This window comes from Engystomops pustulosus, chromosome 5 (genome assembly GCF_040894005.1).
Source record: "Engystomops pustulosus chromosome 5, aEngPut4.maternal, whole genome shotgun sequence".
NCBI lineage: Eukaryota > Metazoa > Chordata > Amphibia > Anura > Leptodactylidae > Engystomops > Engystomops pustulosus.
This window is the reverse complement of record NC_092415.1, coordinates 211144187-211432544: the sequence shown is the minus strand read 5'-3', so window position 1 is coordinate 211432544 and position 288358 is coordinate 211144187. Positions and strand designations below refer to the sequence as shown.

Below are 288358 nucleotides of genomic sequence, written 5' to 3'. Positions count from 1 at the left end.
TGACCCCTGACCACTGCTGGCTATGATAGAAAGGTGTCAGGACACACAGGACATGGCAGCTCGCTGTGTATGGGGGGTGTAGTCACAGAGGGGTCAGAGCGCCCATGCTGACCCCTGACCACTGCTGGCTATGATAGAAAGGTGTCAGGACACAGGACATGGCAGCTCGCTGTGTATGGGGAGTGTAGTCACAGAGGGGTCAGAGCGCCCATGCTGACCCCTGACCACTGCTGGCTATGATAGAAAGGTGTCAGGACACACAGGACATGGCAGCTCGCTGTGTATGGGGGGTGTAGTCACAGAGGGGTCAGAGCGCCCATGCTGACCCCTGACCACTGCTGGCTATGATAGAAAGGTGTCAGGACACACAGGACATGGCAGCTCGCTGTGTATGGGGGGTGTAGTCACAGAGAGGTCAGAGCACCCATGCTGACCCCCGACCACTGCTGGCTATGATAGAAAGGTGTCAGGACACACAGGACATGGCAGCTCGCTGTGTATGGGGGGTGTAGTCACAGAGAGGTCAGAGCCCCCATGCTGACCCCTGACCACTGCTGGCTATGATAGAAAGGTGTCAGGACACACAGGACATGGCAGCTCGCTGTGTATTAGGGGGTAGTCACAGAGGGGTCAGAGCGCCCATGCTGACCCCTGACCACTGCTGGCTATGATAGAAAGGTGTCAGGACACAGGACATGGCAGCTCGCTGTGTATGGGGAGTGTAGTCACAGAGAGGTCAGAGCACCCATGCTGACCCCTGACCACTGCTGGCTATGATAGGAAGGTGTCAGGACACACAGGACATGGCAGCTCCCTGTGTATGGGGGGTGTGTAGTCACAGGGGGGTCAGAGCTCCCATGCTGACCCCTGACCACTGCTGGCTATGATAGAAAGGTGTCAGGACACAGGACATGGCAGCTCGCTGTGTATGGAGGGTGTAGTCACAGAGGGGTCAGAGCGCCCATGCTGACCCCTGACCACTGCTGGCTATGATAGAAAGGTGTCAGGACACACAGGACATGGCAGCTCGCTGTGTATGGAGATGTAGTCACAGAGGGGTCAGAGCACCCATGCTGACCCCTGACCACTGCTGGCTATGATAGAAAGGTGTCAGGACACACAGGACATGGCAGCTCGCTGTGTATGGGGGGTGTAGTCACAGAGGGGTCAGAGCACCCATGCTGACCCCTGACCACTGCTGGCTATGATAGAAAGGTGTCAGGACACACAGGACATGGCAGCTCGCTGTGTATGGGGGGTGTAGTCACAGAGGGGTCAGAGCGCCCATGCTGACCCCTGACCACTGCTGGCTATGATAGAAAGGTGTCAGGACACAGGACATGGCAGCTCGCTGTGTATGGGGAGTGTAGTCACAGAGAGGTCAGAGCACCCATGCTGACCCCTGACCACTGCTGGCTATGATAGAAAGGTGTCAGGACACAGGACATGGCAGCTCCCTGTGTATGGGGGGTGTGTAGTCACAGGGGGGTCAGAGCTCCCATGCTGACCCCTGACCACTGCTGGCTATGATAGAAAGGTGTCAGGACACACAGGACGTGGCAGCTCTCTGTGTATGGGGGGTATAGTCACAGAGGGGTCAGAGCGCCCATGCTTACCCCTGACCACTGCTGGCTATGATAGAAAGGTGTCAGGACACACAGGACATGGCAGCTCGCTGTGTATGGGGGGTGTAGTCACAGAGAGGTCAGAGCGCCCATGCTGACCCCTGACCACTGCTGGCTATGATAGAAAGGTGTCAGGACACAGGACATGGCAGCTCGCTGTGTATGGGGGGTGTAGTCACAGAGGGGTCAGAGCGCCCATGCTGACCCCTGACCACTGCTGGCTATGATAGAAAGGTGTCAGGACACACAGGACATGGCAGCTCGCTGTGTATGGGGGTGTAGTCACAGAGGGGTCAGAGCGCCCATGCTGACCCCGGACCACTGCTGGCTATGATAGAAAGGTGTCAGGACACAGGACATGGCAGCTCGCTGTGTATGGGGGGTGTAGTCAAAGAGGGGTCAGAGCACCCATGCTGACCCTTGACCACTGCTGGCTATGATAGAAAGGTGTCAGGACACACAGGACATTGCAGCTCACTGTGTATGGGGGGTGTAGTCACAGAGGGGTCAGAACGCCCATGCTGACCCCTGACCACTGCTGGCTATGATAGAAAGGTGTCAGGACACACAGGACATGGCAGCTCGCTGTGTATGGGGGGTGTAGTCACAGAGGGGTCAGAGCGCCCATGCTGACCCCTGACCACTGCTGGCTATGATAGAAAGGTGTCAGGACACACAGGACATGGCAGCTCCCTGTGTATGGGGGGTGTAGTCACAGAAGGGTCAGAGCGCCCATGCTGACCCCTGACCACTGCCGGCTATGATAGAAAGGTGTCAGGACACACAGGACATGGCAGCTCGCTGTGTATGGGGGGTGTAGTCACAGAGGGGTCAGAGCGCCCATGCTGACCCCTGACCACTGCTGGCTATGATAGAAAGGTGTCAGGACACACAGGACATGGCAGCTCGCTGTGTATGGGGGGTGTAGTCACAGAAGGGTCAGAGCGCCCATGCTGACCCCTGACCACTGCCGGCTATGATAGAAAGGTGTCAGGACACACAGGACATGGCAGCTCGCTGTGTATGGGGGGTGTAGTCACAGAGGGGTCAGAGCGCCCATGCTGACCCCTGACCACTGCTGGCTATGATAGAAAGGTGTCAGGACACAGGACATGGCAGCTCGCTGTGTATGGGGGGTGTAGTCACAGAGAGGTCAGAGCGCCCATGCTGACCCCTGACCACTGCTGGCTATGATAGAAAGGTGTCAGGACACACAGGACATGGCAGCTCGCTGTGTATGGGGGGTGTAGTCACAGAGAGGTCAGAGCACCCATGCTGACCCCTGACCACTGCTGGCTATGATAGAAAGGTGTCAGGACACACAGGACATGGCAGCTCGCTGTGTATGGGGGGTGTAGTCACAGAGGGGTCAGAGCGCCCATGCTGACCCCTGACCTCTGCTGGCTATGATAGAAAGGTGTCAGGACACACAGGACATGGCAGCTCGCTGTGTATGGGGGGTGTAGTCACAGAGGGGTCAGAGCGCCCATGCTGACCCCTGACCACTGCTGGCTATGATAGAAAGGTGTCAGGACACAGGACATGGCAGCTCGCTGTGTATGGGGAGTGTAGTCACAGAGGGGTCAGAGCACCCATGCTGACCCCTGACCACTGCTGGCTATGATAGAAAGGTGTCAGGACACACAGGACATGGCAGCTCGCTGTGTATGGGGGGTGTAGTCACAGAGGGGTCAGAGCGCCCATGCTGACCCCTGACCACTGCTGGCTATGATAGAAAGGTGTCAGGACACACAGGACATGGCAGCTCGCTGTGTATGGGGGTGTAGTCACAGAGGGGTCAGAGCACCCATGCTGACCCCTGACCACTGCTGGCTATGATAGAAAGGTGTCAGGACACACAGGACATGGCAGCTCGCTGTATATGGGGGGTGTAGTCACAGAGGGGTCAGAGCGCCCATGCTGACCCCTGACCACTGCTGGCTATGATAGAAAGGTGTCAGGACACACAGGACATGGCAGCTCGCTGTGTATGGGGGGTGTAGTCACAGAGGGGTCAGAGCGCCCATGCTGACCCCTGACCACTGCTGGCTATGATAGAAAGGTGTCAGGACACAGGACATGGCAGCTCGCTGTGTATGGGGGGTGTAGTCACAGAGGGGTCAGAGCGCCCATGCTGACCCCTGACCACTGCTGGCTATGATAGAAAGGTGTCAGGACACAGGACATGGCAGCTCGCTGTGTATGGGGGGTGTAGTCACAGAGAGGTCAGAGCGCCCATGCTGATCCCTGACCACTGCTGGCTATGATAGAAAGGTGTCAGGACACACAGGACATGGCAGCTCGCTGTGTATGGGGGGTGTAGTCACAGAGGGGTCAGAGCACCCATGCTGACCCCTGACCACTGCTGGCTATGATAGAAAGGTGTCAGGACACAGGACATGGCAGCTCGCTGTGTATGGGGGGGTGTAGTCACAGAGAGGTCAGAGCGCCCATGCTGACCCCTGACCACTGCTGGCTATGATAGAAAGGTGTCAGGACACACAGGACATGGCAGCTCGCTGTGTATGAGGGTGTAGTCACAGAGGGGTCAGAGCACCCATGCTGACCCCTGACCACTGCTGGCTATGATAGAAAGGTGTCAGGACACACAGGACATGGCAGCTCCCTGTGTATGGGGGGTGTAGTCACAGAGGGGTCAGAGCCCCCATGCTGACCCCTGACCACTGTTGGCTATGATAGAAAGGTGTCAGGACACAGGACATGGCAGCTCGCTGTGTATGGGGGGTGTAGTCACAGAGGGGTCAGAGCGCCCATGCTGACCCCTGACCACTGCTGGCTATGATAGAAAGGTGTCAGGACACACAGGACATGGCAGCTCTCTGTGTATGGGGGGTGTAGTCACAGAGGGGTCAGAGCGCCCATGCTGACCCCTGACCACTGCTGGCTATGATAGAAAGGTGTCAGGACACACAGGACATGGCAGCTCACTGTGTATGAGGGGGGTGTAGTCACAGAGGGGTCAGAGCGCCCATGCTGACCCCTGACCACTGCTGGCTATGATAGAAAGGTGTCAGGACACACAGGACATGGCATGGTAAGGGTACACGGAGCTACTGGTGGCTATGAGAAATGGAGAAATAATGGAATGCTGCTTTGCTCGTCTGGCCGACTTGTCATCTGGGAGTCCGGATGGGCATAGTGCAGTACGAGCCGTTTTTCTTTCTGTGGAGATCTACATTAAAATGTGTCTGATGAGATTTCTCAGTTTTATATTTATATCAAGATATGTGAGACAGACCGCCACAGAGAGACAGACCGCTACAGAGACAGATACATAGAGACAGACCGCCACAGAGAGACAGACCGCTACAGACAGATACAGAGAGACAGACCGCTACAGACAGATACAGAGAGACAGACCGCTACAGACAGATACTTAGAGACAGCTACAGATAGAGACCGCTACAGATAGGACTGTAGGGATTAACAAACCCAAACCTAAAATATGGGGCTTGACCTTTGTGCCTACATGTTATCCATTTAACAAACAACTGGGAAACTAAATTATGGAAATGTGGGAAGGCCACAGCATTTATTAACAAACCTTTAAATAATTAAATAACATAAATTAAAACATTTAAGAACTTGCACGGCCCTCTTGCGTTCTTCTGTAACTTAGAGACCAACTTCGCCCGAAATGGCGGCTGCGGCCCTGCATGTGGGCATCTTCCAGCGCCTTAGGGCCTGTGTAACTTCCGCCTTTTGCTGTGACAACTGTAGAAAGACAGAAGGAAACGGCCAGAACCGAAGAAAGCAGAAACTGAAAATAACCAAATCAGAGGGCAGGGTGGGAGGGTGACTTCTCGCCTCTTCGGTCCAGGGGGCAGAAGGAAAGAGGCCCCCCCCACGTGCTCTCGGACTTTATAAAACAACCGGGTGGGTCCTTACCAGCCCCCAAACACCGCCTCCTGTGACCTCACACGGGAGGGGTAAAGGGGCAAGCCCCACCAGCCTACCAGAAGGCTAGAAACCACCCCCTACAGTCCTCAGCCCCTTCTCTAGTTGCTTTGGGGCTTATTAAGACCGCTGCAGGTGGAAGCTGTGGTGACAATGATGATGACAGTCGCGTTCTCCTTGTATTTCTCGGATGTCACCGTTTGGGAATAATCGCAGCTTCTAATATCCTACAGACGGGACATAAGATCCGGCGCCGAGTATATAACACAATCTGAGTCCTCATTACAGGACGGTCCTTCCCTGTCACACTGTAACGCAGTGACATGACAGCGCAGGTTATATATAGTGCGGCCATTAGTGGTGGAAGCATCAGGACCTTCTCCTCATAGACTCCGACATCCAGGAAAGTGTTCATCAAATACCGGATCAGAGACTCCAGGGAGGAGAGGACGAGACATCCGACATTATCACAGCGTCGTTACAATGTGTCACTATCACAGCGTCGTTACAATGTGTCCCCATCACAGCATCGTTACAATGTGTCACTATCACAGCGTCGTTACAATGTGTCCCCATCACAGCGTCGTTACAATGTGTCACTATCACAGCGTCGTTACAATGTGTCCCCATCACAGCGTCGTTACAATGTGTCACTATCACAGCGTCGTTACAATGTGTCCCCATCACAGCATCGTTACAATGTGTCCCCATCACAGCATCGTTACAATGTGTCACTATCACAGCGTCGTTACAATGTGTCACTACCAAAGCGTCGTTACAATGTGTCCCCATCACAGCGTCGTTACAATGTGTCCCCATCACAGCATCGTTACAATGTGTCCCCATCACAGCATCGTTACAATGTGTCACTATCACAGCGTCGTTACAATGTGTCACTACCAAAGCGGCGTTACAATGTGTCCCCATCGCAGCGTCGTTACAATGTGTCCCCATCACAGCGTCGTTACAATGTGTCCCCATCACAGCATCGTTACAATGTGTCCCCATCACAGCATCGTTAGAATGTGTCACTATCACAGCGACGATACAACGGGGCAGATTTACTTACCCGGTCCATTCGCGATCCAGCGGCGCGTTCTCTGCACTGGATTCGGGTCCGTCCGGGATTCACTAAGGCAGTTCCTCCCCCGTCCACCAGATGTCGCTGCTGCGCTGAAGAGCATCGGAACGCACTGGAATACACGGAGCCGGCCTGAGTGAAGGTAAGTGCGTGCCGAGCGACATTTTTTTTTTTTTAAATGCGGCGGTTTTTCAGAATCTGTCGGATTTTCGTTCGGGTGCATGCCAGCGCCGATGCGCCACAATCCAATCGCGTGCGCCAAAAACCTGGGGCAATTCATGGAAAATCGGCGCAAATCGGAAATATTCGGGTAACACGCCGGGAAAACGCGAATCGGGGCCTTAGTAAATGACCCCCAGTGTGTCACTACCACAGCATCGTTACAATGTGTCCCCATCACAGCATCGTTACAATGTGTCCCCATCACAGCATCGTTACAATGTGTCCCCATCACAGCGTCGTTACAATGTGTCCCCATCACAGCATCGTTACAATGGGGGTCATTTACTTACCCAGTTCATTCGCGATACCACGGTGCGTTCTCCGACGTGGATTCGTGTCCTGCCGGGATTCACTAAGGTCATGCACCCGATATCCACCAGGTGTCGCTGCTGCGCTGAACGCCGCCGAGGTTCGCCGGAGTTCACCATCTTCTTCCCGGTGCATGTCAAGCGACACAATTTTTTTAAAAATACTGCGGTTTTTCTGAATCCAGCATTGGGGCAGATGAACTAAGGGACAGCATTTCCATCCGGTTTCCCGACTAATTCCGCGATCGGATTTTGGCACAATCGCGCCAGCTTTCATGCGACAAAAATCGGGGGCGTGGCAGTCGGAAAACCCGACTGATTTGGAATAAGCAAGGGATTTAAAATTCAAATTGTGTCACAAGACATGCACTTACATGCACCAGGAAGAAGAAGGTGAACTCCTGGGACCTGAGCGGGGAAGTGACACATGCAGGATATCGGGCGCAGGATCTTAGTGACTCCCCGCACAGCGCATTATACATGGACAATGCACTTACATGCACCAGGAAGAAGAAGGTGAACTCCTGGGACCTGAGCGGGGAAGTGACACATGCAGGATATCGGGTGCAGGATCTTAGTGACTCCCCGCCCAGCACATTATACATGGACAATGCACTTACATGCACCAGGAAGAAGAAGGTGAACTCCTGGGACCTGAGCGGGGAAGTGACACATGCAGGATATCGGGCGCAGGATCTTAGTGACTCCCCGCACAGCGCATTATACACGGACAATGCACTTACATGAACCAGGAAGAAGAAGGTGAACTCCAGGGACCTGAGCGGGGAAGCGACACATGCAGGATATCGGGTGCAGGATCTTAGTGACTCCCCGCACAGCGCATTATACACGGACAATGCACTTACATGCACCAGGAAGAAGAAGGTGAACTCCGGGGACCTGAGTGGGGAAGCGACACATGCAGGATATCGGGCACACGATCTTAGTGACTCCCCGCACAGCGCATTATACACAGACAATGCACTTACATGCACCAGGAAGAAGAAGATGAACTCCGGGGACCTGAGCGGGGAAGCGACACATGCATGATATCGGGTGCAGGATCTTAGTGACTCCCCGCACAGAGCATTATACACGGACAATGCACTTACATGCACCAGGAAGAAGAAGGTGAACTCCAGGGACCTGAGCGGGGAAGCGACACATGCAGGATATCAGGCGCAGGATCTTAGTGACTCCCCGCACAGCGCATTATACACGGACAATGCACTTACATGCACCAGGAAGAAGAAGATGAACTCCGGGGACCTGAGCGGGGAAGCGACACATGCATGATATCGGGTGCAGGATCTTAGTGACTCCCCGCACAGAGCATTATACACGGACAATGCACTTACATGCACCAGGAAGAAGAAGGTGAACTCCAGGGACCTGAGCGGGGAAGCGACACATGCAGGATATCAGGCGCAGGATCTTAGTGACTCCCCACACAGCACATTATACACGGACAATGCACTTACATGCACCAGGAAGAAGAAGGTGAACTCCGGGGACCTGAGTGGGGAAGCGACACATGCAGGATATCGGGCGCAGGATCTTAGTGACTCCCCGCACAGAGCATTATACACGGACAATGCACTTACATGCACCAGGAGGAAGAAGAAGGTGAACTCCTGGGACCTGAGCGGGGAAGTGACACATGCAGGATATCGGGCGCAGGATCTTAGTGACTCCCCGCACAGCGCATTATACACGGACAATGCACTTACATGAACCAGGAAGAAGAAGGTGAACTCCAGGGACCTGAGCGGGGAAGCGACACATGCAGGATATCGGGTGCAGGATCTTAGTGACTCCCCGCACAGCGCATTATACACGGACAATGCACTTACATGCACCAGGAAGAAGAAGGTGAACTCCGGGGACCTGAGCGGGGAAGCGACACATGCAGGATATCGGGCGCAGGATCTTAGTGACTCCCCGCACAGCACATTATACACGGACAATGCACTTACATGCACCAGGAAGAAGAAGGTGAACTCCGGGGACCTGAGTGGGGAAGCGACACATGCAGGATATCGGGCGCAGGATCTTAGTGACTCCCCGCACAGAGCATTATACACGGACAATGCACTTACATGCACCAGGAAGAAGAAGGTGAACTCCAGGGACCTGAGCGGGGAAGCGACACATGCAGGATATCAGGCGCAGGATCTTAGTGACTCCCCGCACAGCGCATTATACACGGACAATGCACTTACATGCACCAGGAAGAAGAAGGTGAACTCCTGGGACCTGAGCGGGGAAGTGACACATGCAGGATTTTGGGTGCAGGATCTTAGTGACTCCCCACACAGCGCATTATACACGGACAATGCACTTACATGCACCAGGAAGAAGAAGGTGAACTCCGGGGACCTGAGCGGGGAAGCGACACATGCAGGATATCGGGTGCAGGATCTTAGTGACTCCCCGCATAGCGCATTATACATGGACAATGCACTTAAATGCACCAGGAAGAAGAAGGTGAACTCCAGGGACCTGAGCGGGGAAGCGACACATGCAGGATATCGGACGCAGGATCTTAGTGACTCCCCGCACAGCGCATTATACACGGACAATGCACTTACATGCACCAGGAAGAAGAAGGTGAACTCCTGGGACCTGAGCGGGGAAGTGACACATGCAGGATTTTGGGTGCAGGATCTTAGTGACTCCCCACACAGCGCATTATACACGGACAATGCACTTACATGCACCAGGAAGAAGAAGGTGAACTCCGGGGACCTGAGTGGGGAAGCGACACATGCAGGATATCGGGCGCAGGATCTTAGTGACTCCCCGCACAGAGCATTATACACGGACAATGCACTTACATGCACCAGGAAGAAGAAGGTGAACTCCAGGGACCTGAGCGGGGAAGCGACACATGCAGGATATCAGGCGCAGGATCTTAGTGACTCCCCGCACAGCACATTATACATGGACAATGCACTTAAATGCACCAGGAAGAAGAAGGTGAACTCCAGGGACCTGAGCGGGGAAGTGACACATGCAGGATATCGGACGCAGGATCTTAGTGACTCCCCGCACAGCGCATTATACACGGACAATGCACTTACATGCACCAGGAAGAAGAAGGTGAACTCCTGGGACCTGAGCGGGGAAGTGACACATGCAGGATATCGGGTGCAGGATCTTAGTGACTCCCCGCACAGCGCATTATACACGGACAATGCACTTACATGCACCAGGAAGAAGAAGGTGAACTCCTGGGACCTGAGCGGGGAAGTGACACATGCAGGATTTTGGGTGCAGGATCTTAGTGACTCCCCACACAGCGCATTATACACGGACAATGCACTTACATGCACCAGGAAGAAGAAGGTGAACTCCGGGGACCTGAGTGGGGAAGCGACACATGCAGGATATCGGGCGCAGGATCTTAGTGACTCCCCGCACAGCGCATTATACACGGACAATGCACTTACATGCACCAGGAAGAAGAAGGTGAACTCCGGGGACCTGAGCGGGGAAGCGACACATGCAGGATATCGGACGCAGGATCTTAGTGACTCCCCGCACAGCGCATTATACACAGACAATGCACTTACATGCACCAGGAAGAAGAAGGTGAACTCCGGGGACCTGAGCGGGGAAGCGACACATGCAGGATATCGGGCGCAGGATCTTAGTGACTCCCCACACAGCGCATTATACACGGACAATGCACTTACATGCACCAGGAAGAAGAAGGTGAACTCCGGGGACCTGAGCGGGGAAGCGACACATGCAGGATATCGGGGGCAGGATCTTAGTGACTCACCGCACAGCGCATTATACACGGACAATGCACTTACATGCACCAGGAAGAAGAAGGTGAACTCCGGGGACCTGAGCGGGGAAGCGACACATGCAGGATATCGGGGGCAGGATCTTAGTGACTCCCCGCACAGCGCATTATACACGGACAATGCACTTACATGCACCAGGAAGAAGAAGGTGAACTCCGGGGACCTGAGCGGGGAAGTGACACATGCAGGATATCGGGCGCAGGATCTTAGAGCAGATTATTGGAGCATTAGAGGCGGATTCTCCACTGATAAATGTAACATTGTCCTATGGGAAGACTCCGAAGATATTTCTAATCTCTATATAATGTGACCCTGATACCAGAGGTCACTGCAGATCCTGACCCTGGGACGTCTCATCGCCAGCGGCTCCGTCTATCCATAATGTCCTCCTCCTGGACCCGAAGCCGGTGGTACAATAGTCCCAACCTGACGGTGGTGGAGAAACGCTCTGCAGACGGGGCCCAACCTGATGGTGGTGGAGAGACGCTCTGCAGACAGGGTCCAACCTGACGGTGGTGGAGAGATGCTCTGCAAACGGGGCCCAACCTGATGGTGGTGGAGAGACACTCTGCAGACAGGGTCCAACCTGACGGTGGTGGAGAGATGCTCTGCAGACGGGGCCCAACCTGATGGTGGTGGAGAGACACTCTGCAGACAGGGTCCAACCTGACGGTGGTGGAGAGATGCTCTGCAAACGAGGCCTCACCTGATGGTGGTAGGCCGAACATGTAATAGCTCCCGGTGACCCACATTATCTCCTATGAAATTGCTTGGAGAATTAGAGACTTCCGGAGTTTTCTCCGTTTGATTGTCCTATTGATGTCCAGGAGAAATATCCTAATGTCACCATCATGGATCCTATAGGGTCAATGTCATTAACGAGCTTCATCGTCACCGACACAACATTCACCCCCCGAGAGTAACAAGAAATCGATTTCACTGGAACGTTCCGGATCTGTATCTGCCGTTATCTGCTATGGGGGAAGGTTCTAGATGGATCTGATAGAATTAAAAGGGGAAACATTAAAGGGATTGGCCTCTATTACATAAAGTGTCCTTGTGATTATCCATGGATGTTCATCAAGTGATTCTGATACCAGTCCTGATACATTTGTGCGGTGTGCAGTGTCAGGCTCCAGGGGTAGTGGACCCCCTAGACCACCGCGGGAAATGGTACCAGCCGACACCCGGTACCGGAGTCTGTGGCACTGGGTCTTCACCAGAGCCCGGAGCAAAGCGTTGTGGTGCCACCAGGTCATTCCACAGGTGCGACTAACCCGCGGTGGCGGCCAAGGGGAGGTACAGAGTCAGAAGGCAACTCGTGGTCGGGACAGGCAGGAGGTCGGGACAGGCGGCAGAGGTCAGAACAGGCAGGAGGTCGGGACAGGCGGCAGAGGTCAGGACAGGCAGGAGGTCGGGACAGGCGGCAGAGGTCAGGACAGGCAGGAGGTCGGGAGAGGCGGCAGAGGTCAGGACAGGCAGGAGGTCGGGACAGGCGGCAGAGGTCAGGACAGGCAGGAGGTCGGGACAGGCGGCAGAGGTCAGGACAGGCAGGAGGTCGGGACAGGCGGCAGAGGTCAGGACAGGCAGGAGGTCGGGACAGGCGGCAGAGGTCAGGACAGGCAGGAGGTCGGGACAGGCGGCAGAGGTCAGGACAGGCAGGAGGTCAGGACAGGCGGCAGAGGTCAGGACAGGCAGGAGGTCAGGACAGGCGGCAGAGGTCAGGACAGGCAGGAGGTCAGGACAGGCGGCAGAGGTCAGGACAGGTGGCAGAGGTCAGGACAGGCAGGAGGTCGGGACAGGCGGCAGAGGTCAGGACAGGCAGGAGGTCAGGACAGGCGGCAGAGGTCAGGACAGGCAGGAGGTCGGGACAGGCGGCAGAGGTCAGGACAGGCGGCAGAGGTTCAGGGTTGGAGACAGAGCAGGAGGTCAGGGCTGGCAGCGGAGCGTAAATGGGAACAGGTCAAGGGTCACAACGGGAAATCAAATCACAGGCACAAGGCAAAGTTACAAGCTTTTTCAGTGACATAGAGCACGAAGATCCAGCAGGAAATCCTGGGAGACGCCGGCTTTTAAACATTTCCTGAAAAGGGCCAGCACCAATCAGCGGTGAAGCCGGTGGCACGACCTAGGAGATCGTGACGTGTGCGTACAGCTGCTGAATGGGAGTCGGGAACGGGGACTGGTGAGTGAGTGTATTGGGGCACACGGAGGATCGCGTGTGAGCCTGTTACCTGAGACATGACATGCAGACTCTCCGCGATTCTTTCTTTACATCTCTGAGCTCTGATGAATAGGAGGAGCTGCAGCAGGAGAGTTGTAATTCATCCTGCTCCCCCCATCCCTTCTCTGTCTCTATCAGTGGGACGGACTGAGAAAAAGGCACAGTGGGAGACGCCAATAAGATAGACTGAAGGAGCGAGAGGGAGGATGATGTGTATATGTGCAGGGGGGGGGGGGGGCGTGAGGAGAACAGGGAAAGGCTGAAGCTCTCACCGGAGGCGCAGACTCAGGAACGTGCAGAGACCCGTCTAATGGGAGAGAATTACTGAAAAGTGGCATTAAAACCTAGTAAAAGATATTCCTTCCCAATGTCTATAGAAGTGGGAAATGATCAGGATTGGAGGAGATTCCATCATCTTCAGCTGGAAGGACGACCAGAAGTTACAAAATAGAGAAAATCATTTACAATAAAGACTTTTCAAGAAAAAACCAAATATAAAATACACATCAAAGCCTAAAATCCAGAGATGCACAAACCCTCATCATCCTCCCTGATGACGTGACCTGAGCCGCAGCGATCCTGGACGCTGTTCACACCGGACTTCTCCCGCCTCTCCCGCGGCTTCCGGAGAGAATAGGAAACGTTTTATTCCAAATAATGAAAAACTCCAATTCCGGCTTCTGGCACAAGGAAAAAAACCAAAAAAAAACCCCGTGAAGGCGTCTGGATATTTTTGGCTCCTTGATTTCCCTCCTACATTGAAAAATGTTTTATTCTGAATATTTTTCCTGCAGCGGATTTACATCCGGTTATCAAACCAAATGCGGTAATTTACACCATGAATCCCTAAATCCACTATCGCTGTTACTGGGGGCAACACAGACTGCAGCGTTATCAATGGGGGGGATCAGGAGATACATGACACGTGCCCTGGAGGACGGGACCCTCGCAGCTCCTGCGCTCTGATCTCAGCGCTTCCTGTATTAGAGGACAAATTATTTCTACAATCCTGAAGATAAAGGGGCTCATTTACTAAAGCCCCTGCGCCAGTTATCATTGTTGTCAGTGTAAGCGGCTTGTACAGATATGAGGCACATTTCTGGCGCCCCCTGCAGTATACACAGGTAATCGCACTCTTAGGGCAGTTTCCCCAATGTTCTAAAAACTTCAACTAATCTCAGCGCACGTGGTGATATATATATATATGTAGTGGGCAGAGAGATGTGGACTGTCCCCTAATACCACGGAAGATATCTAAGGGCCCAGTGGATTCTCCCCCTTTAACCCCTGTACAGTAGCTTCCTCCAGTTCCTCCCATGTCATCCAAATCCTCCATGTCCACCAGTCCCTACTTGTCCTCTGGTCCTTCCATGTCCACCAGTTCCTCCCATGTCATCCAAATCCTCTATGTCCTCCAGTCCCTACTTGTCCTCTGGTCCTTCCATGTCCTCCAGTCCCTACTTGTCCTCTGGTCCTTCCATGTCCTCCAGTCCCTACTTGTCCTCAAGATCGTCTTTATCCTTCAGTCAACGTTGGGTTTAACCGCTCCACGTGTCCCCCAATCAGTAAATGGCGATGCCCCCTCCCCCCCCCCCCCATACCTTTCCGTGGCTCTTAGGTACTTATCTCCAATGGCCCCGCATCACTCACTGTCACTCTGTCCACACAGGTTGGTTACTGTCTCTGAGATACTGAGGATGAGGCTGAGATACTGAGGATGAGATACTGAGGATGAGGCTGAGATACTGAGGATGAGATACTGAGGATGAGGCTGAGATACTGAGGATGAGGCTGAGATACTGAGGATGAGATACTGAGGATGAGATACTGAGGATGAGGCTGAGATACTGAGGATGAGGCTGAGATACTGAGGATGAGATACTGAGGATGAGGCTGAGATACTGAGGATGAGGCTGAGATACTGAGGATGAGGCTGAGATACTGAGGATGAGGCTGAGATACTGAGGATGAGGCTGAGATACTGGAGATGAGACTGAGATACTGAGGATGAGGCTGAGATACTGAGGATGAGGCTGAGATACTGAGGATGAGGCTGAGATACTGAGGATGAGATACTGAGGATGAGGCTGAGATACTGAGGATGAGGCTGAGATACTGAGGATGAGGCTGAGATACTGATGATGAGGCTGAGATACTGAGGATGAGGCTGAGATACTGAGGATGAGGCTGAGATACTGAGGATGAGGCTGAGATACTGAGGATGAGGCTGAGATACTGAGGATGAGATACTGAGGATGAGGCTGAGATACTGAGGATGAGGCTGAGATACTGAGGATGAGGCTGAGATACTGAGGATGAGGCTGAGATACTGGAGATGAGGCTGAGATACTGAGGATGAGGCTGAGATACTGAGGATGAGGCTGAGATACTGAGGATGAGGCTGAGATACTGAGGATGAGGCTGAGATACTGAGGATGAGGCTGAGATACTGAGGATGAGGCTGAGATACTGAGGATGAGGCTGAGATACTGGAGATGAGGCTGAGATACTGAGGATGAGGCTGAGATACTGAGGATGAGGCTGAGATACTGAGGATGAGGCTGAGATACTGAGGATGAGGCTGAGATACTGAGGATGAGGCTGAGATACTGAGGATGAGGCTGAGATACTGGAGATGAGACTGAGATACTGAGGATGAGGCTGAGATACTGAGGATGAGGCTGAGATACTGAGGATGAGGCTGAGATACTGAGGATGAGATACTGAGGATGAGGCTGAGATACTGAGGATGAGGCTGAGATACTGAGGATGAGGATGAGATACTGAGGATGCGGCTGTGATACTGAGGATGAGGCTGAGATACTGAGGATGAGGATGAGATACTGAGGATGCGGCTGAGATACTGAGGATAAGGCTGAGATACTGCGGATGAGGCTGAGATACCGAGGATGAGGCTGAGATACCGAGGATGAGGCTGAGATACTGAGGATGAGGCTGAGATACTGAGGATGAGGCTGAGATACTGAGGATGAGGCTGAGATACTGAGGATGAGGCTGAGATACTGGAGATGAGGCTGAGATACTGAGGATGAGGCTGAGATGCTGAGAATGAGGCTGAGATACTGGAGATGAGGCTGAGATACTGAGGATGAGGCTGAGATACTGAGGATGAGGCTGAGATACTGAGGATGAGACTGAGATACTGAGGATGAGACTGAGATACTGAGGATGAGGCTGAGATACTGAGGATGAGGCTGAGATACTGGAGATGAGGCTGAGATACTGAGGATGAGGCTGAGATACTGAGGATGAGGCTGAGATACTGGAGATGAGGCTGAGATACTGAGGATGAGGCTGATATACTGAGGATGAGGCTGAGATACTGAGGATGAGGCTGAGATACTGAGGATGAGGCTGAGATACTGAGGATGAGGCTGAGATACCGAGGATGAGGCTGAGATACTGAGGATGAGGCTGAGATACTGAGGATGAGACTGAGATACTGAGGATGAGGCTGAGATACTGAGGATGAGGCTGAGATACTGAGGATGAGACTGAGATACTGGAGATGCAGGTGAGATACTGAGGATGCGGCTGAGATACTGAGGATGAGGCTGAGATACTGAGGATGAGACTGAGATACTGAGGATGAGGCTGAGGTACTGCGGATGAGGCTGAGATACCGAGGATGAGGCTGAGATACTGAGGATGAGACTGAGATACTGAGGATGAGGCTGAGATACTGCGGATGAGGCTGAGATACCGAGGATGAGGCTGAGATACTGAGGATGAGGCTGAGATACTGAGGATGAGGCTGATATACTGAGGATGAGGCTGAGATACTGAGGATGAGGCTGAGATACTAAGGATGAGGCTGAGATACTGAGGATGAGGCTGAGATACTGAGGATGAGGCTGAGATACTGGAGATGAGGCTGAGATACTGAGGATGAGGCTGAGATACTGAGGATGAGGCTGAGATACTAAGGATGAGGCTGAGATACTGAGGATGAGGCTGAGATACTGAGGATGAGGCTGAGATACTGAGGATGAGACTGAGATACCGAGGATGAGGCTGAGGCTGAGATACCGAGGATGAGGCTGAGATACTGAGGATGCGGCTGAGATACTGAGGATGAGGCTGAGATACTGAGGATGAGGCTGAGATACTGAGGATGAGGCTGAGATACTGAGGATGCGGCTGAGATACTGAGGATGAGGCTGAGATACTGAGGATGAGGCTGAGATACTGAGGATGAGACTGAGATACTGAGGATGAGGCTGAGATACTGAGGATGAGGCTGAGATACTGAGGATGAGACTGAGATACTGAGGATGAGGCTGAGATACTGAGGATGAGGCTGAGATACTGAGGATGAGGCTGAGATACTAAGGATGAGGCTGAGATATTGAGGATGAGGCTGAGATACTGAGGATGAGGCTGAGATACTGGAGATGAGGCTGAGATACTGAGGATGAGGCTGATATACTGAGGATGAGGCTGAGATACTGAGGATGAGGCTGAGATACTAAGGATGAGGCTGAGATACTGAGGATGAGGCTGAGATACCGAGGATGAGGCTGAGGCTGAGATACCGAGGATGAGGCTGAGATACTGAGGATGCGGCTGAGATACTGAGGATGAGGCTGAGATACTGAGGATGAGGCTGAGATACTGAGGATGAGGCTGAGATACTGAGGATGCGGCTGAGATACTGAGGATGAGGCTGAGATACTGAGGATGAGGCTGAGATACTGAGGATGAGGCTGAGATACTGAGGATGAGGCTGAGATACTGAGGATGAGACTGAGATACTGAGGATGAGGCTGAGATACTGAGGATGAGGCTGAGATACTGAGGATGAGGCTGAGATACTAAGGATGAGGCTGAGATACTGAGGATGAGGCTGAGATACTGAGGATGAGGCTGAGATACTGGAGATGAGGCTGAGATACTGAGGATGAGGCTGATATACTGAGGATGAGGCTGAGATACTGAGGATGAGGCTGAGATACTAAGGATGAGGCTGAGATACTGAGGATGAGGCTGAGATACTGAGGATGAGGCTGAGATACTGAGGATGAGACTGAGATACCGAGGATGAGGCTGAGGCTGAGATACCGAGGATGAGGCTGAGATACTGAGGATGCGGCTGAGATACTGAGGATGAGGCTGAGATACTGAGGATGAGGCTGAGATACTGAGGATGAGACTGAGATACTGAGGATGAGGCTGAGATACTGAGGATGAGGCTGAGATACTGAGGATGAGGCTGAGATACTGAGGATGAGGCTGAGATACTGAGGATGAGACTGAGATACTGAGGATGAGACTGAGATACTGAGGATGAGGCTGAGATACTGGAGATGAGGCTGAGATACTGGAGATGAGGCTGAGATACTGAGGATGAGACTGAGATACTGAGGATAAGGCTGAGATACTGAGGATGAGGCTGAGATACTGAGGATGAGGCTGAGATACTGAGGATGAGGCTGAGATACTGAGGATGAGGCTGAGATACTGAGGATGAGGCTGAGATACTGAGGATGAGACTGAGATACTGAGGATGAGGCTGAGATACTGAGGATGAGGCTGAGATACTGAGGATGAGGCTGAGATACTGAGGATGAGGCTGAGATACTGAGGATGAGGCTGAGATACTGAGGATGAGACTGAGATACTGGAGATGAGGCTGAGATACTGGAGATGAGGCTGAGATACTGAGGATGAGACTGAGATACTGAGGATAAGGCTGAGATACTGAGGATGAGGCTGAGATACTGAGGATGAGGCTGAGATACTGAGGATGAGGCTGATATACTGAGGATGAGGCTGAGATACTGAGGATGAGGCTGAGATACTGAGGATGAGACTGAGATACTGGAGATGAGGCTGAGATACTGGAGATGAGGCTGAGATACTGAGGATGAGACTGAGATACTGAGGATAAGGCTGAGATACTGAGGATGAGGCTGAGATACTGAGGATGAGGCTGAGATACTGAGGATGAGGCTGAGATACTGAGGATGAGACTGAGATACTGAGGATGAGGCTGAGATACTGAGGATGAGGCTGAGATACTGAGGATGAGGCTGATATACTGAGGATGAGACTGAGATACTGGAGATGAGGCTGAGATCCTGGAGATGAGGCTGAGATACTGAGGATGAGGCTGAGATACTGAGGATGAGACTGAGATACTGAGGATAAGGCTGAGATACTGAGGATGAGGCTGAGATACTGAGGATGAGGCTGAGATACTGAGGATGAGGCTGATATACTGAGGATGAGGCTGAGATACTGAGGATGAGGCTGAGATACTGAGGATGAGGCTGAGATACTGAGGATGAGACTGAGATACTGGAGATGAGGCTGAGATACTGGAGATGAGGCTGAGATACTGAGGATGAGACTGAGATACTGAGGATAAGGCTGAGATACTGAGGATGAGGCTGAGATACTGAGGATGAGGCTGAGATACTGAGGATGAGGCTGATATACTGAGGATAAGACTGAGATACTGAGGATGAGGCTGAGATACTGAGGATGAGGCTGAGATACTGAGGATGAGGCTGAGATACTGAGGATGAGGCTGAGATACTGAGGATGAGGCTGAGATACTGAGGATGAGGCTGAGATACTGAGGATGAGGCTGAGATACTGAGGATGAGACTGAGATACTGGAGATGAGGCTGAGATACTGGAGATGAGGCTGAGATACTGAGGATGAGACTGAGATACTGAGGATAAGGCTGAGATACTGAGGATGAGGCTGAGATACTGAGGATGAGGCTGAGATACTGAGGATGAGGCTGATATACTGAGGATAAGACTGAGATACTGAGGATGAGGCTGAGATACTGAGGATGAGGCTGAGATACTAAGGATGAGGCTGAGATACTGAGGATGCGGCTGAGATACTGAAGATGAGGCTGAGATACTGAGGATGAGACTGAGATACTGAGGATGAGGCTGAGATACGGAGGATGAGGCTGAGATACCGAGGATGAGGCTGAGATACTGAGGATGAGGCTGAAATACTGAGGATGAGGCTGAGATACTGAGGATGAGGCTGAGATACTGAGGATGAGACTGAGATACTGAGGATGCGGCTGAGATACTGAGGATGAGGCTGAGATACTGGAGATGAGGCTGAGATACTGAGGATGAGGCTGAGATACTGGAGATGAGGCTGAGATACTGAGGATGAGGCTGAGATACTGAGGATGAGGCTGAGATACTGAGGATGAGGCTGAGATACTGAGGATGAGGCTGAGATACTGAGGATGAGGCTGAGATACTGAGGATGAGGCTGAGATAACGGGAATGAGGCTCAGATACTGAGGATGAGGCTGAGATACTGAGGATAAGGCTGAGATACTGAGGATGAGGCTGAGATACTGAGGATGAGGCTGAGATACTGAGGATGAGACTGAGATACTGAGGATGAGGCTGAGATACTGAGGATGAGGCTGAGATACTGAGTATGAGGCTGAGATACTGAGGATGCGGTTGAGATACTGAGGATGAGGCTGAGATACTGAGGATGAGGCTGAGATACTGAGGATGAGGCTGAGATACTGAGGATGAGGCTGAGATACTGAGGATGAGGCTGAGATACTAAGGATGAGGCTGAGATACTGAGGATGCGGCTGAGATACTGAAGATGAGGCTGAGATACTGAGGATGAGACTGAGATACTGAGGATGAGGCTGAGATACGGAGGATGAGGCTGAGATACCGAGGATGAGGCTGAGATACTGAGGATGAGGCTGAAATACTGAGGATGAGACTGAGATACTGAAGATGAGGCTGAGATACTGAGGATGAGGCTGAGATACTGAGGATGAGGCTGAGATACTGAGGATGAGGCTGAGATACTGAGGATGAGGCTGAGATACTGAGGATGAGGCTGAGATACTGAAGATGAGGCTGAGATACCGAGGATGAGGCTGAGATACTGAGGATGAGACTGAGATACTGAGGATGAGGCTGAGATACTGAGGATGAGGCTGAGATACTGAAGATGAGGCTGAGATACTGAGGATGAGGCTGAGATACTGAAGATGAGGCTGAGATACTGAAGATGAGGCTGAGATACTGAGGATGAGGCTGAGATACTGAGGATGAGGCTGAAATACTGAGGATGAGACTGAGATACTGAAGATGAGGCTGAGATACTGAGGATGAGGCTGAGATACTGAGGATGAGGCTGAGATACTGAGGATGAGGCTGAGATACTGAGGATGAGGCTGAGATACTGAGGATGAGGCTGAGATACTGAGGATGAGACTGAGATACTGAGGATGAGGCTGAGATACTGAGGATAAGGCTGAGATACTGAGGATGAGGCTGAGATACTGAGGATGAGGCTGAGATACTGAGGATGAGACTGAGATACTGAGGATGAGGCTGAGATACTGAGGATGAGGCTGAGATACTGAGTATGAGGCTGAGATACTGAGGATGCGGTTGAGATACTGAGGATGAGGCTGAGATACTGAGGATGAGGCTGAGATACTGAGGATGAGGCTGAGATACTGAGGATGAGGCTGAGATACTGAGGATGAGGCTGAGATACTAAGGATGAGGCTGAGATACTGAGGATGCGGCTGAGATACTGAAGATGAGGCTGAGATACTGAGGATGAGACTGAGATACTGAGGATGAGGCTGAGATACGGAGGATGAGGCTGAGATACCGAGGATGAGGCTGAGATACTGAGGATGAGGCTGAAATACTGAGGATGAGACTGAGATACTGAAGATGAGGCTGAGATACTGAGGATGAGGCTGAGATACTGAGGATGAGGCTGAGATACTGAGGATGAGGCTGAGATACTGAGGATGAGGCTGAGATACTGAGGATGAGGCTGAGATACTGAAGATGAGGCTGAGATACCGAGGATGAGGCTGAGATACTGAGGATGAGACTGAGATACTGAGGATGAGGCTGAGATACTGAGGATGAGGCTGAGATACTGAAGATGAGGCTGAGATACTGAGGATGAGGCTGAGATACTGAAGATGAGGCTGAGATACTGAAGATGAGGCTGAGATACTGAGGATGAGGCTGAGATACTGAGGATGAGGCTGAAATACTGAGGATGAGACTGAGATACTGAAGATGAGGCTGAGATACTGAGGATGAGGCTGAGATACTGAGGATGAGGCTGAGATACTGAGGATGAGGGTGAGATACTGAGGATGAGGCTGAGATACTGAGGATGAGGCTGAGATACTGAAGATGAGGCTGAGATACCGAGGATGAGGCTGAGATACTGAGGATGAGACTGAGATACTGAGGATGAGGCTGAGATACTGAGGATGAGGCTGAGATACTGGAGATGAGGCTGAGATACTGAGGATGAGGCTGAGATACTGAGGATGAGGCTGAGATACTGGAGATGAGGCTGAGATACTGAGGATGAGGCTGAGATACTGAGGATGAGGCTGAGATACCGAGGATGCGGCTGAGATACTGAGGATGCGGCTGAGATACTGAGGATGAGGCTGAGATACCGAGGATGCGGCTGAGATACTGAGGATGAGGCTGAGATACTGAGGATGAGGCTGAGATACTGAGGATGAGGCTGAGATACTGAGGATGAGGCTGAGATACTGAGGATGAGGCTGAGATACTGGAGATGAGGCTGAGATACCGAGGATGAGGCTGAGATACTGAGGATGAGACTGAGATACTGAGGATGAGGCTGAGATACCGAGGATGCGGCTGAGATACTGAGGATGAGACTGAGATACTGAGAATGAGGCTGAGATACTGAGGATGAGGCTGAGATACTGAGGATGAGGCTGAGATACTGAGGATGAGGCTGAGATACTGAGGATGAGGCTGAGATACTGGAGATGAGACTGAGATACTGAGGATGAGGCTGAGATACTGGAGATGAGGCTGAGATACTGGAGATGAGGCTGAGATACTGAGGATGAGGCTGAGATACCGAGGATGAGGCTGAGATACTGGAGATGAGGCTGAGATACCGAGGATGAGGCTGAGATACCGAGGATGAGGCTGAGATACCGAGGATGAGGCTGAGATACTGAGGATGAGACTGAGATACTGGAGATGAGAGTGAGATACTGAGGATGAGGCTGAGATACCGAGGATGAGGCTGAGATACCGAGGATGAGGCTGAGATACTGAGGATGAGGCTGAGGCTGAGATACTGAGGATGAGGCTGAGATACTGAGGATGAGGCTGAGATACTGAGGATGAGACTGAGATACTGAGGATGAGGCTGAGATACTGAGGATGAGGCTGAGATACTGAGGATGAGACTGAGATACTGAGGATGAGGCTGAGATACTGAGGATGAGGCTGAGATACTGAGGATGAGGCTGAGATACTGGAGATGAGGCTGAGATACAGAGGATGAGGCTGAGATACTGGAGATGAGGCTGAGATACTGAGGATGAGGCTGAGATACTGAGGATGAGACTGAGATACTGAGGATGAGGCTGAGATACTGAGGATGAGGCTGAGATACTGAGGATGAGACTGAGATACTGAGGATGAGGCTGAGATACTGGAGATGAGACTGAGATACTGAGGATGAGGCTGAGATACTGAGGATGAGACTGAGATACTGGAGATGAGGCTGAGATACTGAGGATGAGGCTGAGAAACTGAGGATGAGGCTGAGATACTGAGGATGAGGCTGAGATACTGAGGATGCGGCTGAGATACTGAGGATGAGGCTGAGATACTGAGGATGAGGCTGAGATACTGAGGATGAGGCTGAGATACTGAGGATGAGACTGAGATACTGAGGATGAGGCTGAGATACTGGAGATGAGACTGAGATACTGAGGACGAGATACTGAAGATGAGGCTGAGATACCGAGGATGAGGCTGAGATACTGAGGATGAGATACTGAGGACGAGATACTGAGGATGAGGCTGAGATACTGAGGATGAGACTGAGATACTGAGGATGAGGCTGAGATACTGGAGATGAAACTGAGATACTGAGGATGAGGCTGAGACACTGAGGATGAGGCTGAGATACTGAGGATGAGGCTGAGATACTGAGGATGAGGCTGAGATACTGAGGATGAGATACTGAAGATGAGGCTGAGATACCGAGGATGAGGCTGAGATACTGAGGATGAGACTGAGATATTGAGGATGAGGCTGAGATAATGAGGATGAGGCTGAGATACTGAGGATGAGGCTGAGATACTGAGGATGAGGCTGAGATACTGAGGATGAGGCTGAGATACTGAGGATGAGGCTGAGATACTGAGGATGAGGCTGAGATACTGAGGATGAGGCTGAGATACTGAGGATGAGGCTGAGATACTGAGGATGAGATACTGAAGATGAGGCTGAGATAACGAGGATGAGGCTGAGATACTGAAGATGAGACTGAGATACTGATGATGAGGCTGAGATACTGAGGATGAGGCTGAGATACTGAGGATGAGGCTGAGATACTGAGGATGAGGCTGAGATACTGATGATGAGGCTGGGATACTAAGGATGAGGCTGAGATACTGAGGATGAGGCTGAGATACTGAGGATGAGGCTGAGATACTGAGGATGAGGCTGAGATACTGAGGATGAGGCTGAGATACTGAGGATGAGGCTGAGATACTGAGGATGAGACTGAGATACTGAGGATGAGGCTGAGATACTGGAGATGAGGCTGAGATACTGGAGATGAGACTGAGATACTGAGGATGATGCTGAGACACTGAGGATGAGGCTGAGATACTGAGGATGAGGCTGAGATACTGAGGATGAGGCTGAGATACTGAGGATGAGGCTGAGATACTGAGGATGAGATACTGAAGATGAGGCTGAGATACCGAGGATGAGGCTGAGATACTGAGAATGAGGCTGAGATACTGATGATGAGGCTGAGATACTGAGGATGAGGCTGAGATACTGAGGATGAGACTGAGATACTGAGGATGAGGCTGAGATACTGAGGATGAGGCTGAGATACTGAGGATGAGGCTGAGATACTGAGGATGAGGCTGAGATACTGGAGATGAGGCTGAGATACTGAGGATGAGGCTGATATACTGAGGATGAGGCTGAGATACTGAGGATGAGGCTGAGATACTGAAGATGAGGCTGAGATACTGAGGATGAGGCTGAGATACTGAGGATGAGGCTGAGATACTGAGGATGAGGCTGTGATACTGAGGATGAGGCTGAGATACTGAGGATGAGACTGAGATATTGAGGATGAGGCTGAGATAATGAGGATGAGGCTGAGATACTGAGGATGAGGCTGAGATACTGAGGATGAGGCTGAGATACTGAGGATGAGGCTGAGATACTGAGGATGAGACTGAGATACTGAGGATGAGGCTGAGATACTGAGGATGAGGCTGAGATACTGGAGATGAGGCTGAGATACTGAGGATGAGGCTGAGATGCTGAGAATGAGGCTGAGATACTGGAGATGAGGCTGAGATACTGAGGATGAGGCTGAGATACTGAGGATGAGGCTGAGATACTGAGGATGAGACTGAGATACTGAGGATGAGACTGAGATACTGAGGATGAGGCTGAGATACTGAGGATGAGGCTGAGATACTGGAGATGAGGCTGAGATACTGAGGATGAGGCTGAGATACTGAGGATGAGGCTGAGATACTGGAGATGAGGCTGAGATACTGAGGATGAGGCTGATATACTGAGGATGAGGCTGAGATACTGAGGATGAGGCTGAGATACTGAGGATGAGGCTGAGATACTGAGGATGAGGCTGAGATACCGAGGATGAGGCTGAGATACTGAGGATGAGGCTGAGATACTGAGGATGAGACTGAGATACTGAGGATGAGGCTGAGATACTGAGGATGAGGCTGAGATACTGAGGATGAGGTTGAGATACTGGAGATGCAGGTGAGATACTGAGGATGCGGCTGAGATACTGAGGATGAGGCTGAGATACTGAGGATGAGACTGAGATACTGAGGATGAGGCTGAGGTACTGCGGATGAGGCTGAGATACCGAGGATGAGGCTGAGATACTGAGGATGAGGCTGAGATACTGAGGATGAGGCTGAGATACTGGAGATGAGGCTGAGATACTGAGGATGAGGCTGAGATACTGAGGATGAGGCTGAGATACCGAGGATGAGGCTGAGATACTGAGGATGAGGCTGAGATACTGAGGATGAGACTGAGATACTGAGGATGAGGCTGAGATACTGCGGATGAGGCTGAGATACCGAGGATGAGGCTGAGATACTGAGGATGAGGCTGAGATACTGAGGATGAGGCTGATATACTGAGGATGAGGCTGAGATACTGAGGATGAGGCTGAGATACTAAGGATGAGGCTGAGATACTGAGGATGAGGCTGAGATACTGAGGATGAGGCTGAGATACTGGAGATGAGGCTGAGATACTGAGGATGAGGCTGATATACTGAGGATGAGGCTGAGATACTAAGGATGAGGCTGAGATACTGAGGATGAGGCTGAGATACTGAGGATGAGGCTGAGATACTGAGGATGAGACTGAGATACCGAGGATGAGGCTGAGGCTGAGATACCGAGGATGAGGCTGAGATACTGAGGATGCGGCTGAGATACTGAGGATGAGGCTGAGATACTGAGGATGAGGCTGAGATACTGAGGATGAGGCTGAGATACTGAGGATGCGGCTGAGATACTGAGGATGAGGCTGAGATACTGAGGATGAGGCTGAGATATTGAGGATGAGACTGAGATACTGAGGATGAGGCTGAGATACTGAGGATGAGGCTGAGATACTGAGGATGAGACTGAGATACTGAGGATGAGGCTGAGATACTGAGGATGAGGCTGAGATACTGAGGATGAGGCTGAGATACTAAGGATGAGGCTGAGATACTGAGGATGAGGCTGAGATACTGAGGATGAGGCTGAGATACTGGAGATGAGGCTGAGATACTGAGGATGAGGCTGAGATACTGAGGATGAGGCTGAGATACTAAGGATGAGGCTGAGATACTGAGGATGAGGCTGAGATACCGAGGATGAGGCTGAGGCTGAGATAGCGAGGATGAGGCTGAGATACTGAGGATGCGGCTGAGATACTGAGGATGAGGCTGAGATAATGAGGATGAGGCTGAGATACTGAGGATGAGGCTGAGATACTGAGGATGCGGCTGAGATACTGAGGATGAGGCTGAGATACTGAGGATGAGGCTGAGATACTGAGGATGAGGCTGAGATACTGAGGATGAGGCTGAGATACTGAGGATGAGGCTGAGATACTGAGGATGAGACTGAGATACTGAGGATGAGGCTGAGATACTGAGGATGAGGCTGAGATACTGAGGATGAGGCTGAGATACTAAGGATGAGGCTGAGATACTGAGGATGAGGCTGAGATACTGAGGATGAGGCTGAGATACTGGAGATGAGGCTGAGATACTGAGCATAAGGCTGAGATACTGAGGATGAGGCTGAGATACTGAGGATGAGGCTGAGATACTGAGGATGAGGCTGATATACTGAGGATGAGACTGAGATACTGAGGATGAGGCTGAGATACTGAGGATGAGGCTGAGATACTGAGGATGCGGCTGAGATACTGAGGATGAGGCTGAGATACCGATTATGAGGCTGAGATACTGAGGATGAGGCTGAGATACTGAGGATGAGGCTGAGATACTGAGGATGAGGCTGAGATACCGAGGATGAGGCTGAGATACTGAGGATGAGGCTGAGATACTGAGGATGAGGCTGAGATACTGAGGATGAGGCTGAGATACTGAGGATGAGGCTGAGATACTGAGGATGAGGCTGAGATACTGAGGATGAGGCTGAGATACTGAGGATGAGGCTGAGATACTGAGTATGAGGCTGAGATACTGAGGATGAGGCTGAGATACTGAGGATGAGGCTGAGATACTGAGGATGAGGCTGAGATACTGAGGATGAGGCTGAGATACTGGAGATGAGGCTGAGATACTGAGGATGAGGCTGAGATACTGAGGATGAGGCTGAGATACTGAGGATGAGGCTGAGATACTGAGGATGAGGCTGAGATACTGAGGATGAGACTGAGATACTGAGGATGAGGCTGAGATACTGAGGATAAGGCTGAGATACTGAGGATGAGGCTGAGATACTGAGGATGAGGCTGAGATACTGAGGATGAGACTGAGATACTGAGGATGAGGCTGAGATACTGAGTATGAGGCTGAGATACTGAGGATGCGGTTGAGATACTGAGGATGAGGCTGAGATACTGAGGATGAGGCTGAGATACTGAGGATGAGGCTGAGATACTGAGGATGAGGCTGAGATACTGAGGATGAGGCTGAGATACTGAGGATGAGGCTGAGATACTAAGGATGAGGCTGAGATACTGAGGATGCGGCTGAGATACTGAAGATGAGGCTGAGATACTGAGGATGAGACTGAGATACTGAGGATGAGGCTGAGATACGGAGGATGAGGCTGAGATACCGAGGATGAGGCTGAGATACTGAGGATGAGGCTGAAATACTGAGGATGAGACTGAGATACTGAAGATGAGGCTGAGATACTGAGGATGAGGCTGAGATACTGAAGATGAGGCTGAGATACCGAGGATGAGGCTGAGATACTGAGGATTAGACTGAGATACTGAGGATGAGGCTGAGATACTGAGGATGAGGCTGAGATACTGGAGATGAGGCTGAGATACTGAGGATGAGGCTGAGATACTGAGGATGAGGCTGAGATACTGGAGATGAGGCTGAGATACTGAGGATGAGGCTGAGATACTGAGGATGAGGCTGAGATACCGAGGATGCGGCTGAGATACTGAGGATGAGGCTGAGATACCGAGGATGAGGCTGAGATACCGAGGATGCGGCTGAGATACTGAGGATGAGGCTGAGATACCGAGGATGAGGCTGAGATACTGAGGATGAGGCTGAGATACTGAGGATGAGGCTGAGATACTGAGGATGAGGCTGAGATACTGGAGATGAGGCTGAGATACTGAGGATGAGACTGAGATACTGAGGATGAGGCTGAGATACCGAGGATGCGGCTGAGATACTGAGGATGAGACTGAGATACTGAGGATGAGGCTGAGATACTGAGGATGAGGCTGAGATACTGAGGATGAGGCTGAGATACTGAGGATGAGGCTGAGATACTGAGGATGAGGCTGAGATACTGGAGATGAGACTGAGATACTGAGGATGAGGCTGAGATACTGGAGATGAGGCTGAGATACTGGAGATGAGGCTGAGATACTGAGGATGAGGCTGAGATACCGAGGATGAGGCTGAGATACTGGAGATGAGGCTGAGATACCGAGGATGAGGCTGAGATACCGAGGATGAGGCTGAGATACCGAGGATGAGGCTGAGATACTGAAGATGAGAGTGAGATACTGAGGATGAGGCTGAGATACCGAGGATGAGGCTGAGATACCGAGGATGAGGCTGAGATACTGAGGATGAGGCTGAGGCTGAGATACTGAGGATGAGGCTGAGATACTGATGATGAGGCTGAGATACTGAGGATGAGACTGAGATACTGAGGATGAGGCTGAGATACTGAGGATGAGGCTGAGATACTGAGGATGAGACTGAGATACTGAGGATGAGGCTGAGATAATGAGGATGAGGCTGAGATACTGAGGATGAGGCTGAGATACTGGAGATGAGGCTGAGATACAGAGGATGAGGCTGAGATACTGGAGATGAGGCTGAGATACTGAGGATGAGGCTGAGATACTGAGGATGAGACTGAGATACTGAGGATGAGGCTGAGATACTGAGGATGAGGCTGAGATACTGAGGATGAGACTGAGATACTGAGGATGAGGCTGAGATACTGGAGATGAGACTGAGATACTGAGGATGAGGCTGAGATACTGAGGATGAGACTGAGATTCTGGAGATGAGACTGAGATACTGAGGATGAGGCTGAGATACTGAGGATGAGGCTGAGATACTGAGGATGAGGCTGAGATACTGAGGATGAGGCTGAGAAACTGAGGATGAGACTGAGATTCTGGAGATGAGACTGAGATACTGAGGATGAGGCTGAGATACTGAGGATGAGACTGAGATTCTGGAGATGAGACTGAGATACTGAGGATGAGACTGAGATTCTGGAGATGAGGCTGAGATACTGAGGATGAGGCTGAGATACTGAGGATGAGGCTGAGAAACTGAGGATGAGGCTGAGATACTGAGGATGAGGCTGAGATACTGAGGATGCGGCTGAGATACTGAGGATGAGGCTGAGATACTGGAGATGAGACTGAGATACTGAGGATGAGGCTGAGACACTGAGGATGAGGCTGAGATACTGAAGATGAGGCTGAGATACTGAGGATGAGGCTGAGATACTGAGGATGAGGCTGAGATACTGAGGACGAGATACTGAAGATGAGGCTGAGATACCGAGGATGAGGCTGAGATACTGAGGATGAGACTAAGATATTGAGGATGAGGCTGAGATAATGAGGATGAGGCTGAGATACTGAGGATGAGGCTGAGATACTGAGGATGAGGCTGAGATACTGAGGATGAGGCTGAGATACTGAGGATGAGGCTGAGATACTGAGGATGAGGCTGAGATACTGAGGATGAGATACTGAAGATGAGGCTGAGATACCGAGGATGAGGCTGAGATACTGAGGATGAGGCTGAGATACTGATGATGAGGCTGGGATACTAAGGATGAGGCTGAGATACTGAGGATGAGGCTGAGATACTGAGGATGAGGCTGAGATACTGAGGATGAGGCTGAGATACTGAGGATGAGGCTGAGATACTGAGGATGAGGCTGAGATACTGAGGATGAGACTGAGATATTGAGGATGAGGCTGAGATACCGAGGATGAGGCTGAGATACTGAGGATGATGCTGAGACACTGAGGATGAGGCTGAGATACTGAGGATGAGGCTGAGATACTGAGGATGAGGCTGAGATACTGAGGATGAGGCTGAGATACTGAGGATGAGATACTGAAGATGAGGCTGAGATACCGAGGATGAGGCTGAGATACTGAGAATGAGGCTGAGATACTGAGGATGAGACTGAGATACTGAGGATGAGGCTGAGGTACTGAGGATGAGGCTGAGATACTGAGGATGAGGCTGAGATACTGAGGATGAGGCTGAGATACTGAGGATGAGACTGAGATACTGAGGATGAGGCTGAGATACTGAGGATGAGGCTGAGATACTGAGGATGAGATACTGAAGATGAGGCTGAGATACCGAGGATGAGGCTGAGATACTGAGAATGAGGCTGAGATACTGATGATGAGGCTGAGATACTGAGGATGAGGCTGAGATAATGAGGATGAGGCTGAGATACTGAGGATGAGGCTGAGATACTGAGGATGAGGCTGAGATACTGAGGATGAGGCTGAGATACTGAGGATGAGACTGAGATACTGAGGATGAGGCTGAGATACTGAGGATGAGGCTGAGATACTGAGGATGAGATACTGAAGATGAGGCTGAGATACCGAGGATGAGGCTGAGATACTGAGAATGAGGCTGAGATACTGATGATGAGGCTGAGATACTGAGGATGAGGCTGAGATACTGAGGATGAGACTGAGATACTGAGGATGAGGCTGAGGTACTGAGGATGAGGCTGAGATACTGAGGATGAGGCTGAGATACTGAAGATGAGGCTGAGATACTGAGGATGAGGCTGAGATACTGAGGATGAGGCTGAGATACTGAGGATGAGGCTGAGATACTGAGGATGAGGCTGAGATACTGAGGATGAGGCTGAGATACTGAGGATGAGGCTGAGATACTGAGGATGAGACTGAGATATTGAGGATGAGGCTGAGATAATGAGGATGAGGCTGAGATACTGAGGATGAGGCTGAGATACTGAGGATGAGGCTGAGATACTGAGGATGAGGCTGAGATACTGAGGATGAGGCTGAGATACTGAGGATGAGATACTGAAGATGAGGCTGAGATACCGAGGATGAGGCTGAGATACTGAGGATGAGGCTGAGATACTGATGATGAGGCTGAGATACTAAGGATGAGGCTGAGATACTGAGGATGAGGCTGAGATACTGAGGATGAGACTGAGATATTGAGGATGAGGCTGAGATACTGGAGATGAGACTGAGATACTGAGGATGATGCTGAGACACTGAGGATGAGGCTGAGATACTGAGGATGAGGCTGAGATACTGGAGATGAGACTGAGATACTGAGGATGAGGCTGAGATACTGAGGATGAGATACTGAAGATGAGGCTGAGATACCGAGGATGAGGCTGAGATACTGAGAATGAGGCTGAGATACTGATGATGAGGCTGAGATACTGAGGATGAGGCTGAGATACTGAGGATGAGACTGAGATACTGAGGATGAGGCTGAGATACTGAGGATGAGGCTGAGATACTGAAGATGAGGCTGAGATACTGAGGATGAGGCTGAGATACTGAGGATGAGGCTGAGATACTGAGGATGAGGCTGAGATACTGAGGATGAGGCTGAGATACTGAGGATGAGACTGAGATATTGAGGATGAGGCTGAGATAATGAGGATGAGGCTGAGATACTGAGGATGAGGCTGAGATACTGAGGATGAGGCTGAGATACTGAGGATGAGGCTGAGATACTGAGGATGAGACTGAGATACTGAGGATGAGGCTGAGATACTGAGGATGACGCTGAGATACTGAGGATGAGATACTGAAGATGAGGCTGAGATACCGAGGATGAGGCTGAGATACTGAGAATGAGGCTGAGATACTGATGATGAGGCTGAGATACTGAGGATGAGGCTGAGATACTGAGGATGAGACTGAGATACTGAGGATGAGGCTGAGGTACTGAGGATGAGGCTGAGATACTGAGGATGAGGCTGAGATACTGAAGATGAGGCTGAGATACTGAGGATGAGGCTGAGATACTGAGGATGAGGCTGAGATACTGAGGATGAGGCTGAGATACTGAGGATGAGACTGAGATATTGAGGATGAGGCTGAGATAATGAGGATGAGGCTGAGATACTGAGGATGAGGCTGAGATACTGAGGATGAGGCTGAGATACTGAGGATGAGGCTGATATACTGAGGATGAGGCTGAGATACTGAGGATGAGATACTGAAGATGAGGCTGAGATACCGAGGATGAGGCTGAGATACTGAGGATGAGGCTGAGATACTGAGGATGAGGCTGAGATACTAAGGATGAGGCTGAGATACTGAGGATGAGGCTGAGATACTGAGGATGAGGCTGAGATACTGAGGATGAGGCTGAGATACTGAGGATGAGGCTGAGATACTGAGGATGAGGCTGAGATACTGAGGATGAGACTGAGATATTGAGGATGAGGCTGAGATACTGGAGATGAGACTGAGATACTGAGGATGAGGCTGAGACACTGAGGATGAGGCTGAGATACTGAGGATGAGGCTGAGATACTGAGGATGAGGCTGAGATACTGAGGATGAGGCTGAGATACTGAGGATGAGGCTGAGATACTGAGGATGAGACTGAGATATTGAGGATGAGGCTGAGATACTGGAGATGAGACTGAGATACTGAGGATGAGGCTGAGATAATGAGGATGAGGCTGAGATACCGAGGATGAGGCTGAGATACTGAGGATGAGGCTGAGATACTGAGGATGAGGCTGAGATACTGAGGATGAGGCTGAGATACTGAGGATGAGGCTGAGATACCGAGGATGAGGCTGAGACACTGAGGATGAGGCTGAGATACTGAGGATGAGGCTGAGATACTGAGGATGAGGCTGAGATACTGAGGCTGAGATACTGAAGATGAGGCTGAGATACCGAGGATGAGGCTGAGATACTGAGAATGAGGCTGAGATACTGATGATGAGGCTGAGATACTGAGGATGAGGCTGAGATACTGAGGATGAGACTGAGATACTGAGGATGAGGCTGAGATACTGAGGATGAGGCTGAGATACTGAGGATGAGGCTGAGATACTGAAGATGAGGCTGAGATACTGAGGATGAGGCTGAGATACTGAGGATGAGGCTGAGATACTGAAGATGAGGCTGAGATACTGAGGATGAGGCTGAGATACTGAGGATGAGGCTGAGATACTGAAGATGAGGCTGAGATACTGAAGATGAGGCTGAGATACTGAGGATGAGGCTGAGATACTGAGGATGAGGCTGAGATACTGAAGATGAGGCTGAGATACTGAAGATGAGGCTGAGATACTGAGGATGAGGCTGAGATACTGAGGATGAGGCTGAGATACTGAAGATGAGGCTGAGATACTGAAGATGAGGCTGAGATACTGAGGATGAGGCTGAGATACTGAGGATAAGGCTGAGATACTGCGGATGAGGCTGAGATACCGAGGATGAGGCTGAGATACCGAGGATGAGGCTGAGATACTGAGGATGAGGCTGAGATACTGGAGATGAGGCTGAGATACTGAGGATGAGGCTGAGATACTGAGGATGAGGCTGAGATACTGAGGATGAGGCTGAGATACTGAAGATGAGGCTGAGATACTGGAGATGAGGCTGAGATACTGAGGATGAGGCTGAGATACTGAGGATGAGGCTGAGATACTGAGGATGAGGCTGAGATACTGAAGATGAGGCTGAGATACTGAGGATGAGGCTGAGATACTGAGGATGAGACTGAGATATTGAGGATGAGGCTGAGATACTGAGGATGAGGCTGAGATACTGAGGATGAGGCTGAGATACTGAGGATGAGGCTGAGATACTGAGGATGAGGCTGAGATACTGAAGATGAGGCTGAGATACTGAGGATGAGGCTGAGATACTGAGGATGAGGCTGAGATACTGAAGATGAGGCTGAGATACTGAAGATGAGGCTGAGATACTGAGGATGAGGCTGAGATACTGAGGATGAGGCTGAGATACTGAAGATGAGGCTGAGATACTGAGGATGAGGCTGAGATACTGAGGATGAGGCTGAGATACCGAGGATGAGGCTGAGATACTGAGGATGAGGCTGAGATACCGAGGATGAGGCTGAGATACTGAGGATGAGGCTGAAACACTGAGGATGAGGCTGAGATACTGAGGATGAGGCTGAAATACTGAGTATGAGGCTGAGATACTGGAGATGAGGCTGAGATACTGAGGATGAGGCTGAGATACTGGAGATGAGGCTGAGATACTGAGGATGAGACTGAGATACTGAGGATGAGGCTGAGATACTGAGGATGAGGCTGAGATACTGGAGATGAGACTGAGATACTGAGGATGAGGCTGAGATACTGAGGATGAGGCTGAGATACTGAGGATGAGGCTGAGATACTGAGGATGAGGCTGAGATACCGAGGATGAGGCTGAGATACTGAGGATGAGGCTGAGATACTGAGGATGAGGCTGAGATACTGAGGATGAGGCTGAGATACTGGAGATGAGGCTGAGATACTGAGGATGAGGCTCAGATACTGAGGATGAGGCTGAGATACTGAGGATGAGGCTGAGATACTGAGGATGAGGCTGAGATACTGAGGATGAGACTGAGATACTGAGGATGAGGCTGAGGCTGAGATACTGAGGATGAGGCTGAGATACTGAAGATGAGACTGAGATACTGAAGATGAGGCTGAGATACTGAGGATGAGACTGAGATACTGGAGATGAGGCTGAGATACTGAGGATGAGGCTGAGATACTGAGGATGAGGCTGAGATACTGAGGATGAGGCTGAGATACCGAGGATGAGGCTGAGATACTGAGGATGAGGCTGAGATACTGAGGATGAGGCTGAGATACTGAGGATGAGGCTGAGATACTGGAGATGAGACTGAGATACTGAGGATGAGGCTGAGATACTGGAGATGAGGCTGAGATACTGAGGATGAGGCTGAGATACTGAGGATGAGACTGAGATACTGGAGATGAGACTGAGATACTGAGGATGAGGCTGAGATACCGAGGATGAGGCTGAGATACTGAGGATGAGGCTGAGATACTGAGGATGAGGCTGAGGCTGAGATACTGAGGATGAGGCTGAGATACTGAGGATGAGGCTGAGATACTGAGGATGAGACTGAGATACTGAGGATGAGGCTGAGATACTGAGGATGAGGCTGAGATACTGAGGATGAGGCTGAGATACTGAGGATGCGGCTGAGATACTGGAGATGCAGGTGAGATACTGAGTATGAGGCTGAGATACTGAGGATGAGACTGAGATACTGAGGATGAGGCTGAGATACTGAGGATGAGGCTGAGATACTGAGGATGAGGCTGAGATACTGAGGATGAGGCTGAGATACTGAGGATGAGACTGAGATACTGGAGATGAGACTGAGATACTGAGGATGAGGCTGAGATACTGAGGATGAGGCTGAGATACTGAGGATGAGACTGAAATATTGAGGATGAGGCTGAGATACTGAGGATGAGGCTGAGATACTGAGGATGAGGCTGAGATACTGAGGATGAGGCTGAGATACTGAGGATGCGGCTGAGATACTGAGGATGAGGCTGAGATACTGGAGATGAGACTGAGATACTGAGGATGAGGCTGAGACACTGAGGATGAGGCTGAGATACTGAGGATGAGGCTGAGATACTGAGGATGAGGCTGAGATACTGAGGATGAGATACTGAAGATGAGGCTGAGATACCGAGGATGAGGCTGAGATACTGAGGATGAGGCTGAGATACTGATGATGAGGCTGAGATACTAAGGATGAGGCTGAGATACTGAGGATGAGGCTGAGATACTGAGGATGAGACTGAGATACTGAGGATGAGGCTGAGATACTGAGGATGAGGCTGAGATACTGAGGATGAGACTGAGATATTGAGGATGAGGCTGAGATACTGAGGATGAGGCTGAGATACTGAGGATGAGGCTGAGATACTGAGGATGAGGCTGAGATACCGAGGATGAGGCTGAGATACTGAGGATGAGGCTGAGATACTGAGGATGAGGCTGAGATACTGAGGATGAGGCTGAGATACTGAGGATGAGGCTGAGATACTGAGGATGAGGCTGAGATACTGAGGATGAGGCTGAGATACTGAAGATACGGCTGAGATACTGAGGATGAGGCTGAGATACTGAGGATGAGACTGAGATACTGAGGATGCGGCTGAGATACTGAGGCTGAGATACTGAGGATGAGGCTGAGATACTGGAGATGAGGATGAGATACTGAGGATGAGGCTGAGATACTGAGGATGAGGCTGAGATACTGAAGATACGGCTGAGATACTGAGGATGAGGCTGAGATACTGAGGATGAGGCTGAGATACTGAGGATGAGGCTGAGATACTGAAGATACGGCTGAGATACTGAGGATGAGGCTGAGATACTGAGGATGAGGCTGAGATACTGAAGATGAGACTGAGATACTGAGGATGAGACTGAGATACTGAGGATGAGGCTGAGATACTGAGGATGAGGCTGAGATACCGAGGATGAGGCTGAGATACTGAGGATGAGGCTGAGATACTGAGGATGAGGCTGAGATACTGAGGATGAGGCTGAGATACTGAGGATGAGGCTGAGATACTGAGGATGAGGCTGAGATACTGAGGATGAGACTGAGATATTGAGGATGAGGCTGAGATAATGAGGATGAGGCTGAGATACTGAGGATGAGGCTGAGATACTGAGGATGAGGCTGAGATACTGAGGATGAGGCTGAGATACTGAGGATGAGGCTGAGATACTGAGGATGAGATACTGAAGATGAGGCTGAGATACCGAGGATGAGGCTGAGATACTGAGGATGAGGCTGAGATACTGAGAATGAGGCTGAGATACTGAGGATGAGGCTGAGATACTGAGGATGAGGCTGAGATACTGAAGTTAAGGCTGAGATACTGGAGATGAGGCTGAGATACTGAGGATGAGGCTGAGATACTGAGGATGAGGCTGAGATACTGAGGATGAGGCTGAGATACCGAGGATGAGGCTGAGATACTGAGGATGAGGCTGAGATACCGAGGATGAGGCTGAGATACTGGAGATGAGGCTGAGATACTGAGGATGAGGCTGAGATACTGAGGATGAGGCTGAGATACTGAGGATGAGGCTGAGATACTGAGGATGAGGCTGAGATAACGGGAATGAGGCTCAGATACTGAGGATGAGGCTGAGATACCGAGGATGAGGCTGAGATACTGAGGATGAGGCTGAGATACTGAGGATGAGGCTGAGGTACTGGAGATTTGTTTTGATGCTCTTCTTGTTCCTATAGGTTTATGATTTGTGACATATTGTATATGGATTTATTATTTGTCGCTGTGTCCTCCTGTCATTCCTTCAGACATCTTCAGTTCAGAGCAGATGAAGGATCTTGTGTGGAGGACGTGATCACAGGTAGAAGCCCCCGAGGCACCTGAGGCTGACACCACAATTCAGTCCAATTATCCGGATCGCTCCGGGACAGGCACAGGATGAGCTTTCATTACCGTCCGAGATTCTTCCTACTGAGAGGGAGAGAAATATAATCCAGAATATCCTTATAGCCGCTCCACGCAGGAAGGGCAAAACCCAATAACCCGGAGGAAAAGCTCCAGAACCTCAGTGAAAATCTCATAGATCAGAGCCGGGATGGGGCTGATATGTAGATTCTAATAAAAACAACAAATTGTATTTGGTTCTTTATTATTTTGATCTTAGATCTTTGTGTTGTGCCTTATTGTTGCAGTCCTGGAGCTTCGGGGGCGGGGGGTTCCTGGTTCTCATCTGGGGTCCCTGCAGCCATCAGAGGGGGCGTACAGCAACTCTGTCATGGGCCCGGGCAGTAAAGAAGTGACTGTATAACACCCCTCTGGCTTTAGGTCTATTGATTATCCCGGGAGTTTGTACAGGATTTCCCTGAGTTATGGCTGGAAGAAGCTGACACGGTGCCAGGTAGAAGAAAAGGAAAGATTCACAGGAAGAGCTGGTATTTCCCATGAGATGACAATTCTGCAGCATATCTTCTCATAGATGGACCTACATCATCCAGCATCATCCAGCTGCCTGGCTCACTCTGCTTGTTTCTGGTCCTGTGTCAATGTAGTAAGCTTGGTTCTGGTTCTTACTTCTATGTAATAATCTTAATTTTGGTCCTATGTAGTCTTTTTGGTTCTCGTGCTGTACTTATGTAGTAATCTTGGTTACTTGAGGCCGTTGTGATGGGAGATGATGAGACGTCACATTATAAAACTGTTACATTTAGTTATTTATCATGTGGGGAGTGAAGACCTTTCTATCCGGGAATGAGAAGAGCGGCCGCTCCGAGCAGAAGGGTCTGCGGGTTATGGGCGCAAACATCTGCAGCACAGTCACTCACTATGGCAGATAAGGCGCAAACATCTGCAGCACAGACACTCACTATGGCAGATAAGGCGCAAACATCTGCAGCACAGACACTCACTATGGCAGATAAGGCGCAAACATCTGCAGCACAGACACTCACTATGGCAGATAAGGCGCAAACATCTGCAGCACAGACACTCACTATGGCAGATAAGGCGCAAACATCTGCAGCACAGACACTCACTATGGCAGAGAAGGCGCAAACATCTGCAGCACAGACACTCACTATGGCAGATAAGGCGCAAACATCTGCAGCACAGACACTCACTATGGCAGATAAGGCGCAAACATCTGCAGCACAGACACTCACTATGGCAGATAAGGCGCAAACATCTGCAGCATAGACACTCACTATGGCAGATAAGGCGCAAACATCTGCAGCACAGACACTCACTATGGCAGATAAGGCGCAAACATCTGCAGCACAGACACTCACTATGGCAGATAAGGCGCAAACATCTGCAGCATAGACACTCACTATGGCAGATAAGGCGCAAACATCTGCAGCACAGACACTCACTATGGCAGATAAGGCGCAAACATCTGCAGCACAGACACTCACTATGGCAGATAAGGCGCAAACATCTGCAGCATAGACACTCACTATGGCAGATAAGGCGCAAACATCTGCCGCACAGACACTCACTATGGCAGATAAGGCGCAAACATCTGCAGCACAGTCACTCACTATGGCAGATAAGGCGCAAACATCTGCAGCACAGACACTCACTATGGCAGATAAGGCGCAAACATCTGCCGCACAGACACTCCCTATGGGGGTCATTTATCTTATTTCCCCTCTTTTTGCACCTCATTTGTCTTTGTAGTTTTTGCTCTTTGTCAAATGTTTTTGAGCCTCATCTATTGATCTTCTACCTATGTATCTATCGCATATCTGATTATAACAAGATTGTAGTGCTGCAAGGCTGTAGTGGCTGTAGTGCTAACCACTAAGCCACTGTGCTGCAAGACTGTAGTGGCTGTAGTGCTAACCACTGAGCCACTGTTCTACAAGGCTAAAATGCTAACCACTGAGCCACTGTGGTAAGAGGCTATAATGCTAACCACTGAGCCACTGTGCTACAAGGCTATAATGCTAACCACTGAGCCACTGTGCTACAAGGCTGTAGTGCTAACCACTGAACCACTGTGCTGCAAGGCTTTAGTGCTAACCACTGAACCACCGTGCTACAAGGCTGTAGGACTAACCACTGAGCCACCATGCTGCAAGACTGTAGTGCTAACCACTGAGTCACCATGCTGTCCTTAATATCTATAATTAGATAATGGAGCAGATTTACTCACCCGGTCCTTTCGCGATCCAGCTGCGCAATCTCTGCGGTGGATTCTGGTCTTCCGGCGATTAACTAAGGCAGTTCCTCCGACTTCCACCACTGAAGTCCGCCGAGGTCCGCCGGAGTTCACGATCCTATTCCTGGTGAAGGTAAGCGCGTGTCCAGCGACCCTTTTTTTTTTTAAATGCGGCGTTTTTTCCGAATCCGTTGGGTTTTCGTACGGCCACACACCCCGATTTCCGTCACATGCATGCCGGCGATGCGCCACAATCCGATCGAGTGCGCCAAAATCCTGGGGCAATACAGGGAAAATCAGCGCAAAACGGAAAAATTTGGTTAATCCATCGCAAAAACGCGGATCTGGCCCTTAGTAAATGACCCCCCTATATCTAAAATTAGGCGCATATAAATTGGACATACAACAATTCAAAAACTCAAGGCAAAACCAGATCCATCATAAATCACAAGCCAAAAAAAACAAACAACCCAACAAACCAGACGCAAAAATAGGCGAAGCTGAGACCCAGGATGATTAACGTCCCCCATCTACAATATGAGGGTCCTAGCAGCGCAGCAATAGTTAATGAGCCCGGGATAAGGGGCCTCGAAAAATAATCCTGTCCCTTTCATTCCATAACAGGCGACGTTTATCCTTTGTTCCTTTATATCTGACTCCCCCTCATTATCTTTACATGATTCTTAAGGCTTTTACTTTGGTGAAATATTTTTAGCGTTTTGTAGCATTTTCCACTCCTTCTGCCTCCCCCGGGACCCCTCAGACCCCCCCTCGCTGGTAACTTATTCATGACCCGATCTCTATTCCGCACATGCACTTATGTCTCTTAAATAAGTAATGGCGCCGGCACACGGAGAGGATCGGCGTGATTCATGCCACCACTTAACCGCCAAAACTTCATGGAACGTGTTCAGCAATTACTGACAGTGACTTCACATATTATATAATGTGAGAGCGTCGGCGGACAACAAAGCCCAGGACCACAAGACTGCAAAGACTGCTGAGACTACAGAGACTGCAGAGAATGCAAAGACTGCAGAGACTACAGAGACTGCAGAGACTACACAGACTGCAGAGAATACAGAGATCTGTATCTCTATATACCAGTGCATGGAGCAGGTGTCACAGTGTAACTCTATGGAGGCTCTAGTGATATAACATCCCCCAGTGTAACCAGTAATACCATAGTCTAGTGGATGGGGGCGCTGTACCTCTATATACCAGTGCATGGAGCCTGTGTCACAGTGTAACTCTATGGAGGCTCTAGTGATATAACATCCCCCAGTGTAACCAGTAATACCATAGCCTAGTGGATGGGGGCGCTGTATCTCTATATACCAGTGCATGGAGCCTGTGTCACAGTGTAACTCTATGGAGGCTCTAGTGATATAACATCCTCCAGTGTAACCAGTAATACCATAGTCTAGTGGATGGGGGCGCTGTATCTCTATATACCAGTGCATGGAGCCTGTGTCACAGTGTAACTCTATGGAGGCTCTAGTGATATAACATCCCCCAGTGTAACCAGTAATACCATAGTCTAGTGGATGGGGGCGCTGTATCTCTATATACCAGTGCATGGAGCCTGTGTCACAGTGTAACTCTATGGAGGCTCTAGTGATATAACATCCCCCCAGTGTAACCAGTAATACCATAGTCTAGTGGATGGGGGCGCTGTACCTCTATATACCAGTGCATGGAGCGGATGTCACAGTGTAACTCTATGGAGGCTCTAGTGATATAACATCCCCCAGTGTAACCAGTAATACCATAGTCTAGTGGATGGGGGCGCTGTATCTCTATATACCAGTGCATGGAGCCTGTGTCACAGTGTAACTCTATGGAGGCTCTAGTGATATAACATCCCCCAGTGTAACCAGTAATACCATAGTCTAGTGGATGGGGGCGCTGTATCTCTATATACCAGTGCATGGAGCGTGTGTCACAGTGTAACTCTATGGAGGCTCTAGTGATATAACACCCCCCAGTGTAACCAGTAATACCATAGTCTAGTGGATGGGGACGCTGTATCTCTATATACCAGTGCATGGAGCCTATGTCACAGTGTAACTCTATGGAGGCTCTAGTGATATAACATCCCCCCAGTGTAACCAGTAATACCATAGTCTAGTGGATGGGGGTGCTGTATCTCTATATACCAGTGCATGGAGCCTGTGTCACAGTGTAACTCTATGGAGGCTCTAGTGATATAACATCCCCCAGTGTAACCAGTAATACTATAGTCTAGTGGATGGGGGCGCTGTATCTCTATATACCAGTGCATGGAGCAGGTGTCACAGTGTAACTCTATGGAGGCTCTAGTGATATAACATCCCCCAGTGTAACCAGTAATACCATAGTCTAGTGGATGGGGGCGCTGTATCTCTATATACCAGTGCATGGAGCAGGTGTCACAGTGTAACTCTATGGAGGCTCTAGTGATATAACATCCCCCAGTGTAACCAGTAATACCATAGTCTAGTGGATGGGGGCGCTGTATCTCTATATACCAGTGCATGGAGCAGGTGTCACAGTGTAACTCTATGGAGGCTCTAGTGATATAACATCCCCCCAGTGTAACCAGTAATACCATAGTCTAGTGGATGGGGGCGCTGTACCTCTATATTCCAGTGCATGGAGCAGGTGTCACAGTGTAACTCTATGGAGGCTCTAGTGATATAACATCCCCCAGTGTAACCAGTAATACCATAGTCTAGTGGATGGGGGCGCTGTATCTCTATATACCAGTGCATGGAGCAGGTGTCACAGTGTAACTCTATGGAGGCTCTAGTGATATAACATCCCCCAGTGTAACCAGTAATACCATAGTCTAGTGGATGGGGGCGCTGTATCTCTATATACCAGTGCATGGAGCAGGTGTCACAGTGTAACCCTATGGAGGCTCTAGTGATATAACATCCCCCCAGTGTAACCAGTAATACCATAGTCTAGAGGATGGGGGCGCTGTATCTCTATATACCAGTGCATGGAGCCTGTGTCACAGTGTAACTCTATGGAGGCTCTAGTGATATAACATCCCCCAGTGTAACCAGTAATACCATAGTCTAGTGGATGGGGGCGCTGTATCTCTATATACCAGTGCATGGAGCGTGTGTCACAGTGTAACTCTATGGAGGCTCTAGTGATATAACATCCCCCAGTGTAACCAGTAATACCATAGTCTAGTGGATGGGGGTGCTGTATCTCTATATACCAGTGCATGGAGCGTGTGTCACAGTGTAACTCTATGGAGGCTCTAGTGATATAACATCCCCCAGTGTAACCAGTAATACCATAGTCTAGTGGATGGGGGCGCTGTATCTCTATATACCAGTGCATGGAGCCTGTGTCACAGTGTAACTCTATGGAGGCTCTAGTGATATAACACGCCCAGAGTAACCAGTAATACCATAGTCTAGAGGATGGGGGCGCTATACCTCTATATACCAGTGCATGGAGCAGGTGTCACAGTGTAACTCTATGGAGGCTCTAGTGATATAACACCCCCCAGTGTAACCAGTAATACCATAGTCTAGTGGATGGGGGCGCTGTACCTCTATATACCAGTGCATGGAGCAGGTGTCACAGTGTAACTCTATGGAGGCTCTAGTGATATAACATCCCCCAGTGTAACCAGTAATACCATAGTCTAGTGGATGGGGGCGCTGTATCTCTATATACCAGTGCATGGAGCGTGTGTCACAGTGTAACTCTATGGAGGCTCTAGTGATATAACATCCCCCAGTGTAACCAGTAATACCATAGTCTAGTGGATGGGGGCGCTGTATCTCTATATACCAGTGCATGGAGCAGGGGTCACAGTGTAACTCTATGGAGGCTCTAGTGATATAACATCCCCCAGTGTAACCAGTAATACCATAGTCTAGTGGATGGGGGCGCTGTATCTCTATATACCAGTGCATGGAGCAGGTGTCACAGTGTAACTCTATGGAGGCTCTAGTGATATAACATCCCCCCAGTGTAACCAGTAATACCATAGACTAGTGGATGGGGGCCCTGTATCTCTATATACCAGTGCATGGAGCGGGTGTCACAGTGTAACTCTATGGAGGCTCTAGTGATATAACATCCCCCCAGTGTAACCAGTAATACCATAGTCTAGTGGATGGGGGCGCTGTATCTCTATATACCAGTGCATGGAGCCTGTGTCACAGTGTAACTCTATGGAGGCTCTAGTGATATAACATCCCCCAGTGTAACCAGTAATACCATAGTCTAGTGGATGGGGGCGCTGTATCTCCATATACCAGTGCATGGAGCCTGTGTCACAGTGTAACTCTATGGAGGCTCTAGTGATATAACATCCCCCAGTGTAACCAGTAATACCATAGTCTAGTGGATGGGGGCGCTGTACCTCTATATACCAGTGCATGGAGCGTGTGTCACAGTGTAACTCTATGGAGGCTCTAGTGATATAACATCCCCCAGTGTAACCAGTAATACCATAGTCTAGTGGATGGGGGCGCTGTATCTCTATATACCAGTGCATGGAGCGTGTGTCACAGTGTAACTCTATGGAGGCTCTAGTGATATAACACCCCCCAGTGTAACCAGTAATACCATAGCCTAGTGGATGGGGGCGCTGTATCTCTATACACCAGTGCATGGAGCCTGTGTCACAGTGTAACTCTATGGAGGCTCTAGTGATATAACATCCCCCAGTGTAACCAGTAATACCATAGTCTAGTGGATGGGGGCGCTGTATCTCTATACACCAGTGCATGGAGCCTGTGTCACAGTGTAACTCTATGGAGGCTCTAGTGATATAACATCCCCCAGTGTAACCAGTAATACCATAGTCTAGTGGATGGGGGCGCTGTATCTCTATATACCAGTGCATGGAGCGTGTGTCACAGTGTAACTCTATGGAGGCTCTAGTGATATAACACCCCCCAGTGTAACCAGTAATACCATAGCCTAGTGGATGGGGGCGCTGTATCTCTATATACCAGTGCATGGAGCAGGTGTCACAGTGTAACTCTATGGAGGCTCTAGTGATATAACATCCCCCAGTGTAACCAGTAATACCATAGTCTAGTGGATGGGGGCGCTGTACCTCTATATACCAGTGCATGGAGCGTGTGTCACAGTGTAACTCTATGGAGGCTCTAGTGATATAACATCCCCCAGTGTAACCAGTAATACCATAGTCTAGTGGATGGGGGCGCTGTATCTCTATATACCAGTGCATGGAGCGTGTGTCACAGTGTAACTCTATGGAGGCTCTAGTGATATAACACCCCCCAGTGTAACCAGTAATACCATAGTCTAGTGGATGGGGGCGCTGTATCTCTATATACCAGTGCATGGAGCAGGTGTCACAGTGTAACTCTATGGAGGCTCTAGTGATATAACATCCCCCAGTGTAACCAGTAATACCATAGTCTAGTGGATGGGGGCGCTGTATCTCTATATACCAGTGCATGGAGCGTGTGTCACAGTGTAACTCTATGGAGGCTCTAGTGATATAACATCCCCCAGTGTAACCAGTAATACCATAGTCTAGTGGGTGGGGGCGCTGTATCTCTATATACCAGTGCATGGAGCAGGTGTCACAGTGTAACTCTATGGAGGCTCTAGTGATATAACATCCCCCAGTGTAACCAGTAATACCATAGTCTAGTGGATGGGGGCGCTGTACCTCTATATACCAGTGCATGGAGCCTGTGTCACAGTGTAACTCTATGGAGGCTCTAGTGATATAACATCCCCCAGTGTAACCAGTAATACCATAGTCTAGTGGATGGGGGCGCTGTATCTCTATATACCAGTGCATGGAGGGTGTCACAGTGTAACTCTATGGAGGCTCTAGTGATATAACATCCCCCCAGTGTAACCAGTAATACCATAGTCTAGTGGATGGGGGCGCTGTATCTCTATATACCAGTGCATGGAGGGTGTCACAGTGTAACTCTATGGAGGCTCTAGTGATATAACATCCCCCAGTGTAACCAGTAATACCATAGTCTAGTGGGTGGGGGCGCTGTATCTCTATATACCAGTGCATGGAGCCTGTGTCACAGTGTAACTCTATGGAGGCTTTAGTGATATAACATCTCCCAGTGTAACCAGTAATACCATAGTCTAGTGGATGGGGGCGCTGTACCTCTATATACCAGTGCATGGAGCAGGTGTCACAGTGTAACTCTATGGAGGCTCTAGTGATATAACATCCCCCAGTGTAACCAGTAATACCATAGTCTAGTGGATGGGGGCGCTGTACCTCTATATACCAGTGCATGGAGCGTGTGTCACAGTGTAACTCTATGGAGGCTCTAGTGATATAACATCCCCCAGTGTAACCAGTAATACCATAGTCTAGTGGATGGGGGCGCTGTATCTCTATACACCAGTGCATGGAGCCTGTGTCACAGTGTAACTCTATGGAGGCTCTAGTGATATAACATCCCCCCAGTGTAACCAGTAATACCATAGTCTAGTGGATGGGGGCGCTGTATCTCTATATACCAGTGCATGGAGCCTGTGTCACAGTGTAACTCTATGGAGGCTCTAGTGATATAACATCCCCCAGTGTAACCAGTAATACCATAGTCTAGTGGATGGGGGCGCTGTATCTCTATATAACAGTGCATGGAGCCGGTGTCACAGTGTAACTCTATGGAGGCTCTAGTGATATAACATCCCCCCAGTGTAACCAGTAATACCATAGTCTAGTGGATGGGGGCGCTGTATCTCTATATACCAGTGCATGGAGCATGTGTCACAGTGTAACTCTATGGGGGCTCTAGTGATATAACATCCCCCAGTGTAACCAGTAATACCATAGACTAGTGGATGGGGGCGCTGTATCTCTATATACCAGTGCATGGAGCGTGTGTCACAGTGTAACTCTATGGGGGCTCTAGTGATATAACATCCCCCAGTGTAACCTGTAATACCATAGTCTAGTGGATGGGGGCGCTGTACCTCTATATACCAGTGCATGGAGCGTGTGTCACAGTGTAACTCTATGGAGGCTCTAGTGATATAACATCCCCCAGTGTAACCAGTAATACCATAGTCTAGTGGATGGGGGCGCTGTATCGCTATATATCAGTGCATGGAGCCTGTGTCACAGTGTAACTCTATGGAGGCTCTAGTGATATAACATCCCCCAGTGTAACCAGTAATACCATAGTCTAGTGGATGGGGGCGCTGTACCTCTATATACCAGTGCATGGAGCCTGTGTCACAGTGTAACTCTATGGAGGCTCTAGTGATATAACATCCCCCCCAGTGTAACCAGTAATACCATAGTCTAGTGGATGGGGGCGCTGTATCTCTATATACCAGTGCATGGAGCCTGTGTCACAGTGTAACTCTATGGAGGCTCTAGTGATATAACATCCCCCCAGTGTAACCAGTAATACCATAGTCTGGTGGATGGGGGCGCTGTACCTCTATATACCAGTGCATGGAGCAGGTGTCACAGTGTAACTCTATGGAGGCTCTAGTGATATAACATCCCCCCAGTGTAACCAGTAATACCATAGTCTAGAGGATGGGGGCGCTGTACCTCTATATACCAGTGCATGGAGCAGGTGTCACAGTGTAACTCTATGGAGGCTCTAGTGATATAACATCCCCCAGTGTAACCAGTAATAACATAGTCTAGTGGGTGGGGGCGCTGTATCTCTATATACCAGTGCATGGAGCAGGTGTCACAGTGTAACTCTATGGAGGCTCTAGTGATATAACATCCCCCAGTGTAACCAGTAATACCATAGTCTAGTGGATGGGGGCGCTGTATCTCTATATACCAGTGCATGGAGCAGGGGTCACAGTGTAACTCTATGGAGGCTCTAGTGATATAACATCCCCCCAGTGTAACCAGTAATACCATAGTCTAGTGGATGGGGGCGCTGTATCTCTATATACCAGTGCATGGAGCAGGTGTCACAGTGTAACTCTATGGAGGCTCTAGTGATATAACATCTCCCCAGTGTAACCAGTAATACCATAGTCTAGTGGGTGGGGGCGCTGTACCTCTATATACCAGTGCATGGAGCGTGTGTCACAGTGTAACTCTATGGAGGCTCTAGTGATATAACATCCCCCAGTGTAACCAGCAATACCATAGTCTAGTGGATGGGGGCGCTGTACCTCTATATATCAGTGCATGCAGCCTGTGTCACAGTGTAACTCTATGGAGGCTCTAGTGATATAACATTCCCCAGTGTAACCAGTAATACCATAGCCTAGTGGATGGGGACGCTGTATCTCTATATACCAGTGCATGGAGCCTGTGTCACAGTGTAACTCTATGGAGGCTCTAGTGATATAACATCCCCCCAGTGTAACCAGTAATACCATAGTCTAGAGGATGGGGGCGCTGTATCTCTATATACCAGTGCATGGAGCCTGTGTCACAGTGTAACTCTATGGAGGCTCTAGTGATATAACATCCCCCCAGTGTAACCAGTAATACCATAGTCTAGAGGATGGGGGCGCTGTATCTCTATATACCAGTGCATGGAGCCTGTGTCACAGTGTAACTCTATGGAGGCTCTAGTGATATAACATCCCCCAGTGTAACCGGTAATACCATAGTCTAGTGGATGGGGGCGCTGTATCTCTATATACCAGTGCATGGAGCCTGTGTCACAGTGTAACTCTATGGAGGCTCTAGTGATATAACATCCCCCAGTGTAACCAGTAATACCATAGTCTAGTGCATGGGGGCGCTGTATCTCTATATACCAGTGCATGGAGCAGGTGTCACAGTGTAACTCTATGGAGGCTCTAGTGATATAACATCCCCCAGTGTAACCAGTAATACCATAGTCTAGTGCATGGGGGCGCTGTATCTCTATATACCAGTGCATGGAGCCGGTGTCACAGTGTAACTCTATGGAGGCTCTAGTGATATAACATCCCCCCAGTGTAACCAGTAATACCATAGTCTAGTGGATGGGGGCCCTGTACCTCTATATACCAGTGCATGGAGCCTGTGTCACAGTGTAACTCTATGGAGGCTCTAGTGATATAACATCCCCCAGTGTAACCAGTAATACCATAGTCTAGTGGATGGGGGCGCTGTATCTCTATATACCAGTGCATGGAGCAGGTGTCACAGTGTAACTCTATGGAGGCTCTAGTGATATAACATCCCCCAGTGTAACCAGTAATACCATAGTCTAGTGGATGGGGGCGCTGTACCTCTATATACCAGTGCATGGAGCGTGTGTCACAGTGTAACTCTATGGAGGCTCTAGTGATATAACATCCCCCAGTGTAACCAGTAATACCATAGTCTAGTGGATGGGGGCGCTGTATCTCTATATACCAGTGCATGGAGCAGGTGTCACAGTGTAACTCTATGGAGGCTCTAGTGATATAACATCCCCCAGTGTAACCAATAATACCATAGTCTAGTGGATGGGGGCGCTGTATCGCTATATACCAGTGCATGGAGAAGGTGTCACAGTGTAACTCTATGGAGGCTCTAGTGATATAACATCCCCCAGTGTAACCAGTAGTACCATAGTCTAGTGGATGGGGGCGCTGTATCTCTATATACCAGTGCATGGAGCCTGTGTCACAGTGTAACTCTATGGAGGCTCTAGTGATATAACATCCCCCAGTGTAACCAGTAATACCATAGTCTAGTGGATGGGGGCGCTGTATCTCTATATACCAGTGCATGGAGCAGGTGTCACAGTGTAACTCTATGGAGGCTCTAGTGATATAACATCCCCCAGTGTAACCAGTAATACCATAGTCTAGTGGATGGGGGCGCTGTATCTCTATATACCAGTGCATGGAGCAGGTGTCACAGTGTAACTCTATGGAGGCTCTAGTGATATAACATCCCCCAGTGTAACCAGTAATACCATAGTCTAGTGGATGGGGGCGCTGTATCGCTATATACCAGTGCATGGAGAAGGTGTCACAGTGTAACTCTATGGAGGCTCTAGTGATATAACATCCCCCAGTGTAACCAGTAGTACCATAGTCTAGTGGATGGGGGCGCTGTATCTCTATATACCAGTGCATGGAGCCTGTGTCACAGTGTAACTCTATGGAGGCTCTAGTGATATAACATCCCCCAGTGTAACCAGTAATACCATAGTCTAGTGGATGGGGGCGCTGTATCTCTATATACCAGTGCATGGAGCCGGTGTCATAGTGTAACTCTATGGAGGCTCTAGTGATATAACATCCCCCAGTGTAACCAGTAATACCATAGTCTAGTGGATGGGGGCGCTGTATCTCTATATACCAGTGCATGGAGCCTGTGTCACAGTGTAACTCTATGGAGGCTCTAGTGATATAACATCCCCCAGTGTAACCAGTAATACCATAGTCTAGTGGATGGGGGCGCTATATCTCTATATACCAGTGCATGGAGCGTGTGTCACAGTGTAACTCTATGGAGGCTCTAGTGATATAACATCCCCCAGTGTAACCAGTAATACCATAGTCTAGAGGATGGGGGCGCTGTATCTCTATATACCAGTGCATGGAGCCGGTGTCATAGTGTAACTCTATGGAGGCTCTAGTGATATAACATCCCCCAGTGTAACCAGTAATACCATAGTCTAGTGGATGGGGGCGCTGTATCTCTATATACCAGTGCATGGAGCCTGTGTCACAGTGTAACTCTATGGGGGCTCTAGTGATTATAACATCCCCCAGTGTAACCAGTAATACCATAGTCTAGTGGATGGGGGCGCTGTATCTCTATATACCAGTGCATGGAGCGTGTGTCACAGTGTAACTCTATGGAGGCTCTAGTGATATAACATCCCCCAGTGTAACCAGTAATACCATAGTCTAGTGGATGGGGGCGCTGTATCTCTATATACCAGTGCATGGAGCGTGTGTCACAGTGTAACTCTATGGAGGCTCTAGTGATATAACATCTCCCAGTGTAACCAGTAATACCATAGTCTAGTGGATGGGGGCGCTGTATCTCTATATACCAGTGCATGGAGGGTGTCACAGTGTAACTCTATGGAGGCTCTAGTGATATAACATCCCCCAGTGTAACCAGTAATACCATAGTCTAGTGGATGGGGGCGCTGTATCTCTATATACCAGTGCATGGAGCCGGTGTCATAGTGTAACTCTATGGAGGCTCTAGTGATATAACATCCCCCAGTGTAACCAGTAATACCATAGTCTAGTGGATGGGGGCGCTGTACCTCTATATACCAGTGCATGGAGCGTGTGTCACAGTGTAACTCTATGGAGGCTCTAGTGATATAACATCCCCCAGTGTAACCAGTAATACCATAGTCTAGAGGATGGGGGCGCTGTATCTCTATATACCAGTGCATGGAGCCGGTGTCATAGTGTAACTCTATGGAGGCTCTAGTGATATAACATCCCCCAGTGTAACCAGTAATACCATAGTCTAGTGGATGGGGGCGCTGTATCTCTATATACCAGTGCATGGAGCGTGTGTCACAGTGTAACTCTATGGAGGCTCTAGTGATATAACATCCCCCAGTGTAACCAGTAATACCATAGTCTAGTGGATGGGGGCGCTGTATCTCTATATACCAGTGCATGGAGGGTGTCACAGTGTAACTCTATGGAGGCTCTAGTGATATAACATCCCCCAGTGTAACCAGTAATACCATAGTCTAGAGGATGGGGGCGCTGTACCTCTATATACCAGTGCATGGAGCAGGTGTCACAGTGTAACTCTATGGAGGCTCTAGTGATATAACATCCCCCAGTGTAACCAGTAATACCATAGTCTAGTGGATGGGGGCGCTGTATCTCTATATACCAGTGCATGGAGGGTGTCACAGTGTAACTCTATGGAGGCTCTAGTGATATAACATCCCCCCAGTGTAACCAGTAATACCATAGTCTAGTGGATGGGGGCGCTGTATCTCTATATACCAGTGCATGGAGGGTGTCACAGTGTAACTCTATGGAGGCTCTAGTGATATAACATCCCCCCAGTGTAACCAGTAATACCATAGTCTAGTGGGTGGGGGCGCTGTACCTCTATATACCAGTGCATGGAGCCTGTGTCACAGTGTAACTCTATGGAGGCTCTAGTGATATAACATCCCCCAGTGTAACCAGTAATACCATAGTCTAGTGGATGGGGGCGCTGTATCTCTATATACCAGTGCATGGAGCGTGTGTCACAATGTAACTCTATGGAGGCTCTAGTGATATAACATCCCCCAGTGTAACCAGTAATACCATAGTCTAGTGGATGGGGGCGCTGTATCTCTATATACCAGTGCATGGAGCAGGTGTCACAGTGTAACTCTATGGAGGCTCTAGTGATATAACATCCCCCCAGTGTAACCAGTAATACCATAGTCTAGTGGATGGGGGCGCTGTACCTCTATATACCAGTGCATGGAGCAGGTGTCACAGTGTAACTCTATGGAGGCTCTAGTGATATAACATCTCCCAGTGTAACCAGTAATACCATAGTCTAGTGGATGGGGGCGCTGTATCTCTATATACCAGTGCATGGAGCCTGTGTCACAGTGTAACTCTATGGAGGCTCTAGTGATATAACATCTCCCAGTGTAACCAGTAATACCATAGTCTAGTGGATGGGGGCGCTGTATCTCTATATACCAGTGCATGGAGCAGGTGTCACAGTGTAACTCTATGTAGGCTCTAGTGATATAACATCCCCCAGTGTAACCAGTAATAACATAGTCTAGTGGATGGGGGCGCTGTATCTCTATATACCAGTGCATGGAGCCTGTGTCACAGTGTAACTCTATGGAGGCTCTAGTGATATAACATTCCCCAGTGTAACCAGTAATACCATAGTCTGGTGGATGGGGGCGCTGTATCTCTATATACCAGTGCATGGAGCCTGTGTCACAGTGTAACTCTATGGAGGCTCTAGTGATATAACATCTCCCAGTGTAACCAGTAATACCATAGTCTAGTGGATGGGGGCGCTGTATCTCTATATACCAGTGCATGGAGCAGGTGTCACAGTGTAACTCTATGGAGGCTCTAGTGATATAACAACCCCTCCAGTGTAACCAGTAATACCATAGTCTAGTGGATGGGGGCGCTGTATCTCTATATACCAGTGCATGGAGCAGGTGTCACAGTGTAACTCTATGGAGGCTCTAGTGATATAACATCCCCCAGTGTAACCAGTAATACCATAGGCTAGTGGAAGGGGGCGCTGTACCTCTATATACCAGTGCATGGAGCCTGTGTCACAGTGTAACTCTATGGAGGCCCTAGTGATATAACATCCCCCCAGTGTAACCAGTAATACCATAGCCTGGTGGATGGGGGCGCTGTATCTCTATATACCAGTGCATGGAGCAGGTGTCACAGTGTAACTCTATGGAGGCTCTAGTGATATAACATCCCCCAGTGTAACCAGTAATACCATAGGCTAGTGGAAGGGGGCGCTGTACCTCTATATACCAGTGCATGGAGCCTGTGTCACAGTGTAACTCTATGGAGGCTCTAGTGATATAACATCCCCCCAGTGTAATAAGTAATACCATAGTCTAGTGGATGGGGGCGCTGTATCTCTATATGCCAGTGCATGGAGCGTGTGTCACAGTGTAACTCTATGGAGGCTCTAGTGATATAACATCCCCCAGTGTAACCAGTAATACCATAGTCTAGTGGATGGGGGCGCTGTATCTCTATATACCAGTGCATGGAGTCTGTGTCACAGTGTAACTCTATGGAGGCTCTAGTGATATAACATCCTCCCAGTGTAACCAGTAATACCATAGTCTAGTGGATGGGGGCGCCGTTTCTCTATATACCAGTGCATGGAGCCTGTGTCACAGTGTAACTCTATGGAGGCTCTAGTGATATAACATCCCCAGTGTAACCAGTAATAACATAGTCTAGTGGATGGGGGCGCTGTATCTCTATATACCAGTGCATGGAGCCTGTGTCACAGTGTAACTCTATGGAGGCTCTAGTGATATAACATCCCCCCAGTGTAACCAGTAATACCATAGTCTAGAGGATGGGGGCGCTGTATCTCTATATACCAGTGCATGGAGCGTGTGTCACAGTGTAACTCTATGGAGGCTCTAGTGATATAACATCCCCTCCAGTGTAACCAGTAATACCATAGTCTAGTGGATGGGGGCGCTGTATCTCTATATACCAGTGCATGGAGCAGGTGTCACAGTGTAACTCTATGGAGGCTCTAGTGATATAACATCCCCCAGTGTAACCAGTAATACCATAGGCTAGTGGAAGGGGGCGCTGTACCTCTATATACCAGTGCATGGAGCCTGTGTCACAGTGTAACTCTATGGAGGCTCTAGTGATATAACATCCCCCCAGTGTAACCAGTAATACCATAGTCTAGTGGATGGGGGCGCTGTATCTCTATATGCCAGTGCATGGAGCGTGTGTCACAGTGTAACTCTATGGAGGCTCTAGTGATATAACATCCCCCAGTGTAACCAGTAATACCATAGTCTAGTGGATGGGGGCGCTGTATCTCTATATACCAGTGCATGGAGCAGGTGTCACAGTGTAACTCTATGGAGGCTCTAGTGATATAACATCCCCCAGTGTAACCAGTAATACCATAGGCTAGTGGAAGGGGGCGCTGTACCTCTATATACCAGTGCATGGAGCAGGTGTCACAGTGTAACTCTATGGAGGATCTAGTGATATAACACCCCCCAGTGTAACCAGTAATACCATAGTCTAGTGGATGGGGGCGCTGTATCTCTATATGCCAGTGCATGGAGCGTGTGTCACAGTGTAACTCTATGGAGGCTCTAGTGATATAACATCCCCCAGTGTAACCAGTAATACCATAGTCTAGTGGATGGGGGCGCTGTACCTCTATATACCAGTGCATGGAGCAGGTGTCACAGTGTAACTCTATGGAGGCTCTAGTGATATAACATCCCCCAGTGTAACCAGTAATACCATAGTCTAGTGGATGGGGGCGCTGTATCTCTATATACCAGTGCATGGAGCAGGTGTCACAGTGTAACTCTATGGAGGCTCTAGTGATATAACACCCCCCCCCCCCCAGTGTAACCAGTAATACCATAGTCTAGTGGATGGGGGCGCTGTATCTCTATATACCAGTGCATGGAGCAGGTGTCACAGTGTAACTCTATGGAGGCTCTAGTGATATAACATCCCCCAGTGTAACCAGTAATACCATAGTCTAGTGGATGGGGGCGCTGTACCTCTATATACCAGTGCATGGAGCCTGTGTCACAGTGTAACTCTATGGAGGCTCTAGTGATATAACATCCCCCCAGTGTAACCAGTAATACCATAGTCTAGTGGATGGGGGCGCTGTATCTCTATATACCAGTGCATGGAGCAGGTGTCACAGTGTAACTCTATGGAGGCTCTAGTGATATAACATCCCCCAGTGTAACCAGTAATACCATAGTCTAGTGGATGGGGGCGCTGTATCTCTATATACCAGTGCATGGAGCAGGTGTCACAGTGTAACTCTATGGAGGCTCTAGTGATATAACACCCCCCAGTGTAACCAGTAATACCATAGTCTAGTGGATGGGGGCGCTGTATCTCTATATACCAGTGCATGGAGCCTGTGTCACAGTGTAACTCTATGGAGGCTCTAGTGATATAACATCCCCTCCAGTGTAACCAGTAATACCATAGTCTAGTGGATGGGGGTGCTGTATCTCTATATACCAGTGCATGGAGCAGGTGTCACAGTGTAACTCTATGGAGGCTCTAGTGATATAACATCCCCCCAGTGTAATAAGTAATACCATAGTCTAGAGGATGGGGGCGCTGTATCTCTATATACCAGTGCATGGAGCGGGTGTCACAGTGTAACTCTATGGAGGCTCTAGTGATATAACATCCCCCCAGTGTAACCAGTAATACCATAGTCTAGTGGATGGGGGCGCTGTATCTCTATATACCAGTGCATGGAGCCTGTGTCACAGTGTAACTCTATGGAGGCTCTAGTGATATAACATCCCCCAGTGTAACCAGTAATACCATAGTCTAGTGGATGGGGGCGCTGTATCTCTATATACCAGTGCATGGAGGGTGTCACAGTGTAACTCTATGGAGGCTCTAGTGATATAACATCCCCCCAGTGTAACCAGTAATACCATAGTCTAGTGGATGGGGGCGCTGTATCTCTATATACTAGTGCATGGAGCCTGTGTCACAGTGTAACTCTATGGAGGCTCTAGTGATATAACATCCCCCAGTGTAACCAGTAATACCATAGTCTAGTGGATGGGGGCGCTGTACCTCTATATACCAGTGCATGGAGCAGGTGTCACAGTGTAACTCTATGGAGGCTCTAGTGATATAACATCCCCCCAGTGTAACCAGTAATACCATAGTCTAGTGGATGGGGGCGCTGTATCTCTATATACCAGTGCATGGAGCAGGTGTCACAGTGTAACTCTATGGAGGCTCTAGTGATATAACATCCCCTCCAGTGTAACCAGTAATACCATAGTCTAGTGGATGGGGGTGCTGTATCTCTATATACCAGTGCATGGAGCAGGTGTCACAGTGTAACTCTATGGAGGCTCTAGTGATATAACATCCCCCCAGTGTAATAAGTAATACCATAGTCTAGAGGATGGGGGCGCTGTATCTCTATATACCAGTGCATGCAGCGGGTGTCACAGTGTAACTCTATGGAGGCTCTAGTGATATAACATCCCCCCAGTGTAACCAGTAATACCATAGTCTAGAGGATGGGGGCGCTGTATCTCTATATACCAGTGCATGGAGCGTGTGTCACAGTGTAACTCTATGGAGGCTCTAGTGATATAACATCCCCCAGTGTAACCAGTAATACCATAGTCTAGTGGATGGGGGCGCTGTATCTCTATATACCAGTGCATGGAGCCTGTGTCACAGTGTAACTCTATGGAGGCTCTAGTGATATAACATCCCCCCAGTGTAACCAGTAATACCATAGTCTAGAGGATGGGGGCGCTGTATCTCTATATACCAGTGCATGGAGTCTGTGTCACAGTGTAACTCTATGGAGGCTCTAGTGATATAACATCCCCCCAGTGTAACCAGTAATACCATAGTCTAGTGGATGGGGGCGCTGTATCTCTTTATACCAGTGCATGGAGTGTGTGTCACAGTGTAACTCTATGGGGGCTCTAGTGATATAACATCCCCCCCAGTGTAACCAGTAATACCATAGTCTAGTGGATGGGGGTGCTGTATCTCTTTATACCAGTGCATGGAGTGTGTGTCACAGTGTAACTCTATGGAGGCTCTAGTGATATAACATCCTCCCAGTGTAACCAGTAATACCATAGTCTGGTGGATGGGGGCGCTGTATCCCTATATACCAGTGCATGGAGCGTGTGTCACAGTGTAACTCTATGGAGGCTCTAGTGATATAACATCCCCCAGTGTAACCAGTAATACCATAGTCTAGTGGATGGGGGCGCTGTATCTCTATATACCAGTGCATGGAGCAGGTGTCACAGTGTAACTCTATGGAGGCTCTAGTGATATAACATCCCCCCCAGTGTAACCAGTAATACCATAGTCTAGAGGATGGGGGCGCTGTACCTCTATATACCAGTGCATGGAGCCTGTGTCACAGTGTAACTCTATGGAGGCTCTAGTGATATAACATCCCCCAGTGTAACCAGTAATACCATAGTCTAGAGGATGGGGGCGCTGTACCTCTATATACCAGTGCATGGAGCAGGTGTCACAGTGTAACTCTATAGAGGCTCTAGTGATATAACATCCCCCCAGTGTAACCAGTAATACCATAGTCTAGTGGATGGGGGCGCTGTACCTCTATATACCAGTGCATGGAGCAGGTGTCACAGTGTAACTCTATGGAGGCTCTAGTGATATAACATCCCCCAGTGTAACCAGTAATACCATAGTCTAGTGGATGGGGGCGCTGTACCTCTATATACCAGTGCATGGAGCCTGTGTCACAGTGTAACTCTATGGAGGCTCTAGTGATATAACATCCCCCCAGTGTAACCAGTAATACCATAGTCTAGTGGATGGGGGCGCTGTACCTCTATATACCAGTGCATGGAGCAGGTGTCACAGTGTAACTCTATGGAGGCTCTAGTGATATAACATCCCCCCAGTGTAACCAGTAATACCATAGTCTAGAGGATGGGGGCGCTGTATCTCTATATACCAGTGCATGGAGCCTGTGTCACAGTGTAACTCTATGGAGGCTCTAGTGATATAACATCCCCCAGTGTAACCAGTAATACCATAGTCTAGTGGATGGGGGCGCTGTATCTCTATATACCAGTGCATGGAGCCTGTGTCACAGTGTAACTCTATGGAGGCTCTAGTGATATAACATCCCCCAGTGTAACCAGTAATACCATAGTCTAGTGGATGGGGGCGCTGTACCTCTATATACCAGTGCATGGAGCAGGTGTCACAGTGTAACTCTATGGAGGCTCTAGTGATATAACATCCCCCAGTGTAACCAGTAATACCATAGTCTAGTGGATGGGGGCGCTGTATCTCTATATACCAGTGCATGGAGCAGGTGTCACAGTGTAACTCTATGGAGGCTCTAGTGATATAACACCCCCCAGTGTAACCAGTAATACTATAGTCTAGTGGATGGGGGCGCTGTATCTCTATATACCAGTGCATGGAGCAGGTGTCACAGTGTAACTCTATGGGGGCTCTAGTGATATAACATCCTCCAGTGTAACCAGTAATACCATAGTCTAGTGGATGGGGGCGCTGTATCTCTATATACCAGTGCATGGAGCCTGTGTCACAGTGTAACTCTATGGAGGCTCTAGTGATATAACATCCCCCAGTGTAACCAGTAATACCATAGTCTAGTGGATGGGGGCGCTGTATCTCTATATACCAGTGCATGGAGCCTGTGTCACAGTGTAACTCTATGGAGGCTCTAGTGATATAACATCCCCCAGTGTAACCAGTAATACCATAGTCTAGTGGATGGGGGCGCTGTACCTCTATATACCAGTGCATGGAGCAGGTGTCACAGTGTAACTCTATGGAGGCTCTAGTGATATAACATCCCCCAGTGTAACCAGTAATACCATAGTCTAGTGGATGGGGGCGCTGTATCTCTATATACCAGTGCATGGAGCAGGTGTCACAGTGTAACTCTATGGAGGCTCTAGTGATATAACACCCCCCAGTGTAACCAGTAATACTATAGTCTAGTGGATGGGGGCGCTGTATCTCTATATACCAGTGCATGGAGCAGGTGTCACAGTGTAACTCTATGGGGGCTCTAGTGATATAACATCCTCCAGTGTAACCAGTAATACCATAGTCTAGTGGATGGGGGCGCTGTATCTCTATATACCAGTGCATGGAGCGTGTGTCACAGTGTAACTCTATGGAGGCTCTAGTGATATAACATCCCCCAGTGTAACCAGTAATACCATAGTCTAGTGGATGGGGGCGCTGTATCTTTATATACCAGTGCATGGAGCGTGTGTCACAGTGTAACTCTATGGAGGCTCTAGTGATATAACATCCCCCCAGTGTAACCAGTAATACCATAGTCTAGTGGATGGGGGCGCTGTACCTCTATATACCAGTGCATGGAGCAGGTGTCACAGTGTAACTCTATGGAGGCTCTAGTGATATAACACCCCCCAGTGTAACCAGTAATACCATAGTCTAGTGGATGGGGGCGCTGTATCTCTATATACCAGTGCATGGAGCCTGTGTCACAGTGTAACTCTATGGAGGCTCTAGTGATATAACATCCCCCAGTGTAACCAGTAATACCATAGTCTAGTGGATGGGGGCGCTGTATCTCTATATACCAGTGCATGGAGCAGGGGTCACAGTGTAACTCTATGGAGGCTCTAGTGATATAACATCCCCCAGTGTAACCAGTAATACCATAGTCTAGTGGATGGGGGCGCTGTATCTCTATATACCAGTGCATGGAGCAGGTGTCACAGTGTAACTCTATGGAGGCTCTAGTGATATAACATCCCCCAGTGTAACCAGTAATACCATAGTCTAGTGGATGGGGGCGCTGTATCTCTATATACCAGTGCATGGAGCAGGTGTCACAGTGTAACTCTATGGAGGCTCTAGTGATATAACATCCCCCCAGTGTAACCAGTAATACCATAGCCTAGTGGATGGGGGCGCTGTATCTCTATATACCAGTGCATGGAGCAGGTGTCACAGTGTAACTCTATGGAGGCTCTAGTGATATAACATCCCCCCAGTGTAACCAGTAATACCATAGTCTAGTGGATGGGGGCGCTGTATCTCTATATACCAGTGCATGGAGCGTGTGTCACAGTGTAACTCTATGGAGGCTCTAGTGATATAACATCCCCCCAGTGTAACCAGTAATACCATAGTCTAGTGGATGGGGGCGCTGTACCTCTATATACCAGTGCATGGAGCCTGTGTCACAGTGTAACTCTATGGAGGCTCTAGTGATATAACATCCCCCCAGTGTAACCAGTAATACCATAGTCTAGTGGATGGGGGCGCTGTATCTCTATATACCAGTGCATGGAGCCTGTGTCACAGTGTAACTCTATGGAGGCTCTAGTGATATAACATCCCCCCAGTGTAACCAGTAATACCATAGTCTAGTGGATGGGGGCGCTGTACCTCTATATACCAGTGCATGGAGCCTGTGTCACAGTGTAACTCTATGGAGGCTCTAGTGATATAACATCCCCCCAGTGTAACCAGTAATACCATAGTCTAGTGGATGGGGGCGCTGTATCTCTATATACCAGTGCATGGAGCCTGTGTCACAGTGTAACTCTATGGAGGCTCTAGTGATATAACATCCCCCAGTGTAACCAGTAATACCATAGTCTAGTGGATGGGGGCGCTGTATCTCTATATACCAGTGCATGGAGCCTGTGTCACAGTGTAACTCTATGGAGGCTCTAGTGATATAACACCCCCCCAGTGTAACCAGTAATACCATAGTCTAGTGGATGGGGGCGCTGTATCTCTATATACCAGTGCATGGAGCAGGTGTCACAGTGTAACTCTATGGAGGCTCTAGTGATATAACATCCCCCCAGTGTAACCAGTAATACCATAGTCTAGTGGAAGGGGGCGCTGTATCTCTATATACCAGTGCATGGAGCAGGTGTCACAGTGTAACTCTATGAAGGCTCTAGTGATATAACATACCCCAGTGTAACCAGTAATACCATAGTCTAGAGGATGGGGGCGCTGTATCTCTATATACCAGTGCATGGAGCAGGTGTCACAGTGTAACTCTATGGAGGCTCTAGTGATATAACACCCCCCAGTGTAACCAGTAATACCATAGTCTAGTGGATGGGGGCGCTGTATCTCTATATACCAGTGCATGGAGCCTGTGTCACAGTGTAACTCTATGGGGGCTCTAGTGATATAACATACCCCAGTGTAACCAGTAATACCATAGTCTAGTGGATGGGGGCGCTGTATCTCTATATACCAGTGCATGGAGCATGTGTCACAGTGTAACTCTATGGAGGCTCTAGTGATATAACATCCCCCCCATGTAACCAGTAATACCATAGTCTAGTGGATGGGGGCGCTGTATCTCTATATACCAGTGCATGGAGCATGTGTCACAGTGTAACTCTATGGGGGCTCTAGTGAAGCTCTTGGTTACATAAAATCCCGCTTATAGCCTAGTGGGGGCGCTTTCCTTTATCTCTCTGGCAGGTGGACTGTGAAGCTTTTCAATTCAAATCCTGGGATGGGCAAAAAATTATTTAAATGAATATTTTCGAGCCTTGTGTCTGGGGAAGCCCTGGGAGATGTAGAGAGACCATATATGGACAGATGGTATTGTCTCCTTGATGACGTGGTCCCTGCACTGCATCTAACCTGACACATCTATACAGAGGATTCCCTGCCCCATGTAATATCTGTATACTGTCCCCCTGTATTATCTATATACTGCCCCCCTTTAAAATATCTATATACTGCGCCCCCTGTATTATCTATATACTGTGCTCCTGTATTATCTATATACTGTGCTCCTGTATTATCTATATACCGTCCCCCTTTATTATCTATATACTGTTCCCCCCTGTATTGTGGGAGTGTAGTGGGCATGCTCTGTGTGTAGTAGGGGAGATGAGCTGTGGCTATAGACCTCTATGTCAGTGTGTAGTGGGCATGCTCTGTGTGTAGTGGGCTTGCTCTGTGTGTAGTAGGGGGAGGTGAGCTGCAGCTATAGACCTCTGTGTCAGTGTGTAGTGGGCATGCTCTGTGTGTAGTGGGCATGCTCTGTGTGTAGTAGGGGGAGGTGAGCTGCGGCTATAGACCTCTATGTGAGAGTGTAGTGGGCATGCTCTGTGTGTAGTGGGCATGCTCTGTGTGTAGTAGGGGGAGGTGAGCTGCGGCTATAGACCTCTATGTGAGAGTGTAGTGGGCATGCTCTGTGTGTAGTGGGGGGAGGTAAGCTGTGGCTATAGACTCCTATGTGAGAGTGTAGTGGGCATGCTCTGTGTGTTGTGGGGGGAGGTAAGCTGTGGCTATAGACTCCTATGTGAGAGTGTAGTGGGCATGCTCTGTGTGCAGTAGGGGGAGGTGAGCTGCAGCTATAGACTTCTATGTGAGAGTGTAGTGGGCATGCTCTGTGTGTAGTAGGGGGAGGTGAGCTGTGGCTATAGACTCCTATGTGAGAGTGTAGTGGACATGCTCTGTGTGTAGTGGGCTTGCTCTGTGTGTAGTAGGGGGAGGTGAGCTGTGGCTATAGACCTCTATGTCAGTGTGTAGTGGGCATGCTCTGTGTGTAGTAGGGGGAGGTGAGCTGTGGCTATAGACCTCTATGTGAGAGTGTAGTGGGCATGCTCTGTGTGTAGTAGGGGGAGGTGAGCTGCGGCTATAGACCTCTATGTCAGTGTGTAGTGGGCATGCTCTGTGTGTAGTAGGGGGAGGTGAGCTGTGGCTATAGACCTCTATGTGAGAGTGTAGTGGGCATGCTCTGTGTGTAGTAGGGGGAGGTGAGCTGCGGCTATAGACTTCTATGTGAGACTGTAGTGGGCATGCTCTGTGTGTAGTAGGGGAGGTGAGCTGTAGCTATAGACGTCTATGTGAGAGTGTAGTGGGCATGCTCTGTGTGTAGTAGGGGAGGTGAGCTGCGGCTATAGACCTCTATGTGAGAGTGTAGTGGGCATGCTCTGTGTGTAGTGGGCATGCTCTGTGTGTAGTAGGGGAGGTGAGCTTCGGCTATAGACCTCTATGTCAGTGTGTAGTGGGCATGCTCTGTGTGTAGTAGGAGGAGGTGAGCTGCAGCTATAGACGTCTATGTGAGAGTGTAGTGGGCATGCTCTGTGTGTAGTAGGGGGAGGTGAGCTGCAGCTATAGACCTCTGTGTCAGTGTGTAGTGGGCATGCTCTGTGTGTAGTAGGGGGAGGTGAGCTGTGGCTATAGACCTCTATGTCAGTGTGTAGTGGGCATGCTCTGTGTGTAGGAGGGGGAGCTGAGCTGCGGCTATAGACTTCTAGTGGGCATGCTCTGTGTGTAGTGGGCATGCTCTGTGTGTAGTGGGCATGCTCTGTGTGTAGTGGGCATGCTCTGTGTGTAGTGGGCATGCTCTGTGTGTAGTGGGCATGCTCTGTGTGTAGTAGGGGGAGGTGAGCTGTGGCTATAGACCTCTATGTCAGTGTGTAGTGGGCATGCTCTGTGTGTAGTAAGGGGAGGTGGGCTGCGGCTATAGACTTCTATGTGAGAGTGTAGTGGGCATGCTCTGTGTGTAGTGGGCATGCTCTGTGTGTAGTGGGCATGCTCTGTGTGTAGTGGGGGGAGGTGAGCTGCAGCTATAGACCTCTATGTGAGAGTGTAGTGGGCATGCTCTGTGTGTAGTGGGCATGCTCTGTGTGTAGTGGGCATGCTCTGTGTGTAGTGGGCATGTTGTGTGTAAATCCAAAATTGAAACTTGAACCAAACATGAGACCAAAGAAACAAGAAACCAGCATGAAATTTCCATCTGAAAATCATATATTTCTCAAAAAGAATGTAAAAAAAAAAATAATAATAATAACAATAAAACATTTTCCTCTTGGTCCGTATATAATAAGTTGCGGCGTTTCGCGCGCTGCTTACACTATAGATTATCGCAACGATAAATATATTATTCTCCGTCGTCTCCTTTCTTCATATATTAATGAAAATATAGCAGCAACTTTTTTTTTTGCTGTTTTTTTTATTGTACATTTTTAATTTTTTTTTTTTAATTTTAAACAAATTTTTTATACATAGAATTTTTTTTTTCTCCTGAGACATAAAAATCGATGATTTGATCCGGATTTTATTTCCCTCGAGAGTCAGGGAGTTTTTTTTTTCTGTAACTTTTGGGTGATTTTGCAGTTTTTTTGCATAGATGAGGCGGAGGGCGACATTCGGGGGGGGATTTTTTTGTTTAAAATTTCTTACTTTTTGGTAAAAATCTCCCGATTTTTGTCGGATTCTAATAACATTGTCACTGCTCAGATTTACCTTCAATATTTACAAATCTTGAATTTTCTTTTTGTATGGACTTTCGATTTTTTCGGAATTGGCTCCTGATTATAATAAAATAATAATAATTATTAAAAAAAAATTAAAAACTACACGAGATTCCGCATTATTAGAACGATCTGCACCCGCGTCTCTAACATAGAGGACGGATGAATAACCTCCCGGCGCAGCACTGGTGACGCTTGTGGGTTGTGCTCTGGCGTTTGGGGGAGGGGCTGTAGAAGTCGGGGGGAGGGGCTGTAGAAGTCGGGGGGAGGGGCTTGATGGAGCAGGATCGGTCATGGCTTTCCTATGAAGTCTCTATACAGTCACATGACGGATTCCTTCTCCTGCTCCTCCGCTTCTGCCGGCGTCTTGTCATCGCCTCCCGATCCGTTGAGATACTCGTCGTCCTTGTTGTACTGCTCCAGGCCGGAGGAGGGGATGGAGTTTTCGGAGATGGAGCCGTTCTTGACGTAGCCCGGGAGGTTTCGGTGGCCGTTCAGGGCGGCGGACACTAGTCGGGTGTTGAGGTGCAGGGCCAGGGTGCCCCTGGTGGTGACGTTGGTGATGCTCGTGTGGGACACCATGGGCCCGTAGCTGTACGTGGTGCTGCCACTTCTCGCTTTCCTTTTGAAGTCCAGCGCTAAAGTCCAGCGACTCCAGGATTTCTTAATTTCTGCTTGTACCTGGAGGAGACAAAAGTGAAATGAATGAGTAACCGGCCAGGAGGAGTCTGGGAGTAACTGACGATACATATAATAGTATTTGGGTAATGGAAGAGGAGTGATATATGACCACACCCCTAATTAATTATTCCTTAAAGGGATCCTGTCACCAGGAGACCCATTTTTAGCCCCCACAGAGCATAGCACATACACCGCCAAAAATATATATATGTGTTATACAGAACCTGTCAGTACCATCTACACTGTGATGTGTCACCTGGGAGGGGCTACAGAGGAGCAGCTCCACCCCCTCAGCCTTGGGAAACCGCTCCTCCATGTGAATGAATAACTCCCGTCACTCGCGATTGGCTGCAGAGGATCAGGGGGCGTCGCTAAGCCAAGTGATGGGCGTTTTCATATATTTGAAAAGGATACATGGAGGAGCTGTTTCCCAAGGTTGGGGAGGGCTCCTCTATAGCCCCTCCCAGGTGCCTAATCACACAGCACTGACAGGTTCTGTAGAACATATATTTTTTCTGTAAAACCTAATTTTTATACAAAAACTCTTTGGCAGTGCATGTATGTGTATGTGCTATGCTCTGTGGGGACCGGGGGAGTTCTAAAAATGGGTCTCCTGGTGACAGGTTCCCTTTAAAGGAAATCTCCCATCAGAATCCGTCCTGATAAACCGGGGACATCACTTACACATCCAGGCACCGGGGATCTTCTTATATTAGTTATCCATGACCTCCTTCCAACATCAACTTTTATAGTTATGCTAATAAGCCAAAAGGGCTCCTGGGGGTGTTACCAGAGCCCCTCCATGCTGCAGATTCACAGGCTGTTACACTGAGCAGAACTTGTCTCCGCCTCCTCCTGCTCTCACTCTCCTCCCTCTGCTTTTGGAATTTAGTGGCAGCAGGTAGTGCAGGGGGAGGGGATACCAGCTCTTCTCAGTGTAACAGCCTGTGAAGCTACAGCACTGAGGAGCGCTGGAAACACCCCTGGAAACAGACCTTCAGGCTCATTAGTATAATTATAAAAGTTGATTTTGGAAGGAAGGAGTCCCGGGGCCTGTGTCTATGAGTAATGTCCCGGGATTATCAGGACGATCTCTTACTCTCACCCCCCTGTGCAGGCAGAGGAAGACATTTTTTTGGGGTGAATCTCGTTATTTTATAAACATTATTGAGTTTCTTTTTTAAATGTTTTATTTCTTATTTTTCTTTTGATAGATTTTCTCGTGTTTCTTCTTTGATATTTGTCTATTTTTTACGCCTTTTTGCTTCTTCCTGTGAATCTCTTGTCCCGTCTCCTTCCTGGCGCCGCCGGGTCCTCGCCCTTTCTTTTGCGCGTTTTATTGTTCTTCTATTTTTCGTTCCTCTTGATGTTCTTGTGGTGTGATACGGTGACAGATCCGTCCTCAGAGGGGCGGCACAACGATGCGGCGCTAATATATTCGCCAGTAATAACACATTGTGATCCCCGGCCCTCGTGTCCTTATCTCAGGGCTCCCAATAAAAAACGTAGGAAATAATAAAGAAACAAAACATTCCGTCCCGGAACACAACGGGAAGGATTTATGCTACAAGGCGCTGCTTTACATTCAGATCATCGCGGACACGGCGATGGCGATCTCATGTGCGGCTGACGCCGACGGCTCAGGATTTTATTCAATAATTTTTTTTTTCTTTTTAACTCCTTAAGAATCCAGGGAATCTTTTGTTTTCTGAAGTTCTAGACTTTGCTTCTTGGTGAGAGATCCGTGCCCCCTGCATGTGACACTCACAGTCCCGCCTCCTATCAGTTACATCATGGAGGCCGGGGGTGACATCATCACAGGAGGGGGATATATGCTCCATAATTCATGGACTTTAGAAGCAAAACCTGAACAGTCCAAGGAGTTAAACCCCACCCAATCCTCTGGCGCATTAATAGCCCTCGCTCCGCTGATTTCAGAACAGTTGGAATTTTTTCTCTAGCCCCCACCGTTCCTGAGCAATCAGCGCTGTTAGTTTCAGCACCCGATATGCTAATCAGGCTGTCCAGTGTCGGGTGGGAGGAGTCAGACTGCCAGCTCAACCTTCAGGACCGCCTACCTAGCACTAAGCCAAATTAGGATATTGGGTGATTGCTTGGGAACAGTGGATGCTAGAGAAAAAATTCCAACTGCGCCGGATTCAGTGGAGTGACACCTATCAGGGGAGCCAGAGATTGGAGGAGGTGAAACGTCCCTTTAACTTCATGGAGTCAAGAGGTTTAAAAGATATTTTGATTCAGAGATTTTGATTTACAACAATAAATTTCCCAATAGGCCAAAAATAGAAGGTATGAAAGTGACGTGTCAGTGTCCACTGCGCCTCTGAGGTTCTATTCATGTACGAGGCAGCTGTGATGAAGAGCTCTGCCGGCGCTGTGCACACGGTGATTATCCGCTCACTTCTGTATACAGAGAGTGATTGACAGCTGGGATTTCTGCGGCTGATGAAAAGTCTTTGACATAAATGGCGCCACTTCCAGGCCGGCCGCCTCCTGCCGCCCTCGGGGGAAGCTTTGGGGAAATCAATAGTTTAACATTCGCTCCGAGACTCTAAGAATTTCTCATCTAAACCTTCACATATTGTTACAAATCCCGTCGCGCAGTGACCCGCGGGAGCTCACACTCTACAATCCCCCCCCCCCCCCTCCGCAGTGTAAATTATTCAGCTACTTACCTCTCCGTTACAGAAGCAGTAGATGATGGCAACAAAAAATCCCTGGAAAACAGAAGGAGAAGAGACATTGGAGAATCTCTGGGGCGGAATCACAGTGACCTCTAGATCCAGGGCTCAGCCGCTGTTCACATCCGGCAGCTTCCCCATCAGAGCCCCAATATAAACCTGAGGGACCCCGATACCGGTCAGTGCAGGAGGCCAATGTGAACAGCGCCTGAAATCCAAACATTTCACTACAAAATTTTTAGTAAATACAGAAAATTGTAAATTACAGTCATTCCCCTACTTAAGGACACCTGAGTTACAGACGACCCCTAGTTACAGACGGACCCCTCAACCAATCAGCACCCAACCGCAGAGCACAGCCAATCACAATCCCTCACATAGTCATCCTACAATATAGATTTTTTTCTTTTATTTTTTTAAGTATAAACTAAAATTTACCCACAATTCATGTAAAACAAAAATGTAAATTATACAAAATAATTGTCCCAAAAAATAAAGTGAATGAAGGGATTTCACTAAAATGTTTCCAAATTCCACAAATGAATGAAAAAAATATTCTAGAAAATCCAAAATAGAAAAGTCATCAAATAATAGAAAATACTGATAAATACATAAAATAATAACTAATAATAAATCACCAAATTGCAATAATTTAAAAAGAAGGACATCTCATCTGTCAGGACTGGACCAAATCTGCCCCTGGAGGGTCAGGGGTAAGGAGGGGGCGCTAGTGTCCCCCCATTCTCATCACTGCTGAATAGACAAGAGGAGTATCCGGAGACCCCACTGATCCCTACTAGAGGGGGCGTCACCGATCCCATATTCCAGGGCGGCTCCGGATTCTACAGTATTAATGATTGGATACAATGTAACAACCTCAGACACAAGAGACACATAGAAGCAGCGCAATGTTCTGCAGGATACCGGACACACACTGCCAGCAGGAGGCACTACAGGACACTGGATACTGCTCCGTCCTACGTTATGTCACTGCTCCCAGTTCTCAGCCACTTTCCATTACTATCCAAAAAATGCCAGTGAGGGAGCACAGAGCACAGCAGTGTGAGGTCTGATTACACATCTCTCCAGGGACAATACATAACACTGGCTGCAGGGAGCACAGAGCACAGCAGTGTGAGGTCTGATTACACATCTCTCCAGGGACAATACATAACACTGGCTGCAGAGAGCACAGAGCACAGCAGTGTGAGGTCTGATTACACATCTCTCCAGGGACAATGCATAACACTGGCTGCAGAGAGCACAGAGCACAGCAGTGTGAGGTCTGATTACACATCTCTCCAGGGATGATACATAACTGGCTGCAGAGAGCACAGAGCACAGCAGTGTGAGGTCTGATTACACATCTCTCCAGGGACAATACATAACACTGGCTGCAGGGAGCACAGAGCACAGCAGTGTGAGGTCTGATTACACATCTCTCCAGGGACAATACATAACACTGGCTGCAGGGAGCACAGAGCACAGCAGTGTGAGGTCTGATGTATTATCCCTGGAGAGATGAGTAATCAGACCTCACACTGCTGTGCTCTGTGCTCTCTGCAGCCAGTGTTATGTATTGTCCCTGGAGAGATGTGTAATCAGACCTCACACTGCTGTGCTCTGTGCTCTCTGCAGCCAGTGTTATGTATTATCCCTGGAGGGATGTGTAATAACACTGGCTGCAGAGAGCACAGAGCACAGCAGTGTGAGGTCTGATTACACATCTCTCCAGGGACAATACATAACACTGGCTGCAGAGAGCACAGAGCACAGCAGTGTGAAGTCTGATTACATATCTCTCCAGGGATAATACATAACACTGGCTGCAGAGAGCACAGCAGTGTGAGGTCTGATTACACATCTCTCCAGGGACAATACATAACACTAGCTGCAGAGAGCACAGCAGTGTGAGGTCTGATTACACATCTCTCCAGGGACAATACATAACACTGGCTGCAGAGAGCACAGAGCACAGCAGTGTGAGGTCTGATTACACATCTCTCCAGGGACAGTACATAACACTGGCTGCAGAGAGCACAGAGCACAGCAGTGTGAGGTCTGATTACACATCTCTCCATGGACAGTACATAACACTGGCTGCAGAGAGCACAGAGCACAGCAGTGTGAGGTCTGATTACACATCTCTCCAGGGACAATACATAACACTGGCTGCAGAGAGCACAGAGCACAGCAGTGTGAGGTCTGATTACACATCTCTCCAGGGACAGTACATAACACTGGCTGCAGAGAGCACAGAGCACAGCAGTGTGAGGTCTGATTACACATCTCTCCAGGGACAATACATAACACTGGCTGCAGAGAGCACAGAGCACAGCAGTGTGAGGTCTGATTACACATCTCTCCAGGGACAATACCCAACACTGGCTGCAGAGCTTGTAATATGAATCCATATTTCACAGTCCTGCTGCTCCTAACAACATACATAGAGGTCTGATAAATACCAGTGCATAACCAGACCTGATCTCATCTGAGAGTTTGTTACAATGTATCCAGCCTAGATAATGTTCTGTGGGTTAAAATGCCTGGACCCCAGACTGATATGTTGTATCGGGCAGAGATCGTCGCCACTGCTTTTGGCCCATTATTATATTCCCCAGTAGAGGGGGATGGAGGGGCACATAGAGGGGGGTAGAGTGGCGCATAGAGGGGGGTAGAGGGGCGCATAGAGGGGGGTAGAGGGGCACATAGAGGGGGGTAGAGGGGCGCATAGAGGGGGGTAGAGGGGCGCATAGAGGGGGGTAGAGGGGCGCATAGAGGGGGGTAGAGGGGCACATAGAGGGGCGCATAGAGGGGGGTAGAGGGGCGCATAGAGGGGGGTAGAGGGGCGCATAGAGGGGGGTAGAGGGGCGCATAGAGGGGGGTGGAGGGGCGCATAGAGGGGGGTGGAGGGGCGCATAGAGGGGGGTGGAGGGGAGCATAGAGGGGGGTGGAGGGGAGCATAGAGGGGGGTAGAGGGGAGCATAGAGGGGGGTAGAGGGGAGCATAGAGGGGGGTAGAGGGGCGCATGGAGGGGGTAGAGGGGCGCATAGAGGGGGGTAGAGGGGCGCATAGAGGGGGGTAGAGGGGCGCATAGAGGGGGGTAGAGGGGCGCATAGAGGGGGGTAGAGGGGCACATAGAGGGGGGTAGAGGGGCCGCTGGTTCTGATGTCGGCTCTTCGGGGATAGGGAGCGGTAAGTTGAAGCTTTGGCTGTTTTCCCGCTGGTTGCATTCATCTTGTTGTATATTATTACAGTTTCTGTTACAATGTGTCGGCTGTGGTGCGATTCCTTTATAAATAAGCAGAGGGGGAGCAGGAGGCTCCAGACCCCCGACACAACATAATAATATCAGGGGCCCCCATGTATAGACAGGAGGATTCACTGACACACTGTGACGCTGCTGCAGCCACTGCACCAGACCTCCGAACCCACCTAAGACCCCGGACCCCGGCTAGTATAGGGTAAGACTATCCATGTAATGCTGTGCCCCCCGGGGGTCTGTGTACCCCAATAATAAATACCTGGAAGGAGTTGAAGATCATTTCATAGTGCATCTGTATGTGCCACAGCAGCCCGTACACCTCGGTATATGGCAGCGATATAAAGACGATGTAATGGACACCAAACAGCGGCATCAGGACCAGCGTGGACTTCAGCAGCTTCCTGCAGGGAGAGACAAGGGGGCGGAGTCAGCAGGTAACAGCTCACCTGGGCCCCTAGTGGTAGCACCCGGCACAGCGCTCACCTGTACTGCTGCCGCGCATCACAGCGACCCGCATTCGTCTCTCGCAGTTTCGTTGCTAAAACCCGAACAATATTAATAAAAAGAAAGAAATTTGCCTGAAAAAGAGAAAAAGGGAAAAAAAAACATTAAATTATTACAATAATAACAAGAAACGCAACATGTAACCATGGAAACAACTAACATGTGACTTATAGGAGCGATCACCTATATATAATGTAACCAAACAAATCCAATCTACACTCAGTCTCCTATACCGCGCTCCACCATCCTCCTCCTCCAAACTCCTCTGTCCTCCTCCAGACTCCTCTGTCCTCCTCCTCCTCCAGACTCCTCTGTCCTCCTCCTCCTCCTCCTCCTCCAGACCCCTCTGTCCTCCTCCTCCAGACTCCTCTGTCCTCCTCCTCCTCCTCCAGACTCCTCTGTCCTCCTCCAGACTCCTCTGTCCTCCTCCTCCTCCAGACTCCTCTGTCCTCCTCCAGACTCCTCTGTTCTCCTCCTCCTCCTCCTCCTCCAGACCCCTCTGTCCTCCTCCTCCAGACTCCTCTGTCCTCCTCCTCCAGACTCCTCTGTCCTCCTCCTGCTCCAGACTCCTCTGTCCTCCTCCTCCTCCTCTGTCCTCCTCCTCCTCCTCCAGGCTCCTCTGTCCTCCTCCAGACTCCTCTGTCCTTCTCCTCCTCCAGACTCCTCTGTCTTCTTCCTCCTCCAGACTCCTCTGTCCTCCTCCTCCAGACTCCTCTGTCCTCCTCCTCCTCCAGACTCCTCTGTTCTCCTCCTCCTCCAGGCTCCTCTGTCCTCCTCCAGACTCCTCTGTCCTCCTCCTCCTCCAGACTCCTCTGTCCTCCTCCAGACCCCTCTGTCCTCCTCCTCCAGTCCCTCTGTCCTCCTCCTCCTCCAGGCTCCTCTGTCCTCCTCCTCCTCCAGACTCCTCTGTCCTCCTCCTCCTCCAGACCCCTCTGTCCTCCTCCTCCTCCAGACTCCTCTGTCCTCCTCCTCCTCCAGACCCCTCTGTCCTCCTCCTCCTCCAGACTCCTCTATCCTCCTCCTCCTCCAGACTCCTCTGTCCTCCTCCTCCAGACTCCTCTGTCCTCCTCCTCCTCCAGACTCCTCTGTCCTTCTCCTCCTCCAGACTCCTCTGTCCTCCTCTTCCTCCAGACCCCTCTGTCCTCCTCCAGACTCCTCTGTCCTCCCTCTCCCCCAACCTCCTCTGTCCTCCTCCTCTAGACTCCCCTGTCCTCTTCCTCCTCCAGACTCCCCTGTCCTCCTCCTCCTCCAGACTCCTCTGTCCTCCTCCTCCTCCAGACTCCTCTGTCCTCCTCCTCCTCCTCCAGACTCCTCTGTCCTCCTCCTCCTCCTCCTCCAGACTCCTCTGTCCTCCTCCTCCTCCTCCTCCAGACTCCTCTGTCCTCCTCCAGACCCCTCTGTCCTCCTCCAGACTCCTCTGTCCTCCCTCTCCCCCAACCTCCTCTGTCCTCCTCCAGACTCCTCTGTCCTTCCTCTCCCCCAACCTCCTCTGTCCTCCTCCTCCAGACTCCTCTGTCCTCCTCCTCCTCCTCCAGACTCCTCTGTCCTCCTCCTCCTCCTCCAGGCTCCTCTGTCCTCCTCCTCCTCCAGACTCCTCTGTCCTCCTCCTCCTCCAGACTCCTCTGTCCTCCTCCTCCTCCAGACTCCTCTGTCCTCCTCCTCCAGGCTCCTCTGTCCTCCTCCAGACTCCTCTGTCCTCCTCCTCCAGACTCCCCTGTCCTCCTCCTCCTCCAGACTCCTCTGTCCTCCTCCTCCTCCAGACTCCCCTGTCCTCCTCCTCCTCCAGACTCCCCTGTCCTCCTCCTCCTCCAGACTCCTCTGTCCTCCTCCTCCTCCAGACTCCCCTGTCCTCCTCCTCCTCCAGACTCCTCTGTCCTCTTCCTCCTCTTCCAGACTCCTCTGTCCTCCTCCTCCTCCAGACTCCTCTGTCCTCCTCCTCCTCCAGACTCCTCTGTCCTCCTCCAGACTCCTCTGTCCTCCTCCTCCTCCAGACTCCTCTGTCCTCCTCCTCCTCCAGACTCCTCTGTCCTCCTCCTCCTCCAGACTCCTCTGTCCTCCTCCTCCTCCAGACCCCTCTGTCCTCCTCCTCCTCCAGACTCCTCTGTCCTCCTCCTCCACCAGACTCCTCTGTCCTCCTCCTCCTCCAGACTCCTCTGTCCTCCTCCTCCTCCTCCAGACTCCTCTGTCCTCCTCCTCCTCCAGACTCCTCTGTCCTCCTCCTCCTCCAGACTCCTCTGTCCTCCTCCCCCTCCAGACTCCTCTGTCCTCCTCCTCCTCCAGACTCCTCTGTCCTCCTCCTCCTCCAGACTCCCCTGTCCTCCTTTCCCCTGGGGGAGTCCAGTGACCCCCAGTAATGGCTGTGTCCTGGGCTCTTGCTTTGTGTGTACAGACATGATGAATAGGGATAGATAATCTCCTCCGCCTGCTCGGCTCCATACATCATTCAGGTCAACAGATAATAGAAGCATCAACTGTCTAAAATATTGGGAAGAAGAAGGTCAAAAAGTCTGAAAAAAATTGGAAATTTAATTTCCCCCGACAAAACCTGCAGCCGTGTTACAAGGACCAAAATAATGAATTTTCTAAGAGGTTTTATAAATGTCGAGGAAAATCTATAAAGGAAAAAGATGAAATATTCTGCAGGATGAGATGTGCAGCACCAGCAGAAGGATTCACGCCCCACTAGTGATGGCTCAGGGATTCATAGAATTATCACTAAAAGGGATTGTCCAGGAGTCTAGACACATTGCTGATTACTCATCCACATGACAAGAGGAGAAAATGCTCAGCAAAGATAATTCCTAACTATTAGAGTAGTATGGACAGTGCTGTGCTCTGTGCTCTGTGCAGCCAGTGTAATGTATTGTCCCTGGAGAGATGTGTAATCAGGCCTCACACTGCTGTGCTCTGTGCTCTCTGCAGCCAGTGTTATGTACTGTCCCTGGAGAGATGTGTAATCATTCCTCACACTGCTGTGCTCTATGCTCTCTGCAGCCAGTGTTATGTAGTGTCCCTGGAGAGATGTGTAATCAGACCTCACACTTCTGTGTTCTGTGCTCTCTGCAGCCAGTGGTATGTATTGTCCCTGGAGAGAGGTGTAATCAGACCTCACACTGCTGTGCTCTGTGCTCTCTGCAGCCAGTGTTATGTATTGTCCTGGAGAGATGTGTAATCAGACCTCACACTGCTGTGCTCTGTGCTCTCTGCAGCCAGTGTTATGTATTGTCCCTGGAGAGATGTGTAATCAGACCTCACACTGCTGTGCTCTGTGCTTTCTGCAGCCAGTGTTATGCCGTGTCCCTGGAGAGATGTGTAATCAGACCTCACACTGCTGTGCTCTGTGCTCTCTGCAGCCTGTGTTATGTATTGTCCCTGGAGAAATGTGTAATCAGACCTCACGCTGCTGTGCTCTGTGCTCTCTGCAGCCAGTGCTATGTATTGTCCCTGGAGAGATGTGTAATCAGACCTCACACTGCTGTGCTCTGTGCTCTCTGCAGCCAGTGTTATGCCGTGTCCCTGGAGAGATGTGTAATCAGACCTTACACTGCTGTGCTCTGTGCTCTCTGCAGCCAGTGTTATGTATTATCCCTGGAGAGATGTGTAATCAGACCTCACACTGCTGTGCTCTGTGCTCTCTGCAGCCAGTGTTATGTATTGTCCCTGGAGAGATGTGTAATCAGACCTCACACTGCTGTGCTCTGTGCTCTCTGCAGCCAGTGTTATGTATTATCCCTGGAGAGATGTGTAATCAGACCTCACACTGCTGTGCTCTGTGCTCTGTGCAGCCAGTGTTATGTACTGTCCCTGGAGAGATGTGTAATCAGACCTCACACTGCTGTGCTCTGTGCTCTCTGCAGCCAGTGTTATGTATTGTCCCTGGAGAGATGTGTAATCAGACCTCACACTGCTGTGCTCTGTGCTCTCTGCAGCCAGTGTTATGTACTGTCCCTGGAGAGATGTGTAATCAGACCTCACACTGCTGTGCTCTGTGCTCTCTGCAGCCAGTGTTATGTATTGTCCCTGGATAGATGTGTAATCAGACCTCACACTGCTGAGCTCTGTGCTCTCTGCAGCCAGTGTTATGTACTGTCCCTGGAGAGATGTGTAACCAGACCTCACACTGCTGTGCTCTGTGCTCTCTGCAGCCAGTGTTATGTATTATCCCTGGAGAGATGTGTAATCAGACCTCACACTGCTGTGCTCTGTGCTCTCTGCAGCCAGTGTTATGTATTGTCCCTGGAGAGATGTGTAATCAGACCTCACACTGCTGTGCTCTGTGCTCTCTGCAGCCAGTGTTATGTATTGTCCCTGGAGAGATGTGTAATCAGACCTCTGTGTATGTTGTTAGTAGCAGCAGGACTGTGATATATGGATTTATATACCTGGAGTGTAGCTTCTCCTAGTGCAATGGGGGCATGCCTCACACTGCTGTGCTCTGTGCTCACTGCATTTAACTTTCCCATAGCTTCCTCCTCTGGTCTGAGTGGATGCTTTAGTGTTGAAACAGAAACCTGCTGTGGCTTTTACATGGAGCAGGAGGGACTGTGGAGCAGTTATGTGCAGAGAGCACAGAGCACAGCAGTGCCAGTTACACCAGTCCAGTAACAATCCTGGAGTATCGGTTGGTCTATAAGCAGTGAGGGGGTTACTGTTCTCCTCTCCTGAATCTTCTGGTGGATTTTTCCGTGATTTCCGGGGGTAAATATTTTGTACCTTTCTGCAGTGAAACATTGTATAATATTGTAGGAAACTCTCTGACAGATTTAACTCCGTTTTATCAGAGGAAAATAAATATTTGAAGAGTTAATATTCTGACGGAAATAAATATTTAACAGGGAGACGTCCGTCCAAGAAAACCTGTCAAGGAACCAAAGGAGCGCCGGCCGCGCTGACACACAGAGACGGAAACCCTGCGAGACGCCGGCTGCGGCCTCTCTACAACCTTCATTACTATCGATTGTTTATTAAAACTTAAGAATTGCAAATTCTTCCAAAAGTGACAGAAATAGTTTAACCCCTTGGAGACCAGGGAAAGGATCCGTCATGGGTCGGGCTTAGAGGTTACGGCCCCTCCCTCACATATGATACACACTCCTTCCTGCAGAGCAGTGGTTCTCAACCTGTGGGTCGGGACCCCAGCGGGGGTCGAACGACCAAAACCGGGGGTCGCCTAAAGCCATCGGAGACGCAATTTTAATGTGTTTTTACTGCGAGTTGCATGGTTTGGGGTCACCACAGCATGAGGAACTGTATTGCGGGGTCACAGCATTAGAAAGGTTGAAAACCACTGCTGTAGAGGGACTGTCAGAGGGGAGGAGCTGGGGCAGAGCAGGGGCGTGGCTTATGCTAATCTTCTCTGACACTGTCACCTGCAGGGACCCAGTAGGGGGCGCCAGTGAGTCTACCCAGATTTGTCACAGTCTTTATCTGTAGTCAGGAGAAGTGGAGAGAGGGATCAGAACCAGACAGAACCAAAAATGGCCCAGATGGCAGCTACATCAGGGACAATGGATGTAATCAATCACTTACTATGGTGGCCGCCAGGATCGGACCCTGAAATATCCACTTTAGGTTCCCGGCACTCAGGTCCCAGCACCTAACAGAGGGAAGACAAAGAATACAAACAACAATCGTATAATGTCTGCAGAATAGTGAGTGCAGCTCTGGGGTATAATACAGGATGTAACTCAGGATCAGTACAGGATAAGTAATTCCATGTATGTACACAGTGACTGCACCAGCAGCAGAATAGTGAGTGCAGCTCTGGAGTATAATACAGGATGTAACTCAGGATCAGTACAGGATAAGTAATGTCATGTATGTACACAGTGACTGCACCAGCAGCAGAATAGTGAGTGCAGCTCTGGGGTATAATACAGGATGTAACTCAGGATCAGTACATGATAAGTAATGTCATGTATGTACACAGTGACTGCACCAGCAGCAGAATAGTGAGTACAGCTCTGGGGTATAATACAGGATGTAACTCAGGATCAGTACAGGATAAGTAATGTCATGTATGTACACCGTGACTGCACCAGCAGCAGAATAGTGAGTGCAGCTCTGGGGTATAATACAGGATGTAACTCAGGATCAGTACAGGATAAGTAATGTCATGTATGTACACAGTGACTGCACCAGCAGCAGAATAGTGAGTGTAGCTCTGGGGTATAATACAGGATGTAACTCAGGATCAGTACAGGATAAGTAATGTCATGTATGTACACAGTGACTGCCCCAGCAGCAGAATAGTGAGTGCAGCTCTGGAGTATAATACAGGATGTAACTCAGGATCAGTACAGGATAAGTAATGTCATGTATGTACACAGTGACTGCACCAGCAGCAGAATAGTGAGTGTAGCTCTGGGGTATAATACAGGATGTAACACAGGATCAGTACAGGATAAGTAATGTCATGTATGTACACAGTGACTGCACCAGCAGCAGAATAGTGAGTGCAGCTCTGGAGTATAATACAGGATGTAACTCAGGATCAGTACAGGATAAGTAATGTCATGTATGTACATAGTGACTGCACCAGCAGCAGAATAGTGAGTGCAGCTCTGGAGTATAATACAGGATGTAACTCAGGATCAGTACAGGATAAGTAATGTCATGTATGTACACAGTGACTGCACCAGCAGCAGAATAGTGAGTGCAGCTCTGGGGTATAATACAGGATGTAACTCAGGATCAGTACATGATAAGTAATGTCATGTATGTACACAGTGACTGCACCAGCAGCAGAATAGTGAGTACAGCTCTGGAGGCGGTTACCTCGTTAGAGGAGGGTGTGGCTGTGTGTGAAGCTGCTCTGTGCTTGTGCTCCTGAGCTCCTGGAGGATCCATCTACCTACCCAGGGCCTGCTCTCTCCTCTCCCAGGGAGGGAGTTAGGTTCCTGGGGATGAGCGAGGGAGCCGACTCCCAGGCTCCTGCTTCCCGGGCCAGGCCGGCGGGGGGCAGGAGAGGACAGCAACCGGCCAGCGCTATGGAGGACTCAGGGGTGAGACGTTCCACCAGGAGTCGTAGTAATACAGCTCCTACTCCCCCTGAGTCCAATGTGAAGCAACACCGTAAGAAGCTGGATGTCCATGATGGTGCGGGTGAGAGCGGTCCTTCCGGGGCTGGAGCCATGAAGCGGAGTGCTCACAGAGGTAAGGCTGACCATGCGGGGGGAGGCTGGGCGGTGCAGGGACCCCGGGAGACTTTGTCCACCTATGCCTCCCGGGTCCAGAGCCACCTCTGTGAGTACGAAGAGGCAAGTAAGACCATCAGGAGGCTCCGGGAGGAGCTGCGATGTGCCCGCGCCAGGGCGAACACGGCGCCAAAGAAGCGCAAGACAGAGATATGTTGTGAAATTAACAAACTTAAAGCGGATATTGATAAACTGCTGAAAAGAAAAAACTTTATTTGCAACAACAGCGGACCATTTAAAGAAAAACTTTTAAATGATGAGAGATTTGCTCAGATGGCTGATAACAGAGAGCAAAGGCTGATGGGGTTGCAGCCTGCGAGCCAGGTGGAAGAGGAGGATGATGATGATGATAACGAGCAGCAGTTCCCACCTGGCGGCCTGCAGGAAGATCAGCAGGCCTCGTGCAGTGGGCCCCCTGCAGGACAGCCAGCAGTAACACCTCGCTCGGGGGAGGACAGTGACACCGGCAGCCAGGGAGGGGCGCTCATGGCGGAGATCCGGCTGCTCGAGTCCCCAGTGCGCATGGAGAACTTTTCTTTTGGCGATGAACTCCCAGAGGAAGCCGCTGGGGGGAGCAGCCGGAGGAAGAGTAAGAAGACCAGGCCCAAGCAGCAAGAAGAGGTACGTTTCATCTTTACCCCCCTCCCTGTACACCCCCCCGGGCAAAGCGCAGGGTCAGCTCACTGTGCAAGCCCTGCTACCCAAACCCCCCCGAGTTCTGCTGTGGACCCGGTGCAAAGGTGCAGGGAGATTACAGGTGTGACATCTGATGTGGCGATGGGCTCCGTCTCTGTTTGTGGTAACAGTGGGGGAGCAGGGGAGGCATCGGCCGCAAGGCCGGACAGTCAGGGCGGCTCTGCAGTGGCGATAACATCAAAATCCAGTGCTGTGGTGCGTCCCCCGCTGGGAGGGGGGGACAGCCCGGCACTGGTGGCAGCTTCCGGTGCCTCGGTGCCTCTTCGTGCCTCGGCGCCTCTTCATGCTGTCGCCGCTGATCACTTGGTTATGGGGCGGCGGCAGTGTGGAGGGGTCGCTGAGGCTGAGAGCTCCGGACCTCCCAGACAGAAGGTACTCTTTTGTGTCGGTGTTGGGGATAATGATAATTCTATGCAGACCGGAGATCAGCGGCGCCTCACACCGGCTAAGGAGCAGCGGCGATTGTTTCCGAGCCCCAGAAAAAGCAAAATAACATCTGCTACCGATGATGCGGAGGGCACAAGTGCGACAAGAGTTGGGGTCCCCTTTGGGCGATGCTCTGCGAGGGGACCCCCGTCCCTTGTGCCCGAAGATGCGGAGGTGGTCATGTCCCCTGATGTTGTTGCTGGTCCAGCCAGTGTGAGTGGAGTCAGTAATGTTGTGGTGGCTAGTGTGAATGGTGTCAGTAATGTTGTGGTGGATAATGTGAATGGTGTGAGTGGTGGAGAACCGTTACCAGTTATGGGAGTGAGTGATGGAGTGACTGGTGGTGTGGGTGGCGCGGCTGAGGTGGGTAGTGTTAATGTGGTGGGTGCAGGGGTTGGTCCGGTTGCTCCCCCAGTAGCGGCCCCTATTAAGAGCTATGCCAGTGTCGCTGCTGGGGGAAGTAGGGTTCCGTCATCCTCGTCTCTGGGTTCTGGGGACGGCTTTTTGCAACGGCGCCTCCTGCAGGCCTTACAGAAGGGTGAAAGGACGATCAATGTAGCAGGGCAGGAGGTTGATTTGTCGTTTTGGATAGAGAGGCACGGCCTGTCTGCCTTCCGAGAGCAAAGAGGCAGGGAGACATCATGGTCGCTCCCGACAACCGGGCCGGGTGCTAACCGTAGGAATGTGGTCCGTCTTCGGTGGCGTGGCAGTGATGTGTGTCCCCCTCGGGCACGGGTAGTTGAGCTGCTGCTGAAGATGGACTTCAAGGCGGCTGACATCTTTGCCTTGATCCATCCCTATGGTACATCTGAGTTTGATGTCAGCTTTGTTCGGCCGGAGGGGCTTGAGCTCTTCTGGTCCAACTATGAGCTGAGATACAACGAGCCCGAGTGGCGGGACTTTGCTGTGCAAGCAGTGTCCCGCCAGAGCGAACTCAAGAAAGTGACCGTTCTTACCCGTAACGAATCACTATCTTGCTTTGACATCATGACCTGGATGAATCGTTATGGAGAGGTACTGGGAGTACCCGAGAAAAATCGTGACGAGTTTGGTATCTGGTCAGGGGCCTGGACCTTCATGGTGAAGTTGAGGTGTTCAGGTAACTCAGTCGCCCACATCCCTTCATCAGCCTTCCTGGGGAGGGATCGGATCCTGATCTTCTACCGGGGGCAGCCTAAGCTGTGTCACAGGTGCGGTGACCCCACACATTTCAGCGCAAACTGCACCGTGCAGAAGTGTGCGTTGTGTGGGGGTGTCGGCCATCTCGCTGCATCCTGTACAGGGCAGATTAGGTGTAACCTGTGTGGTGATCTCGGTCACCCGTACAGTCGTTGTCCTCTTTCCTTCGCTAATGCAGGCTCAGCCTCAGCGGATGAAAGCCATGAGGCTGAATCTGCTGGGGAGGGGACTAGCAGAGGTGGAGGAATGGAGGGGCCAGGGAAGAAAGACAGGAAAAAGACGCCTGCCCAGCTAAGGCGTCTAGAGAAGCGTCAACAGGAGAGAGAGCGGGGGGAGTCCCGGGCTGCTGGGACAACCTCTGGCGCTATCCTGGAGACCACACCTGTCGCTGAGGCCCCAGGGGATAATGTACTGGATGAGGAGGTCAGGAGGATCGAGAGAGAGGAAGGTGCCACGTCCTCAGACTCATCCCATTATGAGAGTATGGATGAGGATAATAGGGCGTGGCTAGAGGAAAAGCGTAAGCGTGGCGCCAAAAAGAAGAAAAAGGGTAAAAAGAAGAGAGGTGTAAGATCTTCTCCCTCCCTGACTAAGGTACCCAAGGAAGGTGCAACCGACCCCCCGCTGGTCGAACTTTCAAATCGATTCCTGGCCCTGGATGGAGCCTCTCCTGCCGATGGAGGGGCTGAGGGTGAAGGGCCAGAGGTGGCGGAGGGGCCTGCAGGGGGTGCCGAGTCTCCCCCTGGGGAGTCAGGGTCCTCAGGAGGGGAGACTGGCCCAGAGTCTGGAGACGAGGATGAGGGGGCAGGTCCTGGATCTGCCCCTGAAGCATCGAAGGTGAGGGAGATGGACACCACAATATGTCTAAAAAGGGGGTGTTCATTTCCCGAGGGTGGTGGTAAGATGGGTAAAAAGAAAGCCGTCTAACTCAATCACTCATGATGGCGGCACCCACTCCGTTGACGCTGGCGTCCATTAATGTCGCCAGCATTAAGTCTGATGCGGCTAGATTTGCGGCCTTTGATTTTCTCGGCCGAGTTGAAGCTGACATTTTATTTTTGCAGGAGACCAGGCTGCCAGATTTGGCGGCCGTGTTTAAAGCTAAGAGGGAATGGAGACACGGGCCTTCCTATTGGTCTCTTGCGGCCGAGCCGTATAGCGGAGTGGCGGTGCTTTTTACCGCACCGGTAGAATGCCGACGAGTTATTGAGTTAGAAATGGGGAGGTGCCTGATCCTGGATGTCCTCATGAAGGGACAAGAACTTCACCTAATTAATATCTATGGTCCCCAGTCCAAGTGGGACAGGAAGTGTCTCTTTATGAGGATCAAGCCCTACCTTTTTACAAGTCGGCAGGTGGTCTTTGGAGGGGACTTCAATGCTGTCACGAGGTCCCAGGATAGGGGAGGTTCCAGAGACAAGCTGACTTATGATAGCGTCGCTCTTAATAGCATAGCTAGTGAGGCTCGCCTGGTGGATGTCCACATCCGGCACACCCCAGGCCACGCGGGGTTCACCTATTATAGGGGTAGCTGCAGGTCTAGAATAGACAAGTTTTATTTAAAGGAGGAAGCCATCTCTTCAGCAGTGTCCGTTGTTGAGGTGGAGTTCTCCGACCACTTTCTAATTTTGTTTTCTCTGAATGTTACAGAGACCCCCCGGATGGGAAGAGGCTACTGGAAGCTCAATTCGTCTCTCCTGGAAGAAGCAGAGATAAGACAATCCTTTGAGGACTTTCTTCAGAGCCAGGTACCATTGCTGGGCCTTTGTAGCAGTAAGTCAGAGTGGTGGGAGATGCTCAAGAAAAGGGTGGCGAGATTCTTCCGCCAGCTCTCGAGCCTCAGGAGCCTGGACAGGTACCGCCTGTATCAGGGCCTGAGGAGGAAACTCGAGCATCTCGTCTCGACTGGAGGTAGTCGTGAGGACATCTCCAGAGTGAAATCCTTGCTGAAGAGGTGTCAGTACGATAGACACGCATCTTTGGTTTTTGAGAGGGATTACGGGAAATACCGCTCGCCCGACCCTTACAGAAACTGCAAGATGTCAGTGAATGGTAAAGTTGTCACAGGACTGGTTGACAGTACGGGATCCCTGAAAAGGTCCAGATCAGGGATCCTGGAGGTCGTCAGATCCTTCTACTCGCACCTCTTGGGCAGGAAGGATCTAGATCGGGATGTGATGTCGGCTTTCCTGGCTGAAACTGTCCCTGAGCCAGGAGTAGACCCCTCTCTTGATGTTTTGACAGAGATGATCAGGGAAGAGGAAGTCAGCCTGGCGATTGAAGGGCTCGCCCTCAAGAAATCGCCAGGTCCGGATGGCTTAACATCTGAGTTTTATAAGACCTTTAAGGACGTCTTGGTTCCCCTCTTGACTGAGGTATTCAATGAGTGTCTTTCCTCGGGCGCTCTGCCGAAGTCAATGAGGAGGTCTGCCCTGATCATTCTGTCAAAGGGTAAGGACCGATCTCGTATTGAGAACTGGCGTCCCATAGCGCTTCTCAATACGGACAGAAAGGTTTTGGCAAAGGTGCTGTTTAATCGGCTGGTGCAGTTTGCGCCCCGGCTCCTTTCGGGGACCCAGCACTGCTCTGTTCCAGGCCGCGGTACATTTAGTGCTGTGCTTTGTGTCCGGGAGGCAGTGGAGCAGGGCAGGGCTGGTAACTGGAAGGGGTACTTGCTGTCCTTGGATCAGGCAAAAGCGTTTGATCGGGTTGACCACGAGTACCTCTGGTCTGTCCTTCTGAGGTATGGCCTGCCGGGGGAGTTTGTCAATTGGCTAAAGGTTTTGTACGCAGGGGCAGAGAGTTTCCCGCTTGTGAACGGTTGGATTGGCCGCTCTTTTGAGGTCGGGTCTGGTGTTCGCCAGGGTTGTCCTCTGAGCCCACTCTTATACGTGTTCGCGATTGACCCATTCCTTAGGAGGGTTGATCGTGGGCCGTTGGTGGGAGTCGGGATGGACCAGGCGGCACCGGAAGCCACTCTAAGGGTGGTAGCGTATGCCGATGATGTCACCGTTTTTGTGTCCTCGAGAGGGGAGGCGCAATGGGTGATGTCAGAGGTTGACCGCTATTCAGAGGCTTCTGGGTCCAAGATCAACCGGGATAAGTGTGAGAGTCTCTGGCTGGGAGAGGGGGATCCAGGCTTTGATCTCCCGGACACTCTTCCAGGGCCCCAAGACTCTGCCAAAGTTCTCGGCATCGAATTTGACCAGGGGGATTACCCCATGCAAAACTGGGACGGCAGGCTTAAGATCGCCGCCCAGAAGGTGGACCAGTGGAAGGGTTGGTCTTTGACCCTCAGGGAAAGGGTGAACTTGATTAAAACTTACCTGCTCCCATTGCTGATATATCTGGGCAGTGTGTGCATGTTGCCAGAACCCCTCTGGACTCGGGTCTACAGTCTGTTCTTCCAGCTGTTATGGGGGAATAGGCTGAACCTAATCAAGAGGGAGGTTACTTACCGCACGAGGAGACAAGGAGGGTTGTGTATGGTCAACCCTGTGGTGTTTCTAGTGAATACCTTTCTTAAGATCAATATCGCAAACCTCTGGAAAGAGAGGGCTCCTCCGTGGGTATACTCCTGCAGGGGATGGTTTCGGCCTTTCTTCCAGGAATGGGAGACAGGAGGGCAAGTGAAGGATCTCCGCACACCGCATGGGCATCTTCCGGCTTACGCTACCCCGGTTCTGAAGGTGATTCGCCGGTGGGGTCTGGGAATGTGGGAGATCAGGACCATGTCAAGGAAACTCCTTGACAAAAGGGTTCTGTTGACCCATTTCCAGAAGCCTCTGGCCCTCAGGGATTGCCCAAGTCGGGATCTGGGGGTGGGTTTAGGTCTTTTGAATTCCATCAGGATCCCCTTGAAGTTTTGGGACTTGACTTGGCGCTGCTTCCATGGAAAGCTGTGTGTGAGGGACAATCTGAAGTGTAGGAGCTCTGAGGAAAGGGGTTGTCCCCGGGAGGAGTGCGGTGGCCTGCTGGAGAGCATGGACCACTTCCTGCTTCAGTGCCCCTTTAACACAGAGGTGTACAACCGGGTGGGCGCTTCCATCCATTGGCCCGGGTTGGCCGGTCTCTCCTATGCGGAGTGGGCCTATGGAGCATTCAGAGGCCTGGGTGGCCGGGACCGCTGCACTTTATTCTTAGTTAGTCTAGTGGTCAGGTACCACACGTGGAACGCACGGTGTTTAGTATCGACGCAGCGTAAAATCCTCCCGGTGGATGAGGTGGTTAGGAACATTCTGGGTGACCTGGTGAAGGTGTGCTCTCTGGAGTATGAGAGGCTGGGCACGGGGAGGGCCTCTCTCCTTTGGAGGGGGTTCTCCTTTAGTGTCCCTTAGTCTGTCATCTCCGCTCCTGGTGTTGGGCTGAAGCTGACACTGTAGATTTTTGTTTTGTATCTGAGGTTATAGAGATGTAGGGGCTTGCAGGCGCCGAACCTGGGCTTTATGTGGTTGGTTTGTTATGTTGATATGTTTAATGTGTTTGTATTTTGTGTACAGTGTGTATTTATGTAGTTATAGTTAATGTGTATATAGGTTGGTTGGTTTTTGGGGTGTTGGTGTTAGGGTGTTAGGTTGGGTGGGGGGTGGACGGGATTTGGACAATATGATTCTGGGCACTGGTCTGGACTATATAGCGCGGACTTTGGACGTTAGACCAGTGTCTGGGTGGGAGGGTGATGGGCGTGGGATTTAGTTAGTTATATTTAATGTTTTTATTTCCTGTTTGTCTTTTTTTTTGCTGTGTATTCTTTAGTTATTTATGGAAAAAAAAAAAAAAATTATTATAAACAATTATATAGAAAAAAAAAAAAATTAGGTGGTGGGATTGGGTGAAGGTTTTGTTTTATAATGCTGATTGTGTGTGTGTGTCTGGGCCAGGAGATTTTCGTAAGTCTCTTTAAGTTTGTATTATTGTTTTGTTATTATTATTATTATTGTTTTGTTTTGCCAGAAGTTATGGCTTGATTTATGTTTATGATTGTTATGTTTTTCATTTTTATATATAAAATAAAAGATTTACAGGATGTAACTCAGGATCAGTACAGGATAAGTAATGTCATGTATGTACACAGTGACTGCACCAGCAGCAGAATAGTGAGTGCAGCTCTGGGGTATAATACAGGATGTAACTCAGGATTAGTACAGGATAAGTAATGTCATGTATGTACACAGTGACTGCACCAGCAGCAGAATAGTGAGTGCAGCTCTGGAGTATAATACAGGATGTAACTCAGGATCAGTACAGGATAAGTAATGTCATGTATGTACACAGTGACTGCACCAGCAGCAGAATAGTGAGTGCAGCTCTGGAGTATAATACAGGATGTAACTCAGGATCAGTACAGGATAAGTAATGTCATGTATGTACACAGTGACTGCACCAGCAGCAGAATAGTGAGTGTAGCTCTGGAGTATAATACAGGATGTACATCTTTGCCTTGATACATCCTTATGGCACATCTGAGTTCGATGTCAGTTTTGTTCGCCCGGAGGGACTTGAGCTCTTCTGGGGGAATTATGAGCTGAAAAAGAACATGCCCGGTTGGCGAGACTTTGCTGTTCAGGCGGTGTCTCGCCAAAATCAGGTCAAGAAAGTGACCGTTTTAACCCGTAATGAATCACTTTCTTGCTATGACATCATGACTTGGCTTGGGCGATATGGTGAAGTATTGGAGACGCCAAGGAAAAATCGTGACGAGTTTGGTATCTGGTCAGGGGCCTGGACCTTCATGGTAAAGTTGAGGCGTTCAGGTAACTCAGTCGCCCACATCCCTTCATCAGCCTTCCTGGGGAGGGATCGGATCCTGATCTTCTACCGGGGGCAGCCTAAGCTGTGTCACAGGTGCGGTGACCCCACACATTTCAGCGCAAACTGCACCGTGGAGAAGTGTGCGTTGTGTGGGGGTGTCGGCCATCTCGCTGCATCCTGTAAGCAGATTCGGTGTCACCTGTGTGGTTCTTTTGCTAATGCGGTTCTGGCTCCGGTGGGTGAAGGCCATGAGGCCGAATCTGCTGGGGAGGGGACTAGCAGAGGCGGAGGAACTGAGGGGCCAGGGAAGAAAGATAAGAAAGTGACGCCATCACGACAGAGGCGTCAGGACAGGCGCCAAAGGGACAGGGAGGTGGGGGAGTCGCGGCTCACTGCCCCCGGTCCTGTCCTTCAGCCCAATCTTGTTGCTGAGGCCCCGAGGAATGATGAGTTGGATGAGGAGGTCAGGAGGATCCAGAGGGAGGAAGCGGCCACGCTCTCAGAATCCTCCCATTATGAGAGTATGGATGAGGATAGTAGGGCGTGGCTACAGGAAAAGCGCAAGCAGGGCAAAAGGAAAAAGAAAAAGAAGGGAGATTTAAAATCTTCTCTCACCCTGACTCAGAAGCCAAAGGAAGGTAAAGCTGATTCCCCTCTGGTTGGTCTTTCCAACCGGTTCCAAGCCCTTGACAACGTCTCTGCCTCAGAAGTTGAGGGTGAGGTTCCGGAGAGGGCGGGAGGGCTTTCAGGAGATGCTGAGTCTTCCGCTGAGGATGCTTCGTCCTCAGAATGGGAGACTGACCTGGAGTCCGGAGACGAGGATGAAAGAGCTGATATGGAAACTACAGTTTCAAAAAAGAGAGGGAAAGGGTCCTCTTCTGAAACTGAGGAAAAGGGTGGTGGGAAAAAGAAAGCCGTCTAACTCAATCACTCATGATGGCGGCACCCACTCTGTTGACGCTGGCGTCCATTAATGTCGCCAGCATTAAGTCTGATGCGGCTAGATTTGCGGCCTTTGATTTTCTCGGCCGTGTTGAAGCCGACATATTATTTTTGCAGGAGACCAGGCTGCCAGATTTGGCGGCCGTGTTTAAAGCTAAGAGGGAATGGAGACACGGGCCTTCCTATTGGTCTCTTGCGGCCGAGCCGTATAGCGGAGTGGCGGTCCTTTTTACCGCACCGGTAGAATGCCGACGAGTTATTGAGTTAGAAATGGGGAGGTGCCTGATCCTGGATGTCCTCATGAAGGGACAAGAACTTCGCCTAATTAACATCTATGGTCCCCAGTCCAAGTGGGACAGGAAGTGTCTCTTTATGAGGATCAAGCCCTACCTTTTTACAAGTCGGCAGGTGGTCTTTGGAGGGGACTTCAATGCTGTCACGAGGTCCCAGGATAGGGGAGGTTCCAGAGACAAGCTGACTTATGATAGCGTCGCTCTTAATAGCATAGCCAGTGAGGCTCGCCTGGTGGATGTCCACATCCGGCACACCCCAGGCCACGCGGGGTTCACCTATTATAGGGGTAGCTGCAGGTCTAGAATAGACAGGTTTTATTTAAAGGAGGAAGCCATTTCTTCACCAGTTTCTGTTGTTGAGGTGGAGTTCTCCGACCACTGTTTAATTTTGTTTTCTCTGAATGTTACAGAGACCCCCCGGATGGCAGGAGGCTACTGGAAGCTCAATTCGTCTCTCCTGGAGGAAGCGGAGATAAGACAATCCTTTGAGGACTTTCTTCAGAGCCAGGTACCATTGCTGGGCCTTTGTAGCAGTAAGTCAGAGTGGTGGGAGATGCTCAAGAAAAGGGTGGCGAGATTCTTCCGCCAGCTCTCGAGCCTCAGGAGCCTGGACAGGTACCGCCTGTATCAGGGCCTGAGGAGGAAACTCGAGCATCTCGTCTCGTCTGGAGGTAGTCGTAAGGACATCTCCAGAGTGAAATCCTTGCTGAAGAGGTGTCAGTACGATAGACACGCATCTTTGGTTTTTGAGAGGGATTACGGGAAATACCGCTCACCCGACCCTTACAGAAACTGCAAGATGTCAGTGAATGGTAAAGTTGTCACGGGACTGGTTGACAGTACGGGATCCCTGAAAAGGTCCAGATCAGGGATTCTGGAGGTCGTCAGATCCTTCTACTCACACCTCTTGGGCAGGAAGGATCTAGATCGGGATGTGATGTCGGCTTTCCTGGCAGAAACTGTCCCTGAGCCAGGAGTAGACCCCTCTCTTGATGTTTTGACAGAGATGATTAGGGAAGAGGAAGTCAGCCTGGCGATTGAAGGGCTCGCCCTCAAGAAATCGCCGGGTCCGGATGGCTTAACATCCGAGTTTTATAAGACCATTAAGGACGCCTTGGTTCCCCTCTTGACTGAGGTATTCAATGAGTGTCTTTCCTCGGGCGCTCTGCCGAAGTCAATGAGGAGGTCAGCCCTGATCATCCTGTCAAAGGGTAAGGACCGATCTCGTATTGAGAACTGGCGTCCCATAGCGCTTCTCAATGCGGACAGAAAGGTTTTGGCAAAGGTGCTGTTTAATCGGCTGGTGCAGTTTGCGCCCCGGCTCCTTTCGGGGACCCAGCACTGCTCTGTTCCAGGCCGCAGTACATTTAGTGCTGTGCTTTGTGTCCGGGAGGCAGTGGAGCAGGGCAGGGCTGGTAACTGGAAGGGGTACTTGCTGTCCGTGGATCAGGCAAAAGCGTTTGATCGGGTTAACCACGAGTACCTCTGGTCTGTCCTTCTGAGGTATGGCCTGCCGGGGGAGTTTGTCAATTGGCTTAAGGTTTTGTACGCAGGGGCAGAGAGTTTCCCGCTTGTGAACGGTTGGATTGGCCGCTCTTTTGAGGTCGGGTCTGGTGTTCGCCAGGGTTGTCCTCTGAGCCCACTACTGTACGTGTTCGCGATTGACCCATTCCTTAGGAGGGTTGATCGTGGGCCGTTGGTGGGAGTCGGGATGGACCGGGCAGCACCGGAAGCCACTCTAAGGGTGGTAGCGTATGCCGATGATGTCACCGTTTTCGTGTCCTCGGGAGGGGAGGCGCAATGGGTGATGTCAGAGGTTGACCGCTACTCAGAGGCTTCTGGGTCCAAGATCAACCGGGATAAGTGTGAGAGTCTCTGGCTGGGAGAGGGGGATCCAGGCTTTGATCTCCCGGACACTCTTCCAGGGCCCCAAGACTCTGCCAAAGTTCTCGGCATCGAATTTGGCCAGGGGGATTACCCCATGCAAAACTGGGACGGCAGGCTTAAGATCGCCGCCCAGAAGGTGGACCAGTGGAAGGGTTGGTCTTTGACCCTCAGGGAAAGGGTGAACCTGATTAAAACTTACCTGCTCCCATTGCTGATTTATCTGGGCAATGTGCATGTTGCCAGAACCCCTCTGGACTCGAGTGTACAGTCTGTTCTTCCAGCTGTTATGGGGGAATAGGCTGAACCTAATCAAGAGGGAGGTTACTTACCGCACGAGGAGACAAGGAGGGTTGTGTATGGTCAACCCTGTGGTGTTCCTAGTGAATACCTTTCTTAAGATCAATGTAGCAAACCTCTGGAAAGAGAGGGCTCCTCCGTGGGTATACTCCTGTAGGGGATGGGCTCCTCCGTGGGTATACTCCTGCAGGGGATGGTTTCGGCTTTTCTTCCAGGAATGGTAGACAGGAGGGCAAGTGAAGGATCTCCGTACACCGCATGGGCATCTTCCGGCTTACGCTACCCCGGTTCTGAAGGTGATTCGCCGGTGGGGTCTGGGAATGTGGGAGATCAGGACGTTGTCGAGGAAAGTCCTTGACAAGAGGGTTCTGTTGACCCATTTCCAGAAGCCCCTGGCCCTCAGGGATTGCCCAAGTCGGGATCTGGGGGTGGGTTTGAGTTTATTGAATTCCATCAGGATCCCCTATAAGTTTTGGGACGTGACTTGGCGCTGCTTCCATGGAAAGCTGTGTGTGAGGGACAATCTGAAGTGTAGGAGCTCTGAGGAAAGGGGTTGTCCCCGGGAGGAGTGCGGTGGCCTGCTGGAGAGCATGGACCACTTCCTGCTTCAGTGCCCCTTTAACACAGAGGTGTACAACCGGGTGGGCGCTTCCATCCATTGGCCCGGGTTGGTCGGTCTCTCCTATGCGGAGTGGGCCTATGGAGCATTCAGAGGCCTGGGTGGCCGGGACCGCTGCACGTTATTTCTAGTTAGTCTAGTGGTCAGGTACCACATGTGGAACGCACGGTGCTCAGTGTCGACGCAGCAAAAAATCCTTCCGGTGGATGAGGTGGTCAGGAACATTCTGGGTGACCTGGTGAAGGTGCGCTCTCTGGAGTATGAGAGGCTGGGCACGGGGAGGACCTCTCTCCTTAGTGTCCCTTAGTCTGTCCTCTCCCTCCTGGTGAAGGTGCGCTCTCTGGAGTATGAGAGGCTGGGCACGGGGATGGCCTCTCTCCTTAGTGTCCCTTAGTCTGTCCTCTCCCCCTGGTGAAGGTGCGCTCTCTGGAGTATGAGAGGCTGGGCACGGGGAGGACCTCTCTCCTTAGTGTCCCTTAGTCTGTCCTCTCTCCCCCCTGGTGAAGGTGCGCTCTCTGGAGTATGAGGGGCTGGGCACGGGGAGGGCCTCTCTCCTTAGTGTCCCTTAGTCTGTCCTCTCCCCCCCTGGTGAAGGTGCGCTCTCTGGAGTATGAGAGGCTGGGCACGGGGATGGCCTCTCTCCTTAGTGTCCCTTAGTCTGTCCTCTCCTCTCCTGGTGAAGTTGCGCTCTCTGGAGTATGAGAGGCTGGGCACGGGGAGGACTTCTCTCCTTAGTGTCCCTTAGTCTGTCCTCTCCGCTCCTGGTGAAGGTGCGCTCTCTGGAGTATGAGAGGCTGGGCACGGGGAGGACCTCTCTCCTTAGTGTCACTTAGCCTGTCCTCCCTCCTGGTGAAGGTGCGCTCTCTGGAGTATGAGAGGCTGGGCACGGGGAGGACCTCTCTCCTTAGTGTCCCTTAGTCTGTCCTCTCCCTCCTGGTGAAGGTGCACTCTCTGGAGTATGAGAGGCTGGGCACGGGGAGGGCCTCTCTCCTTAGTGTCCCTTAGTCTGTCCTCTCCCCTCCTGGTGAAGTTGCGCTCTCTGGAGTATGAGAGGCTTGGCACGGGGAGGACCTCTCTCCTTAGTGTCCCTTAGTCTGTCCTCTCCCTCCTGGTGAAGGTGCACTCTCTGGAGTATGAGGGGCTGGGCACGGGGAGGGCCTCTCTCCTTAGTGCCCCTTAGTCTGTCCTCTCCCCTCCTGGTGAAGTTGCGCTCTCTGGAGTATGAGAGGCTTGGCACGGGGAGGACCTCTCTCCTTAGTGCCCCTTAGTCTGTCCTGTCCCCTCCTGGTGAAGGTGCGCTCTCTGGAGTATGAGAGGCTGGGCACGGGGAGGACCTCTCTCCTTAGTGTCCCTTAGTCTGTCCTCTCCCCTCCTGGTGAAGGTGCGCTCTCTGGAGTATGAGAGGCTGGGCATGGGGAGGACCTCTCTCCTTAGTGTCCCTTAGTCTGTCCTCTCCCCTCCTGGTGAAGGTGCGCTCTCTGGAGTATGAGGGGCTGGGCACGGGGAGGACCTCTCTCCTTAGTGTCCCTTAGTCTGTCCTCTCCCCTCCTGGTGAAGGTGCGCTCTCTGGAGTATGAGAGGCTGGGCACGGGGAGGGCCTCTCTCCTTAGTGTCCCTTAGTCTGTCCTCTCCGCTCCTGGTGAAGGTGCGCTCTCTGGAGTATGAGAGGCTGGGCACGGGGAGGACCTCTCTCCTTAGTGTCCCTTAGTCTGTCCTCTCCCCTCCTGGTGAAGGTGCGCTCTCTGGAGTATGAGAGGCGGGGCACGGGGAGGGCCTCTCTCCTTAGTGTCCCTTAGTCTGTCCTCTCCCCTCCTGGTGAAGGTGCGCTCTCTGGAGTATGAGAGGCTGGGCACGGGGAGGACCTCTCTCCTTAGAGTCCCTTAGTCTGTCCTCTCCCTCCTGGTGAAGGTGCGCTCTCTGGAGTATGAGAGGCTGGGCACGAGGAGGGCCTCTCTCCTTAGTGTCTCTTAGTCTGTCCTCTCCCCTCCTGGTGAAGGTGCGCTCTCTGGAGTATGAGAGGCTGGGCACGGGGAGGACCTCTCTCCTTAGTGTCCCTTAGTCTGTCCTCTCCCTCCTGGTGAAGGTGCGCTCTCTGGAGTATGAGAGGCTGGGCACGGGGAGGACCTCTCTCCTTAGTGTCCCTTAGTCTGTCCTCTCCCCTCCTGGTGAAGGTGCGCTCTCTGGAGTATGAGAGGCTGGGCACGGGGAGGGCCTCTCTCCTTAGTGTCCCTTAGTCTGTCCTCTCCCCTCCTGGTGAAGGTGCGCTCTCTGGAGTATGAGAGGCTGGGCACAGGGAGGACCTCTCTCCTTAGTGTCCCTTAGTCTGTCCTCTCCCCTCCTGGTGAAGGTGCGCTCTCTGGAGTATGAGAGGCTGGGCACGGGGAGGGCCTCTCTCCTTAGTGCCCCTTAGTCTGTCCTCTCCCCCCTGGTGAAGGTGCGCTCTCTGGAGTATGAGAGGCTGGGCACAGGGAGGACCTCTCTCCTTAGTGTCCCTTAGTCAGTCCTCTCCTCCTGGTGAAGGTGCGCTCTCTGGAGTATGAGGGGCTGGGCACGGGGAGGGCCTCTCTCCTTTGGAGGGGGTTCTCCTTTAGTGTCCCTTAGTCTGTCGTCTCCTCTCCTGGTGTTGGGCTGATGCTGCACTGTAGATTTTTGTTTTGTGTTCTGGGCATGTAGTGATGTAGGGGCTGCAGGCGCCGAACCTGGGCTTTATGTGGTTTGTATTGATGTAATTGTATTATGTTTTCATCAAATACTGTATATGGTGTATATATTATATACAGTGGGGTTTTGGATCTAGTGTAAGGTTGGAAGGGGGGTGATGGTGGGGGATTTTGGAACTGATACTGGACACTGGATTGGACACTGGTCTGGACTTCTTAATGCAAACTTTGGACATTAGACCAGTGTCTGAGGGAGGGAGCGGGCGAGGGATTCAGTTTCGTGTAGGGCGCATTTTGTGATTTATAAAAAAAAAAAATGGTGTGAATGGGGCTGGACCAGCAGGTGAGGTGTTAATATTTTGTATATAATGTTTTTTGTTTATGTTTTATATTATTTATTTTAACAATAGATCTCCAGTCATTTCATGAGTTCCATGTTTCTGTATCTTTAGTATAAAGTCATACAATGTCATCTAGAGGATCCTGACCTGATGCCGGGTGAGTGATGTTTCCCTGGTTACATGTGGGGCATTAGGATAATGATTACATCCGTCTTGTCCTTAATTCTCCGGCACGATCTATACTTGGTGTCAATATTATTCTGTGTTGTTAAACATCAAGGTAACGTTTCATGGTGTCAGAGCTCGGGCAGCGCATTATGCGGCTATGATGAAGTCTCCGTTACTTCCCCTCTTGTCTCCATCGATTGCTGGAGGAGACTATGAGATCAATGTCAGCAGAGGACGTCCCCATAAACAGCCACGTGTCCCCTAACTACGAGCGCTCAATAATCATTAATGCGTGGACCTGTCTGTTCTTGTATCAGATAATAGGAACCTGAATAATTCTCCAGAGCTCAACTCCATATTCTGCTGATAGAGACTCCTCTGTCCTCCTCCTCCTCCAGACTCCTCTGTCCTCCTCCAGACTCCTCTGTCCTCCTCCTCCTCCAGACTCCTCTGTCCTCCTCCTCCTCCAGACTCCTCTGTCCTCCTCCTCCTCCAGACTCCTCTGTCCTCCTCCAGACTCCTCTGTCCTCCTCCTCCTCCAGACTCCTCTGTCCTCCTCCTCTTCCAGACTCCTCTGTCCTCCTCCTCTTCCAGACTCCTCTGTCCTCCTCCTCCTCCAGACTCCTCTGTCCTCCTCCTCCTCCAGACTCCTCTGTCCTCCTCCTCCTCCAGACTCCTCTGTCCTCCTCCAGACTCCTCTGTCCTCCTCCTCACTCCTCTGTCCTCCTCCTTCCACACTCCTCTGTCCTCCTCCTTCCACACTCCTCTGTCCTCCTCCAGACTCCTCTGTCCTCCTCCTTCTCCAGACTCCTCTGACCTCCTCCTCCTCCAGACTCCTCTGTCCTCCTCCTCCTCCAGACTCCTCTGTCCTCCTCCTCTTCCAGACTCCTCTGTCCTCCTCCCTCCACACTCCTCTGTTCTCTTTTGTCCTCCTCTTCCTCCACAATCCTCTGTCCTGATAGGATGATTAATAAGGGATGTGTAGACTCCACCTTCTGTCTTGGGAATCTCTCTGTGTTTGGTCACATGACACGTTACATGGTGATACAATGTAACAATAGTTGGGACACAATAATAACAGAGAAAACTTGTTCTGCCCGGAGCCGTCTCTGTGTCCCTCTTCATGAATAAAGGCATCAGACACCTTCCTGCGTCTGGGAAAAATGCAAATACGTTTTCCAAGGTGTTAAATGGAAAACAATACCTCCTTTTGCTACCTTGAAAGGCAGCCCCCTTAACATCAAGTATGACTTACAAGAAGTCTAAAAATATGATGTGGGATTAAGCCAAACCAGTATATCTATTCCATAAGGAACAGACTCCCAACTGTAGACAGCACTGTTTCGACCTGATTGGGTCTCCTCAGTACAGCGTAGGGAACTGATTTGGCTATGTGAGAGGCTATTGACTAGGGACAGACAGTAGGTGTTCTCCTTAAGGAGACAATGCCAATTAAGGCCACCTTAAAGGCGTGTGGACACTTAAAGCCATAATGCTCCACTAGGGAATTCTGGGAAAAATGCAAATACGTTTTCCAAGGTGTTAAATGGAAAACAATACCTCCTTTTGCTACCTTGAAAGGCAGCCCCCTTAACATCAAGTATGACTTACAAGAAGTCTAAAAATATGATGTGGGATTAAGCCAAACCAGTATATCTATTCCATAAGGAACAGACTCCCAACTGTAGACAGCACTGTTTCGACCTGATTGGGTCTCCTCAGTACAGCGTAGGGAACTGATTTGGCTATGTGAGAGGCTATTGACTAGGGACAGACAGTAGGTGTTCTCCTTAAGGAGACAATGCCAATTAAGGCCACCTTAAAGGCGTGTGGAGACTTAAAGCCATAATGCTCCACTAGGGAATTCTGGGAAAAATGCAAATACGTTTTCCAAGGTGTTAAATGGAAAACAATACCTCCTTTTGCTACCTTGAAAGGCAGCCCCCTTAACATCAAGTATGACTTACAAGAAGTCTAAAAATATGATGTGGGATTAAGCCAAACCAGTATATCTATTCCATAAGGAACAGACTCCCAACTGTAGACAGCACTGTTTCGACCTGATTGGGTCTCCTCAGTACAGCGTAGGGAACTGATTTGGCTATGTGAGAGGCTATTGACTAGGGACAGACAGTAGGTGTTCTCCTTAAGGAGACAATGCCAATTAAGGCCACCTTAAAGGCGTGTGGAGACTTAAAGCCATAATGCTCCACTAGGGAATTCTGGGAAAAATGCAAATACGTTTTCCAAGGTGTTAAATGGAAAACAATACCTCCTTTTGCTACCTTGAAAGGCAGCCCCCTTAACATCAAGTATGACTTACAAGAAGTCTAAAAATATGATGTGGGATTAAGCCAAACCAGTATATCTATTCCATAAGGAACAGACTCCCAACTGTAGACAGCACTGTTTCGACCTGATTGGGTCTCCTCAGTACAGCGTAGGGAACTGATTTGGCTATGTGAGAGGCTATTGACTAGGGACAGACAGTAGGTGTTCTCCTTAAGGAGACAATGCCAATTAAGGCCACCTTAAAGGCGTGTGGAGACTTAAAGCCATAATGCTCCACTAGGGAATTCTGGGAAAAATGCAAATACGTTTTCCAAGGTGTTAAATGGAAAACAATACCTCCTTTTGCTACCTTGAAAGGCAGCCCCCTTAACATCAAGTATGACTTACAAGAAGTCTAAAAATATGATGTGGGATTAAGCCAAACCAGTATATCTATTCCATAAGGAACAGACTCCCAACTGTAGACAGCACTGTTTCGACCTGATTGGGTCTCCTCAGTACAGCGTAGGGAACTGATTTGGCTATGTGAGAGGCTATTGACTAGGGACAGACAGTAGGTGTTCTCCTTAAGGAGACAATGCCAATTAAGGCCACCTTAAAGGCGTGTGGAGACTTAAAGCCATAATGCTCCACTAGGGAATTCTGGGAAAAATGCAAATACGTTTTCCAAGGTGTTAAATGGAAAACAATACCTCCTTTTGCTACCTTGAAAGGCAGCCCCCTTAACATCAAGTATGACTTACAAGAAGTCTAAAAATATGATGTGGGATTAAGCCAAACCAGTATATCTATTCCATAAGGAACAGACTCCCAACTGTAGACAGCACTGTTTCGACCTGATTGGGTCTCCTCAGTACAGCGTAGGGAACTGATTTGGCTATGTGAGAGGCTATTGACTAGGGACAGACAGTAGGTGTTCTCCTTAAGGAGACAATGCCAATTAAGGCCACCTTAAAGGCGTGTGGAGACTTAAAGCCATAATGCTCCACTAGGGAATTCTGGGAAAAATGCAAATACGTTTTCCAAGGTGTTAAATGGAAAACAATACCTCCTTTTGCTACCTTGAAAGGCAGCCCCCTTAACATCAAGTATGACTTACAAGAAGTCTAAAAATATGATGTGGGATTAAGCCAAACCAGTATATCTATTCCATAAGGAACAGACTCCCAACTGTAGACAGCACTGTTTCGACCTGATTGGGTCTCCTCAGTACAGCGTAGGGAACTGATTTGGCTATGTGAGAGGCTATTGACTAGGGACAGACAGTAGGTGTTCTCCTTAAGGAGACAATGCCAATTAAGGCCACCTTAAAGGCGTGTGGAGACTTAAAGCCATAATGCTCCACTAGGCCTTTAAGGTGGCCTTAATTGGCATTGTCTCCTTAAGGAGAACACCTACTGTCTGTCCCTAGTCAATAGCCTCTCACATAGCCAAATCAGTTCCCTACGCTGTACTGAGGAGACCCAATCAGGTCGAAACAGTGCTGTCTACAGTTGGGAGTCTGTTCCTTATGGAATAGATATACTGGTTTGGCTTAATCCCACATCATATTTTTAGACTTCTTGTAAGTCATACTTGATGTTAAGGGGGCTGCCTTTCAAGGTAGCAAAAGGAGGTATTGTTTTCCATTTAACACCTTGGAAAACGTATTTGCATTTTTCCCAGAATTCCCTAGTGGAGCATTATGGCTTTAAGTCTCCACACGCCTTTAAGGTGGCCTTAATTGGCATTGTCTCCTTAAGGAGAACACCTACTGTCTGTCCCTAGTCAATAGCCTCTCACATAGCCAAATCAGTTCCCTACGCTGTACTGAGGAGACCCAATCAGGTCGAAACAGTGCTGTCTACAGTTGGGAGTCTGTTCCTTATGGAATAGATATACTGGTTTGGCTTAATCCCACATCATATTTTTAGACTTCTTGTAAGTCATACTTGATGTTAAGGGGGCTGCCTTTCAAGGTAGCAAAAGGAGGTATTGTTTTCCATTTAACACCTTGGAAAACGTATTTGCATTTTTCCCAGAATTCCCTAGTGGAGCATTATGGCTTTAAGTCTCCACACGCCTTTAAGGTGGCCTTAATTGGCATTGTCTCCTTAAGGAGAACACCTACTGTCTGTCCCTAGTCAATAGCCTCTCACATAGCCAAATCAGTTCCCTACGCTGTACTGAGGAGACCCAATCAGGTCGAAACAGTGCTGTCTACAGTTGGGAGTCTGTTCCTTATGGAATAGATATACTGGTTTGGCTTAATCCCACATCATATTTTTAGACTTCTTGTAAGTCATACTTGATGTTAAGGGGGCTGCCTTTCAAGGTAGCAAAAGGAGGTATTGTTTTCCATTTAACACCTTGGAAAACGTATTTGCATTTTTCCCAGAATTCCCTAGTGGAGCATTATGGCTTTAAGTCTCCACACGCCTTTAAGGTGGCCTTAATTGGCATTGTCTCCTTAAGGAGAACACCTACTGTCTGTCCCCCTTCCTGCGTCTGCAGAGAGATGGCGCTCGCTGCACTACAGAACAAAAATATGAGAATCACATGGGACCAGTGCCCACCATTCTCTCTGAGTGACATTTCTACAAGCTCTTAAAGATCAACTGTCTGATTATTTTGAGGATGAGATGATATAGGTGACGCCTGGGACACCGACCAATGCCTTCCCCTATATCATCTGCTGCAAAGACACAACCACAATCACTACAGGTGGATTCAGCAATTTCAACCAGCAGAATAGTGAGTGCAGCTCTGGAGTATAATACAGGATGTAACTCAGGATCAGTACAGGATAAGTAATGTCAAGTATGTACACAGTGACTGCACCAGCAGCAGAATAGTGCGTGCAATCTCATTCTGCTGTGTGCTACTGAAGGGTGTGGTTGTTTGTGACTGAGCTCCTGCACCACCTCGTGGAAGACCAATCCACCCAGGCCTGCTCTCTCCTCCCCAGGGAGGGAGTGGGTTTCTGGGATGAGTGAGCCAGGAAAATCCCAGGCTTCTGCCTCCCGGACCAGGCCGGCGGGGGGCAGGAAAAGCCAGATACCGGCCAACATGGAGGGGGTGAGAAGATCTGCCCGAACCCAAGGACGCAGCGATGTGACCTCGGCTGCCACCCCCAAGACCCAGGGAAGCCGCAAGGTCTCCGGTTCACAGAAGATCAAGGCAAGTAACATCAGCCTGAGTGCTCCTCCTGGAAAGCTGAGTGACTGTGCGGGAAAGTTGGGTGGTTCAGCTGGAAAGCTGGGTGCTCACGGAGGTGTGCAAAAAGCATGGGGACACCTAAAGGCCCGGGAGTCTGCTACCATCTATGGCTCCCGGATTGCTGAGCACCTCCGTGAGTACGAGGAAGCTGGCAAGGCGATGAATAGGCTCCAGGAGGAGATAAGGGAGACCTTGGCCCTAGCGGGGGTGGCTACACAGAAGAAAAAGTCTGATCATCTTAACACCATTGACAGACTAAAAGCCGAGGTCACCGCTCTGCAGGAAAAACGACGGTTGATCCGGGAGCACAGTGGTCCGTTCAGGGAAAAGTTGGACAATGACGCCAGATTTGAGGAGATGCGCCAGGAGAAGCTGAGAAAGCTGAAGGGGCTTGAGATCCAGGCGGATGAAGGCGATGGCGATGATGAGGAGGATGAGGAAGACCTGCCGTGTCCGTCTGGTGGCCTGCACCAACACCAGCAGGCCTCGCACGACAGGCTGCCTGCGGAGCAAGCGCCATTACCATCAGGCTGCGGCTCTGCCAACCTGGAGGAGGAAAGTGATGACAGCGGCCAGGGGGGGGCGCTAATGGCTCAGATCCGTCAGCTTGAGTCCCCAGTTCACCTCCAAAACTTCTCCTTCGGCGATGAGATCCCGGATGACGACCTAAAGAGAAAGAAGAGAGCCAGGAAGACCAAGGCGTCTCAGGAGGTGAATCTGGTGTTTCGTCCCCTCCCTGTTCCCTCCGGGCGGGCAGCAGTGCCAGCCTGTCGTGTAGGCCCCGTTGCCCAGCCCAGCACGAATCCTGCAGTGGACTCGGTGCCAGGGTGCGGGGAGAGTGCAAAGCCACGTTCCATCATGGCGCAGAGCACCAGCCTTGTTTGTAGTAGCAAGGATGGTGCAGGGAAGGCATCGGCCGAAAGGCCGGACAGTGAGGGCGATCCAGCAGGTCCTGGTACTGTGCGCTGCCCCCCAGTGGGAGGGGGGGGTGGCCCTGTGCCAGGGGCAGTGGCGGTGGCTCCTGTGGCCCCTAGCGCTGTGGCTGTTGCTTGCTCCGGTAAGCAGCGGCAGTGTGATGGGGCTGCTGGGGCTTGTAGTGCGGCGCCTCCCAAGCGTCCTGTGCAGCCTGCAGGAAAGGGTGCAGGAAAAATATTATTTTGCATTGGATCATCTGACCCAGGAGATGGTAACAAGAGACTGTCCGGACTTCATAAAGAAAAGAGACCTCATGCATCTAGCGAGCAGCGGTGCTCAAACATTAAAACAGCTGGTCAACAAGGGGTTAATGCCAATGAGGCAGAGGGCACAAGTAAGATCGGGGTTGGAGCTGCCTCTACTCAGGCTGTATCAGCTATGGAGGTGGCTCTACCCCCAGTGTCCAGTGACGCCGAGGCAACCCCAGGTCCTCCTGGCCCAGCTGGTGTGAGTGATGCAAGGAAGCGAGGCAGTATTGTACATAGTGTGGTGAATGTTGGGGTGGTGAATGGTGCTGAGGGGGGTGATCCTGGTGTGCGTGCTGGACCATCTGCACCCCCAGTGGTGGCCGCTCCCATAAGGAGCTATGCGAGTGTCACCGCTGGGGCAAGTGGGGTTAACTCCTTGTCTCCTGGCTCTGGGAATAGCGTTTTGCAAGGGCGTCTTCTGGAGGCTCTCAGGAGAGGGGAAAAGTCAATCACTGTAGAGGGGAGAGATGTTGATCTGTCCTTCTGGACAGACAGGCATGGCCTGGCAGCCTTCCAAGAGAAAAGGGGGGGAGAGACTGTATGGTCTTTACCCACAACTGGGCCCGGTGCTTCCCGTAGGAATGTGGTTCGTCTTCGCTGGAGGGGCAGTGACGCATGCCCACCCAGGTCAAGGGTGGTGGAGCTCCTCCTGAAGATGAACTTCAGGGCTAGTGACATCTTTGCCCTGATACATCCTTATGGTACTCCGGAGTTCGATGTCAGCTTTGTTCGGCCGGAGGGCTTAGAGCTCTTCTGGTCGCATTATGAGCTGGCAAAGAACGAGCCCGCATGGCGAGACTTTGCTGTGCAAGCAGTGTCTCGCCAAAACACAGTCAAGAAGGTGACCGTTTTGACCCGTAACGAGTCACTTTCTTGCATGGACATCATGACGTGGCTAAGTCGTTATGGCGAAGTAGTTCAGGTACCTCAGAAAAACCGCGATGAATTTGGCATTTGGTCTGGGGCCTGGACCTTCATGATGAAGTTGAAGTGTTCAGGCGGCACAGTCGCCCACATTCCTTCTTCAGCCTTTCTTGGGCGGGACAGAATCCTGATTTTCTACCAGGGGCAGCCGAAGGTCTGTCACAGGTGCGGTGACCCCACACACTTCAGCGCCAGCTGCCAAGTGCAGAAGTGCGCTTTGTGTGGTGGGCTAGGTCATCTCGCTGCATCCTGTAAGGACATTAGGTGTAACCTGTGTGGTGAGCTCGGTCACCCTTTCAGCCGTTGTCCTCGCTCCTTTGCCAATGCGGTTGTGACCCCAGTGGAGGAGAGCCATGAGGTTGCTTCTGCTGGGGAAGGTACCAGCAGAGGTGGAGGAGCTGAGGGGCCTGTGAAGAAAAGTAAGAATAAGTCACCTTCTCAGTTGAGGCGGCTTGAAGCCAGACAAAAAGGGAGAGAACTGGGGAAACCTCAGGTTGCTGGGGTGACCCTTGGTCCTTCCTCAGAGGCTGGTCATGCTACTGAGGCCCTGAGGGATGATGAGTTGGATGAGGAGGTCAGGAGGATGGAGCGCGAGAAAGGTGCCATGTCCTCCACGTCCTCCCATTATGAGAGTATGGATGAGGATAACAGGATTTGGCTAGAAAATAAGCGCAAGCAGAAAAAGAAAAAACGCGGCGTATCTAAGGTACCTAAGGAAGGGAAAATTTCCTCCCCTCTGGTTGAGCTTTCCAACCGGTTCCTCACCCTCGATGAGATCGCCTCCTCGGAAGGAGAGGCTGAGGGTGGGGTTCTGGAGGTGGCGGCGGAGCAGCCTGCAGGGGGCGCCGAGTCTCTATCCTCTGGGGATGCTGGGTCCTCAGAGTGGGAGACTGACTCAGAGTCAGGAGACAAGGACGAAGGAGAGGGTGGTCCGGGTGGGTCCTTGGGGGCCAGTAATAACATGGACACCTCAATTTCGTTAAAAAGAAGTTGCCCCAATTCTGATGGTAAAAGGGAAAAGGCATCATCTTCAGAGGAGAGTCGGGGGAAGGGAAATGGAAAGAAAAAAGCCGTCTAACTCAATCACTCATGATGGCGGCACCCACTCCGTTGACGCTGGCGTCCATTAATGTCGCCAGCATTAAGTCTGATGCGGCTAGATTTGCGGCCTTTGATTTTCTCGGCCGCGTTGAAGCCGACATTTTATTTTTGCAGGAGACCAGGCTGCCAGATTTGGCGGCCGTGTTTAAAGCTAAGAGGGAATGGAGACACGGGCCTTCCTATTGGTCTCTTGCGGCCGAGCCGTATAGCGGAGTGGCGGTCCTTTTTACCGCACCGATAGAATGCCGACGAATTATTGAGTTAGAAATGGGGAGGTGCCTGATCCTGGATATCCTCATGAAGGGACAAGAACTTCGCCTAATTAACATCTACGGTCCCCAGTCCAAGTGGGACAGGAAGTGTCTCTTTATGAGGATCAAGCCCTACCTTTTTACAAGTCGGCAGGTGGTCTTTGGAGGGGACTTCAATGCTGTCACGAGGTCCCAGGATAGGGGAGGTTCCAGAGACAAGCTGACTTATGATAGCGTCGCTCTTAATAGCATAGCTAGTGAGGCTCGCCTGGTGGATGTCCACATCCGGCACACCCCAGGCCACGCGGGGTTCACCTATTATAGGGGTAGCTGCAGGTCTAGAATAGACAGGTTTTATTTAAAGGAGGAAGCCATCTCTTCAGCAGTGTCTGTTGTTGAGGTGGAGTTCTCCGACCACTGTTTAATTTTGTTTTCTCTGAATGTTACAGAGACCCCCCGGATGGGAAGAGGCTACTGGAAGCTCAATTCGTCTCTCCTGGAAGAAGCAGAGATAAGACAATCCTTTGAGGACTTTCTTCAGAGCCAGGTACCATTGCTGGGCCTTTGTAGCAGTAAGTCAGAGTGGTGGGAGATGCTCAAGAAAAGGGTGGCGAGATTCTTCCGCCAGCTCTCGAGCCTCAGGAGCCTGGACAGGTACCGCCTGTATCAGGGCCTGAGGAGGAAACTCGAGCATCTCGTCTCGACTGGAGGTAGTCGTGAGGACATCTCCAGAGTGAAATCCTTGCTGAAGAGGTGTCAGTACGATAGACACGCATCTTTGGTTTTTGAGAGGGATTACGGGAAATACCGCTCGCCCGACCCTTACAGAAACTGCAAGATGTCAGTGAATGGTAAAGTTGTCACGGGACTGGTTGACAGTACGGGATCCCTGAAAAGGTCCAGATCAGGGATCCTGGAGGTCGTCAGATCCTTCTACTCACACCTCTTGGGCAGGAAGGATCTAGATCGGGATGTGATGTCGGCTTTCCTGGCAGAAACTGTCCCTGAGCCAGGAGTAGACCCCTCTCTTGATGTTTTGACAGAGCTGATCAGGGAAGAGGAAGTCAGCCGGGCGATTGAAGGGCTCGCCCTCAAGAAATCGCCAGGTCCGGATGGCTTAACATCTGAGTTTTATAAGACCTTTAAGGACGCCTTGGTTCCCCTCTTGACTGAGGTATTCAATGAGTGTCTTTCCTCGGGCGCTCTGCCGAAGTCAATGAGGAGGTCTGCCCTGATCATCCTGTCAAAGGGTAAGGACCGATCTCGTATTGAGAACTGGCGTCCCATAGCGCTTCTCAATACGGACAGAAAGGTTTTGGCAAAGGTGCTGTTTAATCGGCTGGTGCAGTTTGCGCCCCGGCTCCTTTCAGGGACCCAGCACTGCTCTGTTCCAGGCCGCAGTACATTTAGTGCTGTGCTTTGTGTCCGGGAGGCAGTGGAGCAGGGCAGGGCTGGTAAATGGAAGGGGTACTTGCTGTCCTTGGATCAGGCAAAAGCGTTTGATCGGGTTAACCACGAGTACCTCTGGTCTGTCCTTCTGAGGTATGGCCTGCCGGGTGGGTTTGTCAATTGGCTGAAAGTTTTGTACGCAGGGGCAGAGAGTTTCCCGCTTGTGAACGGTTGGATTGGCCGCCCTTTTGAGGTCGGGTCTGGTGTTCGCCAGGGTTGTCCTCTGAGCCCACTTTTATACGTGTTCGCGATTGACCCATTCCTTAGGAGGGTTGATCGTGGGCCGTTGGTGGGAGTCGGGATGGACCAGGCGGCACCGGAAGCCACTCTAAGGGTGGTAGCCTATGCCGATGATGTCACCGTTTTTGTGTCCTCGAGAGGGGAGGCGCAATGGGTGATGTCAGAGGTTGACCGCTACTCAGAGGCTTCTGGGTCCAAGATCAACCGGGATAAGTGTGAGAGTCTCTGGCTGGGAGAGGGGGATCCAGGCTTTGATCTCCCGGACACTCTTCCAGGGCCCCAAGACTCTGCCAAAGTTCTCGGCATCGAATTTGGCCAGGGGGATTACCCCATGCAAAACTGGGACGGCAGGCTTAAGATCGCCGCTCAGAGGGTGGACCAGTGGAAGGGTTGGTCTTTGACCCTCAGGGAAAGGGTGAACTTGATTAAAACTTACCTGCTCCCATTGCTGATATATCTGGGCAGTGTGTGCATGTTGCCAGAGCCCCTCTGGACTCGGGTGTACAGTCTGTTCTTCCAGCTGTTATGGGGGAATAGGCTGAACCTTATCAAGAGGGAGGTTACTTACCGCACGAGGAGACAAGGAGGGTTGTGTATGGTCAACCCTGTGGTGTTCCTAGTGAATACCTTTCTTAAGATCAATGTTGCAAACCTCTGGAAAGAGAGGGCTCCTCCGTGGGTATACTCCTGTAGGGGATGGTTTCGGCCTTTCTTCCAGGAATGGGAGACAGGAGGGCAAGTGAAGGATCTTCGTACACCGCATGGGCATCTTCCGGCTTACGCTACCCCGGTTCTGAAGGTGATTCGCCGGTGGGGTCTGGGAATGTGGGAGATCAGGACTTTGTCGAGGAAACTCCTTGACAGGAGGGTTCTGTTTGCCCGTTTCCAGAAGCCTCTGGCCCTCAGGGATTGCCCAAGTCGGGATCTTGGGGTGGGTTTAGGTCTTTTGAATTCCATCAGGATCCCCTTGAAGTTTTGGGACTTGGCTTGGCGCTGCTTCCATGGAAAGCTGTGTGTGAGGGACAATCTGAAGTGTAGGAGCTCTGAGGAAAGGGGTTGTCCCCGGGAGGAGTGCGGTGGCCTGCTGGAGAGCATGGACCACTTCCTGCTTCAGTGCCCCTTTAACACAGAGGTGTACAACCGGGTGGGCGTTTCCATCCATTGGCCCGGGTTGGCCGGTCTCTCCTATGCGGAGTGGGCCTATGGAGCATTCAGAGGCCTGGGTGGCCGGGACCGCTGCACGTTATTCCTAGTTAGCCTAGTGGTCAGGTACCACACGTGGAACGCACGGTGTTTAGTATCGACGCAGCGTAAAATCCTCCCGGTGGATGAGGTGGTTAGGAACATTCTGGGTGACCTGGTGAAGGTGCGCTCTCTGGAGTATGAGAGGCGGGGCACGGGGAGGGCCTCTCTCCTTTGGAGGGGGTTCTCCTTTAGTGTCCCTTAGTCCGTCATCTCCTCTCCTGGTGTTGGGCTGAAGCTGACACTGTAGATTTTTGTTTTGTATCTGAGCATGTAGTGATGTAGCGGCTTGCAGGTGCCGAACCTGGGCTTTATGTGGTTTGGATATATGTTGATATGTTTAATGTGTTTGTATCTTGTGTACAGTGTGTATATAGTTATATGTAGTTATAGTTCTTGTGTGTGTTTATAGGTTGGTTGGTTTTGGGGTGTTGGTGTTAGGGTGTTAGGTTGGGAGGGGGGTGGACGGGACTTGGACTGTACGATCCTGGGCACTGGTCTGGACTATATAACGCGAACTTTGGACGTTAGACCAGTGTCTGGGTGGGAGGGTGATGGGCGTGGGATTTAGTTAGCTATATTTAATGTTATTTAATGTTATTAATGTTATTTCAGTTATATTCATTGTTATTTCTATGTTTATTTCTTGTTCGTTTATGTGTATTTTGCTGTGTATTTTGCTGTGTATTTAAAAAAAAAAAAAAAAATTTAGGTGGTGGGAATGGGTGATGGTTTTGTTTGTTCTTATGCTGAGTGTGTGGTGTGTGTGTGGCTGGGCCAGGAGATTTCCGTAAGACTCTTTTAGTTTGTATTATTGTTTTGTTATTATTATTATTGTTTTATTTTGCCAGAAGTTATGGCTTGATTTATGTTTATGGTTGTTATGTTTTTCATTTTTATATAAAATAAAAGATTTACAGGATGTAACTCAGGATCAGTACAGGATAAGTAATGTCATGTATGTACACAGTGACTGCACCAGCAGCAGAATAGTGAGTGCAGCTCTGGGGTATAATACAGGATGTAACTCAGGATCAGTACAGGATAAGTAATGTCATGTATGTACAGTGACTGCACCAGCAGCAGAATAGTGAGTGCAGCTCTGGGGTATAATACAGGATGTAACTCAGGATCAGTACAGGATAAGTAATGTCATCTATGTACACAGTGACTGCACCAGCAGCAGAATAGTGAGTGCAGCTCTGGAGTATAATACAGGATGTAACTCAGGATCAGTACAGGATAAGTAATGTCATGTATGTACACAGTGACTGCACCAGCAGCAGAATAGTGAGTGCAGCTCTGGGGTATAATACAGGATGTAACTCAGGATCAGTACAGGATAAGTAATGTCATGTATGTACACAGTGACTGCACCAGCAGCAGAATAGTGAGTGCAGCTCTGGAGTATAATACAGGATGTAACTCAGGATCAGTACAGGATAAGTAATGTCATGTATGTACACAGTGACTGCACCAGCAGCAGAATAGTGAGTGCAGCTCTGGGGTATAATACAGGATGTAACTCAGGATCAGTACAGGATAAGTAATGTCATGTATGTACACAGTGACTGCACCAGCAGCAGAATAGTGAGCGCAGCTCTGGGGTATAATGCTGTAGGTCCTGTACTCACTCGGTGTCGGCTAGCCTGGCTCTTTCCCGCGCCCATATAGTGACAAATATAGCAGGAACTCCTAGAAGTAAGAGATTGTGATGTTAGTGACACGTCTCTGGTTGTATAACGTATAAGTAAATACAATAATATCACTAATAATGATGTTTCCAGTCTCTTTTGTTAACAGAAGCTTCTATCAGACATAGCAGGAAATGCTCCGCCCCCTTGTTCCCAATTTCATAATTGAGGAGGAAGGGGGGCAGTGTGAGAGTCCTGTCATCTCATTATCATTAGAGGGAGGAGTCAGCAGAGTCATCTCATTATCATTGAAGTGGGGGGGGGGGGGTCGGCAGAGTCATCTCATTATCATTAGAGGGTGGGGTCAGCAGAGTCATCTCATTATCATTAGAGGGTGGGGTCAGCAGAGTCATCTCATTATCATTAGGGGGTGGGGTCGGCAGAGTCATCTCATTATCATTAGGGGGTGGGGTCAGCAGAGTCATCTCATTATCATTAGGGGGTGGGGTCAGCAGAGTCATCTCATTATCATTAGGGGGTGGGGTCAGCAGAGTCATCTCATTATCATTAGGGGGTTGGGGTCAGCAGAGTCATCTCATTATCATTATAGGGGGGGGGTCGGCAGAGTAATCTCATTATCATTAGAGGGTGGGGTCAGCAGAGTCATCTCATTAACATTAGGGGGTGGGGTCAGCAGAGTCGTCTCATTATCATTAGAGGGTGGGGTCAGCAGAGTCATCTCATTATCATTAGGGGGTGGGGTCGGCAGAGTCATCTCATTATCATTAGGGGGTGGGGTCAGCAGAGTCATCTCATTATCATTAGGGGGTGGGGTCAGCAGAGTCATCTCATTATCATTAGGGGGTGGGGTCAGCAGAGTCATCTCATTATCATTAGGGGGTTGGGGTCAGCAGAGTCATCTCATTATCATTATAGGGGGGGGGTCGGCAGAGTAATCTCATTATCATTAGAGGGTGGGGTCAGCAGAGTCATCTCATTAACATTAGGGGGTGGGGTCAGCAGAGTCGTCTCATTATCATTAGAGGGTGGGGTCAGCAGAGTCATCTGATTATCATTAGAGGGGGGGGTCAGCAGAGTCATCTCATTATCATTAGAGGGTGGGGACAGCAGAGTCATCTCATTATCATTAGGGGGTGGGGTCAGCAGAGTCATCTCATTATTATTAGAGGGTGGGGTCGGCAGAGTCATCTCATCATTAGAAGGTGGGGTCAGCAGAGTCATCTCATTATCATTAGAGGGTGGGGTCAGCAGAGTCATCTCATTATCATTAGAGGGTGGAGTCAGCAGTCATCTCATTATCATTAGAGGGTGGAGTCAGCAGAGTCATCTCATTATTATTAGAGGGTGGGGTCAGCAGAGTCATCACATTATCATTAGAGGGTGGGGTCAGCAGAGTCATCTCATTATCATTAGAGGGAGGGGTCAGCAGAGTCATCTCATTATCATTAGAGGGTGGGGTCAGCAGAGTCATCTCATTATCATTAGAGGGTGGGGTCAGCAGAGTCATCTCATTATCATTAGAGGGTGGGGTCAGCAGAGTCATCTCATTAACATTAGAGGGTGGGGCCGGCAGAGTCATCTCATTATCATTAGAGGGTAGGGACAGCAGAGTCATCTCATTATCATTAGGGGGTGGGGTCAGCAGAGTCATCTCATTATCATTAGAGGGTGGGGTCAGCAGAGTCATCTCATTATCATTAAAGTGTGGGGTCAGCAGAGTCATCTCATTATCATTAGAGGGTGGGGACAGCAGAGTCATCTCATTATCATTATAGGGGGGGGATCGTCAGACTCATCTCATTATCATTAGAGGGCGGGGTCAGCAGAGTCATCACATTATCATTAGGGGGTGGGGTCAGCAGAGTCATCTCATTATCATTAGAGGGTGGGGTCAGCAGAGTCATCTCATTGTTATTAGAGGGTGGGGTCAGCAGAGTCATCTCATTATCATTAGAGGGCGGGGTCAGCAGAGTCATCTCATTATCATTATAGGGGGGGATCGTCAGACTCATCTCATTATCATTAGAGGGCGGGGTCAGCAGAGTCATCACATTATCATTAGGGGGTGGGGTCAGCAGAGTCATCTCATTATCATTAGAGGGTGGGGTCAGCAGAGTCATCTCATTGTTATTAGAGGGTGGGGTCAGCAGAGTCATCTCATTATCATTAGAGGGCGGGGTCAGCAGAGTCATCTCATTATCATTATAGGGGGGGGATCGTCAGACTCATCTCATTATCATTAGAGGGTGGGGTCAGCAGAGTCATCTCATTATCATTAGAGGGTGGGGCCGGCAGAGTCATCTCATTATCATTAGAGGGTGGGGCCGGCAGAGTCATCTCATTATCATTAGAGGGTGGGGTCAGCAGAGTCATCTCATTATCATTAAAGGGTGTGGTCAGCAGAGTCATCTCATTGTTATTAGAGGGTGGGGTCAGCAGAGTCATCTCATTATCATCAGAGGGTGGGGTCAGCAGAGTCATCTCATTATCATTATAGGGGGGGATCAGCAGAGTCATCTCATTGTTATTAGAGGGTGGGGTCAGCAGAGTCATCTCATTGTTATTAGAGGGTGGGGTCAGCAGAGTCATCTCATTATCATTAGAGGGTGGGGTCAGCAGAGTCATCTCATTATCATTAGAGGGTGGGGTCAGCAGAGTCATCTCATTGTTATTAGAGGGTGGGGTCAGCAGAGCTGTCATATTCAGTTGCACCCGGAATGTATTGGTATACATTTAGCGCCCCCTAGTGGTGGCTGCAGGGAGGAGGAGTCTTGTGATGGAGTCGGGAGCCCCTGAGATGTCTGGACTAATCCGGAGAGAATGAGATCTGTGACGGGGGACGGGCTGTACATCCCCACATTATACATATAATTTGTGATAAATGGAGACAGATGGATTCTAGTCCAGAGCGAGGAGCGGGGGAAGGGGGCGGAGCCTCCTGTTATTCTTGTCCTATCATAGACGGTTCCGCTAATTTGTCACAATCCATAAAAACAAGACGGGATTAAGCAAACCAGGAGCTGATCAGAAACGCCTGGGACATAAATCTACCGTAACCATAAATAATACACGAGGAATCCGTCTACGCCAGACGCCGGCGCTGCTGAGAGCGACTCACGTAACATCCACATTGTATGCGCTGTGCAAGCCGATAACCCACACACAGTGTGTACAATGCAGGAGCCACAGAGCCAGGTCCAGGCCGCAGAATACTGCACATATACACAGGGGGCAGTATTATAGCAGTTATATTCCTGTACATAGGGGGCAGTATTATAGTAGTTATATTCCTGTACATAGGGGGCAGTATTATAGTAGTTATATTCCTGTACATAGGGGGCAGTATTATAGTAGTTATATTCTTGTACATAGGGGGCAGTATTATAGTGGTTATATTCTTGTACATAGGGGGCAGTATTATAGTAGTTATATTCCTTTACATAGGGGGCAGTATTATAGCAGTTATATTCCTGTACATAGGGGGCAGTATTATAGTAGTTATATTCTTGTACATAGGGGGCAGTATTATAGTGGTTATATTCTTGTACATAGGGGCAGTATTATAGTAGTTATATTCTTGTACATAGGGGGCAGTATTATAGTAGTTATATTCTTGTACATAGGGGGCAGTATTATAGTAGTTATATTCCTGTACATAGGGGGCAGTATTATAGTAGTTATATTCCTGTACATAGGGGGCAGTATTATAGTAGTTATATTCCTGTACATAGGGAGCAGTATTATAGTATTTATATTCCTGTACATAGGGAGCAGTATTATAGTAGTTATATTCTTGTACATAGGGGGAGTATTATAGTAGTTATATTCTTGTACATAGGGGGCAGTATTATAGTAGTTATATTCCTGTACATAGGGGGCAGTATTATAGTAGCTATATCCCTGTACATAGGGGGCAGTATTATAGTAGTTATATTCCTGTACATAGGGGGCAGTATTATAGTAGTTATATTCCTGTACATAGGAGGCAGTATTATAGTAGTTATATCCCTGTACATAGGAGGCAGTATTATAGTAGTTATATTCTTGTACATAGGGGGCAGTATTATAGTATTTATATTCTTGTACATAGGGGGCAGTATTATAGTAGTTATATTCCTGTACATAGGGGGCAGTATTATAGTAGTTATATTCCTGTACATAGGGGGCAGTATTATAGTAGTTATATTCCTGTACATAGGAGGCAGTATTATAGTAGTTATATCCCTGTACATAGGGGGCAGTATTATAGTAGTTATATTCTTGTACATAGGGGGCAGTATTATAGCAGTTATATTCCTGTACATAGGGGGCAGTATTATAGTAGTTATATTCCTGTACATAGGGGGCAGTATTATAGTAGTTATATTCCTGTACATAGGGGGCAGTATTATAGTAGTTATATTCCTGTACATAGGGGGCAGTATTATAGTAGTTATATTCTTGTACATAGGGGGAGTATTATAGTAGTTATATCCCTGTACATAGGGGGCAGTATTATAGTAGTTATATCCCTGTACATAGGAGCAGTATTATAGTAGTTATATTCCTGTACATAGGGGGCAGTATTATAGTAGTTATATCCCTGTACATAGGAGCAGTATTATAGTAGTTATATTCCTGTACATAGGGGGCAGTATTATAGTAATTATATTCTTGTACATAGGGGGCAGTATTATAGTAGTTATATTCCTGTACATAGGGGGCAGTATTATAGTAGTTATATTCTTGTACATAGGGGGCAGTATTATAGTAGTTATATTCCTGTACATAGGGGGCGGCATTATAGTAGTTATATTCCTGTACATAGGGCGCAGTATTATAGTAGTTATATTCTTGTACATAGGCGGCAGTATTATAGTAGTTATATTCTTGTACATAGGCGGCAGTATTATAGTAGTTATATTCTTGTACATAGGCGGCAGTATTATAGTAGTTATATTTCTGTACATATGGGGCAGTATTATAGTAGTTATATTCCTGTACATAGGGGGCAGTATTATAGTAGTTATATTCTTGTACATAGGGGCAGTATTATAGTAGTTATATTCCTGTACATAGGAGGCAGTATTATAGTAGTTATATTCTTGTACATAGGGGGCAGTATTATAGTAGTTATATTCCTGTACATAGGGAGCAGTATTATAGTAGTTATATTCTTGTACATAGGGGGCAGTATTATAGTAGTTATATTCCTGTACATAGGGGGCAGTATTATAGTAGTTATATTCCTGTACATAGGGGGCAGTATTATAGTAGTTATATTCCTGTACATAGGGAGCAGTATTATAGTAGTTATATTCTTGTACATAGGGGGCAGTATTATAGTAGTTATATTCTTGTACATAGGGAGCAGTATTATAGTACTTATATTCTTGTATATAGGGGCAGTATTATAGTAGTTATATTCCTGTACATAGGAGGCAGTATTATAGTAGTTATATTCTTGTACATAGGGGGCAGTATTATAGTAGTTATATTCTTGTACATAGGGGGCAGTATTATAGTAGTTATATTCTTGTACATAGGGGACAGTATTATAGTAGTTATATTCCTGTACATAGGGGGCAGTATTATAGTAGTTATATTCTTGTACATAGGGGGCAGTATTATAGTAGTTATATTCCTGTACATAGGGGACAGTATTATAGTAGTTATACTCCTGTACATAGGGGGCAGTATTATAGTAGTTATATTCTTGTACATAGGCGGCAGTATTATAGTAGTTATATTCCTGTACATAGGGGGCAGTATTATAGTAGTTATATTCCTGTACATAGGGGACAGTATTATAGTAGTTATATCCCTGTACATAGGAGGCAGTATTATAGTAGTTATATTCCTGTACATAGGGGGCAGTATTATAGTAGTTATATTCTTGTACATAGGCGGCAGTATTATAGTAGTTATACTCCTGTACATAGGGGGCAGTATTATAGTAGTTATATTCTTGTACATAGGAGGCAGTATTATAGTAGTTATATTCCTGTACATAGGGGGCAGTATTATAGTAGTTATATTCTTGTACATAGGCGGCAGTATTATAGTAGTTATATTCCTGTACATAGGGGGCAGTATTATAGTAGTTATATTCCTGTACATAGGGGACAGTATTATAGTAGTTATATTCCTGTACATAGGGGGCAGTATTATAGTAGTTATATTCTTGTACATAGGGGGCAGTATTATAGTAGTTATATTCTTGTACATAGGAGGCAGTATTATAGTAGTTATATTTCTGTACATAGGGGGCAGTATTATAGTAGTTATATTCTTGTACATAGGGGGCAGTATTATAGTAGTTATATTCTTGTACATAGGGGGCAGTATTATAGTAGTTATATTTCTGTACATAGGGGGCAGTATTATAGTAGTTATATTCTTGTACATAGGGGGCAGTATTATAGTAGTTATATTCCTGTACATAGGGAGCAGTATTATAGTAGTTATATTCCTGTACATAGGGAGCAGTATTATAGTAGTTATATTCTTGTACATAGGGGGCAGTATTATAGTAGTTATATTCCTGTACATAGGGGGCAGTATTATAGTAGTTATATTCTTGTACATAGGGGGCAGTATTATAGTAGTTATCTTCCTGTACATAGGGGGCAGTATTATAGTAGTTATATTCTTGTACATAGGGGGCAGTATTATAGTAGTTATATTCTTGTACATAGGGAGCAGTATTATAGTAGTTATATTCTTGTATATAGGGGCAGTATTATAGTAGTTATATTCCTGTACATAGGAGGCAGTATTATAGTAGTTATATTCTTGTACATAGGGGGCTGTATTATAGTAGTTATATTCTTGTACATAGGGGGCAGTATTATAGTAGTTATATTCTTGTACATAGGGGGCAGTATTATAGTAGTTATATTCTTGTACATAGAGGGCAGTATTATAGTAGTTATATTCTTGTACATAGGGGGCAGTATTATAGTAGTTATATTCTTGTACATAGGGGGCAGTATTATAGTAGTAATATTCTTGTACATAGGGGGCAGTATTATAGTAGTTATATTCCTGTACATAGGGGGCAGTATTATAGTAGTTATATTCCTGTACATAGGGGGCAGTATTATAGTAGTTATATTCCTGTACATAGGGGGCAGTATTATAGTAGTTATATTCCTGTACATAGGGGGCAGTATTATAGTAGTTATATTCCTGTACATAGGGGGCAGTATTATAGTAGTTATATTCCTGTACATAGGGAGCAGTATTATAGTATTTATATTCCTGTACATAGGGAGCAGTATTATAGTAGTTATATTCTTGTACATAGGGGGAGTATTATAGTAGTTATATTCTTGTACATAGGGGGCAGTATTATAGTAGTTATATTCCTGTACATAGGGGGCAGTATTATAGTAGCTATATCCCTGTACATAGGGGGCAGTATTATAGTAGTTATATTCCTGTACATAGGGGGCAGTATTATAGTAGTTATATTCCTGTACATAGGAGGCAGTATTATAGTAGTTATATCCCTGTACATAGGAGGCAGTATTATAGTAGTTATATTCTTGTACATAGGGGGCAGTATTATAGTATTTATATTCTTGTACATAGGGGGCAGTATTATAGTAGTTATATTCCTGTACATAGGGGGCAGTATTATAGTAGTTATATTCCTGTACATAGGGGGCAGTATTATAGTAGTTATATTCCTGTACATAGGAGGCAGTATTATAGTAGTTATATCCCTGTACATAGGGGGCAGTATTATAGTAGTTATATTCTTGTACATAGGGGGCAGTATTATAGCAGTTATATTCCTGTACATAGGGGGCAGTATTATAGTAGTTATATTCCTGTACATAGGGGGCAGTATTATAGTAGTTATATTCCTGTACATAGGGGGCAGTATTATAGTAGTTATATTCCTGTACATAGGGGGCAGTATTATAGTAGTTATATTCTTGTACATAGGGGGAGTATTATAGTAGTTATATCCCTGTACATAGGGGGCAGTATTATAGTAGTTATATCCCTGTACATAGGAGCAGTATTATAGTAGTTATATTCCTGTACATAGGGGGCAGTATTATAGTAGTTATATCCCTGTACATAGGAGCAGTATTATAGTAGTTATATTCCTGTACATAGGGGGCAGTATTATAGTAATTATATTCTTGTACATAGGGGGCAGTATTATAGTAGTTATATTCCTGTACATAGGGGGCAGTATTATAGTAGTTATATTCTTGTACATAGGGGGCAGTATTATAGTAGTTATATTCCTGTACATAGGGGGCGGCATTATAGTAGTTATATTCCTGTACATAGGGCGCAGTATTATAGTAGTTATATTCTTGTACATAGGCGGCAGTATTATAGTAGTTATATTCTTGTACATAGGCGGCAGTATTATAGTAGTTATATTCTTGTACATAGGCGGCAGTATTATAGTAGTTATATTTCTGTACATATGGGGCAGTATTATAGTAGTTATATTCCTGTACATAGGGGGCAGTATTATAGTAGTTATATTCTTGTACATAGGGGCAGTATTATAGTAGTTATATTCCTGTACATAGGAGGCAGTATTATAGTAGTTATATTCTTGTACATAGGGGGCAGTATTATAGTAGTTATATTCCTGTACATAGGGAGCAGTATTATAGTAGTTATATTCTTGTACATAGGGGGCAGTATTATAGTAGTTATATTCCTGTACATAGGGGGCAGTATTATAGTAGTTATATTCCTGTACATAGGGGGCAGTATTATAGTAGTTATATTCCTGTACATAGGGAGCAGTATTATAGTAGTTATATTCTTGTACATAGGGGGCAGTATTATAGTAGTTATATTCTTGTACATAGGGAGCAGTATTATAGTACTTATATTCTTGTATATAGGGGCAGTATTATAGTAGTTATATTCCTGTACATAGGAGGCAGTATTATAGTAGTTATATTCTTGTACATAGGGGGCAGTATTATAGTAGTTATATTCTTGTACATAGGGGGCAGTATTATAGTAGTTATATTCTTGTACATAGGGGACAGTATTATAGTAGTTATATTCCTGTACATAGGGGGCAGTATTATAGTAGTTATATTCTTGTACATAGGGGGCAGTATTATAGTAGTTATATTCCTGTACATAGGGGACAGTATTATAGTAGTTATACTCCTGTACATAGGGGGCAGTATTATAGTAGTTATATTCTTGTACATAGGCGGCAGTATTATAGTAGTTATATTCCTGTACATAGGGGGCAGTATTATAGTAGTTATATTCCTGTACATAGGGGACAGTATTATAGTAGTTATATCCCTGTACATAGGAGGCAGTATTATAGTAGTTATATTCCTGTACATAGGGGGCAGTATTATAGTAGTTATATTCTTGTACATAGGCGGCAGTATTATAGTAGTTATACTCCTGTACATAGGGGGCAGTATTATAGTAGTTATATTCTTGTACATAGGAGGCAGTATTATAGTAGTTATATTCCTGTACATAGGGGGCAGTATTATAGTAGTTATATTCTTGTACATAGGCGGCAGTATTATAGTAGTTATATTCCTGTACATAGGGGGCAGTATTATAGTAGTTATATTCCTGTACATAGGGGACAGTATTATAGTAGTTATATTCCTGTACATAGGGGGCAGTATTATAGTAGTTATATTCTTGTACATAGGGGGCAGTATTATAGTAGTTATATTCTTGTACATAGGAGGCAGTATTATAGTAGTTATATTTCTGTACATAGGGGGCAGTATTATAGTAGTTATATTCTTGTACATAGGGGGCAGTATTATAGTAGTTATATTCTTGTACATAGGGGGCAGTATTATAGTAGTTATATTTCTGTACATAGGGGGCAGTATTATAGTAGTTATATTCTTGTACATAGGGGGCAGTATTATAGTAGTTATATTCCTGTACATAGGGAGCAGTATTATAGTAGTTATATTCCTGTACATAGGGAGCAGTATTATAGTAGTTATATTCTTGTACATAGGGGGCAGTATTATAGTAGTTATATTCCTGTACATAGGGGGCAGTATTATAGTAGTTATATTCTTGTACATAGGGGGCAGTATTATAGTAGTTATCTTCCTGTACATAGGGGGCAGTATTATAGTAGTTATATTCTTGTACATAGGGGGCAGTATTATAGTAGTTATATTCTTGTACATAGGGAGCAGTATTATAGTAGTTATATTCTTGTATATAGGGGCAGTATTATAGTAGTTATATTCCTGTACATAGGAGGCAGTATTATAGTAGTTATATTCTTGTACATAGGGGGCTGTATTATAGTAGTTATATTCTTGTACATAGGGGGCAGTATTATAGTAGTTATATTCTTGTACATAGGGGGCAGTATTATAGTAGTTATATTCTTGTACATAGAGGGCAGTATTATAGTAGTTATATTCTTGTACATAGGGGGCAGTATTATAGTAGTTATATTCTTGTACATAGGGGGCAGTATTATAGTAGTAATATTCTTGTACATAGGGGGCAGTATTATAGTAGTTATATTCCTGTACATAGGGGGCAGTATTATAGTAGTTATATTCCTGTACATAGGGGGCAGTATTATAGTAGTTATATTCCTGTACATAGGGGGCAGTATTATAGTAGTTATATTCCTGTACATAGGGGGCAGTATTATAGTAGTTATATTCTTGTACATAGGGGGCAGTATTATAGTAGTTATATCCCTGTACATAGGGGGTAGTATTATAGTAGTTATATTCTTGTACATAGGGGGCAGTATTATAGTAGTTATATTCTAGTACAGTGAGGTAGGTAGCAGTGTTATATGTGATAGTTATGGGGGTGATACAATATATAATGTGTAATCTGTGTCTCTTCCACCTTCTCTATTTGTGATTATACTTCTGGTTTGGACGTTGCATATATTTTATACTCACCCCATCCAAAGAGTGTGAACCCCCAGAGGAATTTTTTATCAGAGAAAAAAGCCATAAATATGAGACAATGGAGGTAAAGTCCCTCCACGAGGATCCAGTAGTAATTTGTAGCCAAAAAATAAAGGAAAAATGTGACAGTAACTTTACATCCGACCTAAAAAGAGAAAGACAAAGAGGGAAATATTTACAAAATTATTTTCAGAAAAATGTATAAAAATAATAAATAAAATTAGGGAAAAAAGATTTAAAAAATGATAAAAAGGCAGAGACCAATGGAGAAGCCACATTGTGCTTGTATATAGCCACGCCCCTTTCTCCCCAAGGGAGAAAACTACAGCTTCCCAGTGTCCCTGCTGAGGTCCCTTTCCATCTCCCATGTACATCATATCACCTGTATCTCTATAGTTTGGTGCCTGAGCTACAGGTTGCCGGTGTCCCTGCTGAGGTCCCTTTCCATCTCCCATGTACATCATATCACCTGTATCTCTCTATAGTTTGGTGCCTGTGCTACAGGTACCCAGTGTCCCTGCTGAGGTCCCTTTCCATCTCCCATCTACATCCTATCACCTGTATCTCTATAGTTTGGTGCCTGAGCTACAGATTCCCGGTGTCCCTGCTGAGGTCCCTTTCCATCTCCCATGTATATCCTATCACCTGTATCTCTATAGTTTGGTGCCTGAGCTACAGGTTCCCGGAGTCCCTGCTGAGGTCCCTTTCCATCTCCCATGTACATCCTATCACCTGTATCTCCCTATAGTTTGGTGCCTGAGCTACAGGTTCCCGGTGTCCCTGCTGAGGTCTTTCCATCTCCCATGTACATCCTATCACCTGTATCTCTATATAGTTTGGTGCCTGAGCTACAGGTTCCCGGTGTCCCTGCTGAGGTCCCTTTCCATCTCCCATGTACATCCTATCACCTGTATCTCTCTATAGTGTGGTGCCTGAGCTACAGGTTCTTGGTCTCCTTGCTGAGGTCCCTGTCCATCTCCCATGTACACCCTATCACCTGTATCTCTCAATAGTTTGGTGCCTGAGCTACAGGTTCCCGGTGTCCCTGCTGAGGTCCCTTTCCATCTCCCATGTACATCCTATCACCTGTATCTCTCTATAGTGTGGTGCCTGAGCTACAGGTTCCCGGTCTCCTTGCTGAGGTCCCTGTCCATCTCGCATGTACACCCTATCACCTGTATCTCTCAATAGTTTGGTGCCTGAGCTACAGGTTCCCGGTGTCCCTGCTGAGGTCCCTTTCCATCTCCCATGTACATCCTATCACCTGTATCTCTCAATAGTTTGGTGCCTGAGCTACAGGTTCCCGGTGTCCCTGCTGAGTTTCCCTTTCCATCTCCCATCTACATCCTATCACCTGTTTCTCTCTATAGTTTGGTGCCTGAGCTACAGGTTCCGGGTGTCCCTGCTGAGGTCCCTTTCCACCTACCATGTACATCATACCACGTGTATATCTCTATAGTTTGGTGCCTGAGCTACAGGTTCCCGGTGTCCCTGCTGAGGTCCATTTCCATCTCCCATGTACATCATATCACCTGTATCTCTCTATAGTTTAGTGCCTGTGCTACAGGTTCCCAGTCTCCTTGCTGAGGTCCCTTTCCATCTCCCATGTACATCATATCACCTGTATCTCTCTATAGTTTGGTGCCTGAGCTACAGGTTCCCGATGTCCCTGCTGAGGTCCCTTTCCATCTCCCATGTACATCATATCACCTGTATCTCTCTATAGTTTAGTGCCTGTGCTACAGGTTCCCAGTGTCCCTGCTGAGGTCCCTTTCCATCTCCCATGTACATCCTATCACCTGTATCTCTCTATAGTTTGGTGCCTGAGCTACAGATTCCCGTTGTCCCTGCTGAGGTCCCTTTTCACCTACCATGTACATCCTATCACCTGTATCGCTCTATAGTTTGGTGCCTGAACTACAGGTTCCCGTTGTCCTTGCTAAGGTCTCTTTCCATCTCGAATGTACATCCTATCACCTGTATCTCTCTATTGTTTGGTGCCTGAGCTGCAGGTTCCCGGTGTCCCGGATGAGGTCTTTCCATCTCCCGTGTAAATCCTATCATTTGCATCTCTCTATAGCTTGTTGCCTGAGCTACAGGTTCCCGGTGTCCTTGCTGAGGTCCCTTTCCATCTCCCATGTACATCCTATCACCTGTATCTCTCTATACTTTGGTGCCTGAGCTACAGGTTCCTAGTGTCCCTGCTGAGGTCCCTTTCCATCTCCCATGTACATCCTATCACCTGTATCTCTCTATAGTGTGGTGCCTGAGCTACAGGTTCCCGGTGTCCTTGCTGAGGTCCCTTTCCATCTCCCATGTACATCCTATCACCTGTATCTCCCTATAGTTTGGTGCCTGAGCTACAGGTTCCCGGTGTCCTTGCTGAGGTCTGTTTCCATCTCCCATGTACACCCTATCACTTGTATATCTCTATAGTTTGGTTCCTGAGCTACAGGTTCCTAGTGTCCCTGCTGAGGTCCCTTTCCATCTCCCATGTACATCCTATCACCTGTATCTCTCTATAGTGTGGTGCCTGAGCTACAGGTTCCCGGTGTCCCTGCTGAGGTCCCTGTCCATCTCCCATGTACACCCTATCACATGTATCTCTCTAAAGTTTGGTTCCTGAGCTACAGGTTCCTAGTGTCCCTGCTGTGGTCCCTTTCCATCTCCCATGTACATCCTATCACCTGTATCTCTCTATAGTTTGGTGCCTGAGCTACAGGTTCCCGGTGTCCCTGCTGAGGTCCCTTTCCATCTCCCATGTACATCCTATCACCTGTATCTCTCTATAGTGTGGTGCCTGAGCTACAGGTTCCCGGTCTCCTTGCTGAGGTCCCTGTCCATCTCCCATGTACACCCTATCACATGTATCTCTCTAAAGTTTGGTTCCTGAGCTACAGGTTCCTAGTGTCCCTGCTGTGGTCCCTTTCCATCTCCCATGTACATCCTATCACCTGTATCTCTCTATAGTTTGGTGCCTGAGCTACAGGTTCCCGGTGTCCCTGCTGAGGTCCCTTTCCATCTCCCATGTACACCCTATCACCTGTATCTCTCTAAAGTTTGGTTCCTGAGCTACAGGTTCCTAGTGTCCCTGCTGTGGTCCCTTTCCATCTCCCATGTACATCCTATCACCTGTATCTCTCTATAGTGTGGTGCCTGAGCTACAGGTTCCCGGTGTCCCTGCTGAGGTCTTTCCATCTCCCATGTACATCCTATCACCTGTATCTCTCTATTGTTTGGTGCCTGAGCTACAGGTTCCCGGTCTCCTTGCTGAGGTCCCTTTTCATCCCCCATGTACATCATATCACCTGTATCTCTCTATAGTTTGGTGCCTGAGCTACAGGTTCCCGGTGTCCCTGCTGAGGTCCCTTTCCATCTCCCATCTACATCCTATCACCTGTATCTCTCTATAGTTTGGTGCCTGTGCTACAGGTTCCCAGTGTCCCTGCTGAGGTCCCTTTCCATCTCCCATGTACATCCTATCACCTGTATCTCTCTATAGTTTGGTGCCTGAGCTACAGGTTCCCAGTGTCCCTGCTGAGGCCCCTTTCCATCTCCCATGTACATCATATCACCTGTATCTCTCCATAGTTTGGTGCCTGAGCTACAGGTTCCCGGTGTCCCTGCTGAGGTCCCTTTCCACCTACCATGTACATCCTATCACCTGTATCGCTCTATAGTTTGGTGCCTGAACTACAGGTTCCCGTTGTCCCTGCCCAGGTCTTTTTCCATCTCGAATGTACATCCTATCACCTGTATCTCTCTATTGTTTGGTGCCTGAGCTACAGGTTCCCGGTGTCCCGGATGAGGTCTTTCAATCTCCCGTGTACATCCTATCATTTGCATCTCTCTATAGCTTGTTGCCTGAGCTACAGGTTCCCGGTGTCCTTGCTGGGGTCCCTTTCCATCTCCCATGTACATCCTATCACCTGTATCTCCCTATAGTTTAGTGCCTGAGCTACAGGTTCTTGGTGTCCCTGCTGAGGTCTGTTTCCATCTCCCATGTACACCCTATCACCTGTATCTCTCTATAGCTTGTTGCCTGAGCTACAGGTTCCCGGTGTCCTTGCTGAGGTCTGTTTCCATCTCCCATGTACACCCTATCACCTGTATCTCTCTATAGTTTGGTGCCTGAGCTACAGGTTCCTAGTGTCCCTGCTGTGGTCCCTTTCCATCTCCCATGTACATCCTATCACCTGTATCTCTCTATAGTGTGGTGCCTGAGCTACAGGTTCCCGGTGTCCCTGCTGAGGTCCCTTTCCATCTCCCATGTACATCATATTACCTGTATCTCTCTATAGTTTGTTGCCTGAACTACAGGTTCCCAGTCTCCTTGGTGAGGTCCCTTTCCATCTCCCATGTACATCCTATCACCTGTATCTTTCTATAGTTTGGTGCCTAAGCTACAGGTTGCCGGAGTCCCTGCTGAGGTCCCTTTCCATCTCCTATGTATATCCTATCACCTGTATCTCTCCATAGTTTGGTGCCTGAGCTACAGGTATTCGGTGTTCCTGCTGAGGTCCCTTTCCACCTACCATGTACATCATACCACCTGTATATCTCTATAGTTTGGTGCCTGAGCTACAGGTTTCCGGTGTCCCTGCTGAGGTCCCTTTCCATCTCCCATGTACATCATATCACCTGTATCTCTCTATAGTTTGGTGCCTGAACTACAGGTTCCTAGTCTCCTTGCTGAGGTCCCTTTCCATCTCCCATGTACATCATATCACCTGTATCTCTCTATAGTTTGATGCCTGAGCTACAGGTTCCCGATGTCCCTGCTGAGGTCCCTTTCCATCTCCCATGTACATCCTATCACCTGTATCTCCCTATAGTTTAGTGCCTGAGCTACAGGTTCCTGGTGTCCCTGCTGAGGTCTGTTTCCATTTCCCATGTACACCTATCACCTGTATCTCTCTATAGTTTGGTGCCTGTGCTACAGGTACCCAGTGTCCCTGCTGAGGTCCCTTTCCATCTCCCATGTACATCATATCACCTGTATCTCTCTATAGTTTGGTGCCTGAGCTACAGGTTCCGGGTGTCCCTGCTGAGGTCCCTTTCCATCTCCCATGTACATCATATCACCTGTATCTCTCTATAGTTTGTTGCCTGAACTACAGGTTCCCAGTCTCCTTGGTGAGGTCCCTTTCCATCTCCCATGTAGATCCTATCACCTGTATCTTTCTATAGTTTGGTGCCTAAGCTACAGGTTGCCGGAGTCCCTGCTGAGGTCCCTTTCCATCTCCTATGTATATCCTATCACCTGTATCTCTCCATAGTTTGGTGCCTGAGCTACAGGTTTCCGGTGTTCCTGCTGAGGTCCCTTTCCACCTACCATGTACATCATACCACCTGTATATCTCTATAGTTTGGTGCCTGAGCTACAGGTTTCCGGTGTCCCTGCTGAGGTCCCTTTCCATCTCCCATGTACATCATATCACCTGTATCTCTCTATAGTTTGGTGCCTGAACTACAGGTTCCTAGTCTCCTTGCTGAGGTCCCTTTCCATCTCCCATGTACATCATATCACCTGTATCTCTCTATAGTTTGATGCCTGAGCTACAGGTTCCCGATGTCCCTGCTGAGGTCCCTTTCCATCTCCCATGTACATCCTATCACCTGTATCTCTCTATAGTTTGGTGCCTGTGCTACAGGTTCCCAGTGTCCCTGCTGAGGACCCTTTCCATCTCCCATCTACATCCTATCACCTGTATCTCTCTATAGTTTGGTGCCTGTGCTACAGGTTCCCAGTGTCTCTGATGAGATCCCTTTCCATCTCCCATCTACATCATATCACCTGTATCTCTCTATAGTTTGTTGCCTGAGCTACAGGTTCCCGATGTCCCTGCTGAGGTCCCTTTCCATCTCCCATGTACATCCTATCACCTGTATCTCTCTATAGTTTGGTGCCTGAGCTACAGGTTCCCGGTGTCCCTGCTGAGGACCCTTTCCATCTCCCATCTACATCCTATCACCTGTATCTCTCTATAGTTTGGTGCCTGTGCTACAGGTTCCCAGTGTCTCTGATGAGATCCCTTTCCATCTCCCATCTACATCATATCACCTGTATCTCGCTATAGTTTGGTGCCTGAGCTACAAGTTCCCAGTGTCCCTGCTGAGGTCCCTTTCCATCTCCCATGTACATCATATCACCTGTATCTCTCTATAGTTTGGTGCCTGAGCTACAGGTTCCCGGTGTCCCTGCTGAGGTCCCTTTCCACCTACCATGTACATCCTATGACCTGTATCGCTCTATAGTTTGGTGCCCGAACTACAGGTTCCCGTTGTCCCTGCTAAGGTCTCTTTCCATCTCGAATGTACATCCTATCACCTGTATCTCTCTATTGTTTGGTGCCTGAGCTACAGGTTCCCGGTGTCCCGGATGAGGTCTTTCCATCTCCCGTGTACATCCTATCACCTGTATCTCCCTATAGTTTAGTGCCTGAGCTACAGGTTCCTGGTGTCCCTGCTGAGGTCTGTTTCCATTTCCCATGTACATCCTATCACCTGTATCTCTCTATAGTTTGGTTCCTGAGCTACAGGTTCCTAGTGTCCCTGCTGTGGTCCCTTTCCATCTCCCATGTACATCCTATCACCTGTATCTCTCTATAGTGTGGTGCCTGAGCTACAGGTTCCCGGTGTCCCTGCTGAGGTCCCTTTTCATCCCCCATGTACATCATATCACCTGTATCTCTCTATAGTTTGGTGCCTGAGCTACAGGTTCCCGGTGTACCTGCTGAGGTCGCTTTCCATCTCCCATGTACATCCTATCACCCTTATCTCTCTATAGTTTGGTGCCTGAGCTACAGGTTCCCAGTGTCTCTGATGAGATCCCTTTCCATCTCGCATGTACATTTTATCACCTGTATCTCCCTATAGTTTGGTGCCTGAGCTACAGGTTCCTGGTGTCCCTGCTGAGGTCACTTTCCATCTCCCATGTACATCCTATCGCCTGCATCTCTCTTTAGTTTGGTGCCTGAGCTACAGTTTCCCGGTGTCCCTGCCAAGGTTTGTGCCTCTATTCTCAATACAAATGGCCTCCATCTCACGTGTACATCCCATTATCAAATTATTCAAGACCTACCTCAATGGGAAGGTCCCTGAGCAAAAGGTTCCTACTTCTCTGGTTCTCTGCTTAGATGTGTTAGATTCTCCAAATTGTGGCCCAAATTACAAAAAAGTTCAACTGTTTTCTGGCTACATCCGTGTCTGTGCGTTTGATGCCATCAGAAGTGCCTGATCCTTGCATGGAGGCTACAGGATGAGTCACAGGAGTCTCCAGTAGTCCAGGAGTAGCCCCAGCAGAAGCTTGTAGCTGGGAACTAATTGCTCAGGCACCTTTGCGTTACATACCGGGAGCTATGGGGATTGGCCGGATATTTCCCTATAAATAACTCCAGAGCAAAGAGAAGCCACAAACTGGACCCTGTGAGTGATGTGACTGATGCCACCATGGAGAGGGGCCACGGACCCCCAGAACTGCAGCGTTCATGTGTATGCATTGCCTCTAATTTGCCATCATGTAATCACTTCCTGTCCGTCACTTACAAACTGGGACTTGTCCATCGGCGTCGGCTCCATCATCGACTTCAAGTCGCTTTCCGAAAAGTGCTCCATCTCCTCGAAAGGGTTTCCGGAGTAGAGGACGGCGTCCTTCACGAAGATGCTGACGGCGCGCAGCATGAAGGACACAAAGAGGTGCATGTGGATGTAATTCCGGGTGCAGTGCAGGCGCCTGGACAAGACAAAAACATCAAAACCGTCAGAATCACCTGTTCTGCCTCTCGTGTAGGAGAAGTCGTCACTCGGTCTCGGCCGTTACCCAGAACCGTCGCTGACACAGTGTAAGCAGCTTGTAATAAGCGGCCAATTAAGTCCCTCTGGGGGGCGCTATATTAGCCGCTCATGTAGAGGGGAAGCTCAGCGTGACGGGAGCGACCAGCGGACTGCGCTGATAACATCCGCTCTGCGCTAAGGACCTAACTACTGTTTGTCTTCCCCTATGTCTAGTGTAGAAGTCCCCAGGCAGGCTGTTACATTGTGTCCCGAGGAATTCTCCAGGATTACAGGATACACGGAGCATCTGTCCTGGGGAGTCCTGCTGTTACATTGTATCCCCAGGAATTCTCCAGGATTACAGGATACACGGAGCATCTGTCCTGGGGAGTCCTGCTGTTACATTGTATCCCCAGGAATTCTCCAGGATTACAGGATACACGGAGCATCTGTCCTGGGGAGTCCTGCTGTTACATTGTATCCCGAGGAATTCTCCAGGATTACAGGATACACGGAGCATCTGTCCTGGGGAGTCCTGCTGTTACATTGTATCCTGAGGAATTCTCCAGGATTACAGGATACACGGAGCATCTGTCCTGGGGAGTCCTGCTGTTACATTGTGTCCCCAGGAATTCTTCAGGATTACAGGATACACGGAGCATCTGTCCTGGAGAGTCCTGCTGTTACATTGTATCCCCAGGAATTCTTCAGGATTACAGGATACACGGAGCATCTGTCCTGGGGAGTCCTGCTGTTACATTGTATCCCGAGGAATTCTCCAGGATTACAGGATACACGGAGCATCTGTCCTGGAGAGTCCTGCTGTTACATTGTATCCCCAGGAATTCTCCAGGATTACAGGATACACGGAGCATCTGTCCTGGAGAGTCCTGCTGTTACATTGTATCCCCAGGAATTCTCCAGGATTACAGGATACACGGAGCATCTGTCCTGGAGAGTCCTGCTGTTACATTGTATCCCCAGGAATTCTCCAGGATTACAGGATACACGGAGCATCTGTCCTGGAGAGTCCTGCTGTTACATTGTATCCCCAGGAATTCTCCAGGATTACAGGATACACGGAGCATCTGTCCTGGGGAGTCCTGCTGTTACATTGTATCCCCAGGAATTCTCCAGGATTACAGGATACACGGAGCATCTGTCCTGGGGAGTCCTGCTGTTACATTGTATCCCCAGGAATTCTCCAGGATTACAGGATACACGGAGCATCTGTCCTGGGGAGTCCTGCTGTTACATTGTATCTCCAGGAATTCTCCAGAATTACAGGATACACGGAGCATCTGTCCTGGGGAGTCCTGCTGTTACATTGTATCCCCAGGAATTCTCCAGGATTACAGGATACACGGAGCATCTGTCCTGGGGAGTCCTGCTGTTACATTGTATCCCCAGGAATTCTCCAGGATTACAGGATACACGGAGCATCTGTCCTGGGGAGTCCTGCTGTTACATTGTATCCCCAGGAATTCTCCAGGATTACAGGATACACGGAGCATCTGTCCTGGGGAGTCCTGCTGTTACATTGTATCCCCAGGAATTCTCCAGGATTACAGGATACACGGAGCATCTGTCCTGGGGAGTCCTGCTGTTACATTGTATCCCCAGGAATTCTCCAGGATTACAGGATACACGGAGCATCTGTCCTGGGGAGTCCTGCTGTTACATTGTGTCCCCAGGAATTCTTCAGGATTACAGGATACACGGAGCATCTGTCCTGGAGAGTCCTGCTGTTACATTGTATCCCCAGGAATTCTCCAGGATTACAGGATACACGGAGCATCTGTCCTGGAGAGTCCTGCTGTTACATTGTATCCCCAGGAATTCTCCAGGATTACAGGATACACGGAGCATCTGTCCTGGGGAGTCCTGCTGTTACATTGTATCCCCAGGAATTCTCCAGGATTACAGGATACACGGAGCATCTGTCCTGGGGAGTCCTGCTGTTACATTGTATCACGAGGAATTCTCCAGGATTACAGGATACACGGAGCATCTGTCCTGGGGAGTCCTGCTGTTACATTGTATCCCCAGGAATTCTCCAGGATTACAGGATACACGGAGCATCTGTCCTGGGGAGTCCTGCTGTTACATTGTATCCCCAGGAATTCTCCAGGATTACAGGATACACGGAGCATCTGTCCTGGGGAGTCCTGCTGTTACATTGTATCCCCAGGAATTCTCCAGGATTACAGGATACACGGAGCATCTGTCCTGGGGAGTCCTGCTGTTACATTGTATCCCCAGGAATTCTCCAGGATTACAGGATACACGGAGCATCTGTCCTGGGGAGTCCTGCTGTTACATTGTATCCCCAGGAATTCTCCAGGATTACAGGATACACGGAGCATCTGTCCTGGGGAGTCCTGCTGTTACATTGTATCCCCAGGAATTCTCCAGGATTACAGGATACACGGAGCATCTGTCCTGGGGAGTCCTGCTGTTACATTGTATCCCAGGAATTCTCCAGGATTACAGGATACACGGAGCATCTGTCCTGGGGAGTCCTGCTGTTACATTGTATCCCGAGGAATTCTCCAGGATTACAGGATACACGGAGCATCTGTCCTGGGGAGTCCTGCTGTTACATTGTATCCCCAGGAATTCTCCAGGATTACAGGATACACGGAGCATCTGTCCTGGGGAGTCCTGCTGTTACATTGTATCCCCAGGAATTCTCCAGGATTACAGGATACATGGAGCATCTGTCCTGGAGAGTCCTGCTGTTACATTGTATCCCCAGGAATTCTCCAGGATTACAGGATACACGGAGCATCTGTCCTGGGGAGTCCTGCTGTTACATTGTATCCCCAGGAATTCTCCAGGATTACAGGATACACGGAGCATCTGTCCTGGGGAGTCCTGCTGTTACATTGTATCCCGAGGAATTCTCCAGGATTACAGGATACACGGAGCATCTGTCCTAGGGAGTCCTGCTGTTACATTGTATCCCCAGGAATTCTCCAGGATTACAGGATACACGGAGCATCTGTCCTGGAGAGTCCTGCTGTTACATTGTATCCCCAGGAATTCTCCAGGATTACAGGATACACGGAGCATCTGTCCTGGGGAGTCCTGCTGTTACATTGTATCCCCAGGAATTCTCCAGGATTACAGGATACATGGAGCATCTGTCCTGGGGAGTCCTGCTGTTACATTGTATCCTGAGGAATTCTCCAGGATTACAGGATACACGGAGCATCTGTCCTGGGGAGTCCTGCTGTTACATTGTATCCCCAGGAATTCTCCAGGATTACAGGATACACGGAGCATCTGTCCTGGGGAGTCCTGCTGTTACATTGTATCCCCAGGAATTCTCCAGGATTACAGGATACACGGAGCATCTGTCCTGGGGAGTCCTGCTGTTACATTGTATCCCCAGGAATTCTCCAGGATTACAGGATACACGGAGCATCTGTCCTGGGGAGTCCTGCTGTTACATTGTATCCCCAGGAATTCTCCAGGATTACAGGATACACGGAGCATCTGTCCTGGGGAGTCCTGCTGTTACATTGTATCCCCAGGAATTCTCCAGGATTACAGGATACACGGAGCATCTGTCCTGGGGAGTCCTGCTGTTACATTGTATCCCCAGGAATTCTCCAGGATTACAGGATACACGGAGCATCTGTCCTGGAGAGTCCTGCTGTTACATTGTATCCCCAGGAATTCTCCAGGATTACAGGATACACGGAGCATCTGTCCTGGGGAGTCCTGCTGTTACATTGTATCCCCAGGAATTCTCCAGGATTACAGGATACACGGAGCATCTGTCCTGGGGAGTCCTGCTGTTACATTGTATCCCCAGGAATTCTAAAGGATTACAGGATACACGGAGCATCTGTCCTGGGGAGTCCTGCTGTTACATTGTATCCCCAGGAATTCTCCAGGATTACAGGATACACGGAGCATCTGTCCTGGAGAGTCCTGCTGTTACATTGTATCCCCAGGAATTCTCCAGGATTACAGGATACACGGAGCATCTGTCCTGGGGAGTCCTGCTGTTACATTGTATCCCCAGGAATTCTCCAGGATTACAGGATACATGGAGCATCTGTCCTGGGGAGTCCTGCTGTTACATTGTATCCCCAGGAATTCTCCAGGATTACAGGATACACGGAGCATCTGTCCTGGGGAGTCCTGCTGTTACATTGTATCCCCAGGAATTCTCCAGGATTACAGGATACACGGAGCATCTGTCCTGGGGAGTCCTGCTGTTACATTGTATCCCCAGGAATTCTCCAGGATTACAGGATACACGGAGCATCTGTCCTGGGGAGTCCTGCTGTTACATTGTATCCCCAGGAATTCTCCAGGATTACAGGATACACGGAGCATCTGTCCTGGGGAGTCCTGCTGTTACATTGTATCCCCAGGAATTCTCCAGGATTACAGGATACACGGAGCATCTGTCCTGGGGAGTCCTGCTGTTACATTGTATCTCCAGGAATTCTCCAGGATTACAGGATACACGGAGCATCTGTCCTGGGGAGTCCTGCTGTTACATTGTATCCCGAGGAATTCTCCAGGATTACAGGATACACGGAGCACCTGTCCTGGGGAGTCCTGCTGTTACATTGTATCCCCAGGAATTCTCCAGGATTACAGGATACATGGAGCATCTGTCCTGGAGAGTCCTGCTGTTACATTGTCTCCCCAGGAATTCTCCAGGATTACAGGATACACGGAGCATCTGTCCTGGGGAGTCCTGCTGTTACATTGTATCCCCAGGAATTCTCCAGGATTACAGGATACATGGAGCATCTGTCCTGGGGAGTCCTGCTGTTACATTGTATCCCCAGGAATTCTCCAGGATTACAGGATACACGGAGCATCTGTCCTGGGGAGTCCTGCTGTTACATTGTATCCTGAGGAATTCTCCAGGATTACAGGATACACGGAGCATCTGTCCTGGGGAGTCCTGCTGTTACATTGTATCCCGAGGAATTCTCCAGGATTACAGGATACACGGAGCATCTGTCCTGGGGAGTCCTGCTGTTACATTGTATCCCCAGGAATTCTCCAGGATTACAGGATACACGGAGCATCTGTCCTGGAGAGTCCTGCTGTTACATTGTATCCCCAGGAATTCTCCAGGATTACAGGATACACGGAGCATCTGTCCTGGGGAGTCCTGCTGTTACATTGTATCCCCAGGAATTCTCCAGGATTACAGGATACACGGAGCATCTGTCCTGGAGAGTCCTGCTGTTACATTGTATCCCTAGGAATTCTCCAGGATTACAGGATACACGGAGCATCTGTCCTGGGGAGTCCTGCTGTTACATTGTATCCCGAGGAATTCTCCAGGATTACAGGATACACGGAGCATCTGTCCTGGAGAGTCCTGCTGTTACATTGTATCCTGAGGAATTCTCCAGGATTACAGGATACACGGAGCATCTGTCCTGGGGAGTCCTGCTGTTACATTGTATCCCCAGGAATTCTCCAGGATTACAGGATACACGGAGCATCTGTCCTGGAGAGTCCTGCTGTTACATTGTATCCTGAGGAATTCTCCAGGATTACAGGATACACGGAGCATCTGTCCTGGGGAGTCCTGCTGTTACATTGTATCCCCAGGAATTCTCCAGGATTACAGGATACACGGAGCATCTGTCCTGGGCAGTCCTGCTGTTACATTGTATCCCCAGGAATTCTCCAGGATTACAGGATACACGGAGCATCTGTCCTGGGGAGTCCTGCTGTTACATTGTATCCCCAGGAATTCTCCAGGATTACAGGATACACGGAGCATCTGTCCTGGAGAGTCCTGCTGTTACATTGTATCCCCAGGAATTCTCCAGGATTACAGGATACACGGAGCATCTGTCCTGGGGAGTCCTGCTGTTACATTGTATCCCCAGGAATTCTCCAGGATTACAGGATACACGGAGCATCTGTCCTGGGGAGTCCTGCTGTTACATTGTATCCCCAGGAATTCTCCAGGATTACAGGATACACGGAGCATCTGTCCTGGGGAGTCCTGCTGTTACATTGTATCCCCAGGAATTCTCCAGGATTACAGGATACACGGAGCATCTGTCCTGGGGAGTCCTGCTGTTACATTGTATCCTGAGGAATTCTCCAGGATTACAGGATACACGGAGCATCTGTCCTGGGGAGTCCTGCTGTTACATTGTATCCCCAGGAATTCTCCAGGATTACAGGATACACGGAGCATCTGTCCTGGGGAGTCCTGCTGTTACATTGTATCCCCAGGAATTCTCCAGGATTACAGGATACACGGAGCATCTGTCCTGGAGAGTCCTGCTGTTACATTGTATCCCCAGGAATTCTCCAGGATTACAGGATACACGGAGCATCTGTCCTGGAGAGTCCTGCTGTTACATTGTATCCCCAGGAATTCTCCAGGATTACAGGATACACGGAGCATCTGTCCTGGGGAGTCCTGCTGTTACATTGTATCCCGAGGAATTCTCCAGGATTACAGGATACACGGAGCATCTGTCCTGGAGAGTCCTGCTGTTACATTGTATCCCCAGGAATTCTCCAGGATTACAGGATACACGGAGCATCTGTCCTGGGGAGTCCTGCTGTTACATTGTATCCCCAGGAATTCTCCAGGATTACAGGATACACGGAGCATCTGTCCTGGAGAGTCCTGCTGTTACATTGTATCCCCAGGAATTCTCCAGGATTACAGGATACACGGAGCATCTGTCCTGGGGAGTCCTGCTGTTACATTGTATCCCCAGGAATTCTCCAGGATTACAGGATACACGGAGCATCTGTCCTGGGGAGTCCTGCTGTTACATTGTATCCCCAGGAATTCTCCAGGATTACAGGATACACGGAGCATCTGTCCTGGGGAGTCCTGCTGTTACATTGTATCCCCAGGAATTCTCCAGGATTACAGGATACACGGAGCATCTGTCCTGGGGAGTCCTGCTGTTACATTGTATCCCCAGGAATTCTCCAGGATTACAGGATACACGGAGCATCTGTCCTGGGGAGTCCTGCTGTTACATTGTATCCCCAGGAATTCTCCAGGATTACAGGATACACGGAGCATCTGTCCTGGGGAGTCCTGCTGTTACATTGTATCCCCAGGAATTCTCCAGGATTACAGGATACACGGAGCATCTGTCCTGGGGAGTCCTGCTGTTACATTGTGTCCCCAGGAATTCTCCAGGATTACAGGATACCCGGAGCATCTGTCCTGGGGAGTCCTGCTGTTACATTGTATCCCGAGGAATTCTCCAGGATTACAGGATACACGGAGCATCTGTCCTGGAGAGTCCTGCTGTTACATTGTATCCCCAGGAATTCTCCAGGATTACAGGATACACGGAGCATCTGTCCTGGGGAGTCCTGCTGTTACATTGTGTCCCCAGGAATTCTCCAGGATTACAGGATACACGGAGCATCTGTCCTGGGGAGTCCTGCTGTTACATTGTATCCCGAGGAATTCTCCAGGATTACAGGATACACGGAGCATCTGTCCTGGGGAGTCCTGCTGTTACATTGTGTCCCCAGGAATTCTCCAGGATTACAGGATACACGGAGCATCTGTCCTGGAGAGTCCTGCTGTTACATTGTATCCCCAGGAATTCTCCAGGATTACAGGATACACGGAGCATCTGTCCTGGGGAGTCCTGCTGTTACATTGTATCCCGAGGAATTCTCCAGGATTACAGGATACACGGAGCATCTGTCCTGGGGAGTCCTGCTGTTACATTGTATCCCCAGGAATTCTCCAGGATTACAGGATACACGAAGCATCTGTCCTGGGGAGTCCTGCTGTTACATTGTATCCCCAGGAATTCTCCAGGATTACAGGATACACGGAGCATCTGTCCTGGAGAGTCCTGCTGTTACATTGTATCCCCAGGAATTCTCCAGGATTACAGGATACACGGAGCATCTGTCCTAGGGAGTCCTGCTGTTACATTGTATCCCCAGGAATTCTCCAGGATTACAGGATACCCGGAGCATCTGTCCTGGGGAGTCCTGCTGTTACATTGTATCCCCAGGAATTCTCCAGGATTACAGGATACACGGAGCATCTGTCCTGGGGAGTCCTGCTGTTACATTGTATCCCCAGGAATTCTCCAGGATTACAGGATACACGGAGCATCTGTCCTGGAGAGTCCTGCTGTTACATTGTATCCCCAGGAATTCTCCAGGATTACAGGATACACGGAGCATCTGTCCTGGGGAGTCCTGCTGTTACATTGTATCCCGAGGAATTCTCCAGGATTACAGGATACACGGAGCATCTGTCCTGGGGAGTCCTGCTGTTACATTGTATCCCCGGGAATTCTCCAGGATTACAGGATACACGGAGCATCTGTCCTGGAGAGTCCTGCTGTTACATTGTATCCCCAGGAATTCTCCAGGATTACAGGATACACGGAGCATCTGTCCTGGGGAGTCCTGCTGTTACATTGTATCCCCAGGAATTCTCCAGGATTACAGGATACCCGGAGCATCTGTCCTGGAGAGTCCTGCTGTTACATTGTATCCCCAGGAATTCTCCAGGATTACAGGATACACGGAGCATCTGTCCTGGAGAGTCCTGCTGTTACATTGTATCCCGAGGAATTCTCCAGGATTACAGGATACACGGAGCATCTGTCCTGGGGAGTCCTGCTGTTACATTGTATCCCCAGGAATTCTCCAGGATTACAGGATACACGGAGCATCTGTCCTGGAGAGTCCTGCTGTTACATTGTATCCCCAGGAATTCTCCAGGATTACAGGATACACGGAGCATCTGTCCTGGGGAGTCCTGCTGTTACATTGTATCCCCAGGAATTCTCCAGGATTACAGGATACACGGAGCATCTGTCCTGGGGAGTCCTGCTGTTACATTGTGTCCCCAGGAATTCTCCAGGATTACAGGATACACGGAGCATCTGTCCTGGGGAGTCCTGCTGTTACATTGTATCCCCAGGAATTCTCCAGGATTACAGGATACACGGAGCATCTGTCCTGGGGAGTCCTGCTGTTACATTGTATCCCGAGGAATTCTCCAGGATTACAGGATACACGGAGCATCTGTCCTGGGGAGTCCTGCTGTTACATTGTATCCCCAGGAATTCTCCAGGATTACAGGATACACGGAGCATCTGTCCTGGAGAGTCCTGCTGTTACATTGTATCCCCAGGAATTCTCCAGGATTACAGGATACACGGAGCATCTGTCCTGGGGAGTCCTGCTGTTACATTGTATCCCCAGGAATTCTCCAGGATTACAGGATACACGGAGCATCTGTCCTGGGGAGTCCTGCTGTTACATTGTATCCCCAGGAATTCTCCAGGATTACAGGATACACGGAGCATCTGTCCTGGAGAGTCCTGCTGTTACATTGTATCCCCAGGAATTCTCCAGGATTACAGGATACACGGAGCATCTGTCCTAGGGAGTCCTGCTGTTACATTGTATCCCCAGGAATTCTCCAGGATTACAGGATACACGGAGCATCTGTCCTGGAGAGTCCTGCTGTTACATTGTATCGCCAGGAATTCTCCAGGATTACAGGATACACGGAGCATCTGTCCTGGGGAGTCCTGCTGTTACATTGTATCGCCAGGAATTCTCCAGGATTACAGGATACACGGAGCATCTGTCCTGGGGAGTCCTGCTGTTACATTGTATCCCCAGGAATTCTCCAGGATTACAGGATACACTGAGCATCTGTCCTGGAGAGTCCTGCTGTTACATTGTATCCCCAGGAATTCTCCAGGATTACAGGATACACGGAGCATCTGTCCTGGAGAGTCCTGCTGTTACATTGTATCTCCAGGAATTCTCCAGGATTACAGGATACACGGAGCATCTGTCCTGGGGAGTCCTGCTGTTACATTGTATCCCCAGGAATTCTCCAGGATTACAGGATACACGGAGCATCTGTCCTGGGGAGTCCTGCTGTTACATTGTATCCCCAGGAATTCTCCAGGATTACAGGATACACGGAGCATCTGTCCTGGGGAGTCCTGCTGTTGCATTGTATCCCCAGGAATTCTCCAGGATTACAGGATACACGGAGCATCTGTCCTGGAGAGTCCTGCTGTTACATTGTATCTCCAGGAATTCTCCAGGATTACAGGATACACGGAGCATCTGTCCTGGGGAGTCCTGCTGTTACATTGTATCCCCAGGAATTCTCCAGGATTACAGGATACACGGAGCATCTGTCCTGGAGAGTCCTGCTGTTACATTGTGTCCCCAGGAATTCTCCAGGATTACAGGATACACGGAGCATCTGTCCTGGGGAGTCCTGCTGTTACATTGTATCCTGAGGAATTCTCCAGGATTACAGGATACACGGAGCATCTGTCCTGGGGAGTCCTGCTGTTACATTGTATCCCCAGGAATTCTCCAGGATTACAGGATACACGGAGCATCTGTCCTAGGGAGTCCTGCTGTTACATTGTATCCCCAGGAATTCTCCAGGATTACAGGATACACGGAGCATCTGTCCTGGGGAGTCCTGCTGTTACATTGTATCCCCAGGAATTCTCCAGGATTACAGGATACACGGAGCATCTGTCCTGGAGAGTCCTGCTGTTACATTGTGTCCCGAGGAATTCTCCAGGATTACAGGATACCCGGAGCATCTGTCCTGGAGAGTCCTGCTGTTACATTGTATCCCCAGGAATTCTCCAGGATTACAGGATACACGGAGCATCTGTCCTGGAGAGTCCTGCTGTTACATTGTATCCCCAGGAATTCTCCAGGATTACAGGATACACGGAGCATCTGTCCTAGGGAGTCCTGCTGTTACATTGTATCCCCAGGAATTCTCCAGGATTACAGGATACACGGAGCATCTGTCCTGGGGAGTCCTGCTGTTACATTGTATCCTGAGGAATTCTCCAGGATTACAGGATACACGGAGCATCTGTCCTGGAGAGTCCTGCTGTTACATTGTATCCCCAGGAATTCTCCAGGATTACAGGATACACGGAGCATCTGTCCTGGGGAGTCCTGCTGTTACATTGTATCCCCAGGAATTCTCCAGGATTACAGGATACACGGAGCATCTGTCCTGGGGAGTCCTGCTGTTACATTGTATCCCCAGGAATTCTCCAGGATTACAGGATACACGGAGCATCTGTCCTGGGGAGTCCTGCTGTTACATTGTATCCCCAGGAATTCTCCAGGATTACAGGATACACGGAGCATCTGTCCTGGGGAGTCCTGCTGTTACATTGTATCCCCAGGAATTCTCCAGGATTACAGGATACACGGAGCACCTGTCCTGGAGAGTCCTGCTGTTACATTGTATCCCCAGGAATTCTCCAGGATTACAGGATACACGGAGCATCTGTCCTGGAGAGTCCTGCTGTTACATTGTATCCCCAGGAATTCTCCAGGATTACAGGATACACGGAGCATCTGTCCTGGGGAGTCCTGCTGTTACATTGTATCCCCAGGAATTCTCCAGGATTACAGGATACACGGAGCATCTGTCCTGGGGAGTCCTGCTGTTACATTGTATCCCCAGGAATTCTCCAGGATTACAGGATACACGGAGCATCTGTCCTGGGGAGTCCTGCTGTTACATTGTATCCCCAGGAATTCTCCAGGATTACAGGATACACGGAGCATCTGTCCTGGAGAGTCCTGCTGTTACATTGTATCCCCAGGAATTCTCCAGGATTACAGGATACACGGAGCATCTGTCCTAGGGAGTCCTGCTGTTACATTGTATCCCCAGGAATTCTCCAGGATTACAGGATACACGGAGCATCTGTCCTGGGGAGTCCTGCTGTTACATTGTATCCTGAGGAATTCTCCAGGATTACAGGATACACGGAGCATCTGTCCTGGAGAGTCCTGCTGTTACATTGTATCCCCAGGAATTCTCCAGGATTACAGGATACACGGAGCATCTGTCCTGGGGAGTCCTGCTGTTACATTGTATCCTGAGGAATTCTCCAGGATTACAGGATACACGGAGCATCTGTCCTGGGGAGTCCTGCTGTTACATTGAATCCCCAGGAATTCTCCAGGATTACAGGATACACGGAGCATCTGTCCTGGGGAGTCCTGCTGTTACATTGTATCCCCAGGAATTCTCCAGGATTACAGGATACACGGAGCATCTGTCCTGGAGAGTCCTGCTGTTACATTGTATCCCCAGGAATTCTCCAGGATTACAGGATACACGGAGCATCTGTCCTGGGGAGTCCTGCTGTTACATTGTATCCCCAGGAATTCTCCAGGATTACAGGATACACGGAGCATCTGTCCTGGGGAGTCCTGCTGTTACATTGTATCCTGAGGAATTCTCCAGGATTACAGGATACACGGAGCATCTGTCCTGGGGAGTCCTGCTGTTACATTGTATCCCCAGGAATTCTCCAGGATTACAGGATACACGGAGCATCTGTCCTGGGGAGTCCTGCTGTTACATTGTATCCCCAGGAATTCTCCAGGATTACAGGATACACGGAACATCTGTCCTGGGGAGTCCTGCTGTTACATTGTATCCCCAGGAATTCTCCAGGATTACAGGATACACGGAGCATCTGTCCTGGGGAGTCCTGCTGTTACATTGTATCCCCAGGAATTCTCCAGGATTACAGGATACACGGAGCATCTGTCCTGGAGAGTCCTGCTGTTACATTGTATCCCCAGGAATTCTCCAGGATTACAGGATACACGGAGCATCTGTCCTGGAGAGTCCTGCTGTTACATTGTGTCCCGAGGAATTCTCCAGGATTACAGGATACACGGAGCATCTGTCCTGGAGAGTCCTGCTGTTACATTGTATCCCCAGGAATTCTCCAGGATTACAGGATACACGGAGCATCTGTCCTGGGGAGTCCTGCTGTTACATTGTATCCCCAGGAATTCTCCAGGATTACAGGATACACGGAGCATCTGTCCTGGGGAGTCCTGCTGTTACATTGTATCCCCAGGAATTCTCCAGGATTACAGGATACACGGAGCATCTGTCCTGGAGAGTCCTGCTGTTACATTGTATCCCCAGGAATTCTCCAGGATTACAGGATACACGGATCATCTGTCCTGGAGAGTCCTGCTGTTACATTGTATCCCCAGGAATTCTCCAGGATTACAGGATACACGGATCATCTGTCCTGGAGAGTCCTGCTGTTACATTGTATCCCCAGGAATTCTCCAGGATTACAGGATACACGGAGCATCTGTCCTGGAGAGTCCTGCTGTTACATTGTATCCCCAGGAATTCTCCAGGATTACAGGATACACGGAGCATCTGTCCTGGAGAGTCCTGCTGTTACATTGTATCCCCAGGAATTCTCCAGGATTACAGGATACACGGAGCATCTGTCCTGGAGAGTCCTGCTGTTACATTGTGTCCCCAGGAATTCTCCAGGATTACAGGATACACGGAGCATCTGTCCTGGGGAGTCCTGCTGTTACATTGTGTCCCGAGGAATTCTCCAGGATTACAGGATACACGGATCATCTGTCCTGGAGAGTCCTGCTGTTACATTGTATCCCCAGGAATTCTCCAGGATTACAGGATACACGGAGCATCTGTCCTAGGGAGTCCTGCTGTTACATTGTATCCCCAGGAATTCTCCAGGATTACAGGATACACGGAGCATCTGTCCTGGGGAGTCCTGCTGTTACATTGTATCCTGAGGAATTCTCCAGGATTACAGGATACACGGAGCATCTGTCCTGGAGAGTCCTGCTGTTACATTGTATCCCCAGGAATTCTCCAGGATTACAGGATACACGGAGCATCTGTCCTGGGGAGTCCTGCTGTTACATTGTATCCTGAGGAATTCTCCAGGATTACAGGATACACGGAGCATCTGTCCTGGGGAGTCCTGCTGTTACATTGTATCCCCAGGAATTCTCCAGGATTACAGGATACACGGAGCATCTGTCCTGGGGAGTCCTGCTGTTACATTGTATCCCCAGGAATTCTCCAGGATTACAGGATACACGGAGCATCTGTCCTGGAGAGTCCTGCTGTTACATTGTATCCCCAGGAATTCTCCAGGATTACAGGATACACGGAGCATCTGTCCTGGGGAGTCCTGCTGTTACATTGTATCCCCAGGAATTCTCCAGGATTACAGGATACACGGAGCATCTGTCCTGGGGAGTCCTGCTGTTACATTGTATCCTGAGGAATTCTCCAGGATTACAGGATACACGGAGCATCTGTCCTGGGGAGTCCTGCTGTTACATTGTATCCCCAGGAATTCTCCAGGATTACAGGATACACGGAGCATCTGTCCTGGGGAGTCCTGCTGTTACATTGTATCCCCAGGAATTCTCCAGGATTACAGGATACACGGAACATCTGTCCTGGGGAGTCCTGCTGTTACATTGTATCCCCAGGAATTCTCCAGGATTACAGGATACACGGAGCATCTGTCCTGGGGAGTCCTGCTGTTACATTGTATCCCCAGGAATTCTCCAGGATTACAGGATACACGGAGCATCTGTCCTGGAGAGTCCTGCTGTTACATTGTATCCCCAGGAATTCTCCAGGATTACAGGATACACGGAGCATCTGTCCTGGAGAGTCCTGCTGTTACATTGTGTCCCGAGGAATTCTCCAGGATTACAGGATACACGGAGCATCTGTCCTGGAGAGTCCTGCTGTTACATTGTATCCCCAGGAATTCTCCAGGATTACAGGATACACGGAGCATCTGTCCTGGGGAGTCCTGCTGTTACATTGTATCCCCAGGAATTCTCCAGGATTACAGGATACACGGAGCATCTGTCCTGGGGAGTCCTGCTGTTACATTGTATCCCCAGGAATTCTCCAGGATTACAGGATACACGGAGCATCTGTCCTGGAGAGTCCTGCTGTTACATTGTATCCCCAGGAATTCTCCAGGATTACAGGATACACGGATCATCTGTCCTGGAGAGTCCTGCTGTTACATTGTATCCCCAGGAATTCTCCAGGATTACAGGATACACGGAGCATCTGTCCTGGAGAGTCCTGCTGTTACATTGTGTCCCCAGGAATTCTCCAGGATTACAGGATACACGGAGCATCTGTCCTGGGGAGTCCTGCTGTTACATTGTATCCCCAGGAATTCTCCAGGATTACAGGATACACGGAGCATCTGTCCTGGGGAGTCCTGCTGTTACATTGTATCCCCAGGAATTCTCCAGGATTACAGGATACACGGAGCATCTGTCCTGGAGAGTCCTGCTGTTACATTGTATCCCCAGGAATTCTCCAGGATTACAGGATACACGGAGCATCTGTCCTGGAGAGTCCTGCTGTTACATTGTATCCCCAGGAATTCTCCAGGATTACAGGATACACGGAGCATCTGTCCTGGAGAGTCCTGCTGTTACATTGTGTCCCCAGGAATTCTCCAGGATTACAGGATACACGGAGCATCTGTCCTGGGGAGTCCTGCTGTTACATTGTGTCCCGAGGAATTCTCCAGGATTACAGGATACACGGATCATCTGTCCTGGAGAGTCCTGCTGTTACATTGTATCCCCAGGAATTCTCCAGGATTACAGGATACACGGAGCATCTGTCCTGGGGAGTCCTGCTGTTACATTGTATCCCGAGGAATTCTCCAGGATTACAGGATACACGGAGCACCTGTCCTGGGGAGTCCTGCTGTTACATTGTATCCTGAGGAATTCTCCAGGATTACAGGATACACGGAGCATCTGTCCTGGGGAGTCCTGCTGTTACATTGTATCTCCAGGAATTCTCCAGGATTACAGGATACACGGAGCATCTGTCCTGGGGAGTCCTGCTGTTACATTGTGTCCCCAGGAATTCTCCAGGATTACAGGATACACGGAGCATCTGTCCTGGAGAGTCCTGCTGTTACATTGTATCCCCAGGAATTCTCCAGGATTACAGGATACACGGAGCATCTGTCCTGGAGAGTCCTGCTGTTACATTGTGTCCCCAGGAATTCTCCAGGATTACAGGATACACGGAGCATCTGTCCTGGGGAGTCCTGCTGTTACATTGTATCCTGAGGAATTCTCCAGGATTACAGGATACACGGAGCATCTGTCCTGGGGAGTCCTGCTGTTACATTGTATCCCCAGGAATTCTCCAGGATTACAGGATACCCGGAGCATCTGTCCTGGAGAGTCCTGCTGTTACATTGTATCCCCAGGAATTCTCCAGGATTACAGGATACACGGAGCATCTGTCCTGGAGAGTCCTGCTGTTACATTGTGTCCTGAGGAATTCTCCAGGATTACAGGATACACGGATCATCTGTCCTGGAGAGTCCTGCTGTTACATTGTATCCCCAGGAATTCTCCAGGATTACAGGATACACGGAGCATCTGTCCTGGGGAGTCCTGCTGTTACATTGTATCCCCAGGAATTCTCCAGGATTACAGGATACACGGAGCATCTGTCCTGGGGAGTCCTGCTGTTACATTGTATCCCCAGGAATTCTCCAGGATTACAGGATACACGGAGCATCTGTCCTGGAGAGTCCTGCTGTTACATTGTATCCCCAGGAATTCTCCAGGATTACAGGATACACGGAGCATCTGTCCTGGAGAGTCCTGCTGTTACATTGTATCCCCAGGAATTCTCCAGGATTACAGGATACACGGAGCATCTGTCCTGGGGAGTCCTGCTGTTACATTGTATCCTGAGGAATTCTCCAGGATTACAGGATACACGGAGCATCTGTCCTGGGGAGTCCTGCTGTTACATTGTATCCCCAGGAATTCTCCAGGATTACAGGATACACGGAGCATCTGTCCTGGAGAGTCCTGCTGTTACATTGTGTCCTGAGGAATTCTCCAGGATTACAGGATACACGGAGCATCTGTCCTGGGGAGTCCTGCTGTTACATTGTATCCCGAGGAATTCTCCAGGATTACAGGATACCCGGAGCATCTGTCCTGGAGAGTCCTGCTGTTACATTGTATCCTGAGGAATTCTCCAGGATTACAGGATACACGGAGCATCTGTCCTGGGGAGTCCTGCTGTTACACTGTATCCTGAGGAATTCTCCAGGATTACAGGATACACGGAGCATCTGTCCTGGAGAGTCCTGCTGTTACATTGTATCCTGAGGAATTCTCCAGGATTACAGGATACACGGAGCATCTGTCCTGGGGAGTCCTGCTGTTACATTGTATCCCCAGGAATTCTCCAGGATTACAGGATACACGGAGCATCTGTCCTGGGGAGTCCTGCTGTTACATTGTATCCCCAGGAATTCTCCAGGATTACAGGATACACGGAGCATCTGTCCTGGGGAGTCCTGCTGTTACATTGTATCCCCAGGAATTCTCCAGGATTACAGGATACACGGAGCATCTGTCCTGGAGAGTCCTGCTGTTACATTGTGTCCCCAGGAATTCTCCAGGATTACAGGATACACGGAGCATCTGTCCTGGAGAGTCCTGCTGTTACATTGTATCCGGAGGAATTCTTCAGGATTACAGGATACACGGAGCATCTGTCCTGGGGAGTCCTGCTGTTACATTGTGTCCCGAGGAATTCTCCAGGATTACAGGATACACGGAGCATCTGTCCTGGAGAGTCCTGCTGTTACATTGTATCCCCAGGAATTCTCCAGGATTACAGGATACACGGAGCATCTGTCCTGGGGAGTCCTGCTGTTACATTGTATCCTGAGGAATTCTCCAGGATTACAGGATACACGGAGCATCTGTCCTGGGGAGTCCTGCTGTTACATTGTATCCCCAGGAATTCTCCAGGATTACAGGATACACGGAGCATCTGTCCTGGGGAGTCCTGCTGTTACATTGTATCCCCAGGAATTCTCCAGGATTACAGGATACCCGGAGCATCTGTCCTGGAGAGTCCTGCTGTTACATTGTATCCCCAGGAATTCTCCAGGATTACAGGATACCCGGAGCATCTGTCCTGGAGAGTCCTGCTGTTACATTGTATCCCCAGGAATTCTCCAGGATTACAGGATACACGGAGCATCTGTCCTGGGGAGTCCTGCTGTTACATTGTATCCCCAGGAATTCTCCAGGATTACAGGATACACGGAGCATCTGTCCTGGGGAGTCCTGCTGTTACATTGTATCCCCAGGAATTCTCCAGGATTACAGGATACACGGAGCATCTGTCCTGGAGAGTCCTGCTGTTACATTGTATCCCCAGGAATTCTCCAGGATTACAGGATACACGGAGCATCTGTCCTGGGGAGTCCTGCTGTTACATTGTATCCCCAGGAATTCTCCAGGATTACAGGATACCCGGAGCATCTGTCCTGGAGAGTCCTGCTGTTACATTGTATCCCCAGGAATTCTCCAGGATTACAGGATACCCGGAGCATCTGTCCTGGAGAGTCCTGCTGTTACATTGTATCCCCAGGAATTCTCCAGGATTACAGGATACACGGAGCATCTGTCCTGGGGAGTCCTGCTGTTACATTGTATCCCCAGGAATTCTCCAGGATTACAGGATACACGGAGCATCTGTCCTGGGGAGTCCTGCTGTTACATTGTATCCCCAGGAATTCTCCAGGATTACAGGATACACGGAGCATCTGTCCTGGAGAGTCCTGCTGTTACATTGTATCCCCAGGAATTCTCCAGGATTACAGGATACCCGGAGCATCTGTCCTGGGGAGTCCTGCTGTTACATTGTATCCCCAGGAATTCTCCAGGATTACAGGATACACGGAGCATCTGTCCTGGGGAGTCCTGCTGTTACATTGTATCCCCAGGAATTCTCCAGGATTACAGGATACCCGGAGCATCTGTCCTGGAGAGTCCTGCTGTTACATTGTATCCCCAGGAATTCTCCAGGATTACAGGATACACGGAGCATCTGTCCTGGGGAGTCCTGCTGTTACATTGTATCCCCAGGAATTCTCCAGGATTACAGGATACACGGAGCATCTGTCCTGGAGAGTCCTGCTGTTACATTGTATCCCCAGGAATTCTCCAGGATTACAGGATACACGGAGCATCTGTCCTGGAGAGTCCTGCTGTTACATTGTATCCTGAGGAATTCTCCAGGATTACAGGATACACGGAGCATCTGTCCTGGGGAGTCCTGCTGTTACATTGTATCCTGAGGAATTCTCCAGGATTACAGGATACACGGAGCATCTGTCCTGGGGAGTCCTGCTGTTACATTGTATCCCCAGGAATTCTCCAGGATTACAGGATACACGGAGCATCTGTCCTGGAGAGTCCTGCTGTTACATTGTATCCTGAGGAATTCTCCAGGATTACAGGATACACGGAGCATCTGTCCTGGGGAGTCCTGCTGTTACATTGTATCCCCAGGAATTCTCCAGGATTACAGGATACACGGAGCATCTGTCCTGGAGAGTCCTGCTGTTACATTGTATCCTGAGGAATTCTCCAGGATTACAGGATACACGGAGCATCTGTCCTGGGGAGTCCTGCTGTTACATTGTATCCCCAGGAATTCTCCAGGATTACAGGATACCCGGAGCATCTGTCCTGGAGAGTCCTGCTGTTACATTGTATCCCCAGGAATTCTCCAGGATTACAGGATACACGGAGCATCTGTCCTGGGGAGTCCTGCTGTTACATTGTATCCCCAGGAATTCTCCAGGATTACAGGATACACGGAGCATCTGTCCTGGGGAGTCCTGCTGTTACATTGTATCCCCAGGAATTCTCCAGGATTACAGGATACACGGAGCATCTGTCCTGGAGAGTCCTGCTGTTACATTGTATCCCCAGGAATTCTCCAGGATTACAGGATACACGGAGCATCTGTCCTGGGGAGTCCTGTTGTTACATTGTATCCCCAGGAATTCTCCAGGATTACAGGATACACGGAGCATCTGTCCTGGAGAGTCCTGCTGTTACATTGTATCCCCAGGAATTCTCCAGGATTACAGGATACACGGAGCATCTGTCCTGGAGAGTCCTGCTGTTACATTGTATCTCCAGGAATTCTCCAGGATTACAGGATACACGGAGCATCTGTCCTGGGGAGTCCTGCTGTTACATTGTATCCCCAGGAATTCTCCAGGATTACAGGATACACGGAGCATCTGTCCTGGGGAGTCCTGCTGTTACATTGTATCCCCAGGAATTCTCCAGGATTACAGGATACACGGAGCATCTGTCCTAGGGAGTCCTGCTGTTACATTGTATCCCCAGGAATTCTCCAGGATTACAGGATACACGGAGCATCTGTCCTGGGGAGTCCTGCTGTTACATTGTATCCCCAGGAATTCTCCAGGATTACAGGATACACGGAGCATCTGTCCTGGGGAGTCCTGCTGTTACATTGTATCCCAAGGAATTCTCCAGGATTACAGGATACACGGAGCATCTGTCCTGGAGAGTCCTGCTGTTACATTGTATCCCCAGGAATTCTCCAGGATTACAGGATACACGGAGCATCTGTCCTGGGGAGTCCTGCTGTTACATTGTATCCCCAGGAATTCTCCAGGATTACAGGATACACGGAGCATCTGTCCTGGAGAGTCCTGCTGTTACATTGTATCCTGAGGAATTCTCCAGGATTACAGGATACACGGAGCATCTGTCCTGGGGAGTCCTGCTGTTACATTGTCTCCCCAGGAATTCTCCAGGATTACAGGATACACGGAGCATCTGTCCTGGGGAGTCCTGCTGTTACATTGTATCCCGAGGAATTCTCCAGGATTACAGGATACACGGAGCATCTGTCCTGGGGAGTCCTGCTGTTACATTGTATCCTGAGGAATTCTCCAGGATTACAGGATACACGGAGCATCTGTCCTGGAGAGTCCTGCTGTTACATTGTATCCCCAGGAATTCTCCAGGATTACAGGATACACGGAGCATCTGTCCTGGGGAGTCCTGCTGTTACATTGTATCCTGAGGAATTCTCCAGGATTACAGGATACACGGAGCATCTGTCCTGGAGAGTCCTGAGCCTTGGGGAGCCCTATTCACCTTATTGCACATTTCATTGGTGGTTTTTATCTTGCAAGTGCGACATATTTTACACCATTGGGAAGAATGGGGAAGGCCGAGTGCAGGGCCGGGCTCTCCCCGGAGGTCCCATAAATGTACCTTGAAGGTGCATCCTCAGCTTGTTCCATATATTACAGGACACAAGACTCTTGTGACTGACGAGGGTCCCGACAGGCGGACCCCCACTAATCCTGTGCTTAGAGGATACCAGAGAACCTTGGCAGACCCCTCTAAGTCTTTTACAGCAGTAACTACGGATCTATGGACAATGGGGGAGGCATCGCGGAATAGATTCTGGCTGCAGAGTCCATTCTCTTGGCTGAGTTGGGTGCGTGTTCTTTGGAAAGCTGGGTGGTTTCGTCTTGTTTCTGAGCTGGGGGTGTTTAGGGGTGGGTTGATTGTTGGACGTTCCGAGTCAGGTGTGAATCTAGCACTGGTGTTATTAGCCATTAGACCGCTGCTGTAAAGCTGATGCCGGTTCAGGTCTGTGAGGGTCCGGAAATGAGCAGTTTCGGTGTAAAAAAACATTTTTCTAATTATGCTAATGAGTCTTCGGCGCTCCTGCGTCCTGAACACGGACGCTCAGTGACCGCTGCTCCCATAACACTCCCCATCAGGCCGCTCTCCCCTTATCTCTTCCCACAGCCGGTGACGTCGCTGAGCCCTTGTGAGATCACGCACCGTATCAGCACTGAAGAGCAGGCGCATGCGCGGCACAGCTTCACTGGTTACTATGCTCACCAAACCGACAACGGAGGAGTCGGTGATGGCGACGGCTCATAGGAGGGAGAAAGGGAGGGCGGCCTGATGGAGCCTGCGGCCGGGCAGAATTATGGGAGCGCCGAAGACTCATTAGCATATTTTGAAAAACATTTTTTTACACCAAAACTGCTCACTTCCGGACCCTCACAGACCTGAACCGACATCAGCTTTACAGCACCGGTCTAAAGGTACATCACCGGTCTAAAGGTACATCACCGGTCTAATGGTCCGGCACCGGTCTAATGGTCCGGCACCGGTCTAATGGTCCGGCACCGGTCTAGAGGCCCGGCACCGGTCTAGAGGCCCGGCACCGGTCTAGAGGCCCGGCACCGGTCTAGAGGCCCGGCACCGGTCTAGAGGCCCGGCACCGGTCTAGAGGCCCGGCACCGGTCTAGAGGCCCGGCACCGGTCTAGAGGCATGGCACCGGTCTACAGGTACGGCACCGGTCTACAGGTAAACGCTGGTGTCCAAGTGCTCAGGTCAGTGAGTGCTTTTTATATTTTCTCCTGTGACTTGTAGCACTTTCTGTCTGTGAAATCTGAGCCTGTATCCTGCCTGATCCAGAACCTCGAAGCCCAACCAAATCCAGAATCCCGAACCTGTACCTGAGCCTGTATCCTGCTTGATCCAGAACCTTGAACATGATACAGATTCTCGAATCTTCTCCTGAGTCCTGATGCTTCCTGATTGAGAACCCTGAACCCCAACCTTATCTGGAACCCCATGAGCCTGTACCGGAGCTTGAATCCTGCCTGATCCTGAACTCTACATCCTCCCCGATCAAGAATCCTTAACCGCAACCTGATCAGAACCCGTGCCTAACCCTAAACCCAAATCCTGCGCCTGTTCCCCGATTCTCTGTATATTTATCAGTCCGTCTCTCTTACTTCTGGTCTGAAGCAGAGTAGGGATCGTCAACCAGTAGTCTTACCACTATGGTGTGCAAGGCTATTAGGTAGGGAATTGGGGATGTCAGGGCCTGCACCCCTTTGTCTCCCTTGACAGTTGTGTCTGATAATGGATAAAAGGTCGGAATGGACAATTTCTTCTTAAAATGTAAATAAATTGATCAGATAATTGATAAACTCTCCGTGATACAGATGTCTACGATGGAGACACAACGAGCCGGCACTCATGTCCTGGCTGGAGGTGATACATCGTATTACAGAGAGCGGCTCCTCCATCTGTAACTTATCATTGTCATTATGTTTGTTTCTTAAGTTCAAGGACAGAGACTGCTGCCAGGAGGGGGAGGAGGAGAATTCTGACATTTCATCCTCAAGTATTTCCTGTGGAGGTCGTTAATCGTTCTTAATGAGAACATCTCATCAAGACAAGTGGTGGGAATCACAAACATTAGAGAACTTTCAAGAAGTTCTTACCTGAAGTATCCTAAAATTAGGACAGCCACAGTCAAGGATCCCAGAGAGATTGAATACCCGATAGTGTAGATCAGGTGAAGACGGTCAAACACTTCCTGCAGTGGATACAGAAAACATTACAAAGGTGCAGGAGACATCTCAAGGAGGTCCATGCAGGAGACACTACACATCTCAAGGTGGTCCATGCAGGAGACACTACACATCTCAAGGTGGTCCATGCAGGAGACACTACACATCTCAAGGTGGTCCATGCAGGAGACACTACACATCTCAAGGTGGTCCATGCAGGAGACACTACACATCTCAAGGTGGTCCATGCAGGAGACACTACACATCTCAAGGTGGTCCATGCAGGAGACACTACACATCTCAAGGTGGTCCATGCAGGAGACACTACACATCTCAAGGTGGTCCATGCAAGAGACGCTACACATCTCAAGGTGGTCCATGCAGGAGACACTACACATCTCAAGGTGGTCCATGCAGGAGACGCTACACATCTCAAGGTGGTCCATGCAGGAGACACTACACATCTCAAGGTGGTCCATGCAGGAGACACTACACATCTCAAGGTGGTCCATGCAAGAGACGCTACACATCTCAAGGTGGTCCATGCAGGAGACACTACACATCTCAAGGTGGTCCATGCAGGAGACGCTACACATCTCAAGGAGGTCCATGCAGGAGACACTACACATCTCAAGGTGGTCCATGCAGGAGACACTACACATCTCAAGGAGGTCCATGCAGGAGACACTACACATCTCAAGGAGGTCCATGCAGGAGACACTACACATCTCAAGGAGGTCCATGCAGGAGACACTGCACATCTCAAGGTGGTCCATGCAGGAGACACTACACATCTCAAGGAGGTCCATGCAGGAGACACTACACATCTCAAGGAGGTCCATGCAGGAGACACTACACATCTCAAGGTGGTCCATGCAGGAGACGCTACACATCTCAAGGTGGTCCATGCAGGAGACACTACACATCTCAAGGTGGTCCATGCAGATTCCTGGATACAACAAGACTATAAACTATCAATTTACATGTCTTATTATTACTCGAGAAGACCATGGGGCATGAGGAACCAAACAAGGACATTCATGAAACCAAGGTCTTCCAGGAGACTGGACCAGATGTGAAGAAAGTAAACACTGATATGACCAACAAATATTAAGGTTTTCCATTCATAAGACTGAAAACAGAAAATCTGTAACGTGTTAAGGTCTGGTTGATACTTGAGAAGAGAATAAACCACAAAGAACCCCAGAAAAACCTTCATGATCACTCAAGAACCTCCAGCAGCACATAACAAGAGGCAAAAATGCATCAACGTGGTCTGTCCAAAGCAGCCGGATAATACATGTCTAACAGTTACCTGAAAATACCACGGACCACAAGGACTCCCAAAAAACCAAATGTCACTAAACCAAGAACCTCCTGAAGCCAATAAGACTACAATCAACATCAAGAAAGCTGAGACTAGAGAGACAAAGATATTAGATGATGGTCCATTCCAGAACCGGAGACAGCAAACAATAACATCTCCTAATGTGAGGAGACCAAGAACCTTCTCAAGCTGCTAAGACTGGACTCACACACAGGTCCATTCAGACAACTGGAGACCATAGACCACAAGGAACCAAACAAGGATCTTTATGACCAAACCAATATCTTCCAGAAGAAGATAAGACTGGACTCAATGTCAGAACAGAAACATCTCAAGGGGGTCCATACATAGGACAGGAGACTATAATGTATCAATGTACATGTCTAGATGGACCACAAGAAACCACATATGATCCTTCACAACTAAACCAAGATCCTACTGAAGTGCACGAGACCCTTGTGAAGAGTCCGGTTGTGGGAGAAGACAATTAATGGAGGAATAAATTAATTAAATTAGCGATCAGGTCAAATTAGTGCGATGGAGACAATGACCGGCCCAATGGACACAGGGAAGGGAAGCCTGAGGAGCAGAGACCGGACAGGTTATGATGGAAGCCGACAGGTTCCTTCGGCCACTTTATATCTTGGTGATTATTGGCCTTAATGGGACTAAACGGTTAAACATCTTGGTGGATGTAGGACATGTGGGAGAACTAACGTATGTGATGACCACAGAGAACGTCAGGTTACATTGTGACAGTCCTGTGGCCCCTCAGCCCCTCCACTTCCTCCGGGCACGAGGAGATTCTGTGTCTCTTCTAATAATAAAATTCCATCTTCCTGGGAATATTCCGCTGACAGAAGCTTTGGAGTCCTGGAAGCAGGAAGTTTATGGTTTTAAGGACAGGTCGACCTTGACCGCAGCACAAGTAGCCGTCCCTGGTGGCCCTGGAGCTCAGAGACCAAGAAGAGACACGAATGTTCCTGCCCGAAGATTTCTCAATCTGAGACCCATAATGCGTCTGGATACACACAGATACTCGGAAATCTCACATTGTCAAGGAAGATCAGGAGATCCGAGGCCGGAGGCGGGAAAAAATAGAACCGAAAAAACAGGAGAGTGAAGAAGAGAGTGCACCTACAGAGCAACACAGCCGAGAGTGCACCTACAGAGCAACACAGCCCAGAGTGCACCTACAGAGCGACACATCCGAGAGTGCACCTACAGAGCAACACAGCCGAGAGTGCACCTGCAGAGCGACACAGCCGAGAGTGCACCTACAGAGCAAAACAGCCGAGAGTGCACCTGCGGAGCGACACAGCCGAGTGTGCACCTGCAGAGCGACACAGCCGAGTGTGCACCTGCAGAGCGACACAGCCGAGAGTGCACCTACAGATCAAAACAGCCGAGAGTGCACCTACAGAGCGACACAGCCGAGAGTGCACCTACAGAGCGACACAGCCGAGAGTGCACCTACAGAGCAACACAGCCAAGAGTGCACCTACAGAGCGACACAGCCAAGAGTGCACCTACAGAGCGACACAGCCAAGAGTGCACCTACAGAGCGACACAGCCAAGAGTGCACCTACAGAGCAACACAGCCGAGAGTGCACCTACAGAGCAACACAGCCGAGAGTGCACCTACAGAGCAACACAGCCAAGAGTGCACCTACAGAGCAACACAGCCAAGAGTGCACCTACAGAGCGACACAGCCGAGAGTGCACCTACAGAGCAACACAGCCAAGAGTGCACCTACAGAGCGACACAGCCGAGAGTGCACCTACAGAGCGACACAGCCGAGAGTGCACCTACAGAGCGACACAGCCGAGAGTGCACCTACAGAGCGACACAGCCGAGAGTGCACCTACAGAGCGACACAGCCGAGAGTGCACCTACAGAGCGACACAGCCAAGAGTGCACCTACAGAGCGACACAGCCGAGAGTGCACCTACAGAGCGACACATCCGAGAGTGCAACTACAGAGCGACACAGCCGAGAGTGCACCTACAGAGCGACACATCCGAGAGTGCACCTACAGAGCGACACAGCCGAGACTGCACCTACAGAGCGACACAGCCGAGAGTGCACCTACAGAGAGACACAGCCGAGAGTGGACCTACAGAGCGACACAGCCGACAGTGCACCTACAGAGCGACACAGCCGAGAGTGCACCTACAGAGCGACACAACCGAGAGTGCACCTACAATGTCACACAGCAGAGAGTGCACCTACAATGTTACACAGCAGAGAGTGCACCTACAATGTTACACAGCAGAGAGTGCACCTACAATGTTACACAGCAGAGAGTGCACCTACAATGTTACACAGCAGAGAGTGCACCTACAATGTTACACAGAAGAGAGTGCACCTACAATGTTACACAGCAGAGAGTGCACCTACAATGTTACACAGCAGAGAGTGCACCTACAATGTTACACAGCAGAGAGTGCACCTACAATGTTACACAGCAGAGAGTGCACCTACAATATTACCCAGCAGAGAGTGCACCTACAATGTTACACAGCAGAGAGTGCACCTACAATATTACACAGCAGAGAGTGCACCTACAATGTTACACAGCAGAGAGTGCACCTACAATGTTACACAGCAGAGAGTGCACCTACAGAGTAACATGAAATTTGGATAGACTTCCATTTTTCCCTGGACCACCAGGGTCATGTACACACCGGACCACCAGGGGATTGTACACACCAGACCACTAGGGCAATGTACATCTGACTACCAGGACATGTACACAGTGGATCCCCAGGACAATATTTAGGTAGCGTGATGTCATATGATACTGTAACACCGCAGGAGATGTACGGCTCTTCTATTATTGAGCTACAGTAGACATATACTTATATATGACCACCGGACCACCAGGGCCATGAACATCTCTCACACTATTTTTCCATTTAAGTCATATACTCCAAAGCCACCAGTGATCACTGCTCAGTAGATATATTATGCTGTATTACCACTAGACCACCAGGGACCAACATGTATAGCTTATAGATCACTATACAGAAGTATATAGCTACAATACCACAGGACCACCAGGGACCAACATGTATAGCTTATAGATCACTATACAGAAGTATATAGCTACAATACCACTGGACCACCAGGGACCAACATGTATAGCTTATAGATCACTATACAGAAGTATATAGCTACAATACCATTGGACCACCAGGGACCAACATACATAGCTTATAGATTACTGTACAGAAGTATATAGCTACAATACCACTGGACCACCCTGGACAATGCAGCTGTAAACCCAATTAGTAACAAGGGAATTTCTAGAGAGATGGGACTGTCACTGGGGATGGCTACAGACCATAACACACCGGACCACCAGGGACATGCTGAGCCCCCAGGACCATCAGAGTCAATGAAGTTGGATTACAGGGTATAAGTGGGGCACCCGTCTACTTACCGTCTCCCTGGTCTCGTTGGACAGGAACTTTGCGCACTCGGTGTAGTTGGCCCAGGTCCGGTTATTTCCCAGCACCAGCTCCCAGCTGCCGTTCATGTCACACCGCCGATACGCGTGTCCTGCACAGAACACAGGGTAAGCACAGCCACTGACACATTGTAACAGAAGGATCACATCCCTGGAGGCGACAATGTATCAGATCATGTCCTCACACTGCTGCGCTCTGTGCTCTTTGCTCTACATTCCCTCCTCTCTACTCTGCTTCCTTGTATCACATTACAGTCAGACTAGAACCCATGTGGATGCAGGGATCCCCGGGGATCAGGGTCACCCCGGGATCCTCCAGTTCTTACCTTTATGGTTGAAGTCATAGATGTACTCTGGACAGCGGATGGACACCATGCTGCCCGCTTTACCTTCCGGCCAACACACAATTCCATCCCATTCCGACTGACAGAAGCCATCTGCGAGGGAGAGGGACAGAAGAGGGCGAGCGTTAGGGGGGCCCAATACTGAGGGGCTTGTAGACCGCCAGAGATGTGTCACATTAACTACATAGTAACAAGTATCTACAGGAAATCGGGTAAGGAGAGAGATAACAGATCCTCGGGGGCGGGTATAAAACAGGGACCGCCCACTAGGAGCTCAGACTCCCCCAACTATAGGTAAGAGGTAGGTGGAGAGCCCCCATAATGGTGGAGACCCCCATAATCCCAGTGCAAGACTAAACATTGACTCCTAGACAAATACAAACCATAAAACCTTCGGCTGAGGTCCACATAATCCATGGACTGGGCCTAGGGTCTCCCTAAGGTGGAGAGAACCTTCTGGATATTTGGTATGTACATTTTTTTACTTGTTACCAGAGTTCCCCTTTAAGGTCGATAGAATATTCCGGATATTCATGGCGGTGCCCCCCCTCCCCCCATGCATGGAGTCATTTACATTTTTCCATCAGGGTAAAAATAACATTAAGGAACAAAACAATTGTCCGGGCCTCATTCCCATAAATTTAGGTCATTTCTCCTGACGTCTCAGTGTGAAACTCCGAATTTAATTTACTAATGAAATACATTCAGCCACGAGGGCGGAGGAGACCAAAGATAATAAGATCCACAGTAACCGGAGGAATCAGAGGCATCAATGGAAAGTGATCTGTGATATGTATTGTCCCTGGAGAGATGTGTAATCAGACCTCACACTGCTGTGCTCTGTGCTCTCTGCAGCCAGTGTTATGTATTGTCCCTGGAGAGATGTGTAATCAGACGTCACACTGCTGTGCTCTGTGCTCTCTGCAGCCAGTGTTATGTATTATCCCTGGAGAGATGTGTAATCAGACCTCACACTGCTGTGCTCTGTGCTCTCTGCAGCCAGTGTTATGTATTGTCCCTGGAGAGATGTGTAATCAGACGTCACACTGCTGTGCTCTCTGCAGCCAGTGTTATGTATTATCCCTGGAGAGATGTGTAATCACACCTCACACTGCTGTGCTCTGTGCTCTCTGCAGCCAGTGCTATGTACTGTCTCTGGAGAGATGTGTAATCAGACCTCACACTGCTGTGCTCTGTGCTCTCTGCAGCCAGTGTTATGTATTATCCCTGGAGATATGTATAATCAGACCTCACACTGCTGTGCTCTGTGCTCTCTGCAGCCAGTGTTATGTATTGTCTCTGGAGAGATGTGTAATCAGACCTCACACTGCTGTGCTCTGCACTCTCTACAGCCAGTGTTATGTATTGTCCCTGGAGAGATGTGTAATCAGACCTCACACTGCTGTGCTCTGTGCTCTCTGCAGCCAGTGTTCTGTATTGTCCCTGGAGAGATGTGTAATCAGACCTCACACTGCTGTGCTCTGTGCTCTCTGCAGCCAGTGTTATGTACTGTCCCTGGAGAGATGTGTAATCAGACCTCACACTGCTGTGCTCTGTGCTCTCTGCAGCCAGTGTTATGTATTGTCCCTGGAGAGATGTGTAATCAGACCTCACACTGCAGTGCTCTGTGCTCTCTGCAGCCAGTGATATGTATTGTCCCTGGAGAGATGTGTAATCAGACCTCACACTGCTGTGCTCTGTGCTCTCTGCAGCCAGTGTTATGTATTGTCCCTGGAGAGATGTGTAATCAGACGTCACACTGCTGTGCTCTGTGCTCTCTGCAGCCAGTGTTATGTATTATCCCTGGAGAGATGTGTAATCAGACCTCACACTGCTGTGCTCTGTGCAGCCAGTGTTATGTATTATCCCTGGAGATATGTATAATCAGACCTCACACGGCTGTGCTCTGTGCTCTCTGCAGCCAGTGTTATGTATTGTCTCTGGAGAGATGTGTAATCAGACCTCACATTGCTGTGCTCTGCACTCTCTACAGCCAGTGTTATTTATTGTCCCTGGAGAGATGTGTAATCAGACCTCACACTGCTGTGCTCTGTGCTCTCTGCAGCCAGTGTTCTGTATTGTCCCTGGAGAGATGTGTAATCAGACCTCACACTGCTGTGCTCTGTGCTCTCTGCAGCCAGTGTTATGAATAGTCCCTGGAGAGATGTGTAATCAGACCTCACACTGCTGTGCTCTGTGCTCTCTGCAGCCAGTGTTATGTACTGTCCCTGGAGAGATGTGTAATCAGACCTCACACTGCTGTGCTCTGTGCTCTCTGCAGCCAGTGTTATGTATTGTCCTGGAGAGATGTGTAATCAGACCTCACACTGCTGTGCTCTGTGCTCTCTGCAGCCAGTGTTATGTATTGTCCCTGGAGAGATGTGTAATCAGACCTCACACTGCTGTGCTCTGTGCTCTCTGCAGCCAGTGGTATGTATTGTCCCTGGAGAGATGTGTAATCAGACCTCACACTGCTGTGCTCTGTGCTCTCTGCAGGCAGTGTTATGTATTGTCCCTGGAGAGATGTGTAATCAGACCTCACACTGCTGTGCTCTGTGCTCCCTGCAGCCCGTGTTATGTATTGTCCCTGGAGAGATGTATAATCAGACCTCACACTACTGTGCTCTGTGCTCTCTGCAGCCAGTGATATGTATTGTCCCTGGAGAGATGTGTAATCAGACCTCACACTGCTGTGCTCTGTGCTCTCTGCAGCCAGTGTTATGTATTGTCCCTGGAGAGATGTGTAATCAGACCTCACACTGCTGTGCTCTGTGCTCTCTGCAGCCAGTGTTATGTATTGTCTCTGGAGAGATGTGTAATCAGACCTCACACTGCTGTGCTCTGTGCTCTCTGCAGCCAGTGGTATGTATTGTCCCTGGAGAGATGTGTAATCAGACCTCACACTGCAGTGCTCTGTGCTCTCTGCAGCCAGTGATATGTATTGTCCCTGGAGAGATGTGTAATCAGACCTCACACTGCTGTGCTCTGTGCTCTCTGCAGCCAGTGTTATGTATTGTCCCTGGAGAGATGTGTAATCAGACCTCACACAGCTGTGCTCTGTGCTCTCTGCAGCCAGTGTTCTGTATTGTCCCTGGAGAGATGTGTAATCAGACCTCACACTGCTGTGCTCTGTGCTCTCTGCAGCCAGTGTTATGTGTAGTCCCTGGAGAGATGTGTAATCAGACCTCACACTGCTGTGCTCTGTGCAGCCAGTGCTATGTATTGTCCCTGGAGAGATGTGTAATCAGACCTCACACTGCTGTGCTCTGTGCTCTCTGCAGCCAGTGTTATGTATTGTCCCTGGAGAGATGTGTAATCAGACCTCACACTGCTGTGCTCTGTGCTCTCTGCAGCCAGTGTTATGTATTGTCCCTGGAGAGATTTGTAATCAGACCTCACACTGCTGTGCTCTGTGCTCTCTGCAGCCAGTGTTATGTATTGTCCCTGGAGAGATGTGTAATCAGACCTCACACTGCTGTGCTCTGTGCTCTCTGCAGCCAGTGTTATGTATTGTCCCTGGAGAGATGTGTAATCAGACCTCACACTGCTGTGCTCTGTGCTCTCTGCAGCCAGTGTTATGTGTAGTCCCTGGAGAGATGTGTAATCAGACCTCACACTGCTGTGCTCTGTGCAGCCAGTGCTATGTATTGTCCCTGGAGAGATGTGTAATCAGACCTCACACTGCTGTGCTCTGTGCTCTCTGCAGCCAGTGTTATGTATTGTCCCTGGAGAGATTTGTAATCAGACCTCACACTGCTGTGTTCTGTGCTCTCTGCAGCCAGTGTTATGTATTGTCCCTGGAGAGATGTGTAATCAGACCTCACACTGCTGTGCTCTGTGCTCTCTGCAGCCAGTGTTATGTATTATCCCTGGAGAGATGTGTAATCAGACCTCACACTGCTGTGCTCTGTGTTCTCTGCAGCCAGTGTTATGTATTGTCCCTGGAGAGATGTGTAATCAGACCTCACACTGCTGTGCTCTGTGTTCTCTGCAGCCAGTGTTATGTATTGTCCCTGGAGAGATGTGTAATCAGACCTCACACTGCTGTGCTCTGTGCTCTGTGCTCTCTGCAGCCAGTGTTATGTATTGTCCCTGGAGAGATGTGTAATCAGACCTCACACTGCTGTGCTCTGTGCTCTCTGCAGCCAGTGTTATGTATTGTCCCTTGAGAGATGTGTAATCAGACCTCACACTGCTGTTCTCTGTGCTCTCTGCAGCCAGTGCTATGTATTGTCCCTGGAGAGATGTGTAATCAGTCCTCACACTGCTGTGCTCTGTGCTCTCTGCGGCCAGTGTTATGTATTGTCCCTGGAGAGATCTGTAATCAGACCTCACACTGCTGTGCTCTGTGCTCTCTGCAGCCAGTGTTATGTATTGTCCCTGGAGAGATGTGTAATCAGACCTCACACTGCTGTGCTCTGTGCTCACTGCAGCCAGTGTTATATATTGTTCCTGGAGAGATGTGTAATCAGACCTCACACTGCTGTGCTCTGTGCTCTCTGCAGCCAGTGTTATGTATTGTCCCTGGAGAGATGTGTAATCAGACCTCACACTGCTGTGCTCTGTGCTCTCTGCAGCCAGTGTTATGTATTGTCCCTGGAGAGATGTGTAATCAGACCTCACACTGCTGTGCTCTGTGCTCCCTGCAGCTAGTGTTATGCACTGTCCCTGGAGAGATGTGTAATCAGACCTCACACTGCTGTGCTCTGTGCTCCCTGCAGCTAGTGTTATGTACTGTCCCTGGAGAGATGTGTAATCAGGCCTCACACTGCTGTGCTCTGTGGTCTCTGTAGCCAGTGTTATGTACTGTCCCTGGAGAGATGTGTAATCAGACCTCACACTGCTGTGCTCTGTGCTCTCTGCAGCCAGTGTTATGTACTGTCCCTGGAGAGATGTGTAATCAGACCTCACACTGCTGTGTTCTGTGGTCTCTGTAGCCAGTGTTATGTACTGTCCCTGGAGAGATGTGTAATCAGACCTCACACTGCTGTGCTCTGTGCTCTCTGCAGCCAGTGTTATGTATTGTCCCTGGAGAGATGTGTAATCAGACCTCACACTGCTGTGCTCTGTGCTCTCTGCAGCCAGTGCTATGTATTGTCCCTGGAGAGATGTGTAATCAGACCTCACACTGCTGTGCTCTGTACTCACTGCAGCCAGTGTTATATATTGTCCCTGGAGAGATGTGTAATCAGACCTCACACTGCTGTGCTCTGTGCTCTCTGCAGCCAGTGTTATGCCGTGTCCCTGGAGAGATGTGTAATCAGACCTCACACTGCTGTGCTCTGTGCTCTCTGCAGCCAGTGTTATGTATTGTCCCTGGAGAGATGTGTAATCAGACCTCACACTGCTGTGCTCTGTGCTCTCTGCAGCCAGTATTATGTATTGTCCCTGGAGAGATGTGTAATCAGACCTCACACTGCTGTGCTCTGTGCTCTCTGCAGCCAGTGTTATGTATTGTCCCTGGAGTGATGTGTAATCAGACATCACACTGCTGTGCTCTGTGCTCTCTGCAGTCAGTGTTATGTATTGTCCCTGGAGAGATGTGTAATCAGACCTCACACTGCTGTGCTCTGTGCAGCCAGTGCTATGTATTGTCCCTGGAGAGATGTGTAATCAGACCTCACACTGCTGTGCTCTGTGCTCTCTGCAGCCAGTGTTATGTGTAGTCCCTGGAGAGATGTGTAATCAGACCTCACACTGCTGTGCTCTGTGCAGCCAGTGCTATGTATTGTCCCTGGAGAGATGTGTAATCAGACCTCACACTGCTGTGCTCTGTGCTCTCTGCAGCCAGTGTTATGTATTGTCCCTGGAGAGATGTGTAATCAGACCTCACACTGCTGTGCTCTGTGCTCTCTGCAGCCAGTGTTATGTATTGTCCCTGGAGAGATTTGTAATCAGACCTCACACTGCTGTGCTCTGTGCTCTCTGCAGCCAGTGTTATGTATTGTCCCTGGAGAGATGTGTAATCAGACCTCACACTGCTGTGCTCTGTGCTCTCTGCAGCCAGTGTTCTGTATTGTCCCTGGAGAGATGTGTAATCAGACCTCACACTGCTGTGCTCTGTGCTCTCTGCAGCCAGTGTTATGTACTGTCCCTGGAGAGATGTGTAATCAGACCTCACACTGCTGTGCTCTGTGCTCTCTGCAGCCAGTGTTATGTATTGTCCCTGGAGAGATGTGTAATCAGACCTCACACTGCAGTGCTCTGTGCTCTCTGCAGCCAGTGATATGTATTGTCCCTGGAGAGATGTGTAATCAGACCTCACACTGCTGTGCTCTGTGCTCTCTGCAGCCAGTGTTATGTATTGTCCCTGGAGAGATGTGTAATCAGACGTCACACTGCTGTGCTCTGTGCTCTCTGCAGCCAGTGTTATGTATTATCCCTGGAGAGATGTGTAATCAGACCTCACACTGCTGTGCTCTGTGCAGCCAGTGTTATGTATTATCCCTGGAGATATGTATAATCAGACCTCACACGGCTGTGCTCTGTGCTCTCTGCAGCCAGTGTTATGTATTGTCTCTGGAGAGATGTGTAATCAGACCTCACATTGCTGTGCTCTGCACTCTCTACAGCCAGTGTTATTTATTGTCCCTGGAGAGATGTGTAATCAGACCTCACACTGCTGTGCTCTGTGCTCTCTGCAGCCAGTGTTCTGTATTGTCCCTGGAGAGATGTGTAATCAGACCTCACACTGCTGTGCTCTGTGCTCTCTGCAGCCAGTGTTATGAATAGTCCCTGGAGAGATGTGTAATCAGACCTCACACTGCTGTGCTCTGTGCTCTCTGCAGCCAGTGTTATGTACTGTCCCTGGAGAGATGTGTAATCAGACCTCACACTGCTGTGCTCTGTGCTCTCTGCAGCCAGTGTTATGTATTGTCCTGGAGAGATGTGTAATCAGACCTCACACTGCTGTGCTCTGTGCTCTCTGCAGCCAGTGTTATGTATTGTCCCTGGAGAGATGTGTAATCAGACCTCACACTGCTGTGCTCTGTGCTCTCTGCAGCCAGTGGTATGTATTGTCCCTGGAGAGATGTGTAATCAGACCTCACACTGCTGTGCTCTGTGCTCTCTGCAGGCAGTGTTATGTATTGTCCCTGGAGAGATGTGTAATCAGACCTCACACTGCTGTGCTCTGTGCTCCCTGCAGCCCGTGTTATGTATTGTCCCTGGAGAGATGTATAATCAGACCTCACACTACTGTGCTCTGTGCTCTCTGCAGCCAGTGATATGTATTGTCCCTGGAGAGATGTGTAATCAGACCTCACACTGCTGTGCTCTGTGCTCTCTGCAGCCAGTGTTATGTATTGTCCCTGGAGAGATGTGTAATCAGACCTCACACTGCTGTGCTCTGTGCTCTCTGCAGCCAGTGTTATGTATTGTCTCTGGAGAGATGTGTAATCAGACCTCACACTGCTGTGCTCTGTGCTCTCTGCAGCCAGTGGTATGTATTGTCCCTGGAGAGATGTGTAATCAGACCTCACACTGCAGTGCTCTGTGCTCTCTGCAGCCAGTGATATGTATTGTCCCTGGAGAGATGTGTAATCAGACCTCACACTGCTGTGCTCTGTGCTCTCTGCAGCCAGTGTTATGTATTGTCCCTGGAGAGATGTGTAATCAGACCTCACACAGCTGTGCTCTGTGCTCTCTGCAGCCAGTGTTCTGTATTGTCCCTGGAGAGATGTGTAATCAGACCTCACACTGCTGTGCTCTGTGCTCTCTGCAGCCAGTGTTATGTGTAGTCCCTGGAGAGATGTGTAATCAGACCTCACACTGCTGTGCTCTGTGCAGCCAGTGCTATGTATTGTCCCTGGAGAGATGTGTAATCAGACCTCACACTGCTGTGCTCTGTGCTCTCTGCAGCCAGTGTTATGTATTGTCCCTGGAGAGATGTGTAATCAGACCTCACACTGCTGTGCTCTGTGCTCTCTGCAGCCAGTGTTATGTATTGTCCCTGGAGAGATTTGTAATCAGACCTCACACTGCTGTGCTCTGTGCTCTCTGCAGCCAGTGTTATGTATTGTCCCTGGAGAGATGTGTAATCAGACCTCACACTGCTGTGCTCTGTGCTCTCTGCAGCCAGTGTTATGTATTGTCCCTGGAGAGATGTGTAATCAGACCTCACACTGCTGTGCTCTGTGCTCTCTGCAGCCAGTGTTATGTGTAGTCCCTGGAGAGATGTGTAATCAGACCTCACACTGCTGTGCTCTGTGCAGCCAGTGCTATGTATTGTCCCTGGAGAGATGTGTAATCAGACCTCACACTGCTGTGCTCTGTGCTCTCTGCAGCCAGTGTTATGTATTGTCCCTGGAGAGATTTGTAATCAGACCTCACACTGCTGTGTTCTGTGCTCTCTGCAGCCAGTGTTATGTATTGTCCCTGGAGAGATGTGTAATCAGACCTCACACTGCTGTGCTCTGTGCTCTCTGCAGCCAGTGTTATGTATTATCCCTGGAGAGATGTGTAATCAGACCTCACACTGCTGTGCTCTGTGTTCTCTGCAGCCAGTGTTATGTATTGTCCCTGGAGAGATGTGTAATCAGACCTCACACTGCTGTGCTCTGTGTTCTCTGCAGCCAGTGTTATGTATTGTCCCTGGAGAGATGTGTAATCAGACCTCACACTGCTGTGCTCTGTGCTCTGTGCTCTCTGCAGCCAGTGTTATGTATTGTCCCTGGAGAGATGTGTAATCAGACCTCACACTGCTGTGCTCTGTGCTCTCTGCAGCCAGTGTTATGTATTGTCCCTTGAGAGATGTGTAATCAGACCTCACACTGCTGTTCTCTGTGCTCTCTGCAGCCAGTGCTATGTATTGTCCCTGGAGAGATGTGTAATCAGTCCTCACACTGCTGTGCTCTGTGCTCTCTGCGGCCAGTGTTATGTATTGTCCCTGGAGAGATCTGTAATCAGACCTCACACTGCTGTGCTCTGTGCTCTCTGCAGCCAGTGTTATGTATTGTCCCTGGAGAGATGTGTAATCAGACCTCACACTGCTGTGCTCTGTGCTCACTGCAGCCAGTGTTATATATTGTTCCTGGAGAGATGTGTAATCAGACCTCACACTGCTGTGCTCTGTGCTCTCTGCAGCCAGTGTTATGTATTGTCCCTGGAGAGATGTGTAATCAGACCTCACACTGCTGTGCTCTGTGCTCTCTGCAGCCAGTGTTATGTATTGTCCCTGGAGAGATGTGTAATCAGACCTCACACTGCTGTGCTCTGTGCTCCCTGCAGCTAGTGTTATGCACTGTCCCTGGAGAGATGTGTAATCAGACCTCACACTGCTGTGCTCTGTGCTCCCTGCAGCTAGTGTTATGTACTGTCCCTGGAGAGATGTGTAATCAGGCCTCACACTGCTGTGCTCTGTGGTCTCTGTAGCCAGTGTTATGTACTGTCCCTGGAGAGATGTGTAATCAGACCTCACACTGCTGTGCTCTGTGCTCTCTGCAGCCAGTGTTATGTACTGTCCCTGGAGAGATGTGTAATCAGACCTCACACTGCTGTGTTCTGTGGTCTCTGTAGCCAGTGTTATGTACTGTCCCTGGAGAGATGTGTAATCAGACCTCACACTGCTGTGCTCTGTGCTCTCTGCAGCCAGTGTTATGTATTGTCCCTGGAGAGATGTGTAATCAGACCTCACACTGCTGTGCTCTGTGCTCTCTGCAGCCAGTGCTATGTATTGTCCCTGGAGAGATGTGTAATCAGACCTCACACTGCTGTGCTCTGTACTCACTGCAGCCAGTGTTATATATTGTCCCTGGAGAGATGTGTAATCAGACCTCACACTGCTGTGCTCTGTGCTCTCTGCAGCCAGTGTTATGCCGTGTCCCTGGAGAGATGTGTAATCAGACCTCACACTGCTGTGCTCTGTGCTCTCTGCAGCCAGTGTTATGTATTGTCCCTGGAGAGATGTGTAATCAGACCTCACACTGCTGTGCTCTGTGCTCTCTGCAGCCAGTATTATGTATTGTCCCTGGAGAGATGTGTAATCAGACCTCACACTGCTGTGCTCTGTGCTCTCTGCAGCCAGTGTTATGTATTGTCCCTGGAGTGATGTGTAATCAGACATCACACTGCTGTGCTCTGTGCTCTCTGCAGTCAGTGTTATGTATTGTCCCTGGAGAGATGTGTAATCAGACCTCACACTGCTGTGCTCTGTGCAGCCAGTGCTATGTATTGTCCCTGGAGAGATGTGTAATCAGACCTCACACTGCTGTGCTCTGTGCTCTCTGCAGCCAGTGTTATGTGTAGTCCCTGGAGAGATGTGTAATCAGACCTCACACTGCTGTGCTCTGTGCAGCCAGTGCTATGTATTGTCCCTGGAGAGATGTGTAATCAGACCTCACACTGCTGTGCTCTGTGCTCTCTGCAGCCAGTGTTATGTATTGTCCCTGGAGAGATGTGTAATCAGACCTCACACTGCTGTGCTCTGTGCTCTCTGCAGCCAGTGTTATGTATTGTCCCTGGAGAGATTTGTAATCAGACCTCACACTGCTGTGCTCTGTGCTCTCTGCAGCCAGTGTTATGTATTGTCCCTGGAGAGATGTGTAATCAGACCTCACACTGCTGTGCTCTGTGCTCTCTGCAGCCAGTGTTATGTATTGTCCCTGGAGAGATGTGTAATCAGACCTCACACTGCTGTGCTCTGTGCTCTCTGCAGCCAGTGTTATGTGTAGTCCCTGGAGAGATGTGTAATCAGACCTCACACTGCTGTGCTCTGTGCAGCCAGTGCTATGTATTGTCCCTGGAGAGATGTGTAATCAGACCTCACACTGCTGTGCTCTGTGCTCTCTGCAGCCAGTGTTATGTATTGTCCCTGGAGAGATTTGTAATCAGACCTCACACTGCTGTGTTCTGTGCTCTCTGCAGCCAGTGTTATGTATTGTCCCTGGAGAGATGTGTAATCAGACCTCACACTGCTGTGCTCTGTGCTCTCTGCAGCCAGTGTTATGTATTATCCCTGGAGAGATGTGTAATCAGACCTCACACTGCTGTGCTCTGTGTTCTCTGCAGCCAGTGTTATGTATTGTCCCTGGAGAGATGTGTAATCAGACCTCACACTGCTGTGCTCTGTGTTCTCTGCAGCCAGTGTTATGTATTGTCCCTGGAGAGATGTGTAATCAGACCTCACACTGCTGTGCTCTGTGCTCTCTGCAGCCAGTGTTATGTATTGTCCCTGGAGAGATGTGTAATCAGACCTCACACTGCTGTGCTCTGTGCTCTCTGCAGCCAGTGTTATGTATTGTCCCTTGAGAGATGTGTAATCAGACCTCACACTGCTGTTCTCTGTGCTCTCTGCAGCCAGTGCTATGTATTGTCCCTGGAGAGATGTGTAATCAGTCCTCACACTGCTGTGCTCTGTGCTCTCTGCGGCCAGTGTTATGTATTGTCCCTGGAGAGATCTGTAATCAGACCTCACACTGCTGTGCTCTGTGCTCTCTGCAGCCAGTGTTATGTATTGTCCCTGGAGAGATGTGTAATCAGACCTCACACTGCTGTGCTCTGTGCTCACTGCAGCCAGTGTTATATATTGTTCCTGGAGAGATGTGTAATCAGACCTCACACTGCTGTGCTCTGTGCTCTCTGCAGCCAGTGTTATGTATTGTCCCTGGAGAGATGTGTAATCAGACCTCACACTGCTGTGCTCTGTGCTCTCTGCAGCCAGTGTTATGTATTGTCCCTGGAGAGATGTGTAATCAGACCTCACACTGCTGTGCTCTGTGCTCCCTGCAGCTAGTGTTATGCACTGTCCCTGGAGAGATGTGTAATCAGACCTCACACTGCTGTGCTCTGTGCTCCCTGCAGCTAGTGTTATGTACTGTCCCTGGAGAGATGTGTAATCAGGCCTCACACTGCTGTGCTCTGTGGTCTCTGTAGCCAGTGTTATGTACTGTCCCTGGAGAGATGTGTAATCAGACCTCACACTGCTGTGCTCTGTGCTCTCTGCAGCCAGTGTTATGTACTGTCCCTGGAGAGATGTGTAATCAGACCTCACACTGCTGTGTTCTGTGGTCTCTGTAGCCAGTGTTATGTACTGTCCCTGGAGAGATGTGTAATCAGACCTCACACTGCTGTGCTCTGTGCTCTCTGCAGCCAGTGTTATGTATTGTCCCTGGAGAGATGTGTAATCAGACCTCACACTGCTGTGCTCTGTGCTCTCTGCAGCCAGTGCTATGTATTGTCCCTGGAGAGATGTGTAATCAGACCTCACACTGCTGTGCTCTGTACTCACTGCAGCCAGTGTTATATATTGTCCCTGGAGAGATGTGTAATCAGACCTCACACTGCTGTGCTCTGTGCTCTCTGCAGCCAGTGTTATGCCGTGTCCCTGGAGAGATGTGTAATCAGACCTCACACTGCTGTGCTCTGTGCTCTCTGCAGCCAGTGTTATGTATTGTCCCTGGAGAGATGTGTAATCAGACCTCACACTGCTGTGCTCTGTGCTCTCTGCAGCCAGTATTATGTATTGTCCCTGGAGAGATGTGTAATCAGACCTCACACTGCTGTGCTCTGTGCTCTCTGCAGCCAGTGTTATGTATTGTCCCTGGAGTGATGTGTAATCATACCTCACACTGCTGAGCTCTGTGCTCTCTGCAGCCAGTGCTATGTATTGTCCCTGGAGATATGTGTACTCAGACCTCACACTGCTGTGCTCTGTGCTCTCTGCAGCCAGTGTTATGTATTGTCCCTGGAGAGATGTGTAATCAGACCTCACACTGCTGTGCTCTGTACTCCCTGCAGCCAGTGTTATGTATTGTCCCTGGAGAGATGTGTAATCAGACCTCACACTGCTGTGCTCTGTGCTCTCTGCAGCCAGTGTTATGTATTGTCCCTGGAGAGATGTGTAATCAGACCTCACACTGCTGTGCTCTGTGCTCTCCGCAGCCTGTGTTATGTATTGTCCCTGGAGAGATGTGTAATCAGACCTCACACTGCTGTGCTCTGTGCTCTCTGCAGCCAGTCTTATGTATTGTCCCTGGAGAGATGTGTAATCTGACCTCACACTGCTGTGCTCTGTGCTCTCTGCAGCCAGTGTTATGTATTGTCCCTGGAGAGATGTGTAATCAGACCTCACACTGCTGTGCTCTGTGCTCTCTGCAGCCAGTGTTATGTATTGTCCCTGGAGAGATGTGTAATCAGACCTCACACTGCTGTGCTCTGTGCTCTCTGCAGCCAGTGTTATGTATTGTCCCTGGAGAGGTGTGTAATCAGACCTCACACTGCTGTGCTCTGTGCTCTCTGCAGCCAGTGTTATGTATTGTCCCTGGAGAGATGTGTAATCAGACCTCACACTGCTGTGCTCTGTGCTCTCTGTAGCCAGTGTTATGTACTGTCCCTGGAGGGATGTGTAATCAGACCTCACACTGCTGTGCTCTGTGCTCTCTGCAGCCAGTGTTATGTATTGTCCCTGGAGAGATGTGTGTTCTGACCTTTATGTGTGTTATCAGTAGCTTCAGGACTGTGAGAAATAGATTTATACTCCTGGATTGTACTTTCTCTAGATGAGCTGAGGGAGACTCCTCGCACTGCTGTGCTCTGTGCACCCTGCACCTTTGTTAGGTATGGTCTCTGAAATGGTGTGTAATAAGTCCTTTGTGTATGTAGCAGCAGTGCTCTGAAATATGTATTAAAATTCCAGGATTGCAGCTTCTCCAACTGCACTGGGGATGTCCTCACACTGCTGTGCTCTCTGCAGCCAGGGTTAGGTACTGCCACTGTGTATATTGTGTATATTATTAGTAGCAGCAGGACTGTGAAATATGATGGATAACCCTTTTAATGAAGTAGCAGTGCTCTGAGAGATCACATGACTACCTGGATACATGACTACAATCCATGTAGTCAGGGGGGAGGGGCTCCTTCCATCATGTCTTCTTGTGCGGACATTTAGTAGATTCCCTGCATGTGATAGACTTTCTCATCCACTGGGGGTCGCTCTCACCAGATCTCCCCTTTAAATCCAATATCTAGTATTTTGCAGAGTTGCGATAAAGTAACTAAATGTGTTATTGTTATGATTATTATGATGATATTTAGTATGAGCCGCGTCCATCATCTTCATCGTTCTTTCTATTGCCTTATTCCTTATATTTTCCATTTGTTCCGGATAATTCTGTGGCCGCTTTCTGCGTCTCTCCCATAAAATCTCACAGCGGAGCAGATTGGCTGTGGATGTAATGGCCCGGGAGGGGGAGGGGCGGCCATAATGGTGAGTATCCCCCCCCCCCCCGCCACCCCGCTGAGGCTCATCCTCCGGGTGCGGGTAGCAATGATGGAGGATGTAGCTCGGCCATTCTGGACCGGATTATGGATCAGGAACATATGGGGCGATGAGACATTAATGAGGGGGGAGCAGCTTGTTGTGTGACTAGTGCCAGGGCCTGGAGGCTAGCCTGCAAGTGTCCGCCACAGCATCCAAATAGACTCATGTTCTAGCCACATCCAGAGCTGCGTTTACAGATCAGTCAGTCTTGTTGAGTCACATGCTCTAGCCACATCCAGAGCTGCAGTTTACAGATCAGTCAGTCTTTTGGGGCACATGCTCCAGTCACATCCAGAGCTGCGTTTACAGATCAGTCAGTCTTGTTGAGTCACATGCTCCAGTCACATCCAGAGCTGCGTTTACAGATCAGTCAGTCTTGTTGAGGCACATGCTCCGGTCACATCCAGAGCTGCGTTTACAGATCAGTCAGTCTTGTTGAGTCACATGCTCTAGCCACATCCAGAGCTGCAGTTTACAGATCAGTCAGTCTTTTGGGGCACATGCTCCAGTCACATCCAGAGCTGCGTTTACAGATCAGTCAGTCTTGTTGAGTCACATGCTCCAGTCACATCCAGAGCTGCGTTTACAGATCAGTCAGTCTTGTTGAGGCACATGCTCCGGTCACATCCAGAGCTGCGTTTACAGATCAGTCAGTCTTGTTGAGGCACAGGCTCCAGTCACATCCAGAGCTGCGTTTACAGATCAGTCAGTCTTGCTGAGTCACATGCTCCGGTCACATCCAGAGCTGCCTTTCAGATCTGTCAGTCTTTTGGGGCACATGCTCCAGTCACATCCAGAGCTGCGTATACAGATCAGTCAGTCTTGTTGAGTCACATGCTCCAGTGACATCCAGAGCTGCAGTTACAGATCAGTCAGTCTTTTGGGGCACATGCTCCAGTCACATCCAGAGCTGCAGTTACAGATCAGTCAGTCTTGTTGAGGCACATGCTCCAGTCACATCCAGAGCTGCGTTTACAGATCAGTCAGTCTTTTGGGGCACATGCTCCAGTCACATCCAGAGCTGCGTTTACAGATCAGTCAGTCTTGTTGAGTCACATGCTCCAGTCACATCCAGAGCTGCGTTTACAGATCAGTCAGTCTTGTTGAGTCACATGCTCCGGTCACATCCAGAGCTGCGTATACAGATCAGTCAGTCTTGTTGAGGCACAGGCTCCAATCACATCCAGAGCTGCAGTTACAGATCAGTCAGTCTTGTTGAGTCACATGCTCCAGTGACATCCAGAGCTGCAGTTACAGATCAGTCAGTCTTTTGGGGCACATGCTCCAGTCACATCCAGAGCTGCAGTTACAGATCAGTCAGTCGTGCTGAGGCACATGCTCCGGTCACATCCAGAGCTGCGTTTACAGATCAGTCAGTCTTGTTGAGTCACATGCTCCGGTCACATTCAGAGCTGCGTATACAGATCAGTCAGTCTTGTTGAGTCACATGCTCTAGCCACATCCAGAGCTGCAGTTTACAGATCAGTCAGTCTTTTGGGGCACATGCTCCAGTCACATCCAGAGCTGCGTTTACAGATCAGTCAGTCTTGTTGAGTCACATGCTCCAGTCACATCCAGAGCTGCGTTTACAGATCAGTCAGTCTTGTTGAGTCACATGCTCCGGTCACATCCAGAGCTAAGTATACAGATCAGTCAGTCTTGTTGAGGCACAGGCTCCAATCACATCCAGAGCTGCAGTTACAGATCAGTCAGTCTTGTTGAGTCACATGCTCCAGTGACATCCAGAGCTGCAGTTACAGATCAGTCAGTCTTTTGGGGCACATGCTCCAGTCACATCCAGAGCTGCAGTTACAGATCAGTCAGTCGTGCTGAGGCACATGCTCCGGTCACATCCAGAGCTGCGTTTACAGATCAGTCAGTCTTGTTGAGTCACATGCTCCGGTCACATCCAGAGCTGCGTATACAGATCAGTCAGTCTTGTTGAGTCACATGCTCTAGCCACATCCAGAGCTGCAGTTTACAGATCAGTCAGTCTTTTGGGGCACATGCTCCAGTCACATCCAGAGCTGCGTTTACAGATCAGTCAGTCTTGTTGAGTCACATGCTCCAGTCACATCCAGAGCTGCGTTTACAGATCAGTCAGTCTTGTTGAGTCACATGCTCCGGTCACATCCAGAGCTGCGTATACAGATCAGTCAGTCTTGTTGAGGCACAGGCTCCAATCACATCCAGAGCTGCAGTTACAGATCAGTCAGTCTTGTTGAGTCACATGCTCCAGTGACATCCAGAGCTGCAGTTACAGATCAGTCAGTCTTTTGGGGCACATGCTCCAGTCACATCCAGAGCTGCAGTTACAGATCAGTCAGTCGTGCTGAGTCACATGCTCCGGTCACATCCAGAGCTGCGTATACAGATCAGTCAGTCTTGTTGAGTCACATGCTCTAGCCACATCCAGAGCTGCAGTTAGAGATCAGTCAGTCTTGTTGAGGCACATGCTCCAGTCACATCCAGAGCTGCAGTTACAGATCAGTCAGTCTTGTTGAGTCACATGCTCCAGTCACATCCAGAGCTGCAGTTACAGATCAGTCAGTCCTGTTGAGGCACGTACTCCAGTCACATCCAGAGCTGCAGTTACAGATCAGTCAGTCTTTTGGGGCACATGCTCCAGTCACATCCAGAGCTGCAGTTACAGATCAGTCAGTCTTGTTGAGTCACATGCTCCAGTCACATCCAGAGCTGCAGTTACAGATCAGTCAGTCTTGTTGAGGCACATGCTCCAGTCACATCCAGAGCTGCGTTTACAGATCTGTCAGTCTTGTTGAGGCACATGCTCCGGTCACATCCACAGCTGCGTTTACAGATCAGTCAGTCTTTTGGGGCACATGCTCCAGTCACATCCAGAGCTGCGTTTACAGATCAGTCAGTCTTTTGGGGCACATACTCCAGTCACATCCAGAGCTGCAGTTACAGATCAGTCAGTCTTGTTGAGGCACATGCTCCGGTCACATCCACAGCTGCGTTTACAGATCAGTCAGTCTTTTGGGGCACACGCTCCAGTCACATCCAGAGCTGCGTTTACAGATCAGTCAGTCTTTTGGGGCACATGCTCCAGTCACATCCAGAGCTGCGGTTTTAGATCAGATGGATGCTCTGCAGTTTTGACCCTCAGCAGGGTGTAGAGGAGATCTCCAAGGGTCCGGGACTCTTAAATCCTCAGGGAGATATGCAGCGCTGTCGGATATCTGGCGGTCAGCGGCACAGACGTGCGGTCACACTTGTCCCATGATGGCCGCCCTGCTGTAATCTGTGCTGACGTCTGTGACACAGTGTAACGATTCCCTGCAATGTGTCAGCTCAGCCCTGAATGTAGCCAGCTCAGTACTGCTCTATAATGTCCTATATGATCCTGCTACAACTCCTGAGTGATAGAGGAAACACAGACAGAAGCTGCTGCAGATAGTAGGAAGCTTCTATCTCACCCCAAGTGCTTTATTCCCTGCAGTACAGCTCAGTACTGCTCTATAATGTCCTATATGACCCTGATGATGAGTGGTAGACGAGACACAGGCAGAGGCCTCTGGAGGTAATAGGAAGCTTCTATCTCACCCCAAGTGCTTTATTTATTATAGAATAAATAGCAGCAGATGACCCAGCAATCCGAGGGTTAATAATCTCTATTATTTTACTGCTGAAAACAAAGACATTGGGGCAGATTTACTTACCCGGCCCATTCGCGATCCAGCGTCTCGTTCTCTGCGGTAAGCGCGAGTCCCGCAACACTTTTTTTTTTTTTAAATGTGGCGGTTTTTCCGAATCCGTCGGGTTTTCGCTCGGCCACGCCCCCCGATTTCCGTCGCGTGCATGCCGGCGCCGATGCGCCACAATCCGATCGCGTGCGCCAAAAACCCGGGGCAATTCAGGGGAAATCGGCGCAAATCGGAAATATTTGGGTAACACGTCGGGAAACCGCGAATCGGGCCTTAGTAAATGACCCCCAATAATTATAGGAAAGATGTTGTTAAAGGGATCCTCTAGTTTTGTGCCACTAAAGCCTCATCATTGCACGGTAGAAGTGTGGAAACGTCCTCGCAGACTTTGTGTTTGATGTTATAATATTTCTGTTCGCTGCCGGAGAATGACAACGTTATCTAAATACTGAAACTGATGAATCTCCAAGCTGAGGGTTTGTTACAATTGTATCCATTCTAGGCAGCACTGACTGAGGGCCTCTTATCCCTTCACTGAAAGGAATGAAGAGAAGAGAATCAGAGCTGCTGAAGTACAAAATACAATGTAACAAACCCTCAGCTGGGAGAAATATTCCGTCTGTAAATAGTTTTCAGCTTTTGATGTAACAATGTTTCCAGTTACGGAGCATAAAACCCCCGGAGCTGCAATTTATTGCATTTACCAGAATGTAATGAATCTGAATATAGTAGAATATAAAAATAGATTAAAAATAAATATAAATTATGTAAGAAGAGAAAGAAAATGTATAATCTGCGGAGAAGGAAGGAGGGAGGAGGGAGGAGGGACGTCCCGGAAATAATAGGTTCATATTGTTGTACCAAAAAATGAAAGTATCACAATCTAATATCAGGCCATAAAAAGATGGAGAATATAAAAATATATCAGGAGAAAGGAAGAGAGAAGAGGGGAAGAGAAAAAGAGGAGAAAGAACAGATAGAAGAGAGAAGAGGAGAAAGAACAGATAGAAGAGGAGGAAGAGGACAGATAAAAGAGAGAAGAGGAGATTGAAGAGGGAAGAGGGGAAAGAGGACAGATAAAAGAGAGAAGAGGAGATTGAAGAGGGAAGAGGGGAAAGAGGACAGATAGAAAAAGGAGAAAGAGAACAGATAGAAGAGAGAAGAGGAGAAAGAGAACAGATAGAAGAGAGAAGAGGAGAAAGAGGACAGAGAGAAGAGGAAGAAGAAAACAGATAAAATAGAGAAGAAGGGAAAGAGGACAGCTAAAAGAGAGAAGGGGAGAAAGAGAACAGATAGAAGAGGATAAGAGGAGAAAGAACAGATAGAAGAGAGAAGAGGAGAAATAACAGATAGAAGAGAGAAGAGGAGGAAGAGAACAGATAGAAGAGAGAAGAGGAGAAAGAACAGAAAGAAGAGGAGAAAAAGAACAGATTGAAGAGAAAAGAGGAGAAAGACAACAGATAGAAGAGAGAAGAGGAGAAGAGGAAAAAGAGAACAGATAGAAGAGGGAAGAGGAGAAAAGGAGAAGTGGATATAGATAACAGAAATAATACAGAAGAGGGTAAGTGGATAAAGAGAACAGATAGAAGAGGAGAAGAGGAAAAAAAGAACAGATATAAGAGGAGAAGAGGAGGAAGAGAACAGATAGAAAAGAGAAGAGGAGATAGAGAACAGACAGAAGAGAGAAAAGGAGAAAGAGAACAGATAAAAGAGGAGAAGAGGAGAAAAAGAACAGATAGAAGAGGAGAAGAGGAGGAAGAGAACAGATAGAAGAAAAAGAGGAGGTAGAGAACAGACAGAAGAGAGAAAAGGAGAAAGAACAGATAAAAGAGGAGAAGAGGAGAAAAAGAACAGATAGAAGAGGAGAAGAGGAGGAAGAGAACAGATAGAAGAGAGAAAAGAAGAAGAGGAGAAAGAACAGAAAGAGGAGAAAAAGAACAGATTGAAGAAAAAAGAGGAGAAAGAACAGATAGAAGAGGGAAGAGGAGAAAGAGAACAGACAGAAGAGACAAAAGGAGAAGAGGATAAATAGAACAAATAGAAGAGAGAAGAAGAGAAAGAGAATAGACAGAAGAGAGAAGAAGAGAAGAGGAGAGAGAACAGAAAGAAGAGAGAAGAGGAGAAAAAGAACAGATAAAAGAGAGAAGAGGAGAAAAAGAACAGATAAAAGAGAGAAGAGGAGAAAAAGAACAGATAAAAGAGAGAAGAGGAGAAAGAGAACAGATAGAAGAGGAAAAAGAGAACAGATAGAAGAGGAGAAAGAGAATAGACAGAAGAGAGAAGAAGAGAAGAGGAGAGAGAACAGAAAGAAGAGAGAAGAGGAGAAAAAGAACAGATAAAAGAGAGAAGAGGAAAAAGAGAACAGATAGAAGAGGGAAGAGGAGAAAGAGAACAGACAGAAGAGACAAAAGGAGAAGAGGAGAAATAGAACAAAGAGAAGAAGAGAAAGAGAATAGACAGAAGAGAGAAGAAGAGAAGAGGAGAGAGAACAGAAAGAAGAGAGAAGAAGAGAAGAGGAGAGAGAACAGAAAGAAGAGAGAAGAGGAGAAAAAGAACAGATAAAAGAGAGAAGAGGAGAAAGAGAACAAAGAAGAGAGAAAAGGAGAAGAGGAGAAAGAGAACAGATAGAAGAGAGAAGAGGAGAAAGAGAACAGATAGAAGAGAGAAGAGGAGAAAGAACAGAGAAAAGGAGAAGAGGAGAAAGAGAACAGATAGAAGAGAAGAGGAGAAGAGGAGAAGACAAGAGATTCATTGATGTCATTCTTTTAGGGCTGGCGGTAGGTGGTGGCACTTACAGTCTCGCCGGGGACAGCATCACCAACAGGAAAAAGTTATTAAAAGCTTTCAAAAATATGTAAATTAGCCTCTTGGCATCTTTTAATTTATTCACACCCCACACTGCTAGCCTGAGGAGCCGGGGGTGATGTCTGAGAGGCGGGGCTATCAGTGAGGGCAGTGCCCAGAGGCATCAGGTGGGATCAGCCTAAGCCCCTCCAGCTAATTTACAGATTTTGTAAAAACTTTTTTTCCTGTTAGTGATGGTATTCCTGCTCTTACAGCTCCAGGAACCGCATCTCCTGGCGAGACTGCAAGTGCTACCACCTATCCTGCCCGCCCTGTGCCTGCCTTCTGCCCTGCCCCCTGCCCGGCCCCCTGCCTGCCCGCCCTCTCTCCGGCCCCCTGCCTGGCCCCCTGCCTGCCCTCTGCCTGCCCGCCCTCTCCCCGGCCCCCTGCCTGCCCTCTGCCAGGCCCCCTGCCTGCCCCCCTGACTGCCCTCTCCCTGGCCCCCTGCCTGCCCTCTCCCTGGTACCCTGCCTGCCCTCTGACTGGCCCCTGCCTGCCCTCTCCCCGGCCCCCTGCCTGCCCTCTGACCGGCCCCTGCCTGCCCTCTGACCGGCCCCTGCCTGCCCTCTGACCGGCCCCTGCCTGCCCTCTGACCGGCCCTTGCCTGCCCTCTGACAGGCCCCCTGCCTGCCCTCTCCCCGGCCCCCTGCCTGCCCTCTCCCCGGCCGCCTGCCTGCCCTCTGCCCGGCCCCTGCCTGCCCTCTGCCCGGCCCCTGCCTGCCCTCTGCCCGGCCCCTGCCTGCCCTCTCCCCGGCCGCCTGCCTGCCCTCTGCCCGGCCCCTGCCTGCCCTCTGCCCGGCCCCTGCCTGCCCTCTCCCCGGCCCCCTGCCTGCCCAGCCCCCTGCCTGCCCTCTGCCCGGCCCATGCCTGCCCTCTGCCCGGCCCCTGCCTGCCCTCTGCCCGGCCCCTGCCTGCCCTCTCCCCGGCCCCCTGCCTGCCCTCTCCCCGGCCCCGTCTGCCCTCTCCCCGGCCGCCTGCCTGCCCTCTGCCCGGCCGCCTGCCTGCCCTCTGCCCGGCCCATGCCTGCCCTCTGCCCGGCCCCCTGCCTGCCCTCTGCCCGGCCCCCTGACTGCCCTCTGCCCGGCCCCAAACCTCCCCTAATGAGACATAAAGAGGCAGAGAGCAACAGAGAAAAAGAGAGGAAAAGACAAAGACTGACAAAATGCGAAGCCAGAGAATGAAATAATAGAATGAGAGGAGGCGGGGACAGAGCAAGGGCGGGGGGAGGGGAATATGTAATAATGATAATATTATGATACAATGTAACAGGATGTCATCATGATCAGGATCGGTCGCCGCGCGTCACCTGTCGCCCATTAACTCCGTGTATACAGGCCGCGCACCTCCCATGGGGCCTCATCCATATAAACCTCTTTATGGGCTCCTATAAAACCTCCCTATAAACATCTATGAGCAGGACACGAGGAGAAAGCCCCGGCCTGTCCCGGATGTGCCGGGCCCTGTGTGCACGGGAAGATGGGGGGAGGGAGGGATGGCACCAGGAAACTGCCCCTTACACAACTGCTGGTGTCAGCTGGGGACATACAGAGTGTAGTCTATGTACAGGGTGAGGTCAGCGCAAAGGGCACAGGTCAGGGCAGGCAGCAGAGATCCAGGTCACAGGTCAGGGCAGAGATCAAGTATCTCCTGTATACAGGGGATGGGGGGCAGCTAAGTATACAGGTGCATACTGCATACAGCGTAGCCCCCATCCCCTGCATACAGCGTAGCCCCCATCCCCTGCATACAGCGTAGCCCCTCCTGTATACTTAGCTGCCCCCCTCCCCTGTACACGTAGCTGTCCCCTGCCGCTGTTTACAGCGCTGCCCCCCTCCACTGTATACAGCGCAGCTCCCCCCTGTATACAAAGCAGCCCCCCCCTGTATACTTAGCTGCCCCCCCCCTGTATACAGCGCAGCCCCCTGCCCCTGTTTAATTAGCTGCCCCCGACCCCTGTATACTTAGCTGCCCCCTTCAACTGTATACAGCGCAGCCCCCCCTGAATACTTAGCTGCCCCCTTCCTCTGTATACAGTGCAGCCCCCCCCCCTGTATACTTAGCTGCCCCCCCCCCTGTATACAGCGCAGCCCCCTGCCCCTGTTTAATTAGCTGCCCCCGACCCCTGTATACAGTGCAGCCCCCCCTGTATACTTAGCTGCCCTCCCCTGTATACAGTGCAGCCCCCCCTGTATACTTAGCTGCCCCCCCCTGTATACAGCGCAGCCCCCCCTGTATACTTAGCTGCCCCCCCCTGTATACAGTGCAGCCCCCCCTGTATACTTAGCTGCCCCCCCCCTGTATACAGCGCAGCCCCCCCTGTATACTTAGCTGCCCCCTTCCCCTGTATACAGTGCAGCCCCCCCCCCCTGTATACTTAGCTGCCCCCCTTCCCTGTATACAGCGCAGCCCCCCCTGTATACTTAGCTGCCCCCCCCCCGTGTACTTAGCTGCTCCTCTGTATACTTAGCTGCCCCCCCTGTATACAGCACAGCCCCCCCCCCTGTATACTTAGCTGCCCCCCTCCCCTGTATACTTAGCTGCCCCCTTCCCCTGTATACAGCGCAGCCCCCCGCCCCTGTTTACTTAGCTGCCCCCGACCCCTGTATACAGTGCAGCCCCCCCCTGTATACTTAGCTGCCCCCCTGTATACTTAGCTGCCCCTCTTCCCTGTATACAGCGCAGCCCCTCCTGTATACTTAGCTGCTCCCCTGTATACTTAGCTGCTCCCCTGTATACTTAGCTGCTGTATACAGCACAGCCCCCCCTATATACAGCGCCCGCCCCCCCTATATACAGCGCAGCCCCCCCTGTATACTTAGCTGCCCCCCCCCCCCTGTATACAGCACAGCCCCCCCTATATACAGCGCAGTCCCCCCTGTATACAGCGCAGCCCCCCCTGTATACTTAGCTGCCCCCCCCCTGTATACAGCACAGCCCCCCCTATATACAGCGCAGTCCCCCCTGTATACAGCGCAGCCCCCCCTGTATACTTAGCTGCCCCCCCCCCTGTATACAGCACAGCCCCCCCTATATACAGTGCAGCCCCCCCTGTATACAGCGCTGTCCCCCTCCCTGGGCTGCACCTGGTTGATGAGATTAGGGCAGTGGTGGATAATGATGACAGCGACGCAGCGGCCAAATCCAATATCGACCCAAGAGACCGAGGAGAAAGACCCCGATCAATGCGCTAACAGCAGAGACCCCCCAGCAAAGCCCCAGACACAGGACAGCGACAGCAGAGACCCCCCAGCAAAGCCCCAGACACAGGACAGCGACAGCAGAGACCCCCCAGCAAAGCCCCAGACACAGGACAGCGACAGCAGAGACCCCCCAGCAAAGCCCCAGACACAGGACAGCGACAGCAGAGACCCCCCAGCAAAGCCCCAGACACAGGACAGCGACAGCAGAGACCCCCCAGCAAAGCCCCAGACACAGGACAGCGACAGCAGAGACCCCCCAGCAAAGCCCCAGACACAGGACAGCGACAGCAGAGACCCCTGATCACAGCCCGGACACAGAGAGGTGACAGCAGAGACCCCTGATCACAGCCCGGACACAGGACAGCGACAGCAGAGACCCCTGATCACAGCCCGGACACAGGACAGCAGAGACCCCTGATCACAGCCCGGACACAGGACAGCGACAGCAGAGACCCCTGATCACAGCCCGGACACAGGACAGCGACAGCAGAGACCCCTGATCACAGCCCGGACACAGGACAGCGACAGCAGAGACCCCTGATCACAGCCCGGACACAGGACAGCGACAGCAGAGACCCACCAGCAAAGCCCCAGACACAGGACAGCGACAGCAGAGACCCCTGATCACAGCCCGGACACAGGACAGCGACAGCAGAGACCCCTGATCACAGCCCGGACACAGGACAGCGACAGCAGAGACCCCTGATCACAGCCCGGACACAGGACAGCGACAGCAGAGACCCCTGATCACAGCCCGGACACAGGACAGCGACAGCAGAGACCCCTGATCACAGCCCGGACACAGGACAGCGACAGCAGAGACCCCTGATCACAGCCCGGACACAGGACAGCGACAGCAGAGACCCCTGATCACAGCCCGGACACAGGACAGCGACAGCAGAGACCCCTGATCACAGCCCGGACACAGGACAGCGACAGCAGAGACCCCTGATCACAGCCCGGACACAGGACAGCGACAGCAGAGACCCCCCAGCAAAGCCCCAGACACAGGACAGCGACAGCAGAGACCCCCCAGCAAAGCCCCAGACACAGGACAGCGACAGCAGAGACCCCTGATCACAGCCCAGACACAGGACAGCGACAGCAGAGACCCCTGATCACAGCCCGGACACAGGACAGCGACAGCAGAGACCCCTGATCACAGCCCGGACACAGGACAGCGACAGCAGAGACCCCTGATCACAGCCCGGACACAGGACAACAGAGACCCCTGATCACAGCCCGGACACAGAGTAGTGACAGCAGAGACCCCTGATCACAGCCCGGACACAGGACAACAGAGACCCCTGATCACAGCCCGGACACAGAGAAGTGACAGCAGAGACCCCTAATCACAGCCCGGACACAGAGAAGTGACAGCAGAGACCCCTGATCACAGCCCGGACACAGAGAAGTGACAGCAGAGACCCCTGATCACAGCCCGGACACAGGACAGCAGAGACCCCTGATCACAGCCCGGACACAGGACAGCAGAGACCCCTGATCACAGCCCGGACACAGGACAGCAGAGACCCCTGATCACAGCCCGGACACAGGACAGCAGAGACCCCTGATCACAGCCCGGACACAGGACAGCGACAGCAGAGACCCCTGATCACAGCCCGGACACAGAGAAGTGACAGCAGAGACCCCTGATCACAGCCCGGACACAGGACAGCAGAGACCCCTGATCACAGCCCGGACACAGAGAAGTGACAGCAGAGACCCCTGATCACAGCCCGGACACAGGGAAGAAACAGCAGAGACCCCTGATCACAGCCCGGACACAGAGAAGTGACAGCAGAGACCCCTGATCACAGCCCGGACACAGGGAAGCGACAGCAGAGACCCCTGATCACAGCCCGGACACAGAGAAGTGACAGCAGAGACCCCTGATCACAGCCCGGACACAGAGAAGTGACAGCAGAGACCCCTGATCACAGCCCGGACACAGAGAAGTGACAGCAGAGACCCCTGATCACAGCCCGGACACAGAGAAGTGACAGCAGAGACCCCTGATCACAGCCCGGACACAGAGAAGTGACAGCAGAGACCCCTGATCACAGCCCGGACACAGGACAGCAGAGACCCCTGATCACAGCCCGGACACAGGACAGCAGAGACCCCTGATCACAGCCCGGACACAGGACAGCAGAGACTCCTGATCACAGCCCGGACACAGAGAAGTGACAGCAGAGACCCCTGATCACAGCCCGGACACAGGAAAGCAGAGACCCCTGATCACAGCCCGGACACAGAGAAGTGACAGCAGAGACCCCTGATCACAGCCCGGACACAGGACAGCAAAGACCCCTGATCACAGCCCGGACACAGAGAAGTGACAGCAGAGACCCCTGATCACAGCCCGGACACAGGACAGCAGAGACCCCTGATCACAGCCCGGACACAGGACAGCAGAGACCCCTGATCACAGCCCGGACACAGGACAGCAGAGACCCCTAATCACAGCCCGGACACAGAGAAGTGACAGCAGAGACCCCTGATCACAGCCGGGCACAGGACAGCAGAGACCCCTGATCACAGCCCGGACACAGGACAGCAGAGACCCCTAATCACAGCACGGACACAGAGAAGTGACAGCAGAGACCCCTGATCACAGCCGGGCACAGGACAGCAGAGACCCCTGATCACAGCCCGGACACAGAGAAGTGACAGCAGAGACCCCTGATCACAGCCTGGACACAGAGAAGTGACAGCAGAGACCCCTGATCACAGCTCTGCAGGTCATAGGGTCAGTCAGGGCATATCCTCTGCAGGTCATAGGGTCAGTCAGGGCATATCCTCTGCAGGTCATAGGGTCAGTCAGGGCATATCCTCTGCAGGTCATAGGGTCAGTCAGGGCATATCCTCTGCAGGTCATAGGGTCAGTCAGGGCATATCCTCTGCAGGTCATAGGGTCAGTCAGGGCATATCCTCTGCAGGTCATAGGGTCAGTCAGGGCATATCCTCTGCAGGTCATAGGGTCAGTCAGGGCATATCCTCTGCAGGTCATAGGGTCAGTTAGCTAGGAAAAGACTTGTGTAACAGCAGCCATTGCCCTTGTCAGGGCACCGAGTTATATAGAACAAATGACAGGTGGAAATCTGCATCAGAGTCACTTCAATGTTTTACTAGTATTTACATCAGTCTTATCTTACACAATACAATAACACATTGTCACCAGTATTATACATTCACCTATATACTCACACAGTAACACAGTGCACTGCCTCTATATACTACACAGCCCTGTATTATCTGCTGTACAGTGCACTGCCTCTATATACTACACACCCTGTATTATCTGCTGTACAGTGCACTGCCTCTATATACTACACAGCCCTGTATTATCTGCTGTACAGTGCACTGCCTCTATATACTACACACCCTGTATTATCTGCTGTACAGTGCACTGCCTCTATATACTACACACCCTGTATTATCTGCTGTACAGTGCACTGCCTCTATATACTACACACCCTGTATTATCTGCTGTACAGTGCACTGCCTCTATATACTACACAGCCCTGTATTATCTGCTGTACAGTGCACTGCCTCTATATACTACACACCCTGTATTATCTGCTGTACAGTGCACTGCCTCTATATACTACACACCCTGTATTATCTGCTGTACAGTGCACTGCCTCTATATACTACACACCCTGTATTATCTGCTGTACAGTGCACTGCCTCTATATACTACACACCCTGTATTATCTGCTGTACAGTGCACTGCCTCTATATACTACACAGCCCTGTATTATCTGCTGTACAGTGCACTGCCTCTATATACTACACACCCTGTATTATCTGCTGTACAGTGCACTGCCTCTATATACTACACACCCTGTATTATCTGCTGTACAGTGCATTGCCTCTATATACTACACACCCTGTATTATCTGCTGTACAGTGCACTGCCTCTATATACTACACAGCCCTGTATTATCTGCTGTACAGTGCACTGCCTCTATATACTACACAGCCCTGTATTATCTGCTGTACAGCGCACTGCCTCTATATACTACACACCCTGTATTATCTGCTGTACAGTGCACTGCCTCTATATACTACACACCCTGTATTATCTGCTGTACAGTGCACTGCCCCTATATACTACACACCCTGTATTATCTGCTGTACAGTGCACTGCCTCTATATACTACACACCCTGTATTATCTGCTGTACAGTGCACTGCCTCTATATACTACACAGCCCTGTATTATCTGCTGTACAGTGCACTGCCTCTATATACTACACACCCCTGTATTATCTGCTGTTCAGCGCACTGCCTCTATATACTACACAGCCCTGTATTATCTGCTGTACAGTGCACTGCCTCTATATACTACACACCCTGTATTATCTGCTGTACAGTGCACTGCCTCTATATACTACACACCCTGTATTATCTGCTGTACAGTGCACTGCCTCTATATACTACACACCCTGTATTATCTGCTGTACAGTGCACTGCCTCTATATACCACACACCCTGTATTATCTGCTGTACAGTGCACTGCCTCTATATACTACACACCCTGTATTATCTGCTGTACAGTGCACTGCCTCTATATACTACACACCCTGTATTATCTGCTGTACAGTGCACTGCCTCTATATACTACACACCCTGTATTATCTGCTGTACAGTGCACTGCCTCTATATACTACACAGCCCTGTATTATCTGCTGTACAGTGCACTGTCTCTATATACTACACACCCTGTATTATCTGCTGTACAGTGCACTGCCTCTATATACTACACACCCTGTATTATCTGCTTTACAGTGCACTGCCTCTATATACTACACACCCTGTATTATCTGCTGTACAGTGCACTGCCTCTATATACTACACACCCTGTATTATCTGCTGTACAGCGCACTGCCTCTATATACTACACAGCCCTGTATTATCTGCTGTACAGTGCACTGCCTCTATATACTACACACCCTGTATTATCTGCTGTACAGTGCACTGCCTCTATATACTACACACCCTGTATTATCTGCTGTACAGTGCACTGCCTCTATATACTACACAGCCTGTATTATCTGCTGTACAGTACACTGCCTCTATATACTACACACCCTGTATTATCTGCTGTACAGTGCACTGCCTCTATATACTACACACCCTGTATTATCTGCTGTACAGTGCACTGCCTCTATATACTACACACCCTGTATTATCTGCTGTACAGTGCACTGCCTCTATATACTACACACCCTGTATTATCTGCTGTACAGTGCACTGCCTCTATATACTACACACCCTGTATTATCTGCTGTACAGTGCACTGCCTCTATATACTACACACCCTGTATTATCTGCTGTACAGTGCACTGCCTCTATATACTACACACCCTGTATTATCTGCTGTACAGTGCACTGCCTCTATATACTACACACCCTGTATTATCTGCTGTACAGTGCACTGCCTCTATATACTGCACAGAGCTGTATTATCTGCTGTACAGCACACTGCCTCTATATACTACACACCCTGTATTATCTGCTGTACAGTGCACTGCCTCTATATACTACACACCCTGTATTATCTGCTGTACAGTGCACTGCCTCTATATACTACACACCCTGTATTATCTGCTGTACAGTGCACTGCCTCTATATACTACACAGCCCTGTATTATCTGGTGTACAGTGCACTGCCTCTATATACTACACACCCTGTATTATCTGCTGTACAGTGCACTACCTCTATATACTAAACAACCTGTATTATCTGCTGTACAGTGCACTGCCTCTATATACTACACAGCCTGTATTATCTGCTGTACAGTGCACTGCCTCTATATACTACACAGCCCTGTATTATCTGCTGTACAGCGCACTGTCTCTATATACTACACACCCTGTATTATCTGCTGTACAGTGCACTGCCTCTATATACTACACACCCTGTATTATCTGCTGTACAGTGCACTGCCTCTATATACTACACAGCCCTGTATTATCTGCTGTACAGTGCACTGCCTCTATATACTGCACAGAGCTGTATTATCTGCTGTACAGCACACTGCCTCTATATACTACACACCCTGTATTATCTGCTGTACAGTGCACTGCCTCTATATACTACACAGCCCTGTATTATCTGCTGTACAGCACACTGCCTCTATATACTACACACCCTGTATTATCTGCTGTACAGTGCACTGCCTCTATATACTACACAGCCCTGTATTATCTGCTGTACAGTGCACTGCCTCTATATACTACACACCCTGTATTATCTGCTGTACAGTGCACTGCCTCTATATACTACACACCCTGTATTATCTGCTGTACAGTGCACTGCCTCTATATACTACACACCCTGTATTATCTGCTGTACAGTGCACTGCCTCTATATACTACACAGCCCTGTATTATCTGCTGTACAGTGCACTGCCTCTATATACTGCACAGCCTGTATTATCTGCTGTACAGTGCACTGCCTCTATATACTACACAGCCCTGTATTATCTGCTGTACAGTGCACTGCCTCTATATACTACACAGCCTGTATTATCTGCTGTACAGTGCACTGCCTCTATATACTACACACCCTGTATTATCTGCTGTACAGTGCACTGCCTCTATATACTGCACAGCCCTGTATTATCTGCTGTACAGTGCACTGCCTCTATATACTACACAGCCCTGTATTATCTGCTGTACAGTGCACTGCCTCTATATACTACACACCCTGTATTATCTGCTGTACAGTGCACTGCCTCTATATACTACACACCCTGTATTATCTGCTGTACAGTGCACTGCCTCTATATACTACACACCCTGTATTATCTGCTGTACAGTGCACTGCCTCTATATACTACACAGCCCTGTATTATCTGCTGTACAGTGCACTGCCTCTATATACTACACAGCCCTGTATTATCTGCTGTACAGTGCACTGCCTCTATATACTACACACCCTGTATTATCTGCTGTACAGTACACTGCCTCTATATACTACACACCCTGTATTATCTGCTGTACAGTGCACTGCCTCTATATACTACACACCCTGTATTATCTGCTGTACAGTGCACTGCCTCTATATACTACACACCCTGTATTATCTGCTGTACAGCGCACTGCCTCTATATACTACACACCCTGTATTATCTGCTGTACAGTGCACTGCCTCTATATACTACACACCCTGTATTATCTGCTGTACAGTGCACTGCCTCTATATACTACACACCCTGTATTATCTGCTGTACAGTACACTGCCTCTATATACTACACACCCTGTATTATCTGCTGTACAGTGCACTGCCTCTATATACTACACACCCTGTATTATCTGCTGTACAGTGCACTGCCTCTATATACTACACACCCTGTATTATCTGCTGTACAGCGCACTGCCTCTATATACTACACACCCTGTATTATCTGCTGTACAGTGCACTGCCTCTATATACTACACACCCTGTATTATCTGCTGTACAGTGCACTGCCTCTATATACTACACACCCTGTATTATCTGCTGTACAGCGCACTGCCTCTATATAATACACAGCCCTGTATTATCTGCTGTACAGTGCACTGCCTCTATATACTACACACCCTGTATTATCTGCTGTACCGTGCACTGCCTCTATATACTACACACCCTGTATTATCTGCTGTACAGTGCACTGCCTCTATATACTACACAGCCCTGTATTATCTGCTGTACGGTGCACTGCCTCTATATACTACACAGCCCTGTATTATCTGCTGTACAGTGCACTGCCTCTATATACTACACAGCCCTGTATTATCTGCTGTACAGTGCACTGCCTCTATATACTACACACCCTGTATAACCTGCTGTACAGTGCACTGCCTCTATATACTACACACCCTGTATTATCTGCTGTACAGTGCACTGCCTCTATACTACACAGCCCTGTATTATCTGCTGTACAGTGCACTGCCTCTATATACTACACAGCCCTGTATTATCTGCTGTACAGTGCACTGCCTCTATATACTACACAGCCCTGTATTATCTGCTGTACAGTGCACTGCCTCTATATACTACACACCCTGTATAACCTGCTGTACAGTGCACTGCCTCTATATACTACACAGCCCTGTATTATCTGCTGGACAGTGCACTGCCTCTATATACTACACAGCCCTGTATTATCTGCTGTACAGTGCACTGCCTCTATATACTACACAGCCCTGTATTATCTGCTGTACAGTGCACTGCCTCTATATACTACACACCCGGTATTATCTGCTGTACAGTGCACTGCCTCTATATACTACACAGCCCTGTATTATCTGCTGTACAGTACACTGCCTCTATATATTACACAGCCTGTTTTATCAGCTGTACAGTGCACTGCCTCTATATACTACACACCCTGTATTATCTGCTGTACAGTGCACTGCCTCTATATACTACACACCCTGTATTATCTGCTGTACAGCGCACTGCCTCTATATACTACACAGCCCTGTATTATCTGCTGTACAGTGCACTGCCTCTATATACTACACAGCCCTGTATTATCTGCTGTACAGTGCACTGCCTCTATATACTACACACCCTGTATTATCTGCTGTACAGTGCACTGCCTCTATATACTACACAGCCCTGTATTATCTGCTGTACAGTGCACTGCCTCTATATACTACACAGCCCTGTATTATCTGCTGTACAGTACACTGCCTCTATATACTACACACCCTGTATTATCTGCTGTACAGTGCACTGCCTCTATATACTACACAGCCCTGTATTATCTGCTGTACAGTGCACTGCCTCTATATACTACACACCCTGTATTATCTGCTGTACAGTGCACTGCCTCTATATACTACACAGCCCTGTATTATCTGCTGTACAGTGCACTGCCTCTATATACTACACAGCCCTGTATTATCTGCTGTACAGTGCACTGCCTCTATATACTACACACCCTGTATTATCTGCTGTACAGTGCACTGCCTCTATATACTACACAGCCCTGTATTATCTGCTGTACAGTGCACTGCCTCTATATACTACACAGCCCTGTATTATCTGCTGTACAATGCACTGCCTCTATATACTACACACCCTGTATTATCTGCTGTACAGCGCACTGCCTCTATATACTACACACCCTGTATTATCTGCTGTACAGTGCACTGCCTCTATATACTACATACCCTGTATTATCTGCTGTACAGTGCACTGCCTCTATATACTACACACCCTGTATTATCTGCTGTACAGTGCACTGCCTCTATATACTACACACCCTGTATTATCTGCTGTACAGTGCACTGCCTCTATATACTACACAGCCCTGTATTATCTGCTGTACAGAGCACTGCCTCTATATACTACACACCCTGTATTATCTGCTGTACAGTGCACTGCCTCTATATACTACACAGCCCTGTATTGTCTGCTGTACAGTGCACTGCCTCTATATACTACACAGCCCTGTATTATCTGCTGTACAGTGCACTGCCTCTATATACTACACAGCCCTGTATTATCTGCTGTACAGTGCACTGCCTCTATATAATACACAGCCCTGTATTATCTGCTGTACAGTGCACTGCCTCTATATACTACACACCCTGTATTATCTGCTGTACAGTGCACTGCCTCTATATACTACACACCCTGTATTATCTGCTGTACAGTGCACTGCCTCTATATACTACACACCCTGTATTATCTGCTGTACAGTGCACTGCCTCTATATACTACACACCCTGTATTATCTGCTGTACAGTGCACTGCCTCTATATACTACACACCCTGTATTATCTGCTGTACAGTGCACTGCCTCTATATACTACACACCCTGTATTATCTGCTGTACAGTGCACTGCCTCTATATACTACACACCCTGTATTATCTGCTGTACAGTGCACTGCCTCTATATACTGCACAGCCCTGTATTATCTGCTGCACAGTGCACTGCCTCTATATACTACACAGCCCTGTATTATCTGCTGTACAGTGCACTGCCTCTATATACTACACACCCTGTATTATCTGCTGTACAGTGCACTGCCTCTATATACCACACAGCCCTGTATTATCTGCTGTACAGTGCACTGCCTCTATATACTACACACCCTGTATTATCTGCTGTACAATGCACTGCCTCTATATACTACACAGCCCTGTAATATCTGCTGTACAGTGCACTGCCTCTATATACTACACACCCTGTATTATCTGCTGTACAGTGCACTGCCTCTATATACTACACAGCCCTGTATTATCTGCTGTACAGTGCACTGCCTCTATATACTACACAGCCCTGTATTATCTGCTGTACAGTGCACTGCCTCTATATACTACACAGCTCTGTATTATCTGCTGTACAGTGCACTGCCTCTATATACTACACAGCCCTGTATTATCTGCTGTACAGTGCACTGCCTCAAAGATAAGCTCATCGTTCCGTCTACACGTTGTACATCCCAATATAACACAGACTTTAGATAGGAGACACTTTTTTGGTCCAAAATCCAAGATCGTGCAATAACTTCTCATTTTTGGCTGAATGGGACAAAAGAACATCTGAGAATCGTCCTGTTCCCAGAATAGAAGAAATGTGCAGTGTATACAATGTAGGATCCAGCAGATAACATCAGAGATAACGCGCTTCCCATGGGGGGATGACACCGCCATGATGGATATCAGCCCCGCCTCCGCTTCCTATATTTACAGTTACATGTGGGGGTCATTATCTAAACACAGCTCCTTCATGTGAGGATAATATAGTAGATACATATGGACTATACACTGTACTACATCCTCAGCATCCCCCCATGTGACTATACACTGTACTACATCCTCAGCATCCCCCCATGTGACTATACACTGTACTACATCCTCAGCATCCCCGCATGTGACTATACACTGTACTACATCCTCAGCATCCCCCCATGTAACTATACACTGTACTACATCCTCAGCATCCCCCATGTGACTATACACTGTACTACATCCTCAGCATCCCCCCATGTAACTATACACTGTACTACATCCTCAGCATCCCCCCATGTGACTATACACTGTACTACATCCTCAGCATCCCCCCATGTGAACTATACAATGTACTACATCCTCAGCATCCCCCCCATGTTACTATACACTGTACTACATCCTCAGCATCCCCCCCATGTTACTATACACTGTACTACATCCTCAGCATCCCCCCCATGTTACTATACACTGTACTACATCCTCAGCATCCCCCCATGTGACTATACACTGTACTACATCCTCAGCATCCCCCCCATGTTACTATACACTGTACTACATCCTCAGAATCCCCCCATGTGACTATACACTGTACTACATCCTCATCATCCCCCCATGTGACTATACACTGTACTACATCCTCAGCATCCCCCCATGTGACTATACACTGTACTACATCCTCAGCATCCTCCATGTGACTATACACTGTACTACATCCTCAGAATCCCCCCACGTGACTATACACTGTACTACATCCTCAGAATCCCCCCATGTGACTATACACTGTACTACATCCTCAGTATCCCCCCATGTGGGCTATACACTGTACTACATCCTCAGCATCCCCCCATGTGACTATACACTGTACTACATCCTCAGCATCCCCCCATGTGACTATACACTGTACTACATCCTCAGCATCCCCCCATGTGACTATACACTGTACTACATCCTCAGCATCCCCCCCATGTGACTATACACTGTACTACATCCTCAGCACCCTCCATGTGACTATACACTGTACTACATCCTCAGCCTCCCCCCATGTGACTATACACTGTACTACATCCTCAGCATCCTCCATGTGACTATACACTGTACTACATCCTCAGCATCCCCCCATGTGACTATACACTGTACTACATCCTCAGCCTCCCCCCATGTGACTATACACTGTACTACATCCTCAGCATCCCCCCATGTGACTATACACTGTACTACATCCTCAGAATCCCCCCATGTGACTATACACTGTACTACATCCTCATCATCCCCCCATGTGACTATACACTGTACTACATCCTCAGAATCCCCCCATGTGGACTATACACTGTACTACATCCTCAGCATCCCCGCATGTGGACTATACACTGTACTACATCCTCAGCATCCCCCCATGTGACTATACACTGTACTACATCCTCAGCATCCTCCCATGTGACTATACACTGTACTACATCCTCAGAATCCCCCCATGTGGACTATACACTGTACTACATCCTCAGCATCCCCCCATGTGGACTATACACTGTACTACATCCTCAGCCTCCCCCCATGTGGACTATACACTGTACTACATCCTCATCATCCCCCCATGTGACTATACACTGTACTACATCCTCATCATCCCCCCATGTGACTATACACTGTACTACATCCTCAGAATCCCCCCATGTGACTATACACTGTACTACATCCTCAGAATCCCCCCATGTGACTATACACTGTACTACATCCACAGCATCCCCCCATGTGACTATACACTGTACTACATCCTCAGCATCCCCGCATGTGACTATACACTGTACTACATCCTCAGCATCCCCCCATGTGGACTATACACTGTACTACATCCTCAGCATCCCCCCATGTGACTATACACTGTACTACATCCTCAGCATCCCCCCATGTGACTATACACTGTACTACATCCTCAGAATCCCCCCATATGACTATACACTGTACTACATCCTCAGCATCCCCCCATGTGACTATACACTGTACTACATCCTCAGCATCCTCCATGTGACTATACACTGTACTACATCCTCAGCATCCCCCCATGTGACTATACACTGTACTACATCCTCAGAATCCCCCCATGTGACTATACACTGTACTACATCCACAGCATCCCCCCATGTGACTATACACTGTACTACATCCTCAGCATCCCCGCATGTGACTATACACTGTACTACATCCTCAGCATCCCCCCATGTGGACTATACACTGTACTACATCCTCAGCATCCCCCCATGTGACTATACACTGTACTACATCCTCAGCATCCCCCCATGTGACTATACACTGTACTACATCCTCAGCATCCCCCCATGTGACTATACACTGCACTACATCCTCAGCATCCCCCCCATGTGACTATACACTGTACTACATCCTCAGAATCCCCCCATGTGACAATACACTGTACTACATCCTCAGCATCCTCCATGTGACTATACACTGTACTACATCCTCAGCATCCCCCCATGTGACTATACACTGTACTACATCCTCAGCATCCCCCCATGTGGACTATACACTGTACTACATCCTAAGCATCCCCCCATGTGGGCTATACACTGTACTACATCCTCAGCATCCCCCCATGTGACTATACACTGTACTACATCCTCAGCATCCCCCCATGTGACTATACACTGTACTACATCCTCAGCATCCCCCCATGTGGGCTATACACTGTACTACATCCTCAGCATCCCCCCATGTGACTATACACTGTACTACATCCTCAGCCTCCCCCCATGTGACTATACACTGTACTACATCCTCAGCATCCCCCCATGTGACTATACACTGTACTACATCCTCAGCATCCCCCCATGTGACTATACACTGTACTACATCCTCAGCATCCCCCCATGTGACTATACACTGTACTACATCCTCAGCATCCCCCCATGTGACTATACACTGTACTACATCCTCAGCATCCCCCCATGTGACTATACACTGTACTACATCCTCAGCATCCCCCCATGTGACTATACACTGTACTACATCCTCAGAATCCCCCCATGTGACTATACACTGTACTACATCCTCAGCATCCCCCCCATGTGACTATACACTGTACTACATCCTCAGCATCCCCCCATGTGACTATACACTGTACTACATCCTCAGCATCCCCCCATGTGGACTATACACTGTACTACATCCTCAGCATCCCCCCATGTGGACTATACACTGTACTACATCCTCAGCATCCCCCCATGTGACTATACACTGTACTACATCCTCAGCATCCCCCCATGTGACTATACACTGTACTACATCCTCAGCATCCCCCCCATGTGACTATACACTGTACTACATCCTCAGCATCCCCCCATGTGGACTATACACTGTACTACATCCTCAGCATCCCCCCATGTGGACTATACACTGTACTACATCCTCAGCCTCCCCCCATGTGGACTATACACTGTACTACATCCTCATCATCCCCCCATGTGACTATACACTGTACTACATCCTCATCATCCCCCCATGTGACTATACACTGTACTACATCCTCAGAATCCCCCCATGTGACTATACACTGTACTACATCCTCAGCATCCCCCCATGTGACTATACACTGTACTACATCCTCAGCATCCCCCCATGTGACTATACACTGTACTACATCCTCAGCATCCCCCCATGTGACTATACACTGTACTACATCCTCAGCATCCCCCCATGTGACTATACACTGTACTACATCCTCAGCATCCCCCCATGTGACTATACACTGTACTACATCCTCAGCATCCCCCCATGTGACTATACACTGTACTACATCCACAGCATCCCCCCATGTGACTATACACTGTACTACATCCTCAGCATCCCCCCATGTGGGCTATACACTGTACTACATCCTCAGCATCCCCCCATGTGACTATACACTGTACTACATCCTCAGAATCCCCCCATGTGACTATACACTGTACTACATCCTCAGCATCCCCCCATGTGACTATACACTGTACTACATCCTCAGAATCCCCCCATGTGGGCTATACACTGTACTACATCCTCAGCATCCCCCCATGTGACTATACACTGTACTACATCCTCAGAATCCCCCCATGTGACTATACACTGTACTACATCCTCAGCATCCCCCCCATGTGACTATACACTGTACTACATCCTCAGCATCCCCCCATGTGACTATACACTGTACTACATCCTCAGCATCCCCCCATGTGACTATACACTGTACTACATCCTCAGCCTCCCCCCATGTGACCATACACTGTACTACATCCTCAGCATCCCCCCATGTGACTATACACTGTACTACATCCTCAGCCTCCCCCCATGTGACTATACACTGTACTACATCCTCAGCATCCTCCCATGTGGACTATACACTGCACTACATCCTCATCATCCCCCCATGTGACTATACACTGTACTACATCCTCATCATCCCCCCATGTGACTATACACTGTACTACATCCTCAGCATCCCCCCATGTGACTATACACTGTACTACATCCTCAGAATCCCCCCATGTGACTATACACTGTACTACATCCTCAGCATCCCCCCATATGACTATACACTGTACTACATCCTCAGCATCCCCCCATGTGACTATACACTGTACTACATCCTCAGCATCCCCCCCATGTGACTATACACTGTACTACATCCTCAGCATCCCCCCATGTGACTATACACTGCACTACATCCTCAGCATCCCCCCCATGTGACTATACACTGTACTACATCCTCAGAATCCCCCCATGTGACTATACACTGTACTACATCCTCAGCATCCCCCCATGTGACTATACACTGTACTACATCCTCAGAATCCCCCCATGTGACTATACACTGTACTACATCCTCATCATCCCCCCATGTGACTATACACTGTACTACATCCTCAGCATCCCCCCATATGACTATACACTGTACTACATCCTCAGCATCCCCCCATGTGACTATACACTGTACTACATCCTCAGCATCCCCCCATGTGACTATACACTGTACTACATCCTCATCATCCCCCCATGTGACTATACACTGTACTACATCCTCAGAATCCCCCCATGTGACTATACACTGTACTACATCCTCAGCATCCCCCCATGTGACTATACACTGTACTACATCCTCAGAATCCCCCCATGTGACTATACACTGTACTACATCCTCAGCATCCCCCCATATGACTATACACTGTACTACATCCTCAGCATCCCCCCCATGTGACTATACACTGTACTACATCCTCAGCATCCCCCCCATGTGACTATACACTGTACTACATCCTCAGCATCCCCCCATGTGACTATACACTGTACTACATCCTCAGCATCCCCCCCATGTTACTATACACTGTACTACATCCTCAGCATCCCCCCATGTGACTATACACTGTACTACATCCTCATCATCCCCCCATGTGACTATACACTGTACTACATCCTCAGCATCCTCCCATGTGGACTATACACTGCACTACATCCTCATCATCCCCCCATGTGACTATACACTTTACTACATCCTCAGCATCCCCCCATGTGGACTATACACTGTACTACATCCTCAGCATCCCCCCATGTGGACTATACAATGTACTACATCCTCAGCATCCCCCCATGTGGACTATACACTGTACTACATCCTCAGCATCCCCCATGTGGACTATACACTGTACTACATCCTCAGCATCCCCCATGTGACTATACACTGTACTACATCCTCAGCATCCCCCATGTGGACTATACACTGTACTACATCCTCAGCATCCCCCCATGTGACTATACACTGTACTACATCCTCAGAATCCCCCCATGTGACTATACACTGTACTACATCCTCAGAATCCCCCCATGTGACTATACACTGTACTACATCCTCAGCATCCCCCCATGTGACTATACACTGTACTACATCCTCAGCATCCCCCCATGTGACTATACACTGTACTACATCCTCAGCCTCCCCCCATGTGACTATACACTGTACTACATCCTCAGCATCCCCCCATGTGACTATACACTGTACTACATCCTCAGCATCCCCCCCATGTTACTATACACTGTACTACATCCTCAGCATCCCCCCATGTTACTATACACTGTACTACATCCTCAGCATCCCCCCCATGTTACTATACACTGTACTACATCCTCAGCATCCCCCCCATGTTACTATACAGTGTACTACATCCTCAGCATCCCCCCATGTGACTATACACTGTACTATATCCTCAGCATCCCCCCATGTGACTATACACTGTACTACATCCTCAGCATCCCCGCATGTGACTATACACTGTACTACATCCTCAGCATCCCCCCATGTGGACTATACACTGTACTACATCCTCAGCATCCCCCCATGTGACTATACACTGTACTACATCCTCAGCATCCCCCCATGTGGACTATACACTGTACTACATCCTCAGCATCCCCCCATGTTACTATACACTGTACTACATCCTCAGCATCCCCCCCATGTTACTATACAGTGTACTACATCCTCAGCATCCCCCCTTGTGACTATACACTGTACTACATCCTCAGCATCCCCCCCATGTTACTATACAGTGTACTACATCCTCAGCATCCCCCCATGTGACTATACACTGTACTACATCCTCAGCATCCCCCCATGTGGACTATACACTGTACTACATCCTCAGCATCCCCCCATGTGACTATACACTGTACTATATCCTCAGCATCCCCCCATGTGACTATACACTGTACTATATCCTCAGCATCCCCCCATGTGGACTATACACTGTACTACATCCTCAGCATCCCCCCATTTGGGCGCCCCCTATCCTGTAATACCTTGTGCCTGGGACTTCAGCTGCTGTTCACACTTTCCCTTCTCTTCCATCAGCATGTAGATCTGCTCCTCTCTGGTGAGGACATCATCCGTATCCACCTGCAGGACAACCAGGATAGAGGAGTCAGGAGGGAGGAGTCAGGAGGGAGGGTCACACACTGCTGAAATACTCTGCGCTGCTGTAGAGGAGCCTTCACATTGTAAAGATACATATATGTGATGATAGATGCAGGAGGATCTCGCACTCATCCTTCTATCCAGTGGATTGGGCAGCCATCCCAGCGTTCATGACAGATTTTCCGGATTATTATTCCCATATTTCCCGTTCAGTGAATTGATGCAGAGCGCACGACTCTCTCCCCCCGGGGGTCTCATCACTTGTCGGTCAGCACTGGGTGAATTACAAACCGCCCTGGTGACGGACACAAGCTACCGACATCTGACACAAGGGAGAATGGGGGGGGAAGGGGGGCATCATGGGGAGGGGAAGGGGGGGCATCATGGGGAGGGGAAGGGGGGGCATCATGGGGAGGGAAGGGGGGGGCATCATGGGGAGGGGAGGGGGGGGGGCATCATGGGGAGGGGGGGCAGTCCATCATGGGGACCGAGACTTTCCTCATTTCACAATTACCAATCTCATTTCTACTGAGTGACTGGTTTGTTAGTTTTATTGCAGCCAATTGGCAAGATCAAGAAAGTTTTTTTTTTCTTGCTCATTAATGTCCCCCAGTAATGTGCCCTCTGTCCCCCCAGTAATGTGCCCTCTGTCCCCCCAGTAATGTGCCCTCTGTCCCCCCAGTAATGTGCCCTCTGTCCCCCCAGTAATGTGCCCTCTGCCCCCCCAGTAATGTGCCCTCTGTCCCCCCAGTAATGTGCCCTCTGTCCCCCCAGTAATGTGCCCTCTGTCCCCCCCCAGTATCGTGCACTCTGCCCCCCCAGTAATGTGCCCTCTGTCTCCCAGTAATGTGCACTCTGTCCCCGCCAGTAATGTTCCCTCTGCCCCCCCAGTAATGTCCCCTCTGTCCCCCAGTAATGTGCCCTCTGCCCCCCCCAGTAATGTGCCCTCTGCCCCCCCAGTAATGTGCCCTCTGCCCCCCTCAGTAATGTGCCCTCTGCTCCCCCCCAGTAATGTGCCCTCTGCTCCCCCCCAGTAATGTGCCCTCTGCCCCTCCCAGTAATGAGCCCTCTGCCCCCCCAGTAATGTGCCCTCTGCCCCTCCCAGTAATGTGCCCTCTGTCCCCCCAGTAATGTGCCCTCTGTCCCCCCAGTAATGTGCCCTCTGTCCCCCCCAGTATCGTGCACTCTGCACCCCCAGTAATGTCCCCCCTGTCCCCCAGTAATGTGCCCTCTGTCCCCCCAGTAATGTGCCCTCTGCACCCCCCAGTAATGTCCCCCCTGTCCCCCTGTAATATCCCCTCTGTCCCCCAGTAATGTGTCATCTGCCCCACCAGTAATGTGCCCTCTGCCCCCCCAGTAATGTGCCCTCCGCCCCCCTCAGTAATGTGCCCTCTGCTCCCCCCAGTAATGAGCCCTCTGCCCCCCCTAGTAATGTGCCCTCTGCCCCACAGTAATGTGCCCTCTGCCCCCCTCAGTAATGTGCCCTCTGCTCCCCCCCAGTAATGTGCCCTCTGCCCCACAGTAATGTGCCCTCTGCCCCCCTCAGTAATGTGCCCTCTGCTCCCCCCAGTAATGAGCCCTCTGCCCCCCCTAGTAATGTGCCCTCTGCCCCACAGTAATGTGCCCTCTGCCCCCCTCAGTAATGTGCCCTCTGCTCCCCCCCAGTAATGTGCCCTCTGCCCCACAGTAATGTGCCCTCTGCCCCCCTCAGTAATGTGCCCTCTGCTCCCCCCCAGTAATGTGCCCTCTGCTCCCCCCCAGTAATGTGCCCTCTGCCCCTCCCAGTAATGAGCCCTCTGCCCCCCCTAGTAATGAGCCCTCTGCCCCCCCCCTAGTAATGTGCCCTCTGCCTCCCCCCCCCCAGTAATGGGCACACTAACCCCCCCCCCCCCTGTAACGGGCCCTCTGTCACCCCCCCCCCCCCCCCTATCCTGAAAAACAGAAAATCTCGATATTTTGGCAACTTATTAAACAAGAAAGACAGAACACTAAGGAACATTCCAGACTGAGACGCTGCTCGATGTTCTTCATCTTCTACTGGAGGGAAATTGCAACAATTTTTGTAATTTTCATGTGAATGTATTTGATACATCAAACCCCGCCCCCTTGTCCCAGAAGGGAGGACTTGTATGTGGTGGGAATACAATAGGGAACATTTATCAATTTATCTGTGCTTTTATTTATCAGAGGTTTAAGACGGTTTGGTGACCAGTATGACAAAGGGGCGGGGCATTGCTGGGAAAAGATTGGGTGAGTTTTCTAGTAAATGTTATATTTTCTAGTTGTGCTTTGCTTAGAAGTTGGTCTGGTTTCTGCGCCAAATACATTTTGTCGCGAGGCCACGCCCCCTTTATTGTACTAATTGGAGAAGTTTAAAGAGATTGGTCTAAGGCTTTGATAAACATGACATTTCTGATTGATAAATCTCCCGGACGTATCACAATGCGCTGTCCCCTTCCCCCGCTGTGGACATGACTCCGGGCCCTGACAATCTGGCTCAATCTATCAACCTCATTCTGTAAATGCTGGTGCCGTGACCTGCGACAAACACATCCGAGGGGGCGGCGCGGGGTCAGCGCCAAATATAACCAAAGTCATTTATAGGCTCCGGATATCGCCCCAGGGCGAGGGGCGTCCTGGAATCTGTCAGACCTGGAAAGCGCAATTGTAACTGTCCACATGTTCTGTACCGGATATAATGTACAGTGTGCCAGGGACACAACCAGCCACCAGGGGGCACAACCTGCCACCAGGGGACACCACCTGCCACCAGGGGGCACAACCTGCCACCAGAGGACACAATCTGCCACCAGAGGACACAATCTGCCACCAGAGGACACAACCAGCCACCAGAGGACACAATCTGCCACCAGAGGACACAACCTGCCACCAGAGGGCACAACCTGCCACCAGAGGACACAATCTGCCACCAGGGGGCACAACCTGCTACCAGAGGACACAACCTGCTACCAGAGGACACCACCTGCCACCAGGGGGCACAACCTGCCACCAGAGGACACAACCTGCCACCAGGGGGCACAACCGGCCACCAGAGGCCACAACCTGCCACCAGAGGACACAACCGGCCACCAGAGGACACAACCTGCCACCAGAGGGGCACCACCTGCCACCAGGGGGCACAACCAGGAAACAGAGGACACCACCTGCCACCAGGGGGCACAACCAGGAAACAGAGGACACAACCTGCCACCAGAGGACACAACCAGCCACCAGAGGACACAACCTGCCACCAGGGGGCACAACCTGCCACCAGAGGACACAACCAGCCACCAGGGGGCACAACCTGCCACCAGAGGCCACAACCTGCCACCAGAGGATACAACCGGCCACCAGAGGCCACAACCTGCCACCAGAGGACACAACCGGCCACCAGAGGACACAACCGGCCACCAGAGGACACAACCTGCCACCAGAGGGGCACCACCTGCCACCAGGGGGCACAACCAGGAAACAGAGGACACCACCTGCCACCAGGGGGCACAACCAGGAAACAGAGGACACAACCTGCCACCAGAGGACACAACCAGCCACCAGAGGACACAACCAGCCAACAGGGGGCACCACCTGCCACCAGAGGACACAACCAGCCACCAGGGGGCACAACCTGCCACCAGAGGCCACAACCTGCCACCAGAGGACACAACCTGCCACCAGAGGACACAACCTGCCACCAGGGGGCACAACCTGCTACCAGAGAACACAATCTGCTACAAGACGACAAGACCGACCACCTAACATCTGTGATTTGGCAGGAGCGCAGTGCGAGCCCCTATTCGGCTCCTATAGGAAGGACACACAATCACATAATGGAAGAAGCTGTTTCCAGACATTTGTGCGCGATCAGCGGATGGAAGCTGATGGTTTGTTACAATGTGTCAGATAATACATTGTAACAAGCGCCAGCACATGAGAGATCTGCGCCTGATAGAGCTTGTTCTGGCTTGGATATACTGTGACAAACCCTCAGCTGTTAGAAGTACTGATGATTGATGAATTGGATCTGTATGTTTGTTCAGTATCTCCTGTAATGCATTATGGGAGATGGAGTATTCACACCACACACTGTACCGAAGTCTCAGCTCCAATAATGCTCCAGATTTTTGCATCCGGCCATCAATAAGAGGACGCTGTTGTGAATGCAGCTCTGGTAGGGAGTGGAGCACATGTATCCTGATAATGTTACTGCTTGAGTTTCCTTCTGTTTACTCTCAGGATCTCAAATGTTTTGATGCCAAATTCCAGCGCGAAATCCCGTCCAGTCGCCGTCTCTGCAGAGGATCAATCCAAAGTTACCAAAATTGCAGCAATTACCCGGGCGGCGCAGCGGAGCTGAATGGGCGACTTATACAGGAGAGCAGCGGCATAAGAATGGAGAAGCTGAGAAATCCCAGGTATGAGCGGCGCCAACCCAGCTCCTGGCACCGCACACCACTCCCCGGGCACCGAACCCCACGCCGCTCTCCATGTACCGCACCCTGCACCACTTCCCGGGCACCGGACCCTTCGCCGCTCCCCAGGTACCGCACCCCGCACCACTCCCCGGGCACCAGACCCCGCGCCTCTCTCCAGGTACCGGACCCCACGCCACTCCCCGGGCACTGGACCCCGCGCTTCTCCCTGGGTGCCGCACCACGTGCCTCTCCCCAGGTACGGACTCCGCAACGCTCCCCGGGCACCGGACCCTTCGCCGCTCCCCGGGCACCGCACACCACTCCCCGGGCACCGGACCCCGCGCTGCTCCCCGGGCACCGCACCCTGCACCACTCCCCGGGCACCCGACCCCGCGCCGCTCCCCAGGTACCGCACCCTGCACCACTCCCAGGCACCACACACCACTCCCCGGGCACCAGACCCCACGCCGCTCCCAAGGTACAGCACCCCATGCCTCTCCCCAGGTACCGCACCCCGCACCACTCCCCGGGCACCAGACCCCGCGCCTCTCCCCAGGTCCCGGAACCTATTCTCTATTGCTCTGCGGTGACACTTCTGCCATCACACCAGACACCAGAGCTGCAGACACCATTGCTGGCTGAAGAGACTCCCCCTGCTGGTGCAGGCGCAGAACCCATATATATCGTATTGTATAGTGTTTCATGGTGATTGGAGAAGGAATTGTAGGACCTTGTGCAGGTGCAGCTGGAGCTTAGAAACGGTCCTACCTCTGCTCCATGAACAGAACTCCAGGACTGCAGTGAAGACTGACACAGGGCAAGAGGCACCGAGCAGCATCCTTTCTACTTCAGTGTCTGTAATAGGGATCACAAATGTTTCCACCCTTTGTTGTCTTTCATGTGTGCGGCCCCCAGGCAGAGAACAGGAGGACTACAACTCCCAGCCTGAGCGCAGCGGTGCAGAGTCCGGCGTCTGATTTATAGGCCAAGGACATGACAAGTACCACAATGATCGTCAGAGGTCGCCCCCACCTGCACCTCCTGAAACCCCCAAATGAGAGGAAACAGCAGCCAAAAACATAAACCTGGGGGCTCCACAGAGAGACAGGAGGGGTCTACAGGGGGTAAAGCCGAAAGCCATTATCTGCGCCTCTCACTGAGCCAAGGCCAAGACTCAAAGACAGAACAGATAGACGGATGGACGGATAGATAGATAGGTCTTCACTGTGCCCCTGTGATTTCTTGGTGGAGATTGCCCCTGTATTTGGGCCCCCCTCAGTGTCTTGGGGTCCCCCACGTCCCGGTGAATGTTCTGTCTTGGGCTCGGGGTCTTGCTCTCTGTATACGTTGCGGCTTCTTCTTCCAGCGCCTCAGGATTCTGACCCTCTAATTGCCTGGTAATTGCTGCCGTCCAGACACATAATTATGGGGGTCCCGGGGGGCCGGTAGTCAGTAGTCGCTGTATCGGATAGTGTTTGCCTCTTGGCCGGTCGCCAGGCAGAGCTCACACAACGCGCTGTTATTCTAACTGATCAAACCCATAAATAAGGATGAATATCCCCCTCCAGCAGGGGTCGCAGTGTGCCTAGAGGCCGGGAGACCCCGAGTGTCCGGAGGAGGCCGGGAGCCAGTGTTATGTCCTGTCCCTGGAGAGATGTGTAATCAGACCTCACACTGCTGTGCTCTGTGCCCTCTGCAGCTAGTGTTATGTATTGTCCCTGGAGAGGTGTGTAATCAGACCTCACACTGCTGTGCTCTGTGCTCTCTGCAGTAGTGTTATGTATTATCCATGTAGAGATGTGTAATCAGACCTCACACTGCTGTGCTCTGTGCTCTCTGCAGCCAGTGTTATGTATTGTCCCTGGAGAGATGTGTAATCAGACCTCACACTGCTGTGCTCTGTGCTCTCTGCAGCCAGTGTTATGTACTGTCCTGGAGAGATGTGTAATCAGACCTCACACTGCTGTGCTCTGTGCTCTCTGCAGTAGTGTTATGTATTATCCATGTAGAGATGTGTAATCAGACCTCACACTGCTGTGCTCTGTGCTCTCTGCAGCCAGTGTTATGTATTGTCCTGGAGAGATGTGTAATCAGACCTCACACTGCTGTGCTCTGTGCTCTCTGCAGCCAGTGTTATGTATTGTCCCTGGAGAGATGTGTAATCAGACCTCACACTGCTGTGCTCTGTGCTCTCTGCAGCCAGTATTATGTATTGTCCTGGAGAGATGTGAAATCAGACCTCACACTGCTGTGCTCTGTGCTCTCTGCAGCCAGTGTTATGTATTGTCCCTGGAGAGATGTGTAATCAGACCTCACACTGCTGTGCTCTGTGCTCTCTGCAGCCAGTGTTATGTATTGTCCTGGAGAGATGTGTAATCAGACCTCACACTGCTGTGCTCTGTGCTCTCTGCAGCCAGTGTTATGTATTGTCCCTGGAGAGATGTGTAATCAGACCTCACACTGCTGTGCTCTGTGCTCTCTGCAGCCAGTGTTATGTATTGTCCCTGGAGAGATGTGTAATCAGACCTCACACTGCTGTGCTCTGTGCTCTCTGCGCCAGTTTTATGTATTGTCCCTGGAGAGATGTGTAATCAGACCTCACACTGCTGTGCTCTGTGCTCTCTGCAGCCAGTGTTATGTACTGTCCCTGGAGAGATGTGTAATCAGACCTCACACTGCTGTGCTCTGTGCTCTCTGCAGCCAGTGTTATGTATTGTCCCTGGAGAGATGTGTAATCAGACCTCACACTGCTGTGCTCTGTGCTCTCTGCAGCCAGTGTTATGTATTGTCCCTGGAGAAATGCGTAATCAGACCTCACACTGCTGTGCTCTGTGCTCTCTGCAGCCAGTGGTATGTATTGTCCCTGGAGAGAGGTGTAATCAGACCTCACACTGCTGTGCTCTGTGCTCTCTGCAGCCAGTGTTATGTATTGTCTCTGGAGAGATGTGTAATCAGACCTCACACTGCTGTGCTCTGTGCTCTCTGCAGCCAGTGTTATGTATTGTCTCTGGAGAGATGTGTAATCAGACCTCACACTGCTGTGCTCTGTGCTCTCTGCAGCCAGTGTTATGTATTGTCCCTGGAGAGATGTGTAATCAGACCTCACACTGCTGTGCTCTGTGCTCTCTGCAGCCAGTGTTATGTATTGTCCCTGGAGAGATGTGTAATCAGACCTCACACTGCTGTGCTCTGTGCTCTCTGCAGCCAGTGTTATGTATTGTCCTGGAGAGATGTGTAATCAGACCTCACACTGCTGTGCTCTGTGCTCTCTGCAGTAGTGTTATGTATTATCCATGTAGAGATGTGTAATCAGACCTCACACTGCTGTGCTCTGTGCTCTCTGCAGCCAGTGTTATGTATTGTCCTGGAGAGATGTGTAATCAGACCTCACACTGCTGTGCTCTGTGCTCTCTGCAGCCAGTGTTATGTATTGTCCCTGGAGAGATGTGTAATCAGACCTCACACTGCTGTGCTCTGTGCTCTCTGCAGCCAGTATTATGTATTGTCCTGGAGAGATGTGAAATCAGACCTCACACTGCTGTGCTCTGTGCTCTCTGCAGCCAGTGTTATGTATTGTCCCTGGAGAGATGTGTAATCAGACCTCACACTGCTGTGCTCTGTGCTCTCTGCAGCCAGTGTTATGTATTGTCCTGGAGAGATGTGTAATCAGACCTCACACTGCTGTGCTCTGTGCTCTCTGCAGCCAGTGTTATGTATTGTCCCTGGAGAGATGTGTAATCAGACCTCACACTGCTGTGCTCTGTGCTCTCTGCAGCCAGTGTTATGTATTGTCCCTGGAGAGATGTGTAATCAGACCTCACACTGCTGTGCTCTGTGCTCTCTGCGCCAGTTTTATGTATTGTCCCTGGAGAGATGTGTAATCAGACCTCACACTGCTGTGCTCTGTGCTCTCTGCAGCCAGTGTTATGTACTGTCCCTGGAGAGATGTGTAATCAGACCTCACACTGCTGTGCTCTGTGCTCTCTGCAGCCAGTGTTATGTATTGTCCCTGGAGAGATGTGTAATCAGACCTCACACTGCTGTGCTCTGTGCTCTCTGCAGCCAGTGTTATGTATTGTCCCTGGAGAAATGCGTAATCAGACCTCACACTGCTGTGCTCTGTGCTCTCTGCAGCCAGTGGTATGTATTGTCCCTGGAGAGAGGTGTAATCAGACCTCACACTGCTGTGCTCTGTGCTCTCTGCAGCCAGTGTTATGTATTGTCTCTGGAGAGATGTGTAATCAGACCTCACACTGCTGTGCTCTGTGCTCTCTGCAGCCAGTGTTATGTATTGTCTCTGGAGAGATGTGTAATCAGACCTCACACTGCTGTGCTCTGTGCTCTCTGCAGCCAGTGTTATGTATTGTCCCTGGAGAGATGTGTAATCAGACCTCACACTGCTGTGCTCTGTGCTCTCTGCAGCCAGTGCTATGTATTGTCCCTGGAGAGATGTGTAATCAGACCTCACACTGCTGTGCTCTGTGCTCTCTGCAGACAGTGTTATGTATTGTCCCTGGAGAGATGTGTAATCAGACCTCACACTGCTGTGCTCTGTGCTCTCTGCAGCCAGTGTTATCTATTGTCCCTGGAGAGATGTGTAATCAGACCTCACACTGCTGTGCTCTGTGCTCTCTGCAGCCAGTGTTATTTACTGTCCCTGGAGGGATGTGTAATCAGACCTCACACTGCTGTGCTCTGTGCTCTCTGCAGCCAGTGTTATGTACTGTCCCTGGAGAGATGTGTAATCAGACCTCACACTGCTGTGCTCTGTGCTCTCTGCAGCCAGTGTTATGTATTGTCCCTGGAGAGATGTGTAATTAGACCTCACACTGCTGTGCTCTGTGCTCTCTGCAGCCAGTGTTATGTATTGTCCCTGGAGAGATGTGTAATCAGACCTCACACTGCTGTGCTCTGTGCTCTCTGCAGCCAGTGTTATGTATTGTCCCTGGAGAGATGTGTAATCAGACCTCACAATGCTGTAACATGTGATCTGGATAGGGATGGGGGTTGTACTCACACTGCTGTGCTCTGTGCAGGCATTACGCTTTGCATGTGACTAGATAAAACCTGCAGCTTGTACATGTGACGCTCTGTGAGTGGAGTTCCCCTTTAAGCGTCTCCAGGTCCCGTCTCTGCAGGAACTTTCTCCTTTTAATTCCACAAATCGATACAAGTGAAGGCAGAAGTGATAAATCCGGGGCTTGTTGTCCTCGCACCTCGCCCTGGCCCCGTCCCCAGGGGCCCCGCAGCCGCTGCCGGAACATTCTCTGCTGGCAGGAGCCATTTACAGGAATCCTGAACATTACATTTATTATGTATGAAATCCCCATTTCTCGCTTGTTTTCCTTCCTTCCAGGTTTCCCTTCTGCAGGAAACGGATCGAGACGCGGAGCAGTCACTGGGTCACACAGAGGGAGCGATTGAGGGCAGCGGGGGAGGGGCCGGGGCTCTTACCCACTGCTCCATCTACAGGGGGATAATACCGGTTATTACAGTATAATAAACTCCTCAATATTCCCTACAATAGACCCTGGCTGCCCCCGCCCCCTGCTGCCCTCACCGGTCCCCCGATGTCTCCTACTGCCCCCACAGCGGCCCCTCAGTTACCCCGCCCCATCCTATTACCTGCGGCCCCCATCCTGTACCCTGCCTCTCCTGCCCCCCCTCCTGTACCCTGCCGCCCCCCTCCTGTACCCTGCCTCTCCTGCCCCCCTCCTGTACCCTGCCGCCCCCCTCCTGTACCCTGCCTCTCCTGCCCCCCTCCTGTACCCTGCCGCCCCCCTCCTGTACCCTGCCTCTCCTGCCCCCCCTCCTGTACCCTGCCTCTCCTGCCCCCCCCTCCTGCACCCTGCCTCTCCTGCCCCCCCTCCTGTACCCAGCCTCTCCTGCCCCCCCTCCTGTACCCTGCACCCTGCCTCTCCTGCCCCCCCTCTTGTACCCTGCCTCTCCTGCCCCCCTCCTGTACCCTGCCTCTCCTGCCCCCCTCCTGCACCCTGCCTCTCCTGCCCCCTCCTGCACCCTGTCGCCCCCCCCCCCCTCCTGTACCCTGCCTCTCCTGCCCCCCTCCTGCACCCTGTCGCCCCCCCCCTCCTGCACCCTGCCTCTCCTGCCCCCCTCCTGTACCCTGCCTCTCCTGCCCCCTCCTGCACCCTGTCGCCCCCCCTCCTGCACCCTGCCTCTCCTGCCCCCCCCTCCTGCACCCTGCCTCTCCTGCCCCCCCCTCCTGTACCCTGCCTCTCCTGCCCCCCCTCCTGTACCCTGCCTCTCCTGCCCCCCCTCCTGTACCCTGCCTCTCCTGCCCCCCTCCTGCACCCTGCCTCTCCTGCCCCCCTCCTGCACCCTGCCTCTCCTGCCCCCCCTCCTGTACCCCGCCTCTCCTGCCCCCCCCTCCTGCACCCTGCCTCTCCTGCCCCCCCTCCTGTACCCTGCCTCTCCTGCCCCCCCCTCCTGCACCCTGCCTCTCCTGCCCCCCCTCCTGCACCCTGCCTCTCCTGCCCCCCTCCTGTACCCTGCCTCTCCTGCCCCCCCTCCTGTACCCTGCCTCTCCTGCCCCCCCTCCTGTACCCTGCCTCTCCTGCCCCCCTCCTGTACCCTGCACCCTGCCTCTCCTGCCCCCCCTCTTGTACCCTGCCTCTCCTGCCCCCCTCCTGTACCCTGCCTCTCCTGCCCCCCTCCTGCACCCTGCCTCTCCTGCCCCCTCCTGCACCCTGCCTCTCCTGCCCCCTCCTGCACCCTGTCGCCCCCCCCCTCCTGTACCCTGCCTCTCCTGCCCCCCTCCTGCACCCTGTCGCCCCCCCCTCCTGCACCCTGCCTCTCCTGCCCCCCTCCTGTACACTGCCTCTCCTGCCCCCTCCTGCACCCTGTCGCCCCCCCCCTCCTGCACCCTGCCTCTCCTGCCCCCCTCCTGTACCCTGCCTCTCCTGCCCCCCCCTCCTGCACCCTGCCTCTCCTGCCCCCCCCTCCTGCACCCTGCCTCTCCTGCCCCCCCTCCTGTACCCTGCCTCTCATGCCCCCCTCCTGCACCCTGCCTCTCCTGCCCCCCTCCTGTACCCTGCCTCTCCTGCCCCCCCTCCTGTACCCCGCCTCTCCTGCCCCCCCTCCTGTACCCTGCCTCTCCTGCACCCTGTCACCCCCCCTTCCTGCACCCTGCCTCTCCTGCCCCCACCCTCCTGTACCCTGCCTCTCCTGCCCCCCTCCTGTACCCTGCCCCCCTCCTGCACCCTGCCTCTCCTGCCCCCCCTCCTGTACCCTGCCTCTCCTGCCCCCCTCCTGTACCCTGCCTCTCCTGCCCCCCTCCTGTACCCTGCCTCTCCTGCCCCCCTCCTGCACCCTGCCTCTCCTGCCCCCCCTCCTGTACCCTGCCTCTCCTGCCCCCCCTCCTGTACCCCGCCTCTCCTGCCCCCCCTCCTGTACCCTGCCTCTCCTGCACCCTGTCACCCCCCCTTCCTGCACCCTGCCTCTCCTGCCCCCACCCTCCTGTACCCTGCCTCTCCTGTACCCTGCCTTTCCTGCCCCCCCTCCTGTACCCTGCCTCTCCTGCCCCCCTCCTGCACCCTGCCTCTCCTGCCCCCCCCTCCTGTACCCCGCCTCTCCTGCCCCCCCTCCTGCACCCTGTTGCCCCCCCCCCTCCTGCACCCTGCCTCTCCTGCCCCCTCCTGCACCCTGTCGCCCCCCCCTCCTGCACCCTGCCTCTCCTGCCCCCTGTCGCCCCCCCCCTCCTGCACCCTGCCTCTCCTGCCCCCTCCTGCACCCTGTCGCCCCCCCCCTCCTGCACCCTGCCTCTCCTGCCGCCCTCCTGCACCCTGCCTCTCCTGCCCCCTCCTGCACCCTGTCGCCCCCCCCCTCCTGCACCCTGCCTCTCCTGCCGCCCTCCTGCACCCTGCCTCTCCTGCCGCCCACTCCTGCCCCCTGTCGCCCCCCCCCCCTTCTGTACCCCGCTGCTGATATCTCATTTTGGAATCATGTATAGTAAGTCGTACATTGATACATGTCCCCCCCCCCCCCCCCCGTGTCTCCAGCTGCCGATCTATTCACTGACAGCAAGCAGAGGTCTTGACAAAAGTGAGAAAATGACCCGCAGCAGATCCGCTTTCCATGAGACGTTCTATCCCTGGCCCTTCACAAGCTGCACATGAGATTCCCTGCTGCCTGCGCTGTGCCGTTATTACGAGCCGATCAATTATATGATAGAGCCCCCCCCACCCCCGAGATCTACAATTACATCTGGGGTCTCGCTAATAAGGTGTCAGGCGGCGTCCGGTCCGGGGAGTGAGATGTGCGCCGCAGCCTGACCACATTCATTTCATTCAGCTTATGCAGAGATACAGCGGCTTAGATACGCGCAGTGTCGGATACACACAGCTCCGGAGAAGAGAAACTGAAAGCCTTATAGATAGCAGAGAGGAAAAGCAGGAAGGACCACGACTACGACTACACTAACAATGACTGTTACACTGCAGACATCCTCCTGACCCTGTACCATGTATCATCCATAACATGTGATATTATTACACTGCAGACATCCCGGCCCCTCCTGACCCTGTACCATGTATCATCCATAACATGTGATATTATTACACTGCAGACATCCCAGCCCCTCCTGACCCTGTACCATGTATCATCCATAACATGTGATATTATTACACTGCAGACATCCTCCTGACCCTGTACCATGTATCATCCATAACATGTGATATTATTACACTGCAGACATCCCGGCCCCTCCTGACCCTGTACCATGTATCATCCATAACATGTGATAATATTACACTGCAGACATCCCGGCCCCTCCTGACCCTGTACCATGTATCATCCATAACATGTGATATTATTACACTGCAGACATCCCGGCCCCTCCTGACCCTGTACCATGTATCATCCATAACATGTGATATTATTACACTGCAGACATCCCGGCCCCTCCTGACCCTGTACCATGTATCACCCATAACATGTGATATTATTACACTGCAGACATCCCGGCCCCTCCTGACCCTGTACCATGTATCATCCATAACATGTGATATTATTACACTGCAGACATCCCGGCCCCTCCTGACCCTGTACCATGTATCATCCATAACATGTGATATTATTACACTGCAGACATCCCGGCCCCTCCTGACCCTGTACCATGCATCATCCATAACATGTGATATTATTACACTGCAGACATCCCGGCCCCTCCTGACCCTGTACCATGTATCATCCATAACATGTGATATTATTACACTGCAGACATTCCGGCCCCTCCTGACCCTGTACCATGTATCATCCATAACATGTGATATTATTACACTGCAGACATCCCGGCCCCTCCCGACCCTGTACCATGTATCATCCATAACATATGATATTATTACACTGCAGACATCCCGGCCTCTCATTACCCTGTACCATGTATCATCCATAACATGTGATATTATTACACTGCAGACATCCCGGCCCCTCCTGACCCTGTATCATCCATAACATGTAATATTATTACACTGCAGACATCCCGGCTCCTCCTGACCCTGTACCATGTATCATCCATAACATGTGATATTATTACACTGCAGACATCCCGGCCCCTCCTGACCCTGTACCATGTATCATCCATAACATGTGATATTATTACACTGCAGACATCCCGGCCCCTCCTGACCCTGTACCATGTATCATCCATAACATGTGATATTATTACACTGCAGACATCCCGGTCCCTCCTGACCCTGTACCATGTATCATCCATAACATGTGATATTATTACACTGCAGACATCCCGGCCCCTCCTGACCCTGTACCATGTATCATCCATAACATGTGATATTATTACACTGCAGACATCCCGGCCCCTCCTGACCCTGTACCATGTATCATCCATAACATGTGATATTATTACACTGCAGACATCCCGGCCCCTCCTGACCCTGTACCATGTATCATCCATAACATGTGATATTATTACACTGCAGACATCCCGGCCCCTCCTGACCCTGTACCATGTATCATCCATAACATGTGATATTATTACACTGCAGACATCCCAGCCCCTCCTGACCCTGTACCATGTATCATCCATAACATGTGATATTATTACACTGCAGACATCCCAGCCCCTCCTGACCCTGTACCATGTATCATCCATAACATGTGATATTATTACACTGCAGACATCCCGGCCCCTCCTGACCCTGTACCATGTATCATCCATAACATGTGATATTATTACACTGCAGACATCCCGGCCCCTCCTGACCCTGTACCATGTATCATCCATAACATGTGATATTATTACACTGCAGATATCCCGGCCCCTCCTGACCCTGTACCATGTATCATCCATAACATGTGATATTATTACACTGCAGACATCCCGGCCCCTCCTGACCCTGTACCATGTATCATCCATAACATGTGATATTATTACACTGCAGACATCCCGGCCCCTCCTGACCCTGTACCATGTATCATCCATAACATGTAATATTATTACACTGCAGACATCCCGGCCCCTCCTGACCCTGTACCATGTATCATCCATAACATGTGATATTATTACACTGCAGACATCCCGGCCCCTCCTGACCCTGTACCATGTATCATCCATAACATGTGATATTATTACACTGCAGACATCCCGGCCCCTCCTGACCCTGTACCATGTATCATCCATAACATGTAATATTATTACACTGCAGACATCCCGGCCCCTCCTGACCCTGTACCATGTATCATCCATAACATGTGATATTATTACACTGCAGACATCCCAGCCCCTCCTGACCCTGTACCATGTATCATCCATAACATGTGATATTATTACACTGCAGACATCCCAGCCCCTCCTGACCCTGTACCATGTATCATCCATAACATGTGATATTATTACACTGCAGACATCCCGGCCCCTCCTGACCCTGTACCATGTATCATCCATAACATGTGATATTATTACACTGCAGACATCCCGGCCCCTCCTGACCCTGTACCATGTATCATCCATAACATGTAATATTATTACACTGCAGACATCCCGGCCCCTCCTGACCCTGTACCATGTATCATCCATAACATGTGATATTATTACACTGCAGACATCACGGCCCCTCCTGACCCTGTACCATGTATCATCCATAACATGTGATATTATTACACTGCAGACATCCCAGCCCCTCCTGACCCTGTACCATGTATCATCCATAACATGTGATATTATTACACTGCAGACATCCCGGCCCCTCCTGACCCTGTACCATGTATCATCCATAACATGTGATATTATTACACTGCAGACATCCCAGCCCCTCCTGACCCTGTACCATGTATCATCCATAACATGTGATATTATTACACTGCAGACATCCCGGCCCCTCCTGACCCTGTACCATGTATCATCCATAACATGTGATATTATTACACTGCAGACATCCCGGCCCCTCCTGACCCTGTACCATGTATCATCCATAACATAATTCTTGGTCGTTGCTCTTGCCATAAATAATCCTGTCATTATAAAGGTCTTTCTAACGTCCAGCCAGGTATCTGTAATATCATCACCTCGTAGTCTGAGCCCATCCTTACACTGCAATCCACCAGCCCCTCCTTGGACTGTAAATCCATCCATATCTGGTATTCCCTTGTGCTCTAATCCACCCATTCTCCAATTCCCTTCTTTTCTAGCCACTTATTACCATAATATTCCTTGTAGTCTGATAACCTATCCTGTAATCCTCCCATTCCTAGTATTTCATAGCTCTTTCATCCAACCAATGGGAGTCCGCCCATTCCTTTAATCCTCACTATCCATTTCCCCAATTCCCTTATTCTCTAATCCCTTCATTAACTAATTAAGAGTTTACCAAACCAGTCCCTGTCCCCAGGGGCTCACAATCTAATCAGCTACCAGTATGTATGGAGTGTGGGAGGAAACGTGCGGAGCCGCATTGTCCATTCTTCTGGGTGCAATATTGTCTCATCCTCCCCTCTCCCCTGCTCTTGTGTATTCTACGCAACTCATCCCCTAATTTCCTGGAGTTCCCTTGTACTGTAACGTTCCTTCTTTCTCTTCACTCCTCTCCCCCCTCAACCTCTCCTTTCCCTCCATCCTTCTTCCTCTTTCCTCCTCCTCCTCTTCCTCTCCCTTCTTCTCCTCTTTCCTCCTCCTCCTCCTCTCCCTTCCTCCTCCTCTCCCTTCTCCTCTTTCCTCCTCCTCCTCCTCCTCTCCCTTCTCCTCTTTCCTCCTCCTCCTCTCCCTTCTCCTCCTCCTCCTCTTTCCTCCTCCTCCTCCTCTCCCTTCTCCTCTTTCCTCCTCCTCCTTCTCTCCTCTCCTCTCCTCTTTCCTCCTCCTCCTTCTCTCCTCTCCTCTCCTCTTTCCTCCTCCTCCTCCTCTCCTCTTTCCTCCTCCTCCTCTCCTCTTTCCTCCTCCTCCTTCTCCTCTTTCCTCCTCCTCCTTCGCTCTTCTCCTCTTTCCTCCTCCTCCTTCGCTCTTCTCCTCTTTCCTCCTCCTCCTCCGCTCTTCTCCTCTTTCCTCCTCCTCCTCCGCTCTTCTCCTCTTTCCTCCTCCTCCTTCGCTCTTCTCCTCTTTCCTCCTCCTCCTTCGCTCTTCTCCTCTTTCCTCCTCCTCCTTCGCTCTTCTCCTCTTTCCTCCTCCTCCTTCGCTCTTCTCCTCTTTCCTCCTCCTCCTTCGCTCTTCTCCTCTTTCCTCCTCCTCCTTCGCTCTTCTCCTCTTTCCTCCTCCTCCTTCGCTCTTCTCCTCTTTCCTCCTCCTCCTTCGCTCTTCTCCTCTTTCCTCCTCCTCCTTCGCTCTTCTCCTCTTTCCTCCTCCTCCTTCGCTCTTCTCCTCTTTCCTCCTCCTCCTTCGCTCTTCTCCTCTTTCCTCCTCCTCCTTCGCTCTTCTCCTCTTTCCTCCTCCTCCTTCGCTCTTCTCCTCTTTCCTCCTCCTCCTTCGCTCTTCTCCTCTTTCCTCCTCCTCCTTCGCTCTTCTCCTCTTTCCTCCTCCTCCTTCGCTCTTCTCCTCTTTCCTCCTCCTCTTCTCCTCTTTCCTCCTCCTCTTCTCCTCTTTCCTCCTCCTCTTCTCCTCTTTCCTCCTCCTCTTCTCCTCTTTCCTCCTCCTCTTCTCCTCTTTCCTCCTCCTCTTCTCCTCTTTCCTCCTCCTCTTCTCCTCTTTCCTCCTCCTCTTCTCCTCTTTCCTCCTCCTCTTCTCCTCTTTCCTCCTCCTCTTCTCCTCTTTCCTCCTCTCTTCTCCTCCTCCATGTCCCTGTGTACCCCGCAGTTCGTCAGGTGAAGGGCAGATTTATTAATAATTGAGGAATTGCTGAGTCCATTGTGATGAAGCAGAGTCAGGATTGTGCGCTCCGCACAGCAGAGACGTGATTACATGAATTGGCTCATTCTTACCCCTTGTATATTAGAAAGATATAACTCCCCCCTGCTCCTTCCAAAAGTATAACCCCCCTCCTCCGAGGACCAATACCCCCCCCCCTTCTCTAGGCAATAATATCTGCAGCTTTGGATGTGAGTGGAGACGGATGATGAGGATGCAGGAGCCCCCCGTCCTCCTCCGCTACCAGTCACTTCCTCAGTATCTGTCCCACGTTCCTTGTACTTTTATTCTTGTGGCACCAGAAACATTGCTCCGGGGAAGAGCAACGCGGGACGTGGCGCAGAGCGAGCGGCTCATCCGTGTCCCTGCAGGAGCCGCACAGTCACAGGACGTATGATGGGCAGCGACAGCACCCGGGGCAGAGACTCCGCACTGCTGCCATGTATACAGGGGAAGTAGTACTGTGCACTACCCATATATACAGGAGAAGTAGTACTGTGCACTGCCCATATATACAGGAGAAGTAGTACTGTGCACTGTATATATACAGGAGAAGTAGTACTGTGCACTGCCCATATATACAGGAGAAGTAGTACTGTGCACTGTATATATATACAGGAGAAGTAGTACTGTGCACTGCCCATATATACAGGAGAAGTAGTACTGTGCACTGTATATATATACAGGAGAAGTAGTACTGTGCACTGCCCATATATACAGGAGAAGTAGTACTGTGCACTGCCCATATATACACAGGAGAAGTAGTACTGTGCACTGTATATATATACAGGAGAAGTAGTACTGTGCACTACCCATATATACAGGAGAAGTAGTACTGTGCACTGCCCATATATACAGGAGAAGTAGTACTGTGCACTGCCCATATATACAGGAGAAGTAGTACTGTGCACTGTATATATATATATACAGGAGAAGTAGTACTGTGCACTGTATATATATACAGGAGAAGTAGTACTGTGCACTGTATATATACAGGAGAAGTAGTACTGTGCACTGTATATATATATATATATATATATATATACAGGAGAAGTAGTACTGTGCACTGTATATATACAGGAGAAGTAGTACTGTGCACTGTATATATACACAGGAGAAGTAGTACTGTGCACTGTATATATACACAGGAGAAGTAGTACTGTGCAATGTATATATACAGGAGAAGTAGTACTGTGCACTGTATATATATACAGGAGAAGTAGTACTGTGCACTGTATATATATACAGGAGAAGTAGTACTGTGCACTGTATATATATACAGTAGAAGTAGTACTGTGCACTGTATATATATACAGTAGAAGTAGTACTGTGCACTGCCCATATATACAGGGGAAGTAGTACTGTGCACTGTATATATACACAGGAGAAGTAGTACTGTGCACTGCCCATATATACAGGAGAAGTAGTACTGTGCACTGCCCATATATACACAGGAGAAGTAGTACTGTGCACTGTATATATATACAGGAGAAGTAGTACTGTGCACTACCCATATATACAGGAGAAGTAGTACTGTGCACTGCCCATATATACAGGAGAAGTAGTACTGTGCACTGCCCATATATACAGGAGAAGTAGTACTGTGCACTGTATATATATATATACAGGAGAAGTAGTACTGTGCACTGTATATATATACAGGAGAAGTAGTACTGTGCACTGTATATATACAGGAGAAGTAGTACTGTGCACTGCCCATATATACAGGAGAAGTAGTACTGTGCACTGTATATATACAGGAGAAGTAGTACTGTGCACTGCCCATATATACAGGAGAAGTAGTACTGTGCACTGTATATATATACAGGAGAAGTAGTACTGTGCACTGCCCATATATACAGGAGAAGTAGTACTGTGCACTGTATATATATACAGGAGAAGTAGTACTGTGCACTGCCCATATATACAGGAGAAGTAGTACTGTGCACTGCCCATATATACACAGGAGAAGTAGTACTGTGCACTGTATATATATACAGGAGAAGTAGTACTGTGCACTACCCATATATACAGGAGAAGTAGTACTGTGCACTGCCCATATATACAGGAGAAGTAGTACTGTGCACTGCCCATATATACAGGAGAAGTAGTACTGTGCACTGTATATATATATATACAGGAGAAGTAGTACTGTGCACTGTATATATATACAGGAGAAGTAGTACTGTGCACTGTATATATACAGGAGAAGTAGTACTGTGCACTGTATATATATATATATATACAGGAGAAGTAGTACTGTGCACTGTATATATATATATATATACAGGAGAAGTAGTACTGTGCACTGTATATATACACAGGAGAAGTAGTACTGTGCACTGTATATATACACAGGAGAAGTAGTACTGTGCAATGTATATATACAGGAGAAGTAGTACTGTGCACTGTATATATACAGGAGAAGTAGTACTGTGCACTGTATATATATACAGGAGAAGTAGTACTGTGCACTGTATATATATACAGGAGAAGTAGTACTGTGCACTGTATATATATACAGTAGAAGTAGTACTGTGCACTGTATATATATACAGTAGAAGTAGTACTGTGCACTGCCCATATATACAGGGGAAGTAGTACTGTGCACTGTATATATACACAGGAGAAGTAGTACTGTGCACTGCCCATATATACAGGAGAAGTAGTACTGTGCACTGCCCATATATACACAGGAGAAGTAGTACTGTGCACTGTATATATATACAGGAGAAGTAGTACTGTGCACTACCCATATATACAGGAGAAGTAGTACTGTGCACTGCCCATATATACAGGAGAAGTAGTACTGTGCACTGCCCATATATACAGGAGAAGTAGTACTGTGCACTGTATATATATATATACAGGAGAAGTAGTACTGTGCACTGTATATATATACAGGAGAAGTAGTACTGTGCACTGTATATATATACAGTAGAAGTAGTACTGTGCACTGTATATATATACAGTAGAAGTAGTACTGTGCACTGCCCATATATACAGGGGAAGTAGTACTGTGCACTGTATATATACACAGGAGAAGTAGTACTGTGCACTGTCTATATACAGGAGAAGTAGTACTGTGCACTGTCTATATACAGGAGAAGTAGTACTGTGCACTGTCTATATATACACAGGAGAAGTAGTACTGTGCACTGTATATATATACAGGAGAAGTAGTACTGTGCACTGTATATATATACAGGAGAAGTAGTACTGTGCACTGTATATATATACAGGAGAAGTAGTACTGTGCACTGTATATATATACAGGAGAAGTAGTACTGTGCACTGTATATATACAGGAGAAGTAGTACTGTGCACTGTATATATACAGGAGAAGTAGTACTGTGCACTGTCTATATATACACAGGAGAAGTAGTACTGTGCACTGTATATATATATACAGGAGAAGTAGTACTGTGCACTGTATATATATACAGGAGAAGTAGTACTGTGCACTGTATATATACAGGAGAAGTAGTACTGTGCACTGTATATATACAGGAGAAGTAGTACTGTGCACTGTATATATACAGGAGAAGTAGTACTGTGCACTGTATATATATACAGGAGAAGTAGTACTGTGCACTGTATATATATACAGGAGAAGTAGTACTGTGCACTGTATATATATACAGTAGAAGTAGTACTGTGCACTGTATATATACAGGAGAAGTAGTACTGTGCACTGCCCATATATACAGGGGAAGTAGTACTGTGCACTGTATATATACACAGGAGAAGTAGTACTGTGCACTGTCTATATACAGGAGAAGTAGTACTGTGCACTGTATATATATACAGGAGAAGTAGTACTGTGCACTGTATATATACAGGAGAAGTAGTACTGTGCACTGTATATATACAGGAGAAGTAGTACTGTGCACTGTCCATATATACAGGAGAAGTAGTACTGTGCACTGTATATATACAGGAGAAGTAGTACTGTGCACTGTGTATATATACAGGAGAAGTAGTACTGTGCACTGTATATATACAGGAGAAGTAGTACTGTGCACTATATATACAGGAGAAGTAGTACTGTGCACTGTATATACACAGGAGAAGTAGTACTGTGCACTGTATATATATACAGAAGAAGTAGTACTGTGCACTATATATATATACAGAAGAAGTAGTACTGTGCACTGTATATATACAGGAGAAGTAGTACTGTGCACTGTATATATACAGGAGAAGTAGTACTGTGCACTGTATATATATATACAGGAGAAGTAGTACTGTGCACTGTATATATACAGGGGAAGTAGTACTGTGCACTGTATATATACAGGGGAAGTAGTACTGTGCACTGTATATATACAGGAGAAGTAGTACTGTGCACTGTATATATACAGGGGAAGTAGTACTGTGCACTGCCCATATATACAGGAGAAGTAGTACTGTGCACTGTATATATATACAGGAGAAGTAGTACTGTGCACTGTATATATATACAGGAGAAGTAGTACTGTGCACTGTATATATATACAGGAGAAGTAGTACTGTGCACTGTATATATACAGGAGTAGTAGTACTGTGCACTGCCCATATATACAGGAGAAGTAGTACTGTGCACTGTATATATATACAGGAGAAGTAGTACTGTGCACTGTATATATATACAGGAGAAGTAGTACTGTGCACTGTATATATATACAGGAGAAGTAGTACTGTGCACTGTATATACACAGGAGAAGTAGTACTGTGCACTGTATATATACAGGAGAAGTAGTACTGTGCACTGTATATATATACTGGAGAAGTAGTACTGTGCACTGTATATATATACTGGAGAAGTAGTACTGTGCACTGTATATATACACAGGAGAAGTAGTACTGTGCACTGCCCATATATACAGGAGAAGTAGTACTGTGCACTGCCCATATATACAGGAGAAGTAGTACTGTGCACTGTATATACACAGGAGAAGTAGTACTGTGCACTGTATATATATATAATATGTGCTGCTATCTCCATGATGTCCTGTGATATTATATAATGCTCTGTAGTGATATATAACATTTCCTCGCTCTGTACATGTGGCCCTTTGCTGACAGCATTGATCGCGTCCAAATAAAGTCCCTTTTTATTTAAGTAAAGATCAATGTACAAAGTGTAATCCATCAAGATTAGTGCAAATCCCCAGAGAACGATCCATCCCCCCCCCCCCCCCCCCCCCGGAGACAGACAGGGGGCCCCCCGGAGCGCAGGACGCTGTTCACACTGAGCCTCATCGATCTCATCATCTGCTGATACAAAACACTAAAACAACTAAGAAAATGACTCAATAAAGGAAACTGTCAGCAAGCAGACCGAGCAGCGAAGATCCCAGGATCGCGGCTTCTCCAGTGATGTGCTGTTACCAGGCGGCCGGGAGAGGTCAGCACAATTTCTAATGCAGCTTTGGATGTGACTAAGGTCTGATCCCGCGGCCTCTGATGTATCACACAGCCACATTGCACCAGCAGCCGCCCGCCCCTTTAATTCCCTCCTGCTGACAATGCAATTAGTGGGTTAGTGATTGTTTCCCGACCACATGTGGGAAGAGACCCCCCCCCCCCTCTCCAGCACCAAAGAGTCCCACTAGCCGCTGTGTGCTAGGACTATGGGGCCCACCAGCACCGGGGGCCCCTCCCATGAGAAAGTAACAAAAATGGAACACAATTCTGAGGCCCAGATTTATCAGAACCAGCGCAGTCTGGACCATGCGCAGTGTCCTGTGGAGTGCACAGGGGGCGCCAGATTCATCAGAACCGTATCTGGCAAAGATCAGTATATAGTACCAGAAAATTGGCGCAGACACTTTACAAAGATCTTCTATCAGTATATAGTACCAGAAAACTGGCGCAGACACTTTATAACATGTACAAGATACAAAGACCTTCTATCAGTATATAGTACCAGGAAACTGGTGCAGACACTTTATATCATGTACAAGATACAAAGACCTTCTATCAGTATATAGTACCAGAAAACTGGTGCAGACACTTTATATCATGTACAAGATACAAAGACCTTCTATCAGTATATAGTACCAGGAAACTGGTGCAGACACTTTATATCATGTACAAGATACAAAGACCTTCTATCAGTATATAGTACCAGGAAACTGGTGCAGACACTTTATATCATGTACAAGATACAAAGACCTTCTATCAGTATATAGTACCAGAAAACTGGCGCAGACACTTTATAACATGTACAAGATACAAAGACCTTCTATCAGTATATAGTACCAGGAAACTGGTGCAGACACTTTATAACATGTAAAAGATACAAAGACCTTCTATCAGTATATAGTACCAGGAAACTGGTGCAGACACTTTATAACATGTACAAGGTACAAAGATCTTCTATCAGTATATAGTACCAGGAAACTGGTGCAGACACTTTATAACATGTACAAGATACAAAGACCTTCTATCAGTATATAGTACCAGGAAACTGGTGCAGACACTTTATATCATGTACAAGGTACAAAGATCTTCTATCAGTATATAGTACCAGGAAACTGGTGCAGACACTTTATAACATGTACAAGATACAAAGACCTTCTATCAGTATATAGTACCAGGAAACTGGTGCAGACACTTTATAACATGTACAAGATACAAAGACCTTCTATCAGTATATAGTACCAGAAAACTGGTGCAGACACTTTATATCATGTACAAGATACAAAGATCCTCTATCAGTATATAGTACCAGGAAACTGGTGCAGACACTTTATATCATGTACAAGATACAAAGACCTTCTATCAGTATATAGTACCAGAAAACTGGCGCAGACACTTTATAACATGTACAAGATACAAAGACCTTCTATCAGTATATAGTACCAGAAAACTGGCGCAGACACTTTATAACATGTACAAGATACAAAGACCTTCTATCAGTATATAGTACCAGAAAACTGGTGCAGACACTTTATAACATGTACAAGATACAAAGACCTTCTATCAGTATATAGTACCAGAAAACTGGTGCAGACACTTTATATCATATACAAGATACAAAGACCTTCTATCAGTATATAGTACCAGAAAACTGGCGCAGACACTTTATATCATATACAAGATACAAAGACCTTCTATCAGTATATAGTACCAGGAAACTGGTGCAGACACTTTATATCATGTACAAGGTACAAAGATCTTCTATCAGTATATAGTACCAGGAAACTGGTGCAGACACTTTATAACATGTACAAGATACAAAGACCTTCTATCAGTATATAGTACCAGGAAACTGGTGCAGACACTTTATAACATGTACAAGATACAAAGACCTTCTATCAGTATATAGTACCAGAAAACTGGTGCAGACACTTTATATCATGTACAAGATACAAAGACCTTCTATCAGTATATAGTACCAGGAAACTGGTGCAGACACTTTATATCATGTACAAGGTACAAAGATCTTCTATCAGTATATAGTACCAGGAAACTGGTGCAGACACTTTATAACATGTACAAGATACAAAGACCTTCTATCAGTATATAGTACCAGGAAACTGGTGCAGACACTTTATATCATGTACAAGGTACAAAGATCTTCTATCAGTATATAGTACCAGGAAACTGGTGCAGACACTTTATAACATGTACAAGATACAAAGACCTTCTATCAGTATATAGTACCAGGAAACTGGTGCAGACACTTTATAACATGTACAAGATACAAAGATCCTCTATCAGTATATAGTACCAGGAAACTGGTGCAGACACTTTATATCATGTACAAGATACAAAGATCCTCTATCAGTATATAGTACCAGGAAACTGGTGCAGACACTTTATATCATGTACAAGATACAAAGATCCTCTATCAGTATATAGTACCAGAAAACTGGCGCAGACACTTTATAACATGTACAAGATACAAAGATCTTCTATCAGTATATAGTACCAGGAAACTGGCGCAGACACTTTATAACATGTACAAGATACAAAGACCTTCTATCAGTATATAGTACCAGGAAACTGGCGCAGACACTTTATAACATGTAAAAGATACAAAGACCTTCTATCAGTATATAGTACCAGAAAACTGGCGCAGACACTTTATAACATGTACAAGATACAAAGATCTTCTATCAGTATATAGTACCAGAAAACTGGCGCAGACACTTTATAACATGTACAAGATACAAAGATCCTCTATCAGTATATAGTACCAGGAAACTGGCGCAGACACTTTATAACATGTACAAGATACAAAGACCTTCTATCAGTATATAGTACCAGAAAACTGGCGCAGACACTTTATATCATATACAAGATACAAAGACCTTCTATCAGTATATAGTACCAGGAAACTGGCGCAGACACTTTATATCATGTACAAGGTACAGCAGGTCCTGTAGTCCAGTCCAGGAGCGGTGTGGAAGGTCCTGGCAGGGCACATTGCTCGTCTGCCGTAGGCACCATCATCATCCCGGCCCCGGAGCTTCTCCAAGCTGTAATAAGCTCAGGAGAGTAAACATAGCGTCCCGCCAGCGCAGCGACCTGCAGGATGCGTCTGTGTAATTACCCATCAGCCCCGTGCACCTTAATTACAATAAAATGTAGCAAATATTTACATACAGCAACAACCTGGAACCAAAACGTCTCCAAACCAACACCAAGTGCGACCGGAATTATCCGCCAATGGAAGGGAAACGACGGAATATCCAATTATCTTCCATCTGTGTGTCATTCACCCATCGTATATCTATATCCATCTCTATATATCCATCTCTATATATCCATCTATCTGTATATATCCATCTCTATATATCCATCTCTATATATCCATCTCTATATATCCATCTCTATATATCCATCTCTATATATCCATCTCTATATATCCATCTTCTCTCTCACTTCTCTCTCTCCACGCTCTACTCTTTATCTTCTTTCCTCTCTCTATCATCTCTCTTCTCTCTCTCTCCTCTTTATCCTCTCTCACTTCTCTCTAATCTCTCTTCACTCTTTATCCTCTATCCTCTCTCCACCCTCAGTTCTCTCTCTCTACTCTTTATCCTCTCTTCTCTCCATCATCTATCCTCTCTCTATCCATCTCTTCCCTCTATCCTCTCTCTTCTCTCTATCATCTCTCTCTCTCTCTACTCTTTATCCTCTCTTCTTTCCATCATCTATCCTCTCTATCTTCTCTCCATCATCTATCCTCTATCTTCTCTCTATCCTCTCTCTTCTCTCTATCATCTCTCTATCCTCTCTCTTCTCTCCATCCTCTCTCTATCCTCTCTCTTCTCTCCATCCTCTCTCCATCCATCTCTTATCTATCCTCATTCTATCCATCTTTAGGTGTAGAACTCCTTACACATAATGGAGATGTATTAAGCGCTGATTGTGCCGGATCTATCTATAGGTTCCGGTCCGGTGGAGACTTGCGCTATACTGGGGCAGGATACAGCTAATACCTGCTGTGGGTCATCTCTGCGCTGGTCCACTACACACCCAGGAGATGCTGCCACATCAAAGCTTCTACATGGGGCCATCTCATGCACCCAGACATTACTATCACCCAGAGTGCAACAGTGGTGGGGGAAGCGCTGCTTCTGCAGTGTGCTTTATGTCCTGCAGCAGTGGAGGTGTGTATGATGAGGTTCTGCAGCAGCTGAGGCGTGTATGATGAGGTTCTGTGGCAGCTGAGGTGTGAATGATGAGGTTCTGCAGCAGCTGAGGTTCTTGTGGAAGCGTGCAACATAACCTTGGGGGTGGCGCAAATTTTAGGGTTTGTCATGTTGGCTGAATGATCTAGAATCTGCTTGTACCCCACTAGACTCCTGGACACCCCCCAATATGCGTGTGTTTCTGAACACAACCTTCCATTCCGGATACATCTATAGGGGGCGCCTCGGCTTGTGTAGACGGCAGGACCCCTGTGCGGTGGAATAAATCCGTGACACATGACGTGGTCTGAAGTCGCTCATCATCAGGTCGCAGTTTCCGCGCTGAAGACGCTTTGTAGACTTATCTGCTCCATCCTTCTATCCCAAGATATTTTTACCTTCCTTTCTTCTCAGCTGTAAAGAAATGCGGCTCCTGAGACACGATACGTAAAAATAGAAAATCCGATTATCTCTCCGCTCACATTAACCCCGTGTCAGCCGGCCGCGGCAGAAGAAAAACCAAACTGTGCTCATCTCCTCCGCTACATGATGATGGACTAGAAAGTCACGAGGAGGGAGCAGCATCTTATATGTCATCTCCTATCCCTCCATCATCCATGCCCCATCCCTCCATCATCCATGTCCCATCCCTCCATCATCCATGTCCCATCACTCCATCATCCATGTCCCATCCCTCCATCATCCATGTCCCATCGCTCCATCATCCATGCCCCATCGCTCCATCATCCATGCCCCATCGCTCCATCATCCATGTCCCATCGCTCCATCATCCATGTCCCATCGCTCCATCATCCATGTCCCATCGCTCCATCATCCATGTCCTATCCCTCCATCATCCATGTATCAAGTATCATCTCCTATCCAACCATCATTTCATATCCATCATCCATCTATGTATGTATTATCCCCTATCCATCCATCATACATCCTGCATCCATCATCCATGCATCCTGTAGCCACCATCCATGCATCACGCATCATCTCCTATCCACCCATCTATTTCATCATCCATCTATGAATGTATGATCCTCTATCCATCCATTATCAATCATCCATAATGTATGTATCCATCCATCTGTATTATGTCCTATCCATGCATCATCCATCATGTATATATGTATCATCTCCTATCCATGTATCCATCATCCATCATGTATCCATCCGTCTAATCACATTCTATGACTTCCAGAATCTTGTGGATGATGTGTATGTACCAGGGATCTCCATTATCTTTGTATCACATCTGTTACGAGTCTCCGGCGCTAATCCACTACAAAGATCCGATAAATGTGTGTGACGGGGTCCGGCGTCGCGTCTGTGCGTCACACGTCAGCGCCATAATCCTGGCTAGAAACTGCAGCGACTATGTGATATTCCCAGACGACGCAGTAATTCCTTCATTTTCCAAACAGACACGAGAAGACGGGAAATATTAGGAAAAGTGAGAGCCCCAGAGATAATCCCAGAGACTCCCCGGGTCAGGGGTCACAGGTCACGCCCTCAGCGCTGACCTCATTCTGGGTTTGTTATTTTTTAAAACCCAATTTAAGGAAAATCAGAAATTGATCAAAATAAAAAGAAAATAAAAGATAAAAATTAGGAATTATAAATATAATTATAAACGACCCTGCAAGACGCGGCATGAGGTCTGATTACACATCTCTACATAACACTGGCTGCAGAGAGCACAGAGCACAGCAGTGTGAGGTCTGATTACACATCTCTCCAGGGACAATACATAACACTGGCTGCAGAGAGCACAGAGCACAGCAGTGTGAGGTCTGATTACACATCTCTCCAGGGACAATACATAACACTGGCAGCAGAGAGCACAGAGCACAGCAGTGTGAGGTCTGATTACACATCTCTACATAACACTGGCTGCAGAGAGCACAGAGCACAGCAGTGTGAGGTCTGATTACACATCTCTACATAACACTGGCTGCAGAGAGCACAGAGCACAGCAGTGTGAGGTCTGATTACACATCTCTCCAGGGACAATACATAACACTGGCAGCAGAGAGCACAGAGCACAGCAGTGTGAGGTCTGATTACACATCTCTACATAACACTGGCTGCAGAGAGCACAGAGCACAGCAGTGTGAGGTCTGATTACACATCTCTACATAACACTGGCAGCAGAGAGCACAGAGCACAGCAGTGTGAGGTCTGATTACACATCTCTACATAACACTGGCTGCAGAGAGCACAGAGCACAGCAGTGTGAGGTCTGATTACACATCTCTACATAACACTGGCTGCAGAGAGCACAGAGCACAGCAGTATGAGGTCTGATTACACATCTCTCCAGGGACAATACATAGCACTGGCTGCAGAGAGCACAGAGCACAGCAGTGTGAGGTCTGATTACACATCTCTCCAGGGACACTACATAACACTGGCTGCAGGGAGCACAGAGCACAGCAGTGTGAGGTCTGATTACACATCTCTCCAGGGACAATACATAACACTGGCAGCAGAGAGCACAGAGCACAGCAGTGTGAGGTCTGATTACACATCTCTACATAACACTGGCTGCAGAGAGCACAGAGCACAGCAGTGTGAGGTCTGATTACACATCTCTACATAACACTGGCAGCAGAGAGCACAGAGCACAGCAGTGTGAGGTCTGATTACACATCTCTACATAACACTGGCTGCAGAGAGCACAGAGCACAGCAGTGTGAGGTCTGATTACACATCTCTACATAACACTGGCTGCAGAGAGCACAGAGCACAGCAGTGTGAGGTCTGATTACACATCTCTCCAGGGACAATACATAACACTGGCAGCAGAGAGCACAGAGCACAGCAGTGTGAGGTCTGATTACACATCTCTACATAACACTGGCTGCAGAGAGCACAGAGCACAGCAGTGTGAGGTCTGATTACACATCTCTACATAACACTGGCTGCAGAGAGCACAGAGCACAGCAGTGTGAGGTCTGATTACACATCTCTCCAGGGACAATACATAACACTGGCAGCAGAGAGCACAGAGCACAGCAGTGTGAGGTCTGATTACACATCTCTCCAGGGACAATACATAACACTGGCTGCAGAGAGCACAGCGCACAGCAGTGTGAGGTCTGATTACACATCTCTACATAACACTGGCTGCAGAGAGCACAGAGCACAGCAGTGTGAGGTCTGATTACACATCTCTCCAGGGACAATACATAACACTGGCTGCAGAGAGCACAGAGCACAGCAGTGTGAGGTCTGCTTACACATCTCTCCAGGGACAATACATAACACTGGCTGCAGAGAGCACAGAGCACAGCAGTGTGAGGTCTGATTACACATCTCTCCAGGGACAATACATAACACTGGCTGCAGAGAGCACAGAGCACAGCAGTGTGAGGTCTGATTACACATGTCTCCAGGGACAGTACATAACACTGGCTGCAGAGAGCACCGAGCACAGCAGTGTGAGGTCTGATTACACATCTCTCCAGGGACAATACATAACACTGGCTGCAGAGAGCACAGAGCACAGCAGTGTGAGGTCTGATTACACATCTCTACATAACACTGGCTGCAGAGAGCACAGAGCACAGCAGTGTGAGGTCTGATTACACATCTCTACATAACACTGGCTGCAGAGAGCACAGAGCACAGCAGTGTGAGGTCTGATTACACATCTCTACATAACACTGGCTGCAGAGAGCACAGAGCACAGCAGTGTGAGGTCTGATTACACATCTCTCCAGGGACAATACATTACACTGGCTGCAGAGAGCACAGAGCACAGCAGTGTGAGGTCTGATTACACCTCTCTCCAGGGACAATACATACCACTGGCTGCAGAGAGCACAGAGCACAGCAGTGTGAGGTCTGATTACACATCTCTCCAAGGACTACACATAACACTGGCTGCAGAGAGCACAGAGCACAGCAGTGTGAGGTCTGATTACACATCTCTCCAGGGACAATACATAACACTGGCTGCAGAGAGCACAGAGCACAGCAGTGTGAGGTCTGATTACACATCTCTCCAGGGACAATACATAACACTGGCTGCAGAGAGCACAGAGCACAGCAGTGTGAGGTCTGATTACACATCTCTCCAGGGACAATACATAACACTGGCTGCAGAGAGCACAGAGCACAGCAGTGTGAGGTCTGATTACACATCTCTCCAGGGACAGTACATAACACTGGCTGCAGAGAGCACAGAGCACAGCAGTGTGAGGTCTGATTACACATCTCTCCAGGGACAATACATAACACTGGCTGCAGAGAGCACAGAGCACAGCAGTGTGAGGTCTGATTACACATCTCTCCAGGGACAATACATAACACTGGCTGCAGAGAGCACAGAGCACAGCAGTGTGAGGTCTGATTACACATCTCTCCAGGGACAATACAAAACAGTGACTGCAGTGTGTATAGTAACAGCTGCTGACAGGTTCCCTTTGAGGCTGCAGCTTTTCCTTACATATGAATGACATGTATAATATAACTGATACTGATCAGCTTTTTCCCTAGAGATAAAAACAAGTATTTCAGGCGAACGTTATCACTAACATGAAACTAAATGACCTAAGCCCGGGGGTCGGCAGAGGCTTGTATTGGATAGGACTCATTGATTCTCATTGAAAACCTGCAGCTCATAGCCGGAAGATCTCGTCCTAACGCTCCACCACCGGGACGATGGAATAATTGTTACATTATGGATTCAGTTTAGTAACAGTCCCAAGAATTGGCGCCAAATCAGTTCTGAACGTCCAGAATGAAGATAACGAACAGCAACGACGTCTTCAGCCATTACCCGGAGGGACGGAGCTTAATCCCCTCTTATACCCCGAGGGGGAGGGGAACATGTGCGCCACATTAACCTCTCCCCGAGCGGCTATAAAATCCTGCAACGTTACATTTCACGGAAAATCCACCAACGGGAACAGATCGTAAATCTGAAATTACTTCCTCAAAATATTTGGAATATTTTTACAATATTCAGTATGCTGGAGAGCAGCAATACTGTGCCCATATATACAGGATAGGAGTAGTAGTACTGTGCCCATATATACAGGATAGGAGTAGTAGTACTGTGCCCATATATACAGGATAGGAGTAGTAGTAATGTGCCCATATATACAGGATAGGAGTAGTAGTACTGTGCTGTGCCCATATATACAGGATAGGAGTAGTAGTACTGTGCTGTGCTCATATATACAGGATAGGAGCAGCAATACTGTGCCCATATATACAGGATAGGGGTAGTAGTACTGTGCTGTACCCATATATACAGGATAGGAGCAGCAATACTGTGCCCATATATGCAGGATAGGAGTAGTAGTACTGTACTGTGCCCATATATACAGGATAGGAGTAGTAGTACTGTGCTGTACCCATATATACAGGATAGGAGTAGTAGTCCTGTTCTGTGTCCATATATACTGGATAGGAGTAGTAGTACTGTGCTGTGCCCATATATACAGGATAGGAGTAGTAGTACTGTGCTGTGCCCATATGTACAGGATAGGAGTAGTAGTACTGTGCTGTACCCATATATACAGGATAGGAGTAGTAGTACTGTGCCCTTATATACAGGATAGGAGTAGTAGTACTGTGCTGTGTACATAAATACAGGATAGGAGTAGTAGTACTGTGCTGTGCCCATATATACAGGATAGGAGTAGTAGTACTGTGCTGTGCCCATATATACAGGATAGGAGTAGTAGTACTGTGCTGTTCCCATATATACAGGATAGGGGTAGTAGTACTGTGCCGTGTCCATATATACAGGATAGGAGTAGTAGTACTGTGCTGTGCCCATATATACAGGATAGGAGTAGTAGTACTGTGCTGTGCCCATATATACAGAATAGGAGTAGTAGTACTGTGCACATAGTGCAGGCTCTGGAGGATGTAGAGTTGTAGTGAGGACTATCTGGAGCTTCCCCCTCTGTCTTGTAGAAGCTTTAGTTTTCCTCTCTCCTCTGTAACACGGGGCCCATGTGTCAGACTCGTCGTGTTACAAGGATGTGAGATGGTTTGGGGTCGACATGATAAAGAATTTGTGTTTTTTCTCACTTTTCATACTGTAATTTCATGAATGATGTCAGTTGTAGAGAATGTGGCTCAAGCCTCAATGATAACAGCGAGGAGGGAGGAAATAGCACCAAGGACCCTCATTATACCCCAAATTATCCAACCTGGTGAAGGGGTGCGGGAGACAAGGTTAAAATACTAAGGTATGGAGCCCCAGAACCAAGGGATCTGGAGGAACATGTTACTTACCAGATCCACGTCTGGAATATTCTAACACAAGAGCAAAAGAGAAGCAACACAATGTAACTACATAGACAACAACCCTCCATACACGGTGCAGCATAGAAATACCGACACTCCACAATACTGCACCCAAATATACGACTTCTGGCTATGACAGGTAAGAGCACAGGAATATAACTACTATAATACTGCCCCCCATGTACAAGAATATAACTACTATAATACTGCCCCCTATGTACAAGAATATAACTACTATAATACTGCCCCCTATGTACAAGAATATAACTACTATAATACTGCCCCCTATGTACAAGAATATAACTACTATAATACTGCCCCCTATGTACAAGAATATAACTACTATAATACTGCCCCCTATGTACAGGAATATAACTACTATAATACTGCCCCTATGTACAAGAATATAACTACTATAATACTGCCCCCTATGTACAGGAATATAACTACTATAATACTACCCCCTATGTACAAGAATATAACTACTATAATACTGTCCCCCATGTACAAGAATATAACTACTATAATACTGACCCCTATGTACAAGAATATAACTGCTATAATACTGCCCGCTATGTACAGGAATATAACTGCTATAATACTGCCCCCTATGTACAAGAATATAACTACTATAATACTGCCCCCTATGTACAGGAATATAACTACTATAATACTGCCCCCTATGTACAGGAATATAACTACTATAATACTGCCCCCTATGTACAGGAATATAACTACTATAATACTGCCCCCTATGTACAGGAATATAACTACTATAATACTGCCCCCTATGTACAAGAATATAACTACTATAATACTGCCCCCTATGTACAAGAATATAACTACTATAATACTGCCCCCTATGTACAGGAATATAACTACTATAATACTGCCCCCTATGTACAGGAATATAACTACTATAATACTGCCCCCTATGTACAGGAATATAACTACTATAATACTGCCCCCTATGTACAGGAATATAACTACTATAATACTGCCCCCTATGTACAGGAATATAACTACTATAATACTGCCCCCTATGTACAAGAATATAACTACTATAATACTGCCCCCTATGTACAAGAATATAACTACTATAATACTGCCCCCTATGTACAAGAATATAACAACTATAATACTGCCCCCTATGTACAGGAATATAACTACTATAATACTGCCCCCTATGTACAGGAATATAACTACTATAATACTGCCCCCTATGTACAGGAATATAACTACTATAATACTGCCCCCTATGTACAGGAATATAACTACTATAATACTGCCCCCTATGTACAAGAATATAACTACTATAATACTGCCCCCTATGTACAAGAATATAACAACTATAATACTGCCCCCTATGTACAGGAATATAACTACTATAATACTGCCCCCTATGTACAGGAATATAACTACTATAATACTGCCCCCTATGTACAGGAATATAACTACTATAATACTGCCCCCTATGTACAGGAATATAACTACTATAATACTGCCCCCTATGTACAAGAATATAACTACTATAATACTGCCCCCTATGTAGAGGAATATAACTACTATAATACTGCCCCCTATGTACAGGAATATAACTACTATAATACTGCCCCCTATGTACAGGAATATAACTACTATAATACTGCCCCCTATGTACAAGAATATAACTACTATAATACTGCCCCCTATGTACAGGAATATAACTACTATAATACTACCCCTATGTACAGGAATATAACTACTATAATACTGCCCCCTATGTACAAGAATATAACTACTATAATACTGCCCCCTATGTACAAGAATATAACTACTATAATACTGCCCCCTATGTACAAGAATATAACTACTATAATACTGCCCCCTATGTACAGGAATATAACTACTATAATACTGTCCCCTATGTACAGGAATATAACTACTATAATACTGCCCCCTATGTACAGGAATATAACTACTATAATACTGCCCCTATGTACAAGAATATAACTACTATAATACTGCCCCCTATGTACAGGAATATATCTACTATAATACTGTCCCCTATGTACAGGAATATAACTACTATAATACTGCCCCTATGTACAAGAATATAACTACTATAATACTGCCCCCTATGTACAGGAATATATCTACTATAATACTGCCCCCTATGTACAAGAATATAACTACTATAATACTGCCCCCTATGTACAAGAATATAACTGCTATAACACTGCCCCCTATGTACAGGAATATAACTGCTATAACACTGCCTCCTATGCACAGTGATATAACTATAATACAGCTGGTATCTGGCAGGGTGGTGACACTGTGCAGAGCGCTGGTATCAGTATTATTTCAGTGTGGAGCCGCTGTGTCGGTCTTTATCTCTTTCCTGGGGTCTGTGTTGAGGTGCCGCTATAATGACACTTCTCTGGTATCAGACGCTGCAGTCGTTCAGAGGAAGTTTTATGGCATTTGTTGCCAACAAGAACTTTAGGGACTGATGATAAGGACCTGAGAATCGGTGATAGAAAGGGCATCTGGGCTCTGGGAAAGCTGGGTGACATCCGCAGTGGAGCCTATAAACATCCTGGCGCTGCTGCAAATCTCTAAGTAGGGTGAGAAGGTGTGTGTGAGCATACTGCTATCACCCAGCTTTCCTGACTGCTATCACCCAGCTTTCCTGACTGCTATCACCCAGCTTTCCTGGAGACAGATAAGCGGACAGTGGCTGGAGATCTGCGCTGATACATTGTGCCGCCCTCTGGCTGCTGCATCGCTATGTAGCTCACACGTGTAGGACGTTCAGACTTTGGCGCTGATTTTCATAGAATAATATCCGCCCATCTGCCCGGGTGATTCCCCTCCAGGTGCCCGCCCCGTGCCAGCCGTCAGACAAGGTCAGGTGATGGCGGCCCGAGAGTCGGTCACCCGACGCCAAACTTAATATATACCGCAATACAGAGCCTATACAATACCGCCATACACTGCTCCATAACAGGTCATACCTATATTATACCGCCATACACTGCTCCATAACATGCCATACCTATATTATACCGCCATACACTGCTCCATAACATGCCATACCTATATTATACCGCCATACACTGCTCCATAACATGTCATACCTATATTATACCGCCATACACAGCTCCATAACATGCCATACCTATATTATACCGCCATACACAGCTCCATAACATGCCATACCTATATTATACCGCCATACACAGCTCCATAACATGCCATACCTATATTATACCGCCATACACAGCTCCATAACATGTCATACCTATATTATACCGCCATACACTGCTCCATAACATGCCATACCTATATTATACCGCCATACACTGCTCCATAACATGTCATACCTATATTATACCGCCATACACTGCTGCATAACATGCCATACCTATATTATACCGCCATACACTGCTCCATAACATGTCATACCTATATTATACCGCCATACACTGCTCCATAACATGTCATACCTATATTATACCGCCATACACTCCTCTCTAATACTGTCTTATATGCAGAACGTCCTCGGGAGTCCCTGAACATGAAGTTTCTGGTTTTCCTTCTCTTATTCTCATGCAGATCCAGTACAAACAATTCATTATTCAACTTTTTTCTGTAATTAGTTTTAGGATAACAATTTAGATTTTTAGTCCATTTTTCCGCTCCTCCGGAATGAGTCGGATTCCTTCATCCAGAACTCGGAATAATTAGAAAATAAATAGCAATATTTAACCCTCGCAGTCCCAGGATGGATCAAAGAATGTCAGGAGCGACCACACTGATACATTGTCACAAATACCAGCAGTGGGTGGGAATCCATCATGTAGTGTAATCAATGCGAACCAATCAGAGAGCTGCAGTCCAGCATCACAGGTAACAGGAGGAATGATTGATGTAACACGTGTCATCACAGCGGAGAACCTCCGCATCATCCTCATCCTCCTCCATCATCCGCATCCTCATGATCAGGTGGGTATCACTAGGGGGCGGGTCCTGAGCGATTGTTATATCCAATCATTACTTTGTATCTTCGGAATTCTATCATATATTTTGTTACACATCAGTTCTGAGCATTTGTTACATTGCCGCCCAATCCTGCACTGTACGCCACGGGCCCCAGCTCCTGCTCCCTACGTCACGGGCCCCCAGCTTCTGCGCCCTACGTCACGGGCCCCCAGCTTCTGCGCCCTACGTCACGGGCCCCCAGCTCCTGCGCCCTACGTCACGGGCCCCCAGCTCCTGCGCCCTACGTCACGGGCCCCAGCTCCTGCGCCCTACGTCACGGGCCCCAGCTCCTGCGCCCTACGTCACGGGCCCCAGCTCCTGCGCCCTACGTCACGGGCCCCAGCTCCTGCGCCCTACGTCACGGGCCCCAGCTCCTGCGCCCTACGTCACGGGCCCCAGCTCCTGCGCCCTACGTCACGGGCCCCAGATCCTGCTCCCTGTGCCATGGGCGCCCAGATCCTGTGCCCTACACCACAGCCCCCAGCTGCACGACGGGCCCCAGCTCCTGCGCCCTACGCCACGGGCCCCAGCTGCACCACCCTACGCAGCAGCCACCGCTAGGTCTCCATCAACGTGATCATTCATTATTGTTAATTTTTCTTCCCAGTGCAATTCCCAAATCTTCTCTCTATTTCTGACACCTCAGATCCCTACTACTAGAAGTAACATCTGTAGTGCAGAGGAGTCTCCTATGTCCGGGCCGGTCATTATATAATAGTGAGACGCACGAGGGGCCACTGGTGGCAGATGTGTCCCCCAGGTGCCCGGCCGCAGTAACGGACATTAGTGTTTGGGCGGAGTCTAAGGCTTCGGACATTTTTGATGTGTAGTTTAGTTTCTTTCTGTACTTGATCTGGGTCGGTTTTTACGGATGTCATCAAAGAGCAGAGGGAATGACTTCTCCCCGGATAACAATAGCGTCGCGTTAGCAGAGGTCTGTCCGCTGGACTGCGGCCGCAGCCGATATCACAGGACTCCACCTGCTGCAGGATGGATCCAGACAGGACCCTTTATATGGACTGTGGTTCTCCCTTCTTGTCATGAGCTGAAGAGATAACTGGGACAACTGCTGGAACCACGAGAGCCCATCCCCCACTAACATATATATAGTAATTCATCAGCTCTGAGCGCTCGTTACATTGTATCGTTACAGATCTATACATTGTATCCAGGGATATTTATACATGTAGTTACACATCAGTTCTGGGGGCTCGTTACATTGTATCGTTACAGATCTATACATTGTATCCTGGGATATTTATACATGTAGTTACACATCAGTTCTGGGCACTCGTTACATTGTATCATTACAAATCTATACATTGTATCCTGGGATATTTATACATGTAGTTACACATCAGTTCTGGGCACTCGTTACATTGTATCGTTACAGATCTATACATTGTATCCTGGGATATTTATACATGTAGTTACACATCAGTTCTGGGCACTCGTTACATTGTATCGTTACAGATCTATACATTGTATCCTGGGATATTCATACATGTAGTTACACATCAGTTCTGAGCGCTCGTTACATTGTATCGTTACAGATCTATACATTGTATCCTGGGATATTTATACATGTAGTTACACATCAGTTCTGGGCACTCGTTACATTGTATCATTACAGATCTATACATTGTATCCTGGGATATTTATACATGTAGTTACACATCAGTTCTGGGGGCTCGTTACATTGTATCGTTACAGATCTATACATTGTATCCAGGGATATTTATACATGTAGTTACACATCAGTTCTGGGCACTCGTTACATTGTATCGTTATGGATCTATACATTGTATCCTGGGATATTTATACATGTAGTTACACATCAGTTCTGAGCGCTCGTTACATTGTATCGTTACAGATCTATACATTGTATCCTGGGATATTTATACATGTAGTTACACATCAGTTCTGGGCACTCGTTACATTGTATCATTACAGATCTATACATTGTATCCTGGGATATTTATACATGTAGTTACTCATCAGTTCTGGGGGCTCGTTACATTGTATCGTTACAGATCTATACATTGTATCCTGGGATATTTATACATGTAGTTACTCATCAGTTCTGGGGGCTCGTTACATTGTATCGTTACAGATCTATACATTGTATCCAGGGATATTTATACATGTAGTTACACATCAGTTCTGAGCGCTCGTTACATTGTATCGTTACAGATCTATACATTGTATCCTGGGATATTTATACATGTAGTTACACATCAGTTCTGGGCACTCGTTACATTGTATCGTTACAGATCTATACATTGTATCCTGGGATATTTATACATGTAGTTACACATCAGTTCTGGGGGCTCGTTACATTGTATCGTTACAGATCTATACATTGTATCCAGGGATATTTATACATGTAGTTACACATCAGTTCTGGGCACTCGTTACATTGTATCGTTATGGATCTATACATTGTATCCAGGGATATTTATACATGTAGTTACACATCAGTTCTGAGCGCTCGTTACATTGTATCGTTACAGATCTATACATTGTATCCTGGGATATTTATACATGTAGTTACACATCAGTTCTGGGCACTCGTTACATTGTATCATTACAGATCTATACATTGTATCCTGGGATATTTATACATGTAGTTACACATCAGTTCTGGGGGCTCGTTACATTGTATCGTTACAGATCTATACATTGTATCCAGGGATATTTATACATGTAGTTACACATCAGTTCTGGGCACTCGTTACATTGTATCGTTACAGATCTATACATTGTATCCTGGGATATTTATACATGTAGTTACACATCAGTTCTGGGCACTCGTTACATTGTATCGTTATGGATCTATACATTGTATCCTGGGATATTTATACATGTAGTTACACATCAGTTCTGGGCACTCGTTACATTGTATCGTTATGGATCTATACATTGTATCCTGGGATATTTATACATGTAGTTACACATCAGTTCTGGGCACTCGTTACATTGTATCGTTATGGATCTATACATTGTATCCTGGGATATTTATACATGTAGTTACACATCGTTTTTTATCATTACGGTCGTCGCTGCGGTCGGATCGTTGACCTCTGTAATTGAAGATTAAGTTTCTGTCCAATTCATAACAATCCATTTCTATGTTTTTCAATAATTGGTATGAGAGACGTCTGAAGTGTCGGCCGCTCCGCAGACGCGGTGATTATTACATGTCACAGATTATCGGGGACTGGATTCAGTCATTTCCAGAAATTTATTGGACTTTTGTTAATTTATTTGTCCTGACAGCTCACGGTGATGGAGCGGACGCCGCGCAGATTCCGTGATATCATGGCCACGGATCAGTGATTGATGCCTCCACTGCGAGGGTTAATTAGTACAATTCATCACATGTTCTGGATGACAGAATCTGATTTATCAGAGAGGAGAGGAACATTGGAGTGATAAGTCCTTCATTGTCTGATGTCACTGGCGAAGGAGGAAGAAGAAGATACTGCACAAATTCTAAAGCAGAGACACAGAATCCACCAGAGCTCAGCACATTCCAAGAAGAAACCAGATCTAGAGCGCCTGCCCGGGGGAAACGACTGGTTCTAGAGCGCCTGCCCGGGGGAAACCAACTGGTTCTAGAGCACAGACTGTGGGAAACCAACTGGTTCTAGAGCACAGACTGTGGGAAACCAACTGGTTCTAGAGCACAGACTGTGGGAAACCAACTGGTTCTAGAGCACAGACTGTGGGAAACCAACTGGTTCTAGAGCACAGACTGTGGGAAACCAACTGGTTCTAGAGCACAGACTGTGGGGAAACCAACTGGTTCTAGAGCACAGGCCGCGGGAAACCAACTGGTTCTAGAGCACAGACTGTGGAAAAAAACCAACTGGTTCTAGAGCACAGACCGCTGGAAACCAACTGGTTCTAGAGAGCCTGTCAGGGGAAACCGTCTGGTTCTAGAATGCTGCCTGGGGAAACCAACTAGTTCTAAAAATGTGATAATTAACTGGTTCTAGAGCACAGCCCCGGTTCTGGAAAGAGGGTCTCATGTTATATAATGAAGAGATGACTTTCTCCAGAACCCAGTGAGATTGGGTCAGCGTCACCACCCATTACACATCGGACACGGAGGAACGTGGACGGGTCCTTGCGCTGCAATTAGTAATAGATTATGGAAATAACAAAGATAAACACAATCATCCTCAAAGATCCAGCGAGGGGTTAATCTCTGCTGCGGCTGAAGGGGGGGGGGGAGTGACACCACATTAACAGAGATGAACCTGCTGCAGGTTCTCTATTACTCAGATCAATATGGAGGTCACTAAGGTCAGCGAGAGAAAGGAGCCGGAGGAGAAGACCCCGGATCTCAGAGGAGCCGCAGCCACCAAGTGTCACCAATTATAAATAGTAACAAGACCCCCGACCCGAGGAGCCACATCCACCCTGCTATGGGGGAGGTCAGAGGTCACATACCCAACATACAGGTAGAGGGGCCATTATAGTGCTACTACGGTATACAACTGCCATAAGACTGACAGCATCACCAATGACCACAGCATCCACAGCATTACTGCCAGGAGACTATAAAACCGCCACATAGAACCAGCCATAGCCTACTACATAGGGGGCAGTATTATAGTAGTTATATTCCTATACATAGGGGGCAGTATTATAGCAGTTATATTCTTGTACATGGGGGGCAGTATTATAGTAGTTATATTCTTGTACATAGGGACAGTATTATAGTACTTATATTCTTGTACATAGGGGGCAGTATTATAGTAGTTATATTCCTGTACATAGAGGGCAGTATTATAGTAGTTATATTCCTGTACATAGGGCGCAGTATTATAGTAGTTATATTCCTGTACATAGGGGGCAGTATTATAGTAGTTATATTCCTGTACATAGGGCGCAGTATTATAGTAGTTATATTCTTGTACATGGGGGGCAGTATTATAGTAGTTATATTCTTGTACATAGGGACAGTATTATAGTACTTATATTCTTGTACATAGGGGGCAGTATTATAGTAGTTATATTCCTGTACATAGAGGGCAGTATTATAGTAGTTATATTCCTGTACATAGGGCGCAGTATTATAGTAGTTATATTCTTGTACATAGGGGGCAGTATTATAGTAGTTATATTCCTGTACATAGGGGGCAGTATTATAGTAGTTATATTCTTGTACATAGGGGGCAGTATTATAGTAGTTATATTCCTGTACATAGGGCGCAGTATTATAGTAGTTATATTCCTGTACATAGGGGGCAGTATTATAGTAGTTATATTCCTGTACATAGGGGGCAGTATTATAGTAGTTATATTCCTGTACATAGGAGGCAGTATTATAGTAGTTATATTCTTGTACATAGGGGGCAGTATTGTAGTAGTTATATTCCTGTACATAGGGGGCAGTATTATAGTAGTTATATTCTTGTACATAGGGGGCAGTATTATAGTAGTTATATTCTTGTACATAGGGGACAGTATTATAGTAGTTATATTCTTGTACATAGGGGGCAGTATTATAGTAGTTATATTCTTGTACATAGGGGACAGTATTATAGTAGTTATATTCTTGTACATAGGGGCAGTATTATAGTAGGTATATTCCTGTACATAGGGGGCAGTATTATAGTAGTTATATTCCTGTACATAGGGGCAGTATTATAGTAGTTATATTCCTGTACATAGGGGGCAGTATTATAGTAGTTATATTCCTGTACATAGGGGGCAGTATTATAGTAGTTATATTCCTGTACATAGGGGGCAGTATTATAGTAGTTATATTCTTGTACATAGGGGGCAGTATTATAGTAGTTATATTCCTGTACATAGGGGCAGTATTATAGTAGTTATATTCTTGTACATAGAGGGCAGTATTATAGTAGTTATATTCCTGTACATAGGGGGCAGTACTATAGTAGTTATATTCCTGTACATAGGGGGCAGTATTATAGTAGTTATATTCCTGTACATAGGGGGGCAGTATTATAGTTGTTATATGATGTACATAGGGGCAGTATTATAGTAGTTATATTCCTGTACATAGGGGGCAGTATTATAGTAGTTATATTCCTGTACATAGGGGGGCAGTATTATAGTAGTTATATTCTTGTACATAGGGAACAGTATTATAGTAGTTATATTCCTATACATAGGGGGCAGTATTATAGTAGTTATATTCTTGTACAAAGGGGGCAGTATTATAGTAGTTATATTCCTGTACATAGGGGGGCAGTATTATAGTAGTTATATTCCTGTACATAGGGGGCAGTATTATAGTAGTTATATTCCTGTACATAGGGGGCAGTATTATAGTAGTTATATTCTTGTACATAGGGGGCAGTATTATAGTAGTTATATTCCTGTACATAGGGGGCAGTATTATAGTAGTTATATTCTTGTACATAGGGGACAGTATTATAGTAGTTATATTCCTGTACATAGGGGGCAGTATTATAGTAGTTATATTCCTGTACATAGGGAGCAGTATTATAGTAGTTATATTCTTGTACATAGGGGGCAGTATTATAGTAGTTATATCCCTGTACATAGGGGGCAGTATTATAGTAGTTATATTCTTGTACATAGGGGGCAGTATTATAGTTGTTATATGATGTACATAGGGGCAGTATTATAGTAGTTATATTCCTGTACATAGGGGGGCAGTATTATAGTAGTTATATTCCTGTACATAGGGGGCAGTATTATAGTAGTTATATTCCTGTACATAGGGGGGCAGTATTATAGTTGTTATATGATGTACATAGGGGCAGTATTATAGTAGTTATATTCCTGTACATAGGGGGCAGTATTATAGTAGTTATATTCCTGTACATAGGGGGCAGTATTAAAGTAGTTATATTCCTGTACATAGGGGGCAGTATTATAGTAGTTATATTCTTGTACATAGGGGGCAGTATTATAGTAGTTATATTCCTGTACATAGGGGGCAGTATTATAGTAGTTATATTCCTGTACATAGGGGGCAGTATTATAGTAGTTATATTCCTGTACATAGGAGGCAGTATTATAGTAGTTATATTCCTGTACATAGGGGGCAGTATTATAGTAGTTATATTCCTGTACATAGGGGGCAGTATTATAGTAGTTATATTCCTGTACATAGGGGGCAGTATTATAGTAGTTATATTCTTGTACATAGGGGCAGTATTATAGTAGTTATATTCTTGTACATAGGGGGCAGTATTATAGTAGTTATATTCTTGTACATAGGGGGCAGTATTATAGTAGTTATATTCTTGTACATAGGGGGCAGTATTATAGTAGTTATATTCCTGTACATAGGGGGCAGTATTATAGTAGTTATATTCCTGTACATAGGGGGCAGTATTATAGTAGTTATATTCTTGTACATAGGGGGCAGTATTATTGTAGTTATATTCTGTACAGTCTTTGCTGGGTCCTGTGGGGGTCACACATCTGGGATTCCCTGTTATTTTGGGCAGATCCTCTGATTAGTTCCTTCTCCCCCGGGATGCAGAATGTCGCAGCAGTTGATAGAATTTCTCACTTTCTTGTGTTATTTCCTCGGTATGAACATCATTAATGAGAAATCTGCGGCTGTGGGGGGGGGGGGGGTGACAGGATCTGAGCCGACATCCAGGTATCGGGAAACTGACAGTCCTGAGGTAAGTCTCATCTATTCACCTCCCGGACACTCTGGTGTCATGATGGGTCACAGACTTGTCAGGGGTCTCATTACAAGGGATCAGGCAGCAGGTGTCACCTCATAAACTGCATGTGTTAGTAGCAGCAGGACGGTGAAAAAGTAGCCGATATCCAACTCTAGCTACAGAGGGCACAGAGCACAGAAGTGCGAGGACAAACAAGCAGACTTGGAGAAGTTACAATCCTGGAATATAAATCCATGTATCACAGTCCTGCTGCTACTAGGAACACACAGAATGGTCTGATTACACATCTCTCCAGGGACAATACATAACACTGGCTGCAGAGAGCACAGAGCACAGCAGTGTGAGGTCTGATTACACATCTCTCCAGGGACAATACATAACACTGGCTGCAGGGAGCACAGAGCACAGCAGTGTGAGGTCTGATTACACATCTCTCCAGGGACAATACATAACACTGGCTGCAGAGAGCACAGAGCACAGCAGTGTGAGGTCTGATTACACATCTCTCCAGGGACAATACATAACACTGGCTGCAGAGAGCACAGAGCACAGCAGTGTGAGGTCTGATTACACATCTCTCCAGGGACACTACATAACACTGGCTGCAGAGAGCACAGAGCACAGCAGTGTGAGGTCTGATTACACATCTCTCCAGGGACAATACATAACACTGGCTGCAGAGAGCACAGCAGTGTGAGGTCTGGTTACACATCTCTCCAGGGACAGTACATAACACTGGCTGCAGAGAGCACAGGGCACAGCAGTGTGAGGTCTGATTACACATCTCTCCAGGGACAGTACATAACACTGGCTGCAGAGAGCACAGAGCACAGCAGTGTGAGGACTGATTACACATCTCTCCAGGGACAGTACATAACACTGGCTGCAGAGAGCACAGGGCACAGCAGTGTGAGGTCTGATTACACATCTCTCCAGGGACAAGACATAACACTGGCTGCAGAGAGCACAGAGCACAGCAGTGTGAGGACGTGTCCCCTCTGAGGGATCAGGTATCCTGGTCAGTCTTGGTGCAGTCAGATCCCTGGTAGAGACATTAGGGGGCGCTCTGCTCATGTCTGCAGTGACTATGGTGGGGGAAGGATTTCTATGTCGCACACTGGGGCCCCTGTTTCACTTTCCTATTAAATATATCTAGAAATCTCCTGGCAGCGCTAGGGGGGGGGGGGGGGGGGGGGCTTTTGGCGGGGGGCTGGGTTGTAATAGTGGGGGCCCCTCTCATAATCGCAGCCGCCGCCCCCTGCAGGAAACCAGAGGGTTCCCCCGTGTCTGACCGCCGGCTCCGCTCTCACACTCCACAACATTTATGGACAAGGATTTTTTCCTTTTTTCACTTATTTTTAGCTTTTCAACAAGGAAATGTGTGAGTCTGTCCCAGAAGCCCCCGGATATCGGAGGCCGGACCCCCAGAGACAACAAACATTCCTTCTGTATATGGAGCAGCCAGAATTCTGTATCTGGGAAAGCTGAGTGACTGCCAATACAGGAGAGACCACTAAACGTTTCTGGATTCCTGAATGTCAAATCTATCAAGTAAGGAAGTAGATGACCCTCAGCGACATGGGGCTGCCACTCAGGATCCTGGGAAAGTCCAGACTATGAACTTCCTAGAGATGTAACAGTGTGTCACCCTGTGCTCCCGCTGTCCCGCTTCCTCACTATAACAGCAGTGTGCTTGTTATTGTATCACCATGCCATTCAGAATCCTGGAAAAGCTGGGTCACAATCCTGTGCAGATCCAGCGGTGATCAGCGATCACTCAGCTTTCTCTGTATCTGCTTGTAATATGAAGGCCGTGGTTTTATCACTGTGTAAACGATGAGATTGCCATTCAGTGCCCTAGAAAAGCTGGATCAATTTATTTAAAATTTTACTAGAAATCTTCATAGTGCAGGATTTATGGCTGTAAATCTGTCTGGAACATGGAAAATCTGAGTAGCTGGTAGCAGAGGGTTTATCTTTATATAAATAGGGGGGGGGGCATTTCAGGAGCCTAAGAAAGCTGGATAACAGTAAAATAAAGTTCTGGCCAGGGTCTTCCAGTCTGACAAAGCAAATATTGCATATATACGGTATCAGTGGGTTTATCATTGCCATTCAGCAGCCTGGAAAAGCTGCATAACAAGCAGCCTTTATGCTGGGGGTCTAAGTGATGACCCCACATCCCAAATATTACAGGAATACATCTGCAGGAGGTTTATGGTTGGATTTGCCATTCAGGAGCCTGGGAAAGCTGGATGTCTTTAAAATTATTGTATGTAACATTTTTATCACGTCAGAACTGTGAGGTTTGCCCTTCAGGAACCTAGGAAAGTTGTGCAGCAGACATCCTGGATCCTATGAGCAGTCACCCAGCTTTTCCAAGCTGCTATTGTCTCAGTCCAGATGTTCTACAATGACCACAGCTTAGCCCATATGTTGCTCTTGGCGACGCTCCAGGACCGGTCGGAGTCACATGAACCGCAGAAAGGGTTTGGGTTCAGTTTTGTAGCCCCCATCCCCCATGACACACCAACTGCCCCCCCCACATCCCACCCCCCTCGCCAGACCCTGGATGGAAACCCGAGATCCGGAAAACAGGTAAGTGCCATAGAGAGTAAATGGAGGCTTCGGCCTCCCCAGGGTACCCCAGATCCAGCCTTCTAGGGGGGGTCCCCCAGATCCAGCCTTCTAGGGGAGGGGGGCACCCAGCTTTCTCAGTCTACACACAAACATCTCTCTGCCAATAGGACACTAACCCAGCTTTCCCAATCATGCTGATAGGTGGTCACACAGCTTTCTACGTTCCTGAATGGCAAAGCTTCCATAGTATATAACAGTGATGGCGAACCTTTTAGCAGCCGAGTGCCCAAACTCCGACCCAAACCCCCCCTGATTTATCGCGAGGTGCCAACCAAAAATTAAAGCAGTAACTTATTGCTCCTTGTTCAACAATTTTCAATCATATCGGCCTCCTGAGGACAGCAACACAGTAGAAAGATGGAAAATTTTCATAATTTTAGCTTCTTTCCAGTGTCCCTCTGTACAGAGAAAATCGTGGGGCCAGCAGGAGGTCCTCCAAAGATAATTCAGCCCTGTCTACTTATTCTCCCTCTTCCTATAGTCCCAAGTATCAAAATATGACTGGAAGCAGTATCTTTTAAGTTTCTTGGAACTGCAGGAAGATTATTTGAGTCCTGTCTGGTGCTGGGGTGATGGCCCGGGTGCCCACAGAAAGGACTCTGAGTGCCGCCTCTGGCACCCGTGCCATAGGTTCGCCATCACTGGTATATAAGGTTGGAAAAAGACCCAAGTCCAACCTTTAAGAATCCAACAAATGTTTTTCCCCATAACTCGGGATATTTTTGCTCTCCAGAATCTGGGCCCCTCCAGAACAGCCTCCCGCAGCCGACATGACGAGCACGAGCATCCTGGGAAAATGTCCAGCTAGTGGGACAGTAACCCAGCTTTTCTAGTGTCATTGATAGAAAGCTGGGTGCAAACCTGAAGGTCCTGGATGGTAATCCTGGCTGTGCAATATTATCAGGATTTGGGATTTAAAGTACAGGAAACTCAAAACAGTCAGCCAGTACGATGGCCACCCAGCTTTCCCAAGCCTCCGAATGGTAACATCTGCTATATGCTGTACAATAGGATCAGTATCACCCGATGTTACCCAGTAAGTTGATGTCTCCTGTGCCATCTTTTCAACAACTAGGACTGATACATTGTAACAAACCTGCACATGGCGCGCCCTGCTCTCTGCTCTGGGTTTGTTACTTTGTATCCAGAGCTGCGGTGACATCATGGGGGTCATTATCTGCATTTCCTTCCCTCCGCCTCTTGCGCCTCTTTAGGCACAAGCCAATAGTAAATACGCAACGACATCCGGAATCAGACGCATGAAAAAGACAAATGAGACGCAAACAGAAAAAAGTGCGAAGATACAAATAATCCCAGCGCTGAGAGCGATAATCTGACGTGCGTCCTGCTCCAGTCACATCCAGAGCTGCAGTCACATTTCTTGCCCTTCTGACCCTTGTTTCCTGACATGGACCTCATGTGATTTTACCCCGGGGGTATCTGTCCTCACCATGACCCGGAGCCCCTGGGATGCAGTCAGGTGACCCCATTACTGCGCACATCTGAGGGGGTGGGGCTCTCAATATTTGTGTTTTTTTCTGAAATGTTTTTCAAAATTTTGTTACAATGCAAGGCCCTACAGCAGTAATGGAGTGCGACAAGGTAAGGACGGCACAACACAGGATAACTCAGAACAGGATACTCCAGTCACATCCAGAGCTGCATTCACCATTCTACTATGATATAATGAGGTATTCTCCAGTCACACCCAGAGCTGCATTCACCATTCTACTATGATATAATGATGTATTCTCCAGTCACATCCAGAGCTGCATTCACCATTCCACTATGATATAATGATGTATTCTCCAGTCACATCCAGAGCTGCATTCACCATTCTACTATGATATAATGATGTATTCTCCAGTCACATCCAGAGCTGCATTCACCATTCCACTATGATATAATGATGTATTCTCCAGTCACATCCAGAGCTGCATTCACCATTCTACTATGATATAATGATGTATTCTCCAGTCCCATCCAGAGCTGCATTCACCATTCTACTATGATATAATGATGTATTCTCCAGTCCCATCCAGAGCTGCATTCACCATTCTACTATGATATAATGAGGTATTCTCCAGTTCCATCCAGAGCTGCATTCACCATTCTACTATGATATAATGATGTATTCTCCAGTCACACCCAGAGCTGCATTCACCATTCTACTATGATATAATGATGTATTCTCCAGTCCCATCCAGAGCTGCATTCACCATTCTACTATGATATAATGATGTATTCTCCAGTCACATCCAGAGCTGCATTCACCATTCTACTATGATATAATGATGTATTCTCCAGTCACATCCAGAGCTGCATTCACCATTCTACTATGATATAATGATGTATTCTCCAGTCCCATCCAGAGCTGCATTCACCATTCTACTATGATATAATGAGGTATTCTCCAGTCACATCCAGAGCTGCATTCACCATTCTACTATGATATAATGATGTATTCTCCAGTCCCATCCAGAGCTGCATTCACCATTCTACTATGATATAATGAGGTATTCTCCAGTCCCATCCAGAGCTGCATTCACCATTCTACTATGATATAATGATGTATTCTCCAGTCACATCCAGAGCTGCATTCACCATTCTACTATGATATAATGAGGTATTCTCCAGTCACATCCAGAGCTGCATTCACCATTCTACTATGATATAATGAGGTATTCTCCAGTCACATCCAGAGCTGCATTCACCATTCTACTATGATATAATGAGGTATTCTCCAGTCACATCCAGAGCTGCATTCACCATTCTACTATGATATAATGATGTATTCTCCAGTCACATCCAGAGCGCTTACTTCCAAAACACTACAACTCCCAGCATCCACCCTTACAGAGTTTCATAGCAGATGTAAATGGCAACTCTAATCACATCCAGAGCTGCAGTAACATTTCCAGTAGGTCCTGCTACTGCATTCTATTCTCCAGTTACAACCAAAGCTGTTGATCTGAAGTGAGTGTATTAACCCCTTCTCTACAGTAAGGAATTTTCCCTAAAAAGTCAGAATACATTTTTCTATAAAGTTTTGTATATGTTACTGTGTCTAATAATTGTATGGATTGTTATTGCCTCCCCCATGACCGGTTGTACTGGGACCTGCCGACGTCTCCCAGTCTGGAGGTGAAGTTTTCCTACATTTTCCCACGGGATGGGCGCGTCATGTGACATCACATATGTAGCGTGGCCCCGCCCCCTGTGCCGCCATCTGTATAACATTGGGTTTGGCGGTACATCGAGAGGTGACCCCCGACCGCCCCACTTCGCCTCTCCTGCGCCTCACTCTTCCTATTCAAATTCTGCACACAGAGGGGCTCATTTACTAAGGGTCCTGCGGCCACGATTCCATCGGGTTTTCCCAAATATTTCTGATTTGCTCTGTATTGCCCCAGGTTTTGGCGCATGCGATCAGATTGTGGCGCATTGGCCCCACGACAGAAGTTGGGTGGGCGTGCCCGTCGGACAACCCAACGGATTCGGACAAACCGTGGAATTTTAAAAAAGAATTGTGTCGCAAGATCAGCACTCAGATGCACCAGGAAGAAGGAGGTGAACTCCGGCGGACCTCGGCGCAACAGCGACACATGCAGGATATCGGCGCAGGATCTTAGTGAATCCCGGCAGAACCCGAATCCTTGTCGGACAACGCGCCGTTGGATCGCAACTGGACCGGGTAAGTAAATCTTCCCCCCTAGGTCTTTACAGAGCAGATAATGTCTGGTGTCAGTGAGAGTGGAAAAAACATTGTATCTATTTCCAGCCCTAAAGATTTCAATGTGTCGCTATATGGTATATCTCGTAATAAGGTACCGACCTATATCACCTCTCATCATATGGCGGAACATTATCACGAGAGGCCACGTAGGGCGGTACATTATCACGAGAGGTGACATAGGGCGGTACATTATCACGAGAGGCGACATAGGGCGGTACATTATCACGAGAGGCCACGTAGGGCGGTACATTATCACGAGAGGTGACATAGGGCGGTACATTATCACGAGAGGTGACATAGGGCGGTACATTATCACGAGAGGCCACATAGGGCGGTACACATAGGGCGGTACATTATCACGAGAGGCCACATAGGGCGGTACATTATCACGAGAGGCCACATAGGGCGGTACATTATCACGAGAGGCCACATAGGGCGGTACATTATCACGAGAGGCCACGTAGGGCGGTACATTATCACGAGAGGCCACATAGGGCGGTACATTATCACGAGAGGTGACATAGGGCGGTACATTATCACGAGAGGTGACATAGGGCGGTACATTATCACGAGAGGTGACATAGGGCGGTACATTATCACGAGAGGTGACATAGGGCGGTACATTATCACGAGAGGTGACATAGGGCGGTACATTATCACGAGAGGTGACATAGGGCGGTACATTATCACGAGAGGTGACATAGGGCGGTACATTATCACGAGAGGTGACATAGGGCGGTACATTATCACGAGAGGCGACATAGGACGGTACATTATCACGAGAGGCGACATAGGGCGGTACATTATCACGAGAGGCGACATAGGGCGGTACATTATCACGAGAGGCGACATAGGGCGGGACATTATCACGAGAGGCCACATAGGGCGGTACATTATCACGAGAGGCGACATAGGGCGGTACATTATCACGAGAGGCCACATAGGGCGGTACATTATCACGAGAGGTGACATAGGGCAGTACATTATTACGAGAGGCCACATAGGGCGGTACATTATCACGAGAGGTGACATAGGGCGGTACATTATCACGAGAGGCCACATAGGGCGGTACATTATCACGAGAGGCCACGTAGGGCGGTACATTATCACGAGAGGCGACATAGGGCGGTACATTATCACGAGAGGCCACATAGGGCGGTACATTATCACGAGAGGCCACGTAGGGCGGTACATTATCACGAGAGGCCACGTAGGGCGGTACATTATCACGAGAGGCCACATAGGGCGGTACATTATCACGAGAGGCCACGTAGGGCGGTACATTATCACGAGAGGCGACATATGGCGGTACATTATCACGAGAGGCCACATAGGGCGGTACATTATCACGAGAGGTGACATAGGGCGGTACATTATCACGAGAGGCCACGTAGGGCGGTACATTATCACGAGAGGCGACATAGGGCGGTACATTATCACGAGAGGCCACATAGGGCGGTACATTATCACGAGAGGTGACATAGGGCGGTACATTATCACGAGATATGCCACATAGTGGTCCATTTCCACTTTTTGGGAAGTTTTGGACATTATCTGCTCTGTTAACAACTTCTGTGTCAAGAATTTGCATAGGAAGAGGGAGGAGGAGTCAGCCAAGCATTGGGGCGCCCCCTCTGATGTCAGCCACCCCCCTCTTACAGGCAGCAGCTCCATTAATCTTACCTGTTCCCATGATGTCACACGTGCGGATGACATCACCTTTAACAGGATGTGTCCATCAAGCAACTTTATTTGACAAGAAAATATTTGCTCACAAGGCGCTGCCAAGGCGGAGAGGGCGCAGCAGCGGGCGCAGGCAGGGACCGCGGCCGCTCATCCCTTGTTAGTGGAGGTTCTGAGTCAGAAAGATGCTCAGTAGAGGCATAGAAAGGGTTAACCCCGCAGCAACAGAAGAGCCAGTGTGCTGCAGTGTTTACCCAGAGACGGACGCTGCACATCCACAGAGCGCTCAGTCACAGGCGCACAGCGAGAGGAGACGCCGTTTATAGAATCAACGCTTAGTAAAATATGTACAAAAATGTCCTCATGTTCCTTGGGTTTGGGGGCTGAAGAGTCTCTCTCCATCTACCAGAATGTATATTAGGGGAGATCCAGCTGCAGATTCTCTCCCTCTACAACTACATGCTGTGAGAGGGGAGGAGGAGCTGCAGATTCTCTATGACTACATGCTGTGAGAGGGGAGGAGGAGCTGCAGATTCTCTCCCTCTACAACTACATGCTGTGAGAGGGGAGGAGGAGCTGCAGATTCTCTCCCTGTCTCTCTATGACTACACGCTGTGAGAGGGGAGGAGGAGCTGCAGATTCTCTCTCTCTCTCTCTGACTACATGCTGTGAGAGGGGAGGAGGAGCTGCAGATTCTCTATGACTACATGCTGTGAGAGGGGAGGAGGAACTGCAGATTCTCTATGACTACATGCTGTGAGAGGGGAGGAGGAGCTGCAGATTCTCTCTCTCTGACTACATGTTGTGATAGGGGAAGAGGAGTTGCAGATTCTCTCTCTCTGACTACATGTTGTGATAGGGGAAGAGGAGTTGCAGATTCTCTCTCTCTACAACTACATGCTGTGAGAGGGGAGGAGGAGCTGCAGATTCTCTCTGACTACATGCTGTGAGAGGGAAGGAGGAGCTGCAGATTCTCTCTCTCTGACTACATGCTGTGAGAGGGAAGGAGGAGCTGAAGATTTTCTCTCTCTGACTACATGCTGTGAGAGGGAAGGAGGAGCTGCAGATTCTCTATGACTACATGCTGTGAGAGGGGAGGAGGAGCTGCAGATTCTCTATGACTACATGCTGTGAGAGGGAAGGAGGAACTGCAGATTCTCTCCCTCTACAACTACATGCTGTGAGAGGGGAGGAGGAGCTGCAGATTCTCTCCATCTACAACTACATGCTGTGAGAGGGAAGGAGGAGCTGCAGATTCTTTCCCTCTACAACTACATGCTGTGAGAGGGGAGGAGGAGCTGCAGATTCTCTATGACTACATGCTGTGAGAGGGAAGGAGGAGCTGCAGATTCTCTCTCTTTCTCTCTATTACTACATGCTGTGAGGGGAGGAGGAGCTGCAGATTCTCTCTCTATGACTACATGTTGTGAGAGGGGAAGAGGAGCTGCAGATTCTGTCTCTCTATGCCTGCATGCTGTAATAGGGGAGGAGGAGCTGCAGATTCTCTCTCTCTGACTACATGTTGTGATAGGGGAAGAGGAGTTGCAGATTCTCTCTCCTTCTCTCTACAACTACATGCTGTGAGAGGGGAGGAGGAGCTGCAGATTCTCTATGACTACATGCTGTGAGAGGGAAGGAGGAACTGCAGATTCTCTCCCTCTACAACTACATGCTGTGAGAGGGGAGGAGGAGCTGCAGATTCTCTCCATCTACAACTACATGCTGTGAGAGGGAAGGAGGAGCTGCAGATTCTTTCCCTCTACAACTACATTCTGTGAGAGGGGAGGAGGAGCTGCAGATTCTCTATGACTACATGCTGTGAGAGGGAAGGAGGAGCTGCAGATTCTCTCTCTTTCTCTCTATTACTACATGCTGTGAGGGGAGGAGGAGCTGCAGATTCTCTCTCTATGACTACATGTTGTGAGAGGGGAAGAGGAGCTGCAGATTCTGTCTCTCTATGCCTGCATGCTGTAATAGGGGAGGAGGAGCTGCAGATTCTCTCTCTCTGACTACATGTTGTGATAGGGGAAGAGGAGTTGCAGATTCTCTCTCCTTCTCTCTACAACTACATGCTGTGAGAGGGGAGGAGGAGCTGCAGATTCTCTCCCTCTACAACTACATGCTGTGAGAGGGGAGGAGGAGCTGCAGATTCTCTATGACTACATGCTGTGAGAGGGAAGGAGGAACTGCAGATTCTCTCCCTCTACAACTACATGCTGTGAGAGGGGAAGAGCTGCAGTTTCTGTCTCTCTATGCCTGCATGCTGTAATAGGGGAGGAGGAGCTGCAGATTCTCTCTCTCTCTCTCTCTCTCTCTCTCTCTACAACTACATGCTGTGAGAGGGGAGGGGGAGCTGCAGATTCTCTCTGACTACATGCTGTGAGAGGGAAGGAGGAGCTGCAGATTCTCTCTCTCTGACTACATGCTGTGAGAGGGAAGGAGGAGCTGCAGATTCTCGCTCTCTGACTACATGCTGTGAGAGGGAAGGAGGAGCTGCAGATTCTCTCTCTCTGACTACATGCTGTGAGAGGGGAGGAGGAGCTGCAGATTCTCTATGACTACATGCTGTGAGAGGGGAGGAGGAGCTGCAGATTCTCTCCATCTACAACTACATGCTGTGAGAGGGGAGGAGGAGCTGCAGATTCTCTCCATCTACAACTACATGCTGTGAGAGGGGAGGAGGAGCTGCAGATTCTCTATGACTACATGCTGTGAGAGGGAATGAGGAGCTGCAGATTCTCTCTCTTTCTCTCTATTACTACATGCTGTGAGAGGGGAGGAGGAGCTGCAGATTCTCTCTCTATGACTACATGTTGTGAGAGGGGAAGAGGAGCTGCAGATTCTGTCTCTCTATGCCTGCATGCTGTAATAGGGGAGGAGGAGCTGCAGATTCTCTCTCTCTCTCTCTGACTACATGTTGTGATAGGGGAAGAGGAGTTGCAGATTCTCTCTCTTTCTCTCTATTACTACATGCTGTGAGAGGGAAGGAGGAGCTGCAGATTCTCTCTCTCTGACTACATGCTGTGAGAGGGAAGGAGGAGCTGCAGATTCTCGCTCTCTGACTACATGCTGTGAGAGGGGAGGAGGAGCTGCAGATTCTCTCTGACTACATGCTGTGAGAGGGGAGGAGGAGCTGCAGATTCTCTATGACTACATGCTGTGAGAGGGAAGGAGGAGCTGCAGATTCTCTCCCTCTACAACTACATGCTGTGAGAGGGAAGGAGGAGCTGCAGATTCTCTCTCTCTGACTACATGCTGTGAGAGGGGAGGAGGAGCTGCAGATTCTCTATGACTACATGCTGTGAGAGGGGAGGAGGAGCTGCAGATTCTCTCCATCTACAACTACATGCTGTGAGAGGGGAGGAGGAGCTGCAGATTCTCTCCATCTACAACTACATGCTGTGAGAGGGGAGGAGGAGCTGCAGATTCTCTCTCTATGACTACATGTTGTGAGAGGGGAAGAGGAGCTGCAGATTCTGTCTCTCTATGCCTGCATGCTGTAATAGGGGAGGAGGAGCTGCAGATTCTCTCTCTCTCTCTGACTACATGTTGTGATAGGGGAAGAGGAGTTGCAGATTCTCTCTCCGTCTCTCTACAACTACATGCTGTGAGAGGGAAGGAGGAGCTGCAGATTCTCTCTCTCTGACTACATGCTGTGAGAGGGGAGGAGGAGCTGCAGATTCTCTATGACTACATGCTGTGAGAGGGGAGGAGGAGCTGCAGATTACCTCTCTCTACCAGACTGTATTCTGTGAGAGGGGAGGAGGAGCTGCATATGGCCCCAATCTCTCTACCAGACTGTATGCTGTGGGAAGGGAGAAGGAGCTGCAGATTCCTTCTCTCTCTACCATACTATATGCTGTGAGAGGGGAGGAGGAGCTGCAGATTCCCTCTCTCTACCAGATTGTATGCTGTGAGGGGAGGAGGAGCTGCAGATTCTCTCCCTCTACAACTACATGCTGTGAGGGGAGGAGGAGCTGCAGATTCTCTCCATCTACAACTACATGCTGTGAGGGGAGGAGGAGCTGCAGATTCTCTATGACTACATGCTGTGAGGGAAGGAGGAGCTGCAGATTCTCTCCCTCTACAACTACATGCTGTGAGAGGGAAGGAGGAGCTGCAGATTCTCTCTCTCTGACTACATGCTGTGAGAGGGGAGGAGGAGCTGCAGATTCTCTATGACTACATGCTGTGAGAGGGGAGGAGGAGCTGCAGATTCTCTATGACTACATGCTGTGAGAGGGAAGGAGGAACTGCAGATTCTCTCCCTCTACAACTACATGCTGTGAGAGGGGAGGAGGAGCTGCAGATTCTCTCCATCTACAACTACATGCTGTGAGAGGGGAGGAGGAGCTGCAGATTCTCTCTCTCTCTATTACTACATGCTGTGAGAGGGGAGGAGGAGCTGCAGATTCTGTCTCTCTATGCCTGCATGCTGTAATAGGGGAGGAGGAGCTGCAGATTCTCTCTCTCTCTCTCTCTCTGACTACATGTTGTGATAGGGGAAGAGGAGTTGCAGATTCTCTCTCTCTCTCTACAACTACATGCTGTGAGAGGGGAGGAGGAGCTGCAGATTCTCTATGACTACATGCTGTGAGAGGGAAGGAGGAGCTGCAGATTCTCTCTCTCTGACTACATGCTGTGAGAGGGGAGGAGGAGCTGCAGATTCTCTATGACTACATGCTGTGAGAGGGAAGGAGGAGCTGCAGATTTTCTCTCTATGACTACATGCTGTGAGAGGGAAGGAGGAGCTGCAGATTCTCTATGACTACATGCTGTAATAGGGGAGGAGGAGCTGCAGATTCTCTCTCTCTCTCTCTGACTACATGTTGTGATAGGGGAAGAGGAGTTGCAGATTCTCTCTCTGTCTCTCTACAACTACATGCTGTGAGAGGGGAGGAGGAGCTGCAGATTCTCTCTATGACTGCATGCTGTGTGTGTGGGGGGGTAGTTTCACATTCTCTATCTACTGAACTGCATGAGAATGGAGTAATAGCTGTAGCTGCACATTCTCTGTCTCTTAATACTGGACTGCATGTATGGGGAGAGGAAGAAGAGCTGCAGCTTATTTCAATCTACGGGGGGCAGATGAGGAACTGCAGCCGCAGATCATCTTTCCCCCTACTAGACTGAATGCTGTTGAAGGGAAGAAGGAGCTTCAGTTGCAGATTCACTCTGTCTCAGACTATATGCTGTGGGAGGGGAGTAGGAGCTGCAGATTCCCTCTGTTTATACCATACTATATGCTGTGAGAGAGGAGAGGAGGAGCTGCAGATTACCTCTCTCTACCAGACTGTATGCTGTGAGAGGGGAGGAGGAGCTGCAGATGGCCCCAATCTCTCTACCAGACTGTATGCTGTGGGAAGGGAGAAGGAGCTGCAGATTCCTTCTCTCTCTACCATACTATATGCTGTGAGAGGGGAGGAGGAGCTGCAGATTCCCTCTCTCTACCAGACTGTATGCTGTGAGGGGAGGAGGAGCTGCAGATTCCCTCTCTCTACCAGATTGTATGCTGTGAGGGGAGGAGGAGCTGCAGATTCCCTCTCTCTACCAGATTGTATGCTGTGAGGGGAGGAGGAGCTGCAGATTCCCTCTCTCTACCAGACTGTATGCTGTGAGAGGAGAGGAAGAGCTGCAGATGGCCCCTCTCTCTACCAGACTGTGCTGTGAGAGGAGGAGCTGCAGATTCCCTCTCTCTACCAGACTGTATGCTGTGAGAGGGGAGGAGGAGCTGCAGATTCCCTCTCTCTACCATACTGTATGCTGTGAGAGGAGAGGAGGAGCTGCAGATGGCCCCTCTCTCTACCAGAATGTATGCTGTGAGAGGGGAGGAGGAGCTGCAGATGGCCCCTCTCTCTACCAGACTGTCTCTATATATCTCACACTAGATATTATACTACTCTACAAGAGACTGCCTTTACATGGCACATAGACTTGCTTTAGGTTTCTGCTATACATTACACTGACCCTTTGTGCTGCACAGACTTGTTTTAGTTCTGATGGTGTCCAGTCCTTTCGTTGCAGCACAGACCTTTTCCCTTTTTGTTGCTATACAGTGGAGCACAGAGCGGTTTGGCTCTTATATGCAGTAGATGTCCTTGCACTGCTTGCTGTAATGTGCTCTGCTATACAGTACACTGCCCCACAGGGTGGTCACTTTCCTCCTGTCCTGTAGCCTGACTTGGGTCACACAGTAGATGTGACTTTCTGCACAGGATAAGCTGGGGAATAGTTCCAGGACCCTGGAGAGTGGGAGCAGGACCTTGCTCTGCAGCCGTTGGCCCAGGTCCAGGGAGGAGCAGCCTGAAGAAGCGTCAGAGGGACATCACCTTCCTCTCCATGAGCAGTGGCTCCTGCTCTCTGACGGTTTGGAGACTCCAGGAATCTGCCTACCTACCCCCGCAGACTCCACTTTCAGGGCCTCATCCTAAATTGTTTGGCCTCATGAAGTCTTACAGGTCTTCATAGTCGGGACATATTCAATTCGCTACCGGATTGGATCTAAGATCCGATATGATTGGTTCACACAAATTCTGGGAATTTCTCCTCTCCGCAGATGTGTCCGGGCACGGCCCCTCGTGGCTCTGACCTCACGGGACCTCTCAGCCCTTCCCTTTATCCATCAGTGACGTCTTTCCCTTCCCGGGATCTTCCTTGAAGATGTTTGTGGCCGGTGGTCAGGACAGTCGGGTCCATTCTCTGCGGCTCCCGGGGAGAAGCGCTGCCCCAATTACCCGGGTGACAGTAATTTACGAGGTGATAAGTCCACATCCCTCTCACAGATATTTACTCTTCCGTCCTCCTCCATGGACAGATTTGGCAGCGGCCGCCCCATGTGAGCGCCACCAGCGGGCACCGACCTGCGGAGGGTGACGCGGTGCGGGGGCCCCCATGGAGGAGGCGGCAGCCGGCCACATGTGGCTTCTATAAGACTTTGCCCTGCGCCGCCTGTGGTTAGGGGATCATCTGAGGACACTACTGTAAATGGCACAATTTGTTTGCACGTTCCGCCCGTGACGCCCCCCCGACACGTTTTCGATGTAATGTCGGATATGTAGACAGCCGCATATTTATCTGACATCTTTAGTGCGTGCACGCTGACGAAAACAAACACGCACTGTGTCGCCCGCTGGAATCTGGAGTTTGGAACTTGTGAGGGGAGAGACACATGTAGAGCAAATGTCAGGCTGGGAGCAAATGATGGGGGTTGTGCTCTATAGAAATGATCTGACGCAGCAGCACCCCTAGTGGACAACTGCTCCCCTACACAAACTACAGTCTGTGGCTCCACAACTCCAACTCCCAGAAGGCACCAAGGATCTAGTCCTATTGACAGATCAATGTGGTCCTGAGCTATTGCAAACTACAACTCCCAGCATATCCAGTGCCTAAAACATCTCTCCAGCAACTGAAAACTACAACTCCCAGCAACCCAGCTGATCTCCAGAGATTGCCGACCGAAACTCTAAATTATTTCATAGCCTAGTCTCTGTTGAAGTCATCCGCAGTCAATAAAAAAACTACAACTCCCAGCATGTCCATGTTCCAATAGCCTGGTTCCTTTAACTGCTGACCTTCGAGATCTCTCCAACATGTAACTACAACTACCAGCATACCATTGCTCTTCCAGCCTAGTCCATAAAACTGGCGAGTTTCAACCTCTCCGCAACCTGTAACTACAACTCCCAGCATGCCCAATCATCTGAGAATTTAATCCATATAGTCAATGATATTGAACCGGTAAAACTATATCGTAATATGAATATTGTTGAACTACAACTCTCAGCGTGCCCATGCCCTGATAATTAAGCCCCTCTTATCAATGATCTGGTGCTCCGTGGCTGTGGCGGACTACATTTCCCAGCATGCCCACGCTCTTGTAAGTATGTGACCATTTACAAGAATCAAGCAGCTTTGGGATGAGTTTCTTGTACCTTGAGCGTTCTCCTTACAATCCCTGCCCTGTAGGTGGCGCTGTTACCTGTTAGAGTGACACCTAGGGTAGGAGGATGGTACTGCAGCGCGGCCATGTAATGAGCATCATATAGCAGGTGATTAGAAGATGATATATACAGGAATCCAGGCGGAATCGCATTAAGTGCAGAACCTGATCCGGCAGACAGTAACTGATACAAAGTTACGAAGTAACCTCATTATCCAAAATCCAGACCAAGCATTAACCGCCATGTGCGCAGGTTATACTGTAAAAAGCAATATTCCGTTATGGACTGCCATTGCGTCAATTAGAAAATACATTTGTGCGGTCAAAGGTTCATCAACAAAACCAAAGGGCAATGGTCAGGTCTTAAAGGGGAAGTGCGTGAATTTACCTGAACTGAAACATTGTAACAAAGCACCACGACAGGATTTACGCTCATGTGGTCAGATTGTCTAGACTGGAAGCAATTGTACCAAACCTGCGGCTGTGAAAACACGGAGGTTTTAAGGTGACGCCGCACTTTTAGAAACTTTCTCACACGTCCAAATGGTTCGGGAAGTGAAGGAGTAAATTTAGCAGAAATTTTTATGTTTTCCTCCTAAATCCCCTGTAAAAAGCCGTCAATGAGCACAATTGGATTTTGAGCAGCACTTGGCTGCGGCGGGGGCTCAGCGCGGCTGTAGATATTGGCTCCCTCCCAGAATGCCTCAGTGCGAGCGCGCGCTCAAACGGCCGAGTCAGTGAAAACGTCTCCAGCGTGTTGTTCTAAAGCTAAATATACATTATAATTATTGGTCCTGGACTATTCTATCCCACAAAATACTTCCCCCTTTTCCAGAAGGCGGATGTAAAAGGCAGCATTATACCCCCGGCCCAGTCACTGCATGGCCGAGTATATGCATATATGAGCGCCCCCCGCGCCCGGGGGGTAAGTGGCCCCGCAATGAGAAGAGACCACCACTGTCTACCAGAAATAAAGGGAATCTGTGGTCCCTGATGAAGGCTACAGGCGGCGAGGGAGACGTATGTGACCCTATAACAATAGCGCCTGCAATGTGTGTGGAGACAATGGAGAATGTAATAATAATAATAATAGTAATAATAATGTAACAATAAGGAAAAAACAACAACTGGAAATATGAATAACAGAAGACGCAAACCATAAGCAGCAGGTAAAACATACGGAATGCAGATAATAGGGACAATAGGGAATGTAATCTGGTAAAATACAATGTAACAATCAGGAATGCGCAGCGGAGGGAACAATAAGAAGTAATCAACATCATGTAAACTACAAGAGATGTAAAACATGTGGAACTCACAGAAAGAAGGAAACGTAAGGAAGAATAAACAACCAAAACAATAGAAACAATAACGATCGGAAAAATAGGAAACATATTGGATCAGGTTCAAAACCAGTTCATATTACGGTACCTGAAATTTAGGGGGTGAGGGTTGGATCTGTGACACATCCACTAACAATATGGAAGCCATGAGAAGCAGATCCCAGCTCTCCCCAGGGGCCGTGCCAAGGTCTCCTCCGACTTCCATGGCCATGCCCGGCCGGCTCTCCCCCCAGATTTCCGCGGGCCGTGCCCGGCTCTCCCCCCAGACTGCCGTGGCCACACCAGACTGTCGGCTCTCCCCCCAGATTTCCGCGGCCGTGCCCGGCTCTCCCCCCAGACTGCTGTGGCCACACCAGACTGCCGGCTCTCCCCCCAGATTTCCGTGGCCGTGCCCGGCTCTCCCCCCAGACTGCCGTGGCCGCACCAGACTGCCGGGTCTCCCCCCAGATTTCCGTGGCCATGCCCGGCTCTCCCCCCACAGACTGCCGTGGCCGCACCAGACTGCCGACTCTCCCCCCAGTCTTCCGTGGCTCTATGTCCAGCTGCCGTGGCCATTCTCTTTACCCCCCACCACTACATCCGTGGCCGCGCCCAGCTCTTCCCCATAAAACGCCTCTCGCTCTGCTGTCCTAGGACACGTCCATTGTTAGCTGTGGCGAGTGGCGTGGGCGATGTGGCAGGTGTGTTTGGACGGGTCACACGTGTGTTGACAGAGGAGCAGAAATGTCCCGTGTCAATGGTTTGTTTATTACCTTGTTAAATTTGAGAGAAAGAAGAAATAAGCGATTAAACTACAACAACGTGGCCACTCAGCTTTCCACACACTCTGAATGGCAAATACATGTACAATCATTCAGCTAATGCCTGTGGGGTCATGTAACAGCAATTCGGCTCAGTGCCCCCCCCCCCTGCACATTATAATGATGGGCATAACATCGGGTAATTGCCCTTAACCCTCTCACTGCTGGGGTTTCCTTAGTTTGGTTGATTATTAACCAAGTGATGACGTGAATTTGTGAATTTTTCATCAACCTTTAAGTAGCGAAGAGAAAATTTTCCAAATCTTCTTGAAAACTGATCCTTAAAAGTTCCAATACAGGCAATACCCAGGTTACATACAGGATTTTGAATTTGTATATAAATCGGAACTGTATTTTACAATTGTAACCCAAGACAAAAGAACCAGGATTAATAAAAAAGCTTAATTATAGACACCTTTTATAACTCCTACAGAGGATTGTAACCGGGGGCTAATGTACAGTAAATTACCAATATCCTGTGGTCTATTTAACTAGGGGTCGTCTGTAAGTTGGGTGTTCTTAAGTAGGGGATACTGTCCCTATGTACAGGAATATAACTACTATAATACTGCCCCCTATGTACAGGAATATAACTACTATAATACTACCCCCTATGTACAGGAATATAACTACTATAATACTGCCCCCTATGTACAGGAATATAACTACTATAATACTGCCCCCTATGTACAGGAATATAACTACTATAATACTACCCCCTATGTACAGGAATATAACTACTATAATACTGCCCCCTATGTACAGGAATATAACTACTATAATACTGCCCCCTATGTACAAGAATATAACTACTATAATACTGCCCCCTATGTACAAGAATATAACTACTATAATACTGCACCCTATGTACAAGAATATAACTACTATAATACTGCCCCCTATGTACAAGAATATAACTACTATAATACTGCCCCCTATGTACAGGAATATAACTACTATAATACTGCCCCCTATGTACAAGAATATAACTACTATAATACTGCCCCCTATGTACAGGAATATAACTACTATAATACTGCCCCCTATGTACAAGAATATAACTACTATAATACTTCCCCCTATGTACAAGAATATAACTACTATAATACTGCCCCCTATGTACAGGAATACAACTACTATAATACTGCCCCCTATGTACAGAAATATAACTACTATAATACTGCCCCCTATGTACAAGAATATAACTACTATAATACTGCCCCCTATGTACAGAAATATAACTACTATAATACTGCCCCCTATGTACAAGAATATAACTACTATAATACTGCCCCCTATGTACAGGAATACAACTACTATAATACTGCCCCCTATGTACAGGAATATAACTACTATAACACTGCCCCCTATGTACAGGAATATAACTACTATAATACTGCCCCCTATGTACAGGAATATAACTACTATAATACTGCCCCCTATGTACAGGAATATAACTACTATAATACTGCCCCCTATGTACAGGAATATAACTACTATAATACTGCCCCCTATGTACAGGAAAATAACTACTATAATACTGCCCCCTATGTACAGGAATATAACTACTATAATACTGCCCCTATGTACAAGAATATAACTACTATAATACTGCCCCCTATGTACAGGAATATAACTACTATAATACTGCCCCCTATGTACAGGAATATAACTACTATAACACTGCCCCCTATGTACAGGAATATAACTACTATAATACTGCCCCCTGTGTACATGAATATAACTACTATAATACTGCCCCCTGTGTACAGGAATATAACTACTATAACACTGCCCCCTATGTACAGGAATATAACTACTATAATACTGCCCCCTATGTACAGGAATATAACTACTATAATACTGCCCCCTATGTACAGGAATATAACTACTATAATTCTGCCCCCTATGTACAGGAATATAACTACTATAATACTGCCCCCTATGTACAAGAATATAACTACTATAATACTGCCCCCTATGTACAGGAATATAACTACTATAATACTGCCCCCTATGTACAGGAATATAACTACTATAACACTGCCCCCTATGTACAGGAATATAACTACTATAATACTGCCCCCTATGTACAGGAATATAACTACTATAATACTGCCCCCTATGTACAGGAATATAACTACTATAATTCTGCCCCCTATGTACAGGAATATAACTACTATAATACTGCCCCCTATGTACAAGAATATAACTACTATAATACTGCCCCCTATGTACAGGAATATAACTACTATAATACTGCCCCCTATGTACAAGAATATAACTACTATAATACTGCCCCCTATGTACAGGAATATAACTACTATAATACTGCCCCCTATGTACAGGAATATAACTACTATAATACTGCCCCCTATGTACAGGAATATAACTACTATAATACTGCCCCTATGTACAGGAATATAACTACTATAATACTGTCCCCTATGTACAAGAATATAACTACTATAATACTGCCCCTATGTACAGGAATATAACTACTATAATACTGTCCCCTATGTACAAGAATATAACTACTATAATACTGCCCCCTATGTACAGGAATATAACTACTATAATACTGCCCCCTATGTACAGGAATATAACTACTATAATACTGCCCCCTATGTACAGGGATATAACTACTATAATACCGCCCCCTATGTACAGGAATATAACTACTATAATACTGCCCCCTATGTACAGGAATATAACTACTATAATACTGCCCCCTATGTACAGGGATATAACTACTATAATACTGCCCCCTATGTACAAGAATATAACTACTATAATACTGCCCCCTATGTACAGGAATATAACTACTATAATACTACCCCTATGTACAAGAATATAACTACTATAATACTGCCCCCTATGTACAGGAATATAACTACTATAATACTGCCCCCTATGTACAAGAATATAACTACTATAATACCGCCCCCTATGTACAGGAATATAACTACTATAATACTGCCCCCTATGTACAGGAATATAACTACTATAATACTGCCCCCTATGTACAAGAATATAACTACTATAATAAGTATACAGGGGTATTACAGTGACCCCCCCCCCCTCTGTGTCACACATGGGGCCCCCGCTGACAGGTCACCCGGAGGTCAGCTGATTATCTGCTAATTGCACATCAGAATTAATAACCTGTAATGTTAGCACAATGAGAGGATTAAAGGAGTGCTCCCCAGTATATCTCTGCCCCAGCTTTCCCTGAGTCCAGAATGGTAATAAAGTAGGATATTCCCTTTCCTGTGAATAGAATTCCAGAGCAGCAGTGAAGACTGACACCCTCCTGACATCAGACAGGGCGGCTGCGCCCCTCCCCCAGCCTCACATTTCTGGGATCTCATTATACTTTGCGCCGTTTCCTCCCAGACGCTGTAATGATATTTCCGATTTAGGGGCTTCCCGTAAAAACGCCAGATTCCAGGTCAATAAAGATCCAGAACCCGGGAGGGAGCGGTGGATGGGCTTAAAAATAACACAAAAATAATCCGCAAAATTCTAAGACGGAATATCCCCCCCCCCCCTACACTGATCTATGGAGAGGCGCCCCCTGGTGGAGAGGGGTCAGTCTTCACTACCATCCTGGGATCGTATTCACTCAGAGAACAAGGATTTATGGTACATGGCATCACATCCCTAGACCTGTATATTCAGGAACCAGGAGGAACTGGATGAGCAGAACTTCACGGGAGAACACGGAATTGTGGGAGGAAGATAAATATGAGATATATATAGATATATAGTGAGTCTATTATAAGATACAAGGTCACAGGTTACCAGCTGCATCTCTGGGGGTCCGGGGGTCTCGTGCAGCTGCTGCCATTATAGACATCTGTTCCTGCAGCAGCTGAGGAGATAATGTCCTGGATATTATAACAGGCAGTGACCCGATATAATGTGCGGCTCACCTGCAGGAGGCGCTGTATATGGAAGAAGAGGGGGTACAGGGGGGTCTCTGCTGCCTCTCGCTGAGGTTTCTGCACAATGTGTCACCCTGTCAGAACATTCGCTGCACTTTGATACATTGTAGATACTTCTCCCATATTGTCATCCAATATACATTAACCCCTCACTGCCCAGTGCTACACGTATAGTAATATATATGTCACCTCCCGGAGCATAGGACGGAATTATCTCTCCACTGACAGATTCACAGGGAAGTGCCAAAAATATAACCCCCCCCCCCCCCCACCCCTGGGGGCATCAGGAATATACAACAGTCACTTCCCTGATAATAAAAGGATCAAGAGACTCGGCATCTCCCTGTTATCTCACAACACATCTCATAAATCCTGCGGAGCATCCCACACCTGCTCCGCACACACACCCCAAAACTAATACAAGGGGGCGCACCCAGCGCCTGGAACACAGCGAGAGATCTGTGCTGTTACATGGGACTGCAGGACACGTCTGACATCTCTCCGAGCACAGATCATGTAGTAGATGTGTCCTGCAGTCCTATGTAACAGCACAGATAACACAGTGATATCTCTGAGTACAGATCATGTAGTAGATGTGTCCTGCAGTCCTATGTAACACCACAGATAACACAGTGATATCTCTGAGTACAGATCATGTAGTAGATGTGACCTGCAGTCCTATGTAACACCACAGATAACACAGTGATATCTCTGAGTACAGATCATGTAGTAGATGTGTCCTGCAGTCCTATGTAACACCACAGATAACACAGTGATATCTCTGAGTACAGATCATGTAGTAGATGTGTCCTGCAGTCCTATGTAACAGCACAGATAACACAGTGATATCTCTGAGTACAGATCATGTAGTAGATGTGACCTGCAGTCCTATGTAACACCACAGATAACACAGTGATATCTCTGAGTACTGATCATGTAGTAGATGTGTCCTGCAGTCCTATGTAACACCACAGATAACACAGTGATATCTCTGAGTACAGATCATGTAGTAGATGTGTCCTGCAGTCCTATGTAACACCACAGATAACACAGTGATATCTCTGAGTACAGATCATGTAGTAGATGTGTCCTGCAGTCCTATGTAACACCACAGATAACACAGTGATATCTCTGAGTACAGATCATGTAGTAGATGTGTCCTGCAGTCCTATGTAACAGCACAGATAACACAGTGATATCTCTGAGTACAGATCATGTAGTAGATGTGTCCTGCAGTCCTATGTAACAGCACAGGTAACACAGTGATATCTCTGAGTACAGATCATGTAGTAGATGTGTCCTGCAGTCCTATGTAACACCACAGATAACACAGTGATATCTCTGAGTACAGATCATGTAGTAGATGTGTCCTGCAGTCCTATGTAACACCACAGATAACACAGTGATATCTCTGAGTACAGATCATGTAGTAGATGTGTCCTGCAGTCCTATGTAACACCACAGATAACACAGTGATATCTCTGAGTACAGATCATGTAGTAGATGTGTCCTGCAGTCCTATGTAACACCACAGATAACACAGTGATATCTCTGAGTACAGATCATGTAGTAGCTGTGTCCTGCAGTCCCATGTAACACCACAGATAACACAGTGATATCTCTGAGTACAGATCATGTAGTAGCTGTGTCCTGCAGTCCCCTGACGAAGCCCGTGCATCGGGCGATACGCGTGGGGCATCTCTGCTCTCCCCAGCTCCTCATTCTCCGTACGGTAATACTATTTATTTATTTATTGGGTATACTGTTTACATTCTTGGACATGACTATGATTGCCCTATCTGCATAAGGCTGCTATTATCTATTTGTATGTCCCCTCTTTTTGCCACGTCTCTTATTCCACCTAATAGATACCGTATTTGTTTACATCTGCACTATCTTTATACTTGTGTTTTCAGTACTAAATATTGACATTTGTCATGCTGGGGAGTATGTCTGCTTTGCTACCCTCTCTTATAGGGTTTTTAATTGTTTTTAAGTCATATATTCTTTAATAAAATTTTATATTTTTTCACCCATATACATCTGCCTTTCTGTGTTTCATTATTCCCTATGTAACACCACAGATAACACAGTGATATCTCTGAGTACAGATCATGTAGTAGATGTGTCCTGCAGTCCCATGTAACAGCACAGATAACACAGTGATATCTCTGAGTACAGATCATGTAGTAGATGTGTCCTGCAGTCCTATGTAACACCACAGATAACACAGTGATATCTCTGAGTACAGATCATGTAGTAGATGTGTCCTGCAGTCCCATGTAACACCACAGATAACACAGTGATATCTCTCTGAGTACAGATCATGTAGTACATGTGTCCTGCAGTCCTATGTAACACCACAGATAACACAGTGATATCTATGAGTACAGATCATGTAGTAGATGTGTCCTGCAGTCCTATGTAACACCACAGATAACACAGTGATATCTCTGAGTACAGATCATGTAGTGGATGTGACCTGCAGTCCTATGTAACACCACAGATAACACAGTGATATCTCTGAGTACAGATCATGTAGTAGATGTGTCCTGCAGTCCTATGTAACACCACAGATAACACAGTGATATCTCTGAGTACAGATCATGTAGTAGATGTGTCCTGCAGTCCTATGTAACAGCACAGATAACACAGTGATATCTCTGAGTACAGATCATGTAGTAGATGTGTCCTGCAGTCCTATGTAACAGCACAGATAACACAGTGATATCTCTGAGTACAGATCATGTAGTAGATGTGTCCTGCAGTCCTATGTAACACCACAGATAACACAGTGATATCTCTGGTGTTACGTGGGACTGCAGGACACATCTACTACATGATCTGTAATGTTGAACAATGCAGAGAACTACATGACACATCCAGCTCTGCTACATCTTTCCATGTTTTACAGAATATTCTGATTAGGGTGTCATTTAGCACAGGGCAGCGCAGCACATCATACAAATCCCTCTGCAGCGCTGCTGATTGTAAGCTCTTCAGTCCAGCTCTGCATATAACATCAAGGTCAGGGGTTATGGCCATTGACCTCCTGCCCTCACCATGTCCTGCAGTAAAATATTAACATGTTCTGTACAAATATCAGGATTTGCTCCCATTTCCAGGAGCCCAGAGGTCACAAGCCCTAAGAGACCCTAAAGGGGTTTCCCCGCCAATGCTTCCAGGAGCTCTGATGAGGGGTCTCAGGAAACGCAAACATCTTGGGGGTCACCTGGTGTCACCTGACAGGTGTCTGCAGCGCTCACGTATCTGAGCCGAGCGCTGGCACTACAAGTCCCAGGCTTCCGAGTCACAGTCAGAACCCCTGGAGAAGGTGGCAGCACAGAGTGCACTGGACCTGCTGAGACTTGTAGTCCTCTCCTACCCAATTCCTCATTATTACCTCTTGTCTGGGCTTCCTGGTACCTGTAGTCCCCTCACAGCCAATGTCCATCTATAGACGAGTGTACAGCGTGCTGACCTGCCAAGACCTGTAGTCCTCCTGTTCCTCAGGGCTGTTTTTCCTGGGACCTGTAGTCCTTCAGCATAGCCCTGTGATCACTCAACGGGATAAGTCTGCTATAAGGCTACACGGGAGGCGCATGGGGGGCGCCCGGCACCGGGGAGGCGCATGGGGGGGCGCCCGGCACCGGGGAGGCGCATGGGGGGGGCGCCCGGCACCGGGGAGGCGCATGGGGGGGCGCCCGGCACCGGGGAGGCGCATGGGGGGGCGCCCGGCACCGGGGAGGCGCATGGGGAGCGCCCGGCACCGGGGAGGCGCATGGGGGAGCGCCCGGCACCGGGGAGGCGCATGGGGGAGCGCCCGGCACCGGGGAGGCGCATGGGGGAGCGCCCGGCACCGGGGAGGCGCATGGGGGAGCGCCCGGCACCGGGGAGGCACATGGGGGAGCGCCCGGCACCGGGGAGGCACATGGGGGACGCCCGGCACCGGGGAGGCACACGGGGGAGCGCCCGGCACCGGGGAGGCACATGGGGGAGCGCCCGGCAACGGGGAGGCACATGGGGGAGCGCCCGGCACCGGGGAGGCACATGGGGGGAGCCCGGCACCAGGGAGGCACATGGGGGAGCGCCCGGCACCGGGGAGGCACATGGGGGGGCGCCCGGCACCAGGGAGGCGCATGGGGGTGTCACAGACCACAGATCAATCCTCCACTGAATTTACAGCAGTCAATAAACGAGTCAGGGAGCTGTAAAGCATCACCCCCTCCCTTCCCAGAGCACAGGTAAGTGTCTCCATCACCTCATCCCGGGGGTCGCCTGGGTACAACATCTACACGGATATATAGCCGAAATGTCTCTAATTACATTATACATGGAGGGAGGTCACACACCCCCTGCAGGGCTCCAGAACATGGGGTCCCCCTACATGGAGGGAGGTCACACACCCCCTGCAGGGCTCCAGAACATGGGGTCCCCCTACATGGAGGGAGGTCACACACCCCCTGCAGGGCTCCAGAACATGGGGTCCCCCTACATGGAGGGAGGTCACACACCCCCTGCAGGGCTCCAGAACATGGGGTCCCCCTACATGGAGGGAGGTCACACACCCCCTGCAGGGCTCAGAACATGGGGTCCCCCTACATGGCGGGAAGTCACACACCCCCTGCAGGGCTCCAGAACATGGGGTCCCCCTACATGGCGGGAGGGCACAGACCCCCTGCAGGGCTCCAGAACATGGGGTCCCCCTACATGGAGGGAGGTCACACACCCCCTGCAGGGCTCCAGAACATGGGGTCCCCCTACATGGAGGGAGGTCACACACCCCCTGCAGGGCTCCAGAACATGGGGTCCCCCTACATGGAGGGAAGTCACACACCCCCTGCAGGGCTCCAGAACATGGGGATCCCCTACATGGAGGGAGGTCACACACCCCCTGCAGGGCTCCAGAACATGGGGTTCCCCTACATGGAGGGAGGTCACACACCCCCCGCAGGGCTCCAGAACATGGGGTCCCCCTACATGGCGGGAGGTCACACCCCCCTCCCCCCCCCCGCAGGGCTCCAGAACATGGGGTTCCCCTACATGGAGGGAGGTCACACACCCCCCGCAGGGCTCTAGAACATGGGGTCCCCCTACATGGAGGGAGGTCACACACACCCTGCCCCTGAGGGGGTGAAAATATTGAGCTCAAACACTCCCGGTGCAAAAGTAAGTGACCCCCAGGAGGGTTTACTGATACATTACTGATACATTGTAACAAACTGCGCACAAATGTAAACAAATATCAGCGGCTGCAAGAAGAAACCTGCTGGGACTTGTGGTTCTACAGCATCAGTGATAGGTGAGAAAGGACTTACCACAGCATGGACCCAGGTCAGGAGTGTACAGCAGAGACTGGTCCACACCACCAGAGATGGTCCCATATCCAAGAGGCTCCGGCTGCATCCAAAATATGAGGCAGAGGTCAGATCACCCCCAGGGGGCTCAGCTCCCGGCCGGCAGCCATGTGTCCAGCATGTGGGGGGCAATCCGCATCCATTGGGCAGTATTGGTCCTGGGGGGATGGAGGCTCTGGGCTGCACTCACCAAGATTTACTCGGAAATCCCATGACAGAGATGCCCGTCAGAAAGCGGCAGTGTAGTCGGAGCCCCCGGACATCGGGCTGTTTACTGTCCGGGACACAAACTTTCCCCTCAGCCCTGCGATCAGGTCCCCTGGAGGAGCAGGACACCCACCATCCTCCTCCCGATCACTGGATCCCCACAGCCGATCGCCGACAGATCAGGATCTGCAGTTCCGCTATGTCGTCGGGTTAGAGCAGGCGACTTGTCTCCAGATAGTCCGGACCTAGTGAGATGTCATCCTGCCCGATCTACGCTCCACAGATCGAGGCCGATGATGACCGAGCAGATTCGATCAGGAGAGTTGTCACCTCTGAGCAGATGTCATCCTACAGGTCCGACCTCACAGACCAACAGCGAGCATGTAGTCGGGCTTCCCGCAGCTGAGGTGTAGTCCCAGGGTGATTGACAGCTGAAGTGTCCTCAGGGGATGGTAGTCGGGTGTCAGTGGTTATGTCCCGGGTCGGGGCTTGTAGTCGGGCTGCAGCGCTGTGTGTGTGGCGGAGGCTCCGTGTTCCGTAGGGTTTCTACTTTCCGCTCCGGTTCGGTGCTTTCTCTGGGGTCCGTGTTCCGTATAGTATCCGCTATCTGCTCGGGTTCTGTGCTGTCTCTGGGTTCTGTACAGTGTCCGCTCGGGTTCGGTGCTGTCTCTGGGTTCTGGTTCTGTACAGTGTCCGCTCGGGTCCGGTGTTATCTGTGGGTTCTGGTTCTGCACTGTGTCCGCTCGGTTTCTGGGCTGTCTCAGGGTCCTGGTTCTGTACAGTGTCCGCTCGGTTTCTGGGCTGTCTCAGGGTCCTGGTTCTGTACAGTGTGCGCTCGGTTTCTGGGCTGTCTCTGGGTTCTGGTTCTGTACAGTGTCCGCTCGGGTTCGGTGCTGTCTCTGGGTCCTGGTTCTGTAATGTGTCCGCTCGGGTTCTGGGCTGTCTCTGGGTTCTGGTTCTGGTTCTGTACAGTGTCCGGTCGGGTCCGGTGTTATCTGTGGGTTCTGGTTCTGTACTGTGTCCGCTCGGTTTCTGGGCTGTCTCAGGGTCCTGGTTCTGTACAGTGTCCGCTCGGTTTCTGGGCTGTCTCAGGGTCCTGGTTCTGTACTGTGTCCGCTCGGTATCTGGGCTGTCTCAGGGTCCTGGTTCTGTACAGTGTCCGCTCGGTTTCTGGGCTGTCTCAGGGTCCTGGTTCCGTACTGTGTTCGCTCGGTTTCTGGGCTGTGGTTCTGTACTGTGTTCGGTCTCCTCAGTGTCTGAGCCGCTCACTCCTGGGGAGGAAGGTATAAGGCAGCATGGCCGCCCGCTGATTGGCTGCCGCTCATAGTCATGTGACCCGGGCTCAGGGGGACATGTTTACCCTCCCGTGTGCTGCCACAGAGGAGGCGCCATATACCGGAGCGCAGCATCACAATATCCCTGTACATACACACAGGGGCCACACATACACACAGGGGCCACACATATACCCCGGGGCCACAGAGGAGGCGCCATATACCGGAGCGCAGCATCTTGAGACCCCTGTACATACTCCACAGACCCCATATACACCCAGGGGCCACACATACAGCAAGGGGCCACAGAGGAGGCGCCATATACCGGAGCGCAGCATCATGAGACCCCTGTACATGCTCCAGAGACCCCATATACACCCAGGGGACACAGAGGAGGCGCCATATACCGGAGCGCAGCATCACAATACCCCTGTACATACACACAGGGGCCACACATATACACCCCGGGGCCACACATACACACAGGGGCCACAGAGGAGGCGCCATATACCGGAGCGCAGCATCATGAGACCCCTGTACATACACACAGGGGCCACACATATACACAGGGGCCACACATACACCCAGGGGACACAGAGGAGGCGCCATATACCGGAGCGCAGCATCACAATACCCCTGTACATACACACAGGGGCCACACATATACACCCCGGGGCCACAGAGGAGGCGCCATATACCGGAGCGCAGCATCACAATACCCCTGTACATACACACAGGGGCCACACATACACCTAGGGGCCACAGAGGAGGCGCCATATACCGGAGCGCAGCATCACAATACCCCTGTACATACACACAGGGGCCACACATACACCTAGGGGCCACAGAGGAGGCGCCATATACCGGAGCGCAGCATCACAATACCCCTGTACATACACACAGGGGCCACACATACACCTAGGGGCCACAGAGGAGGCGCCATATACCGGAGCGCAGCATCACAATACCCCTGTACATACACACAGGGGCCACACATACACCTAGGGGCCACAGAGGAGGCGCCATATACCGGAGCGCAGCATCACAATACCCCTGTACATACACACAGGGGCCACACATACACACAGGGGACACAGAGGAGGCGCCATATACCGGAGCGCAGCATCATGAGACCCCTGTACATACTCCACAGACCCCATATACACCCAGGGGCCACACATACAGCAAGGGGCCACAGAGGAGGCGCCATATACCGGAGCGCAGCATCATGAGACCCCTGTACATGTTCCAGAGACCCCATATACACCCAGGGGCCACAGAGGAGGCGCCATATACCGGAGCGCAGCATCATGAGACCCCTGTACATACTCCACAGACCCCTATATACACCCAGGGGCCACACATACAGCAAGGGGCCACAGAAGAGGCGCCATATACCGGAGCGCAGCATCATGAGACCCCTGTACATGCTCCAGAGACCCCATATACACCCAAGGGCCACAAATACAGCCAGGGGCCACAGAGGAGGCGCCATATACCGGAGCGCAGCATCACGAGACCCCTGTACGTGTTCCAGAGACCCCATATACACCCAGGGGCCACACAGACTGCACAGAGACCCCACACCCAGGGGCCACACAGACCCTACACCCAGGGGCCAAACAGACCCCACACCCAGGGGCCACACAGACCCTACACCCAGGGGCCACACAGGCCCTACACCCAGGGACCTCATAGGCTGCACATAGTACAGTAACTGATGCACAGGAGCTAGCAATCTTATCTCTCCAGGGTTCGGGGTGTCTTACAGGGGCTGTCAGTCTGAAATACAGATAAGATATTCTCAGAATAGGTAACAAGTAGCAAATTAGAGAAGGTGTGAAGAACCGATGATGTGATGTACAGAGAATGGGACAGGAAGCGGACAGCGCCGCGCTCTGTGTAGTGGTCAGAGCAGGTTACTGCAGATTACTTCCTCTATATCAGCTGCTCCTGGGGTGATGGAGCTTCAAGATCCGGATCTCAGAAAACCCTGGAGCAAACCCTCTGCTGTGAGTAGGACTGTCACTGACAGCTAGCAGTGATCTTAACCTTTTATTGTCTGCCTATATACCTTTTTTTAAGAGTGTGGATTAAATGACTTTTATATATGTTTTAAAACATCTTAAAAATATGATTGATGGAATAATATTCACCTGTAGTGACAAATCTGTCAGCGTTGTCCCTGTAAGGGGTTAATAGCGGTGGGTGCTGCAGCGGCGTGTGTGGCCACTAGAGGCGCTCCCATCTCTTGTGCAGGAGCTCCTCCGCTCCACCGCTGCAGGCTACGAACAGAAGTGAATGGGGGTCATCTGCCAGGAGGGGGCGACACACGGACACCGGTCACAGGGGGCGCTGCGTCTGACCTCAGTAACCCTGTAGTCGCCATACAGCCAGGGGGTGATGGCTGTGTCATGATTTGTATGACTGAAGATGTAGTGACTATGGCGGCCCCTAGGGGAGCTATCCTCCATGGGCCCCTGAGATACCATCATGTAGTGATAGGGGTCTCTGAGGGGTATAACCGGGACCCCCAATATCACTTGTAGCACACAAACCGTTTCTGTTTCGAATCCTACATAAAAGTGACATTTTTTGGAGTCTTCTAATACTTTTTATTTCGGTAAGATCTCTGCTTACTGTCAGTGACTGGGAGTTATTATTTATATAGCAGCAGTAATTCCCAGGACTCACAATCTATATGGGGGGGGGAGGGGGGATGGAGACATGAGGTGAGGGAGCAGAGCAGTTAATGTACGTTGTAGGTCCTGAACACGGACAATGCACTTACATGCACCAGGAAGAAGAAGGTGAACTCCGGGGACCTGAGCGGGGAAGCGACACATGCAGGATATCGGGGGCAGGATCTTAGTGACTCCCCGCACAGCGCATTATACACGGACAATGCACTTACATGCACCAGGAAGAAGAAGGTGAACTCCAGGGACCTGAGCGGGGAAGCGACACATGCAGGATATCGGGGGCAGGATCTTAGTGACTCCCCGCACAGCGCATTATACACGGACAATGCACTTACATGCACCAGGAAGAAGAAGGTGAACTCCAGGGACCTGAGCGGGGAAGCCACACATGCAGGATATCAGGTGCAGGATCTTAGTGACTCCCCGCACAGCGCATTATACACGGACAATGCACTTACATGCACCAGGAAGAAGAAGGTGAACTCCAGGGACCTGAGCGGGGAAGCGACACATGCAGGATATCGGGTGCAGGATCTTAGTGACTCCCCGCACAGCGCATTATACACGGACAATGCACTTACATGCACCAGGAAGAAGAAGGTGAACTCCAGGGACCTGAGCGGGGAAGCGACACATGCAGGATATCGGGTGCAGGATCTTAGTGACTCCCCGCACAGCACATTATACACGGACAATGCACTTACATGCACCAGGAAGAAGAAGGTGAACTCCAGGGACCTGAGCGGGGAAGCGACACATGCAGGATATCGGGTGCAGGATCTTAGTGACTCCCTGCACAGCGCATTATACACGGACAATGCACTTACATGCACCAGGAAGAAGAAGGTGAACTCCAGGGACCTGAGCGGGGAAGCGACACATGCAGGATATCGGGGGCAGGATCTTAGTGACTCCCCGCACAGCGCATTATACACGGACAATGCACTTACATGCACCAGGAAGAAGAAGGTGAACTCCAGGGACCTGAGCGGGGAAGCCACACATGCAGGATATCAGGTGCAGGATCTTAGTGACTCCCCGCACAGCGCATTATACACGGACAATGCACTTACATGCACCAGGAAGAAGAAGGTGAACTCCAGGGACCTGAGCGGGGAAGCGACACATGCAGGATATCGGGTGCAGGATCTTAGTGACTCCCCGCACAGCGCATTATACACGGACAATGCACTTACATGCACCAGGAAGAAGAAGGTGAACTCCAGGGACCTGAGCGGGGAAGCGACACATGCAGGATATCGGGTGCAGGATCTTAGTGACTCCCCGCACAGCGCATTATACACGGACAATGCACTTACATGCACCAGGAAGAAGAAGGTGAACTCCGGGGACCTGAGCGGGGAGCGACACATGCAGGATATCGGGCGCAGGATCTTAGTGACTCCCCGCACAGCGCATTATACATGGACAATGCACTTACATGCACCAGGAAGAAGAAGGTGAACTCCGGGGACCTGAGCGGGGAAGCGACACATGCAGGATATCGGGCGCAGGATCTTAGTGACTCCCCGCACAGCGCATTATACACAGACAATGCACTTACATGCACCAGGAAGAAGGAGGTGAACTCCAGGGACCTGAGCGGGGAAGCGACACATGCAGGATATCGGGGGCAGGATCTTAGTGACTCCCCGCACAGCGCATTATACACAGACAATGCACTTACATGCACCAGGAAGAAGAAGGTGAACTCCGGGGACCTGAGCGGGGAAGCGACACATGCAGGATATCGGGTGCAGGATCTTAGTGACTCCCCGCACAGCGCATTATACACGGACAATGCACTTACATGCACCAGGAAGAAGAAGGTGAACTCCGGGGACCTGAGCGGGGAAGCGACACATGCAGGATATCGGGCGCAGGATCTTAGTGACTCCCCGCACAGCGCATTATACACGGACAATGCACTTACATGCACCAGGAAGAAGAAGGTGAACTCCGGGGACCTGAGCGGGGAAGCGACACATGCAGGATATCGGGCGCAGGATCTTAGTGACTCCCCGCACAGCGCATTATACAGGGACAATGCACTTACATGCACCAGGAAGAAGAAGGTGAACTCCGGGGACCTGAGCGGGGAAGTGACACATGCAGGATATTGGGCGCAGGATCTTAGTGACTCCCCGCACAGCGCATTATACACGGACAATGCACTTACATGCACCAGGAAGAAGAAGGTGAACTCCTGGGACCTGAGCGGGGAAGTGACACATGCAGGATATCGGGCGCAGGATCTTAGTGACTCCCCGCACAGCGCATTATACACGGACAATGCACTTACATGCACCGGGAAGAAGATGAACTCCGGGGACCTGAGCGGGGAAGAGACACATGCAGGATATTGGGCGCAGGATCTTAGTGACTCCCCGCACAGCGTATTATACACAGACAATGCACTTTCTGTGACCTCCGCAGACAGGGGAGTAAATTTGCCCCTATGTGACGTCTCACAGCAGCGGGTTAATAGCGGCAGTCACATGCAGCGCTCTCACATTTCCTCACTGTCTCGTCTCTTTATTTAGAACCTTTAATTGTCTGTGATAGAAATCAATGGACGGAGACGTCTTCTTTGCCAGATCCTGAATGTGTGAATAATGTGCCAGACACGGAGGAGCGAGAGGCGAGAGCGTGCTCAGGGATCCGGATAATTACTGGAGAGTCCGCAGGAATTACCTCGGAGGAGGAGGAGGCTTTGTTTTCTTCCCGCTGTATGAGGTTGTATTCACACATCTAGGGTGAGGGTGGTGCCACGTGGCCACTCCACATCATACTGACTAGTAATCCTCAACCAACACAGAGGAAGCTGTCACTACTCACACCAAGCAGACGTGCAGCTCTATGCCTGCAGCCAGTGTTATGTATTGTCCCTGGAGAGATGTGTAATCAGACCTCACACTGCTGTGCTCTGTGCTCTCTGCAGCCAGTGTTATGTATTGTACCTGGAGAGATGTGTAATCAGACCTCACACTGCTGTGCTCTGTGCTCTCTGCAGCCAGTGTTATGTATTGTCCCTGGAGAGATGTGTAATCAGACCTCACACTGCTGTGCTCTGTGCTCTCTGCAGCCAGTATTATGTAATGTCCTTGGAGAGATGTGTAATCAGACCTCACACTGCTGTGCTACGTGCTCTCTGCAGCCAGTGTTATGTAGTATCCCTGGAGAGATGTGTAATCAGACCTCACACTGCTGTGCTCTGTGCTCCCTGCAGCCCGTGTTATGTATTGTCCCTGGAGAGATGTGTAATCAGACCTCACACTGCTGTGCTCTGTGCTCCCTGCAGCCCGTGTTATGTATTGTCCCTGGAGAGATGTGTAATCAGACCTCACACTGCTGTGCTCTGTGCTCCCTGCAGCCCGTGTTATGTATTGTCCCTGGAGAGATGTGTAATCAGACCTCACACTGCTGTGCTCTGTGCTCCCTGCAGCCCGTGTTATGTATTGTCCATGGGGAGATGTGTAATCAGACCTCACACTGCTGTGCTCTATGCTCTCTGCAGCCAGTGTTATGTGTAGTCCCTGGAGAGATGTGTAATCAGACCTCACACTGTTGTGCTCTGTGCTCTCTGCAGCCAGTGTTATGTATTGTCCCTGGAGAGATGTGTAATTAGACCTCACACTGCTGTGCTCTGTGCTCTCTGCAGCCATTGTTATGTATTGTCCCTGGAGAGATGTGTAATCAGACCTCACACTGCTGTGCTCTCTGCAGCCAGTGTTATGTAATGTCCCTGGAGAGATGTGTAATCAGACCTCACACTGCTGTGCTCTGTGCTCTCTGCAGCCAGTGTTATGTAATGTCCCTGGAGAGATGTGTAATCAGACCTCACACTGCTGTGCTCTGTGCTCTCTGCAGCCAGTGTTATGTATAGTACCTGGAGAGATGTGTAATCAGACCTCACACTGCTGTGCTCTGTGCTCTCTGCAGCCAGTGTTATGTATTGTCCCTGGAGACATGTGTAATCAGACCTCACACTGCTGTGCTCTGTGCTCTCTGCAGCCAGTGTTATGTATAGTACCTGGAGAGATGTGTAATCAGACCTCACACTACTGTGCTCTGTGCTCTCTGCAGCCAGTGTTATGTATTGTCCCTGGAGAGATGTGTAATCAGACATCACACTGCTGTGCTCTGTGCTCTCTGCAGCCAGTGTTATGTATTATCTCTGGAGAGATGTGTAATCAGACCTCACACTGCTGTGCTCTGTGCTCTCTGCAGCCAGTGTTATGTATTGTCCCTGGAGAGATGTGTAATCAGACCTCACACTGCTGTGCTCTGTGCTCTCTGCAGCCAGTGTTATGTACTGTCCCTGGAGAGATGTGTAATCAGACCTCACACTGCTGTGCTCTGTGCTCTCCTGTATACAGCCAGTACTGCCTCAGCCCGGCTTCTCCTGGGTCGGGGTTCTGACTGCAGAGATATCGGGTGAATGGTGGATCTTACAGGAGAGGCGCTGGATGCGGTTTGGTTGTGTTGGGACAGTGGGGCGGCTCCTGTAAGGAGAATGGGCAGATCTCGGGGCCCCCCTGCCCCCTGCTGTCAGCACTGCCTCCCTGCTCCTTCCCTGGTTAGTAGTTACTTGCGGCTCCTCTGTTGCTCCGTCTTGTGCAGAGGTGAAGTCCTCCCCACACATGGAGGAACTGAGAAGATTAGTGAACCCCTCCATGAACCCCATAATGTTACCAGTAGCCCCAATATAATTCAAGGTCAGGGGTCGCAGAAGAGACCCCAAGGCAAAACTCCTAAGACGGACGACCACAGCGATCAAATAAGGGACCTTTGGGTCTACACAGCGAAGGTCCTTATCAGAGCACCCCCCATGCCTGGGCAGGACCTGGTCCCGCCTGTCGCCGGCTCGGACATTGCCCGGTCCTTCCTGTGGTTCTGGTTTCTGTCTTCCATGTTGTCAGGCCGCAGCACATCGCGCCGGCTCCATCTGTCTTCCATTTAGGGGACATCTATATCTCACAGCTGATAAGATTGTGCAACCACTTACCTCACGGCCCGGGAATTCCCTCCAGGAGATGCCACCGGATCCTGCAGGAACGGTACAAGGAGGAGGAACATCTGTAGCTGCGCAGTATTTCCACACATTGGGGGTCATTTACTAAGGGCCCAATTCGCGTTTTCCCGACGTGTTACACGAATATTTCCGATTTGCGATGATTTTCATTGTATTGCCCCGGGATTTTGGCGCACGCGATCGGATTGTGGTGCATCTGCGTTGGCATGCACGTGACGGAAATCGGGGGCGTGGCCGAACGAAAACCTGACGGATTCGGAAAAACCACCGCATTTAAAAAGAAATGTGTCGCAGAGCTTGCACTTACCTTCACTAGGAATCGGCCGGTGAAATTAAGTGCGTTCCGACGCTTTTCAGCGCAGCAGCGCCACCTGGTAGACGTCGGATGAACTGCTTGGATGAATCCTGGCCGGACCCGAATCCACCGCAGAGAATGCGACGCTGGATCGCGAATGGACCGGGTAAGTAAATCTGCCCCATTGTGTCCTCACACTGCTGTGCTCAGGGATTGGGGCTCATTTACTTAAGTTGCTGCTGGAGTTCACACAAAGTGCATTGTCCGTGTATAATGCGCTGTGCGGGGAGTCACTAAGATCCTGCACCCGATATCCTGCATGTGTCACTTCCCCGCTCAGGTCCCAGGAGTTCACATTCTTCTTCCTGGTGCATGTAAGTGCATTGTCCGTGTATAATGCGCTGTGCGGGGAGTCACTAAGATCGTGCACCCGATATCCTGCATGTGTCTCTTCCCCGCTCAGGTCCCAGGTGTTCACCTTCTTCTTCCTGGTGCATGTAAGTGCATTGTCCGTGTATAATGCGCTGTGCGGGGAGTCACTAAGATCCTGCCCCCGATATCCTGCATGTGTCGCTTCCCCGCTCAGGTCCCTGGAGTTCACCTTCTCCTTCCTGGTTCATGTCAGTGCATTGTCCGTGAATAATGCGCTGTGCGGGGAGTCACTAAGATCCTGCGCCCGATATCCTGCATGTGTCGCTTCCCCGCTCAGGTCCCCGGAGTTCACCTTCTTCTTCCTGGTGCATGTAAGTGCATTGTCCGTGTATAATGCGCTGTGTGGGGAGTCACTAAGATCGTGCCCCCGATATCCTGCATGAGTCACTTCCCCGCTCAGGTCCCTGGAGTTCACCTTCTTCTTCCTGGTGCATGTAAGTGCATTGTCCGTGTATAATGCGCTGTGCGGGGAGTCACTAAGATCCTGCGCCCGATATCCTGCATGTGTCGCTTCCCCGCTCAGGTCCCTGGAGTTCACCTTCTCCTTCCTGGTGCATGTAAGTGCATTGTCCGTGTATAATGCGCTGTGCGGGGAGTCACTAAGATCCTGTGCCCGATATCCTGCATGTGTCGCTTCCCCGCTCAGGTCCCTGGAGTTCACCTTCTCCTTCCTGGTGCATGTAAGTGCATTGTCCGTGTATAATGTGCTGTGCGGGGAGTCACTAAGATCCTGCCCCCGATATCCTGCATGTGTCACTTCCCCGCTCAGGTCCCTGGAGTTCACCTTCTTCTTCCTGGTGCATGTAAGTGCATTGTCCGTGTATAATGCGCTGTGCAGGGAGTCACTAAGATCCTGCGCCCGATATCCTGCATGTGTCACTTCCCCGCTCAGGTCCCCGGAGTTCACCTTCTTCTTCCTGGTGCATGTAAGTGCATTGTCTGTGTATAATGCGCTGTGCGGGGAGTCACTAAGATCCTGTGCCCGATATCCTGCATGTGTCGCTTCCCCGCTCAGGTCCCTGGAGTTCACCTTCTCCTTCCTGGTGCATGTAAGTGCATTGTCCGTGTATAATGTGCTGTGCGGGGAGTCACTAAGATCCTGCGCCCGATATCCTGCATGTGTCACTTCCCCGCTCAGGTCCCAGGAGTTCACCTTCTTCTTCCTGGTGCATGTAAGTGCATTGTCCGTGTATAATGCGCTGTGCAGGGAGTCACTAAGATCGTGCCCCCGATATCCTGCATGTGTCACTTCAGGGGAGTGGCTGAGAACACAGAGCACAGCAGTGTGAGAACACCACACTACATTTGCAACATCCCCCACCGGGGCCTTCTCTTGGGGCCTGGAGGCAGCCGGGGCCCAGAATACCGGAGTGGCTGGAGGTTGCCCCTAGGGGGCGCTGATGTCCCGGTGCTTGGTATGGGGACCGGAGGACTGTCCTACAGCCTGGCAGGTCTCCAGCAGGTGGTGTGTGCAAGAAATGATATTGAGGGAGAGGCTGATGTACTGGTTATCCCTGGGGCAACCCCTGAGTGTCTGTAATATAAGTCCCTGGGTAATGGATGGGGAGCCCGTGGTGGTAACAGCCATATCCAGGGATCATACGGAGGAAACGGTCCGCAGGAAGGTCACACACAGCCTGGTAGTAGGGTCAGTTTTCAAATGTACAAAACTGATATAAAAAAAAAAAAAAACACTCCCAGGTGGACACCACCAAAATATGAGCAAAAATAAAAGGGGAGACGGGGAAAGAAGGGAAGGTGTGAGTAGTTAATACTTCACTTTTATTAAATAGTAATTAAAAATGGTGAATATGACCCCTGAACGTTTGGGGTACAATGGAGAGATGTATTCCACGCTACAAAGTCATCACTGTAATACATGTATATCCTCGAGGGCTAAGCTAATGTGTTATTATTTAATACTAATAGCTTGCCCAGAAAACAAGATTCTCCGCTTTGTCTTGTGAGGGGGGAGGAGTCTTATAGCGGGAAAGGAAAGGCTTGTATGTAGCAGATTATCACTGTGTATGTATTGGCATTAGGTTTGCAACATTGTAACAGACGATGCTGCTGCTAGACCTCGCACTCCGGAGCCTGTAGTGAGGATTTATTACCCTCCTATGGGGCGGCTCCGGTCTTAGGGCTTATTCACATGGCCGTCACATGGGGACGTACATGCGGCTGCAAATTATTATCAGCAGCCAGTGTGATCCCTCAATTGTGCGGTCCCTATGTTACGTGCGTTTCACCAAGGCTTCTTCTGGGGGCGCGGGCGGCCGGTTCAGACCAATTCTTATTCAGTGGATGAAATGATTGACAGATAAAGCTGCCAATGGCTACTGTTGGGCTGTTTTTACAGAAGATACGTCTCCTTTCTTGTCAATTCTGTAACCAAACTTTTGGGCTGATGTAGATGGAACTGGACTCTCTGGACTTGCCTTGCGTGCCAGGCAGGGGCCTGAGGCATCTGGTTCCTGGTATCAGGACACTGACGCTGCTGTCTCTCTGCTCAGACAGATCAGGAGGTCTCTCAGAAGACTCTAGAAAAAGACCTCCTAAGGACCGTAAAAACGCATGTGTTAACTAAAACCGGGCCAAAAACAGCCTAAAAACGCCATGTGTGACATCACCCTAAGTTCTCCAGTGCTTAGAGACTTCCTAGAGTGGTGATCAGTCTCCCTAACAGCTGCTGACGTGGAGAGGGAGCTATTCGCAGCTACCACTATGCCCATGCATTGGCCGGGGCGTTGCACATTCCTTATAACAGGCAGCCTGCAGGGACTCTCTGGAGAATCGTCTTTCCGAGATGCTTCAGACGCTTCACACTGGACCCTAGCGAGGTACCCACCATCCAGCAGGTTCTGCAGAACCTTCTGGGACATTCCTCCCCCGGTCATTGTGATGACAGCCCATTGTTCTGTAACCGTTTCACTCCATTGATACATTGTATCTCTCTATAATCACCTCCTCTGTAGATCATCGCAGCAGCCGCCAGATGTTGTTATGCTCGGTGTGAGGACCTGATGTTACCGGTGACAGCCCTGACACGGTTTCCCCTGGTAACCGCATGGCGTCTCCATGACTCACCATCTGACGGTATTATTTTATCATTCCCTATAGACAGATGAATGTCATGACATTATGTAACCAAGTCATTCAGGAAATCCTACAGGGTTCACTTACTTCCCCCGCCGCGGCGCTCTGTCAGCCTCATGATTTGCAGGGGATCAGGTAGACGGATGTTTGGCAGGGACTGGAGTAAAGTTCTCCTATAACTTACTCTGACACTCGCTGAATATTAAAAGTTTCCCTTCCTCGGCTTTGGAGCATCACTTGCCGTCTACATCTCCATATCATCTGCATATATAATCGTGTCTTCTGTATATTCATCTCCTTTATTACTCTGATGCACCAGTCACATCCAGAGCTGCATTCACACTTCTGCTTTACACCTCCTGTAGTATCCGAACCTTTTACCAATGTGAAATGACGCCTCTCATTATAGACCAGTGAAGACCCACAATACATGTCCATAGGGGGGAGTCCTGTGCACCCAGATGGAAAATAATGGGACCAACTGCTCTAGATGTGACTGGAGTAAAATTCTGCAGATTCTGCTTCTCCATGTGCCAGGGCACCGATGGGTTAATGCTCTGCCTGCGCTTCCATAGGCGCTCCCGGCACTTAGGCACGGACCTGGCTTTCCCATTAAAGGGATCTTTCATCGCGATACAATTGCTTGTCAGAGTCTTCTCTGTGCTGGCGGTAATTGATGGCGCGGCGGCGTGTCCGTGCTGCGGCGCTGAGCCTCTAATGCTATTGATCCGCACATGGAACTTACACTAAGTGCCGCTACGTGGTCCTGCGACCCCGCGCCCAGCGTCTCATACATTATCCCAGCTCTTAACATCTGGATGATCCCCAATCCTCAGGAAGAAAAGCAGAGAACAAGGAGGGAAGAAAACACGGACAGAATTGGTGGAATAGACAACGCAGATCCGAGAATTATAAAGCGTCACAACGATAGAAACTGCATCACGTGTCACCACAGGAGTCTCCAGTGTTCTCTCTCATATGATTTATCGTGTACAGAAAAATTTACCGTAACACCTTCCAGACCCTCCATGATATCTCACACAGCACACAGATAGTATAGACAGGCAGTGTGATGTCACATCTCATAGGATACACTGGAGACCCTGCACACAGCACACAGATAGTATAGACAGGCAGTGTGATGTCACATCTCATAGGATACACTGGAGACCCTGCACACAGCACACAGATAGTATAGACAGGCAGTGTGATGTCACATCTCATAGGATACACTGGAGACTCTGCACACAGCACACGGATAGTATAGACAGGCAGTGTGATGTCACATCTCATAGGATACACTGGAGACTCTGCACACAGCACACACAGATAGTATATACAGGCAGTGTGATGTTACATCTCATAGGATACACTGGAGACTCTGCACACAGCACACAGATAGTATAGACAGGCAGTGTGATGTCACATCTCATAGGATACACTGGAGACTCTGCACACAGCACACAGATAGTATAGACAGGCAGTGTGATGTCACATCTCATAGGATACACTGGAGACTCTGCACACAGCACACAGATAGTATATACAGGCAGTGTGATGTCACATCTCATAGGATACACTGGAGACTCTGCACACAGCACACAGATAGTATAGACAGGCAGTGTGATGTCACATCTCATAGGATACACTGGAGACTCTGCACACAGCACACAGATAGTATAGACAGGCAGTGTGATGTCACATCTCATAGGATACACTGGGGACTCTGCACACAGCACACAGATAGTATAGACAGGCAGTGTGATGTCACATCTCATAGGATACACTGGAGACTCTGCACACAGCACACAGATAGTATAGACAGGCAGTGTGATGTCACATCTCATAGGATACACTGGGGACTCTGCACACAGCACACAGATAGTATAGACAGGCAGTGTGATGTTACATCTCATAGTATACACTGGAGACCCTGCACACAGCACACACAGATAGTATAGACAGGCAGTGTGATGTCACATCTCATAGGATACACTAGAGACTCTGCACACAGCACACAGATAGTATAGACAGGCAGTGTGATGTCACATCTCATAGGATACACTGGGGACTCTGCACACAGCACACAGATAGTATAGACAGGCAGTGTGATGTTACATCTCATAGTATACACTGGAGACCCTGCACACAGCACACACAGATAGTATAGACAGGCAGTGTGATGTCACATCTCATAGGATACACTGGAGACTCTGCACACAGCACACAGATAGTATAGACAGGCAGTGTGATGTCACATCTCATAGGATACACTGGGGACTCTGCACACAGCACACAGATAGTATAGACAGGCAGTGTGATGTCACATCTCATAGGATACACTGGAGACTCTGCACACAGCACACAGATAGTATAGACAGGCAGTGTGATGTTACATCTCATAGGATACACTGGAGACCCTGCACACAGCACACAGATAGTATAGACAGGCAGTGTGATGTCACATCTCATAGGATACACTGGAGACTCTGCACACAGCACACAGATAGTATAGACAGGCAGTGTGATGTCACATCTCATAGGATACACTGGAGACCCTGCACACAGCACACAGATAGTATGGACAGGCAGTGTGATGTCACATCTCATAGGGTACACTGGAGACTCTGCACACAGCACACAGATAGTATAGACAGGCAGTGTGATGTCACATCTCATAGGATACACTGGAGGCTCTGCACACAGCACACAGATAGTATAGACAGGCAGTGTGATGTCACATCTCATAGGATACACTGGAGGCCCTGCACACAGCACACAGATAGTATAGACAGGCAGTGTGATGTCACATCTCATAGGATACACTGGAGGCTCTGCACACAGCACACACAGATAGTATAGACAGGCAGTGTGATGTTACATCTCATAGGATACACTGGAGACTCTGCACACAGCACACAGATAGTATAGACAGGCAGTGTGATGTCACATCTCATAGGATACACTGGAGACCCTGCACACAGCACACAGATAGTATAGACAGGCAGTGTGATGTCACATCTCATAGGATACACTGGAGACTCTGCACACAGCACACAGATAGTATAGACAGGCAGTGTGATGTCACATCTCATAGGATACACTGGAGACTCTGCACACAGCACACAGATAGTATAGACAGGCAGTGTGATGTCACATCTTATAGGATACACTGGAGACTCTGCACACAGCACACAGATAGTATAGACAGGCAGTGTGATGTCACATCTCATAGGATACACTGGAGGCTCTGCACACAGCACACAAATAGTATAGACAGGCAGTGTGATGTCACATCTCATAGGATACACTGGAGACCCTGCACACAGCACACAGATAGTATGGACAGGCAGTGTGATGTTACATCTCATAGGATACACTGGAGACTCTGCACACAGCACACAGATAGTATAGACAGGCAGTGTGATGTCACATCTCATAGGATACACTGGAGACTCTGCACACAGCACACAGATAGTATAGACAGGCAGTGTGATGTCACATCTCATAGGATACACTGGAGACCCTGCACACAGCACACACAGATAGTATAGACAGGCAGTGTGATGTCACATCTCATAGGATACACTGGAGGCCCTGCACACAGCACACAGATAGTATAGACAGGCAGTGTGATGTCACATCTCATAGGATACACTGGAGACTCTGCACACAGCACACAGATAGTATAGACAGGCAGTGTGATGTTACATCTCATAGGATACACTGGAGACTGCACACAGCACACAGATAGTATAGACAGGCAGTGTGATGTCACATCTCATAGGATACACTGGAGACCCTGCACACAGCACACAGATAGTATAGACAGGCAGTGTGATGTCACATCTCATAGGATACACTGGAGACTCTGCACACAGCACACAGATAGTATAGACAGGCAGTGTGATGTCACATCTCATAGGATACACTGGAGACCCTGCACACAGCACACAGATAGTATAGACAGGCAGTGTGATGTCACATCTCATAGGATACACTGGAGACTCTGCACACAGCACACAGATAGTATAGACAGGCAGTGTGATGTCACATCTCATAGGATACACTGGAGACTCTGCACACAGCACACACAGATAGTATAGACAGGCAGTGTGATGTCACATCTCATAGGATACACTGGAGACCCTGCACACAGCACACAGATAGTATAGACAGGCAGTGTGATGTCACATCTCATAGGATACACTGGAGACCCTGCACACAGCACACAGATAGTATAGACAGGCAGTGTGATGTTACATCTCATAGGATACACTGGAGACTCTGCACACAGATAGTATAGACAGGCAGTGTGATGTCACATCTCATAGGATACACTGGAGACTCTGCACACAGCACACAGATAGTATAGACAGGCAGTGTGATGTTACGTCTCATAGGATACACTGGAGACTCTGCACACAGCACACAGATAGTATAGACAGGCAGTGTGATGTTACATCTCATAGGATACACTGGAGGCTCTGCACACAGCACACAGATAGTATAGACAGGCAGTGTGATGTTACATCTCATAGGATACACTGGAGACTCTGCACACAGCACACAGATAGTATAGACAGGCAGTGTGATGTCACATCTCATAGTATACACTGGATGCTCTGCACACAGCACACAGATAGTATAGACAGGCAGTGTGATGTCACATCTCATAGGATACACTGGAGACCCTGCACACAGCACACAGATAGTATAGACAGGCAGTGTGATGTTACATCTCATAGGATACACTGGAGACTCTGCACACAGCACACAGATAGTATAGACAGGCAGTGTGATGTTACATCTCATAGGATACACTGGAGACTGTGTACACAGCACACAGATAGTATAGACAGGCAGTGTGATTTTACATCTCATAGGATACACTGGAGACCCTGCACACAGCACACAGATAGTATAGACAGGCAGTGTGATGTCACATCTCATAGGATACACTGGAGACTCTGCACACAGCACACAGATAGTATAGACAGGCAGTGTGATGTCACATCTCATAGGATACACTGGAGGCTCTGCACACAGCACACAGATAGTATAGACAGGCAGTGTGATGTCACATCTCATAGGATACACTGGAGACTCTGCAAACAGCACACAGATAGTATATACAGGCAGTGTGATGTCACATCTCATAGGATACACTGGAGACTCTGCACACAGCACACACAGATAGTATAGACAGGCAGTGTGATGTCACATCTCATAGGATACACTGGAGACTCTGCACACAGCATACAGATAGTATATACAGGCAGTGTGATGTCACATCTCATAGGATACACTGGAGACTCTGCACACAGCACACACAGATAGTATAGACAGGCAGTGTGATGTCACATCTCATAGGATACACTGGAGACTCTGCACACAGCATACAGATAGTATATACAGGCAGTGTGATGTCACATCTCATAGGATACACTGGAGACTCTGCACACAGCACACAGATAGTATATACAGGCAGTGTGATGTTACATCTCATAGGATACACTGGAGACTCTGCACACAGCACACAGATAGTATATACAGGCAGTGTGATGTCACATCTCATAGGATACACTGGAGACCCTGCACACAGCACACACAGATAGTATAGACAGGCAGTGTG

General features: G+C 49.1%; 1 protein-coding gene across 1 annotated transcript; it reads right to left on the bottom strand.

The window, feature by feature from the left end:
• Positions 1–64626: 64626 nt before the first annotated feature.
• On the bottom strand, positions 64627–271120 carry PTH1R (parathyroid hormone 1 receptor). The gene is made up of 13 exons (XM_072154535.1): positions 269644–271120; positions 196819–196915; positions 155250–155360; positions 154897–155015; positions 150055–150149; positions 126796–126982; positions 119239–119392; positions 108314–108374; positions 77834–77900; positions 72284–72378; positions 72060–72201; positions 68530–68571; positions 64627–65836 (listed from the first exon to the last, which is right to left on the bottom strand). Exons 1-13 carry the CDS (start codon positions 269707–269709, stop codon positions 65477–65479), a joined length of 1596 nt encoding a protein of 531 aa, XP_072010636.1. The 5' UTR covers positions 269710–271120; the 3' UTR covers positions 64627–65476.
• Positions 271121–288358: the final 17238 nt, after the last annotated feature.

Bases quoted from the DNA above. Each gene is read 5' to 3' on its own strand.
- PTH1R (XM_072154535.1), bottom strand. From the start codon at position 269,709: ATGGGACCATCTCTGGTGGTGTGGACCAGTCTCTGCTGTACACTCCTG. The intron at 150,150-154,896 runs GTAAGTAGACGG...TATCCACTGCAG, and splicing joins CCAACGAGACCAGGGAGACG to GAAGTGTTTGACCGTCTTCA. The intron at 126,983-150,054 runs GTAAGAACTTCT...TGTCTTGTCCAG, and splicing joins CTAATTTTAGGATACTTCAG to GCGCCTGCACTGCACCCGGA.